Below are 288358 nucleotides of genomic sequence, written 5' to 3'. Positions count from 1 at the left end.
TGGATGAAAAATCTAAATGTGAAACAAGAATCCATGAAAATCCTCGAGGAGAACATAGACAACATTCTTTTTGAACTTGGCCACAGCAACTTCTTGCAAGATACATCTCTGAAGGCAAGGGAAACAAAAGCAAAAATGAACTATTGGGGCTTCATCAAGATAAAAAGCTTTTGCACAGCAAAAGGAGCAGTCAACAAAACTAAAAGACAACCTACAGAATGGGAGAAGACATTTGCAAATGACATGTCAGAGATAGGGCTAGTATCCAAGATCTATAAAGAACTTATTAAACTTAACAGCAAAGAAGCAAACAATCCAGTCATGAAATGGGCAAAAGACATGAACAGAAATCTCACAGAGGAAGACATCGACATGGCCAACAAGCACATGAGAAAATGCTCCGCATCACTTGCCATCAGGGAAATACAAATCAAAACCACAATGAGATACCACCTCACACCAGTGAGAATGGGGAAAATTAACAAGGCAGGAAACAACAAATGTTGGAGAGGCTGTGGAGAAAGGGGAACCCTCTTGCACTGTTGGTGGAAATGGGAACTGGTGCAGCCACTCTGGAAAACTGTGTGGAGGTTCCTCAAAAAGTTAAAAATAGATCTGCCCTACGACCGAGCAATTGCACTGCTGGAGATTTACCCAAAAGATACAGAAGCAGTGAAACGCCAGGACACCTGCACCCCGATGTTTCTAGCAGCAATGTCCACAATAGCCAAACTGTGGAAGGAGCCTCGGTGTCCATGAAAGATGAGTGGATAAATAAGATGTGGTCTATGTATACAATGGAATATTACTCAGCCATTAGAAACAACGAATACTCACCATTTGCTTCAACGTGGATGGAACTGGAGGGTATTATGCTGAGTGAAGTAAGTCAATCAGAGAAGGACAAACATTATATGGTTTCATTCATATGGGGAATATAAGAAATAGTGAAGGGGAATAAAGGGGTAAGGAGAGAAAATGAGTGAGAAATATCAGAGAGGGTGACAAAACATGAGACTCCTACATCTGGGAAATGAACAAGGGGTAGTGGAAGGGGAGGTGGGTGAGGATTTGGGGTGACTGGGTGATGGGCACTGAGGGGAGCACTTGACGGGATGAGCAATGGAAGTTATACTATATATTGACAAATCGAACTCCAATAAGAAAGTATACCAAACAAAACAAAAACAAAACAGATGCGGTTTCCTTTTACCTTGTTCTACATCCTGACAGCCTAGCTTTGTGACAAGTGAGAATATTTTCTCTGACTTCCACTAGCCAGGAGGCGCATGCACTGTTGTGCATCTGGTGGTCATTCAAATAGCCTGGGATTTTGAGACGTGGAGTCACAAGCACCATTTTTTTTGTCTAATTGTGCCAGTTCACAGTGGAATTTGCCATGAGGGGTCTTTGCCATCTCAACCTTCATAGTCTTGTCAGTGCTGAAAATGTTCCATTCTAGTAATGCCTGCCTGGCATCACAGATTAGTGGGTCTGTGACTACAAGTGTCTTATGATCTCATAGAAAACAGTAGACACTATTCTTCCTACACAATTCTTACCACCTGTGACAACAAAAGTCTTCACTTTCTTAGGCTGAGAGTGAACTTTCTGTATCTTATGAGGACTGTATCTTTTGCACCCTCTTTTGGGATGCCTCTTGTGTCCATGGTTAAGCCGTAAAAAAAAAAAGGTATTTTGGTTTGAGTCAACATTGAGATTAATATAAGATCCTATTTGTCAATGGCCAAATGATTGACCTTTTGAATTGGAAAATCTATATTTGAAAAAAAAATAGAGAGCTCTCATCCTAAACAATGGAAACCTATGGAAAGACTGGTACCTATGGAAAGACCAAATTTAAAAGTATGTACAAAGGAGTATAACGACTGGTACCTATGGAAAGAGAAAATTTAAAAGTATATACAAAAGAGTATAACCACTAGCTCTAGGAATGCTCTTAACAAGGTGAAAGAATGGAAAATAAACATATTAAATACTGAAATCCATATCCGACACAAATTCCCCTTCTTAATATCTGGCCCCAATTCCTCAGCAACTTCCCTTAGTTACTAAAATTCAGGGATACCTGGGTGGCGCAGCAGTTTAGCGCCTACCTTTGGCCCAGGGTGCGATCCTGGAGACCTGGGATCGAATCCCACGTCGGGCTCCCGGTGCATGGAGCCTGCTTCTCCCTCTGCCTGTGTCTCTGCCTCTCTCTCTCTCTCTATGTGTGTGACTATCATAAATAAATAAAAATTTAAAAAAATTCTTCCATCTCCCCCCCACCGCCAATATTTCCAAGACACCTTTTAAATTTCCCTTTCCCTAAAAGATTTACAGAGAGCACCACAGTCTGATCTCTAGGGCCAAACTATAGATGACATGCAAATGCTCAAAGCCAAGGATTGAATTTAGCAGAATCACCTGAGAAGGACAGTCAGGCTCATTTTGTCCCTTACAATTTACCTTATTTTCCAGGACTCTATAATCAGGCTCTGTAAGCTTCAGGTCTTCTTATGCAATGTCCTTTAGGATATATCCTGTACCCATCACCACAAAGAATTTATCTGTCTCCTGGATAGCAACAGATCTTTAAAATTGTAAAGCCCTTCTATTTCTACTTTCCAAAAATCTTACCAAATTTAAGAGAAATTAAATTAGAAATGAATTACAACCCCACTCAAAAATATCTTGATTGGCTGTGTTAAGAGATAAACTGGGGCATATTAAACATTTTAAGAGTTTATTTGAACAAAAATTAATTTGAATTGAGCAGCAACCAATCTAGCAGATAGAAAGGAACTCCAAAGGAGCTGTCCAAAATTAAAGACTTTTATAGGCAGAAGAGAACAGGAAGAAAGAAGTTATGCTGGCTAAAAAGTGGGTTGGTTATTGCAAGGTTACTTTCCTTCAGGGGATACCAGGGGTCCTTCAGGCAGATTACCTAAGTAATCTGACCAGGTGGTTCCTGACTGACTAGTTTCCAATTTTTTTTTCTGAGACAGCCAAACTATAATTAAGTCTTGGTATGATTTTGTGGGGTTCAGCATAAAAGATTTCAATTGGAGCCTATTGTCACTTTTAACAGCTGCTAAGTAGTATCCATCCTTCCCATGATTAGTTATCAGACAAGCCAGATGTCCACCAGGGGGCAGTAAAAAAGAAAAAAACAAAAAAAAACAAAAAACCCTCCAGAGGAAACAAATGACCAGAATTTCTTCTAGGAGCTCCTATAAATGATTAGGAAATGGGTAAGACGGAGGTTAATGTTTCATGGACTGAGAGAAGTGGTAATAAAGGTTTTCTCCCTGAGAAAAATTGGTCCAAGATTGATTGTATATTCAGAAAAGATAGTGTTTGAAGGTCTTTGTTAAACACTGTATAAAATTTTGCAAAAGCATTCTGCATTAAACTCTAGAATGTAGACATCTTTTAATTTCCATTTTCATTGCTAATATTCTTCCTGAAATAAAGAAGAAAATTAAGGAAAATGTAGTTGGATGGCGACTCATTTGATATTCAAGCTACAACCCAATTATTTGAGAAATTAGCAACAGCTGTCCCTATTTAACAAATCAAGTTATCATAGGACCTGAGGTGTGGTTCCAGAAACATTTTACAGTTTATCTATCTTTTTGCCAAGCCCAAAATTTTCATTATACATCTTAAGATGCTTACAGATATGGTGAAAAATCAGTGCATTTAAAACATAATTGTCCTGCACTTAAAAAAAAAAAAAAAAAAAACAGGTAGGAAATTTTAAAATAGTAATTACCTTCGATTTCCGATAGACAAATATACCAAAAAACTATTAGAGAGGAAGCATACATTCTTTCTCTATCTCTTCAAGATGTAAGTCTTCCCATGTCTTTAAAATGTAAACATCAGGGATCCCTGGGTGGCGCAGCGGTTTGGCGCCTGCCTTTGGCCCAGGGCGCGATCCTGGAGACCCGGGATCGAATCCCACGTCAGGCTCCCGGTGCATGGAGCCTGCTTCTCCCTCTGCCTGTGTCTCTGCCTCTCTCTCTCTCTCTCTCTGTGTGACTGTCATAAATAAATAAAAAAAATAAAAAAAAATAAAATGTAAACATCGCAGAAGATACTAAACCACTTCCCACAATTACATGAGACTTAAGGGTGGGGGAAGCTTTTAAAATTTTATTTATTTATTTATGACTTTTAAAAATTAAATTTTATTTATTATATATTTAATTATTTATTTTCATTTTTTAAATTGAAGTTCGATTTGCCAACATATGGTAGAACACATAGTGGACATCTTGTCAAGTGCCCTCTTCAGTGCCTGTCACCCAGTTACTCCATCCCCCCTCCCGACTCCCCTTCCACTACCGTTTGTTCATTCCCCAGAGTTAGGAGTCTCTCATGCTTTGTCACCCTAATTTTTTCCACTTATTTTCCTTCCTTTCCCTTATAATCCCTTTCACTATTTCTATATTCCCCATGAGTGAAACTATATGATGGTTGTCCTCTGATTGACTTACTTCACTCAGCATAATACCCTCCAGTTCCATCCACATTGAAGCAAATGGTGGATATTCATCCTTTTTGGTGACTGAAAATATTCCATTGTATATATAGACCATATCTCCTTTATCCATTCTTCTTTCAATGGACCCCAAGGCTCCTTCCACAGTTTGGCTATTGTGGATATTGCTGCTATAACATTGGGGTGCAGGTGTCTCTGCTTTTCACTACATCTGTAACTTGGGGTAAGTACCCAGTAGTGCAATACTAGGCCATAGGCTAGCTCTATTTTTAACTCTTTAAGGAACCTCCACACTGTTTTCCAGAGTGGCTGTACCAGTTCACATTCCCACCAGCAGTGCAAGAGAGTAACCCCTTCTCCACATCCTCTCCAACCATTTGTTATTTCTTGTCTGGTTAATTTTCACCATTCTTACTGATGTGAGCGGTATCTCATTGTGATTTTGATTTGTATCTCCCTGATGGCAAGTGTTGCGGAGCATTTTCTCACGTGCTTGTTGGCCATCTCTATGTCTTCTTTGGTGAAATTTCTGTTCATGTCTTTTGCTCATTTCATGATTGGATTGTTTGTTTCTTTGCTGTTGAATTTGATAAGTTCTTTATAGATCTTGGATACTAGCCCTATCTTTATGTCATTTGCAAATGTCTTCTCCCATTCTGTAGGTTGTCTTTTAGTTTTGTTGACTGCTCCTTTTGCTGTGCAAAAGCTTTTTATCTTGATGAAGCCCCAATAGTTCATTTTTGCTTTTGTTTCCTCTTGCCTTCATAGATGTATCTTGCAAGTAGTTGCTGTGGCCAAGTTCAAAAAGCACAGTTGCCTGTGCTCTCCTCTAGGATTTTGAAGGATTCTTATCTCACATTTAAATCTTTCATCTATTTTGAGTTTATCTTTGTGTCTGATGTAAGAGAATGGTGCAGTTTCATTCCTCTGCACGTGGCTGTCCAATTTTCCCAGCACCATTTATTAAATAGACTGTCCTTTTTCCAGTGGATATTCTTTCCTGCTTTGTCAAATATTAGTTGACCATAGAGTTGAGGGCCCATTTCTGAGTTCTTTATTCTGTTTCATTGATCTATGTGTCTAATTTATGCCAATACCACACTGTCTTGATGATCACAGCTTTGTAATACAACTTGAAATCCGTCATTGTGATGCCCCCGGCTCTGGTTTTCTTTTTCAATATTCCCCTGGCTATTTGGGGTCTTTTCTGATTCCACGCAAATCTTAAGATTATTTGTTCCAACTCTCTGAAGAAAGGCCAATGTATTTTGGTAGGGATTACATTAACTGTGTCAATTGCCCTGGGTAGCATAGACATTTTCACAATATTCATTCTTCTAATCCATGAGCATGGACTGTTTTTCCATGTCTTTGTGACTTCCTCAATTTCTTTCAAAAGTGTTCTGTAGTTTTTAGGGTATAGAGCCTTTACCTCTTTGGTTAGGTTTATTCCTGGGTATCTTATGCTTTTCAGTGCAATTGTAAATGGGATTGACTCCTTCACTTCTCTTCTTCAGTCTCATTGTTAGTGTATAGAAATGCCACTGATTTCTGGGCATTGACATTGTATCCTGCCACACTGCTGAATTCCTGTATGAGTTCTAGCAATTTTGGGGTGGAGTCTTTTGGGTGTTCTATATACAGTATCGTGTCATCTGCAAAGAGGGAGAGTTTGACTTCTTCTTTGCCAATTTGAATGCATTTTATTTCGTTTTGTTGCCTGATTGCTGAGGCTAGGACTTCTAGTACTATGTTGAATAGCAGTGGTGAGAGTAGACATCCCTGTCATGTTCTTGATCTTAGGGGAAAGGTTCCCAGTGTTTCCCCATTGAGAATGATATTTGCTGTGGGCTTTCCATAGATGGCTTTTAAGATGCTTAGGAATGTTCCTTCTATCCCTACACTCTGAAGAGTTTTGATCAGAAATGGATGCTGTATTTTGTTAAATGCTTTCTCTGTGTCTATTGAGAGGATCATATGGTTCATGTTTTTTCTATTCTTCATGTTATCTATCACATTGATTGTTTTACCCGTATTGACCCACCCTTGCATCCCGGGGATAAATCTCACTTGGTCATGGTGAATAATCTTCTTAATGTACCATTGGATCATATTGGCCAGTATCTTGTTGAGAATTTTTGGATCCGAGTCAGGGATATTGGTGTATAATTCTCCTTTTTGGTGGGGTCTTTGGTTTTGGAATTAAGGCGATGCTGGCCTTATAAACGAGTTTGGGGTATTCCATCCCTTTCTATCCTGTGGAACAGCTTTAGTAGGATAGGTATTATTTCTTCTTTAAACATTTGATAGATTCCCCTGGGAAGCTGTCTGGCCCTGGACTTTTGTGTCTTGGGAGGTTTTTGATGACTGCTTCAATTTCCTCCCTGGTTATTGGCCTGTTCAGGTTTTCTATTCCTGTTCCAGTTTTGGTAGTTTGTGGTTTTCCAAAAATACATCCATTTCTTCTAGATTGCCTAATTTGTTGGCATATAGCTGTTCATAATATGTTTTTTAAATTGTTTGTATTTCCTTGGTATTGGTTGTGATCTCCTTTTTCATTTGTGATTTTATTAATTTGATTCTTTTTTTCTTTTTACTAAGGCTGGCTAATGGTTTATGTATCTTATTAACTCTTTCAGAGAACCAACTCCTGGTTTTGTTGATCTGTTCTACAGTTCTTCTGGTCTCTATTTCATTGACTTCTGCTTTAGTCTTTATTGTCTCCCTTCTTCTGCCTGGTGTATGTTTTACTTGTTATCTTTCTCCATTCCTTTAGGTGCGAGTATTTGGGTTTTTCCCAATTTTTTGAGGCATGCTTGTAATGTGATGCATTTCCCTCTTAGGATTGTTTTTGCTGTATCCCAAAGATTTTGAATGATTGTATCTTCATTTTCATTAGTTTCCATGAATCCTTTAAATTCTTCTATAATTTCCTAGTTGATCCATTCATCATTTTAGTAGGATGCTCTTTAACCTTCATGTGTTTGAGTTTCTTCCAAATTTCTTCTTGTGATTGAGTTGTAATTTCAAAGCATTGCACTCTGAAAATATACAAGGGGTAATCCTAATCTTTTGGTAGGAGTTGAGACCTGAGTTGTGACCAAGGATGTGATCTATTCTGGAGAAAGTTCCATATGCACTTGAGAAGAATGTGGATTCAGTTGCATTCAAATGGAATGTTCTGTATATATCTGTGAAATATATTTAGTCTGATGTATCATTCAAGGCCCTTGTTTCTTTGGTGATGTTCTGCTTAGAAGTACTGTTATTGGCTGAGAGTGCTATGTTGAAGTCTCCTACTATTAGTGTATTATTATCTAAGTATGACTTTACTTTGGTTACTAATTGCTTGATATACTTGGTGGCTCCCCCATGAGGGGCACAAATATTCATAATTGTTAGATCTTATGGTAGGATAGGCACTTTAAGTATGATAGAGTGTCCCTTTTCATCTCTTACTACAATTTAGGTTTTAATTGATCTGACATGAGGATCGCAACCCCAGCTTTCTATTTAGGACCATTTGAATGGTAAATGGTTCTCCACCCCTTCATTTTCAGGCTGGAAGTGACTTTAGGTCTAAAAGAAGTCTCTTCCTCTAAGATTCTTTGGATTCTTGTATCACATTTAGATCTTTCAACCATTTTGAGTTTATCTTTGTATATGGTGTAAGAGAATGATGCAGTTTCATTCTTCTGCACACGGCTGTCCAATTTTCCCAGCACAATTTATTAAATAGACTGTCCTTTCTCCAGTGGATATTCTTTCCTGCTTTGTTGATGAAAGTTGACCATAGAGTTGAGGGGTCATTTCTGGGTTCTCTATTCCATTCCATTGATCTATGCGTCTGTTTTTGTGCCAGTACCATACTGTTTTGATTATCACAGCTTTGTAATACGGCTTGAAATCTGGCATTGTGATGTCCCTGAGATTTGTTTTCTTTTTTAATATTCTCCTGGCTATTTGGGGTCTTTTTTGATTCCATACAAATCTTAAGATTATTTGTTCCAACTCTATGAAGAAAGTCCATAGTATCTTGATAGGGATTGCATTGAACGTGTAAATTGCCCTGGGTAGGATAGACATTTTCACATTAGTTATTTTTCAGATCCATGAGCATGGAAAGTTTTCCATCAGGTTACGTTTTCCTCAATTTCTTTCAGAAGTGTTCTGTAGTTTTTAGGGTATAGATCCTTTGCCTTTTTGGTTAGGTTTATTCGTAGGTATCTTAAGGTTTTGGGTGCAATTGGAAAAGGATTGATTGCTTAATTTCTCTGTCTTCAATCTCATTGTCAGTGTATAGAATTGCCACTGATTTCTGTGCATTGATTTTGTATCCTGCCACACTGCCAAATTGCTGTATGAGTTCTAGCAATCTTGAGGTGTAGTCTTTTGGGTTTTCTATATACAGTATCATGTCATCTGCGAAGAGGGAGAGTTTGATTTTTTTCTTGGACAATTTGAATGCCTTTTATTTCTTTTGTTGCCTGATTGCTGAGGCTAGGACTTCTAGTACTATATTGAATAGCAGTAGTGAAAGTGGACATCCTGTCATGTTCTTGATCTTAGGGGAAAGGCTCCCAGTGTTTCCCCATTGAGAATGATATTTGCTGTGGGCTTTTTGTAGATGGCTTTTAAAATATTGAGATGTGTTCCCATCCCTACACTCTGAAGAGTTTTGATCAGGAATGGATGCTGTATTTTGTCAAATGTTTTCTCTGCATCTACTAATGCAGGCTTTACTGACTCCCACCCCATGGTCTACTAAGTGTACCTCATAGATATCAACTCTTCTTTTTGGAGATAAAATTACATAACATAAATTTTACTTTTTTAATCATTTTAAACTATGACTCAGAGTGCCTGGTTGGTTGCATCAGTTAAATGTGTTCCTTCAGTTTGGGTCATGATCGTGGGTCCTGGGATTGAGCCTGTGTAGGGCTCTTTATTCATCGAGGATTGTGCTTCTCCTTCTTCCTCTGCTCCTCCCTCTGCTTGTGCATTCTCTCTCTCTCTCTGAAACATCTTTAAAACAAAATAAAATAAAACTGTATGACTCAATCACTCCCATTATATTCACAATTTTCTACAACCATCACCACAGTCTAATTCCAGAATATTCTTATCATCAAAAGAAATCCTGTGCCCATTAAGTAATCAGTCTCCCATTCCTCCAAGCCCTGGAAATCTGCTTTTTGTCTCTGTGGTTTTGTCAATTCTGAATATTTCATAAAAATGGAATAATACAATATGCGGCTTTTTTTGTGTAACTCACCTCTTAAGACTCAACTCAAAGTTCCTCTACAAAGTCTTCCCTGACCTTTTCAGATGGCCATGGCTTCCCTTTTGTGCATGATTTCCAAATTCTCATGGACAACTCTATGTTGTCCCTGTTCTCCTTCTACACTTCTATGGGGCACCTGTGATACTCATTCCTCCTATTGGGCCACCTCAGTCTCCTTCTACTAGCTTGTGAATTCTTTGAGGGCAGCAAGTGTGCTGCTATTCATCTATATATTTGCAACATCTCCTACAATGCCTAGCACATGGCAGTTTCTTTAAAATATGTGCTGAATACATATCGCAGATGGTGATAATGTGCCCAGGGTCTGGGTCCTGACTACCTGGATTCCAGCTCTACTGCTGGACTCTACTGCTTCCCATCTGTCTGAAACTGGGCAAATGACTGGAATTTTCTGTGTGTCAGATTCCTCAGTGCACGATGGTAATAAGATCAGCATGTACATCAAAAAGCTGTTGTGAGCATAAGACACTTAGAAAAATGCCTGGAACATAGTAGTGTTCCATAAATCTGAACTTAGCTGATTGATTATAAAGAGTACTTACTATTTTAATAAATGTCATTCACAATAGGTGCTCAAAAATAACTTACTAATGGTGTATGGAGTAGGAGCACGTTAGTGTTGATGAAAGCTTTTTGGGAGGAGGTAGGTATTGACCTGGTCATTAAAAGTTGTGTGAGAACTCAAAGAGAAGATGTGAAGAGGAACAGTGAAAACTAAGAATGGACTTAGGACCCAAAGAACAAGGCCTGAGCAAGTGGGAGAGGGAATGTGGAGCCTTCCAGAAGGGTGTGGCAGAAATTGTGTGTGTGTGTGTGTGTGTGTGTGTGTGTGTGTGTGTGTTTGGAGACTTGTTCAACAGGACATAGGCCTAAAAAAGTAACTTGGGATCCAGTTTGTAGTGGGCCTGTAGGCAGTGTGGAACTATTAAATGTCTTCAAATATGACAGTGGGATAATCAGATCATGGTTTAAGAAGATAAACCTAGTGCTCAAAGGAAGAAGGGTAAAAATGGGGAGAGACTAGGGACTAAGATTGCAAACTCAGATGTTTACACAGAGCAGGTAAGGAGCTTACCTGAATGAGGAAGTCTGGAGGTAAAAAGCAACAGGAGCTTGGCCAATTGAACTACAGATGCCTTCTAATTGTCTCCAGAGAGTGCTGCTCAATTTCAGTCATTATTGCCATGAAGATTGCAGGTTCAGTGTTACCAAATTTTTCCATTTTTCAAAGAATACCATAGGACATAGATTTTATGTGATTCTAACTTTTAAATATGCATTTGTAAGTTAAAATGGCCCTCAGACCTCACATGTGTGTTCTCCAAGAAAAGGATAAGCTACTCTCATTATCCATTATCAGAGAACTGAACAAGTCCTTAGGGCAGTAGCACTAGGAATAGAAGATGGGAACAGATAGCTCAAAGCTGGTGGAGGTAGGATCAACTAGATTTTATGACTATTTGATCCAGATGATAAAGAGGAGATGCTGTTCCCTGCCTAAATGACTTAGAGGAAGCTGATATCACAGGAGCTTCATGGAAATGGAACAAGAATGGCTTTTGAATCAGAACTAGTTCAAACTCGGCCCCATCACTTACTGGCTATGTGACCTTAAGCATGTTTCTTACTCAGTTTTTTCAACTATTATATGGAGGTAATATTAATACATATCATACAGAGTTGTTTATAAAGATCAAATGAGGGACACCTGGGTGGCATAGTCAGCTAAGCATCTGCCTTCAGCTCAGGCCATGATCCCAGAGTCCTGGGATGGAGCCCCGCATGGAACCCTCTGCTCAGTGGAGAGTTTGCTTGTCCCTCTACCTCTGCTCCTTCCCTCTGCTCACACTTTCTCTCTTTCTCAAATATCTTTTAAAAAGATTAAATGAGATTTGTGCATGTGAGATGCTTAGCATAGAGTCTGGCACATCATAAGAGCTCAAGTGTTTTCAAATTTACCCGCAACATCCCTTTGTTCTACCTCCAGTGGAGCCTCCACTTTTTTACTTGCTGGTCTGTACTCTCCCAATTCTCCCATCCAGGAGTGTCACCCATCCAGGAGTGTGACCCAGGTCTGGCCAATGAGAACTCTGTCATCCTCCTAGGATAGTGATTGGCTCAAGGACCCAAAAGACAGTCTGACAATTGGGGTCAACAACAGAGTAGGCAGAGTGGGGTGGGGTGGGGTGGGTTGAAAAAGAGACCAGTCCTTCCGGAGCATTTGATTTTCTGCATCACACCACCCCTGAAATCAATGCTATATCTCAACTTTTCAATTAATTTCCCCTTAGGTTATGTCATTTCAGGTTGGATTCTCTGACATCTGTTACTAAGAGTCCTAACTGATTTTCTTACTACAACCCATTATCATTACAACTTTTGACCTTAGATGCCTGATGATGTCATATCCTTTGTAGAGTTTAAAGCTGACAGCCCTTGGAAAGGCTTTCTCCAGCCATAGCCCCTAGGGAGGAGGTTTTGTTTGGGAAGATCTCAGAGATGAGAGTGTGAACATGATGTATAGTTGAGATGTATACCCTCAGAAGGCATTTCAAAGTGGGAATGAGGCCTGGTCATACCTCAGCAGCACCCACCTAGCTTGAAGTTCAGAATCCCACCTTGAAGATGAGGCAACAAGCAGCAAAGCTATTGCTTCTGCAACTTCTGGGGTTCTTGTCTGGCTCCCAGGGGAAAAATCTCAGGTTGGACACTAGCTAGGGAAGCAGAAGGCTGGTGAGATCCTCAGACTAGCGAGAACCCTGAGTGTGTGGACAGAAGACCTTTCAACTTTATCCTCCAGGGATATGGTTTCTAAGCTCTGCTCTCACACCCAGCAAGTCATAAGAGGGGGTGTTACATGTTCAGGGCTCTGGTTGACAGCTGGGAGACATGGATTTTTAGCCTGTCTCCAAAATACACTAGCTCTCTGATCTGAGACATTCTACTCACCTTTCTGATACTTATTTTCTTCTTCAGTAAGGCTGGGAAAATCTATTTTTTTATAATAAATTTATTTTTTATTGGTGTTCAATTTACCAACATACAGAATAACACCCAGTGCTCATCCCGTCAAGTGCCCCCCTCAGTGCCCGTCACCCATTCAACCCCACCCCCCGACCTGGGAAAATTTAATAAAATGATACATCTAAGGTACTTAGCAGTGTCTGAAACACGGTATGTATGTTCTTAGCTTTTTTTTTTTCTCCCTGAATCTCACATTATTCATCTGTAGAGTGAAGGAGATGAGGTTAGAATCTAGTTACTGGATAATCCATCAGGTTCCTTGAGGCTTGAAAATATTCCAAAACATTCTGTTTCTTTATTTAAAGTGGTAAAAACCATAGTGCAAGCTTATCATGATACTACAGAAACATAATCCTTTATCCAAAACTCCTAGTACCAGATGCAATCCATAATTGTTTAGTAATCTTTACTATATCATTTGTAGGATAATACTGCTTCATATCTTATATATAACAGAACACTTCCAGGAAGATATAGGTAACACTTTGGTGGTTTTAAAATATATCCACACATTTTTTGATACTCATTTCTTCAAGAAGTGACATCTAAATCTCCTTTTCCTGTGTGTGGGCTAATCTTGGTGATTTTCTTTTAAGAAGCAGGACAAAACAGAAGTGACAGTGGGATATTTCAAAGACAGGGTTGTAAAAAGCATTGTGCTTTCTCTTGCCAATAGCCAAATTAATGAGCCGTCTTGCAAGGGAACCCTCAGCCCTGGGAAAGCCTTCAGATGACTGCAGCCCCAGAACATCTTAACCACAACTGCATGAAAGACCATGAGTCAAAACTACCCAGCAGAGCCTCTTCTGAATTCCTGACCCACAGAAACTGTGAGAAAATGAATGTTTGTTGTTTTAAGCAATTAAGTTTTGGGTTAATATGTTATGAGACAATAGATCATTGATACAACCCCATAATCAAGCATACTGATAATTTTGCAGCACAGTATCTAAATATTCACAGCAAGTGGTTTGAATAACATCCACAAATAAACTTGCAGTCATGTTAGACTGCAAAATGAGTTTCCCCACCCTAAAGATTTTTGGTTTTCAGAGCATTTTTATTTGATATTATTTTGGAACTGTACATGAGAAATTGTGAACTGAAGTTACATGATGCAAAACACTATGGGGACATTTTTAAGCCCCAATGTGCCTGTTGGACAATAACTATAGCAAGGAACCAGTGCCATGAACTTAGTTCATTCTGTTATAATAAACATCAACAGCACCAAACTGCTTCCATCATTAAACTGTGTACTTGGCATGTATGGACTTTCCCATCTTCATGGACTTTGTAGCCAGGGATCATGGAGGCCATACTTTTCCCAAGTACAGTAAAGAGGTCACCCTCATCAGAACTGGGAAATTTGGGGCAAGTACTTGTAATGTAGATTCCAAAGACTTACCCAGGCCTACTGAGTCAGATCTCAGTGGTGGACCTAGGAACCCTACTAGCTTGTGGTATTAGGTAAGTCAGTTAACTTATTTAGTTATTTATGATTTAATTTATTTATTCATGAGAGACACAGAGAGGGGGGGGAGAGAGAGAGAGAGAGAGAGGCAGAGACACAGGCAAAGGAAGAAGCAAGCTCCATGCAGGGAGCACAATGTGGGACTTGATCCCGGAACTCCAGGATTACGCCCTGGGCCGAAGGCAGGCATTAAACCACTGAGCCACCTAGGGATCCTCCAGTTAACCTCTTTAAACATGAGTTCCTGCATCTATAACATAAGGGTAGTAATACCTGCTTCTTAAGATTGTTGGAAGGCTCAAAGGAAATGATGCAGTCAACTGTCCAATACAGTGCCTGGTACAAAAATGATTTCTGAACTGAATTATATAAGAAGTCTATAAGTTGATTTTTGGGAGACCAGCCTCTGGGGAATATACAACACACATTCACTTCCATCTGAACTGTCAGCAGGGTACAACAGTTTAAGTATGGTAATAATAATAACAACATGATTGTTGAATGTTTATGTGCCAGGTACTGATCTAAGCAGTTAGCTAACATGAACGAATTATATCCTCATAACAATCCTATGAGGTACATATATTTTTCACAGTTAGTTTACAGATAAGGACACTGAGGCACAGAGCAGTTAAGTAACATGCTATTGTTACAGTTTCCAAGTGGCAGAGCCAAGATTTGAACCCAGAGGACCTAAGTAATTTGTAATACTAAACTTTACCAAGGTCTGCTTGTTCTAAAATGGAAGAGAAAGGACCCCATGTCCATAAACAGCCTCCTTTTCTTGATGAATGCTGCTCTGCCTCAGAGCCATAGCTGAAGACTGAGACCTCAGATGATCGTGTAGATTCTTGTAGATCGTGGAAAAGTGTGTTCTCAAGCTATCACCAGGAACATGTTTGGATGGAACAAAGGAAAGCACCGAAGGCCCCCACCAAGAGCAACTTGGCTATTTCAGTTTTCTTGCTCTGGCCTTGGCTTTAGAGCCTTTGCACAATCCATTCCCTCTGCCTGGAATTCTCCCCTTGCTTCTTTATGCTTCATGTTCATTATCCTTCAAGTGCAATCCTTCACATCCTCAAAGAGGCCTTCATTGATTATTCCATTCAAAATAAATAGTCCTGTCCCATCCCCTACTCTCGATTATTCACTGTAACAGCCCACTCTTTCTACCATCACTTACCATAATTTGCCATTACTATATTTTACTGTTAATGTCTTTCTGATATTCCTTACTGCTCCAGAAGGGCAGAAATCACATCTGTCTTATTTGCCATTTACAATCCAGGACCGGATTGTAAACAAGGTCTGGTACATAATTGGTTCCATTAGGACTTGTTGAAAGAGAGTGAATATGCTGCAAACCATGAGTGGACACACTGGCATTTCACTCTCCCCTCTGCTTTGACATCATTCCTCACCACTTCACTTTGTACCTTTCTCTTTCAAGGGAATTGCCGAGCAATTGAGTAAGGGCATAGCCGTTTTCAGCACCTGTCACTGCCCTCAGTGGAATTTCTCCCACTCCCCCATCTCCACTCTTTACCACAAAGCCTCCACCTCTTTGTGCAGGAAGACTGAACCAAGTACAAATGACTGGCCTGAATGGAGTGGACAAATGGCTCAGAATACCTAATTATCTATTTTTAAAGGGGATGGGCTTTGAAGCTTCAGAGTCTTCATTCCTAGAAAAGAAAATAGAATGCAATTAAATGATTCATACTACAGGGGGCGATCATCTTCTTTAAGCTAGAACCAGCACCATTAGCCACAAAATCTCTAAACCAATCCATTGAATGACACTCAAGGTTTGAACCAATTAATCCACAACTAAGACCACAGCTGGAGACATGGCAGAGAGAAGGCACCAGGGCTCTATCTCACATTCAGCTGTAGACAATTCATGGTCTTACTGACTTTAGCAAGAAAAGAACACTATTGGGGGCTGTTGAATGTGTTCTTCCCCCACAGAGCCCTAGGAAAGTAAAACTGATAACTAGGGATGACTTTAAAAAGTGGCAAATGGTGCAATTCAATGAGGAAACCAGGCTTGCACAATCATTAAAAGTGTAGAATCTCCTAGAAGGCAATTCCTGGAAATAAAATGCCAAACATAGTTGGAGTCATCTGGATCTGGAATTTCCACCTTGACAGAAACCATCCACTTAGTATTCAAGGAGAAAAGAACAGCATTATCCCAATTTCTTACACTTGTATTGTTTCTGAGATTTAGAATTGATTATTCAACTAAATAATTGCTCCAAAATTCACATGACATTTTTAGCTCTATGACCCTGGGTAAGTTACCTGATCTCTCTTGGTCTCTATGTCCTGTAGAATGGAAATAATTATAGTACTTGTGCCATTTTGTATAAAGATTAAATAAATTGTAATGTATGTAAGTGCTTAGTACAGTGTCTGACATGGTAAATGCTATGAAAGTGTTGAAAACCCATTTCTTTTTGCAGATGTTTATATGGCTACAGCAAATATGCTCACAATGAAGTTTGCACACATCTCCACTACCTCATATCTTAATGCCAGTTTGCTTTTCCACTTCTCTTCTAGAGTAACCTCAAGACAAGGACTCAGTCTTTTTTCTCCATGTATCCCAATGTAGGGAAATTATCTGACAAATAATAAGCATCTGATAAGTATTTGTGATGAATATGTAAATAAAGGTATGTTTCTCATAAAAATAGTTTTTGCCCTTGAAGAACTTATAGTCCAGTGGGGGAGAAAGACACTACACAAATCCCCATCATGCGTTGATTAGAGTTCTAAAAGAGATATGGAAACACTGCTGTTAGAATTTGTTTAGTTTCGGGGATTGAGAGAAGGAAGTGATATATAAGCCAATCTCAAAGAAGGAGAGGCATTTCACAAGGTTGGATTCAAGGAGGTGCATCTGAACCAAGTTTTGAAGGATGAGTAGAAGTTAGCCAGATGAGGAAATTAGAGAGGCTAATTTCCAGGCAGATGAAATAGCATGTATGCCCTTCTGGCTCTTGTGTGGAGAGGGTATGTGTAACTGTATGTGTGTGAGAAAGACATTTCACCATCACACTGTTCCTATAGGACAGGGGTCGGCAAGTTTTTTCTATAAAGGGCTAAATAGTAGGGGCACCTGGGTGGCTCAGTTGGTTAAATGGTTAAGTGTCTGCCTTTGGCTTGGGTCACAATCCCAATGTCCTGGGATTGAGTCCCACGTTGGGAGTCTGCCTCTCCCTGTCCCTCTGACCCTCCTCCCTGCTTGTGCTCTCGTGCAGTATCTCTCTCTCTCTCTCTCTCTCTCTCTCTCTCAAATTAGTATATAAAAAATCTTTTTAAAGAAGAGCCAAGTAGTAAATATTTTCAGCTTTGTGAACCATCCAGTGTATCACAACCATTCACTTCTGTCACTGTAGCAAGAAATCAGCCATAAATGATATGTAGACAAGTCATGTGGGCAGATTTGGCCTGTGAAGGGATGGATTTGACCCATGGGCCCTAGTTTGCCAACCCCTACCACAGGACCAGGAAACCATCCCCTAGCCTTCCAAGGACATGATGCATAAAGACGCCCAACCCACAGGGCTTATGCTACAGCCCTTCATATATAATCAGACTTGCTCTTTGCATGGGTTATCAATTACTGTGTTATAAATTAGCTCAAAACTTAGTGGCTTAAGTCATCAATACCTGTCACAGTTTCTATAGGTAAGGAGGAGTTTGAGCAGTTCTGGTTCAGGATCTCTTATGAGGTTATAGTCAAGATGTCAACAGGGTCTGCAGTTATCTGAGGGCTCTACTGGGGCTAGAGAATCTTGCAGGGTAGTTCACTCACTTGACTGACAAGTGGGTGCTGGCTTTGGCAGGAGGCCTCAGTTCCTTCCCGTATAGGCTGCTCCACATGGCTATTTCAGTGTCCTTCACAACATGAAGGACAGCTGGCTTCTCCCAGAGCAAACGATCCAGGAGACCAAGCTGGAAGCCATGACCCAGCCTAGACATTCACACACTCACTTTTGCCATATTTTATTGGTTGTACAGGCAAACATGGATTCAATGCAGGGAGAGACACCATGCAAGACATAAACACCAGGAGGCAAGGAATACTTGCCAGGAGGCCATTTTGAGGCTGGCTATCACACCCTTTCTTCATATCCACAGTAAGATGTACCTTACTCTTGTTATTAACTTCTCTTTGTCAGCCAAATATTCTCATGGAAACTTCAAAGAATCTAAATATCCCACATAATTCACATTGACCATAAAGGACAATGAGAAGACCTCTTGGATAATATGGAGACATGTTTACTCTCCTGAAGAACATGAGAGAGACTGGGTACAAGCACAGGAAGCTCATCTCTGAAATTCTCCCTCAAGGAGATACCTTATCAGACAGAACCATTAATTGCTCCCCCTCAGTAAATCGACCCCAGACCTCCATGTCCCAGCTTCCTTTCTTGCCTAAAGATGAGCTACACTAAATAGCCAATTCCTTCACTCTATACCTTCCCCACATGAAGTAGAATCCAGAAACTGGTAAAAATTTTACCTAGAAACACAACTCATTCTTCCCTAAACAAACCCAAAGGGGAGCTATTTGAGGAAACAAGCTGAAGCAATTCCATTTCTTTCAAACTATTTGGGGCTTAGGAGTGTAACATTTTAGAATTTATGGGATCTTACCATTCTTTCCAGCCTCCAACTTCATCTGGCACCCTTTTCCTCAGCACCCATGAGAAGAGTCTTCCTGCTTCTGCTTTCAGGTATCCCAGGTCCTTTCTGGCTGAGCAAGGGCTGGAGAGAAGTGAGGTGACATCTCTTCAAAGTTCTCTTTCTTCACCTGGTGCATGGAGGCTCTGTGTTTTGCGGCTGGGGGAAAAGAGAGTTTTATTTATTGTGGCTGTCCAGGTGACAGGAGAAAGTTGAGAAAGAAGCAAAGGTGACAGAGATGAATGTTAGTTGTAGGGCCCAACTCCAACTGCTGGGCTGTCTCTGAAACTCTATACCCAAGGAAATGAGTGCCAGTAGCTGAGAGGGACATTTTGTTTGCGAGACAGAGGACTCCAGTCAAAAGTATTGTTTCTTGGGAACTCAGATGACAAACTGAGGCACAGATGTAAGACCATTCTCCATAGCTCTCAGAACCCAGCAGTACATGGGCCTTGAGCCCTATGAACTGAGGCACATTGTGAGGAAGCCCCCTTGGCATAGAAATTGGTGGTCTCACAATTAGTATAGTTGGCAAGGCTGTGTGAATAGCACTGGAAGCTGAGACATCATCAAGAGGGAAACCATAGTGCATGACAGGTGATGTACCTTATCCACTAGGTTGTAGATATAGGTAGACACTCTATGAGAACTCCTGGAAATGATCTGGGTGCCTCTGGATGAGAGAGCCTAAATCCTATATTTTGACATATAGGAGCATATGGTCATATCCTGGGGGTATTAATATAAATGTAACCTCAGTATAAGAGTTAAGAGTATGAGTGTTTGACCTAAAGTACTTGGGTTTGAGTCACAGAATGGCCCTGGGCAAGTTACTGAACCACTCTCTAGGACTTATTTTTCCTCATCTATAAATTGAAGATAATAATACACTTATTTTAGAAAGATGCTATAAGTATTCTGAGAATTATATATGTAAACTATTTAGAATAGTGCTTGGCACATGATGAGTACCACATAACTGCTGGAAAAAAGTTTTACACTCTCGAGTTGATGATGCCTGAAAGAGAGTTGTTACACAGACTTCCTCAGATAAAAATCACATCCTCAATTACAGAGCCCATAGCACGTTGGAAAGTTCTCATTATTAAAAAGTTCTTTCTAATATTAAGGCAATTTGCCTCCTTGCAACTTCTCCACATTGGTTCCAATTTTTCTCTGAGATATTATTCCAAAATAAGCTTTTCTTATGCTAACAGCTCATTGAGGCAATCTCAGGATCTCCCTGAGTTTTCTCTTTTCCAAGCTAAGCAGCCCCCGGCTCTTCAACCACTCCTCAGAAACTGGCCCCCAGACCTCTCTCCAACCCAGGAGCATGTCCCTGAATGCACTGCAGATTGCAGCATTGGGGAGGTAGATACCTACTTCAAGTAGCCCCAGGACTGTCTCCAGGACACTCTCCCCCCTCATAGGAACACATGTTCCTCAGAGGAAAAGTTTCAGATTAACCCAACTGTTTCAAATTAATTTTGTTTGGGAGAGCAAGGGGAAGGGGATTTCCAAACAGGGCCAAGGACTTTGTTAAAGCTGTTCCTCCAAGATAGAGATGGACAACTGGCTAGCCTGGAGAGGGGCCAGCTGGGAAGTGTAACTCTGTCCAGGGATGTGAGCCAGCCCTGGCTCCTCCTCTTGGGAGGTAAGAAGGAAAAGCTGGTTTCCTCAGTAGAGATAAGCATATAGTGTACACTCAAGGAAAAACAGAACTTCTCCTTGTACCTGGCATGGGCCCTAACTCATGCCCCCAGCTGGAACACATGCCTCCCTCATTCCACTCTCACTGTGAGAAGCCGTGGACAGCAGTTGTCTGCTCTTCACCTCCAGGGCATGAGGCTGCCGGATATAAGTCCAGGACATTTCCGGGTTTCACTTGTTCAGGATTTTCTGAATTATTTTCTTTTATGGGCCTGTGGGGTAGAAGAACAGGAGGTAGGAGAGAGCACGGAAAACACACTTTTGGTCTCAGTCAGACTTTGTTTTCTATAGAATGACAGCTGAAGCTCTCTTCAGTTGCTTTCTATTCAGCAGAGAGTAAGAATGAGTAAGGATTACACCCAAGGACTGTCTGGGAAATAAGGCCTCCTCATTTCTTTTATTAAAAAAGCTTCCCCTATTATAAAAGGCCTGCTCATCAGAGGGGAAAAAAATCATCAACCATAGTTCACCATCCAAAGCTGCCTTCATTAACACTTTAGTGGCACTCTTTCCAGAATTTGTCAGAGCTTCTAATCTTCTTTCTAAATAATTATATTCATAATTCACAATGCACAGTTCCAAATCATTCATTAATATTATGAACATTTCTTCTCTTAGTGTATACTTTACACAAATGTATTTTTAACAGCTTTATAAAGACACAATTCACATACCATATAATTTGCCCATTTAAACTGTTGGTGGGAATGTGAAATGGTGCAGCCACCCTAGAAAACTGTGTGGAGGTTCCTCAAAGAGTTAAAAATAGACCTGTCCTACAACCCAGCAATTGCACTGCTGGGGATTTACCCCAAAGATACAGATACAATGAAACGCCGGGACACCTGCACCCCGATGTTTCTAGCAGCAATGTCCACAATAGCCAAACTGTGGAAGGAGCCTCGGTGTCCATCGAAAGATGAATGGATAAAGAAGATGTGGTCTATGTATACAATGGAATATTCCTCAGCCATTAGAAACGACAAATACCCACCATTTGCTTCAACGTGGATGGAACAGGAGGGTATTATGCTGAGTGAAATAAGTCAATTGGAGAAGGACAAAAATTATATGGTCTAATTCATTTGGGGAATATAAATAATAGTGAAAGGGAAGAGAAGGGAAGGGAGAAGAAATGGGTAGGATATATCAGAAAGGGAGACAGAACATGAAGACTCCTAACTCTGGGAAACGAACTAGGGGTGGTGGAAGGGGAGGAGGGCGGGGGGTGGGGGTGAATGAGTGACGGGTACTGAGGGGGGCAATTGACGGGATGAGCACTGGGTGTTATTCTGTATGTTGGCAAATTGAACACCAATAAAAAATAAATTTATTATTAAAAAAAAGAAGCCATCCCCCCAAAGACTACATATTCTCTAATTCAATGTATCCAATGTACAGAAACAGGAAAAAATTGATCTATAATATTAGAAGTTGTGCTTTGGGGGAGGTTATAATTGGAAGGGGGCATGGAGACTCTTGTTTCTTGTTTCTTGCTGATTACATGGCATGCTTGGTTTGTGAAGATTTATCAAACTATGCACTCATGATTTCTTAACTTTTCTATGTTATATTTCAGTAAAATTTTCTTCTTTTCCCCATTAAAAAAATAAAGTATACAATTTGGGCAGCCCAGGTGGCTCAGCGGTTTAGCACTGCCTTCAGACCAGGGCATGATCCTGGAGACCCGGGATCGAGTCCCATGTTGGGCTCCCTGCATAGAGCCTGCTTCTCCCTCTGCCTGTGTCTCTGCCTCTCTCTCTCTCTCTGTCTCTATGAATAAATAAGTAAAATATTTTTAAAAAATTAAAAAATAAAGTATACAATCCAATGGGTTTTGGTGTACAGAGCTGTACAACCATCACCATAATCAACTTGAAAACATTTTTGTTATCCCAGAAAGCAAGCTTGTGTCCATTAGTGGTCAATCCCCATTCCCAACCTTATCTCAACCCCTAGGCAACCACTAATTTACTCTTATCTCTATACATTTGCCAATTTCAGACATCTCATATAAACCAAATTATACAATACAGGTCTTTTATGACTGGCTTCTTTCATTTAGCATAATTTTTCAAGGCTCACCATGTTAGAGCATGTATCAATACTTCATTCTTTTTTATTGCCAAATAATATTCCATTATATACATGGCATTTTATTTATCTGTTTGTCAGTTGATGGACATTTGTGTCAGTTCTATTTTTTAACTACTATGAATAAGGCTGCTTTAACCATTTGTGTACAAGTATATGTTTCTATTTCTGAGTGGAATTCTATGTGAAATTCCTGGTCACATGGGAAATTTTTTGTGGAACTGCAATACTGTCTTCCAAAATGGCCGCTCCATTTTACATTCCCACCAGCAGCATTATGAAGGTTCTAATTTCTCCATATTTTTGTTAATATCTGTCTTTTTTAGTATAACCAACTACAGCAGGTGTAAAATGGTATCTCATCATGGTTTTGATTTGCATTTCCCTAGTGGCTAATGATGTTGAGCATGTTCTCATATGCTTATTGGACATTCTTACACCTGCTTTGGTGAAATATCCATTCAGAACCTTTGCCCATGTTTTAATTAGGTTATTTGTCTTTTTATTTTGGAGTTGTAATTTTTAAATATATATTCCAGAAGGATACAAGTCCCTAATCAGATAAATGGTTTGCAAACATTTACTCCCATTCCTTTAGGTTGTCTTTTGACTGTTTTGACAGTGTTCTTTGAAGCACAAACGTTTTTAATTTTGATAAAGTCCAATTTGTCTATTTTTTTCTCTTGATGTTTGTGCTTTTGATATCATATCTAAGAAGGCTTTGCCTAACCCAAGGTCATGGTTACTCCTATGTTTTCCTCTAAGAGGTTTATAGTTTTAGTTCTTGAACATCTCAGTCTGTGATCCATTTTGAGTTAATTTTTGTGTATGGTTTGAGAGAAGAGTCCAACTTCATTCTTCCTCATGTGGATATAAATATCTTTTTAATGGTTTCAAAAATATGCCATTTTTTGAAGATATTTTCATCTTTCTAATTTGGGTCTGCTATAATAAATTCTATGAAGACCCCACCTCTAAAATTAATTTTTTTCAAATAAATCAATGAAACCTAGAAAACTATAAAAATGGTTATATAACAATCTAGAAATAGAATTAAGTCAAAGAGAATAGCCATTTTAAAAGTGCTTGATCTATGCACCACATTGATTTCTCAAATGGTTTTATTGATTTACATTCCTTTCAGCAGTATATGAGGAAGCGCCTCCCTTTTTTATTGCCTCAATTGCGATGGAATTCATTTTATTTTTTTTAAACCTTGCTGATTTGATAGACATTTTCCTCACTGCTGCATTTCTTACTCTATGAGTTTTCTGATTCCTTTCCCATATTTATCTGTTTTTCTTACTGCTTTGTAAAAAACCCCTTATATGACCCAACTCATCATTTGGCTCTTTGTCATCCTTCACCCTGCAGCTTATTGATCAAAACTTGCTGGATCATTTTAATCTTCTGTCTCCACAGTGAGAACTTACAAAGATTTAAGTCAGAGTTCTTAAATGTTTTAGCATCTTTTTACTAGCTGTTCCCTCCCCTGGAAATGTTCATCCTGCAGAACTTCTTAGGGCAGCACCATAACATTTTTGGTCCTTTGCGTTCACCCTTTGAAGCTCTTCTGATTGGCTCATTAATTAATTTAACTGTGCAAATAATACAGTTATACTGGATAAAACATTTTTGCATGTAATATCTCTCTTAGCTCACATAAATGCCGAGACATAATTGTCACTATCGTCTCTGAGATGGCAAACCTGAGGCACAGATGGGTTAAGTGTCTTGCCCAAAGTTACACAGCTTGTAAGTGATTGAGCTGTATTTTGATCAGGCATTCAGACTCCAGAGCCATTGGGGTGGCTAGCAAGTTAATCTGATCCATGAAATCACATTAAGATAAAATGGGGTGAATAGGACCTAATGTTACCATTCCAGGTAACACTCCACGTAACCATTCCGAGTTAAAATGTACACTTTAATAGTCACCTTATCCCAGAGTTATGACTAGTTCTGGGCACCATAAAGACTAGAGGAACTGTTTTAAGGTCAGATGCCATTCTTTTCCCTCCCTTATAGCATGCTGCTTTGCTCTATATTGTACTTGAGCTAAATACATACAGGCCTAGCATAGAGTAAGTACTTAGGAAATGATGGCTTTCTTTCCCTGTTTCCTTGGCTCTCAGACAGATGCTCTATCATCATCAGTGCAGAACCTTGGTGATGGTCTATCAACTTGACTAATAGCATAATAATAAGAGCTACTTCTTAAGTGCAGTCCACTTCCAGACGCTAAGCAATTCATATCCGCTGCCTCATAAACTCATGCCAATCTTAACACATGCTTGAGAAGTAAATCTTTAGACACATAGTCAAACCACATATTAAAACATCTGGAAAGTTGGTCCTTTTCCACATGGACCAGATCATGCTATTTCTTTTCTGCTCTATACAAGCCACCCCCCGCCCCCACCCCCCTGCTTCCCAATGCATTTAGAGTAAAATCCAAAGGCTTTACATGTTCCAGCCACCTTGATCTTCTTACTCCTCCTCAAACATTCACTGAAAGCATACCTTCCTTAGAGTAGTCACATCTGCTGTTTCCCCTACCTGGAATCTGCTGTCTCCACTTAGTTCATATTTCAGCTCAAGTGTTACCTTCTCAGGGGAGCCTTCCTTGACTACCCCTTCTAAATAGCTTCCCTCCATCCTTCATATCCTTTACTCTGCTTTGTTTCATTGCATTTGCCACCTGGCATCCATATTTATTTATTATTTGTTTCATTCAACTAAACTCTTACATACATGAGAAAAGGGGCTTTGTCCTTGCTCACTGCTGTATTTATTCCCAGAGCCTTGAGTTGCACATTGCAGGTGCTCAAAAAAGTATTTGTTGGTTAAAAGAAAGAAAGAAGAAAGAAAGAAAGAAAGAAAGAAAGAAAGAAAGAAAGAAAGAAAGAAAGAAAGAAAGGAAGGAAGGAAGAAAGGAAGAAAGGAAGAAAGGAAGAAAAGAAAAGAAGGAGGGAGGGAGGAAAGAATTCTTCATATCCTCATTTCATAGATGAGGAGTCCACGCGGTTAAGTAACTTGCTCAAGGTTGTACAGCTAATTAAGTGGCAAAACAGAGATTGAAAACTTCTGCTCTTAACCATTACATGGTTCTGTCACTAAATATCACCTCACACACACTTGAGCATTGGAGAGTTTATTTGCAATATTGCATGACTTTAAAAATAAAAGAGGACTAAGTCATTGTTATTTATAGATTACTCATTTAAAAAAAAAAAAAGGAAAAAGAAAACACAAAAAGAACCAAACAATTACACACACATTCTGGGTAAAAACACAAAGTTAGAAGTACTTGAATTCCATAGTAGGTTTCAGTTTAATACCTTATTTTAATTCTCTCTCATATATATGCTCAAAAGGCATGGAATAATCCTATTGCCTGTAGCACAGGGAAGTTGTGCTAATGCCTATACATGGGATTTATCTAGAAGACCACAATCCAAGCACCTTCTCAGAGTGTTAATCTATTCTTTTTATTTAGTCCAAAGTAACATAATCCTTTAGCCATCTAATTTGTAGATCAGCTATAACATAATTGGGAACCTGGAAGCTGGATATTATCATTTTTTACTCTTTTCAGTTTATAATAAACAAAAAGGGATATATAATGTCTGAAATACATAAACCAGAGAGCACAAATAGTAGAAAGCCCTTTAGGGAGCATCTGGTTTAGCCCCTTATTTTCCAGATGAGGAATATAGATTCCTGGGAAGTGAATTTCTACATATATAATAATTACGCTTGACATTTGCTTTCAAATTTAGCATAGCAATATGTCAAATGAACCAAAAAAACTAAGACTATGTGACCAAAAAATTCTATGCATTTTTTCAGGAACTCATTGAATTATGATATCAGTTTTTTCCCCAAGTCTCTAAAATCTGAGTCTAACTAAAAACGACCTCACATCTCAATAGGGAATAAATCTATAGGACTGTTAACCTCAAACTAGCCACGTATTGATACTATGTGCATTGTGGGCCACATCTGATTCAACCCACCCATCTTTGTTGAGCCCCAACTCTGTTCCAGGGCACTGACCTTGCACTACAGATATGAGGTTGTGGCCTTTAGCCGGGTGAAAACCCAAGTCTAAGGATAGTCTATATGCCTATAGTGAAATCCTCTGCACAGGGAATTTAATAGCCTGGATTGTCAGAAACAACAAAAGTTGCAACAATTTTTTTCCTTTTTTTCCAATTTCATCATTATTTCCCACCGTTCCTTTTTTTTCTTCCTTCCTGATAGTAAAATAAATACATGTTTGATGCAAAAAAAAAATTCTGGAAAGAGCAATTAAGTACTGACAACATTACATCTGTAATTCCAAACATTGGTAACACTTTCATGTGTGCACTTAAAAGTGCAATGAATAAGAAAATGAGGGGGTGGGGGATGGGGTAACTGGGTGATGGCCAATGAGGAGGGCATTTGATGCGATGAGCACTGCGTGTTATACTATATGTTGGCAAATTGAATTTAAATTTTAAAAAATGTAAAAATAAAAATAAAAAACAGAAAAGGAAGAAAATGAGGCTGTTAGGGGGAAATTTGGAACCTGGGATTTGACATCAGTAATTAGAACCTCTTCCACCCTTCCCAGTGCCCAAGTTGAGAAAGAATCTCAGAATGGATAGTGGAGTCTATGATGGGAGATTTTTGTTATTGAGAACCTGAAAGTAAATTGCATCAGATGGGTATCTTCAGATTGAAATGGTGAGGAAGAATCAAAGGTGAAGGCTGTGGTAAGCATGACATGGTTAAGCCCCTTGAGGCTTCTTTGGAGCTTGACTCCTGGGTTAGACTCTCATTCAATTTCTTTTGACAGGCTGGTTCCTTAACCCCTCAGAGCCTCCTCTAAAAAAATGGAGGTAAAGATGTAGGAAGACATCTCTTCAGAAGATTAGGAGGATCTTTTGAGATGGGCCTGTATAGATCTTAGTGCAGAGCTAGGCACATAGTGTGTCCTTACCCAGCATGAGCCACTTTTGTATGGTGACCTTCAGGGCAGTGTCATGGCAACCAGAACTGCTGGAAGAGTCAGAAAAGGTGAGTTCCCTCACTGACTCATCCATAGCTTCATAGGGGCTCTGCCCACAACCTCTTGGTAGGTGAGCTATGGAATCCAGGCTGGGAACAGGCATAGCCTGCCCACTGCTCCAGGCTTTGGAAGCCAAGGCAGCATGCTTCCAGGGATGTGAAGATAATGTGGGGGCTCCCTCCTTCATCCCAGCTGGTGAAAATGAGGAGTTTGGACCACCAAAGCAGCAGGAGGAACGGAAGCCTTAGAGAGACAATTTGCAGTCCAAGGAGGGGCAACATGGAGTTGCCAAGGAGGCGACACCTAGCTCCATGGCCTTAGTGACAGGGGGGCAGGAAAGGAAAACCAAGTCAGTGAGCTGGTTCCTATGACAGGAAGGAGAACTCCCCAAGCCAGAGCCCTTGAAATCAGTTTAGGAAATTAGGCAGGGCTTACTTTGTTAAACCACTGGAAGGATAAAGATATGGGAAAGGGATTCCAGGTACCTTGCAAGAGAGGACAGGGGGTGGCACATCCTCTGCAGGGAGAGATAATAGCATTTCTTCTTCTGTTGTCTGCTTTTCAGTGGAATAGAAAAATGTACACTCTCTCTCCTCTATAATAAGAGGTTTGGGGTGTGCCTCTCTGACTTCCTCACAAACAACCACAGGGAGCAGACTTCTCAGACTACTCTTGACCTTGGCAGTTGACCCTTAGAAATGCATTCTACTTCAAGATCTGAGAAAACGAAACCAAATCCAACCCAATAACCTCCTGTGAAAGATGATTTATTTCTGCTGGGGGTCATATTTCCCCTCTCTACTTCATTGCTGCTCCATAGTTAACTTTAAAATACACACGCACACACACATTAGATCATCCTTCTAATCAAAAACCTTCACACCTTCCCACTGTTCTTAGATTAAAATCTATATGGCAAACTGTGGACATGATCCAGCACTTACCCACCTCTGGGACCTCTTTCCACAACAAACAGCTACCCTGATCTTGTTCTTCTTCCTCCAGGCTTATTCCCACTTAGAGCCATCGTGCCAGCTATTCTCCATGTTTGAAATGCTCTTTCCCCTAATTTCTGCATGGCTGACCCCTTCTTACCTTTCACATCCCTCTCAAATGTCACCTTCTCAAGGAGACCTTCCTATACTACCCAATTCCAATCCAAATCTGTACCCACGTCATGACTTGCCAGCACTTAATCACTTTCTGGTATTTTTCTTGTATACTTGCTCCTTGGTTGTTGTTTGTCACTCCTATAGAGACATGAGCTCCATGATACAAGGCCCTAGCTGTCGTGGTCACCATTGTATCCACAGAGTCTAGAGTCTTATCTGACACATAGCGGAGCTCAGCTCAAATTCTATTCATAAATGGGCAATTGAAGTTTGTTTACCTCCCTTCTCTCTTCCTCGCTGCCATCCTTGGTGACTTTATCATCTACCTGGATGACACCTGATTCCTTCTCCTCACTTCTCTGCACTACCCAGAAACCAGCAGAGCCATACTCTGCCCTTCATCATCATGTTCTAGGGCTCCTACCCAAGCATTTCCTGCTTGGAACCACTGTTGTCTTGAGAGCCTCCACATCTTCCAAGCTTCCTTTACCTCCCTCCCCTAAAGCATGCATTCTAATTACTCAAACCCTTCCCAAATCCCCAACCTCTTCACTTGACTCCCTGTGGATTTTTGTCACTGTGGCTGGGAAGATAAGGTTGTGGTCACACTAGTGACCAAAATTTGAGAATTTTTGTGAGGATTAGGCGAGCACAATGTCTGGCACATTAAAAGTGCTCAAGCATGGGATTCCTGGGTGGCTAAGCAGTTTAGCACCTGCCTTCGGCCCAGGGCATGATCCTGGAGTCCTGGGATCGAGTCCCACATCGGGCTCCCTGCATGGAGCCTGCTTCTCTCTCTGCCTGTGTCTCTGCCTCTCTCCCTGCGTCTCTCATGAATAAATAAATAAAATCTTTAAAAAAAAAAAGTGTTCAAGCAATAGTAGCCTGTCTCATTTCTTCCACTATTACAATGAAAGTTTCTTCTTGGCCTCTGCCTCCTGCCCTTTCTTCTCTTCCTCCCCTTTCACTCCTATTTGGTTAGTTTTACTCTCCTTGGTTCATGTATATGAGGTAAAGTGAGGACTTTGCCTGGTCTTCTTGGTGGTGATGCAAAGTTTTGACTGGACAGAAACAGCTCAGTGCAAACTGAAGAAGAGCTGGGTGCTTTCCAGGCTCCATGGGTACCTTGCACACCAGCAGCTGATGCGATTCAGGCTCTGGCTGTCTGGTGTCCACAGGTGGGCCTCTAGAGCCATTAGAGGAAGGCAACAAGGCCCCTGGGCCAGGGTGGGTTAGATTGATGTTCACCGGTGTTTTTATTTATTAGATGCTTAAAAAGCCAGTTTCAATCCTTTGGGGTCATCAGTTCAGGGTTTACTATAATCCTGTCAATGTTTTCATCTTTCTCATTCAAGGTCTCGGGAATCCAGAGAGGCAATCCTTGGAAACAATTGTGAGTAATTCCTGTCCTATACGGAAGAGGGATGGAGTGAGTGCAAACAGAGGAAGCTGCCTGGGTCTCCTGGCTGTGGTGCTGTGGCCCAGACAATCTGAAACTGTGAGACCCTTCCCTAGCTTCTCCACAGATAGATCTCAGGCCCCAGTTTTGGAGAATTTTTTATTTGAGGAAGTCCAATTTATTTTAGGATGACTGATGCTGATCACATACCAGATTGTCAAATATTTGCTAGAAGAATTTATAAGTGACTAAATAAAGGAACGCAGAAATGGATATGACAATTAACCATCCTGCTACAAGGGATTGGCAAGTCTAGAATAAGCAGAGTGACTTTGTAACATGAACCAATTATTTCCATAAATGCCCTGGGCACACGGTATGTGCCAGATACTGTGCCAGATCCTGGGGATACAGGGTGAGAAAAGCAGGCCTAGTCTCCGCTTTTATGGAGCTTAAAGTTGGAGTGTACAAATGAGAATGATACAGTGTGATAGGTGCTACTGCCAGAGGGAACATACTAGGTGATCTATCTGGAAGTACATGGGTAAGGACATTTCACTCAAAGCACCAGGCTTGGAGAGGTCTTCTTGGAAGATAATATGATGCCCCGGGTAAGGCTTGGAGGATGAATGAGTCATCCAGGTGGCAGGAAGGGAAGCAAGGTTAAAGGAATGTTTCCAGGCAAAGCCAAGAGCATGTGCACAAGATGAAAAATGAAGAGAGGGGGGCATCCCGGGTGGCTCAGCGGTTTAGCACCGCCTTTAGCCCAGGGCCTGATCCTGGAGACCCAGGATCGAGTCCCATGTCGGGATCCCTGCACGGAGCCTGCTTCTCCCTCTGCTGCTCTCGTGTTCTCTCTCTGTGTGTTTCTCATTAATAAATAAATCTTTAAAAAAGAAAAATGAGAGAGGGCATGATGCTCTGCAGACCTGAGGAACAGCCAAGTAGGACTCCACTGTCAGAGGTTCTGACTTAATTGATCTTGGAGAGAGCCCAGCCTTCTCTATGTTTTACAAGCTCGAGAATGTTTTAAAGAAGGTGATTTTAATGTGCAGCCTGGGTTGAGAACCACTGGACCAGAACAAGGGATGAAAGAGAGGGAGTGGTAAGAGGTGAGGCTGGGGATGTGAAGTGGGCCAGATCACGCAGTGCCTGGAAGGTTGTGTCAAGGAACTTGAGTTTTCTTCTCAGAGCACTGGGAAGCTATTTAAACATTTAACTAAAGGAACAAGTGGCATGATCAGACTTGCCGACCTTAGAACATCTGTGTTGTGGAATATGGATTAGAAGGGGGGTAGGAATGGAAGTAAGAAAAACCAGTTGGGAGGCTCTTGCAATACATGATGCAAAAGATAATCACAGCCTAAATTAGGTGAGTGGCAACAGGGATGGAGAGAAGCAGATGAACTCCAGAGATATTTAGGAAGTAGAACTTCTAAGGCTGATCAAAGATGGGCTGCGAGAGGGAGAAGTCAAGGGCCATCCGTTTGTTTAGACAGTTGAGTGGATGGAATGTCATTCTCTGGGACTGGGCTCACTGGAGGGGAAGCACCAGGGGAGGAGAAGCTGGTTTGTGGATGTGTGAGCAAGGATGTCAACCTGCAGCCTGTTGAGTTTAAGGCACAAGTGGGATATCGAAGTGAGATGACTGGCTAAAAGATGGTAGCTTAGTCTTCAGGTAAAATATCTCAGTTGAATTTAGAAGTCTTTGGAAAAGGATGAGAATGGATGAGATCACCCAGGGGAGAGACTGTGGAGTGAGAAGAGAAAAATAGGTCCACGGAACTTTGCAAGTTGCTCTCTTCCTCCAGGTAGACAGCCCTAAACCCATTATGGGCAATTAGGCTAAGTGGTGACGTGAATTTTCCCAGCTAGTTCTCCTCACATGTGTGAGTAGGCTTATCCTAGCTGATGTGAGCCCCTGCTGTTGGCCTATATTTGGCCCATCCCTGGCAGTGCAATTGGATCAAGTTGATCTGCAATGAGAAGTGGCTGTCAGTTGTGTCTTCACCTATGGAGCTCAGCTGCGGGAAGCAGTTCCAAATTCCATGGCTCTGCTTAGAAGTTTCTAAATACAGTGGTAGTTATGTGTTAGACATCAGAGACATTTTAAAGAAAGTAAGCCTGAATCATCTGAAAATTGGAACATGTGGCAACTAACTCAACACAAAGGTCCTGGGAAGAATCTGCTGTGGAGAAAGGAGAGAGGGGTAGGCAGCTAGTAATGCTTTTATTCTAGGCTCTGTACAATTGTGATTCTATTTTTGGTTTTCAGTCTGCCTGTATCTAAGAGCCCTGTTATGCCCTCTGATGCCAGAATCAACCTCTGTTGTATTGTAAACAATAACAACAAAGCACCTTGACTTTAAGTAGTTTCTTTTATTCCTAACGATAGGCCTATCAAGTAAATAAGACAAGTGTTAGCCCCATTTTAAAGATGAAGAAATTGAGACTGGAGCTAATTCACTTGCCCAAATTGCAGAAAATATAAATGGAATGGAGGAGCTGACCCAGTTTCTCATTCCAAATCCACTCCCATTCTGGCTCCTACCTCTTTAAAATGGGCCTTTTAAAAAACTCATTCCAGCGAAGAGCTGCAAGAGAGGATGGGAAGAGGATTTGAAGAGAAGCTTGGCAAGTACCTCCTGTGATAGCTGTGTTTGTGACCTTTTGTTTTGCTCTTAATTTCATGCCAGCATAAATCACACATGCCCAATACCAAAAAGTTTGAAGACAGCTGTCTGGAGTGGGTGGAGGAGTCAGGGAAGCTGATGAATTATAGACCCTCAGGACTGGAAGGGATCAATGAGTCATCTACTTTAACTCCTAAATGTACAGACAGGAGAAATTGAGGGGAAGGTAACTTGTACATGTTCACCTGGCCAACTGTGGCAGAAAGGAGAACAGAACCCTACCTAGCCTGCTGATGTACACCCAAATAACAGTGTGAAAGTAACTTCAGGGTCAGAGCACTGAAACAGAGAAAGAGAACCAAAAACCCTGGATAAATAAAGAACTGACCTAAAAGAAACAGTACACACTCTGCTATGCATTCCCTTTTTCTTTTTGATTTGTTTTTATAGGGTTCTGATTGAGAAAGTTAATTAGGGAAATTACAATGGTACTCTCTTTCTCTTCTTTGACTAAAGCCATGGGAGGAGGTAGGTGGAAGTGCCTAGCAGGTAGAGTGGGTGGAATTGGGAAATTGCTCTTTAAGATTCAGGTTGGTGACAATGGGATTGTTGGTTCCACCAGTTTATTATTCACAAGTAACTAGAATTAAATGTAATAATAGCTTGCATTTGTATAGTATATTCTAATTTACAAAGGGCTTTTATGACATTATCTCATTTGATCCCACTGACACCCTATAAGGTAGACAAGGCGGGTATAATTATCCCACTTTCTAGATGACAGAACTGAGGCCTGGAGAATTGAAAAGACTTGACCTAGCACATTCAGTTATTAAAGTCTGGACTAGAAACCATGCATTCTTACCTACAGAGCTTCAACTTTACAATGGTCCCGCAGTGAAATAAGTGGAACTTAAATCCCAGGTAGCCCAGCTCCAGACCCTGTGCTTTTGACTACCATGTTTTACTAGTCATTCAACAGACATTTGTTGACTGTCTTGTTTTCTTAATTCAGTGTTCATTGTACATATAATTCATGTGCTCTTGCTGAGGCAAGTACTCATTAGTGAAGGCATGGTAAAGGCGTCTAGAACCTTCTTGATACCTCAAAAACACGAGCTTGTGGCCTAGTTTCAGACTCCCCATAAGCACTAATTGCAGGGAAGATGTACCAAGAGGAGACTGATGCATAGCCAGCCTGCATCTCCACTCCTCCCCCCCCCCCCCCGCCCCCGGTCCCACCTCACCACAGACTTTAGGCTCTGGGTTCATGGGGCGCTGATGTGCTACAGTCCAGCCTGGGTTGGACCAGAAGTGAGGAAGCCAGAAGACCCTGGTTCCCCAGAAGTCTTTTGTGTTGTCCTCTCCATTGTAATGATGGCCTTTCTTAGTAAAAACTAGTAGCAGCTGTTGGCTAGTCTTGAAAATTGTCCACCCTCAGGAAAACGTGTCACAAACTACGCAGGCCCTCCTTGGGGCTGGACCTCTGGGATAGGCAGCTCACTCCTGGGACAGGCAGTTCCATAAATAGCACCTGTGCTATGTGAAAGGGGAGGTAGGTCAGGAAAGCAAGCTGGCTCTCCTCAGGAATCATAAACCAGTGAGTCTAAGCAATGACTCTTGGAAAAAATATAGTTCCTATTACGTAAGTCTAACACTAAAGAGTCCATCTAAGAGTTAATCTATATTATAAGATGTTTAGGACTTCATTTTCCCCAGTCCTTTGCTCCCCTCTCTTTCTCTCAGTTCTGACTAACATGCCTTTTCCATCCTGTCTGTCAGATGATATTGTATAGGAATCCAGACTGAGCGTTTCTGATTATTTATAGAAGACAGTTGTGCTGCTTTAGCTACTACAGGAACTGGAGTTTGGTTCCGGGTTATGTTACATGAAATAAACTTACAGAAATTTTGTTTTCCAGTGTTCCTATCCCACTCTTGTACCATCACACTGAAGGGGCCTCTCTGAGGACTCTGAGGACTATTTCCTTCCCCCATGTCCTTTTTTAATAATGAAAAGAAAGGTTTTTTTCTGATTACAAAAGCAGTTTGTCCCAGCCAAAAGTCTTAAAACTATCTAAACATATAGCTAAAAATGTAAAAGTGCTTCCCAATCTCTACCCCAGAGATAATGACTGTTAGCAGTTGATGTCTCCTTTAGTTTGGAGGCTCTTGCAATGATTCACGGGAAAGGTAAAGCATGCTGAGAGTAGGTATGGAGAGGAGGGGACAGATACAAAACGAGTCCAAAGCAAAAAATCACTATGAGGGTGGGAAAAAAGGAAGGTGAAGAAAATTAGCCAGTCTTTCAGCCAGGTGAATGAAAAGACGGTGTCTCATGGAATTAACAGAGGGCACCAGAGCTGAGGAAGAGAGCTGGGGAAGATGCTTAGTCTGCCAAGCCTTGGTGGTCATCTTGTGTCACTTATTACACCAGGAGCCACAGTTAACAAATGTTCAGAGGCCACACTTAGCCTCCCAGATGTGCTGTTGAGTATTCCAAACTCAGTCTATCTCAGCATTTCAACAGGAATTAAAGGCTGGGAGGGAGAGAGGGAGAAAATTGAAATGTAGAAAACTCTCATCGATTTGAGGGATCTGAAGTTTTCAGTCATCACCTCCAAGCAGCTGCTTGGAACATATTTATTAGCTCTGGAATCCATATTTTCTATAAATTTACCCATAACCTTCTCAGGATATAAACATTCTGTAATTAATGCAATATCAACTTCAGCAAAATGTAACTTGAGCCAAACATACATCTTAAAGCTAAGGTGAGGTGTAGACTCTTTCTAAGTTCAAAACATGAACTCTGCCAGCCAACTCTGGGGTACATCATCTAGTAATTACAGCACACGAAGACTCAAGCTTTTGACTTCATCACTCTTGCCACTATTAATGTTGCTCATACTCATTGTTGTGTGTATAACCAAGAAAATTCCCATTTTAGGACCTTGACAAACAAGTCCCACTGGTCTTACCCTTCTTAATCCAGTATCCTGACCGATAGCACGTGCTATTAAGCAGGCTGTGCTAACGCCAGTCTTAGACACCTTGAATGAGGCCTGTGAGGGCACAGTCAGCTCTCAGCCCTGCTGACTTCAGAGTGGGAGGCTAATTGCTGCTGACTTGCAGCTCTACATCCTGGGAGGCTCCTCCTACTCCATTCCCTGGGACTGCCCCTCTGGAGAGGTTTTCAATGGGGGTGATGATTGCTGCACTTCTTTCTTCTTAATTATCACAAGAGGAAAAATAAGATAATATTGTTGCCATCTGGTTATTTTATCTAATTTTACTTTGCCATTTTAGGTTTTTAATGTCTGTTTAACTAAACCAACTTGAATTTTCTCATCATAGCCTCAAGGGATAGAACAGGGATCAAGGAGAAGAAAAGGAAAAGAAAGCAAGTTTTAGCATTTCTAAAGGCACCTAGCAAAGGCTTAAAAAACAACCCATAGGGATCCCTGGATGGCGCAGCGGTTTAGCGCCTGCCTTTGGCCCAGGGCGCGATCCTGGAGACCCGGAATCGAATCCCATGTCAGGCTCCCGGTGCGTGGAGCCTGCTTCTGTCTCTGCCTCTCTCTCTCACTGTGTGCCTATCATAAAAAAAAAAAAAAAAAAAAAAAAAAAAATTAAAAAACAACCCATAAATACTGAATCCTGTCTCTCTAGCAGAAATCAAGTTGTGATCTTTTGTTAAGATTTTGTCATCTGTTCTGTCTCCCTTTCTGATATTTCCTACCCACTTATTCTCCCTTCCCTTCTATTCCGTTTCACTATTATTTATATTTCCCAAATGAATGAGAACATATAATGTTTGTCCTTCTCCGATTGACTTATTTCACTCAGCATAATACCCTCCAGTTCCATCCACGTTGAAGCAAATGGTGGGTATTTGTCATTTCTAATGGCTGAGTAATATTCCATTGTATACATAGACCACATCTTCTTTATCCATTCATCTAGGGGTGGTGGAAGAGGTGGAGGGCAGGAGTTGGGGGTGAATGGGTGACGGGCACTGAGGGGGGCAATTGACGGGATGAGCACTGGGTGTTATTCTGTATGTTGGCAAATTGAACACCAATAAAAATAAATTTATTATTTAAAAAAATAAATAAATAAAAAGAAAAAAATAAAATGCAGGTTAAATTTGAAAAAAAAAAAAAGATTTTGTCATCTGAATGGAAAGGCCTGGGTTGAAGACGTGACGTGGGCATGTAAGCTAGTTGACTATCTAGAGAGTTTACCAGGTGGTGGCATTAATTAGGTAGAGTCACCAGATTTCCAGGAAGGGTTCTCCCATTTAAAGGCTCATAAATTGAATTACAAGTTCACCAGGATAAGATCAAACACTGAGACTAACCAAACTCCACAAGAGACATATAAATTTAGAAGGCCCTTTACTCTTTCTCATTGAGAACTATAACCACACAACATATAGGATATGTCAACTAATTGACTTCATTGTCAATTGTAAGACAAAGAACAAAAAAGATTTAAACACATCACCTATCTACAGAATCCTGGAACTCTTTCATCAAGACTATGTATAGTTAGGGATTGTATCATATTGTTAATTCTCTGGGAAGAGAACCAGTAAGACTATTGAGTGATTTTAGTACACTCAACCTTTTGGAACATTTTCCCAACTTTTGACTTTAACTGGTTTTCCAGAATAAGTCTGTCTTTATGTGTTTAGTTGAAACACTTGTTTTGAAAGGGGAGGGTTCTCACAGACTCTCTCTTAGGTCATTTCCTCAGTTACAGAGCTTATGCCTTACATTTTGGTTCTCACTGATGTTCTTCTCAGAGATTTGAGTTGAGTCAATTGTGAAAAAAACTGGCAGCTCACCCCTGTACTGACTACAGGGTATTCAGTCATGGAAAGGGAAGCTGGACTAGATGACCTTTATGGTTCTTCTATTCACAGAGATTAAAGGAAAAGGTGAGGAAAGTTGGGTGGTTAGTGTGGGGGGATAAAGAGTGGGCCAAATCTGATTTAGTTAATAAAAAAATTACTTTTACTGAGGGCAGAAATATGGAATTGTGTATGTTGAATGTTTTCTTCTTTCATTGTTCATAGGCAAATGCCACATTTGTTAATTATAAATCCAAGGAGGCTTTCCTGGTAGACAAACTAGGCAGTTGCTCAGAACTGTGTTGATGCAGCAGCCCGCACTGTGTAAGGGCCCACAAACCATGTATACGCTTTCTGACTGATCCCATACAGAGATTGTTTGGCCTCAATTCCATTCAGCTAGAAGTTCTAGAAGTCCAGTCATTCATTTGCTCAAGCAACTTTTACTTAGCACTAAGTCAGATGTTGGCATAGAAATATAAGATATTGTCCATTCACAATCCAAGGAAGAAGAAAGATATAGAAGGAATGGTTTTAAATCAGAGAGTTTTGTGTTTTGCTAAAGAAACATGCAGAGTACTGAGGGAATCAGAGGACAGGAGTACCTCCAAGAACTGCTTTAGTGGTGTCCCACAAATTTTGATATGTTGCATTGTCATTTATTTCAGTGTAATTTTTCATTTCTCTTGAGTCTTCCTTTTTAACCTACAGATTATTTTGACGGATTTTGTTATGTTTCCTAGTGCTTGGAGATTTTTCTGTAGTCTGTTATTCTAACTTGATTTCATTGTAGTTAGAGAACACACTCTGTATGATTTCAGTTCTTTTAATTTTGTGGAGGTTTGTTTTATGGCAATCATCATAGGATATGGTCTATCTTGGTATGTGATCCATGGTCACTTAAGCATCTGTATTCCTTTGTCATGATATGGAATATTCTGTACATATTCATCAGATCCTATTGGTTGATAACCTTACTTAGTTCTCCTATATCCTTGCTAGTTTTTTTGTCTAAGTATTTGATCAATTATTGAGAGAAGTGTATTAAATTTTCCAACTATAATTGTGAATTTATTTTTCCTTTCATTTTTTTCCATTTTTGCTTCACATATTTTGCAACTGTGTTGTTTGGTGCATGAATAATTAAAATTGCTATTTCCTCTTGGTGTAGTGTCCCTTTTATCATTATATATTATCCTTGTCTTTGCTAATTTTCCTCTTATTGGAATCTACTTTTTTTCTGATGTTAATATGGCCAATCATGCTTTCTTCTGATCAATGTTTGTATGATGTATCTTCTTCTATTCTTTCACTTTCAACTTGCCTATATCATTATATATATATATATCATTATATTTGAAATGAGTTTCTTACAGACAACACATCTGAATTAACTTTTTTAAAAAGATTTTATTTATTTATTCATGAGAGACAGAGAGAGAGGCAGAGACACAGGCAGAGGGAGAAGCAGGCTCCATGTAGGGAGCCCAATGTGGGACTTGATCCTGGGACTCCAGGATCATGCCCTGGGCCGAAAGCAGGCTCTAAACCACTAAGCCACCCAGGCTTCCCTGAATTAACTTTTTAATTCACTCTGCCAGTTTCTGTCATTTAGTTGATATATTTAGACCATTTATATTTAGTTATTGGTATGTGAAGGCTTAAGTATGCCATTTTATTTATTTTTATTTTTAAAAAAGATTTTATTTATTTATTCATAAGAGACAGAGAGAAAGAGACAGAGAGAGAGAGAGAGGCAGAGACACAGGCAGAGGGAGAAGCAGGCTCCATGCAGGGACTCGATCCCAGGACTCCAGGATCACACCGTGGGCCAAAGGCAGGCGCTAAACTGCTGAGCTACCCAGGGATCCCCGCCATTTTATTTTTGTATCCTCCTTATTCCGTCTTATTTCTCTGTTTCATTTTTAATGCCTTCCTGAATATTTTTGAGAATTCCATTTGTGTTTATCTGTAGTGTTTATTTCTTTGTATATCTTTTTTGACAGTTGCTTAAGAGATTGTACATACCTAATTTATCTGCTGGTGCCATCACTCTACCTGTTTGAATGATTTGGATGATTAGATTATAAGTGAAATTCCTTCCCAAGTCTGTAGCATTTTACCACAAGATATCACCTCTGTCACCTGAAAAGGTCTCGATGTTACTGAAGTCCAGATATCAGTCCTTCCTCATACACTCCAGAGATGTATGAAATCCAGAGTATCTCTGACATAGTAAAAAGAGGTGCACTGAAATGTTTAGAAAGCTACCAATTGTTCATGCTTATGAGCAGAGGGATAGACTAGATAATTAAAATCCAGGAAGAACTTTCAGTCAGTCTTTTTTTTTTTAAGATTTTATTTATTCATTCATAGAGATACAGAGAGAGAGAGAGCGAGAGAGAGGCAGAGACACAGGCAGAGGGAGAAGCAGGCTCCATGCAGGGAACCTGACGTGGGACTCCATCCCAATCTCCAAGATCCCAATCTCCAAGATCACACCCTGCGCTGAAGGCGGCGCTAAACTGCTGAGCCACTGGGGATGCCCCAGGAAGAACTTTCAAAATTCCAAATTTTAGCTGCATATACTGACCTGTTAAACTTTTAAGAGGAAAGTTTAAAAATAGCAAAATTATATTATTCAAATTTTACCTGCTGATTTTACTCTTTTGCTAATATTTCATGTAAAGGGAGAAATGGGTCATAAATGACTCATGCTGGATCATCAGACTGTAGGCACTTTGAGTGAGATATTACGAATTGGCAGTTTGGCTTTATAGAAGATATTAAGACTCGGATGTCAAATAGATGTGAGGTTGAATCCCGGCTTTGCAATATATAAGCTATGTGACACTAGATAAATTACTTAACTTTTTGGATACTTTGTTTTCTAATTTGTCAAGTATGATCAATTATAGTTCCTGCAAAAGTTTGTCATGAGGATTAAACAGCACATAACATACGTAAAAGGCCTAGCCCAGGGTGATCAACAAAAATGAGTTCTCTTGCTGTGTTCCTGTTGACTTTCACAGAGGAAAGCCAAATATCTGTGTTTAAGTGTATAAGTATTTCTAAACTAGGCCTCTCTCATCAACCAAAATTTGTATTTTTGGATACCATCTTGACATATAAGCAAGAGTGGCTATCAGAGAGCAGAGAGGTATGCTAGACAGTTAATATTTTGGTAGCACTAAAGAAGCCGTTTCTTAAAAAGCCAGCATTTGCTGATCACTGACTATGTGATAAGCAGGGAGTGGGCACTTTGACATCTGACATTGTGGCTTCCTTTCACTGTACCCACCTTATCATGTCTGACATCCAGACAGATGAAGAGTCAGGCAGAAAGGGATCTAACTTGAAATTTAAGTCTGGGATCTAGATCAGAGTTGCCTAGGTAATTGTTTAACCTTGAAGAAGTGACTTAACTTCTTTATAGTTCAGTTTCTTCATCTATTAAATGGGCCTAGACCTGTTTTTGGGGAAGCTGTGACGATGAATTAGGTCATGTACATAAAACACTTAAGGTCTTTGAAAGAATAGCTTTTACAAACCAATAAATGGCATAATTAATGTCATCGTTGCCATTATTATTGTTGATGAGGTGGAAGACTTTTGCACACATGCAAACTTCAGAGTTGGGAATATTTGTTACAGAGAATGTGAATCTAACGACTACCCTAAAGAGTTTCTCTTACCCTACTCTCTTTTTTGCTGGATTAAAGTATCACACTCCCAGAGAAATACTTTTGTTTGCAAAATTGGCATTTTGCTACCAGCAATAAAATGTGTGTATTAAGTCCCATGAACCATCACCCCTCTCTTTCACAATGGTTAAGGGTCCCTCAGGAGTGTGTTAGGTGAAACTAGAAAGATTTTCACCTACTTGTAGCCTTTACTGTATTGAAATACCTTCTTTAATAACATAAGCAGTTAATATTGATACATTGCCCAGCGGATTTCAGATAATGTGCTAAGTTTATCAGCATTATCTCATTTAAATCTCACAATGGCCTAGAACACACTTTATTTTCTCACTTTCTTGACTCTATTGAAAGGATGCCTTCTTACAGAGGCTTTTCAGACTATTCTGTATAAAAGGGTAACCTGCTCCCTCACTCTCGTGTCATTTTACCTGGCTTTATTTTTCTTTATAGCCACATTCTGACTAGACTCCATCTGATGTATTTATAGTTCTTGGTATATTCTCCATGTCTCTCCTTAGAATACGAAGTCTATAAGAATAGGATCTTATTTTGTTAACTGTCTATGCTCAATATCTAATACAGTACCTGGCACATGATGGGTGCTCAGAAAAAAATATTTGTGAGCAAATTAAAGACTGAAGGAGTTAGGTAAGATTCTACTATTTTACTAATGATGAAATGGAGACTGAGATTTGCCCATGGCCACACACACAAAAAAGGCATACCTGAGACTGGGAAGAAGTCTATCTGATTCTAACATGGTTGCTAACCATTGACGTCATACCCTCCTGCTTTCAGGAAAGATCACACAGATGACACTATTGCTGTGGTATGTTTCTGTCAGAAGAGTTGTGAAGAGAATAGCAATGAGACAGAGGCAAGGGATATGTGTAAAGTACCAGGTAAACTGGGGGAAATAGTTAGATGCTAGTAAATTGTCCGTTTCTCCTCTTTCAACACTGTTCATATCTAAAACAAAACAAAACAAAACAAAAACAAAACAAACAAACAAACAAACAACATGTATCAATTTTCTCTTCTGTTCTGGTCAAGAAGACCTGGAATTCTAGGGGCCCACATCTCTCCCATCCTTTGTCTACCTTTGTCTAACCTGTCCATGAGTTGTCTGGGGCCACAGGTTCCTATAAAGAGAAAAAGGGAAATAGCATTTATTAAGCATTCAATTTGAATAACTACTGCATCAGGTATGCGAATTCTTAATCTCTACGACATACCAATTTACAGGGAGCAGGTATTTTTAATCCGCATTTTATAGAGGAAATATACTAAGGATCAAAGAGGCTAAAAATATCTACTGCAAGGTGTCTTAGTCTGATTTCAGAGCTCATGCTCTTTTATCTGTGTTGATTAGTAAAGACAGGAAGAGACTGGAGTCCACTGGGATTTTCCTAGTAGAATCTCTTCTGGTTCTTCTAGGAGATTGATGATGAATTCCAGTTCTTGAGTATGATGAATATTCAAAATTGTGGGGATTGCAACACCAGAGTAAAATGAGATTGGTATCTCTGTACTAGGTTGAGATATGGTCCTATCTTTCTACATTTGGTCCCCAGGTGTTCTTCCATGTGGAAAGACCAGGGTCCAGAACTAGGCATTCTCTACCCTTCAGCCTTTACTCTTTCAAGGTAAAATGCTTATGTGTAGGAGAAAAAAGCCTGATTAAAATAAAGTCCTAAGAGTGTTATAGAGTCATGCTATGAGAAAATAGATCTTATTCTGGAAGACAAAAGGGAAGGCAGAGCTAAGGAAAGGGGGGTACCTGGGTAGTTCAGTGGTTGAGCATCTGCCTTGGCTCAGGTCATGATCCTAGGGTAGGGCTCCCTGCCGGGAGCCTGCTTCTCCCTCTGCCTATGTCTCTGCTTCTCTCTGTGTATCATAAATAAATAAATAAAGAAAGAAAGAAAGAAAGAAAGAAAGAAAGAAAGAAAGAACTAAGGAAAGGCAGGTAGTTAGGCTCTAGGGCAAGGACCTGAACTGAACCTGACACCTTCCTGCACTTTCTACTTTCTCCTGCCGCACATCTCCTAATGCCTGCTTCCTCCACTCCCTGACCACTAAGCTACACACTTTTTTTTAAAGATTATTTATTTATTTATTTATTCATAGAGACACAGAGAGAGAAAGAGAGGCAGAGACACAGGCAGAGGGAGAAGCAGGCTCCATGCAGAGAGCCTGACGTGGGAGCCTGACATGGGACTCGATCCAGGGTCTCCAGGATCACACCCTAGGCTGCAGGCGGTGCTAAACCGCTGCGCCACTGGGGCTGCCCAAGCTACACACTTTCTGTACAACCCTCTCCACCCACCACCCACCTTCCCTGTCCTCACCCAACACTCTAAAAGGACCCTCTCAGAAAAAAAAAAAGAAAGAAAGAAAAAAGAAAAAAAATGGCTGTGGTTGGTGGTGTGAGGAGTACAAATGTCTAATAAACATAAGGTGTCAACCTGTCTGAAAACCTGAGAAATGGAAATTTAAAACAAAGCTAATAAACCTTGGAAGAGTTTTTAAATAGGGGAGGGATGTGATTAGAACATTTAAAAAATATGCACCTTTGTTTGCCTTAGAATTTTAATGCAGTGTATAATTCTTTAGACTTATCCCAAAAAACAAATGCTTCAATTTCGGGTTTAAAAAATATATACCAAAAAATACACTGATGTTTTGATATTTAAAAGTAATGGGGTATCCTTGCAAATGGAAATTTAGTTTTCCAACTGCCAGCTAGTTTTGCAATTGCCAACTACTTTCCCTTTTCCATATTTTTTTTCTTTTTTTTCCCTTTTCCATATTTCAAGGACTTCTTTTACCTTGGGATTTTATAAAAAAAAAAAAAGCAGTGATGAAAAAGAAAAGGGCAAGGCATATTCTACATGAACAATTTGCAGTTTGGTAAATATTGTGGAAACATATTTAAATATGCATAAATTCCATTTGATATGCAGACATACCTCTAGAGTGGTACTGTGTAACTCAGAAATCCTTTGAAACTGCAAAATTCTGAAAGCTTTTGAAAAGTTCTAAAAGCCAAAAGTTGGTGTTTTGTTTTGTTTTGTAACTCATTCCTGGCAAGACCTAATCTGACCCGAATTCATTTAGTGGCAAACCTGAACTGAGCTCACATGTTATATGGCTATTTATAGTCTTTATTTCCCACTTAGTATGAATATTCATACATTTCGCTGCAGAATTAATGTTTGATTACGATTAGAGGTCTGCTGTGTAATCCACTAGAGTGTTATATAATATACTTTATATGCACATGTTATGTTTCTTAAATCTGAAATGTTGAATTCTGAGAACTTCTGGCTCCAAATGTTTTAGATAAGGAATTGAGGATGACCATTCTGGACTCAGGTGTTAATAGCTGCATTAAGATGCTAAAGAAGGAAAATATCTTAGAGAACATGAAGTTCACCATCTTCCTCTTTTTAAAGGGTAAAAATTAGTATCCATAGAGAAAGCATCTCCAAACACACAAATGGTAGGTAACTCATAAAGCTAGGGCCAACATTGCCAAGACATCTCCCTGATTCTGTAGAAATTCAGCCAAGGAGTGCTGCCCATGCTGTTCTGCCTGAATTATTTACTTTCACTGTCATGATTCTGAACCTGGCTTTCCTCTACCTTCTCTTGGTAGAGGTATGAGAATGAAAGAAGCCACAGGTCATGCATGGTTTTTGAGAATCTTGGCATGTTTTATAAAACATGCTAAATAAGATTGTAAAAATTGTGATCATCCTTACATCATGTGGTTTTTCAGTAACAGTTTTGTTAACATTTGATAAAAACAATATATTTTTGCCATGCACAAATTAGGAGATTGTCATACTAAATGTCTTAATATTATTAAAAATGTCAGTTAACCACACACTATAGGTGGTATGGTTTAGTGATGAAACACAAGTTCAAAATTGCATAATGAACATGACCTTCTTTCAATTATGTAAGTATATCTCCAGGACAACCACATATATAACTTTATTTGGAGATAACATAGAAAGTCTACACTGGAAATATTTGAACATGAGGCCCAGGCCTTGCCTCAGGACCCTTGGACTATCCCTGGATTGTTTGCTTTTATCTTTTAATGCTGATATGCACAGAACTTTTACTCTCTCAAGCTGTTCTAAATTGGGTCTTTCAAATATGTGTTTCCCTGAATTATGTATTTGTGTGGCTAAATTTATATTATTCATATGTTTTGTTTCTGTAACTAATAGTTATAGAACAGACACAAATACCAGGAGCCATGACTCTCTCAAGTCAAAAATCCCTGCAAATGTGCTAGACTGTCAGTGCCTCTTCTCAGACCTATGGTGGAAGGACAGGCTGTTAGGGACCTCTTTATCTAAAGTCTGTTGGAATAAAAGGGCGGTCTTCTGAGCCAAGTACCTCCCAGAAGACTTTCCTCTTACTCAAAAATCTTTTCCTCTTTGGTTGTTTCCCACTTCTCACTGTAATTGTCTCTCTGGCAGAGGAACCACCTGCTCTGGTTCTCTGGGGTCGGAAAGTAGCCAACTGACTTGAGTTTTCTGTTTAACTGCTTCATGCCTGTCCCACATAGGTTGTCAGGCAAGGAGACTGAGAATGAGTGAGGTTATGTAATTCGCCCAAGGTCTTATCACTAGCAAATGGCAGAACAATGACATCAAAGTCCATGCTTTATTTCCCCTACGCTAGATTGGCCAGGTGGTCTATTCCTTCTGACTTTTACAAAGCATTTGTAATTGATTGTTGAATCAATTACAATATCCTAACTCCACTACCCTGTGACGCACATTTCTCTCTTTTATGCTTCCAGGAATTCATGAAATGTGTTGCTAAATGTCTTGAATTCTTTACAAAGTGTGTGATAACTTCATCAAAAAAGATAAAATTAGTTCCTGGGATAAATATTTTTTGGCTACCTACTATATGTCAAGCTCTGTGTCTACCATCATTTGTTCCTAAAGAATTGGTATGGGATTTTAGTGTTCAATTTTTCCTCTTTTAGTAATTCACAAAGTATTCCTTTAAAATGGCATTCTAGAATCTACCTGAGGATGAAGGAACCAACTGTAGTTTGCAGAATCCAGCTTTTTTACTTTTTTTTTTTTTTTTTTTAGAAAATAAAGCTATTATATGCATCCCCAGGAAAATTTTTCATTCTCTCTCATACCTTAAAGAGATAACCAAAGTGGTTCTGCTTCCTCACTTTTAATTTCCTTCCATTGCTCCAATAAATCTCATTGAAGAGTACAACTTTATATTTGACTTTTATTTTTAATGGTAATGCCTCTTCTTTTAGCTATTTCTGAGGCAGCTATAATGTCTGCCATCTTCTTCTAAGATCTGCTCAAATAAGAAAAATCTCTGACCCCATGGAAGCCTTACTCCTGGAGCTGGGATTATTTGTGTTTTATTGTGTAAAATCAACCTATTTGTATTTGAGCAGAGGGTCCTTTGGCAGACTTGCTGCCTTTAGCATTTTTCTGTTTAGGACTACCTGCATCTGTTCTGTGAAAATGTTCTAATTTTCCCTTGCTGCATAATAAACCACCCCAAGACATAGTCAATTAAAATACAATTTCCCATTATGTTTCATAGGTATATGGGTTGACTAAGTTCAGCTGGGAAGTTCTCACTTAGGGTCCCTCAAATGGTTGCAATCAGAGTCTACTACATGGCGAGGGCAGATTTCATAGCATGTGACCTACACAGTCATGCAGGGCCCCATGCTTAGAAGGGCCTCACACTTGGTTCATCACTCTGCTGTTGCTGTCTTGAATCTCTTAACATCTTTTGAACAGGAAGCCCAGGATTTTCATTTTGCATTGAGCCCTACAAATTACGGTGCTGGTCCTGGCTGAGGCTGCAATTATCTGTAGAGTTGACTAGGTGGGATGTTCAAGATGCTTTACTCACAGGCTGTCAGCTGATGCTGGTTCTAGACTGGTAGATCCACTGGGTCTGTCACCTGGAGTCCCCACACATGACTTATCTGTATGGTCTGAGCTTCTCAGAGAGAGTATTTTAAGAGTGAGTGGTCCAAGAGACCCAAGCCGAAGCTGAAATGCTTCTTATGACACAGCCTTGGAAGACTTTTTTTGTGTTTTGCCACTTGCAACACAAGTGACAAGATTGTGTCAAGCAAATCATCAAGACCAGCCCAGAGTCAGGGGCTTTAAATGCTTTAAACTCCACCTCTCATTAAGGAGTTGCAAGATCACATTGCAGAAAGCACATGTGATGAGACATTGTTGTGTTCACCTCTAAAAAAATACATTCTGTTGGGACACTTGGGTAGCTGGGTCAGTTAGGCATCGGATTCTTGATTTCAGCTCAGGTCTTGATCTCAGGGTCATGAGTTCGAGCTCCAAGTTGGGTTCCACACTCAGCGTGGAGCCTATTTAAAAACAAAAACAAAAACAAAAAATCCAAAAAACAACAAACAAACAAAAAACCCAACATTCTGCCACAGGGCTATTCTATTTGGAGCATATCATTTCTTTGCTTGGGTGCTCCATCTCTCTGGCTTCCCTGCAAGCTCTATCCTGCTGGTAGGCATTCATTACTGAGTGTGGATGGACAAGACAGGTATTGGCCTATCAAGGGTATTGGCCCTGTCTTTTGGTGTCTTTCTAACATTAAAGTGGGTCTTGCTCAGAATCTCTTCTAAGCATGTGCCTATAAGAAGTATGACATTAAGGAAGATTCTGATCTTGAGTTGGGTAAGGGACTGCTGGGAGACTACTTTTTTTTTTTTTAAGATTTTATTTATGAGAGAGAGAGAGAGAGAGAGAGAGAGAGAGACAGGGGGAGAAGCAGGCTGCATGCAGGGAGCCTGATGCGGGACTCAATCCCAGGACTCCAGGATCACTCCCTGAGCCGAAGGCAGGCGCTAAAAACCAAAACCACTGAGCCACCCAGGGATCCCCTGGGAGACTACTTTTTGAGCTTTTGCTACACTTCATTTGAGTAAAAATATTGAGCTTTTCCAGATTACATTGCTAAATCTCGAAGCTCTCAGCCTCAAGATTTTGTAGCAGAGATGAAAAACAAAAGACAGCCTATCACTTGTCCTTGATTCAAGTTACTCCCTTTTAGGTTTCCTTTGCCCCGGAAACTCATGGTTCAGTTACTAGAACCACTCAAATCCTCTGGGGTTACTTACTGATGTAGAGACATAATGAAAACAACCAAGAGTGGCATGGTCCCGTAGCCTCTGTCCTAGAAGTCCTGGTATGAGGTGTCAGTTTTCTCCTGTCATTGTTGAGGGCTGGCAAAACTACTAGTAGTGGTAATTAACATTTACTGAACAAGGTACTTAAACATGTTAGGATGTTTAATTTAATCCTTACCACAACTCTCTCAGATGGATCTTGTGTTATTCTTAATATTAAAAATGAAGACATAGTAGTTAGGTGAGAATAAGCAATTTGTTCAAAAATCGCCAAGGTGGGAAGTAGTGGGCCAGGATCCAAACAAAAGTCTCTCTGGCACCAGGGCCTGTGCTTCACCATTGTACTATATGGACTGTCAGATGGATTAAAGTATTCACATATCTAAATCCTTTGCATGTAGCCTGAGATCCCAGGCTCTTGTTTAGAGACTGATTTGAGAGCTTACAGCCCTGATATTTTACTATCAAGTCTGATTGTAGGACCATTTTGGGGAAAAGTTCCTCAGGCTGTCCAATTTTTAGGCTGTTGGTATAAATTCCACTGGAAGATTATCTTGTGGTGGGCCAATCCCTGGTGCTTGTGGCTGGGTCGCTTTCAGCAAGGCCTCTGACATTTTGGCATTTTTCCTGGCAGGCAGCCAAGGGGCCTGAGTATTTGTTTTCTTTTACTTTCATTCTTAACCATTTCCTCTCTCTCAAAATAAACAAAAAAGGACTCAGGGGTTTTACCAGTAGAAATGCATCTTAAAAAGCAGTTTGTGAGGGAAATGTGTAGCTGGAGAAGGAAGAAAAAGGTGATTGAGGGAAAGGAGGAAACATAGCCATTAAATGATTAACAGAATTCAGAATCCCCTTGAGCTAGAAAGGTTCTAATTTTAAAAGCCACTTAAATTCCTTAGAAGAGAGGTACTCTCCAAGTATAAATATATTGGTCAGGCACTTCTTGATGAGCAATGGAGAATCCCAGGTAACTATTTATTTGTTTTGTCCCCAACATTTCCCTTTATCAAAAGTTTACAATGGCTGTCTCCTAACATTTAAGTCTCAAAGAGATGGAAAGCAGTGAAGAGTTGCCTAAGTGTGGATCCTTTTTCTTCCACCTCTACTCTTAGAAAAGTTGCTGGCAGCTATTTACAAACCACTAACTAGACCACTCAGTGTTAGTGACCCCCCCTAAGGGGAAACGCTTTTTCCTCCTTCTTTCTCTTTCCTTGAGCACTTAATTGCGTGCTCTGCTCTAAGTGTTTTGCATATCTTAACTCACTGAGTCTTCACAATCCTAGGAGATCCTAACAATGATAGCTCTACTTAACAGGTAAGAAATTTATGCTAAACAGGTTAAGACCTGAGCTCCACACACAAGGCTATGAAGTGGGGGTGATGGTCTGATGCGAGGGCTTTTAATTCCACAGCAGTCCATCGTGAGAGTCAAATTTACACGCCCTGGAGATCAAGCCCAGACTCTGCCAACAACCAGCATGATCTTCTGCTAACTCACCGTTTTGTGTATTGCCTGCCTGTAAGGTACCTGAAGTTCTCACAAGTACTTCAACCATTCCCAGTGAAATCAATGAGAAATTAAGAGCCTCCTTATAAAGGCCCCTTAATCTCTCCTTAAATAGGCTCAGGACTCTTGGGCTTTTATTCCTGTAGAAGTTGGAAAGGATTCTATTTATTCAGTCCCTCACTGGACAGATACACACAGGCCACATGGCATAGTGTCAGAATGCAGATATTGGAACCAGACTACAGGTGACCCTCGAACAACTCGGTGGGGGTGGGGGGAGCAGAGGCGCCAGACCCCACACAGTCAAAAATCGGCATATAATTTTTGGCTTCCCCAAAACTTTACTAATAGCTTGCTGTTAACAGGAAGTTACTGATAACACAAAAAGTCGATTAGCACATATTTTGCATATGTATTACATACTGCATTCTTAACAATAAAGTAAGCTAGAGAAAAGAAAATATTAAAATCATTAAGAGAAAATACATTCATAGTACTATATTGTGTTTAACGAAAAAAATCCACATGTAAGTGGACTTGCACAGAACTGTCTTCTTCAAGGGTCAACTGTACTTTGTTTAAATTGTGGTTTTGCCATTTATTCACACTCAAGGTCACACCACTTATTGAACCTTTCTGTCCCTCTGGTTCCTTATGTACAATGGGTTAATGGTATCACTGACCCCACACAGTTACTATGAGTTTTAAATGAGTTCATCCATATGAAATATTTAGAACTGTGCCTGGCACATAGTAAACGCTCAATAAATATGAAGTATCATTGAAGAGATATTTAGGATATAGAAGCATGCTAGGCACTAGAAATAAGAGTTTATATTGTAGTGGGAGATAGGGGGCATATTCTTCAATAGAGAGATTTATATGCTAAGCACCAGCACTGGGGGCATAACAGCTAAACACCTCCCTCCCCTGCAAAGATTTACAAACCACTGGAAGAGGTAAATAGACAATGACAATGCAGTGTGGTAAGTGTGCAATGGGGTAGAAATGGGTAATATTAGAGCACATGTAGGACAGGAGACATGATGTTTAAGAATTAGAAGAGGCTTCTTACAGGAAGTGAACCCAAGATAAGACCTGGTGGCTGAGAAGGAATTTGCCACATGAATTCTTGGAACAGGATGTAAACTGTTAGGTATATAAAGGATATGGAGCATGTGTGTGTACAAGGGGCAGAGTGAGCAGGTCCCACAGGGTTTGAGGGCTAGGGTACATGGGGTGGGAGGCTGGAAAGAAGGTAGTACTAGATTACTGAAGGCCTCCAGTGCTTTGCTGAGGGTTTTGGACTTTATCCCATATGTAATAGGGGAAGAGCTGTCAAGTCTAGGAATGATATGATCTGCAATCCAGACCAGATGAAATCTGAAGTCAGGGTCACCAGATATAGTGATACTCCTAGATACTCCACATTGGAGTGCTGGTTATGAGGAAGGAGAAGTGCAGATGTTTGGGAGAAAACAGGAAAAAGTGTTAGAATGTAATGACTGATTAAAGCAGAATGGAAAAGCAGTAATATTGTATGTTGCCTTCAAAGATGATATCCTTCTACTTCTTATGGGTACTTAATTGGAAAAAATTGAGAAATACTGATGGCATAACAGAAAGAATATGAGTTTTTGGAGCTGGGTGGAATTGAATTCAAATCTAGTTTTATCATTTGTTGGTTTCATGTTTAGTATGGATAATAATCCCACCTCAAATTTCATTATATAATTTCATTATATGATAATATTATGTTAACATAATACATGCAAAACACCTAGTACAGTGCCTTGCACATAGTAAGCACTCAGTACATGACAGTTGTGAGTGTTGTAGGATTAGAAAATAAGACATGATCAGGGGTTCATGCCAGATAGCAGTAGTTCTTAGTCTTTTGAATATCTTAGATGCTTACTATTAAAAAAATTGTTTAAGATAAAATTCACATACCATCAAGCCACCCATTTAAAGTTTATGATTCAATGTTTTCCCATATATTCACAGACTTCTACAACCATCATCACAATCTAATTTTAGAACATTTTCATCACCCCTAAAAGAAACTCCATACCCTAAATAGTCACTGCCCATTCTTCTCTATGGTTCCTCCACAGCCCTAGGCAGCCACTAATCTACTTACTATTTCTATAGATTTGCTCATAAATGCTTCAGAAGAGCTGATGAAAGTAACTTCTACCCTGGGAATATGCAAAATTTTGCATGCAATTTCTTGGCAATCAGAGACTCCAGATTAAAATTTTAAAGGAATACTCATACTAAACTCAAACAGAATTTCTACAAAGTTGGCACTGGAAGAAAGAAGAAACTCCCAGAGGTGGTGGTGGTGGTGGGCAGCAAGAGCTCGTAGTTTTCACACCTGTATCTGTACCTAATCTGAAATCTCTGCACACTAAATCTGCTCCAAAGTTTCTACACATAATCTCCTCCTGGAAATGTTAACCATGGAGGCTCCATCTCCTTCACCCTTAGCATTTGTTTCCTTTGGGAGCAGCAGAAACCTAAGAGATTTGTCAGCAATCAAGAGTAGTATCATTGAAGATCAGCCAAAGCTACTGAGATAATAGCTACCATTTATTATGTGCTTATTATGGTTGAGCATTGTGCTTATAATTAATTATCTCTCCTAATTTTTCAGTTTTAGGGAGAACACCTGGACATATTCTGTCTCAGCTCTTGGTAACTCCTGATAAATAATATGATATCACTAAGAAGGCTTCTGCCAACAATCTTTGGTGTTGTTGCCTCTAATCCACTTCACAGAAGCCAACAACAATTGGAGTATGGGGAGGGGGTGACTTTTCTCTTAGAAAAAAAAAAAGCAATGCTTAAGTTCCCATTGGATCAAGTAGGAATGACTTTGCCCTCTTAATGCCAAAGGTATCAGGTTAGAACTTCCTCAAGAATGTGTTGATCTGGCCTCTTTAGATTAACAAATGCTAATTTTGATTATAGACTATTTTCCTCATTTAAATTTTAAACTGTATTACCATGTTAGTTGAGGATTCCTCTTTAAATAGGAAACTGGAAACACGCACAGTCTTAATTATGTTTGTATTCACTTCAGGAACTGTCTTCCAGATCGCCATCCCAATCTTGTGCTCATTTGTCTACAGACACTCAGATATTTGGTTTTGCTTTTTTCATCTTGGATTCTATAAGCTCCTTCCTATCTCTCGGTCTCTTGCTTGCTGTTCTTTCTGCTTTTCGTTTTTTCCCAAATCATTGCAAAGCTGGTTTCTTCTCATGATTCAGACCTCAGCTCAGAAGGCTTTCTGATCATGTAATCCAAGAAAGTTGTCCCTTCTTCACCTTACACTTGCACAGGACTTATCACTCTGAAAATAATCTTAGTGATGTATCTATTTACTTGGTTTTAAAAATATATGTTATTAATTATTCATGAGAGATACACAGAAGAGAGATACAGAGACACAGGCAGAGGGAGAAGCAGGCTCTATGCAGGGAAGCCAATAAGGGACTCAATCCCGAAACTCCAGGATCACGCCCTGAGCTGAAGGCAGATACCCAACCGCTGAGCCACCCAGGCATCCCTATTTACTTATTTTTAATTTATTTCTTTCCACCAGTGTGTAAACCCCATGAAAATGGAAGCCTTGCCTGTTTTGTTCACCAGAGAATCCTCAGGGCTCAGAATAGTGCCGACACACAGGTGGATGTTTAATAAATAATTGTTGAATTAAATGTCTATTCTTAGAATGACTAGATAGTATTAAGTGTAAACCATGTTTTCTATTTTCAAAGGGGTTTAGACAGATGTATTTGGATCTTCATTGGATGTGTTTAAACCTAAAAACTTGCTATATATTGTAATGTCCAAAATAAAAAAAATTTTTAAATAATATGAATAATAACAGTATCTTTTTTTTCTTCTCAAGTTCTTTATTTTGGTTTGACATATTCAAAACTAATTTAAATTAAAAAGAAGGGAGGAGGCGCCTGGGTGTTTCAGTCAGTTAAGAGTCCAACTTTTGATCTTGACTCAGGTCTTGATCTTAGAGTGGTGAGTTCAAAGCCCCACATTGGGCTCCATGGTGGGTGTGGAGCCTACATAAAAATTGAAAAGTAAAAGAATTAAAAAAGTAGGAAATATATGAAACAAAAATAATTTTTAAATGGATGATAAGGGAACACCTGGGTGGCTCAGCGGTTTGGCGCCTGCCTTCAGCCCAGGGTGTGATCCTGGAGACCTGGGATCGTGTGTGTCCCCTGTCACACTCCCTACGGGGATCCTGCTTCTTTCTCTGCCTGTGTCTCTCATGAATAAATAAATAAAATCTTTTAAAAAAATAAATACATGGATGATAGGCCTAAGTGTAAAAGCTAAAATTATAAAAAAATATATATAAAAGTTTTGGAAGAAGACATAGATGACATTAGGGCAGCCCGAGTGGCTCAGTGGTTTAGCCCTGCCATCAGCCCAGGGCCTGATCCTGGGGACCCAGGATCGAGTCCCATGTCGGGTTCCCTGCATGGAGCCTGCTTCTCCCTCTGCCTGTGTCTCTGCCTCTCTCTCTCTCTCTCTCTCTCTGTGTCTCATGAATAAATAAATAAAATCTTAAAAAAAAAAGAAGGCATGGATGACATTAAATAAATAGATAAAAGAAGGCATAGATGTAAATCTTTGTGATCTTGGTTTAGGCAAAGTCTTGTTAGATATGACAATAAAAATACAAGTGACAAAAGAAGAATGGAAAAATTGGACTTCATCACAAATTAAAAGCTTTTCTGCTGTAAAGGTTACTATTAAGAAAGTGAAAAGTCAGCCCACAAATAGGATAAAACATTTACAAATCAAATAACTGATAAGGCACTTGAAATCTGGAGAATTCTTACAACTTGATTATAAAAAGATAAATATACCAATTAGAACCTGAATAGATTTTCTCCAAAAAAGATACAAAAATGGTCAATGAATACATAAAAAGATGGTCAATATCACTAGCCATTAGGGAAATACAAATCAAAGCTCCAGTAGATAGCACTTCAGTCACTAGGATGGCTATAATAAAAAAGACAGACAAAGCAAGCAGTAGTGAGGATGTGGATAAATTAGAACCCTCATAATTGTTGGTGGGATTGTAACATGGTACAGCCTCTTTGGAAAACAGTTTGGCTCTTCAAAATTTCAAAATGTTAAATGTAGAGCTACCATATAACCCAGCAATTCCGTTCCTAGATATACATACAAAAGAAATGAAAACATGCCCACACAAGCCCTGTAAACAAATATTCTCAACAGCATTACTCATAATAGCCAAGAAGCAGAAACAGCTCAAATGTCTGTCAACTGGCAAATGGATAATTAAAATGTAGTCTATCTGTGTAATGGAATATTATTCATTCAAAATAAAGTACTGATACTACTATAAGTGAATCCAGAAAACATGCTAAGTAAAAGAAGCCACTCACAAAAAACCACGTTATATAATTCTATTTATGAGATGTCCAGAATAGGTTAAACCTATGAAACAGAAAGTGGATTAGTGGTTCCCTAGAGCTGTGGGTGGAGGGAATGGGGAATGACTGTTAATTGGTATTGGTTTCTTTTGGGGGTGATAAAAATGTCCTAAAATCAGCGAGTGGTGATAGTTGCATAACTCAGTGAGTATACCAAAAACCTTTGAATAGTACCCTTTAGATAGATGAGTTATATAGGGTATATGAATAATATCTCAATAAATCTCTTTTTAAGAGTACAGTGCAGGAGAATAAAAGGAAAGGAAGTTTAAAATTAAGAGGATCAAACTTCAAAGTAAGTTTGAGTTGGCAAAATAGTGTAATATTTCTATTTTTAGCTTTGATATTCTAACTTTAGCAAGAGCGTAGACTTGCAATTTTATACTTAGCATTGCATTCTCAGATACAGAGGACTTGCCCTTTTCTTCACAAGTATCACCTCTATTGCTTTTGTTTTAAAGATGCATAATGTATTTAGAGTACACTAAATATTAGAGTCTTTTATTTACACTTATGTGGTGCCTATATCTAGTGTCCCCAAAGTATTATAATAATAGTTTTACCTTGCTAAAAGGTAATAGCAATATAAAGATGAAAGACTTTGTTCCCTCTGCCATTTCCCTCACAAGTATAACAGTTGGATGCTCAGACTGTGAGATCAGACTGCTTGAATTGTTTCAGACAAGGTGAACTTGGGAGAGGCACAAACCTCAGTTTCTCTATCTGTAAATGATACTATTTACTTCAAAATGTTGTTCTGAGAATTAAAGGAAATAACGCATATGTGGAACTTAGCACAAGATGTCAAGAACATAGTAAATGCTCAAATTGCAGGAATTGTTAGCAATTATTTTTAATTTAGCAATAGCAAAAAGGGATTGAGATTATTAAGAAATGGGTAAAAAGTTGTAATGCGGTTGAGAATTGAGTATTACAATTCTAAAAATGAGGACTGGAAGGACGTATAATATTCTTACTCTCAGTTTTGTTAAAATTAGTAACTATTCAACATTAATCAAGATTTTGAATAGTTTTAAACATTTACTGCTAGAAAATTCTTTGGAGAGCTTGCTAAAGATAAAGCTGTGAAGCTGCATGAATATTTTTCAGAGAACAATATGTGATTCAAGCATTTGCTACAGAGACCTGATATTTTAGGCTACATTTCTAATCAGTGGTATCTTATCACTTGTCACTTTACAACTCAAGCCTTTGAGTAACAAATCTCCCAAGAAGTCTCCTTTCCTCCTCCCTTGAGGTTTACTCAGTCGGTATTTTTCGCTATGGAGAGTAGCAGGAACTTCTTTTTTTAAGGACTATTTTAACTTCTTAGAAGAAGGAAACATGAGTGAAAATAATTACTTATAAAATAATAACTGTGAATGTGAAAGAATTGCCATTTTGAGCTTTATTTGTATACTTTAAAAGTGGGCTTAAAAAAAGTGGGCTTTAAAACTTTCCCAGATTAACCGAAATTCCAGGAGATAAGAAAGGGAGAGAAGGAAGTTGAAAATACTTAGAAATTTCTCCCCTTTTCCCCCAAAACTCATTCTTATTTTTATATTAATAGGTAAAATTCTCTGAGGAGCACAAGTAAACCTCAGAAACTCATAGCCACACAATTCCTCTAAATGGGGCTTATCTGTAAGTATTCTTATTGTAATAACACTTGATAGTCATAAAGATCTGTTTGAGGAAACCAGGGATCTATACATAAGATAAAAATTGCTAAGGATAGTCCTACCCCACTCCCTAGCTTGTGGTAACATGGGTAAGTTAGTAAGAGTTTTACCAAATATGTTTGAATATGCACTGACATCATCTATTGCCTTACTGGACCTTAATATTCCCAACTAATATCAATACTTTTAGTAATGGCAATTAATTTGCTGACATATTTTCCCTACCCTCATCGCATCCCTCGGCACCCTTACACACTCGGATGCTTTAAAACGTTTCTTGAGCACATTTTACTAACACCTAATCCTTGGCTTCCCGGACGCTAATGGACAACTGGATTGACTTCAGAAAGTGTTCCTACAAACAGTGCTTTTCGAGGCTTGCCCTCTGTCTAGTTAGTGCCGCACTGTTAGGAGTTAGCTGCGATGAATGCACCCATCGCAACACTCAGGAAAGGCGCGCAACACCGCCCTGTGAGACAGTTCAACTCGTCTCTGATTAATTGCGCTAACCCAGTTCGTGTCCCCGCGAGAGAAACCGTATTCCTCCTCACATTGAACAGAAGAGTCTCGATTCATTATTGGCGGTGCAAGAGGGCGACTCCAGCACCTGGGCAGCTAGGGACTTGGAACGGATCGGGACCTGCCTCCGCGAGGCCCGCGGGGTACCTCAGCAACACCCTAGCACTAGAAGTTTGTAAAATCTGGAGTCACCTTGACCCACCCCCGGAGGTGAGGAAAGTTAGTCCTGGACTGGAGACGGGGTGAGTAAAACCAGAGACAGAGAACTTTCGCGAGCGAAAAACGCCGTCACGTTTTCCTGTTTTCGGTGTAGCTCAAGACCCAGAGAGTTTAAGGGTGGCTGGAGCAGGTGGCAGGACTCCGCCCACCACCGCGCTTCCACTCCCTCTGCTAGCACGCTCCACTCCCTCCGTGAGGTCCCGCCTCTTAGGCGCGCGCGAAGAATTGTCACGCCACGCATCCTGGGAATTGTAGTCTTGGCGCCGGGGGCCGCCTCAGGAGAAGCGACTCTGGCCTACATACCCCATAGTGCCGTGCGGCGCTGGCCGCTCCCGGATGTGTGCCTGGCGCCGGAAGAGAAGCCGGCCCCCCTCTCTCGGCCCGGCCATCTTGTGGGAAGAGCTGAAGCAGGCGCTCTTGGCTCGGCGCGGCCCGCTGCAATCCGTGGAGGAACGCGCCGCCGAGCCACCATCATGCCTGGGCACTTACAGGAAGGCTTCGGCTGCGTGGTCACCAACCGATTCGACCAGTTATTTGACGACGAATCGGACCCCTTTGAGGTGTTGAAGGCAGCAGAGAACAAGAAAAAAGAAGCCGGCGGGGGCGGCGTTGGGGGCCCTGGGGCCAAGAGCGCAGCTCAGGCCGCAGCCCAGACCAACTCCAACGCGGCAGGCAAACAGCTGCGTAAAGAGTCCCAGAAAGACCGCAAGAACCCGCTGCCCCCCAGCGTTGGCGTGGTTGACAAGAAAGAGGAGACGCAGCCGCCCGTGGCGCTTAAGAAAGAAGGTAAAGCTGTGGTGGAAGGTGGGGGAGACCGGGATGGAGGGAAGGAGCGAGGGGGACTTGCGGCTACCACTTGCTTTCGGAGTTCCGAGGGCCCGCGGGAGGCTTGGCCGCCGATTGCCTCCCATTTCTCCTCACGCTACAAAAGCCAGGTCCCGCGAAGGTGCCGGGAGCGTGGTAGCCCCAAGTTGAAGCCACCTGCGAGGCTCCTGGAGTCACCCCCTTCCCGCCTCAGTTTCTGAGCGGAGGAGCGTGCCCCGGAGATAAGCTGCTGCTGCTCGAGCGCGCTGCTGTCCTGGGAGGCTGTTGCCTTCCCGCCGGATTCCTTGGCGGGCAGGCGCGGCGACCGAGGTCTGAGGTCTGGGCGAGCTGGCCACTGACTGAAGCATTTGTAGTTACGGGCAGGCGTGGGGTCCACGGCCCCTTCCCACTCGGAGCTCGCCCTCGGCGTGCTGCTTTGAGGTGCGCTTGGCTCCTCTCCTGCCATCTTGTCCCACGAGGGCGCGGAGTACCCCCCAGCGAGACGCCGGGGGTCCGAGTGCACCTGACCTACTTCTGGGTTCTGTGGAGTGAGCTACGGCTTCAGGTGCCCCATGTGCCGTGTAGTCCCCTCTCCTCCCTTCAACTCGTAAGAACAACTAACTTGCTGGAGCGAATTAAGCTTTTGAGAAGACAAATGTGCTTACACTGTGGTAAGCAGAGGCGGGAATTCTGAACGAAGACTGGTTATTGCAGGAAATGCTGAGCTCGTCCTCTCTCCCCGACACCCCACCCCACCCCCTCACTCAATATTTCGTGTGGTGGCCCGGCCGGGGCCTCGTGGTGAATTGAGTGCAGAGGCTGTCACAACGTTAGCCCCAGCAGAGCGCTTTTGAATCTGTAGCTTTTTTCTCCACGTGTGCGTGAAGCATGGTCGGGATTCATTGGCGGGTAATAGTTGTTTCCAGAGGTCACTGTAAACTTCACAGGGTTGTCTTGAGGTTGATTTCTGCATTCTCTTATTGCTGGTTTGCCTTCTGTGTGGACGATAAAGCAAAAACAGTTGGAGGATAAAACGTGTACCCGATCAGCTCCGGAACTTTAAAAGTTGCCTTTTTATGTTAAAAGTTGAAATTACCTTTTACTGCCACGTGCTCCTGAAAGAAGTTGTTTCTCATTAGTTTTGAATTTTGTAGCATACAACTAATTTTCAGAATCACCAATTGTGTTAGGTTTTGGCTCAAGGTTTTTTTTTTTTTTTTTTTTTTTTTTTTTTAATACAGAACTTCTGTGATGCTTGGAATGAAGAACCTATGATGAATAAAACAAAATAATTAATTCTTGTATCAAAATTACAGGTTGGGGAGAAGCAGAATTTGGAGTGTTGGAAAGCTGGGTATACTTCGTTTAGACCAAATATCTATTCAGTCATCTTAAGTTTTAAAGCAACCTGTAGCACAGCTAAATAATTATTTAATTTCTGCGTTAAGGGACACAGGCCTGTGTTAATTATTATTTTTGCTCAAGTTTACCTCCTTGATCTCATTAATCCAAAAAAGTGCCTGAAAACGTTGAGCCTAATGTTTAAATCTTAAGTGTACCAGGTAGATGTGTTTCACCCATTTTGAATGTTTAAAGCATGAAACCTGGTTTAAACCCCTCAGTTGTTTTGATCATAAAGCCCATCTTGGAGGAGGTAAGCGCTTAACCTGGGACCTAGTATTTTAAATTACAGAGGTGGAGAATTATTATATGAGTTTATAACCAGAATGGAGTTCACCATTTAGTACTCTTTCCTTGGGAAAACTTCCATATTAGCTATCAACGTCTTCCTTAGATCAGCAATACATAGCAGTCTTGCTCTTAAATTGCATAAAACATAGTCTTAAAAGGGAAATGTTGAATGAAAAAGATTTTTTTTCAGACCCTACTACCTGTCAGTTGATGTTCAGGGGCATTGGAGAAGGATAGACTTGTAAAAAGTCCACTTCGTGCAGTGGGAAAAATTGCTACCTGATTATGTGATCTTTGCCTTTGAATATAGGTCCTGGCAAATGCTAGACATACCTTAGATACAGTATTTAACATGATAGGAGTTTTGTCACTTGTCTTTTGTCCATTTGAAGAATTTGAGAACTGACACCACAGAATGTCATCGCTAAAAATGTAGACCAAGGCGTTTTTAAATTTTGTTTTGTTTTTTTTTTTTTTCCGAAGCCTGGAATCGACTGAAAATCCAGTGAGTTTGCAAGTACATACAAGTAGGTTAAGAGAAGCTTGAATTTTTAAATGTCAGTCATAGGGTGAAATTATTTAGTAAATTTTTTAGGTTCTGTAAGCATAATAGTGAAATTGGGTGAGGAAGGAAGCCATTGTTCATTTGGGTGTGTTTGGCTTGGATATCATTGTAAGGACTGGTTCCATAGCTCCACCCCAATACACTATACCTATGACAACATTTGTTTAAGATGCCTTAAGATCTAATATTTATGGTTTATCCTGAGAGTTTATGTGGAATGGACCTTAAAATTTCATTTAACAGTTTGATATTTACCATTTGACTTTAGTTACAAGCAACTGTATGATGGGATATATACTGATGATGGGTTACTTTCTTTGAAGGAATCAGAGTGAGTCAACTTAAGATCTTGCTATAAAATCAGTTCCTCAGCTGCTTTTTGACTGTGTAAGAAATTATGGTTTGGGAGTTAGAACATACCTGAAATTTTACAGTCATGAACTTATTTACTTCAGGCCAACGATAATGCATGTTGGTTGCCTTTGTGGGCCTCAGATACCAACAGGAAAAAATGATACAGGGGGAAATCAGTAAACGCATCAGCCATCACTTAGTGCCACAAGTTTCTATTGCTTAAATACTGTTTTTAAAGGGGGTCCGTGTGTGTGTATATGTGTGTGTGGCTTTTAAAGATTCTTTTGAAACCTACCTGTTAGGGCAAAAAAAGAGAGAGCTCTCTAATAAACAACTGAACTATTTTCTAGTGGTTGCATAGCATTATGTTTTATTTAGTGCGTGTGTATGAATATGGGTAGAAACATGTGAATACATATATAAAAACTAATAGAGGAAAACAATACTTGTTTCTGGTTCATTAGTTATTTGAAACTATGGAGATCTAACCTTCAGTGCTATTTGTTTTCCTTTCAGTTTTGTAATTTCATAGAATTAGCACTTTTTACTGTAGTTTATTTCCTTCAAATCCTGTAAATAGTGTGGCCTTCACTTTTTCTGAGAGTCCTTATCTGATGAGTATGTTGATTTCCTTGGGTATTACTAATGAATGGCCAGTGGTGTTAATCTTTTTTAATATCTTTAAAGCCAAAATGTATCATATACCTAAAATTCCTTAAAAGTCAGAATTTTAAATTAAGACACTGGCATCTTGTGATGGGGAATAGTGGCTACCCTGATGACTTTCAAGTCAGTTACAGGTAGGGGAGGCATGATTTGGCAAACTAAACAAGTCTGAAACAAGTTTGTTGTCTTTAATAGGAATTTCTTAGGTACTTTGTTATATTTTATAGAGATGCCCAGTTTTTGCCTTTTTCAGCAGCAAGTGCTCGTTACTGGATTAAAAGAATGGCTTTTGTTTTTTCATCTTTTAGTAGTCTGCCTAGTTTTTTTGTTTTGCAAAAATAATTTGCTTATGCAGGTTATTTATCATTTCAGGAATAAGACGTGTTGGAAGAAGACCTGATCAACAGCTGCAGAGTGAAGGGAAAATAATTGATAGGAGACCAGAAAGGCGACCACCTCGTGAACGACGATTTGAAAAGCCACTTGAAGAAAAGGGTGAAGGAGGAGAATTTTCAGTTGATAGGCAAGATCTTTTTAATCTCTTCATGTTTTGTCAGTTTATAGAGTCATACCTTAACGCAAAGCTATAAATTGGGCATGATTAGCAAGGTAGCATTGTGGCTGGTTACATTTATCAGTTTTTCAGAGAAATAATCTGAGTGGATGCATTGTTCTACTAAGAACGTTTTAGTATCGATTTTTTGTGTTCAGTCTTGGATTTCTTGTAATGAAACACTTCAGTTGAATGAATGGACAGTTTCTTTTCCTTGTCATCCCCAGATGCTAGCAGGAGAGCCCTTCCTGTTGGGGATCTATTTACAGCAAAACATTACTCATATTATGCATGTTAGTTGTGTTTATTTTAATTTTGAAGTGTATTAGTGAGGTGTAGTGGTTTTACTGGATTATAACATGAATAATCATGGGAAAGTTATGGGCACTAGTAGTGAAGTTTCAGAGAAAGCAAAAATGTTCTTGTTTGGGGGGAGCTTCCTGGTCCTGATTTCTTTTATGTGTTTAGAAGTAGATTGTTTTGAGTTTTTTCTTTTAAGTTTTACTTTTTTGAGAGAGATGAGCAAGGGGAGAGGCACAGGGAGAAGGAGAAGCAGATTCCTGCTGAGCAGGGAGCCCACCCAACACAGGGTTCCATCCCAGGACATGGGATCATGAGCTGAAGGGATCATGAGCTGAAGGCAGATGCTCAACCGACTGAACCGCCCAGGCTCCCCTGTTTTAAATTTTCTAAAACATGTGTTTAACTATTAATTATTAGCCAGTAAATATGTTTTTACATTTGAGCCTTTGGATGCATTTGCTCTCCCCCCCCCCCTTCCTTCCAAATAAAAAAAATATATTTTTTATTTGTTATAGACCGATTATTGACCGGCCTATTCGAGGCCGTGGTGGTCTTGGAAGAGGTCGAGGAGGCCGCGGACGTGGAATGGGCCGAGGAGATGGATTTGATTCTCGTGGCAAACGTGAATTTGATAGGCATAGTGGAAGTGATAGATCGTAAGTCTTATATTGGTTTTTATTGTTTTTACATTGGAATTTACTTCTTTAATAAAACAAAATTTGAGTTTCTAGAATTAAAGAGTATTATGTTAACTCAGTTTTGTTAGTTCTTTTTCACATTACAGTGGCCTGAAGCATGAGGACAAACGTGGAGGTAGCGGATCTCACAACTGGGGAACTGTCAAAGACGAATTAACGTTGGTATTCTGATTTTTCTGAATAAATAACTTAAATAAGATTGATTCTATGCTTTATTAGAGTTTTAGAGTTTAACCATAACTCTTGTATTTTACTTGTCCCCGGGACAAGAACAAATGCTCTCATCTCAGAGCTACTTCCTTATAATATCTTGTTGGATATGTTTGAGTGCAATATATCATATGACAAGTTTTTCTACATTATGATACACATGAATTTTTCTTTTCATATGGCTATATAGCTTTTCCTGAAACCTTACAATTTAAGTTATTTGGGTATTCTGATTCTCTGTGTGCTTTTAGTAGTTCCTATTGTAGCAATTGGCCCTATGGTCATTAGAAGAATTTGATAGGCTGGGGAAGTTTTGTTTTAGAGGAAGCTACTCTGTCCTGCTACTTTCTAAATCAAATACTTGAACTATAGTTTGGATCAGAATGTATTTTTAAATTATTTTTTCTTAGAGGTCTACTGGGAAGTAAGTTTAGTAAGAAAAGGGTCTTAGGGAATGTGAGGATTTTAAATATGTAAAAAGAATCCTTAAGCTACATGTAAATGGACCTAGCTGCTTTTCTCTCTCTTTTTTCCTTAGAGAGTCCCCAAAATACATTCAGAAACAAATATCTTATAATTGCAGTGACTTGGATCAATCAAATGTGACTGAGGAAACACCTGAAGGTGAAGAACATCCAGTTGCAGACACTGAAAATAAGTAAGTGGTTTTATGGGTAGTGGTTTTATGTATGGTTTTACTCCATAGCATTGGAAGTAGTTTGGGTTTTTACCAAGAAAATAACATAGATTTAATGCTATTATTTGGTGTCTTTTAACAGGAGACTTGTACCCCTATTCCTCAAATAGTATCTATTTAGAGGAGTGCTTTACATATTCAATTTATTGGGCTATATAACGGTTTGAAAAATAGAATGGTTATTTCTATTTGAAAATACCATTGTTATCTCTGAAAAGATAAGGAATACATATTTAAGTGTGATACCTGTTTGCCATAAGAACAAAAATTAACTATTTAACCTGAGAATTGGGAGTAAGAATAAGTTGTCCTGCATTTTATTTAGCTATACTTTACTTGGTAGAGAAGTTGTAATGAATAATCCTGGTGACCATGGCTGTCCAGACTCTGAATAAGTGGGAACTAGAAGCTGAAGTTAGGGATTTCTAAAAATGGGACCAAATGGTTGACATAAGAGAAATTATAGTATTTATTTATTTTAAGGTTTTATTTATTTATGTATTTATGTATGTATGTATGTATTTATTTATTTATGTGAGAGAGAGTGGGGGGGGCAGAGACATAGGCAGAGGGAGATGCAGGCTCCCCGCAGGGGAGCCCAATGCAGTGCAGCACTGGAGCCCAATGCAGTGCTCTTTCCCAGGACCCCAGGATCACACCCTGAGCCAAAGACAGACACGAACCGCTGAGCCACCCAGGCATCCCCTTAACGAGCCAGGCGTCCAGAGAAATTACAGTATTTAGAACACATAGTTCAAAGTCCTTTGAACTTTATATAAATTCTATTCTGAGACAGTTTAATCCAGAAGATGTGACCTTTTTAAAATTTCTCTGGAATTTTTTTTCTTTCCATCAACATAGAATTTGGAACATAGCATTATTGGCTTGTTTTAAAATGTATGGGGAGAGCAAAAGGCCAGAATATGTTATCGATTCACTGGCTTTTCTTTTCTCAATCCTTTTCATTTTCTGAGTTTTTAGGTATAAGATTTGGTTTTGAAGTTTCTATTCAAGGGTGGAAGAATTGTAATGATACAAGTTATTCTGGTAGAAGTGATTTAATGCCTTCCTCTAGTTTCCATCAACCCAGGCAGAAATTCTATGCCAGTCATTTCTTACAGTATTATGGTTTAAAGTATTGAATTACCAGTTATTGAGGGCCTGTAACTCTTAACTGGAGGATATTTAAATTAGGGGATTCTTTGCTTTTTCTCCAAGAATTACTCCTACAGTGAACCATTACTGGTAATAGTATCATATTCCATTCCATATTCCATTCAGTTAGTTTGTTGAAGAAGGAATAGTAGTTGATTTACTATTAGAGTAGATAAAAATATATGGTATTAAGTATATGTTGAACTTGGGGTAATATAAATTCATTTATATAAAACAGTATGAAATCATAATTTTTAGTGGTAATGAAATTGTGATAGGTGACTGAAATGAACCTTAATATAAGTACTTAACAATGCCCAACACAACTGTTCCTTTAACAAAGCCCATGTTTAATGGCCTTAAGAGTGATTTGCAAAGATAGCTGTTTATCAGAAGAAATGATATATATTGACAGTGTATTACAAACAAATCCTTCATTCATTTCAGGAATGAAATAGGGGTTTTTAAGCTAAAGACCAAGGTGATATTAGAGCAGTCTCTAGTCTTACTCCAGGGTAGGGGAGAATGCAAATATAGAGTTGCATCTTGCATGTGAGCACATAGATTTAAGAAGCACAGAATGACTTTGATTAACTCCCTTATATATAGTTTCCAGGACTTCTGTTTTATTTCATTTGATCCTTACAACCTCTGAAGGTAGGTGTTGTGGTTTCATGATGTGGTAAAGGTATGCCAAGTTCTATTCTTGGCTGTGTCATGACTTGGGAGTAAGTAGGACCTTTTCTTGATCTTTAGTTTTCTCATTTGTAAAGTGACAGAGTTGGACTTGATGTTGATAGCCAAGATCTTTTTTTTTTAAGATTTTATTTATTTATTCATGAGAGACACACACCCCCACACACACACACACAGAGACACAGGCAGAGGGAGAAGCAGGCTCCCTGTGGGGAACCCAATGCGGGACTTGATCCTGGAACCCCGGGATCATGCCCTGGGCCAAATGCAGATGCTAAACCTCTGAGCCACCCAGGAGTCCCAAGATCTCATTAGTAAAATGTAAACTTGGTATAGGAAGTTTTAAGATAGAATTTGTCAAATGGTGAAGAGTAGAGTGGAAGGCAGATATTTGAGCTCTAAGGCTAACTGAATCACCTGCTATCTTTGGAAGGAATCAGAGCTCCCAAAATAGCAAACAACTTGTTTGGTGACAATTGCAAGTTGAGATTAGACTAAAATAATGAATTCCTAGGCCCATGCTTTGTTTTTATAAATAGGGAAAAGGATAGTGTATAATAGTTATATCCTGGGACTTGTATTTGGAAATAACTAATTTAGTATTCAGTACTGAAACTGCTGTGTTTTGTGGAAGGTTCCAAAACCAGTGAAACCACAGCCTCTCCTGTCCATATACAGGTTGGTTGAAAGTTTGGAGAACATAGGATTTTGGATTTGTGGGGACCTGGCTTTTAAAATTGTTTGCTGTTAAATGTTGATAAAAGCTAGAGGAACAGTTCTTTCATACTCTAAAATACGGATTTTGGTTGTTCACAAGTGTCCTAGATGATTGCCTTTATTTTTGTTACATGTGTTTTAGAAGTTAGGTCATCTGTTATCACATAAGGATACAGTTTTAAAGTACTGTGATTTTAAGAAATGTATATTTTGGATAAAGACAAAGATTGTTTATTACTGATAGTTGATCATTTCATAGTTTATGAAGTTGAATTGTATATTCCTTAGTTATCCATGCTTTCACAATTCAACAAGCACTGAATTTCTAGCCTCCACCAAGTTATGTGTTAACCATTGGGTGACAAGACTGGTATCCTCTTGTTCTTGGATAATCTTTTAAAGATTATCAAGCCAAGATTAACTTCTTCCTTTTGATCATAAGTTAAGATTTTATCAGCCCATTACCGCTATAAAACATGTTTTTTCGCAGGGAGAACGAAGTTGAAGAAGTAAAGGAAGAGGGTCCAAAAGAAATGACTTTGGATGAGTGGAAAGCTATTCAAAATAAGGATCGGGCAAAAGTAGAATTTAATATCCGAAAACCAAATGAAGGTGCTGATGGGCAGTGGAAGAAGGGATTTGTTCTTCATAAATCAAAGAGTGAAGAGGTAAAAAATTAAATTTTGTGATGTCTGAAAATGTGCAGATGTTTATTGAATGGTATTTATACTTTTTCAAAACATAGCTAATCTGTTTATAAAGAATAAAAACTTTACATAGGATCATTTGGGGTAGATAAGTTGCTCAAAAAGGAAATAAACTGCATTACCATATATTTCAAGAAAGGTAGTCCTTCAGTCAATAATGTATTTAATGTGGTGGTTTTGTTGTTTTTTTTCTAGAAAGCAATCAGGTGTTTATCATACAGTTACTAGTGTTTTAGAAATAAGGTAGGTCTTTTCAAAGTTGTGATAATATTTTTAAAAATCTTGCCTAACTGAATTGTTGAAAGGTTTGCATTTTCTTATGGTTTAACCTAAGACCGTAGCTTCATCAGTATTCAGTTTTCAGTTTTTCAAACTCTCTGCCTGTCATTTATAATGATCAAGACTCTTTAATAAATGATGCTGTACTTATTGAGGACTGATGTCTTAATAAGAACCAGCAAAGTAATTTACTAATGAAAATACTTGAGAAAGGTATGTTCGTGGTTTTTGATTGGGTAACAATCCCTGGAGCACGTTATTAGAGGAAAGTCCCACTGCTACATCATTTAAGGCTTATGCAAGTAGGAGATGCTAATCATAAAGTTAAATTGAAATGTTACTAAGGCAGTGTAATTAAAAGATTCAATGAGATATTGCATCTTCATTTTCTAAACAAATGGCTGTGAAACAAACTTGGAACATTGTAAAATAAAGGTTGAGACACTTATGGTTTAGAAATTATTTTTTAACAACATTGACTCCATAAAATAATATAAACAGGGATATGTTGTAAAGTGCGAAGTCGTGTCGGAAAAGACGTTTTGCTTCATTTGAATGCTTTTGCTTATTTAAAAAATTTTTTTTATAATTCTTGCAGATAGAGTTGTGTATCTGGGTTAAAGTATTCTTGATTAAAGAAACAATGAAAATTCATCTTGGGGAGATTGTTAATTTGTAGTAATGATTAAACTGCTTAGGTTAATATGGAAAAGATTTACTTAAGGTACCTTTGGCATAATTTGTAACTTTTTTGAGGTCTTCTCCAAAACAAGACACATACACAAAATACTGATACATTTTTCTTGATTCATTAATTACTCTGAAGTCTCTTCATGCATTTTGTAGACATCAGGTTAGGTATCATATTTTTACATTAAGCTTCTCAGAAATAACCGTTATATATAATTAGAAAGTTTTAAAATTAAAATGTGAAATTGATTATGAATAACTGAATTAGGGTATTAATTGACAGAGCTGAAGCCAAAGCTCTTATTTCCTGATTATCATTCACTGCTCTAGAAAAAAAACTTTGCAGATTTATCCTACTAGTTGTCTTAAAGGGATGTTCACCAACATTTAAACTTCCTCTATATTATTGTAATAAAACCTTTGAGGTGTTTCAGTAGTATATCAATTAGGCTTTTTTGCTTCTGTTTCCTAGAAACTTAAATGCTTCTAATTAATGAATTGATAATACTGTTTTGCAATAGCAAACAATTAGTATGTATAATTGACTTTGCAGGTTTTCTGGATTTACATTTAAACATTAATTTAAATTGACTTTATATATGTGTGTGTGTGTGTGTGTGTGTGTGTATATATATATATATAAAGAGCTTATTTATTCATGAGACACAGGGCGAGGCAGAGACACAGGCAGAGGGAGAAGCAGGCCCCATGCAGGAAGCCCGATGTGGGACTCAATCCCGGGTCTCCAGGATCAGGCCCTGAGCTGAATGCGGTGCTAAACTGCTGAGCCACCCAGGCTGCCCTAAAGTTGATATTTTAAGAAGAACCGTCTACTGCCTTTAGATTGGCTTAGCACTAAGGAATGACAATTAATTTGGATATTAGACAAAGGGGCGAAGACGCAGATATAAAATTCATTGGTACTTAGAGTGAGTGGTAAGTTATTAACAGTTGTGGTGTTACAGGATTTAAAAAGAACAAAATGTTCATTATTCCTTCAGAAAAGGATTGTACCTGCATTTAGAAAAACTAAAACACACTCCAAAGTACTATAAGAAAAGTTTGGAACTAGAAGGTGAAAATTTATTCATTCCAAACATACAGGAAAAAATTAGGAATTAAGCAGTGTAAAATTGTCCGGCTTTTGTTTTGTTTTTTTTACAGAGTGGGTGGTATACCTTATATATAAATACAAAGGAGGACCTGGATTTCACAAATATGTTGACATTAAGGTTACCTGGCTATATTTAAGGCTTGGATTTATTTGTGCTTATAGCTTTTCAAGGTTCCCTGATTTCACTTTTGAGTCTGTAATTCTGCAATTTTCCCAAGTCAGACTTAGAAGAGTGCAGACCCAGAATTTTCTTTAAAACTCACAAAGTGATTTAGTATTAATCCCTGATACAGACCTCCCATGCAATCTATCCAAAAGTCTTCATCAGGGGTTCACATTGGAATCTAATCTGAAGGACATATTTAAAATGTACTTACCCAAACTTCACTAAAGATTATGATTTGGTAGGTTTCAAATGGGCCCTAGAGACTTGAGTGGTTGTGATTACATACCTCTGATCAAGACTTGCCAATATCACATGTAGTTTATAAAGTTAAAAGTGAAAGGAACTCTTCCTTTAAGATCACAGCTGATCTCCAAGTTTACATATTACCTTAGTGGCATTGATATTTTTAAATTATCATTTGTTGTATTTGTTCACGAAGTACAGATTGGATTTTTGGTCTTTTTTTTTTAATGTTTTTTTTTTAAATTTTTATTTATTTATGATAGTCACACAGAGAGAGAGAGGCAGAGACACAGGCAGAAGGAGAGGCAGAGACACAGGCAGAGGGAGAAGCAGGCTCCATGCACCGGGAGCCTGACGTGGGATTCGATCCCGGGTCTCCAGGATCACGCTCTGGGCCAAAGGCAGGCGCTAAACCGCTGCGCCACCCAGGGATCCCTCTTTTTTTTTTTTTTTAAGCTTTTATTTATCCATGAGAGACCCAGAGAGAGGCAGAGACACAGGCAGAGGGAGAAGCAAGCTCTTTGCAGGGAGCCTGATGTGGGACTCGATCCCAGGATCACTCCCTGGGCCAAAGGCAGACACTAAACCGCTGAGCCACCCAGGAAATCCCGATTCTTGGTCTTTTTAAGAGAAAGCTCAATAATTAGAAATTTGCAGTGTTGCTTTCCTGTTAATCACCCCATGACCTACTCTTAAATTTTTAGGCTCATGCTGAAGATTCGGTTATGGACCATCATTTCCGGAAGCCAGCAAATGATATAACGTCTCAGCTGGAGATCAATTTTGGAGACCTTGGCCGCCCAGGACGTGGTGGCAGGGGAGGACGAGGTGGCCGTGGGCGTGGTGGACGTCCAAACCGTGGCAGCAGAACTGACAAGGTAATTTTAAGAATTCTTTTTAAAGTAATTTGAGGACCTCTTTTGGTAAATCAGTGCCCTGGGTCCTTTTGGGGCTAGGATTAGAAGGAAGAAGTAGTTAGATATACCTTCAAGAAATTACATTTTAGGCTGTATTTTTGCTTAAAAGCACTTAAATTGACTGAATAGTGCTTGCTAGTAAAGTTAAATTTTCACTTTTTTGAGTATTTGGTGCTGGTCATGGTGGTGTGCTAGGTATTTTATGTACTATGGCATTTCATTCTTGTTACTATATTGATATCCCCATTTTACAGAAGAGGAAATTTAGGTACAGGGAACCAAGTTAACTTGAGCTTTAGCTAAAGTCTACTTGAAATGCCAACTACCTCCTTTGCCTTGACTCTTGGCTACATTTTTGAGTATCAGTGTAGCATTTGTGTGCATAATTGTGTGACACTAACCGGATGATTATTGACACTTTTTCAATAATCTAGAAAAAACTAGACTGCAGTGTTGAGAGCTGGGATTCATTTTGGTCCTCCCTTTATAATTTAATGCCTCATACAGTGTATATGACAGGTTCTTAAATATTTTTATAGAAGACCTAGTGATTGATAAATTTTTACTCTGATCATTTGATGCCAAAGTATATGCTGTTAATGACTGAAATTAAAGTATTAGCAGTAACCTTTCCGTTAGGTTAATTCATGGTCTCTGTCTGGCTAGGAAACCAGTGACGTCCTCCTGAATTCTCAACCCATGATATGCAAATTGGGGACCTGATTGAATCTGTCAGTGTATTATAGTGGTAGCTTAATATCATAGAATGGTCACCGGTAATAATGGAGTGATTTCTTTTTCTTCATCTGAACATTAGGCTTTTTAAAGGGTCTGTGTTGTGTGTATGGATCTTTTAATACATTTTTGTTGTTACTTGTTCTTTGATTGTAAATAGCAGTTGGGTCCCTTCCTAACATTGATGAATGAATCATTATATATAATAGGTTTCTTATGCTGCTTTCAAATTGATGCCATTCTTATTTAGCAAGTGAGGAGAATAAAATACTAAAAAAGAATCCACATACATCCGTCATGTGAATCTACCTGTGTGATTTATTAGAAAATTAAACCCACGATGTTATTAAAGAATTTTCCTATTTTTTATTTTTTTAAGATTTTATTTATTTATTCATGAGAGAGATAGAGGCAGAGACACAGGCAGAGGGAGAAGCAGGCTCCATGCAGGGAGCCTGCCGTGGGACTTGATCCTGGGACTCCAGGACCATGCCCTAAGCCAAAGGCAGTGCTAAACTGCTGAGCCATCCAGGGGGTCCCCCCCCCCCCCTTTTTTTTTTAAAGATTTTACTTATTTATTCGAGAGAGGCAGAGACCTAGGCAGAGGAAGAAGCAGGCTCCATGTAGGGAGCCCAAGGTGGGACTCCATCCCGGGACTCCAGGATCATGCCCTGGGCCGAAAGCAGGCTCTACACCGCTGAGCCACCCAGGCATCCCGTCCTAGGTTTTGATAGACATTCAGGACAAGACTCATTGCAAATATTTATGGTCCTGATCCCTAACAATAAAGCTTTGACACATTTTTACATAGTACTTAATGTCAAGATTTTTTAGAGTTATATGCCTAAATGTAGACACTAGTAATCCAAGATTTGAGAATTGTTAATTTTGATTTGTTTCTTTTTCAGTCAAGTGCTTCTGCTCCTGATGTAGATGACCCTGAGGCATTCCCAGCTCTGGCTTAACTGGATGCCATAAGACAACCCTGGTTCCTTTGTGGACCCATCCCATCTGAGGTTTTGCATGCTTAAGGATCCCAAACGACTTAAGAATTTAAAAAAAAAAAAAAAAAAAAAAAAAGACTGTCATTCATACCATTCACACCTAAAGACTGAATTTTATCTGTTTTGAAAATGAACTTCTCTCGCTACACAGAAGTAACAATATGGTAGTCAGTTTTGTATTTAGAAATGTATTGGTAGCAGGGATGTTTTCATAATTTTCAGAGATTATGCATTCTTCATGAATACTTTTGTATTGCTGCTTGCAAATATGCATTTCCAAACTTGAAATATAGGTGTGAACAGTGTGTACCAGTTTAAAGCTTTCACTTCATTTGTGTTTTTTAATTAAGGATTTAGATGTTCTCCCAATTACAAACTGGTTTTAAATATTGGACATAATATCAGTTTTAATACCTGCTTTGCATTTTCACACATGGTCAGCTGGGTCATGTAAACTTTGATTTGTCAAATTTTATGCTGTGTGGAATACTAATACTATATGTATTTTAACTTAGTTTTAATATTTTCATTTCTGGGGAAAATCTTTTTTTCACTTCTCATGATAGCTGTTATATATGCTAAATCTTTATATACAGAAATATCAGTACTTGAACAAATTCAAAGCACATTGGTTTATTAACCCTTGCTCTTGCATGGTTCATTAGATTCAAATTTATAATTGACTCACAATTTCAACTATATTTACTTTTAAAATGTGTGACTTTCCCATTTTAAAAACCAGACTAGACACCTTATTGTTGAAAATTTAAGCTACTTATTGTTGATACACATCCTATCAAGTGAAGTAGTTTTATGGGTGTTGGGATTTTTTTTCCTCCAAAGGGTGGGTGGAACAAGTTGATTTGGCTACTGCATAATATTTAAACTTGTGTAAAATAAGTGTCTGGCCACTCAGTATGATTTGTGTGTGTGGAAGGTCCCAAATCAAAATTGTTCTTCCATAATCAATAACCCTTAAACCTTTCCTTTTTCTAAAGAAACCAAAGGGCACTGGTTTGTATGGTAAGATGGGGGAGTATGTTAATTTTTAGAATTTGGAAAGCAGACAGCTTTACTTTATACGGTTGGAACAGCAGCACCATCCATGAAATATACCAAAAATTTTACTGTTTCTGAATTTCCTATATTGCTTTTAATTTTGATTTTAAGTTGATAGAAGACTGTTCCACAGAAAGTGATAAGTATCTTTGACCTCTTCCTCCATTAGAAAATTAGATTAATGGATTCCTTAAATGGGAGCATCACCACTTACTAAAGCATACATGGAGAGAATTATCAACAGATTTTTTAGGATCTTTTTTTTTACTCTTATGCCACATTTATTAGTAAACAGGAAAGGAATTTTCATGTACAGTTTTAAAGATCTTTTGTCACTCAGTATTTTCTACCTGTGTATGGTAATGTCCAGTTTTAAAATATTGAAGATCTTAAATCATAAAATGTCTGCTATTTAGCTGATTCATTCTCCCATATACTCCTAAAAGAAATTGTACAGTACAAGAGTTAATTCATTTGGATTAGATTTATTAATCTAGTTACCTGCTGGTTGGACATCTTAGGAAGGAGGTAATTGGTTTTTAATGATGGATAAACTTTTGTGCTGGTGTTTTGGATCTTATGCTGAGCATGTTCTGCACTGGTGCTAATGTCTAATATAATTTTATATTTACAAACATACCTGCTACCCAGAGGCAAGTATTAATTTAGTCCATATGGACTATTGACCCCTCTTGAGATTGCAACATACACTCCTAAATCATTGTGGTTAGACTTGCAAGTATCTTAACTTGTTTCTGGACATGTAACGCGTTTATAAGCCTCTTGATTTTTAGCAACATATAGAAAACACCTATTAAAAACACTTCACAAGTTCTACTTAGTGTCAGCCATTGCTGGCATTCTGTCACTAGAGAATACAGCAATATCTGGTATGTTGCAAGCTTTCAAGATAGCCTCAACTTTAAAAAGTTGGTCCATTAGTTGTTTCTGATGGATGTAAATTTGCCTCCTAGTTCACTTTGTGTCAAGAGCTAAAACTGTGAACCTAACTTTCTCTTATTTGGTGGGTAATAACTGAAAATAAAGATTTTATTTTCATGCTCACTTCTTAAAAATCATGAAAACAATCAAATAGGAACCCATATATCGTCACATGTTTTCTGACCTGTGTGTGCACTCCAAGGTAATCATATTTCATCCCCCGCCCCCCCCGCCCCTTATATTTAGCGTTTGTCTGTGTGGGGTTTTTGTTAAACCAGGCCATCAGATCACATTTGGAAGGGATGATACCTACTACAATTAGAAAGTTGAATTTTTAACTTGTAAACTGAATTTCAAGGACTGACATGGCAATTGGCATTTCTTAGTAATTCACGTAAGTGTTAAGGTTAATCATACTGAATGCCACTCTTTTTTAAAATAATATAATACTAAAATCCCTTAATACACATCTCTAAATAATGGTAGCTGATATAATGTTTTAGTGAACACTTATCTTTGATGCTTTTACATAGAAATAATGCCAGAGTTCATATTCATTAAGACATTTTCAGCTTGCATTGAAATGATTGGGATCTAGTTTCTCATTTAGTTGTCTTTGGAGACCTGTGTGGAATCAGGAAAGATTTTTAAATGTGCCGTAGGTATTATATATCTAGTTATTTTACTGTATTTTAAACTGGAAGCATGACACATCATCTCCATGGTTGTAAATATATTTGGGGCTTATTTCTGGGTATGGGTTTGGAGGGGGCATATTAAGTACTCTGATTTTATTATTTTTCTAATTGTTGCTAGAGGTCATTGCACTGAAAAATTGTGCCATTAGGTAGTTGCATACAAAGTCTATAATGTATTGCTTATTTAAAACCTATCTCTAAGAGCACTAACATGTGGAAGGAACCAACAGCTGTTAAAAGGTTAAAACAGAAGTGTGAAGCTTCTGGAACCTGAATGATTGTGACTTCAAGGTAAGATTAAGTCAGGTATATTAATGTCCATCTTTCCCAACTTTGAAGTAACTGGTATGCAAATTCTAGGTTTCTCAGGTACATGTAAATTATACTTCCTAAAGAAAGTAAATTAATACTTAGCTTCCAACCCATACATCCGTAATTCTGAAATTAACCTGTGTTTAGCGAGTCTAAACAGAAGCCACATCTCCAAATTAATTGGAGAAAGCCCAGAATGATTACTAGTACACTTTACAGGGTATCTAGTAACAAGCTGTAAAATGATCTCTTACCAAATTTTCAGACCTAGTAATTATAGTGTACTAATTTATCAACCTGATTTGCAAAGTTGTCAAAGCTGTATCATTAAGATTATATTAAGTGACAGCTTTTAGGAATTTGGGTGGTTTCTTTTTGCTCAGCCTAGGTTACCTTGGAGAGGTGTTCTCTTCACCTTGAAAATCCTACTTGATTTTTAGGTTAGATAAATAGAGGTATGAGGACTGATTGAAGTGAGCCTGTTTCAGGGTGAGAGGAATTCATAAAATCAATATAAGGAAAGAAAAATTGTAACAAAGGAGGAAAAGCTTAATTTCAGAAAATGATTAGAGTATAAAAATAAAGGTATGGAGATTCTGGCCTCAGGAAGGGAACACTGGAAATGAGTGTTTAAGTTCTAGATCCCCAAACTTCAGCCTATGGCCTGCTCTTGAACAGTTGATGAGCTAAGAATACTTTTGCATTTTAAAAGGGTTAAAAACTATTACTATACAAAGATGCATGTAGCCCACAAAGCTTAAAACTAATCTGTCCCTTTACAGAAAATATTTGCTGACTCCTGATCTAAGCTATCATTCCCAGGTCAACATAAAAGTTCTTTTAAATGAAAATTTAGTTCTAGGTACAAATTAAATCCTCCTACCCTATGAGAAGTTGTGAAGTTAGAAGTATGTTAAAGCAAGTTACCTCTTCTACATTCAGAATAAGGGCATGAAATCTGGTAGCCTCAAAGATGGTCTTGTTATTTTTTAAAAGATTACATAGCTTGTAACTTAAATATATTCTGAAAACTTTAAGTATAAATTTGCTCTAAGAGTAAGCTTAATGCCACAATTAGTTTACTGTTTTATGTTTAGTACTAGTTTTTGTCAGTGCTAAAGTCTGTTCTAATTGTTTTTTTCCCATGAGGTGAGAGTTGTGAACATTTTGTATGGGTGAGAAAACAAATGTCTTTTAATTAAACTCCATAGGTTGAGCTGGGGTGTGAAATACTGGCTTCCTGACTGCATTTCTCAGCTTAGAATATTCATTTGGGCAGAATTTAGATTTTTGTGCCATTGTTTACCTCATAAATAATTAGGAGTCAATTGTTCATTTTAAATGGAGGGAAAGAAAGGATGAAAAATGACCATACAAGTTAGGAAATTACCAAATTACACTTTTGAGGTGTCAATTATGTAAGTACTTACATGTTTTAAACTAGTAACAATGTCCCTTTTCCTGCCTGCTTGGGTAGGATGTAGTAGTTCCTAGTGTGCTTATGTGTATGCTAAGCTTTGTGCTTGGAAGACACAAAAAATATCTGGTGATAACTACTATGTGATAATTCTGATTAATTAATGGATTTTTAAAACCTATTTTGGATAACCGATACCAGGTGTTGAGAGAGTTCCTCTGACCTGATCTTGATAGGGCTTTTATTTCTTAAAGTGTTACTGGTATGGAAATGTGGAGAGGAGAGTAAAGGGCTAGTCAATATTCAGGATTTTGATACTCAAATTGAATGGGGGAAAATGGGCAGTATTGATTATATTATCTCAATTGCAGTTGTAGCTGATTATTTCTCTTAAAGATTTTAGGAATTAAAGAGTTGTCTTAATTTGAAGAAATGGCACTGGTGTTTATCTACCTATCATGAAGATTTCTGTATGAGGTGGTCCACCTGAATGTGGCTTTTGACATTTGACTGCATAGAGTTTTGTAACCTTGGGCCTAAAATTTATTAGCTGATGAATAATGTCAAAATGTTTTGGGAACTTGAATTCCTTGTTTCACATGGTGGGTGTAATGTAATTTCCATAGGGAAATGTTGCTTTGTTTGGCAACCACACTGTCAAACTGCTCAGACTACCAAAGGTGGTTGTGGAAATTGATGACTAAATACATCAAAGAAGATGGTAGTTCTTGCCACCCACGCATGTACCGTACCTCCTCTTCCATTTTTTAGGCTTTGGTGATTGGTGAATTGAACTAAACACAGGTACCTTTCTGTTTAGAGAGAGATGGTTTGTCTTTTCCCTGGAAATCTTGAATTTCCAGTGAAGCTTCCACACTTTTGTTCCAGTAAAGGAAGAAGTTTTCCAAAAACTACAGATAATTTTGTTTCAGCATGATTTTATGTACATAGTTACCAAGATTTCACTTAAGTGCTAAAGTCTAAAGAGCTGAAGAGTGAATGAGAAGAATGGACCTGTTTATTGGTCACTAGGAAGGAAATAAGCATAACTAGCAGGTATATTTTATTCATAATGGTATCCCTTGAAGATTGAGTGGTATTTAGTTACTGTATTAAGAAAATCCAGTAAATTGAAGTTTTTAACAATTAGACTGACATGTCACCCTCTTCCCCCCTGCTCCCAACACATCTTGGGTAGAACTCTGGAAGTCGTGTTGACTGAAGTAGAGAAGGGCTTTGGATGCTGTGTAATGCCAAGTGAAATAATCTGAGAAGACATTCTCTTCAGGAGAAAATGGGCAAGATTTATTAAGAGAAAATTGCCAATATATTATTGATTGAAGAACTGAAGTAACAAGCACCTCCCAGTTACAGGAGGCTGTGGATGTTCCCCTTTTTTTCAGGATCATCAGTCTTGCTACTTAAGAGTTATTAGACTTTAAAAATAACTGCAGGTTTTTAGAGGAAAATTGAATTGAAGATTGCATCTGTAGCTGGAGAAATGACTTAATTATCCTTGCAAGTTATTTTGATCTATTGCAAGCAGGTCAAAGTAGGTGTTTTCTAAAAACTTTGCAGCTGCTTTGAAATCTACCCTGCCATAGACCAGGAGGGATAAACTAAAGGGAGTATATAGGAATGCAAAGGAACCTAATCATAATGAAGTTACAGTACAAGTATTAGGAGAAAAACTTTAGGAAAAGTATTTTCTGCAGGGTTGTGGAAAGATGGCAAATGATCTTTTACTCTCTGTGATGGAATAAAGTAGGATTTCTGTTTCTAAATGAGATCTTGCGACACCCTATTTTCACTTCTAGAATTTTTGTTTGGGAAGGGTTGGGAATGGGGGTTCCTAAGGTTTCTTGGTTTAGCTGGCACAAGAAATGTGCCCTAAGCATAGGCCATACTGTCTGCTATGATTGTCATTTTAGCAGGTGAATTGAGATTTTCTTTTCTAAAGAACAAGTGTCTTATGTTACTGATTTTCATCTGATTTTGAAAGGATGTTTTTGCAGGTTTTTTTTTTTTTTAAGATTTTATTTATTTATTCATGAGAGGCAGAGACATAGAGGGAGAAGCAGGCTTGCTGCAGGGATCCCAGTTTGGGACTCTGATCCCGGGACCCCAGGATCATGACCTGAGCCAAAGGCAGACTCTCAACCACTGAGCCACCCAGGTATCCCTGCAGTTTTTTGAACTAGTAAAAGTATCCTGCTATGTGATATTCAGGCCTTTTCAAAGACAGTTCAGGGCCTTTGAGAACAGTTTTTTTCTCTGAGAAACTCTTAATAGTTACTACAGTATTTCTCTTGGGTCCTATTGACCTATAGGTAGTCAAATATCGGACACTGACAAGGAAGGGTATTTTGAATCTCCCATAACATTCTTTTGCCTAGGGCAAGTCCAGGGTGTCTTAATAACTTTGGAAACTAAAAAGAGGCATGAATTGACATAAAGGGAACTCATGACAGCACATGAATAAGTTTGTAGGTCTTTGAGATGTGATTGAAATCTGGGAGAACCAACTTAATGGTTTTGCTGCTGTAAATAAATGACCACTAGCTAAATGTGGAACCAATTACCACAGAATGGAGGAAGGACATTTATGTTTCAACAGTTCACATACACAACAAAATTAAGTCAAATGCAGCCCCAAGAAAGCCTTCATGTGTGAAAAATTCAATAGGTCAGTTGGCTGGGGTAATAGCTGTTTTAATTAAAGAGAAAATCCGATGCTGTGGTTAATTTTCTATTTAAAAGGCATAATGCACTTACAGCCTTAAATACTAAATTCCTTAAAATAATGGACTTTACTGGGAGTGTTACTTCCTTTCTGTGGCCTACCTGTGCCTTCTATGAGAAGATTTAGATTAGCTGGGTAGATAAATTTGTAAATTCAGGAGTGCTCGATTTTTTTCTGATCATTTAGATTTACGAGTTTTAGGTTAGATTTCTCAAGAACCAATAATCATCTAGAACTTTAGAAGTATGGGAATGCACTTTTTGGCTACCTAGTAAAAATAGGCATCAAAGATTTTTATGGAATTAATAGGCACCTAGAGTCAGGACCTTGGTTGATATAAATTCTAAAGGTTATGCTCTGAAACAAGACTGTCCAGTATCAGGTACCAATTGAGTTAATTTGTATCTGTTTCCCCACCTCTGTAGTGGTAAAATACCTTAACCAGAGTGAGCATTGTATTACGTCCTTCAAAACTGCATGTACTAAGGACTGTGTTAGATGTATTGATTATTATCCCTCTTTTAGATCTGGGGATTTGGGAAAAATTGGCTTGTGATATAAACTATTTCCAAAATCATTAAGTTACTACCCTAAAATTTCCAAACCCCACCCTCATTGAGTGTGTCCTTTACTTTGCCTTTATTACTCTTCTGCTACACCCTCTGACAGGAGTACTAATGGTCAGTGAACGTGCCAGACATGGTGGAGGATGAAAGTGGCATGGGCTTAAAGAAAGTGCTCAGTAGGGTCTGTCTCTAGATCTACTGTTTCAAGTCTTCGGAAAGAAATTGGTAATACTTCATATTTATTGACTTTATCCAATTTTAAGAGTAATGAGTATTTATGAAAAAAATGCAAAAAAAATGTAATTTAAAAAACCTGTGGCTGGAGATAACCACTATAGCATTTGGGTGTATATTGTTCCAGGTTTTTTTTTTTTTTGGGGGGGGGGGTTGACATTGGTTTATAAAAGATGATTCTATTTAACCTTTTTTAACTATTTCCATGTCAAATTTTGTTAAACTTCTAGGAAAGATTGTATAGTATACTTGTCAGCAATTCTAAAATCCATTCCAATTTCTGCCATGTTAAAATGGTGGGGACGGGATCGTCCACCATAGAAATTGACGGCATATGACAGTTTAATTAGCAAATTTTTCTTCTCAGAACATAAAGTAATGGTGTGTCCTAAAACTGGTGGAATCTTAGATTCCATGAAATTGAGTGTTTTATTATATAGATTATGATATAATCAGGTCCTTCCTGAAGGACATTTAGGGCCTCTCTCCATTTTAATCTGTGGTGTGATCAATCGTTTATCCCACTTAATGATATTTATACTGTTCTTTGGTCTACAGTGCTAGGAGTTGGAGTTACTTATTCAAATTTTGCTGAATATTACTGCCCAACTGCCTCCAGATAGGAGCCAGCTAACATTCCTGGTGTGAGCACCAGTTTCTCTGATTAATACTGGCTTGATTTTTCTCTTGATTTTGCTAGTTTGATAAGTGAAAAACGGTATTTAACTTTCATTTCTTTGATTACAGGTAATTTTTTTTTTTCATGTTTCTTGGGCAATTGAGTTTGCTCAGTCCATTTTTCTTTAGTGTATGTGTTTTGCAAACGTTTTAATTACTGGAGATTTATTCTAATTAATCTAGGTTGTGATGTAACGATCTAACTTCTTTCCACTGACAGCCAAATTGACTGAATTGCTATCTGTTATTAGTGGAAAGAAGAGACCTTTCCTCATCTCTTATTCTAGAGAAGTGATTTATTTCAGAGTTCACTTATAAGCCTTTCATAGAGTGGATAATGTGAATGTCCAGGAGTTCTGCAGGTTAGGAAAAGAAAAATGGGTCTCTTTGGAGGGTTTAGCTGCAATATTGGAACAGATCACAACTGTATCAGATGAAGGAAGAAGCCTAGTGAGTGGAGAAAAACCAAGAATCAAACATAAAGAGATTGACTAGAATAGAATGTGCCTAGCTTGGCTTGTCTTTCACTGGCCTCAGGGCATTGGTGAATTGCAGCTGTGGGCTATTAATGGCAGCTGAGAAATTAGGACAGAATGGAAGGGAAAAGTCAGTAAAAGGGAAAGAACTAGCTAACACTAGTTCGACTTTATTGCCAAAAAGAATGGTAGAGGTCCAGGAAGTAGAATCTCTGACTTTTGGCAAGGAGGGCCCTTTCGAGGAGCAATTTAAGAGAAGGATCTCTACACAAGAATTAGTGGTGGAGATTCCCATGAATGCACTAAGAGAACTTGGACTCTATTTGTAGTAGTTAGGTCTCAGAGAATTAAGGAATTTGGTGTGTTTCAAAAGAGTAGAGATTTCTGGGTTGGCTTTGCGAATGTACAGGAGTGAGGATTAAGATCAAAGCTAATTTTCCTGAGTAATGAAAACTGGGTATATGAATATACATGAGCCCCACCTAGTCCTGGTTAAAGGAGGCAACCTGATTTGGTATTTTGACTGCATCTGCAGGATAAGGGGATTGTGAAGACTACTACCTGGCAAGGTTGGAACAGTTACCGGTCCTCTTGTTTGTGAAAAGGTTACTTTATCTGGTAGAGTGAGCAGCCAAAGGCATGGTCAAAGAGGGCTTTTTAAAAAAACCACTGCTACATGTATTATATAGCAATGTCGTTAGTGAACAGTTGTGTAGAGTGTTGGGAATGAAGAACAAACTCAGTAGCCCCGGTAAAGAGGAAGCAGGCACAACGAGACTGGCTTCTGGAATTGAAGGAACAAGGTGAAAGCAGTAGCAGATGATGGTTCTTTTTATCGATAGCCTACTATGAACCAGTGCTGGGGAAGCAAATTACCATCATTCTTGCCTTCAAGTTATTTAGTCCAGTAGAGAAAGTAAATGGTATGGACATCATAATTACGAAAGCATTGAGGGAATGAGAGCTCTGTGGTCTTAGAAGGATCCTCTAGGAGTCAAGGAATTTTCTTTTAATTTTTTTTTTTTTTTTTGTATTTTTTAGGAAAACAAATGCAATATCCTCTTGGGAAAGGAAAAGCGCCTAGGGGGTAATGAGATGGGAGCTGGGTGTTGGGTCCAAGCGGGGAGGGGATGAATGACTAAGAATGGGTACCAGGCAATCAGAAAATCAGAGATAGGTAAAGCAGGAATTGTAAAAGAAGTTGCCTCCCATTGTCAAGAGGTGATAGGTTAACCAGCTTCTGAGGGGGTGGCCTTGTTGTATGACTCATTGTAAACAACAGGGACCACATCGTGGGTATAGACAAACCAACTCTGAAACTGCTGAGATGCAAGGAACGATGTGCAAGGGTGCTCCTCAACACCTAAATAGAATAGAGATGGAAAGAAGGATCTGCTTTTCAAAGAAAGCCTGAGGAAACTATATTATATCTGGAATGGCAGGAAGCCTAGATAAACATGAATAAGCAAATATTCAGGAGTTCAATTTCTAGAGCTCTGAGGGACATCTGGTAAACCACGGCTGTCTTGGTGCCAGTGTTTGGGTTGGGGTCAAGGTCCGGGGCTTAACAGGGATTTAAGAAAAAGGTTCTTGGACTTTCATCTTGTTATTTTGGGAAGGGTACTATTAGCATTTTAAAAGACTTCCCTACCATCTTGCAGAAGGGCCTGTAGTGAAGGGATAGAGGCAGTGATGGGATAGGGGAAGGGGCCACAGCTTTAAATGAGTAAAATATGTATCATGTTCCAAGTTCATGCTGGGAAAAAGAGAAGTATCTTCTGGGCTCAACTTCAGCTGTCTGAGGACCAGCTCAGTCTTCCTGAGGAAGGAAAACAGGATGCCTTGGAGAGAAGGGGATGACACGAGTTTAAGTAACCTTGGTGGTTTGGGTCTTAGACCCCAAGACATTCTGGGGTCAATGGGGTCTTAGACCCCATTGCCTCATTCTGAAGGCAACAGCTGCTGCAGCAGAAGGAAGAGGAAACAAGGTGTCAGCCTTTGGGCCACTACTTTCCAAGACACTGGATTTCAGAGAAGGGAAGCTGTTGGCCCAGGTTCTTTACAGCGGCTTTATGTTTAACTCTCCACCATCAAGCTACTCTTGATTCACTGAAATAGGGTGAAGACAAAATAAAATAGGAAAAAGGTACATTTGTGTAGGTATTTGAAGAAGTCCTGGCTATTGTGGGAGGCCTTTTATATTGGTGTTCACCAGCGTTTTTTATGTCCTCATCTGTAAAATTGGGTTGATCTGTTTTGAAAACTCATTCTTTATATTCTGTCATTTAGATCTGTGCCCTCCAATACAGTAGCCACTAGCCAAGTGTGACTAATTACAATCAAAATCCAATTCCTCAGTCATACTACTACACACATTACAAAGTGGTCAGTAGCCAATGTGGTTCATGTCTACTGCACTGAACAGTGAAGAACTATAGAAAACATTTCTATCTTAGTTCTGTTGGGTGCTACTGACCTAGGTATATCACCTGTTATAGAGCTACTTTATGAATAGTTGTACATGAACCTGTCCCCTGGACTGTTGGTGATCGCTAGTAAGAGCCTTGGTTTCTACTTTATCCTTTCCCTTTACTGGCCAACATAGCCAAGAAAGTTGTAGGAACTCAGATTGTAGATGCACATGGTGTACAGGTGACCCTTGAACAACATAGATTTGAACTGTGTGGGTCTATTTAGGTGGATTTTCTTCAGTGAATATAATAGAGTACTAAAGGAATACTTAAGTACTATACATAAGGAATATGATTTTCTTAACATTTTCTCTAGCTTTATTGTATGAATACAGTATATAATACATATACAAAATATGTCATCAGTAAGAGTGGTCAAAAGGCCAACAGTAGTTAACTTTTTGAGGAGTCAAAAAGATATGCTGATTTAAGCCTGTGCCCCTAACCCTCACATTGTTCAATGGTTAACTATGATCCTAAGGCTCTGGAGAAGGCAAGTTGAGGTATCTGGGCTACAGCCAATTCTCAGTCCCCAAGATTCACCCCGAGCTGCCTGTCTGCCCTCTAGTTGCAAACATGCCTGATGGCAGCACCCAGAGGTGATGACTGGGGAGGTGGGACACACTGCAGGCTTCACCACTCAGAGCATGAGGGAGCTGCACCCCATCTTTAACCGATCCAGAGTCAGCTTCTTGTCACAGGAGAAGGTGAGTGGGTGAAGGGAACTTGAAGGGAAAACAGAAAGACAGATGTGCTGAGGCTCCAATTCTTCCAGAGAGTCAGTTACAGGATCCTCATGTGAAGGGAGATACTCTATGTTAGAGGGTAAGTATCCCTCATGTGTGGGAAGGTAGTCCACTGAGAGGACTGTCAAGGGGCTGGTTAGGTGTTCTGGCTTTGAGTCAGGGCCCCTGCTCCCCAGCATCTTGTACAGATCCACTAGTTGTCCTGTCTCTGCTATGAGAGCTTTTGGAGGTGGTAGGCTTGGGGCACTATATGCTGCGTCTTCCTCAGAGGTATAGTGACCTTGGACTCCTCGTCCCTTGTCTGGCCAGTTGGGGTGATGGGGATGTCTGAAGACTGGGGTCACTTGAAGGACTTCATTGATGACCAGGAGTTCAGGTTCTTCAGGATTGGACCAGTCTGTCAGGAGCCTGTCCGAGGGTAGCTGTGTCTTCTGAGAAAGGGGAAGAAGAGGCTCATACATTATGTAAGTAGCCCTTGACAACTGACTTCTCCAGGGTTCTGAAAGGCCTTGCTGCCTGCACTGCCTAGTTGGCTTGAGATGGGACACTGTGGGCCCTTGACTTTGTGACAGGTTTGAAGCAGTTAACATTGAGGAAGACAGGAGCCATGAACTCCTCAAACCCACCACCCACCCCTCAAGCCAATGAGTGACTCACTACCCAGCTCAACCTTCAACCAGACTGATGAGTCCAACTGCACTAGCTCTTTATCTAGGATAGAGGGCAGGGTGGGTGCAAAGGAAGGCTGAGCTTGCTCCTGTCTGGGGCAGGCAGCAGGGAAGACTTTCAGAGTCACACTAGAGCTGAATCTTAAAAGATACTTCCCAGGTATGGAGGTAATGGGCAAGGACTGATCTGCTCTGGAACCTGCTAGTTCTTTTGATAGGCAAACTGAGGCTAGGATAGGAAATCTGAGGTCACGTGATGAATTGTTTTTAGGGTTGTTAATGAGTATGGGCTTTGATGAAAGGTTGAGGGTAATACTCTATCAGTTCTGCTCTTAAGAACCCAGAGTAACTTTTGGAAAAATGTTCATTCTTTTTTCCTGCATGGCTAATTTTGTCTGTCTTCTGTCTTCTCTTTGTCAGCATCACATCAGTTATCAGCTCTTCAGTGTCCTCTCCTTTCCAAACTAGCTGCGGATTCCTGAGTCCAAGCCCAAGCACTTTGATAACATTTCTCTTTCTAGGCTTTATTGGGCTCTACCTACACCCTAAAAACTATCACACTGATAATTCTAAAGCAGAGTTCCAAAGCCTTTATCAATTCAGACTTACAACTGCAGTGAAGCCACTAGCCCTTAGTTTGGTAGTCAGGTTCCTGCACCTTCCTCTACCTCTCCAAGTTTCCATTCAGAAACGATTTCAGGTACACCTCAGTGTGCTTCCACTGCTAGCCTCCACCCTGCTCTGTTTGCTGCACCATTTCCTGCTTGATGCTCTTCCTCCCTCATGAAGCCACAACTGATTGTTTCCTACCCTGGACTCCTAGAGCAGCAAAGAAACCACCATCAGGTTCTTGGCACATGATGATTTATACTGTCACTTTTTTTTTTTAAACATGTTCATAAACCATCTACAAATGGGGATCATTCATGAGAGAAGTAGGATGACAAAAAATACCCTTGGGACAGGAAAAACCTGAGGACTATTCTCAACTCTGATACTCTACAGCTTGGGGAAACTCCATCAACCTCTGGCCTTTGGTTCCCTCATCTGTCAAATGCCAAGTTGTGTAAGAGTGGTTTGGTTTGGATTGGCCTCTGATGTCTGCTGCTTTCCTTGAGCACGGCAAGCATCCAACAAATGAATGGTGGTGCTGTCTCAGGACAGCCTTCTGTAAAGGACACTGACAAACTAGAGGTAAGTGTGTGCTCTTTTCTGATCATTACCCATACTGGCCCTGGCATAGTGGTCTGGTTTGGTAGATGGCCTTCAGCTCTGGAAAGCAGAGCTAATCAAGCATTGTTACCCTAGATGTGGGAAAGACTATACAGGATGCAGAAATGGTTTGTTTTTGTTTTTGTTTTCATAAGGTGAGGCATCTGCTCTGCCTTCTTGAAGGCTTTGGCAGTATCGATAGAGCCTGCTCCTCCGAGCTTGTACAAGGCAGGCCTTCTGGCTAACGAGTCCCGGGGCAAGGAGGGCCTCTGAGACCACTGTTAGTTCAGGTGCCTCAGACATGGTTTGGTTTCTATAAGTTCAAAATGGAGAATACCCCAGTGATCCCCCTTTATGATTTGGCCTTTTTCTCAAGAGCTTGAAGACCTGTTCTATTTTAGCCCATCTTAAAAGTGGTAAGGGGGAATCTAAGGCCTGAGAACTCAAAAGAATTCTGAGAATTTTGTTGGAGGTGAAAGAATATTGTGTTTCTAATGTCTACCTCAGCCTGTCACCAGGAGAGCAGTTTGGTTCTTTTAAAATAGTCTACCCACTTTGGGGTTCAAGTGACATGGGGTTCTGAGGCAGCCTCAAGGCCATCATCACAGATGCCATGTTTAAGCTAAATTTTATTTTCTAATTTACCAGTTATTTTTACAAGAGATATACATGCACACAGTTTTGCAAAAAGAATTTAAAAGTTTGAAGGGACTTTGTAATGAAAATTAAGTGGCCCTCTTACCTCCAGTCCACCACTTAAAGGCAACAAACATTATCAGTTTCATATGTAGGCTTCCAGAAATATCCTGTCCATATACTGCAGTTGTATATGTATATAAAATCGCCCTCCTCTTTATACAAATGAGAACCCATTTTAGACAACTGTTACAAACTGTTTTTTTCACCTTTAAATTATCTTAGGGATTTTTAGATGCACATAGAGATCTCTTTTTTTAGTAGTTGCACATTATTCTGTTGTATGGATGTACCCACATGTTTAACCTCCTCTGGTGGCAGGTTATATTATGCCCAATTTTTTGGCTTCTACAATGAACATACTATATAGCTTTGGACACATGTATGCCAATTTCTGTTATCTTCTCCCTGTGTTACTATCTTTAACCCGTTGTGTGTCTTTTTCAGCATTTCTTCTAGGTTTCTATGGGCCCTTCATAGGCCCTGCATGCCTCTGTATCTCCTCATGCCCAGGCAGAGGCAAACAGAGACCATGATGCCAAAGCTGCAAGTTTGGGAGCCAGGTGTCCGGGACTGACCCAGAGAGATGCTTCCCACTGTGCTATTTCAGGCTCTTAGAACATGGGACTGTGGAATCTCAGCATTGGAAGAGAGAGATCTTAAAGCTCAGCTGATTCAGCTTCTGGTACCTGAATCCCCTCTGACACCAGCAACGGCATCCTTATCGAGTGCATGCCCATAGGTCATCAGAAGATTGCAACCAAATGCATTGCACACTTAATAGACTGCAGTGTAGTATAAACATAACTTTATATGTACTGGGAAACCTAAAAATTCATTTGATTTTATTGCAATACTTGCTTTGCTGCTGTGGTTCAAAACCAAACCTGCAATAAATCTGAAGTATACCTGTATATATGTATATATAAACATGAATATATTAAATAATACAATTGTATCATGTATATGACATATGATGTAAAAAATATATAATTAAATATAAGGCTACTGTTGTTGTTATTGTTCTTGCTATTGTAACTTAACAGGGAGGCAGTCCCTCAATATTGAAAGGAGATGTCAAATGTGAGTCTTCCTGGGAAGAAAGTGAACCACCTGTGCCTTGTCCGACCCACATGCCTTACATGGCCTCTTACTTAATCCTCACAACAGTTTACACTAGAGATACTGTCAATTCCTGTTTCACAAAGGGTGAAACTGGGGCTCAGATCATCAGGGAAGTTGCCCAAGGGCCATCCACATAGTGAGTGATAGAGGTGAAGTTTATGCCCCACCTTTCGATTTCAAAGGCACTGACACCAGTGACTCAGGTGCCCACTGAGGCAGACGTGGCTGAAACCTGCTCTCTCCCTGAGCAGTGGCTGGTACCACTGGCTTGTGGCCTGAGGAAGGGTGTGGATGAGAGGATGCACAGTGTAACTGAGGAAAAGAATCTTGGAAGAGAAGCTCTAAGGTGTGAGGAAGAGTGCAGGGCTGCCAGGGAAGAACACTCATACCTCCTTCCTCCACTTTGTCCCCCTGAAATGCACAGTCGTGCTCCATGTGCAGATGCCTCCAACTCCCAGACCCCTCACCCTAGATGACCATCTTGCCCACCGTGAGCTATTCTCACCTCCTCGGGCTGTGCAGCAATGACCTTCTCATCCTTTAGTCTCTGCTCTCCCATCTGCCAGCCGAGCAGCCTCTCCTTTAAAATCCTTTCCTTACACAATGGAATAACTTACTGGCTTCCTGCCAACACCAAAATAGTCTGAGCTCTATTTATCTGTTCTATGCTCAGGACAGGAAATGTCACGTTATAAAGCTCCAATTCTCTTGAATTTGGATAAGTCAGGCTAGTGCTCAGAAAATGGCAAAAATACTTGCTTTTTAAATTTCTTTTGAAGTAGTTGAGGTAAGGAAGGGAACATAAGGCATAAAGAGGAATGAAAAGCTATGGGTCTGTCTTTTGGTCATAAGCTTCAGAAAATTCCTGTGCATGGAAGGGGGTGACTCAGTAACCTAGCAAAGGAGGCTTCAGCTCATCCATAGGAAGTAAGTACCTAGGTCTCCTTGTAACTACAATGGGGAGTTTGCTGGAATCCTATCAACTTACCACTAAGGCCTTATCACCTTACCTCCATGATGGGGTATTTCTTGGCCCAAGTGCTGTTCGCTGGGTCTGGAATTTCTTTACTACACCACTGAGGTCTGAGGGCCGAAAGAAGAACAAATACCCTGTAGATAAAACAATGACAGCTGATTAAGTGTGTATATGGTGGCATGGAAGTGTTGGTCTTAGTGCACTGATTTCATTGTAGAGGTGGTTCAGCATAGGGGAATGCAAATGAATAAAATAAAAATCCTGAAGGAGAAAGATGATGCATCATGCAAGGCTAGACTAGTTTTCTGTGAAGTTTGGATTGATGATAGAGTTATGATGCAGCCATTTGGGATTTGCTAAATAAACTATGAAACTTTTACTCAATGTAATGTTTAGATGTCACTATCCAGCAATGCATTCATTCCGCAAACATTGACTAAACCCCTAATCTATGATGAGTATGTGCCACAAACTGGGGATGGACTAGCAAACAAGAAGACATAGTTCCTATCTGTGGAGAGCTTACTATTTAGTTTAGAATGTTTATAAAGAGTTTGTATTAGCAGGTAAACTATTATGCTAAAGGTAAAGAAACAAAACAAACCGAAAATCCTTGTAAAGAGCAAAACAGGATACAAGGACACCTGGGTGGCTCAGTGGTTGAGCATCTGCCCTTGGCTCAGGGTGTGATCCCAGAGTCCTAGGGATCGAGTCCTGCATTGGGCTCCCTGCAAGGAACCTGCTTCTCCCTCTGCCTGTGTCTCTGCCTCTCTGTGTGTGTCTCTCGTGAATAAAAAAATAAAATCTTCAAAAAAAAAAAAAAAAAAAAAAAAAACAAAACAGGATACAAATGGCACAAGTAGCTTGAACATAACCATGTTTTAAAAGAATGCTGAGAGGGGATCCCTGGGTGGCTTAGCGGTTTGGCGCCTGCCTTTGGCCTGGGGCACGGTCCGGGAGACCCAGGATCAAGTCCTGTGCGGGCTCCCTGCATGGAGCCTGCTTCTCCCTCTGCCTGTGTCTCTACTTCTCTCTCTCTATCATGAATAAATAAATAAATAAATCTTTTAAAAAAATAATGCTGAGAAAAAAAAACAACAAAGGAAAATAATTCAAACTGTTAACCGTAGTTGTATTTGATGATCAGAAGAAACACTGGTCTTTTTTTTTCCTTTATCATTTCTGGGCTTTTGAAAATATTTTAAAATGTGTTTGTATTACTGGAAGGAAAAAAGTCCTAAAAATGTCTCTTATACGTGCATGTGACTTAAATGTTTTGATTATTTATAAAAAACTCAAAACTAGTAAATATTTTTGAAGAATTGGCTTTAATAAGCTTTGATGTTTAATAAGAATGGAAGGCTTCCAGGATGTTCAACCCTTTGAAGCAAGAGATGTGCCCATGTGACTAGTTTTTCTCCAAATGAATGTGAGCAGATCATGCAGATGAGGACAATGCCCAAGGAATGGAAGAAATGTCAGTAAAGTGGAAGAAAACTGGGTCCCTAATGACTGTGTGGAGCACAGCGTGCCAACCAACCTGGATGACTTACCTCAGGACTACTCTATGGGAGAGAAATAAACTATCATAAAAGCCATATATCTGGGGACTTTTTTTTTTTTAAACAAAAAAGCTTTCACTCTAACTGATAATATTTCCCGGAAGAGGATAAATGTGATCCTACTTGACTATTTGAATTAAACTTTTTCAAAGTCTACCTAAAGAGAGGTCTGCTTTGAAGTATCTTTCACATATGAGAGCTCCAATACATGTAAAGCCTTTTAGACAAGTTCAATGACTAGTAGGATGACTCTGAGCTAGTTTTATTTTGGCCTCTTCTCTTACTTTACACAACACGATGAAAACTCTGTGTTGAATAACTCATTATAAAATTCTCTTTATAATACCTGTTTAAAGAAATTGTAGAACATTAGTTAAATAGAACTAAAATCACCTCTTATTCTATCCCTTGATATAACCACCATTATTATAACCACTCTCTTCTTTAGGAAGAGGACCCTGATTTACTGGGATGACAATCAGCCAAATATAAGACCACAATTTTAAGTCTCCCTTGCCTTGCCAAGTTCTGGCCAATGAGGTGTGACCCTAAGTGTCATGTCTGACTTCTTCATGTAAAGGCTCTTGAACAGGGAGGTGTGGGCACCTTCCTTCCTTCTCTCTGTAGTTGTAGAATGCAGGTATGATGGCTATAGTTCCTGCAGTCATTGGACCAAGTGAGCTTGAGGATGGAAGCTAAAAGAGGATATTGGCACAAAAAGATAGAAGGAGCCTAGATCCCTGACCATAGAGCTACTACACCAGTCTTCAGCCTCAGTTTACTTCCTTGACTTGGATGAGAAACTGTCAGCTAGTTTAAGTTATATTATTTTGGCTTTTTATGTTATATAGAGCCAAATTTAATGCTAAGATACATCTTGCATATGAGGGTGTTTATATGTACTTTTTAAAAAGAGAAAGTTTGTACCTCTTTGTAACATTTTTAAAATGTAATATTGCAAATAGTATACCATTTAATTTTCTTCTGCCTCTTTAATGGATATAATACGCCATACAGCATGAGATATATTTTGATGCCTTCAGCTCAAGGCATGATCCCGGGGTTCCGGGATCGAGTCCCGTATCAGGGTCCCCTCAGGAACCCTGTTTCTCCCTCTGCCTATATTTCTGCCTCTCTCTCTGTGTATCTTTCATGAATAAATAAAATCTTTAAGAAAACAAAAAAAGGACTGAATAAGGAAAAAATATTTTTAAAAAATTATCATATACTGTTGTCCAAGAAAGTTGAATAAATTTAGTCTGCTACCAGCAATGTTTGAGGAAGCCCATTTCTTTGACCCATAATGGCAACAGCTATTACCGTTTAAAAAAAGTAAATTTACTGAAATTGGAAAATGTAACCAACTCACTTTTGCCGGAAGTAACGCATTGAGAAAATGCCCACTATGACGACAGCAACGCAAATGCTTGGTGCCACAAACACACTCCAACTGGCTTTACCTGAAAAGTTAGCAAACCCTGTGACTGAGTTATCTGCAATGAATATCTAAAAATACTATTGTGTGAACCCTCTGGCACCTGCCCACAGCAACTAGGTAGCTGGGCTCAGGAATGAGGCCAACTTGTTTTTGTCCCTTCAGTTCCAGGGAAAGGGCCCTAAGGGGGCCAGCCCTAGGGCTCTGTCCTCCAACAAAGGCAAAAGGAGAAGGGGGTGTGGTATACAAAGCACTGGCTGTGAACTGGGAGCCCTGAATTCTAGTCCTGGTTTTGCCACTGACTGCTATGTGATCAGTGGACTTCAGATTCTTGATCTATAAAAGAGGAACGATGACGTCTACCTTGCAGGTTGTTGTGAAGAGTAGAGATGGTGTATATAAAGCATGTGGTGATGTACCTGAACATAGAGAGCCCTTGAGAAATGGTAGTACTGATTTTCCCAAACCACTGGATAAGCCTTCTGTCTAACTAGGGTCTTTGAAATTGTTCTAATTCCTTGCTATGAATAAGTGTTTTGCTCTGCATCAGGATTCTTCACTAATTCATCCATTTATTGAGTTATTAATGTATCAGGCCCTTGTAGGAGCTGGGATGCAAAGATGAAAGGACATGGGCTCTGCTGTCTTGGACTAGTCATGAAGCTAGTCCAGGAGACAGATGTGTAAACATGTAAGCCCATGATGCCATGGGATACACATTTAAAAAAGGCATGTACAAGGCAGTGTAGGCTGGGACCAGCATGGGAAATGACATCAAAGGCAACCCAGGATGTTCTCCCAAAGGCATGTCAAAAGTCACAGATTTGAAGGATGGAGCTAGCAAAGCAGACAAATTTAGGGAAGCGGACTACACAGAACAAGGCAAAGGCACAGAGAGAGCAAACAGGGCGGACTTTCAGGGGACTACAGGTAGTCTGGTCTTGCTTTTGAGTATGAATGATGAACCTGTGGCAGAGGATGAAGCTAGATGAGTGATCAGGAGCAGATCATGCAGGGTTTGAGAACGGAGCAGTTTGAATTCCAGCTTGAAGGCCTTTGGGGAACCACTGATGAGTTGCCACAGGAGGTGGAATGCCAGCAGGGATCAAGGTGTCTTGCAGAAAGATTCTTCTGATAGTGTCAGGATAGGTGCAGGTGGAGGGAGGAGAGTGAGTAGGGAGGGACAAGAAGCCACAGACCTGCCAGCCCCCATGAGAAATGTGTCACCAGGGCTGAACAGGGGAGTTGACGCAGGCAGCTTTGCTACCACCTGGCACAAACTGACATTTCTTTAGCATCTGCCTTCCTTCCTGGGCAGATGGGACAAGTCTGGAGTACTACAAACAGGAAGATGTGGAGTTGTTAATCCAATTGCTTGCCCACAAGTTAACTTTCATGGGAGTACTAGGGGATGAGAAGAGGGCTTGCCAGCTTTCCCAGTGGAGAGGTACCTGGCATAGAACAACAAAGTCCTGGATGATCAACTTGATACTCCATGTTGCAAAGCAAGAACAGCTTGTTTCATACTTGGAGCAGATGCAGACAGGTGCTGCCAGAGAACACAGCACCATTTAAGCAATGGAGGGAAGCCCATGTTAGCTAGTCACTTCTTTATATACTCCAATTTAACTGAAGTCACTATGATCTGAGTTTGATTTGTAGTTTTGCCACTTACCACTTCTATGACTTTGGGTAATCTTTCTGTACCTTCTGGACCTTATTATAAAAGTTATCTGAATCCCTTTTTATTCCTTTATTCATCTTGAATTGAGTGCCTGGTACTGTGGCCAGGTAAATCATGTAAAGCAAGGACTTCGTGTGGCCATGGTCAAGGATTAAATGAGTAAAAGTAGTGTTATGCAGGTTGAATTGTGTCCTCCCACCCCCAAAAATCCATATTGAAATTCTAACTTCCAGTACCTCAGAAAGTAACCATTATTTGGAAATAGAATCATTGCAGATGTAATTAGTTAAGACAGGGTCAGACTGGATCCCTGGGTGGCGCAGCAGTTTAGTGCCTGCCTTTGGCCCAGGGCGCAATCCTGGAGACCAGGGATCGAATCCCACGTCGGGCTCCCAGTGCATGGAGCCTGCTTCTCCCTCTGCCTATGTCTCTGCCTCTCTCTCTCTCTCTGTGACTATCATAAATAAATAAAAATTAAAAAAAAAAAAAAGACAGGGTCAGACTGGATAGGGTGACCCTACTCCAGTATGACTGGTGTCCTTATTAAAAGACAGGAGATTTGAATGGAGACACACACAAGGAGAACTCCACGTGAAGATGAAGGCAGAGATCTATAAGCCAAGGAACACCAAAGACTGTCACTAGACTTGAGGAGGAGAAGCAGGGAACTGATGCTCTCATAGGTCTCGGAAGAAACCAACTCTGCTGATACCTTGAACTCGAGACTTCCACCTCCCACAACTGTGTGAAGATTATTTTCTGTTGTTTGTGGCACGTTGTTACAAGAGCCCCAGCAAACTAATGCAGTATGCAAAGCACTCAAAGACTGGTGCATGGTATATGTAATAGCTGCTATTATTATTGTTGAGATTATTTTCATTGGTCATTGGAACAGAGATTTAGTGAACAAGTACTATGTGCCGGGTACCATACTAGACCTTGAAGATAAACAGGTAACACTTTCTGCCTATTGGATTCAGAGTTTCGTTTTTGTTTTTGTTTCTTTTTAAAGATTTATTTATTTGAGAGAGAAAGAACAGAAGTGAGCACATGGGGAAGAGGGAGAAGCAGGCTCCCTGCTCAGATGCAGGCCTCAATCCCAGGACCCTGAGATCATGACCTGAGCTGAAGGCAGATGCTTAACCGACTGAGAAACCCACATGCCCCAGGATTCAGAGGTTTTAATAGGGGTCAAATGTAGTGCATTATGAAGGAATTATGGAGATGCATTTGGGAAGGCTTCCTGTAGGAGGAAACATTTAGGCTGAGTTTTGAAAAATAAGTAGGTACTATCTTCAAGGAGACATGAAGTGATAGGATACTCCAGTTAAAGGAAACAGCAAGTGCAAAGGTGTAGCAGCAAGAAAGTAGCTAATGAATTACAGAACATTTGATCATCTCTATGCCAGACACAGTGGGAATGTAGGCCTGTGTACGAATCCAGGATGGACGCACCATCTTTAAAGTTGTTTCTTACCTGGCAGACAAAATTCCCTCTTGTTTCCTGGGGGGCTTTCACCAGCAGCTGTCAGAGCTGTCATCCACAGGACATATGTCACTCTGGGCTGCAGGCTGTCTATTGAATGTGAATTTGGTGATACTCTATAGGGAATTTCTGAAAGGAGGATAAAGATAAAAAAGAAGAAAGGCATCTATTAAAGGAAGTATTTGAATGTATGATTTTACTTATTTTGTTCTTGTTGTTAATCCTGTAATTAATTTGAAAGAGAAAGGCACATTGCTGTTTTAAAACAGTCCTGATTCATTAGTACATACTTTACTAGGCCCTAGACAATGTCATTTATGGTGGTCCCACTTGACAGCATACCAAAATAATTAAATGTATTTCCTGTGGTAAAATCTTTTGAAAGAACTTTTATTATTCTGCTTTAAAAAAAAAGATTTTATTTATTTGGGAGAGAGAGAACATGTCCAGGAGCATATTTGGGGGAAGGGGCAGAGGGAGGTGGAGAAGCAGACTTCTCACTGAGCAGGGAGCCCAATGTGGGGCTCAATCCCAGGACTCCAAGACCGCAGCCTGAGCCAAAGGCAGACGCTTAACTGACTGAACTACCCAGGTGCCCCTATCTTTCTGCTTTTGAAATTATGTAGCTGTAGTAACTCCTTTTATTTTCTATGACTATAATGTTTCCAACATTTTTAGATATAGTTGAGAACTCTTGGGGAAGAAGTCAAATACACAAGTTGTTTTCAATGGAATTTTTAAGCAAGCTAAGTTTAGCAGTTAATGAAATAGACATTTAAGTAACATTAATTTTGATTTTCTGCTTTTTTTGGGTAGGTTCTGGATACAAGTCTTAATGGGTTTAATATGATGATCTGCTTTAATTTGACATAAAATCTAAAAATAGGAGCAATGGTACTTAGATTGGATTTACTTGGCTGTTTAAGCCTAGATTATCAGACTCTTTTGCTGTTGACACTCCTGGGGAGTCTCAGCAGGGAAGATTTGGGGTTTTTTGAGCAATGCACTGATGTTGTTTTCCTCCTCCATTAGTACAGAGGCATTCTTCTCTAGTGATCTTCTGGGTGTGAGCTTTGGAGTGTCTTCTCAAAAGCTGGGGATGCAGGGGCAGAATACTACAAGATCCACAGCAGAACTCTGGCAGGAGTAGCCTGCTGGCTCCCTCAGCAGACACGCCTGTGCTGGTGATCAAAGTAGAAACTGGGACCCAGCACTTTGAACCTCAACATCAGTTACCAGCTCACAAACCTCAGGGCAGGTCAGACAATGCTTCCGTTCGCTATATTTATTTTAACAGCCACAAATATTTATTGAGCTTGTGCTCTGGACAAGTCACCAAGTATATAAGGGCACAGAATCTGCCTCAAAAAGTTCACCATCTAGTGGGGAAAACAGACCCCTCATACTTCCACACCCAGGCTTACTATGGGTAAGCAGCGAGGAGTCCTGCAATATCATGGCCTCTCCACCCAAAGGGACTGAGGCCTGAGCAGATCACTTAACAGCTGTGACTATCAGAGCAATTTCTATATTCAACATCCTATTGAGAAAATGTACCATGTGGAAAATTGCAAGCTGCCTTTAACCTGATGAAATTGCTTGCACAGACTTAAGTGGTGTGATTAAACTCAAAATCTCTTTATTTCTAAGGCAGGAGATTAAAAAATTAATTTTGGAGAGACCGTCTACTCATCTTGCTACAGCGAAGCATCAGTGAGCATCAGAGTCAACTGTCCAACTGTGTGAAGGCATCCTTAGCTCTAAGAGTGAAATGAGACTTTAGAAATAAGACTTTAGACTTTAGAAGGGATTTGAATTGTTCGCTGGGCCAAAGAAGTTTATATGCAAACAAACACATACACATATGTATATTTGAAGATCAAAAATAGTAACTCTGTGGAGGGAGCAGTCAGGCAGGTGATGGCGCCAGCAGTTTGGCTAGCAAAATAGGTTGCGTTGAGTAATGGGAGAAGGCGTGCCAGAAATACTGGTTCTGCTGCTTGGTCTGGACAGAGATCAAGGGGGGCATCCAATCCGTGGGGGTCTGAAACTTTAGGCTCAGGGTGGTGAAACAAGGAGGTACCAGTTTAGGAAGATCGGATAGTTGCCAATCATTTGAAAGGCTGCAGGTCGGAAGGTCAAGCGCTACCAGACAAAACAGCTGAAATTACTGGGAACTAGTTATAACCTAACAATCCACTTGGTTTAACAAAGTGTAGGGCAATATTCACTCATGTGTTAGTCAACAAATACCGTTTTTATTAAGCACCTCCTGTATTCCTGGCTGTATTGTAAGTATGGGGAGATACCTTCTGCCTTCATGATGCTTAGAGTCTGTTGACAAAGACAGCCAAGTGGTAACAAAACACAATGTGTGTGACAGTAGAGAAATGCACTCCTGGTGCACATGGCAGAGGAGTGGCTGTTCACCAGAATCACCTGTGCAAGGTACTAAAAGGCAGACACCCCACTCTAGCTGTACACCGCCTTTCTGTACAGGCAGGACTAAGTGTTCCCACTGCACTCCCCATGGGCCATTAGTGCTGCTGCCTGCTGGACAGAGGACACAGAGAACAGGACCCCTCCTTCCTTGGCACTCCGTCCTCCTCTTCCATTTGCAATGCTTCTCTCCGCTGTCTCTTTCCCTTGTCTTCAACCTAATGCCCTCTACCACTCTCTAAAAACTGTACTTGTGGATTTGTCAATGATTTCTGGTTGCCAAATACAATAGGTTGTTGTCAGTCCCTGAGTAAAGTGGCTATATCACTTCCACGTACTTTCCCATCTTTCTCGGTAGACTGAGAGCTCTCTGAAGATGGGGGACAAGTCTAATTCATCAAGTGTTTACTGAGTAAAAGGAAAACTTAATTTAAATTGGTGTGAAATAGGACTTTGAATCTGCACCTTCCTTCAATGTATTTTAAAATGCTCTTACATAGGGGGTGCCTGGCTGGCTAAGTCCATGAAAGGTGCGACTCCTGATCTTGCGGTTTGAGTTGAGTGTAGAGATTACTAAAAAAATAAATAAAACTTAAAATGCCCTTACATAGACTTTAGATGATCAGATTTGTGATAAAATAAGGTCGAGGTTTTCTTCAATATATATAAGATCAGCTTTAAGAACCAAATGGCCATGTTGATTGTAAATAGGCATCATGGTTTAAATTCTGCTAAAATGACAGTAGGAGGGTGGGGGGAGAAGAAGCAAATTTCACACGGAGAATTCCAAAAGGCCCACAAAGAGGTCAATGAAGTCATCAGGTTCTGGGGCGCATTTCAGAACTGACTTACCTTGACAGGCCCATTAGGAAGCAGTTCTGTTCAATGATATGTTCTATTTATCGATGGCAGATTAGTGAAGAGACTGATTGCAAGGACTTATGATAGAATTCTATAGAGCTGTTTTAAAAAATGATGTAAATCCATATGGAATGATGTGAACTGATGTATTATTGAGAGGTAAGAGCAAGGTGTAGCTCAGAATACAGATGATTATCCCAAATATATGCTTGTATGTGCATTAAGTTTTTTCCTGGAAGACGTGTGAAGAACTGCTATTGCTTAAAATGGAGAAAGAGATAATTTCTATTGTAAATCTCTCTGAACTATTTGAATATTTGTTACCATGTGCAGGTGTTATTTATATAATAAAAATTAACTAGAATTAAAAGTCATAACTTTCAGAATAGCAATAATGAAGATCTTCTAAGGTTAAGAGAAAGGACCATCCTGTAAAGTTTCCCAGGTAAAAGTTGCTCTTGCAGGCAGCTCTCTGGCACCCACATCTCAGGGTGGCTTTGTTGCATTCTTCCTGGACCTAACAGCTCTCATGAAGGGATAAAAATATTGCTTCTTCATGATAAATGCTCCTGAAAGAAAGCCAGTTGTTTATGAAATAAAAAGAAGGTCAATCCAGGAAAAAAACAAAAAAACAAAAACCATGATTCTGAATAAATCAAAGATTAGAACATCAAATCTGGCAAATGACTAGGAGCTGCTACATAAATGAGAGATGAAATCATTTGGGATAATGTTCTAGCCAGAATTTAATTGCTTTCATTTTATAGTTATAGAATAATTATGGGTCATAAGAAGTTACTTAAACTGTATTGTATTTTACCCATTTTAAGGAGAAAATAATATGCTCTGATAGTATTTATAGATGTGGGAGTTCAAAATTTCTCTAAACTCATCCCTTGCAAACCTCAGGGGTATATATAATAGTACTGAAGTGCTATTACTGCTTTCTGAAATGCCATGTGCCCACGTGAGCGGCTCCTGAGAGCCTAGTCCATTATCTTCATTTCTTCAATTTGCTTTGCACAAATCATATTCATTAACTCTGTGTGTGTGTTTAGATATCTTGTATTTTTCTTTCTTTTTTTTTTGTATTTTTCTTCATTCAATTAATTTCACAAATATTTATTGAGCACCTACTGTGTGCCACTCACCGTGCTAGCACCTGTGTGTATGTATGTGCATGGACATACTTATGGTTCCCCAACAGCTAAGTAAGAAAGATCCCACTGCATTTGTTTCTCACACATACCACAAAGTTGAGGCTGGGAATTGGAGTCCTGTTCCTTCCAATATATCCTGTAATGGAGGATGCAGCCCATTTGTTCTTGGGCTGGAATTTCGTTCCATGAAATTAACACGCTCCCCTTTTCCTCTGAGATGGCATTAATATAGGGGCCCCTCCGTGGTGCTGCAAAGTAGAACACAGGAGGCTTTTGTCATCCTCCAAATCCAAACTGTTGAACTAAAGCAAAATTTGACAAAAGGTCACAAGACTCACCTTTGTACTTAGAGTTACCCCAGGTGGAGCTACATCCTCTCTGGTCCCCTGACAGTGCATACACATTGATTTCATAACAACTGTAGGGTTTTATGTTCTCTGCAAGGAAAAGGGAGTTCTTATAACAGGTTTGGCATCACATGTGAGTCACTAAAGGGAGACATTTAAATGTTTGATATGGATGCATTCAAGGCATTTCTTTGCTCTCCTTAGTTTGAAGACAGCTCAAGTACAGTCTGGAATGAGGGTGAAGGGATGACCTAAGTCACGAGATCTCAGCAGCCTGTTTGCCACGTTGGGCTTCTGGAAGCCACTGTTCCCACCTCCCAAGTTTGCCTCATGGTGAACAGACAGGCAAATCTGAAGTTTCTTTCCAGGGTCATCATGATTAAGGAGACAAAGCTGTTCCATTTCCAACAAAGACTTAAATATAACCATAGAGACTGCTTTTGAAACACAACTCACTTTCAAGAAAAAAACCACTGACTTCTACAAACAAATCATTTGCTCTTTACAGAGAAGTATGGCTGGTGTTTTGCAGGCATAGAACCTGGACAGATCTTCTAACTCCATTGGTGCTTATCGGGATCTGACATGGCAGCAGGGTGATACATTCAGGTGTGACTTAAACAGGGCACGCTCAGCTCAGCAATCCAACCTCTCTTTCTGCCCCTCCTTCCTCATGTTCCCCTCCATGCTCCAGTCAGATTTCACTTGCTTCACAGCGAGGAGATGAGGAGAATACCTGGGAATGGTAATGTGACTCCCTAGCTTTTAAAATGCCACATTTTGCTATCTTTTGTCAGTCATGAAGTTTTTTGGTAATTGGCTCTTTCCTATCAAAACTCCTTATCTGCATGAATTTCAGATTCTACTTCCTGTAAAGAAAAGGGCCTTCTCATAGATACTGTGACATGTCTTTAAATTCCCAAGGAAATTTAAAGGGAAAAGAGAAAGAATCCCTATGAGGCAACTATAGGATCACATGGTCAGAGTAAGGACTCCCTTCCATAGTGTTTAACACCCAGCCACAGGCAGATCTGGTCCCCTCCACTGACAATTGATTAGGGTTTAACATTTTATTTTTGAGGGAGAGGAATTTTATATCACAGAATAATTTACTAAATAATGTGTATTTTCTATGAAAATCCATTGTCTCTTAAATATTCCAGTAAATGGCATAGGAAAAGAATGTTAGAGTTCAAAGCCAATAGCCAAGAAAGAATTCTTGAAATGTCTTTGGTGCAAAAAAGTGATTTTATTAAAGAAAGCACGGGGACAGGACCCATGGGCAGAAAGAGCTGTGCCAGGGTCATGAGGAGTGGCCCATTATATGCTTTCAAGTTGGGAGGGAGTTAGGGAGAGTGTAAGGCTCTGAGGAATTTTGGAAGCAAGGTTTCCAGGACTATGAGGGGGTACCTATTGTTAGGAAAAGGTCATTTATTACCGTCTAATAAAACCTGATGTATATCGGTGGGTCACATGCTTGGGGGATGATTGCCAACACGTATCTTCAAGTTCAGAGATAAAGGAAATTTCTAAAGGAATTTTTATATGTTAAAGTAGATTTACAGGATCCTTGGGGTTGGGCTAAGATTGACTTTAGGCCTTGACAAACAAAGTGTTAACATCAAGGCAGTTGAGTCCCTAGAGGAATGTCACTCTGTCTGTTTCAAGGACTTGTCAGTGGGCTGTAGGCAGTGAGGAAATTTAATAACTTTATTTCTGCCTTTGTTTCCCACATCAGCAAGTACCCTACATAAAGCTCAGATGTGCAACCAGTACTGTCAGAAGAGACCATGAGGAGATCCAAACTCACACTGTGGTGAGTTCCTATTTGTATTCATGAACCAAGTGATATGGACAAAAGGACACAGTCAGTTTAGTCCAGTCATCCAAAGATTCTTTGTAGTGGCATGCAGACCTAGAAGCCAAAAGGGCAACACGGAATATGGAATCATATTTCATTTGGGAGAGAGTAGGGTCTGGCTGCTACCTCTAGTCCTGGAAGCAGCTGACCAACTACCATGCTGTGTATAGGTGTGGGAATTCTAGATAAGCTCATTAGGCAAATGCTATCATTGCATTTTGCCATGCAAAATATGAGTTCAGGGTGGAGGCCTTGGGACTGCTATATCAGAAGCTGTGGGATTCTTCTTGTGAACAGCCTCCTCCTTAGTGGGGGAGGGAAGAAAGTGTGGCACCATAACCTAGCTGACACTTCCCTTTGCAAGAAGGGAGAGACCTAACAAACTTGTTCCCTGGTTCTGACCATAAGGACTCCTGTTTTATTGGCTAATTCTTACACAAACACACCCTAATCATATCTAATTCCTCATCTCAAAAATTCCTTAGCTTTGTTGTCCACTGCACAACATCCACATTCCTAAGATTTTCATTTCTTTCTACAGTCTGGCCCCAACTTCCAGGCTCGTTTCCCACTACTTTTGTGCATATACATATACCTGGCACCCTTGGGCAAAGGCTCTGACCTTACATTTATAAACCAACCCTTTGGTGGATTTTTTGCAGAAAGCTGTTTTCATCTATTAAGTATGGGAGAAGACAAACAATAAATGATCAATAATGAGGAGAGATCCTATAGGAAGTACAGTGAGAGAATGCAGAAGAGGGACCCAAAGAACCAAGGCATTGGGGAAGGCATTTCTAGACACCTACAGATTTCTACATACTAAAAGGAGTGGCTCTAAATGGTCGGAATAATTTTTACCTAAATAAGACAGTACTGATGGTCTTTAGCCTAGACCCACCAAACTATAAGCAGGAGTTGAATTATATTCTGGCCTCCTGAATATACTCCAAAACACCCAACTCTGCCCCAGCCAGGTTCTAGGAAATGACTTAAAAAGATCTGATAGCAATGAGTTACCTCACTTACTGAAGAGCACCATATTGAATTTGTAAGTATGGATTACCTAATTTTTTAAGTGTTTTTTTCCCCCCAGAGTATAACATCAACACTAATAGCTAACCAAGTGTCTTCAAGCAGGGGAGCAGCTTTGTTATTTTACCCCAGTATTATACTGATTTCATTCAAATGAGTATTTCTAAAGTACTTAAAAATATTTTAGTTCCCTAAATATGCAAAACATTCTCTCTCTTTTATGGTATTTGGATAGTGTTATAGAATTTCTAAAAGGAGGAAAGTATAGGGATCACTGGGTCCAAACTATCCCAGAGAGGTAAATCCTAGTGTAGTTTATAATAAGTGTTACAACTTTGTAGCAGTTTAGAGTTCAGTAAATGCCTTTTCTACCCACTGTTTCATTTGATTTGATGGGCATAACAGCCCTAAAGGGAAATTGGTTCTACTGCAACAATTCTAGGGACAGGGAATGCACTACCTTGAGGACCAATCGATTGTCCTATTGCAGACCATCACATGTAAGGAAAATTGAGCTGAATCTGCCTTATAATTTCCATGTAGAGGACTTAGTTTTGTTGCCCACAGTAACAAAGGACACATAGTCTTTCTCACATATACATCAAAGCTAGCAACAGCCATTAAACTGCCCACCCACATCTAGAATTCTCTTCTACAGGCTAAATGGTTCCCACATTATTATGGAGCCCAGCATGGAGCCCAGTGTAGAGCTTGAACTCAAGGACCCTGAGATTAAGACCTGAGATGAGATCAAGAGTCAGATGCTTAACCATCTGAGCCATCCAGCACCCCTAAATGGTTTCAATTCCAATTAAAAGTTCCAGACCCCAAATGACTTGTTCATCTTTTCTGATGTTCACTGGGTTATCTAGACGACATTATCTTTAAGTGTAGTGATTACAACTGAATGCAATCCACTAGAAGTTTGAGCAGCTAAACTATAAAAGAGACCCACAGTTTAGGACTAGATCGCATATTGCCATGTAGTATGTATGCTTATTTAATTTGTCTTGTCTCCATCCTCTTGGACAGGTGTAATGATTGCCATGGTGTAATAAAAATATAGAATTTAGAGTCTGAAATCCTGTGAGAAGCTTAGCCATGTCACATATAATAATAATAACAGTAACAGCTAAATTATCAAGTACTTATACTGTGTTTTCTCTACATTAATTCAGTTAGTCCTCACAATAACCCAATGAGGTAGGTATTATTTTCCCCCTTTTACAGATAAGGAAACTGAGGCAGTAAGAAGTTAAATAATTTGCCCGAGGTTACACAACCTAGTAAGTGGCAGAGCCAGGACTTAAACCCAGATAGTCTGGCTGCAGAACCTGCGCTTTCTACTATGCTGAACTTATTCTAAAAGTGACATTGACTAAGTTCTGTCCAATCATTTTAATATCTTTTCAGATGCTTTCTATCGCTTGATAGAAACCTCTGACAGATTTAGATTTGAGGCCTGAGATGTCAATTATTCCATAGATAATTCTGGATTTATTATCACACAAACAATATGCAGCAGAACTAGGAATGAAAGATCTCCTGGTCTTCTCATCTGTATAATGGGTATAATCAAACACTCGCTACACATGATTGTTCTGAGAATGACCTACACTCCCAAGTGAAAGGTGCCCATCACACTGACTGGTTACTACTTAGCTTTTAGCCATGCTTGTTGGATTTAATGATGCATTTGTCTTATATGGCTCTGTGCCAGGCACTTGACTTTTCTAGAGTTTTTAGTCAATCAGTTGGTCTTCTATGGCTGCAGCGGTGTATTCTGAGGATCTGTCCTGAAGAATACTACGTCATCACTGTCCCTCTTACGCAGTTTCCTATAATTGAAGAAGGTTCTGGGTTCCCACCTGTGACTTCTTAAAAAAATAAAAGTGAACTTAGTAACTCCCCAAAACGAAGGTGAACAATTAAATACCTGAAATCAGAGCAGACACGTTGTAGGGGGTACTCCGCAGCCAGTTTAGAGGGGGCGTGTCACCCCTGGGATGGAGCTCCCTCCATTCCACCACATACTCCTGGACAGCAGGAGCAGCTTTCCCGGGATGCTCCCATGTCACCATAATGTCGTCCACACCCTTCGAGTTTGCAGAGACCTGGCGAGGAGCCAGCAACCCTTTTTGAAGAAAAAGGGGGAAGCACAAAAACAAAATCACAGGTGGAAAAGATGTAAAAAACAATTCATCCCAGCAAAGTTTTAGGAAGAACCAATTTCCTGTTAAGAATTTCAGATTTGTTCTTAATTAGTGTAAGGACCCGTGTAAGGTTAGTTGTAGAGTTATTTTCCCCTGCACCTTCCACTTCTGTGTCCCCAAAGGTACCTGCTTTATTGATACATGCATCCTTCTAATCCACCTCCCACATGTTTATTTAGGGATTTGTGTATCCTTGAAAGTTAATGTTGCTTTGTGCTTGTGTTTTGTATTTTCATGAAATGTGCTGAGAGTAAATTTAATGCTTTTTCTTACTTTTTCCTTCCTACTCAGTATTATATTTCTGGAACATGTCCATCCTTCTATATGTAAATCCAGCTCATTCCCTCCAACTGCTACCTCAAACATTTTCTGTCCAGTCCCAGCTGATGATCAGGAGGTTCTTTCCAACTCTTTGCTAACATAAACAAAGATGCAATGAACATTCTCTTGCATGTCCTCAACTGTGCTTGTGCAAGAGTGTTTCTGAATATATCTGTACAGAGCTGCTCAATTATAGAATCAGTCCACATATTATTTCATTAAACACAGCCAGAGTGATCTCTAAAGTGGCCAATCAGTTGATATTCCAACAAGAAAAGCATGAGGATTCTTATTTCCCCATCAGCACTTGGTATCCTCTTTCAAATTTTGGCCAACCTGGTACCTGCAAAGTGGCATTTAACTGTGGTTTTATTTTCATTGTCTGATTTATTTATTTATTTTTAAAGATTTTATTTATTTATTCATGAGAGACACACAGAGAGAGGCAGAGACATAGACAGAGGGAGAAGCAGGCTCCCTGCAAGGAGCTGGATGCAGGACTCGATCCCCGATCCCGGGATCACACCCTGAGCTGAAGGCAGATGCCCAACCACTGAGCCACCCAGGCATCTCTGATTTATTTATTTTTAATAAGTTGCTTTTAAATTTCTTATGAAGCTGAGCTTTTCTTTATGTATTATTAGCTATCTGACTTCCCCCTTTGTAAAATCCCTGCTGACATTCTTAACTCATTTTTTGTCTTTTCTCTGATTTACAAAAATAGGTTTTATACTCTAGATATCATTTGTAGTTTTCAACACTAGAAATATTATACTCCAGTCTTTCAACCCTCTGATAACTTCATGATGTGTTTGCTGCACATAATTATTCACTTTGACATATGTAAACTTATTTATCTGTGGTTTGTGCATTTTGAGTCTTGTTTTTGAAATTCTTCCATCCTGGGATCACAAAGATACTCAATTACATGTTCTCCTATTGGCTTTTGGTTTTACCTTCCCCAGTTAAGTTTTTTAAAAGATTTTATTTATTTATTCATGAAAGACACACACACACACACACACACACACACACACACACAGAGGCAGAGACACAGGGAGAGGGAGAAGCAGGCTCCATGCAGAGAGCCTGACGTGGAACTCAATCCCGGGTCTCCCGGATCATGCCCTGGGCCAAAAGCAGGTGCTAAAACACCGAGCCACCCAGGAATCCCCTTAATTTTTTTAAAAAAGATTTTATTTATTATTCATGAGAGAGACAGAAGCAGAGACACGGGCAGAAGGGAAGCAGGCTACCTGAAAGGAGCCTGATGTGGGACTCGATCCCAGACCCCGGGATCACGCCCTGAGCCAAAGGCAGATGCTCAAATGCTGAGCCACCCAGACATCCCCCCAGTTAAGTTTTTAATCCAAATCTAGCTAAAAGGCTTTTTAAAGGGTAATAAATTTTATTCTTTTTTCCATATTGTGAGTCAATTTTTCCAAATGTGATACTATCCCTACCATATACCAAGTTCCACTTATTCATGGGTTTGTGTCTGGAGTCACCTTCTTTGCCAGAACACACTGCTCTCATTAGGCCTTGTGATGTCTAATTATGTGGTTTGTAAATCCTCTCCTTATTCTGTCCTTCATTTTTCAAAGTGGTCCTGGATATTCATGACACGTTTTTATTCCATATAGCTTTTAGAATCAGTTTATCAGAATCTTTGCTCTCAGCCCCCCTCCACAGTTAGGTGCCGGGGCTTCTTTGAAGTTACTGTGTTCTGCTCTCTGGACTTCCCTGCTCCATTGTAGAAATGTCCAAGCAATGTTTATATCAGGGCAACAAGAGCAAGGAGGAGGACTAAAACCAGAAAGTGCTACCTCAGTGCTCCCCCTTATCACTATTCACCACTGCACTCAGCCATCTATCCTGTCCCTCCTGTGGCATCCTCAGAACTGTGCTTGGTTGGTGGTGAGAACCTATAACCTGTGTACTGTCTATTTTGCCAGGGAATGGAATTCCCTAGTAGGGGTTCCCTTACATTCATTTGTCTTGGAATTGTATGTCCTGGCTATGCCATAAGATGTTTTTTTTTGAGAATGAAATGCATTCATTAAGTAAATATTTATTGAGCACCTATAGGTTCCAGTACACTTTGCCAGGTGATGGACTAAAATAGCCAAAGAACCCTTCTGACCACTGCTTTCTCTGGAAAGAGAAATTAGCCAAGCAAATCAACTTGGCATTGCCCTGCCTGAGTCATCAGTCATCATATTTACCAGGAACCAGCCTGAATTTTCAGGGCACATACTCTCCTTTAGAACTCTGCTAACAACTCACCTTATTTCTATCACCTTTGAAAATTATTTCTTTAGCTCAGTCATTCCAATCTCCTTTTTCCCTGAGAGCCTCTGAGCAGAGTTATGAAATTCATAAGGTATTTAGAATAAGTGTCCACCTAAGAGACAGGTGGCTTGGTTTTTCAGTCCAGCTCTGCCACTAATTGGATGTGTGGTCTTGTCTAGGTTATTTCACCTCCTGAGGCCTCAGTCTCTGACATCTGTGTGGGTCTCTGTTTATGATTGTTTTGGCTTCTGACTCTCCGTGTGGTTTCAAGAATTCTTGAGCACAGGGACTGGTCTGAAATATTAAATACGTTTTTACTTGTTGACCGATGGGTTTAGCACACATTCAATTTTCATTGTAAATCAACAAAATCATTCTTATGCTTCTTTATAGGCAATGCTGTGGCAGGTGCTTTTTATGACAAAGTTGTCCCTACTTCCTCAAAATCAACATAATTCTGCCCCCCCTAGGGGGAGGTGCTATTTTTCCTTCCTAAAAGGAAAGCTATATATGTGAGTAGTGTGAACATATACTCAAAGAGACAAAGACAAAATCATGGTATGCTATTCCTACAGATCATTCAGAATATGGGTGAGACAAAAGTACTCAAGGATGGGACTGTGTAATTTGCCAATGTGTCCTCCATGTCACTCTGGGATACAAAGAGTATTGGGTAGTTGTATTGGGTGGTTCAGATGCGGTCTTAGAAGAGACAACAGACCCTTGATATTCCAAGATTTCCAGGACCAGGACCCTCTTAGTTACAGCTCAGTTCAAGTACTGTCCTATCTTACCTCCTCTACATGTTCATTCTTATTGAGTCTTATCCTTATGCAACACCTGTCCAATCTGGGAAGAACAGGTTTCCTCTTTCTTTGCCATTGGTTTCCATCATCTTCCCACTCCCCATGGACCTCATTCCATGAGGTCCTCATTCCACTAACTAGCCCTCTGTCCCCTTTATCTCTAAATTCTTCTCTACCCAATTCTTTTCCCCAACTTCCATGCTTGCTCAGATATCACTTTAAAGCAAACCCTCATGCCCACATATCTCCACTCCCTCACCTGGCTCCCACCAACTTGTCTCTTCATACCCCAGTCACATATTGCCTCCCTCCCTGGCATCCTTCAAGCCCATGCTTCATCTTTTGTCTGTTCCTAGAATTACCTGGGCATCCCTCTAATCTCACACTTATACTGCACCACAGTTTACTCATTTATGTCTGTCCCTCTCATGTGACTAAATATAACTGGAGGACCTCAACAGTATTTCTAACCTATTGCTGGATGCTAGCTGCCTTATGTAGTATATCCTCAGTAAATAACTGTTGAATGAATAAAGAAGCGGCTAGCTCTAACATAATGAATGTGCCATTTTAAGAAGTTGTTACCAAATCCAAATAAAGCACAGACTCAGAAAATTCATAAAGTTTATAGTTTCAAGACCCATCTGCAGTGACATTTGAAGAAGTAAGGTATTCTGAAATACTACATTTTAACAATAGCAGGATACTAAATAGTGGTAAGAGTTCAATTTCCTCCACAGAATTCACTTTAAAAACTATATATGCAGAACTTAGCCACAGAAGAAAAATTATAAAAATATAAAGCACAAAAGGGAAGGAAAATCACTTGTAATCCCATGATGCAGTCATGGTCTCTATTAACATTTCTACATACATTCTACTAGATTTTTTATCAGGCAAAAAATGGGTACTCATGTAAATACATATTTTAAACAGCATCATCCCATATATACTATTGAAAGCCTATCTTTTCACTTATTATGTACATCACTCCTTGTCAATAAAAGCATAGCTACAACATGGCTTTAATGCTAGTGTGCGGTTAAGGCAGGTGAGAGTCATGATATATTAAACCAGTCTCTCTATTATTTTACATTTAGGTTGTTCATAGTGTTTCACTATTTCAAAATTTTCCACGATCATCTTTGCGCCTACACTTCTAAGCACTTACCATTTACTGAGGATACATTCATAATGATAAAATTTTTGGTCAAAGATACATTAGTATTTAAAGTTTGTTACATATGGCCAAATCGTCTCCAGAAAGTTATACCAATTTACATACCCACCAGCAGGGTACAGCATATCTTTTCCCTACACACCCACATGGGTTATACTAATTCTACTTACTCTTTCTCAGTCTGATTTGGTTTCTCATGTTTTCTCAAGATTTGCATCTGACTGATTGCTAGTTAGGCTACGCATATTTTCATATCTTTATTGCTACTCTTCTATTTAGTTTTTGAGTTGCTTGTTCATGGCTCCAATCTCTTATTTATTTGAAAAAGTAGATAGATAATCCATCTCCTTTGGCCAAAAAATGTGACATATACTTTTCTTAAATTGCTATTTACACTTCTAAAGCTTTGTTTATGGTGTTTTTAACATTTTTATTTAACTATGCATAGAGTTTGAGCTTTCTCCGCTCCCCCCCCCCCAACTAATTCATCTTTTCACGTTTCTGCCCTACATACCTATCAAAAATAGGCAGAAATTACCACTTGCCTACCAAACATTTTGTCCTTTTTTAGCAAGGGAACATTGCTGCCTGAAATATATTTCTAAGCCTCCTTTGCAGCTAGGTGTGACCAGATGACCAGTTAGAGACAATGACCATAAATGTGTTGTGTGACCTGGAGCAAAGCTCCTCAAGGGTGAGGGGTGGGCCCTTCTCTCCTCCTTTTCCTAGAAGGAAGTAGATAGAGCTCTGGCAGCCATCTTCGACCATTTCCATCTTGAGGATAGAAGCCAGTTTGGCAGAGGAAACAGAAAGAAGGAGTTTGGAATCCTAATGATGTCACCAAGCTGTCACACCAGCCCTGAACTGTATACCTCTGGACTTCTTTTATGTGAGAGAATTAATAAGCCACTGTAGTCAGGCCTCTAGTAAGAGCAACCCTTACTCCTAAGAGCAATTCCTAACTCATATACCAATTAGAAGTTACATTAATATTTACTTGTACTTTCTTTTAGTTATTTTTTATCTACTCTATCATCTCTATGTTTATGGAATATATGACTGAAAAGATATATAACTAGAATTTAACAGTGTATATAAAATAATCATATTTGGGTAGAAGCTTCTTTCAAATGATGATTGCTAGGCTCATATGTAGATAAAATGTTCCACCGAATTTTAAAAAAGGATTTAATTATAGTTTTATTAGATATTTTTGGAAAAGTTAGGCCAATGATCTTGACATTGAGAAACAGCATTTATATCCATTTTATTGACTAATCATAGGCTTTTATCTTGAAAAATGAGTTTTCTAAGCATGCAACTCTAAAATGTGTATCACTAGCTGGGAGATTTCAATATAGATAATTTGATAAATGTCTACATTTGTGTAATAAAGTGCTGTAGTATAGAAAAATTTTACTGTAGTTTCATTACAGCCAGAATTTCATTTTAGTATTATTGGTTTTAAAATATGTTTTGCTGTGGAAGGAGCCTCGGTGTCCATCGAAAGATGAATGGATAAAGAAGATGTGGTCTATGTATACAATGGAATATTACTCACCCATTAGAAATGACAAATACCCACCATTTGCTTCGACATGGATGGAACTGGAGGGTATTATTCTGAGTGAAATAAGTCCATCAGAGAAGGACAAACATTATATGTTCTCATTCATTTGGGGAATATAAATAATAGTGAAAGGGAATAAAGGGGGAAGGAGAGAAAATTAGTGGGAAATATCAGAAAGGGAGACAGAACATGAGAGACTCCTAACTCTGGGAAACAAACAAGGAAGGGGTGGTAGAAAGGGAGGTGGGCGGGGGGTGGGGGTGACTGGGTGATGGGCACTGAGGGGGGCACTTGATGGGGTGAGCACTGGGTGTGATTCTATATGTTGGCAAATTAAACACCAATAAAAAATAAATTAAAAAAATAAAATAAAATGTTTTGACTATAAGAGCAGAATGTTTCCTAGATCTTGACATCACATAGTAGTTTTACACCTAGAAAAATTAGCTAGACATTAGTGTTCAATTTAATGTAACTAACATTTTCTTAATAACATTTTTAAGCACCTGCCATGTTAGTCTCTGTATTTAATCTCACAATGACCTGCAAGACAGATAATATAATTCCTACTTTAGAGAGGGAGAAATTGAAGCTCAGAGGTGTTAATTCACTTGTCTAAGGCCACTCATACTCTAAGTGCAAAAGAATTCCTGTAGGCTGTCAGCTCCAAAGTTGAAACTCCTATGCTATTTATGCCAGGCCCTAAGCTGAGCCTGTGGGACATGAGAGATAAGTAAGAAACAGTTTCCCATAGGTAATATGAAAGGAAAGTTGGTACTTACCTGCCCCACACAGGTCCGTTATGTTAATATAAGTAGGCAGGGTACTGCCTTTTGAGTTAGCTGCAGACACAGTCACAACCCAATTCCCAGTTCTGGGAATGACCCAGGTCCAGGAGGTGTGTTCTGTGATGTTCTGTAGTGTGACTTTCACCCCTGCCACCTCCTGCAAGGTCACTCGATAGTGGAGGATTTTTCCTCTTGCCTTGGACATACTCATATTCTGCAACAAAACATATCCACTTACTTGTGTACTCCCAGACAAGGTCACTGGATGCTTTGTGGCTGAACCTGATGGCCTCCGCAACAGCAGGTTACATATGAGTGACCTTTTTATTTACATCTTATCATCTTCTCCGCTGCGTATCTCTACGTCTCCACCCAAACTTACCATTTAGGGGGAAAAGTGAATTTATATTTTTAAAAGCTAATTCTTAAAAACACATTGAGCTTCTTTTCTTGCTTCAAAATGAAACTTCCTAATAGTAGAAAACTCAAATACATCCAATGGAACAAGAGTGGAATCTGAATTCCAATGATCTGGGTTTCAGTTCCACCTATACTAATCATCACTAGCTGTGTGATCCAGAGCAAGGTACTCAGCCCCTCTGAATCTCCATTTTTAAATCTGTGAAGCACACACACACACACACACACAACTTTTTATATAGAAAGTGTAATGCTGCTCATTAAATCAAAAATGAGATTTTCAAGAGCTAAACTAGTAAAATTCACACTTAGTGAACTGGATTAACCATCTGTGCTAGGAAAGTAAGACACTGTTTATAAATGTGTGGCTAATGAGTTTTGAAATTGCAAAAATTCCAATTGAGATCATTTGGGAGCAATCCCAGAAAGTAAGCAGAAAACTAATTATTTGTATTATAACCCTGTTTGGATAAGGACCATGGGAAACAGAAGCAATGAATATGAAGAGCCACCAAGTGCAGCGCGGGCAGTGCCTATCGATGCTTAGTGCATGGAGAGAGAGGTTGAGTTCACTAGACTTAAGCATGATGGTTTTCTTGGCAAGGCTATTCCTTCTATGGGTTCAGGTGCTAAAAGACACATATTAGGACTGGCAAATGCCCCTTTCTCTGGTTCCTACCCCTTAAGCATTCTTTTAATAATTTGGTTTCCTGTGTATTTATCTGTCAGGAGAGGCTGGGGTAACATGAACATCTGGTTCACTTAAAATTTGTATTTTTCACTTTAAGTGAATAAATTGGCCTACTGATGATAATTTGGCTTCTGAAATAATTAGCATGCTGAGAAAGAATGTTCCTATCTGCTGACTCAAGCCTTCTGGGTAGCCCAACAGCTGCATTCCTCATTGTAAATTAATCCATGAACATCTAGCTTTTTATATTTCAGTCTCTGGGAACTTGATTAAAGCAGGTCCTACCCTGGGTGCCCTTCTGGATCCACAAAGTCCGGGACTGGATCTTAAACCATGGTCAATGCACCGGGTGAATGTCATGTTGCTGAGAGCTCTTTTGGGTGCACTTTCAGCCTTTCCCTAGAAGACATCTTTGTTTTCTGGCAGGAACCAAGAAAGTTAGCATTTTCATTGTCCATCACAGTCAATCTTGTAGGCCTGTTGTGTGGATTAAAGTAAGTGACTGCTTTTGAAATTGTGATGTTCTGAACTGTTATTAATAAACAAGTCCTTTGTCACAGGAGTAAAGCAGGATAAATTAAAGCAAAAGCTGGCTGGAGAAGACCATTCCCTCAACTCTCTATCCTTCCCTGTCTCCTCTGTAGGTTCAGAGGTAGGACTATTATTTCACCTCCACATCATGCACCCTTCCCTAAGGCACTCCTCAAGAGTTAACTAAGCTCACAAAGTTCCTCAGTCTTGTCAGGAACCCAAGGGGCTTCAGTCTTACTCTGACAACTGAAGGACCAGAGCTCTAATTGAAAAATAACACCTTGTAAATCAGCTCTTACTACCTTCCTTTCATTGTCCATCATAGACATCTCAGCAATCTCATTTAATCCTATGGTAGAGCACTGAAAGAAGAGGGAAATGTCAAATCATCTTACAGGAAGAGTCAATGAACTTGCCTCATGACTGCTGTGGAAATCTAACTGAGGTCCATGCACTACACACTACAGTCATCTTGTAAAGAAAGATGTGGATCTGAAAGATGAGTAAAGGTTCCTAGAGGGTAGTGAAAGGCCTGGGCCTAAACCCTTACATCTCCCCTTCGATATCCCATATTTTAGAGTTGAAAATCTCATTGAGAAGGTAATGGTGGAGTTAAGGTAATTAGAGAAATAAATATGGTATCCCATGAATTATGCTTGTATAAAATATCAGGCTCAAGTTTTGGGATAAACATTAACATCTCTCAGGCAATTGGTCTCTTTCACCAATTTGAAAATGGGCCTCACTTGTCCAACATGGTCCATGGAACAAAAAACCTAATAAGACAATAGGGAAGTAGGTATTTTTCCAGCTGGCACGTAGTCTCCTGAAGCAACTGAAAAGTTTAATTTGGTTTTAAAAAAATAGCAATATAAAATTTGCAAATAATGCATATATCTGGATTATATTTGGCCCTGATGTAATGGAATATCATCACAAAACTACAGAGCCAGGAAGGATTAGTAATTAATTCAACATTTCATTCTATCAATAGGAAATAAGTCCAGGACATGAAATGACATACTTAAGGCCACTCAAGGAATAGATGGAGGAGCTGAGAGTGGAATCCAGGGCTCCTGACTTTTAGACTAGCAATCCCTCTCCTCTGATGTGCTACTCCTTATGTTGGCAAGCCTGAGACAATGAACTGGTCACCACAGGACACTATGTTTCATGCTGGAATCCCCAGTTACCCTTCTGGCCCAAAGTTGGAAAGCAGCTTGTCTAATTGTGAGGTTGTGGTACATTTTAATGTGGAGCATCAACAGAAGACATCAGGTCAGCAATTTTGGGATGGTGGAGATCCAGAATTCTTTGTTCCCAGAATCAACAGGCCTTGGGTCTCTGGCTTTGAACCCAAAACTGTCACCTGAAGAGCCAGCTGGGTCTTTTCAGATGAACTTACTTTTGCTCTAATGTTTACATATTTGGGTGGGAGATAGGGAGAAACTATCACTTATTGGAACATATCATGAGCCAGAAGCTTTACATCTATTGTCGCATTTAGTCCTCATATCTCCTTGACCTGAGGGAGCTTGGAAAGGTTAAGAAACTGACTCAATTAATCCCCACAGAAAAGTAAGGTGAGATCTTAGTGTGCCCCCTGGTGGGCATGAGAGAGGAAGGCAATGTCCGGGATGTGTGTGGTATCCTGGTACTTCTTGTACCTTTATGGGCAGTGCTGAAAGGGGTGTCAAGCCAGTGTTCCTGTCATTGTCACCCTCTCCTACTGGTAAGAGTGTGCTAAACAGGAAAAGCTGTCTTATTGCCTCCTTCAGTTTTTTTTTTTCCTCTGTGTGTGAGAAATGATCTAAACTTAATAAACTTAGCTTTTCTGACTTAGGTTTATGAGAGAAGCGGGAATGTAGCCTGCTGCCTTATAAAACTATTGTGAGAGTTCTAGTGGCTGAAAAGGCTTTCAGCACCAAAAATTACCTGGTGAATATATCCATGACAGGACAAAAGTCTGGTCCATCTTAGAATGCAAGACCTCTGTGTTTTGTTTTTAAGATTTTATTTTATTTTTTTAGGTAATCTTAGACCCAACATGGGGCTCAGACTCACAAGTCTGAGATCAAGAGTCTCATGCTCCACCAACAAAGTCAGCCTGACACCCCTGTTTTGTTTTTAAGTATATGGGAAGAAGGGTGTTTCTGTGAATTGACAAATCATTTCTTCTTAGGACTTAAAGAAAAAGCTACTGTACTTGTCATAAACTGATATTTTATTCTGAACTCCCCCGATGCAAACAAGCAAACACACACCAGTATGTCAGAGCTAAGCCTACATCAAATAAGAGAAGTTATAATCAAGACCTCTTTGAAAGCTGGGGAATTCGAATATGTCACAGACTTTTGGGGGGATGAGGTTAGTTTTATTAGAGCAGATCCTTTGCTTTCCTGCTCCACCACATAGTAGCTCTGTGACTTTGGGCAAATTATTTTACTTCTCTGAGGCTCAATTTACTTATCTGTAAAATGAGATAATTCTATGTACGGCACAGACTTACAGGAAGATACAATGGGTTGAGGGAGGCAACGGTTTCAACGAGTACTTGGGATATGGTAGATGTCAGACACTTGATGAGTTTCCTGCTCTCTGTTACTCAAATATAAAAATCTGCATAGTTGGCACTTTTCCCATTGTATTCATATGACTCTTCTACCAGTGTATGGAAAGACAGGCCATCTTGACTCGGCTCCCACCATGGGTCTGTATGGAAGTCTCATCGATGTCATACAGTTGATTACAAAGGACATATAATTTGTGAGGTAAGCCTAGGTACCTTGATTTCAGAACTCATGATTGCTTTCAGCAACCCCAGTCCAAAGTGAGGGAGCAGCTCAAAAGACAAGCTCATCTGGAAGTTTTTAAAATCGCTGTATTGAAATGATCCATCTGTGGATCTGTCCTCCCACTTGTCTATCAGCCCATCTTTGTGTCTCAGAGTCCTGTACAATGTTTGCCTCCTAGTGACTCAGCCAACACTTTTCATGATTCTCTCATTAATCTTTGCAACAACCTCAGGTGGTGTACGCTATTACTATCTGCACTTTATTTGTAAGGAAAGGAAGGCACAGAGAGGATAAGCACCTTGCTTAAGAACACACAGCCAGTAAGTGGTGAAGCTGCAACTTGAACCCAAGTAGCACAGCTCTACCTAGAGGATGAACTCTGAATTTCAGCTGCGTTAGTGCTCAGTAGATACCTGCAGGTGTTTTGCTACCCTGAACTTATTTAATTGATACTAATACCTCATGTTAATTATCCTGACATAATGATTTCTACCTTGCTTTGCAGCAGAAAAACAGCAAAATAATAGAAAATTTGTTAGAGCAAAACTTGAACCTCCCTTCCTTCTGTTTTCTATCTTGTTAATGCTCTGCTACCCACTTTATCTTCATCATTGACCACATTCTGTTACTCAACTGAAATTCCCTACATTACAGTTAGTATAATATGTACGACTAGTAAGCAAGGCAAAACAACCCCATTCTTTCCAAAAATGCCTTCAGAAATGCTGTGCCAGCCTGTTGGGAAAGGGAAGGAGACAGAGCTGAATATTACAACAAAACTATCAAAAGCTTCCCATTTGCTGCTTTTGTATTTAAATATCATTTTTTGAGATTGGATGCTTCCTCTAATCATATAAAGGCCTCAGGCTCCTGATAACCAATCTTCCCTGTGGATTTATGAAAGATCTTTGTTCTACATCAATATAAATCAGATTACAAACAATACTTTCCCTCGTTTACAGGATTTCTTTCATATGAGGAGGCCAAAGGACACAACCCCTCAGTGCAATGTGATATGGATTGGAAAATCCTTCATACAACATAGAGAGATACAGGGAGAAAAAGACAAAGGAAATGTACTAAAGAAGCTTCTTTTGAGGCTCTGCTGTAAACTGGTGTATGGGTCTTGTTACTTTCTCTTTCTTTTAGCCTTCTGTGGTTTGAGGGTAGCTGTTTATCCGAATGAGTTACTTCATTTAGCAAATGATTAAAACCCACCGAATCTTTCCCCCACTTTTGGAATCAAGTTTGCCTAACACTCTTCCCTGCTGCTTGTGAAGGCCCCACAGGGGCGCTGTTCATTACAGTAGGGAGCCACCAGCCGCACATAGCCGTGGTGCTCTTGAACTGTGACTAAGATGTATTGCTCTCTGAGGGTGAGCTCTTAGCCACCATACTCACTGGCACTTAGTAGACACATTAGTTTTCAAAGATTTAGTAGGATAAGGAGAATGTAAAATAGCTAATCAATAATTTGTAAATATTGATTACATGTTGAAATGATAACATTCCATACATACTTGGGCTAAATAAAATATATTATTAAAATTAATTCCGCCTGTTTCTTTTTTATTTTTAAAAGTAGCTGCAAGAAAATTTCAACTTATAGATGAGGCTCTCATTTGAGGTGTGTTTTATATTTCTATAGTGATCCTTCATATGCTGAATCCACAGTCCCCAGTTTCCTGCCAAATGTTCTCCCATCTTTGTCCCAACTAACTTGTTCTTCTGGGGTCAGTTCTAGCATTACCTTTCAAGACGTCTTCTGTGATTCCTCACCCATTCCCCTGCTCTACTGGTTGACCCTGATCATTTTTCCCCCAGCTGAATCTTAAACTCCTTAACACCTGAACGCCCTAATCAGACCCATTTTGTCCTTCTGCTGGTCTATGAGCTCAAGCACCTGAGGACTGCATTTGTCTTATTCGCTTCCATATCCCTGGCATGCAGCACAGTGTCCAGTATTAAAGAGAGGCTTGAATATGTTTGTTGAAATAAATCAATGAATGAATAAATAAAGTGGAGTTGCCTTCATTTACAAACACATATATCTCTTCTCGATCCATGGCCTCAACCACAATTTCGAAAGTTTATGATCTGCCATGATTAAAAAATTAACAGAGGAAACTGGAAAGGTTAATGTGGTTTTAACCCTTTGTCATATCTTTTCATATACTGTCTATCAGGTGATTTTCTTCTTAAAGAATACATGTGTTAACTGGAAGAAAGGTGTATTGGAATCACGGGTTGAAATGCTTAATCGAAGCAAAGGAAACATATGAGACTTTGCACAAAAGGAAGATACAGGGGATGTGAGAGAGAGGATGCTAAAAGCCCCCGTGAAAGGCTCTAACACGACGCTGAGGCTGTTCATTACAGGGCAACACTTTCTACTTATTATTGCATTTATTGTTTTAACAATACCTAGGTGTTTTTGTTTTATTTCATAGATTAAATTGTACTTTTTGGCTTAAATATAGAAAGAATTTTTGTTTTAAAAATAGCTATGGCAAGAAATTATACAAAATATTTTTTAGGAAACAGAACTTTCAGAAGAAACCTTTTTGAGAGAAACCTGAAGTAGGTAAGAACCAGAACAAGAAAGCACAGGTTTCCTTCATCTTCAACACATTCCCACACTCACATTCATACACACACACACATTCACAAACACACCCACACTCATACCCCCCCACACACACCTTCCACACACTCATATTCACTGCGATAGTCTGAATGTGTGTTTGTGTCCAAGATTCACATATATGCTGGAGTCCTAATGCCCAGTGTGATGGTATTAGGAGGTAAGGCCTCTGGGAGGTGATTAGATCATGAAGGATGGAGGCTTAATGAATGGGATTAGTGCCCTTATAAGGAGCTCACTAGCCTCTTCTGCCACGTGAGGATACAATAAGAAGTCTGCAGCCCAGAAAAGGCCCCTCACCTAACGTTGATGACACCTGGTCTTGGACTTCTAGCCTCCAGAACTGTGAGAAACAGATTCCTATTGTTTATAAGCCACCCAGTCTGTGGTATTTTGTTATAGCAGCCAAATGGACTAAGGCACTTACCTACATGCACCCACACTGACATGTATATTTACATACCCACACTCATACTCTAACCCCACACACATATTAAAAACTCACACTCATTCACACACACATTCACACTTATCCATTGTACTCACACACATCTACAATGCACATGCACACACATCACTAACATGCATACTCACACTCACCTACATCCACACCTTGTTCCTTCAAGGTGTCCTGATTCCATTTAGCACCAATTACTCACTTCTGATGTAAACATCCTACAAAAATGAAAGGTCATCTCACATTTCCCCAGCTGCAGGAGAAACATGTTCTCACTTTATTCATAGACTAATGGGGTTTTACTTGGTGCTAAGACCTGAAATCCCCCTCTCTGCAGTGGCAGGGTGTCCCTCTCATTGGGTTTCCCAGTATTGATCAAAGTGAAAACAAACAAAAAAAACCAACAAACCACCACACATACGTCTTTGCTTTCTTTCCTGAGGTCTGATTTTGGTCCCACCACAAAGCACCTGATCTGGCTGCAGTATTTCTTTCTAGTCTGACATTCAGATGAATCCCTATGTCATGGCACCATCCCAACAAATTCCCACGCCTGCCTTAGAGTAGCATAAGAAATCCTCAGTTGGATGAGTGGGACAGGAAGGGTTCCAGACAGAAGGGCAGTGATTTCTGCCAGCAGCAAGCATCATAGTACCTGAAATCCTTTCTCTGAAATCACTCAGCTCCCTAGACCTGTGTCTGTGTTTGTAACATGAGGTAGGACTGCATGCTGCTTACATTCCCTCTAGCTCTTGGGCTCTGTAGTTCTGTGGTCCAAAGCAGGCCTGCTTGTCTCAGTAGTTCTGGTCAGTCTTTCAGTCTCACTGCCAGGTGAGTGGCCTACTTGAAGCCACTAAAGAAACCCAGGGTTTTGCAGGAAAAGACTTACTCCTGTATCAGACCTGCAAAACTGAAGACTAGATCCAACACTCCTTAAGGAGATTCTCAGGCTGGACTCAGGAGATTCTAAGGTTTTGAAGATGCCCTGTCTTGATCACCATCAGGTGCCAATTTGTAGAAGTTTCTAGTATTTACATTTTTAGGATCTTAAGCCAGTTCTGGTCCAAAGCACTCATAATTCTGACTCTGCAAAAGGGAAAACTTTCTTTGTTTCTTTTTTTTTTTTTTTAGAGTTTTATTTATTGATTTGAGAGAGAACGAGCGCTTGTGAGCAATCACGCAAGTTGGAGGAGAGACAGAGGGATGAGGGGAGAATCCTCAAGCCGACTCCCCACTGAGCATGGAGTGCAATGCAGGGCTTGATCCCAGAATGCTGAGATTGTGACTTGAGTCAAAATCAAGAGTCAGCAGCTTAACTGAGCACCTTTCTCAGGTGCCCCAAAAGGGAAAATTTTCTAACAGTAAGAGATGCTCACCATAGCATGGATTGCTTACAAAGTGAGAATTCTCTCTGTCCCAGATGGTCCCACCAGAGGTATCCGTCTGTCCTGGCTGGAGTGGGAGCAATGTTTATGACAGGAAGGATAGACTAGAAGAGAGTTAAAGTCTTTTTGAATTCCAAGACCTCACTTTAGAATTTAGGCTTTTCGAGGATTAGGGACAAGATTAAAATGAGAACCAGAGAAGAATTTGCATATGCACCTTGGCTGAGCCTTACCTGTGGCTAACAAATGTTTATTGGAATGAAAACAATATATTTTTTCAGATCACTGCTGAGGACATTTTGGGAGACGGAATCTTTATGGAAGGAGGAATTTTGGTTTTGACCAGTTGCTTACTTGTGAAAATGAAAACCAACAGCCAGGAACTAAGCTGGGTTCTTCTATAATATTCACAAATTATGGCTGCTCTAAATGTCTTGCTTTGAGAATTATCTTGCTCTTAAACAAGGCTTTATTTTAAAATAAATCTTAAGCTGCAGTTTTAGTTTCAAAGTGAAGAGCTTGATTATGACTCACTAAGCTATTTATAGTAGTCTCATACCAGACATTTTGTGTGCATGTGAGAGAGAAAGGAAAAGAGGGAGAAAGAGCTCATTTCTTGCCTGGCTCATTTCTTAAAACTGAAGAAGATTGCAATTATCAAAATCTATCATGCTAACCCCATCAGAGGACTTTATATTCATTTCTCTGACTGTTGGGGTTTCATGCTCATCAGCTTCATAATTGCAAAACTGTTGATTTACCCTTAACTGGAAGAGGAATGCAGGCTTGGAGAAGTAAAAAGGAGTACAGCTCACCTGAAAACCTTTTATCATGAGCATGTCAATCAGGAGTTCAAATAGTATTTTCTTTTCATAAAGATGAGTCACGATGTAGCAGAAAGAATTCTGGATGGGGTTTTAGTCTCAATTCTGCACTATGTAGCTGGGTGACTGTGGGAAGAACATCCTCCTCTCTCTGACCGTTAGTTTTTCCATTTGTTAAATGGGGATACCTAGTACTTACCTCACAGGGTTTTTAAAGGATTAAGTGAAACAACCACACCAGATTTCAGCATTTTGTGAAACTCTCACATCCTGTAATAACATTAGGCCTCATCGTTTTCTGGAAGGTTGTTCAAGTGACTACTGTTTTACTGCTATTCCTGAGGAAGAGCTGTTTCCCTTCTGTTCATAATATTTTCTACTATTACTTGAGTTCTTGAGGCAGAGCAGCCTTCCTTCTACCCTCTCCCTTTTTGGTGACTATAGAAAATATATTTCTGAATATCCATATACACAGACTTTCCATCTTTAATTTCCCAAAAAAGTGAATAAGTAAAAGGTGGTATGGTCACTGCTGGGCAGTTTGTAGGTAGGGGACATAAGGGTGGCTGGGAGGGGCAAGAGCCCGAAGAAATGATGCAGTGGGGTCAGAGGATGGACATGCCTGGAGGTGGGAAGGGATGGAAGTGGATGAGGAAAAGACATAGCTGTGTGTGGGACAGAATTCAGAGCTCTCACCCTTCTTTGGCAGAGGTCAATGGCATCGAATCAAGTGTCAGGAGGATATTGGTAAGAAAATGAGCTCCAACCAAGTCTCTGAAGCCTCATATAAAGCCATTATGGAAATAAAACTTAATTTTTGGCCTTGAAACATTGTTCAAATATATAATTCTTTTTATATATCAATTATATCTCAATAAAAACAAAGACAAAAAAACACAAACAAGTATATAATTCTCTTAAATTTTACATTGACACTGAAGACTTACCTTCCAGAAAAGAGAAATCTGTTGTCTACTGTAATCAATGTGCTTTTTCATGTACCAGACATCTAATGTACCTGTAGGTTCTGTTTTGAAGGGGAAAAAAAATATATATATATACACACACACACACACACACACAGAGATATATATATATATGCACAATATAAGACCTTTCAAAGTCAATTACTTATTTAATAAATAATTCTAGGAGAGTAGGATTTAGGACAATTTTAATTTTCTTTGTACCCCAGTATTGTTTTCTTTCTGTCAAACAGTGAACATGTATATTGTTGGTCATAGAGAAATCAAGGTTACTTAAAAACAAATTTTAAAAAATGATGAGGAGGAAATTAGATTCCTAACTTGCCCTTAAAATATGTATTAATAAAATAACTCAAAGAAGGTATGTGTGGTTATTTCTTTTTTGTTGGAATGCAGAAAAAATTCTCAGCAGAAAGATAACATAAATCACAAGGAGCACATTTTTTGATCCTGTAAAAAAGGCAAAAAACAAATGATAATCTCTGTGTTCACATCTATTCCTGAACTTATCATGTTGTGGCATAATTGTTTGGTTTTATGATCATTAGGCAATGATCTACTTGAAAGGAAAACCTATCTCATATATCTTAATATATCCTTCATACCTACACAGTGCCTAGAATGTAACAGGCTCCCGATAACTCTTTGTTAGGTGATGAATGAACAAATGGAAAATTCAGACAATATTAGCTACTTGATGCAAAAACACAGGCTGAACTGACAGAAGGAATGACCACCAATCTATAAGACAATGGTCAAATACGACCTACTTTAATTTGAAAAAGTCAATCAAATAGACTTGAAAAGAAACTGAATAATCAGCTCCTGTGTGTAAGAGAGAGTTTGTGTGCACGTGTAAGTGGGTGAAATAGTTTTATTTCTCCCATTATCAGATTTGTTTTGATTTACAGTCGGGGGTGGAATCTATAGAAGCAGCCACTGAAAAACAGTGATAAATGTAACTTGTTTATCACTGACACTTAGAGTGTATTGAGATGAGGCTACACAGAGGTTCCTTCTGGAGTGGCAAGTTCCATTTAACCAGATGGAAGTTTCCAGAACATTAAGTCTCACTGGGAAAGCAGAGGACAAGAAGTTAGAGAGAGGAGAAGAGAAAGAGGGAAAGGAAGGGAGCACATGCACCCACACATAATATGTGCAGGTCCTATGGGGGCCCACTCACAGTTACATCCATGTCTTCCTCAACCTTGTGACATACACAGGTCAAGAGCAGTAGTTAAAGAGTGAGCGCCAGAGCAGGACTATGGGCAAATCCCAGCTCTGCAATCTTGAACAAATGTTAACCATGTCCTTAAGCCAGTTTCCTCATCTGTTGAATGAGTGTCATAGTTCTCTGTTACATGGAGCTGTTGTGAGAATTAAATGACTAGAAGAATCCTGATCCATGGTAAGCACTCAGTAAATTTAGCTGTTGCTATTTTCTTCATTTGGAAAATGAAGTGCTGAGAACTAAAGGAGCTTGTTCAAGGCTCCAGAATAAAAGTGGAGAAGCCAGGTTTTGAACACTAGTCTGTTTCATCCCAGAGCCCGAGCTCTTTGCTCTGCACTTTGCAATTACCTGGCTCTGAGAAAGCTTAAAATTTCTCTACAACACTTCTACCCCCAACAGGTTCCCTTTCATGTTCTACTCTCTTCCTTTGTCACTTCCTTTTCCTGCCTCTCTCACTCTCTTCCCTTTCTGTTTTTTTTTTCTAAATATTCACTTATTTTCTTCCCTTCTCTTCCCACTAGTGATAGCTTCTACCCTTGCAGTGAGGACCTAAGACATTCTGAAAATGCTTTCCATGCTGCTTCAGGATTATGAATAGTGACCCAGAAATCAAGACTATGACTTTTTTCCCTCTAGTCCAGATGCAAAAGGGAAAAAAAGCATAGGCAAGAGAAGGAAAAGGGACCTGACCATTATCAACCACGTACTATGTGCCAGAAAATATTTGGACACTTTAAAATACTGTACATTATCTTACTTAATCCTCACACAATGCAGGAAGTGCATGTGACTACACCTGCTTTAGAGCTGAGGACAAGGAGCCTGATGAAGGTTAAATGATCTACAGAACACGTGGAGCTGGTAAATGGTAAAGCCAGGGGCTGAGCCCAGGTTTCACTGTTTCCAAAGATCCTGCTCTTCTATTACAGTTCACTACATTGAGCAAAGATCTGAGCAAACTAGATTATCCAGACATTGATTACGTAATCAGGATTTGGAAACTTGGGTGTGCTCAATGGCAAAGCCAGCTGACCTGTTAGTGCTAATGTCTCCAGTTAATTACATGTTGGCAAGAAATTTAAAGGAACATTCATTGCCTCATTAAAGATCTATAACCTACCAGATTACTACAGAGCTAAGAATTGAATTCTAGAATCACAATCTCTTCAAAGGAAAAATTGCAAGTGAAACTGAAATTTTAATGGTGCCCACCTGCAGTGTTAGCCTCTATGGGAGAGAAATCATTAGTTGAATCTGTGTGAGTTTCAAAGCGTAAAATTTCATGACCAGGGGTGTCAAACACTGCTGCTTAAAAGCAACATAAGAGCTGATATTAAAGAGTATGTTTGATATTCAACTGACACAAAATCACTTGAAGTTCTAACCTCAGTGTTATCTAACAAAGGCAGGTAAAACTATTATAGGTAGGCCAGAAAAGGAAAGTCAAAGGCCGATATCCAAGTGAATCCAAAGCAAGTGGGTACAAATTATTAAAAATACAAATATTGAGAAATGGAAGTCAGGTCTCCTGAGATGAAATTACCTCCTATATAATAAATGGGGAAACTATAGGGTTGGATAGAGTCACCAGTGTGGGAAAAAAAAAGCAAAGATACTAAATTAAGCAGGAGATTCACCCAAATGACCTTGAGTGTGCTTTCGATTCTAAAAGCCCAAGATTCTGTGATTCTGTGCAACAGTATGTGTGGCAAACAAATCAGAGCCAACCAATGTGCTTCTGAAATGAGCATCCATATCTGAAGCCAAGGCAAGTGCAGGAACGTGGACAACAGCAACTGAATCGCAGGTGAAAAGCAATCCCTCAAAAAGAGAGAAGTTTTTGCAGGCAGTAAGGAGGAGTATAAAGATTTCCAAGAACAGTGAAAATGGAGAATTTAACACAAAGAGAATATGGAAAGGTATTATCTTGGGAGGTTTCAGGCAGTGGACTAAATGAAACACACGAGAATTTTTTTGGTCCAAGTCATGCTCCCAGCATGGCAAGGCAGAGATAAGTTATTCACTGCCTTGGTTCCTTGATGTGCACTTTTTGGGGATGACACATTTATCTAAAATCTAGTTTTAAACAATTTGATTCAAACAGATCTTACAGGTATCTACTTGGTTAAACAAGTTTTACATTGAGACATTATGACCTGCTATGCCTGCATGGGAAGCCCTATACAGACTCCTACATTCCTCTTCCTTCTTGATTAATAATATTTAAAACTTGGTTCACTCTCTCTTTTCACCTTTTTCTGTCCACTCTTTTTAGTCATGATGTGAAGGGCCACCATCCATAGGTTGTTTCTGCCCTGGAGCTGGTACCGTCAATCCTTCCACGTATCTACTTCTAATGATATGTTTCTCTTCAGTTGCTGTTCTTGTTTCATACTTCACTGAGCAAAAGGAAGTAATCAGACAGGGATTCTCTCATCTTTCCCCCATGAAAACCTCCAAATTTTTAATTAATTCCCAAACATAGCACCCCTACTTCCATCATATTTCAACCCCTTAACCTGAATGCTGGATCCCATTTTCTTGCTTTATCAAGGACTTCTCCCCCACTTCTCCTGTGTCATTAATTTCTCCCTCTCTGCTGGGACTTTATCATTACCTTGAAAATATACTATATTTCCTCTGATCCTAAAAACAAAACCAGGCAAAGCATTTCCTGATACCTCATCCTGCTTCAGCTACTGCCCTGCATCTCTGCTCTCCTTCACAGAACTTCTTGAAGAGGTGAACCGTCACTGACCCTCACCTCACACTCACTCTCAACCTTTAGCACCTAAGAGTGTCTTCCCATCATTCTACTGACACTGCCTCTGGTTGGCAGTGAAGTTTGTGTTGCCAAGTCTAATAGTTACTTCTTTATTCTTATGTTATTGGACTTCTCAGCAGCCTTTTATATAGATGAAGACTCTCTCCTTTTTTTTTTTTTAAGAAACATAACCTTTTAGCATTTTTTTAAAAAGATTTATTTATTTATTTGAGAGACAGCCAGGGAGGGGCAGAGGGAAAGGGAAAGAATACCAAGCAGACTCTCTGATTAATGTGGAGCCTAATGTGAGGCTCAATCTCATGACCCTGAGATAATGACCTGATTGGAAATCAAATGTCAGACACTGAAGCAACTGAACCACCCAGGCAACCCAACTTTTTAACATTTTTAATATCCAGGTCACAAGTGAAGACCTTGTTTCTCAACAGAAGCAGGAATGTTTCGCCTATAATAAAATTAATGGAGGCATTGTGCCAGAGTGGTGATGGGAAAAATGCAAGTTACATATACAGTATATAATTTTAATTAAGCTCAAAAACAACCAAAACCAATAATTGTTTAAAGATAGATACATTTCTGAAAGCTATGAGAAAAGTACTGATAAATGTACAGGATAATAGTTACCTCTGGGGAGGCATGACAAGGGTAAGAATATATTGGTAATGTTATAGTATTTAAGTTGAATGGTGTGTTCATAACTGTTCATTTTGTTGTTATCCTTTGTAAGTAGAAAGTAGCTTAAACTAGGATAATCATAGTGGCAACAGAAGGAATGAACAGATTTTGAATATGTTTAGGAGAGTCAAGTGCTGATATAGGGGAATGGGGGGAAAGGAGAATGTTTTTAAAAGAGAATTTAAGGAAAATTTCTCAATTTTTGACTTCAGTAAGTAGGAAGATGGTGACAGTGTTTACTGAAATAGAAAATATTGAAACTGAAGTATTTTAGAGACACTTTGTTTTGGAGAAAAAAGTTCTTGTCTAGGCTATGTGGGGTTCAGAATGCCTGTTGATATCTTGGTGAAGATATGGAACAGGATACCAGAGCACAAATTCTGGATAAGGTCATCTCAGAAAAGAAGGAAGCCCTGGGTAAAGCCATAAGGACTGATACTGAGAAGAGAAAAATTACCAGCAATTCTGGCCAATAGAGCAGAATAAAATCCAGGAATATGAGATTTCACAGAATTCAAAAGAATCTAGTACTTCAAGGAGGAAATAGCTCCCTTCTACTGCAATGATCATGGAAGCCATATGTTCCAGGTAAGGGAAGGCCACAAGATTCTCTTGAAACTGCGAATTTCTTCTTGGTATTGTATCCTCCAGGAATCTTCCCCTAATGTTTCAATATAGATGATAAGCCCCTGAGTCTGAGGATCTGATTGTTTTTCACTGTATCCCAGCACCTGGCATAGTTCCTGATACACACTTTCCTCTAAGATCATCCAGAGGAGCATATTTTTTCATCTGTTTTTGTTTGGAAGGCTTCATGAAAAGCATTTCTTCCTATTGGGATAATCACCATCTTATCAAATAATTGAGCCCAGACATTGACTTCTTCCAGGATAAGGATTGGGCTTAGAGGGCACCAAAAGAAGAAAGGAGAGCAGGGCCTGTCATTGGGTTTCAAACCTAACATTTTCCTTCTAATGAAAATGTTTGCATGTAATTCTCTTTTGAAGGCTAAGAATCTTTCATTCTCATTTTCTTAAGCCTTAGGCAGAAAGACAAAAATATGATATTTTCAAGTTTTGCTAGCTTAGGAGTCAGCAAATTCTGGCCTGAGGGCCAAATCTGCTCCCTGTTTTGGTACAGCCTATAGACTAACAGTGGTTTTTACATTTTTAAATGGCTGAAAACAGATAAAAGAATATTTTTTCATGATATATGAAAATTACAAAAAATTCAAATTTCAGTGTCCATAAATAAGGTTTTATTGGAACATAGTTTGTCTATGTATTTATATACTATCAATGGCTGCTTGTACACTAGAATAGGAAATTTTAGTACTTGTGATAGAGATATGGTCTGCAAAGCAGACAATATTTACTGTCTGGACCTTTACAGAAAATGTTTGCTGACCCGCGAGCTAGATTGTTATGAAGTACTTGCTAACTAAAATGGTAAAATAACCTCTAGTATTTAATTGGCCTTCTCAGAGCCAGGTAACTGGGGTGCAGAGCAAAGAGCTTGGGCTATGTGATTAACAGACAGACCAGTGTTCAAAACCTGGCTTCTCTGCTTACTAGTTCTAGAACTTTGAACAAGCTCCTTCAGCTCTCAGAACTTCATTTTCCAAATGAAGAAACAACAACTAAATTTACTGAGTGCTTACCATGGGTCAGTGTTTTCTATTCATTTAAATTAACCCATTTTAGCAATATTTCAGAATTATGAATGAATGAATGAATGAATTGCCTAGTTTCTCAATGTGAGAAGAGGTGGCTACAACTGGTCTGCATCCTCTTTGGGGGTCTCTAACCAATCACCCATGCCATCACCTATGATGGGGGAGGACTACTCTTTTACTGCTCCGGCATAAGTTTGAGGATGTAGCATTTCTTTTATTAAATTTTCCATAAACATGTAAATAAGACTTTAAAAAATGGGGAATGAACAGACAGAAACACCTAATTCATACTATAGCTCTAAGAAATGGCTTGTTCATCTTTATTTTGGAGTCTCCTCCTGGGTGTTCTGAGTGGTGAGGGAATCAACTTCCCCCAACACCTTGGCATATTCTCAGGCATGTCTGGGTGCCATGCAGCCCAAACTCAAGAATGTTTTTCCACTACAGTCAAAATATGGTTACTCAGTTCCCAGTATCAGGCTTGCTTCTGACAGATATCAAAGAAGGGGCTGTCCTCCTAAACAGAGGAAAGCAGTTTGTTCCTTCCTACTCCATACTTAGTGGCCATTTAAAAAGTGTTTTTCATGGAGGACCATGACAGGAGTTGAATCTAATGACATAGGAAAGGGCCATATGGAGTAAATAAAGCCTTCATTCTCTGCTGATATGATCTAAATAACTGTGCCCAATCCACCAGGAGATAACATTGCTCTCAGTTTTGAGCAGCAAAGGCTGCAATGAGCTCTATCGTAAAGTCATTCACAGTTTTAAAAACTAAAAAAAAAAAAAAAAAAAAAAGCTTACTAGTGATTTTTTTTAAATGCCAAGTTACATATGAGTACGCATTCAAGGGTTGTAAAGGAAGAAGTGCTAAAAAAAATTCACACCTTTTTGGCTGACATCAGTTGGTGTTTCATAAAGAAACTGATGACAGAAACAGCGGTAAGGGTCAAAAACCATGCCACTCAAAGTAAGAGGGAAGAGGTCTTGCATCAACCCACAGAAAGATCAAACACAGACAAGGGAGATGCAGACATTGAAAGGAAGCCCACAGAGCTTGGTAAAGGTGGTGTCTCAGAGGATGGGTTTCCTCACAAACGCCTGTGAGTACTCTGAATGAGCCAGTTCCTTGGTTCAATTCATAACTGTCCATGAGTTCACAACCCTAATTAGTACTGCATTCATTGTTACGATAGTGGTTTATCTTAGGGGCTATGAGAAAGTTATTGTCCTACCTTGAAGTCTTTTTAAGTCAAGAGATAGACACTTAAAAAAAAAAAAAAACTTTTTCACACATCTCCAAACCGGTCATTATTAAATGTTAGTGAGAATTACAAGAATTCACAAGCTCAGAGCTTCCCTGGTTTATAGATTTAAGCCTCATGTGACAGAACCTGAAAACTTCTCAGCCTATTTACTACCTTGGCCTTGGACATAAAATATGGCCCACTTTCAAAAATTTTATCTGTAGACATATGCACAAAATCTAATCCATGAAGTATTTAAAGAAATACATTACTTTGACTATGTATAATAAAAGAATAAAAAGAGTAAGCTCTGGATTATAAAAATGACAAATATTGAAACAGAGAGCAAGTGGCTCAACATTAGTTTAAGAGATTTGTATGATAAAATGAGAAGGAATAAATTATAATGTATTGGATGGATTTATTTTAAAATAGTTTTTAAAAATAAAGAAATGCAGTTAATATAAGAAAGGAAGAATATACAATTATTCTATAACATATATTAGATGTTATATCTTATTAATAGGCCCTTGGGTCCTTGAAAGTCAGTCATTGGAGCATCACTGATAAGTGTCATCAGCAGTCAAAGTCCATTAGCAGCTCACAGAAAATGAATGTAACTTATTATGAGACTAATAGGCACATATATCTGTAAGTTTTATAAATAAATATTTAGATTTTCTCACATTAATACCTCAAAATAGTCACATAATAAAACAATGGATTATACTACAATAATTTTTCTTCTGAGCTAAATTTATAGATTAAGAAACATTATAGTATGTCACTAAATGAGTGCTTTTAAAAATTAATATTCAGATGGCTACTTCTTGTGTATCCAAAGATTTGCCAATATTGACACAGAGTTCATATGGGTAATTTTGCTCCAATAAAATGTTTGGTTATACCTTAGTAAGTTGTCTTCCCTATAATTGTCAGAAAGGAAAGCCCATCAGACTGAGAACTATATTTGACATCCTTTCCATAGCTATCGGCAGTCTGGTGGCCATCATTTGAGCAGTAAGTATCAAAGGCATGATGCAGTGCAGTGCCATAATATTTGGAGGAGAGATGATTGCTGGATGTTAAATTTTATTTAAAATGTTATATCTCCAGAGTCTACCTTCTTTCAAGCTTTTAATTTTCATAGACTCCAAAAGGTAAAATGTATCAAGTTTTAACTATAAAGGAATAAAATTACTGGTTATGGTTTTGTGGAATGAGAGAGTTCCTGAGATAGGAAGTGAAATAGAAATAAAGTTATAATCAAACATTACTGAAGCATCAACTTGCGACCAACATGACAACATGTGGCAAGCAGGAGTAGGACTTACCTAATGTTAAAAATTTCCTAGCAATATAAACACTTCACCCTGGACAATTACAGTACTTAAACTGATGTAAAAATTAGTTTGTTAATTAATGTACTCATTTACCTGTTAGTTAACGCTAATGTTAGTAAGAGTACATTTACTTGTTAGCAATGCACTCGTTTACTAGTTAGTTATTGGTACTGAACTTGTTGATTCAGTACCAGTATTTTAGAGATCCTGATCCAAAGAAATCCCTATATCTTCCTCTCCCCCTCCTACCTCTCCTTCCACTCCTCTCACTCTCCTCTTTAATACACATACCTTCTTCTGGTGTTTGTGTTCTCAACGATTCACTCCAATCACTCCAAATACCTTTATGTAGGTGTAGCTTAGAGGATATCTGAAATTCATACTCTGTAAATGGTTTCAGATCCAGTACATCATATCTTCCTTTTGCATTTGTAGCATGGACCTTGAATCAGATAAAATTTTTAAGGTGGTCTATTAATATTAAATTAAAGGATTTTGACACACATAGGTAAGAAACTTGAGTGGATAACTTATTCCTTTCTATTTTTTGAGATCTGTCATTCATTGAGAAGAAAGATCAATGACAGGGTTACTGAACACATGACATTATCTGAATCAGCTTCTCAATAAAAACAAACTCTGGGGACTAAGAACTCATCTCTAAAGGCCCCAAGAGAGATCCTAAAACCAGCTGAAAAATGAGTAAAGGCTAAAAAATACCAATTTTCAAAAAAAAATTACCAATTTTCAGAAAAGCCTTGGAGAATTTTCTAGAGATTATTTTTATTTGGTCACAATTATAATGTGTAAATGTTTTAACATAGACATAGAACTGGCCTCAAAAAGAAAACTTTAATTGTATTAAAAAATTAATTACTATAATTCTCCTGAGTTTCAGCTATATGTGAAACTTATTTTTTGCTATTATAAGCCACTATGTTTTACAAAAATACTAGCAGAAATTATAATCTTAAAATTTAATTGTAAAAAAATTGATGTCTAATATTAGATCAAAGTGTGGGTCTTTATCTTTGGAATATTCAATTCCATATAAGCCTCTATGCACATTCCCTAATACTCCTCTTTCTAATATGTTAAAAAACTACTAAAAAGTAATGCAGAGGGAGGGGTAGCATAGCAAGGTGAAACGAATCCTTTACTAGAAATAAATTGCAGAAAATTAATATTTTAATATTAATATTAAATATTACAATATATTAATTAATATTAATATTTCAGGTTTACAGAAGCCTGTGGCTTAAAAAATTTCAGAATCAATGATCAAAATTCAAGATATTTCTTAATAAATAAAAATGTATATGTCTATCTGATCTATCTCAAGTGTGTACTTTTGGACTAACTATTCTTAAATCACATACATTGGTGGCATGAAAAGACAGAGATTTGTGCAGTGATATTAAGAGCCCCTCCCTAGTTTTCCCCTTAACTCTAAAAACCATTACCATTTTCCAGGACTTGCTGCTGTTGGGGCGATATCTGAGTCGATTAAGCAGCACCAGCCCCTCATCTCTCCACTGAAGGATACATTTGTTCACAGAAGCATTTACACATTTGAATCTGATGTCCCATGGAGGGAGAGGCCTCACTGGTAATCAGGACAAACAAAAAAAGTGTGATTCAGGCTCCCCAATCAGAAATAACATTTATTTTTACATGAGCTAGAAAGAATTGAACAAAATGCATTTCTAAGATATGTGACCACCAAAGTTGGTGAAATATATAAAAGAGAAACCCCTGGCTTTTACAGAGAAGAAAAAGTTTGATTTACTACTAAGTAATTTAAATAATTCTCCTTAACCTACCCTCATTTTTACCAAATAAATTACTTCCAACATTAGTAATAGTGTGAACTGCACTTAATCCAACGTATAAAGAAAACCAATGTGCCAAACCTGAGAGTTCTGATGGCTGAGAAGGCAGAGGTGGCTAGTAGTGAATCACCTCTCAGAGAAGAAATGCTAGCAGGAAAAATACAGAAGGGAGAGAGGAGCAGAGGAAAAGAATAAGAGGAATATTCTTTCTAGGAGCAATAGTCAATGTAAAGAAATGGAACAGAAGTTGGGGAGAAGTATGACAGGAGACGGTATAGTAAATGCCTATGTCCAGACTCATAGCAGTATGCGCGCAAAGAGGTGTTGTGGGAAGAAAGAAGAGACACACACAGTGAAAGGCCAGAACTTGAGGCAGGCCAGAAGCCCAATCCTACCTGGGATGCTCAGAACTTGAGGATGCTTGAGATTGGTGTCTGATTCAACTGGGCTAATTATATTTGCTCAGAAATGTGCCGGAACTGGTTCACTCCAGCTCCCAAGGTGATGAGAGGAATGGAAGTAGGTATTCTCAAAGCAAGATGCATTTGTACCTTGACACACCCTATTGATAGTTGGCACCTCTGCTCTGGCCCAGCAGGCCCACATGTAGCCTATCTCAGAGCAGTGGCATTAACTGTAGAGGTAAGAAGATGCCTCTGCTGAGAAGTGCTTACACTGAACTTCATGAATAACCTTGCAGGACACTTTCCTCAGTCGAATGGTATCACTGGCAGCTAGTGCCTCCATGGGACTGAGTTCTTTTTTCTCCAACAGGGAGAATAATGCTGACTATTCCATTTTGTATGATCATCTCTATAAAGCTCTAGGATTTGCACCCTTTTCCTTGCATCAAAGTAATATCTATTCTTTGTGCCACTGTCCCTCTTGAAACAATCACACATAGAATATTCGAGTGATTTTAAAGATAATGTTCATGTACCAATGAACGACACCTACAAAAAGTGAAATAACATGTACCTATATCCAAGAAGGTAAATGTGGATGGGAGTGAAGAAGCACTTCCAAGGCTATTGATAGCAGTAACCTGGGCTGTGTAGCTGGATTCAGGCAATTCAGGTGTTAGGTTGACTCCAAGGTCCAAATGGTCACAATAATGATCACATTGCTTCCACCAAGTTAAATTTTTTGGTCCATTTAACCTGTAAATAAAAGATAATTGTGTTTAGCATGATACTTTATGAGCTACTTGCTCCTTCTATTACAGAAGAATAGAATAATCAAATATTTAAAATTCTAGACATTTTGTTAAGGTCAGTCTTATTACTAGAGGATACACTATGGAAATATTTGTATTATATGCTCATAAATAGGACCATATTTTCTCCCTTCTCTCCTTTTTCCCCCCCCATCTACCCTTTTTTGGTAGGATTGAGCCTTTTTGATGTTCATATAGCTAAGTAGCCATACATATACTGCCTAAATTCCCAAAACCCTGGCTAGCATCCTGTCTCCTCAGGGCAGATCTAATTGTTATCCAAAGGACCCATGGCCATCGAGGCATTTTCTGTACAGAGTGCCAGCTTCTAGTACAGACTGGAACCCTGGGGTCCACTTCCTTTCCCTCATTTCCTGCTCACTTAGGCATAGTGCAAACAAGCTGGATCTCTGGATGAGATTATGGGATCAACTCCAGGGAACAGGCTCTCCCAGACTCTCCTTTGTGTGGAGTTTCAGGTTAGGCAAAGGTGCTTTAAAAAGAAACTCCTCCAAAGCTAATGGAAAGCTACCACAAGGATGAGTCTATTTATATATTATGACCCCAAGAGTCTGCAACTGCAAAACAGAGAAGGGATATAATGCAGCCAGTTTAACTCTATTAGAGCAAGGAAGAACATCCATATCATGGGCCTTGGATGCCCTGAAGAGAATTCCAAGTTAGATCTCAGACCCAAGACCTCAGTTCACACTTTAGATGAAATGATAAAACAAAACTTTTTCTTTTTAAGTACCTAATTATCTAGAGGTGTCTATTCCTTCTTCTCTCTGGTAAAAATAAAACTATTAGATATTTCTAAGTGTAGTCTAAGATAACACCTACAAAACAGCTGCAAAAATACAATCTCTCACTCACTGTAAAGTATATGCAGTATATAGATGGGTGTCTCGTCCTCTGTCCCAGATGCAGGTCACAGTCCCATGTGCTCCCTTCTGTATACAAGATAAGTTTTGAGGTTGTTCTGGAACAACTTTAAAAAGAAAGTGCAAAGCACAGTTGATATCACAATTGCATTGTTATTATTTGGCAATAAAATAACAATACTTCCCCTACGTCTAGATTCCGTCAAGTTCAAATTTGCTTCCAAGGCATGAACATCTTCTAATAACAACAGTGAATATGGATCAAACACTACGCGCCAAGTCCTATGCATTATATGAGGTTTTTCTCAATTAGACATTGGAGCAGCTCCATCACTATTATCCTCAATTTACCAAAGAGAAACCTAAGACTTAGAGGTTCAGTATCTTGTCCCCAATTACAAAACTGTGAAGTGACAGAGTCAGAGCTCCTGCCCAGGCATGGCTGACTTGAGTCCAAGCCTTTTACTACCACATTCCACCATTGTCCCTGACAACTGAACATCCAGTGCTAGATCTATTACCACTGGTGATGATGAGCTTACTGATTTAGAGTCCATTCAAATATTAGATATCTCTAAAGATTAGGGTCTCTTTCTTTCCATAGGCTTGATATTTACAGCCAATTCCATCCACTGGCCCTAAGCATGCCCTTCTAGGCTGTACCAGAAAAATCTAATTTCTGCAGCATCACTTGGAACACTTCATAAACATTTATGAACTAATTCTTTATGTACATGGACACTGAGTACCTCCCATGGGCTGGGCATAGTGCTAACCATGGATATACAAAGGTGGACAAGGCAGGCAAGGTCCCTTTACCAAAAGTGTATATTTGTAAATTAAGCCATTTTATAGTCAAAGGTAAACCCAAAGCTATGAGTTTCTCAGATTACATGGAGGTAAGAGAAAATATTCTGTTATTCATTCATCTCATTCTACTCTAATACTGAGACTCACATGTAAGAGATGCTTCCTTTGGGTGAGATTAAACAAGTATACTACTAAAGCCCCAGATGTTGTCTACACCAAAAAAAAAAAAAAAAAAAAAAAAAAAAAAGCTGTAATTGATGGAACAAATGACTTTTTTTTTTTGGTCCTTAGCCAACATCACAAACCTGGACACAATTGCCCACTCTGTGGTAGTGGGCAGGTTAACTTTTCACAGGTTCAGTTTCCTCATCTATAAAGTGCATATGATAATATGTAGCTCATATGGTTTTGTTTAGTGGAATAATAAATTTTCATTTTCTGAAAGAACAGAATTTTTCACATACATATGAAATATGTTTATCTTATATTGAAATACATATGAAATATATATATATACACACACACATATATATACACACACATACATACTCGTATACACTGTATACAGTTCCCCAGGAAAGGGTACAGAGAAGCAAATATTTTGAGCCTAGTTAAGTTTATATATACACTGTATAATATCTGTATACGTAACTCCTTATGATTGATCCACTTAGACTACTACATTAACTTCTTACTTTCTGTACTTTCTGTTTATCTCAGAGCCAACACAAAACTGTCTGGTTTTTCTATGAGTTTTCTTGTTACTAATATAATTCCAAACTCTCAAGCCAGTTATCTGAATCACTGTTCAACATATTAAAATGCTATTTCATTTTCCTGAGACCTCTTTCTTGGGGCCTTGGGAACTGCCCAATAAGATAGGTTTGCTCCTGTGCCTGATACACAGCTGTTACTGCCAGTCCTTAATATTATGGAAATTCCTTCACTTTCCAGTGTTAGACTTCTTGTTTCTTAAATCCAATTCTTTCTTCTCCCCTGATTTAATTATTTGTGTTGGTGGGGTATATCCTTCAGTAGTTCCCTGGAAACGGGTACGGGGAAGAAATATTTTGAACATGATTAAAAATGTCTTTATTCTACCCTCACACGTGACTGATACTTTGGCTGAGTATTGAATTCTGAATTGAAAAGAATTTTCATCCAGGATTTTGGAGGCTCTGTTGTCTTCTACATTCTAGGGTGTTATTGAAAAACCTGATGCTGTCTGATTCTTTTTTTTTTAAAGATTTTTATTTATTTATTCATAGAGACAGAGAGACAGAGAGAGAGAGAGAGAGAGAGGGGCAGAGACACAGGCAGAGGGAGAAGCAGGCATCATACAGAGAGCCTAACGTGGGACTCGATCCAGGGTCTCCAGGATCACGCCCTGGGCTGCAGGCAGTGCTAAACCGCTGCACCACCGGGGCTGCCCATTGTTCTGATTCTTGAACCATTGTTTTTAATTTTTAGAAGATTGTAGAATCTTTTCTTTGTTCCCACTATTCTTTCTCAGTTCATCTGAGATTTCCCAGAAAAGGATGTTCTAACTTGAGTAGAGGAGGGTACAGGACTGAAGGGAGCTGAACGTCAATGTTCCTTTAATCCCTGTTTTCCAGCATGGTACTACCAATCTCAGCTGAACTGGTTGGAAATAGTTTAGTGATCCTTTCATGCTAAGCCTCCAGTCTTATGCTAAAGTAGTGGAGAATGAATGTTTAGCTACATGGAATTGGGAAAGAGATCTGAGAATATGTTTTTCAAATAGATTTTCAATTAAAATAGCTCATTTTTAGTCCCATTCTTACCCTCACTCCCAGAAGGACATGTTATCACCAATTTCCGAGTCGTTCTGGGTTGGGAGGTTCTACATTCAATCATGTTGCATCATGATGTTTCCTACTGCCAGCTGCTGCCTGAGTCAATTATCACTGGTCTACCTATTTTCTAGCTTCCAAAAGTTTGTTGATATGTCTCCCCTCCAATTCCTTTTGTCCTTTAGGATTTATACCTCTAGAAAACTTTCTATATTGCATCTTGACAGATTTCAATCTTGACAGATTAATTTCATGGGGGATCAATGTAAATACATGCTTTCAAACCACCATCATTACCTTAACCCTTCATAGGGTCTTTTGATGACCAAATGAGATATAGAGCATGTGGCCCCTTTAAGTAATGAAAACAGTTCTCACTCATACCTTTACTCCTAAAAGTTTGCAGAGACTCATTTTAAAGAGTACAGAGGCACCTGGATGGCTCCGTGGATGAGTCTGCCTTTGACTCAGGTTGTGATCCTGGGGTCCTGGGATTGAGTCTGTAACAGGCTCTCCACAGGGAGCCTGCTTCTCCCTCTGCCTATGTTTCTGCCTCTCTCTGTGTCTCATGAATAAATACATAAAATCTTAAAAGAGCACAGCTTTTATTCAAAAATCAAGTCAACTTTCCCAACATGAGGTCCCCATACCATGAAATCAAGGTGTCTACTTCAATCCAGGACTTGTTTTTGGCAGAGACAACCTGTCCCAGGGGAAACCAATCTTCATTCTCTTCAATATAAGTATATAATAACTGACACCAAGAAAAAAAGGACGGAAATCAAAGACTCTGAAAGTTAAAATAGCTTGCGATATAATAAACTGTTATAAGTATTATGGTTGTTAATATTTTGGGATGTTTTAGAGAGCACAATGAGGAGAGGGACAAAGGAAGAGGGAGAGAGACTCCCAAGCAGGCTCCACATGGAGCCTGATGTGGGGCTCAATCCCATGACCCCAAGATCATGACCTGAGCCAAAATCAAGATCTGGATGCCCAAATGACTGAGCCACCCAGGTGCCCCATGGCTGCTGTTGTTTTTAAAAGCCCTACTTACTATGGGAAATTAAATTGTCTTAGAAAAACAACTTTCAGAAATATCAGCAATCAAGCATATATTGAAAACAACCAAGCAAGGATCCACTGTCTTTCATTTATTGCCTTGATTTTCTTAGTAGTTTGTGGACAAATCCTGTGAGCTTAAGCTAGAGCACTGATTGCTTAGTTACTACACAACTTAAATGAGGTCTTGGTGGCAGAACAGCCCAAGCCTAGGAAGGTGCTGGGGAGAAAAGGCTAAATTACCCATTTCCAGTTCTGAAAAACCAGCCAGCTTTATGATAGCATTCTCAGGATATACAATGGCACTTATGGAACCACTTATCATAAAAAGGAAGAGGGGCTGTTTACTCCCTCACTAGATAGGAATAAGCTTACTATACTAGGTGAAACCAAAATTCATTGTGTCTTTTCTTGGAATGACTAGCCATTATCAGAAATAAGTGTTGCTTCCAGTCAGTCCTTCACCTCAAAGTGCTAAACTTGCTCAAAAAGCAGCCATTTGATGGTGTGGTTACCATTTGAGAACACTGTATAAGCAACATTCCAGCAGTACCACCCAACTGAGCTGCACCATAACAAATCCTCTTAACCATCTCCCTAGGTCTTCTGATGCTGCAAACTGTCACGAATGCATCTGCATACTCTATATGAAAAAAAATTTTTTAAGTAGGCTGCACATCCAATGCAGAGCCCAACGTGGGGCTTGAACTCATGACCCTGAGATTAAAACCTGAGCCTATATCAAGAGTTAACGCTTAACCAAATGAGCCACTCAGGTGCCCCACTGGGTGGAAAACCTTAAAAGTGAAAAGGGGTTGCAGCACTCTAACACACCTGAGAAAAGGTAGGAAATAGAATGGGATGGCTAAGGGCATGTGCAAGGATACTGACTTCCAAGGCCTAATATGTAGAAAACAGCAGAACTGTGAACACCTGCAACTGGACATCACAGGACTGGGAATATCTAATAAAAATACATAATATTTATCTACTAAGATGGTAAATTACGTGGGTATAACATTCAGGTGTTCTGAAGACAAAAGAGGTGAGGACCAATGGTGCTTTTTAGATAAATTTTCATTTGTCTATCACTTTCTTGTACTTTCTTTTAAGGGAAATGGATTCACCTACACAACATGATGCACACAGGAAGAAGAGTCAAGCTGGATGAAACTTCCACCCTAGAGCTTATCACCTCAGCTCCTTCTTCGTTTTTGGTATGAGATTAAGTACTATGCATACCAGGTGTCATCTAATCACTACAACCATCTTATGAAGTAGATGTTAGTATCTTCATAACACAGAGAAAGAAACTGGGGCTCAGAGAATTGAAACTGCCTAACAGTACACTGTTAGGTCACAGGGCTGGGCTTCAAAGCCCACATTCCTTTTAGGACATCCCTGGCAGGCAGAGCTGAGAGTACATGATCCATAAGCGGTATAAATAAGAGGCTACAACTGGGAGAGGAGGCCTGGACCTGGTTTCTGTCTCGTTAGCCTCCACTGATTCTTTGGCTGTTTGTTTGGTGTTCTGCTCAGTGCTTCTGGTGGCTCTCCAGCAAGATTGCTCAGCACCAACCATATTCTTATAGGTTACAGAAAAGTGGTTTCCAACTTTCCTGAAAAGAGTCTCATTGAGCTCTGTATCAGTGTCTTCATATCAGGGGCTCTGACAATCCTGACATCTTGGTCAGTCAGCCTGCTGTAGCAATTCCTCCTACTCTCCCCACTCCAGAGGTTCTCTGGAACCATGGGGGCACAGAACCTGGGATGACTCAGAGCCCCTGCATGCTCACTGGCTTGCCTGGCTGGGCCTTCAAGTCTACAGGTTTAGGCTGCTGGCTACAAGCTTTAGGCAGGTGGACTGCTGGCTCACTCTGGGCACTGTGGTTCATGCCATAGATATCGACTCTGATGTCTTTTTTTTTTTTTAATTTTTATTTATTTGTGATAGTCACACAGAGAGAGAGAGAATGAGGCAGAGACACAGGCAGAGGGAGAAGCAGGCTCCATGCACCGGGAGCCTGACGTGGGATTCGATCCCGGGTCTCCGGGATCGCGCCCTGGGCCAAAGGCAGGCGCCAAACCGCTGCGCCACCGAGGGATCCCTGATGTCTTAATTCTTACTTCCAGCAGCTGCCTGGAAAGACCAGCAGTGTAAGCCGGCATGGAGGAGAGTTGATCCCTGATGGGTGCACTTTGACCAATGATAGTTGAATTCTTCTTTCTTTGTCATTGTATTCCCATATGTTTTTATTCTGGGAATGTCCCTAGCAACCAAGCAACCAGCTATATTTTCTGTTGATGGCATGAGCATATCAGTTCTGCCTCATAGAGCTTTCTAGAAAACTCAAGAAAAGACAGTGTGCCAAGAGTTCTTTTTTAACTTCTGCTAAGTATGATAACCAGTGGTCAGGAGTGAATGTGGATGTAAGGATTAAATTAGGGAAAGAAGTGCTCAGCCTTGTATAAAGTCCAACCTGGGCTTCATAAGTCAAAAAATGTATCTCTTTCTTCTTTTTAGGAGATTGTAGCTTTGAACAAATTCTCACAAATCTAGAAGGCATGAGATTCAGCTCCAGAGATTCTCCTTCCTGCCACTAGAGTCTAAGCACAATAGGTTCTTGCTCTTAATGGGCACACACACACACACACACATACACACACACACAAACAAAAACAACTGGTGGGGGGCAGGGCAGAGAGAGAGAACACTTCTAAATGAGATCCCAATTCTACTGATTTCTGGATTTCTCACATTGAGGTGCTCATATTGCTATTAAGATAAAATATATTCATATGGCAGGAGAAGAAAGAACACTACCCTATATTTGGACTTCTGTCTAACACATGACAAATACCAAAAGATGACTAGTTTTTAAAAAGTTCAGAATGGAATGCTCACCACCAACTGAGATCTCTGCCCCACATATTCGTAATTCCTTGTTTTTGCTACAGGCCAATTTGCAGAGAAACACTGTTGTACCCAGAGGAAGACCTGTGACTTGAGAACTGAGGAAGTGACCATGCAGAAAATTGATTCTTCTGTTAAATTTGTAGAGGATTAACATGTTAAAACTGGGATATTGTGAGCAGCCTTGTTCGGGCTTCAAAGAGCATGAAATATTGACAGCTGATCCAAGTGAAATTACATGAGAAGGCTCCACAGTCACATCTCCTCTCTTGCATGCATCTGCAATAAGACACAAGTCAGCACACAAGAAATCCATTTCAAAATGGTGGGTTTGCGTTATTATCAAGAGCAAGATAAAATTAATCCCAACAAATTGTGGAAAAATAAATAACCCACCTTGCTCTGGCTGTATTGGTGATGCACAATGAGAACAGAAGGCTCACATATTAAAGTCTAACTGTATTTTAAATAAAAGATGCATCGTTCTCAAATCAGTAAGACTAAAAGTGCTGAGAAAATAGGGTTGGAAGACATTCAGGAACAGAGGACCAGGAGAAAACCAATCTCTCCTATATAGAAATTATTCACCAAATTATTGAAAAGTACTTCCCACATTAATCACATTTGCTTCCATCCCCATTTCTGATTTATAAGGCTTATTTCAATACACAGACCAAAAAGGAAACATACAAAACAAACGACAGTTTAAAAGGTTATTACATACTCCTAGGGGTCAATTTAGGACTAATACTTTCTCTTGCTATATTAGTGATATAAAGTATGTATGATCTATAACATTATTTTATAACAAAAGAAAATATTCAGTAGCTCTGGTATATTTGTGGTTGGCATCAAGGATGAAAATGAGGTCCTCCATGCCACATTTTGGTATTCCTTCAAGATGCAAGACCCTGGGCTAGATGAACCATAACCCGATATAGCTAATATGACATTACATGAATGTATCCTTCTTTTTAAAAGTTTGTTTGTTTATTTATTTATTTATTTACTTATTTATTGCCAGATACCATACCATATTAAACTCATTAAAAGAGAGGTCATTCTTACTCACTAGGAGTTTTTATATAAATAAATATGACAACTATTCAGAAATGAACAGGTTTTGGTGGTACTGCCAATGAATCTCAGAACTATAGATTTACCCTGAGTTTTCAGATGTGATAGAAAGCCTCCACTGAACGTCTTTTTTTTTTTTTTTTTGTAATTACAAGATTGCTTTAATTAACTACCCTAAACAGGAATTAGTTAAAAAGTTATTTAAATCAAATAAAGGAAATGCTAAAAATTCATTTTTAATAAAAAATTCTTTTTTATTTTCAGAACTAAAACTAAGCCCCTCTCCCTCTCTCTTTTTCTCCTCTCCCATTCTATTCTATGTTTTTTCCCTGCTTTGATTTTCACTGATTGTAATGAGTTAGAAAGTAAAAAAGTAAGCTCCCATAAAGAAAAGGCAAGGAAAATGTCAGCCATTATTATTTTTAGCATAGTTGGATTCACCCACCAATATCCTCTGTTAAAAAGCACTATCATTTTTCATTTTAGTAAAACATTCATTCATAATTCCAGTTTTGTGGTTACCTAGCCACTTTTTAAAGAGAAATTGCATGATTGGACTTGTACATTAATCAGCATAAATTAAAGAAAATGCATTGTAGTTATAGATAATGGAACCAGACTTACCCATTTAAAATGAGAGAAGATTGACTACAAAAGACTACCAGAACGATTCTCATAAACACATTATTTCATCCGTAACTGAGAATTTAAACCACAAATCCTTCTACAGATTCAATTATAGAAATCTTACCTATATTTGCTTTAACCAACAATAACACAATGATAAAAATAAGTGCCAATGAGCATCCTCCAACTGTATGTGCCATGAACAGTCAACTCTGGAATATACCTCTGTATTTTCCTTGTAAAAGAAGACAAATTCATCCATGTTAAATACATTCAGAAAATACCAGAACCAACATCATCCAGAAGGGCTTAAAATGCCCCTTTAATTTCTCTATATTGTTAAGATTTTTTTTTTAATGAAGTATACCTTTAAAACTAGTAAATTAAAAATCTTAGCCAGTTCTAACCCCCATTCACTTAAGCTTCTTGGAGTCAGCAAAGGGTGAGAGAAGAGACCCAGCCTTTGGTGTCCTTTAGAACTGGGTTTAAGAACTTTGAGACTGTGGGGTGCCTGAGTGGCTCAGGCCTTTAAGGTTGAGCATCTGCCTCTGGATTTTAGCTCAGGTCATGATCTCAGGGTTATGAGACTGAGCCCCGTGTTGGGTGTGGAGCCTGCTTAAGATTCTCAAAAAAAAAAAAAAAAAAAAAAAGATTCTCTCTCTTCCTCTCCCTCTGCCCCATCCCTAAAAAAATAAAATAAAATAATAAAAATAAAAAAGAACTTTGAGACTGTGGGCAAGTTACTTAACCTTCTGAGTCTCAGTTGCAAACAAAATTTTTTTCTTCCAGACAGGGCTACATTATCATACTCAAGCGTAAGTGTTGAATCCCAAGAGTAATGAGAATTTCTAATCTATTTGCATGGTTCTAGAAGTAACAGGAGATTAAACAGCAGTCCATGGGGCGCCTGGGTGGCTCAGTTGGTTAAGCATCTGCCTTTGGCTCAGGTCATGTTTCCAGGATCCTGAGATGGAGCCCCTGAGTCAGGCCTCCTGTTCAGTGGGGAGCCAACTTCTCCTTCTCCCTCTGCTGCTCTCCCTGCTTGCGCCCTCTGACTCTCTCTGCCAAATCAATAAAGCCTTTTTTTTCCTTCCAAAAAGTGGCTCATAACTCTCTCCTAGAACTTAGCAAAAGATTGATCTCTTTGGTCATAAGAAACGGAGTTGCTGGAATCTTCTAGAAGTTCAATTTTACTTGTTTATTTGCTTCTTTATTCATTACTTATTCATTTTACTAAGTATTTCTATCTTGAATACTTCAGAAAATGCAATTTGGTGATTTCTGATTGTTTTCAAATTTAAACCTAAAGAATGGCTCTACTATATATTAGGAAATTGTCTAGATTCTATTAAAGGTGGGCCAAAAATCCATAAAGTAGGCTGGAAAGTTCTGTGATGTTAGGCTACTGGGAACCAGACAATGCAAATGTTCACCTCCTACTCTCATACCTAGAGATATGCCAGAGCACACTGACCATTCTCAAAAAAACTCACTTATTCATTCAATAGGCCACCTTTCCTGCGCCAGGTACAATGGTAAGTGCTAGAGGTACAATAGTACTACTCTAGTGGATATACAGAAATGTGCCCACTTGCTTCTTTGACTCTTCTCCCTCTAGCCTAGTCATTATTCAGGAAAGCTCCAAAAAATTTAGCACCTTTTCAATAGTCTTTGCTGGTTGCTCCTCCTTCTCCTCCTAACTTTCTACTCTGGAAGGATGTCCGCTCACTCAAGACATTTTTTTTTTTTTTTTAATTTCTACTCCCTCCCCAGAGGATCTCATCTGGTCACCTGGCTTTAGAAATTATTTGTATGCTAATGACTCCCAGGTGCATATCTTCAACTCAGACATCGCTTTGTGCTCCAACCTGTCCCCTTGCATTACATGTTGGGCTTCTGATAGAGTGCTCAATATTCACATGTTCTGTTGGAACTCTTGGTCTCCCTTCCCCTTATTGATTCTTCCCCTAGTTTTTTTAAATTTCAGCAATTAATTGAAGTTGCTCAAAAACCTACAAGTCAAAAAAAAAAAAAAAACAAACCTACAAGTCATCTTTGATTCCACTCTCTTTCTTATCCCCTACAACAAAACCATCACTAAGTCCCATCAATTTTGCCTCCAAAATATATCACAGATCGATCTGCTTCTCCCCATTCCTACTATGCTCACTCTAGTTCAAAAGACTGTCATCTCTTCCCGAGACGGCTACAGGAGCCCCTCAGTCTGTCTCTCCAAACCATCCTTACCCCTTTCTAAGTCATTTTCACATAGTGACTATCTTTTAGAAGTATAAATCAGATTACATTACCTGTTTCATACCATCACTATTTAAAGTTCTTCAATATGTCCATTGTTGTTAGATTAAAATCCAAAATCCTTACCGCACATGATCTCTCAGGCACTGCATGGCCTCACTTCTCCTGTCTTGCCACCATCATTTGCTCTACTTTTTCTGCCTTGCTTACTCTGCTCCATTTGCACTGGCTTTCAGACTGTTCCTTGAATAAGACATATCTTTTGCTGCTCTGAGACTCTGCACTTTCCATTTCCTCTGCTAGAATCCTCTTCCTCTGTTTCTTAGCAGCTGGCTGACTTAAACACTTCAGACCTCAGATCATGTGTCACTTCCTCAGAGAGCCCCTCCCTGACCACCTAGCCAAAGTGGTCTTGCCCAGCTACTTTCTACTCATCACCTTATCTATTGCCTTCATGGAACAGATGTAATTACTGTGTTTATTTACTTGACTACTTGTTTGTCCTCTATCTTTGGGCTAGAATTTAAGCCACCATGAAAGTAGGAACACTGGCTATCTTGCCCACTGCTGTATGCCAGCACTAGGAAAGAGTACTTAATAAGTGTTCATTAAAATAAAGGGGGAAAAAGGGAGGAAGGAATATGAGCTATAAAAAACTCCCTATAAACAACCACATGGCTGGGACGCCTGGGTTGCCCAGTGGTTGAGCATCTGCCTTTGGCTCAGGGTGTGATCCCAGAGTCCTGGGATCAAGTCCCACACCGGGCTTCCTGCATGAAGCCTACTTCTCCCTCTGCCTGTCTCTGCCTCTCTGTGTATATATATCTCATTAATAAATTAATAAAATCTTAAAAAAAACACAACATCTCCATGGTAGGCAGAATAGTGGCCCACCAAAGATGTCCATGCCCTAATCCCTAGAACCTGTGAATATATTACATTACATGACAAAGGGATCTTGGAGATGCCATTATAGCTAAGGATCTGACATGGGGAAGTTATCGCATATTCTCTAAATGGGCCCAGTCTAATCAAGTGAGTCCTTAAAAGTGGATAAGGGAGGCAAAAATGTCCCTCAGAGAGCTGTGATATGAGGAAGACTAGATCTGCCACTGCTGGCTTTGAAAATGGAGGAAGGGGGCCATGAGCTAATGAATGTAGCAGCCTCTAGAATCTAAGGGTGGTTCTTAGTTTACAGAAAATATAAAATGTATTTCTTGTGTCTCTTGATTAAAAATATTTGAGAAACACTGATCTAAATCAAAATCTGACAGTTTTCCTTTCTCTAAACCATACAGTTCAAGGTCATGGCATATAACGACCTCTGTGAGCTAATTCCTGCTTTTATTACCAACTGCATCTACCTGTTTATTTTTTTTTAAAGATTTTATTTATTTATCATGAGAGACACACAGAGAGAGAGAGAGGCAGAGACATAGGCAGAGGGAGAAGCAGGCTCTCTGTGGGGAGCCTGATGTGAGACTCCATTCCAGAATCCCAGGATCATGACCTGAGCCAAAGGCAGATGTTCAACCACTGAGCCACCCAGGTACCCCAACCACATCTACCTCACATAGTGAGTCACATACTCTCTGCTGACACTCTACTGTCTAGTAACAGTTTCCCTGCACATCTCATGCAAACGCATGCTTCTGTAACTTTGCCGATTCTATTCTCTACTTTTCCACTGTTCTTAGAATGGCTAAGTCCTACTCATCCATCCCAACTCAGCTCAGAAAATTTTATTCAGCCATTCATTCAACCAATATATATTAAGCAGTTGCTATGTGCCAGGGGCTAGGGATAGAGTAGACAGGGTTTCAGCTCTCATGGAACCAACATTCTGGAATAGGGAGACAGAAAACAAAGAAATAACAAATTCAGACAACAATAAAAGAAAAGCATAAGAGAAGCTAAGGGGACATAAAGCCTGGGGAGGAGAGAAGCTGGTCAATGAAGGTATTTCTAGGAGATAAAACTTGAGCTGAGACTGGCACAGGTCAAATGAAGACTTAGAATGAAACCTAGAGGCAGAGGAACAAGCTGGCTATGGGTGAGGCATAGAAAAAAGGTCAGGGTGACTGACCCTGGGAAGTGACTGTGAGGAAAATGGTAGGACATGAAATGGAGAAGAATCTAGGAGCCAGATCTACCATGGGCTTGTTTGCCATAGAAGGGAGGTAGGATTTTACTCTCAAATCTATAGGAAACCACTGATGTTTAACTGAAGGTTTTATTTATTCATTTAACTGAGTTTTAATTGGGGGTGTCACAAGATATGAATTATCTTAAATATATACATGTAAAGGCAAAAAACAAACAAAAAAGTTAGTCTTGGCTTTGTGTAGGGGGACCAGAGTGGAAGCAAGCAGACCAGTTAGGAAGCAATCACAGACACCCAGTAAGAGATGATGATGTGGACTACAGCTATAGTAGTAGAGAAGGAAAAAAGTCATCATAAAGACTGCTAACTCTGGGAAACAAACTAGGGGTGGTAGAAGGGGAGGAGGGCGGGGGGTGGGAGTGAATGGGTGACGGGCACTGGGGGTTATTCTGTATGTTAGTAAATTGAACACCAATAAAAAATAAATTAAAAAAAAAAAGAAAAAAGTCATCAAACCTTAGGAAGCCTTACTTATCTTTAGGTCAGACTGAAGCCTCCTTCATGGCATCCTGGCATCCTCATATCTTAGTACTTGACTATTAAGTAAGACTAATTTATTTAGGTATCTGCCTGTCTCCTCCATTTGCTGCCAAATTTCTTAGGAGCAGAGGTCACAATTTATGGTACATTGTAGGTATGTGCTGAACTGCACAAAATTTATTTTCTGTGCTCACCTATTTTATTTCTCATTTAAGGTAACTACATTATAACTACATTAAATCTGATTCTGCCATGTGTGGGAAATATCAGAAAGGGAGACAGAACATAAAGACTCCTAACTCTGGGAAACGAACTAGGGGTGGTGGAAGGGGAGAAGGGCGGGGGTAGGGGTGAATGGATGACGGGCACTGAGGGGGGCACTTGACGGGATGAGCACTGGGTGTTATTCTGTATGTTGGTAAATTGAACACCAATAAAAATAAATTTATTATAAAAAAATCTGATTCTGCCACATTGTGGTTGACATCATTAATAGTAAGCTTTTCTTTATTACCACTACTTTATTTTTTTAAAGATTTTATTTATTTATTCATGAGAGACACACAGAGAAGAGAGAGAGGCAGAGACACAGGCAGAGGGACAAGCAGGCTCCATGCAGGGAGCCCGACGTGGGACTCGATCCCGGGTCTCCAGGATCACATCCTGGGCTGAAGGCGGTGCTAAACCGTTGAGCCACCCGGGCTGCCCTATTACCACTACTTTAATTGCTTCATTAAAATTTGGAATATTTTGGCATAAAGGAAATGATGAATTCAACTAGAAGATAACTGAATTATTAAGGAACAGTTACACAGGGATTTTTAAAAAAGACTTTATTTATTTATTCATGATAGACAGAGAGAGAGAGAGAGAGAGAGAGAGGCAGAGTGTGGCAGAGGGAGAAGCAAGCTCCATGCAGGGATCATGAGGCGGGACTCGATCCCAGAACTCCAGGATCAGCGCTCTCCAAAGGCAGGCGCTCAAACTGCTGAGCCACCAGGCTGCCCCATACACAGGGATTAAATAAGTTTCTGCTTCCTGACTACAAGGGCTATCTACAGGGTATCTTTCAATATCCACTGCAATCTATGGAGCTATGATATTTTCCAAATAAGTAACATATTTAATACCAAAATACTTAATTAATTATTATAAGAATTTGTAAGTATATGAATATGAAATATGTACATATGAAATATGTACATATAAAATACATAGGAAATATGCATATAAGAGATATATATGAAATATACATAGGTATGAAATACACACACACACCTATATATTAAATAGGCAAAATAGAGGATAAAGTTGAGCTTATATATAGTACATTCATCCAAACATGAACTTGCTCATTTTCTCTGAATACCCTATAGAATACTTTCTCCTTTTATAAGAAACTCAGAACCCCAATGACTTTCAAGTAAATGAGGTATCTTCCAATAAAATGAAACCTCCTATCAACTGTAAACATCTTTCAGATAGTCTGCCTGGAGAGTTGATATTGAAAATTAAAACTACAACTCTATCCTGAATCAGAAAATCAAAGAGTATGCTATGCTATGTCACTGACTCATCACTTAAATGATGAAAGTTTCAGATAGTAAAAACAATGTCTCAGTGAGGGGGGCAAGGACCAGCCAGAAAAATAACAACTAGCAGGAAGGCAGAATTACCCTTCAGTGAGTCTCTTTCCCCACTACTTCAGGAAGAAACACAAAATATGCACTACTGCAAAATCATATTTTACTAGGCAAGGAAAAATCTTTACCACAGTGATAATTTCATTCAGGCAGGAACACTATCTACTTCCAAATTACTTCTCTCCTGTAGCACCGTGTTAAGTTCAAGGGACAATGTGGTATTATGGAAAAGAAAAAGACTAGTGAATCTCAGTCCTAATGTGTGCCATTTCTTCCAATGGGCACAGTAACACAGACCAAGACAAAGTTATTGATAAGATTAATATGATAGTGTCATGGACCCATGAGAGTACCTAGAACGAAGTAGTCACTCCACTGAGGCTAGCTTCCCTTCTGGGTCCTGCTTTTGCATTTCTTTTTTAAATCACTTATGACTTTTACTGTACTGGAATTATATGTTTTGTTAAGGGAGGTAAAAAAAAATCATATGTTAGGCTATCTTTATTCTTAACTCTAGCTATCAAATAATTTAATAAATCAAAGGAGGAAGGAACTGCGAACTGCAAAAGTTAGCTATTAATTGCCCTGGTCCTACTGCTGTCTTCTCCTTTCAACAGCTGACATTTGAATCTGGGCCACTGCAGAACAATCAAGTGATTGTTCTAGATGTGCATCAAGGCTGGCTGTCTTACAAATGAATGCTCTTACTTACCCACTTGACTCCATGAGGCAGAGTATAAAAACCTTCCCTTCTGTTGGCAAAGCTGCTTACAGACATGTCTTACTGGTAGCAGTTCAGTATAAACACAACACTTTGGAGGTCATCTCTTCTACCTTCCCCATTTTACAGATGGATAAATAGAGGCTCAGAGAAAAGACGGGCCTTGCCAAATGTCATTAAGAGCAGAATCCAGATCAGAACATAGGCTTTGTGATTTCTAATCCAACATTACTTCTAGTACGTGAGACTGCTTCTGATCGGTAGCAACAGGAGCAGCATAATACTAAAAATAGTGCTAATGCTAATTTTACCATTAATACTAACGCTACAGTTTGTTGATCTCATACTATATTCCAAACACAATGCACATTACATACAACCTTTGTGATATACACTAGTAAAGCAATTATGATGCCTGATGCTTTAATCTTCAGAAGTTTGAATCATTATTTCTGATACCCTCTTCCCTCTCTCAAAAGAGAATGAAACAAACACAAAAACTGTATATATACAACATATAACCACCTCTAATGATCTATTCTACTATGAGGATAGAAAAGGATAATCAAATCCACCAAGTAATTAATTTGCAACTTAGCCATTGGAGCCAACCTTCTTCTCCATAACTTTTTATGAGCTAAGTCATAAAAAAAGAACAGTATCCTGACTGAAGCATTATTTCCTTTTTCCTTCTGAGTCTATCATTTGGTGAAAAATCTCACAAGCCATAACATGGACAAATCCTGGCCTGGTAGGCCCTGATTATCAAATCAGCCTCTCCGTGATGTCATGTTAGGTGGTGTGACAGGCAAGGAAAGTAACATCATCTCAACCCTTTCTGCTCTTTCTTCTTTCTATGCAATAGTACCAACTCCCTTTATGTGAGCCAAAATGGACAGGACAGACACCTGTTTTCCTTTCTTACACACCTGCTGAAGCTTTCTTGATTTTTTTTCTCATCTCACTGGTAAGTATTTGTAGTCTTAAGTTATATGTGATAACATACATAGGAATATTCTTTTCTTGCTTGAAATCATGTTTTGGTACTTAAAAAAAATTCTATTGGAGGGTCTTCTTTCCCTCTTTATGACCTCTTTATCATTTTATTTTTCTTTCTTTTTTCTTAAGCAGGCTCCATGCCCAGTGTGGAGCCCAATGTGGGACTTGAACTCTCAACCCCAAGACCAAGACCTGAACCAAGATCAAGAGTTGGACGCTCAACCAACTGAGCAACCCAGGCACCCATTTTCATCACTTTTCTTAAAAGTTCGCTTACACTTTTCTCCTTTCTTTTATATTTTTCTGAAATGTCCTTTTGTCAATTCTATTTGCTTTTATTTCCATTTCAGGTATATCACACTGGATGTAATAGACAGGTTTTGAAAAGTTGCATGTAAACAAATTACATTCAAAATGCATTAGGGAATCTTATCCCTAATCAGTTGACCCTTGAATCAGTTGTAGTATGAATTATCTTATAAACTGAACAAACATTCCCACAAGAGAACTACAAAAAAAGAAGTAAAAGAGAAACAGGACATGGATGGAGTCTCGAAAAAACAAGGTACTTTCAAATCAAGTGGTGTTGTTATGTTTCCTTTTTTCTTTCTTGGATTAGCTCTACAAGTCGACAATTTTCATAGCACTTGTTCAATTAAGTTTTAACAATCAAACACCTTCTCTATTTTCATTTTCTGAATTCTTATAGAGCTATAAATAACATAAGCCATTTACTTCTGGGAAGGATAATGTACTGGAAAGAACATGGTGTCTAGGGCCTGAGGACCTGTGTGCCATCCTGTTTCCTCCACTTCTATCTGTGTCACTGTCGCAAGTAACTTCACATTTCAAAGCCTCTTTTCCTTGTTTGAAGAATGGTAATTGATATTTACTGAGAAAATTATATCTCTTTCACTAAAATTTTCTTCCTTAGTTTATTGGAAGGATCTCTCTTTGAACATCCTCAATCTTAAAGTCTATCTGTGGACAGTGGCATGAGTGGGGAGTTTATCTCTGAATCTTGGGTATTGTGAAATCCTGGCAAGTTTTGCTTCACCTTGCAATATCAATCACCTAGTTGTTTCATAAAGTGCTATGAGGCATGACAAATATTAAAGCATATTATAATTACTTTGGGGATTTTTTTAGGAATTTCACAACTAAAGATAATGAGGGGTCATGAACTAAGACTAGGGATCATTATCCCACAATTTTCCTCAAGATTTCTTATATAAATGAAGAATTCAGTTGAAGTCTCTACACAAACAACCCCATGGCTCAATGTATGTGCCTGATGTTTTACTCAATGTTTATCTCTTCCTCTTCATAGCACTATAAAAGAGATGTAAATTAAGATTTTAATCTTAATCATCTTTATAGGCATTTACTTAGCAATTTATCACAACACAGAGCATATAGTTGAGTTGTTAATATTTGGTCATCTGCTACATAAAGTAACTATTGGTATCTCAATTCCATACATATGAAAATCTGCAAGCTGACCAAGATAATACAGAAAAGCCAGAAGTAAATTCAGAATTAGGTAAATTAGAACCACTTTTCATACTTGAGTTTCCTCATCTGTAAAATGAGAATAAAAATAACACCTCCCTCACGGAATTCTTATGGGGGTAATAAGAAGCTCTTATCAGAGGCCTGATATATAGCAAGAACTCAATAAATACTATCAGCTATTATTATTATAAGGAAAAGGATAATATCACTTACTTTTCAAGGATAGTCCTGCTTTTTTACTTCTCTTTGCCTATTTTTCTGGCTCATCACTAAAAGATTAATTTAATTAAAACTAGATTTTAAAAAAACTAGATCCCATACCTCCTTTATAACAGGTGACTTTATGCCAACTATTATCCTTGACATACTAAGTGTTCTCATAATTATTGTCTTCCCAAACAGTTTTAACTTCTTGAGGACAAGAACTGTGTCTTACTTTTTTTTTTATATTCACTACAGTGACCAGCACAATGTCTTGGACACATAGCTATTCAATACGTATTTGTATTTTAAAAAAATCATTGTTACCATTAACAAAGACCACCACAAGATTCCAAGAGCAAAGGGCACTGGACAAGCTTTCTTTGGGATTTGGCTTTCTTTTCTTTTCTTTCTTTTTTTTGGGGGGGGGGGGGGATTTGGCTTTCTTTTTACGTTGGTCTGCACAAATTTACACGTAGAAGTTAAGAGGAATGCTGTTAGTGTATTTACAAAGATGATAGATAACTTGGCAGAGAACAAAGCAGGTTTAGTAATACATAAATAATTCCACATTTGAGAAATGATGCACAACATCTACTAAGAGGATCCTTCTTCCATAAAAATCCTACATATGCTTTAGAGTTTTTTTCAGCCTAGAACTCATTCTAACACAGGATTCAGAGCTTACCAAAATTTGGGAATTGACCATCCCACATAATCATCATGACATTCAAGAAACAAGGCATATCAAAAAAGAATGTTGCAGAGCCTTTCCTGACTAACAAAGTGCTGGTAATGGCTGAGGATTTTACATTACCATGGCGGAGGAGAGTGTCAGCTCTTTGCCACTAAGGCCCCCTTGGTTATACGTTGGACAGAGAAATAGCGCACTGTACCGTTTCTAATTAATGGGAAATGAGAATATAATGTTTGTCCAAGTGGAATGTTATGAGCAAAGATAAGAAACACAGAAGTTGGAGCCAGAAATCTGTAACTTACCAGCTCTGTAAAAGTGTGAAAATTTCCGTATCTGTAAAACGAGAATACTAATAACAACTTGTTCAGCTTTTCAAAGATTTATATCTCATAACAATATATACCCAAAGTCCAGGTATAGAGTGGAGGCTCAACAAAGGCTTTTATACACACAGGATATACACTGTGAGGGACTATAACAATTATCCAGAGTGAAGGGATAAAGATTAATTTTGTCCTGTTCTCCAGACATACCTGGGAAAAGTCTTTTTGCATTCTTCTAGGTCACTATGTTTAAGATGCCCATCTACTCATGCAGATACTTAATCTCTTACAGTGCTTATATGTACTGCCCTTTAACCAAGTGGGAAGCGCCTTCCTAAAGACATCTCATCCGCGAGAAAATGGAATCCGGCCAGCGGCTAGCCAGTCGGCCTGCCCCAGAACATTCCACTAGCATAACTAACTGGCCAGGTAGGGACTCTGGGTTTGTCTACAGAGGACACAGGAAAGTGCTGCTGATAATGGAACAGTACACTCCCCAGGCGAGACTAAGACTTCTGGAAATCCAAGTCAGAGAAGGCCTGTTTTCTCTCCCGAGTCACGCCTGAGGGCCCGGACCGGCACTGGACCCCAGTGATGTCCTCAGCCCTTCCCCAGAGCCAGCCCTGCCTGCCCCACGCACCCTCCATCCTGCGTCCTGCCCCAGGGAGCGCCCGGGAGGCTCAGTCTGAGTCTCTCTCCCCCTTCAATCGGCCAAACTCCAACCTGGCACCCGCAAGGGCACATGAGCACCCAGAGAGCGAGGACCTCGGTAAGAAGAGCAACCGCACCCCCCTCCTGCCCCAGCCTCCGGGGGAAGAGGAGCACAGAAGCCCGGGCGCGTAGACCCCCGGCCAGGGCCAGGTCCCGGGGTCACCGGTGCCCCCGCCCCCCTGAGCCCCCGGTCACTCACTGCGCGTCGCGGGTCCCCGGGCGGCGGCTTGGGCAGGCGCGCATCCCCGGGCCCCGCGCTCCCGGGCACGTGTCGCGCTCGCCCCCGGCGCCGCCGACTTCCCGCTGCCAGCGCGCGCCCTCCGGTGCGGGCGACCCCGAGGCGGGGCAGGGCGAGGGGGCGCGGCGGCGACCCCCGGCTGCGCGCTCCAGCGGCCGGCGCCCAGCCTCGCCCGCGCCCGCCCCGCGGGTCCCTCCCTGGCCGCGCTCCAAGCTGCGGGCGCCCGTGCGCCCCGGGGGCTTCCAGCGGCTCCTCCCGCAAGGTGAGTCACGGCTCCGCACCTGCCTTCGCCCTGCACCAGGGCGGCCGGGGGGGTGGGGGGGGCGGGGGGCAGCCCTGGGCGAGGAGCGACTGGACTGGCGCGGGTACGACCAGCGCGACCCGTCCCGGGCCTCTGCGTGCGCGGCCACCCCGGAGACGCGTGTGTTCGGGCGAGAACTTCGCTCGCACGTTCTCCCCCTGCGCGCTCCGCGGTGCCGGCTCTCACCACGCGCTCCCGCCGCGGGGCCGAGACACTAGCGCCGTGGTCAGGGTTAGGGGCGGCTCCAAGAAATGGACGTTTAATAGATGACGTGACACCGACCCCGAGCGGTCCCAGGTTCAAGAGGCTTTGTAAGTGGAGTTCTGAGGGAAGAGGGAAAACTGCACCAAATGCAGAGGGGCTGACAGCAGTGCCTTAGCTTACGACACTATTTCATTGAATCTAGGAGTTCATTGACTGTACGACGTACCATTTTCTATGTACCAGTAAGAAATAAGAGCAGTCACATAAACTTTGACATGAGCATTCTTTTTTTTCTTAAGATTTTATTTATTTATTCATGAGGGACACTGAGAGAGAGGCAGAGACACAGGCAGAGGGAGAAGCAGGCTCCATGCAGGGAGCCCGACGTGGGACTCGATTCCGGAACCCCAGGATCACGCCCTGAGCCGAAGGGAGATGCTCAACGGCTGAGCCACCCAGGCATCCCGACAGGTGCATTCTTATCACTTCATATACTTAAGATGAAAATGTCATTTATTGAAAGTACCTTTTAGTTTATTTAGAAACACAATTATTATCTAACACTTATTCATTCACAAAAGGAAATAGAATAAATTGGTTAAAATATTCTTCAGATACATTCACGAGTCCAACACTCCCGATCACTTTTTTGTTTCACCCAGTATCATCCTCAGTGACATTAAGAGTTTTAATAGCCAGCATTTCTTTTCTTTTTTTAAGATTTAATTTATTTATTCATGAGAGACACAGAGAGAGAGGCAGAGACACAGGAAGAGGGAGAAGCAGGTTCCTTGCGGGGAGCCCCAGGCGGAACTCGATTCCAGGACCCCAGGATCATGCCCTGGGCCGAATGCAGGCGCTCAACCACTGAGCCATCCGGGGACCCCTAATAGGCAGCTTTTCTTAAGAGTGTCCCAATATTGCCTCTGGGATATTTTTCCAGCCGGCTAAAACCAACCCAAGTTTGTTGAGCATGCACAGAACCAACCACATCTACATACTGTTTGGGCATTAGGCAGTAAGACTTTCAATTTTTGGATATGTTAAATATTTTAAAATGTGCGTCTTAGAATCAGCAACATACGCCAGATTGCTTTTATGAGAATGTGACGTATTGTAGTTTACATACTCTGGCAATTTGTCTCCATAAATAATTTGATAAAAATAAGATTTTTAAATTACAGAAGCTTAACGTAACTGTGCAGTGAGATGGTGATGATTGTGAAAATCATTTGCAACAAAGTCAAAGAGTTATCTTTGTTAAAAGTGAGTTATTTTTTGTTATCTTTTTCACCAAAAAAGGCAAATATTGTAAATTTGCTGAACTTTTCTGTAATGTTGTGCATCTCTCAGTATGTTACTGAAAAGATTTTTTCTGAAAAAAAAATCACTGTCACTTCAAGGTAAAGAAAACATTTTAACACTGAGTGAGAAAGTGCTAGGAAGAGAACATTTGAAAACAAATATTTCAAAATGTTACCATTATTGGGTGTGGGTGGGGTGGGTTGGTAAAATTATATGTTTGTCACCTACAAAAATAAATGCTTAAAAACCTTGGAAACTATTTGCTATCTTATTTCAATGTTTCAGTAGAATAGTTCAGCAAATGTTAAACCCGTTTGTTAAAAAATAGGAAAATGTGGCAGTTTCTGGAAGGACCACTAATCAATATCAGAAATAATAAAATTATGGCAGCCAAATGTTAATAGTAAGCTTGTACAATTCATGAATTGGCTTACTTTTTCAATATTTTTTAGTAAAAAATAAAGGCTTTTATTTAGTTAATAAATTATTCCAAAATGTATTGTACTCTTTATCTCATTTTAGAGTTTATATTTTTGTGTACATCTTACTATATATAGTAAGTATATATTTGCAACACATATTTATTTATATACATATAAATTTTATAAAGAAGCGTAAAAACAGCTAAACATATATTGGCAATGTATTCTCAAATCCCTTTTTCCCTTAAGGAGTGCACAATCTATAACATTTCAATACCAGCATGTTACAGGAATAGTGTTCCTAAGTCAGATACAGGATAGTGTTCCAAATGCACCCTGAACTATTTTCTTTAAGAGAATAGATGAAAGTACTGGAGAAAGGACTTGAATCTGATTATTAAGCAAACAAAAAACAATTATAAGAATATAATAAATGCAGGTAACAATGATGGCCCTAGTTATTCTCTTCCTTAGATGAAAATAAACAAGACGACCGTTCTTATATAAATATTATTAGAGAAGTTATCATCTGAGTCCATCAGTATATCATTCAGTTAGGGTTAAATTTTGAGGGAAGGTTTGTGCTAATAGTTTTGATAACAGCAGTTCTCTCATCCTTCATGCTCCCTCCCTGTATTGTAAGTTCCATGAGTGCGGACCACATCTGTTTTGCTTTCTTTTATCTCCAGCACCTGGCACAATGAGTGGCACATGGCAGGTACTCAACAAATATTTATTGAACCAAACTGACTTGTTCTAGAGAGATCTAACTCTCTTTGGTCAACCAAATTTATAGGTGATGTTGAATCTTCAAAACTTTCAAGTTAAAAGAAAAGTAGTTGGAAAATTATATGTAGTTTTCCTTAGCAAGCCAGTGACCCTTCCATAGGGAATCTAACCATCCCATATTTTAAAAACAGTTCTTTATTTGATAGACTATAGAGGCCTTTATATTTTCTTTCTCCTTTCTCTTCCTTTCCTCCTCCTCTTTCTTTTAATATCTGGGAGTTTCCCTAGTAGAAGCATGTCTATTGTCAGCAGCTGCCTGTGTAGTTAGAAAAAAAAAATTGCTTCTGTGTTTCTGAGAATAAGCTCTAAATAGTGGAGAATACCTAATGAAGCAAGAGCCTAACATACAAATCAAAATATCAACCTAGTATGATTATTCAGTCTATGGGTGTGAAATGGCCTCTGTAAAGCTGTAGCTAGATGAATGTACTTGCAATCAAAACCTCAATTAAGTGAATAACCACAGTGTCAGTGACAAAGACTTTTCTAGGAAATACTAGTTCAGTTTCCATTTCTGGTACTTTTCCATTCCTTTACATGTCTGTTTTATTTCATTGTTGTTACCAAAAGCCCCCAAAATACTTAACTCACAAGGTGCTATGACAATGGTGTGTCATTTGTCAGAATAAGTAATAAGAGATGGTTGCCAACAGAGGGATTTAGTGCACTGGACAAATGCTGGCACCAGTTAAACTTGGTAAGAAAGTCTTGACATATTTTTTAATCTTTTGCTTTAATAAGGAGTCAGAATCCAAGATTAATTATTCATCCTTGCTGCTTCACTTTGCAAAAGTTTCATTTCTAAAAGTTTTCACTTAATTATTCATCTATCCAAAGTGTTACACTTATAAGATACCAGTATAGCTCCTAAACATACTTGTAGTGTCATATGTTGAAAGACTTATATAAAATACTATATTGTCAGATTCTTAGATTATTACTAATCCCCAAAGATTCTTAAAATACAGAGTTGTTATTTTTCTATAACTGGCATTTATCAAGGACAGATGTTGTTTACAGATGAACAAACCACATGGAAAATGCCATGTCTTGGATAAGAGCGATGTATATTCAAGAGGTTTCGAGGTTGCCATAGGCCTTATTAAATTAAAATAAAGGTTAAAGAGTAAAGTGAGACATGAGGCAAATTTAAAACACTGACGACCACGGGGTCCCACACAATATAAACTTGTTTCACAATCTGGCTCTGCTATTCTCAATAGCTAAATCTAAGAAACACATGAGGTAGAGGATTAACCGTTTCCATAATATAATGGCTTGTAATCCTTCATCAGAGGCAGGACTTCAGTGACCCAAGAGAAAGTGTTTTATAGAAAAGAGAGTGTTTCACATAAAGAACAAATTTCTTACAAATATTTCTACATAAAACCAAACATATTTTCCATTAGTTAGTTGGCTAGTTATAGAGCTCCTTGATGAAAGCCTAACAAAGAATACTCTAGAACATGGATGCTTAGTGAGCATTAACATTCTCTTCTGCATTTCATTATTTGAGGCTCCAAATATGCCTTTGCTCTGTGCTTCCCATATATAGAAGATAGTCTCTAATTTCCCAAGTGAGATAGCAAAAATCCTGTCCTCTCACTGCATTCAACTCAGAGCCAAGCTCTCTGGGTAGTGAACACCAGTGGCTACCTACTGGGATATGAATCCTCTGCTTGTAATCCCAAAACACATGTTATCTATCCCCCACACTCCTCCCATAATGTAAAATGGTAGAACAGGACCAGAGAAGGCTCCCCTTTGGAAAGGAGAAACATGCGAGATGCCAGAAGTCACTGATCTGATCTGCTGGGCCATGTGCTAGGATTTTTTATTTTGATAGGATCTCTGCTAAAACTGAGACAGGAAGAATCTCGATTAAGTGTCCTTTTCTGCAAGTCAAACACAACAGAGTAATACCAAATTTTAATAATTTGCTCTCCCCCCCCAATCTCTTCTCCGAAAGTAATAGTCTTGTGAGAATCTTTCCACATTTTTCTTCATGCCTTTATTGGTGTATAAAAACACAACACGCTTTTTCTCCCTACATTGAAACAAAAACTGAGCCATACTATTATTCATCTATCCTTGTTTTATTTTTCTTTTCCACATGGCATAAACTTCATTCCATAACATACATAATCGATCTAATTATGTTTTCAATAGCTACAATTTTCCATATTATGTATGTACTAAGATTTAGTTACTATTCTCTTATTTATAGGTCTTCAGGGTTTGTTTTTTACTTTTCCCCCCAAACAAAATATAATATATTCACCAAAATAAAAATATTTTTATACATATACATATACAGATATATGGAAATTTTATTTGTAATAGAATAGATAGATTCTGTTTGTATTAGAAGTCTATTTGTAATAGAATCTCACATATGGTTTGTTGAGTCAAAGAGCATGAGCTTTTTCACTTTAATGGATAATGCTAGATTTTTATTCAAACTGTAGCAATTCACCTCCTACTAGCACACATTATCACTAATAGTGAATGCTATCTATCTTCTGTAATTTTTATCAATCTAATAGATGAGAAATGGTCTCATTATTATAAACTGTATATCCTTCACTACAAACATCTTTTCATGTCTGTTAGTTTTTATGAAATATGTATTATCAGTTTGTCTCAGTGTATCTTCAAATGGTATATAATTGAAGAACTTTACAATACATTTCTATTTTCATATCCTCTGTGCTATTTCACTGTACATTTGACTTTCATAGATAATATAAACCCACAACATATTGTTACTACTCTTGTTTTAACTATTAATCTTTTAAAAGAAATTTAAAAATAGAAAACAAAAGTTTTCTACATTTCCCACATATCTATGATTACTAGCACCTTTCATTCCTTTGTATAGATCAAAGTTTCCATGAGGTATCATTTCACTTGTGCCTAAAAAAATTCCTTTAACATTTTCTATAATGCAGATATGTTGGTGACAAATTTTCTCAGTTTTTGTCTAAAAATGGTTTTATTTCATCTTCATTTCTGAAGAAATTTTTTACTGTATATGAAGTGACAGGTTTCTTCTCCCTAGCACAGTAAAGATATTATTCCACAGTCTTCTGGCTTGCATTGTTTCTGATGAGAAGTCAATGGAACTCTCATCTTGTTCTCTTGTATGTAATGTCTTTCTTTCTGTCAACCTCTTCAAGATCTTCTTATCACTGATTTTCAGCATTATATTTTGATGTGCTTTTGTGTGGTTTCCTTTGTGTTTATTCTGCTTGGTGTTTGTTGAGCTGTTAGAAATGTGGGTTTTTTTGTTTATTTGGTTGTTTTTTGCTTTTTTTTTCTTAGTTTCTGCTGACTTTGGAAAGTTTTTTAGACATTATTTCTTCAAGTATTTCTTTTGTCCCCACTTCTAGATTCTAATTATACAATTTTAGAGTGCTTCATATTGTTCACTGAGGCTTTGTTCTTTTTTTTCCCTCAGCTTTTTTTCTCTCTCTCTTTTTTTAGTTTGGATAGTTTCTATTGCTACGTCTTTCAAGTTTATTGCTCTTTTATCTTCAATGTCAAATCTTTTAAATGCATCCAATTAGTTTCATATAAGGTGTTAAAATATTTATCAGCTCCAGCTCCAGGTCCCATTTGATTGTTTTTTATAGTTTCCAAATCTCTTATTTAAATCTTAGATTACATTTATAATAGCTGTGTAAAGTCTTTGTCTTCTATTTCTGTCATCTCTGCTATTTCTAGGTTTATTTCTATTGTCTGATTTTTCTCCTACTTATGAATCACATTAATTGTGCTTCTTTGCCCATTTAATATTTTAGTTTACCAAACTAAAATATTAGAGATTGTAAAAGTTATGTGATCTACCAAGGCTAAAAACATTTGCTATCATGTCCTTTATAGAAAACATTTGGTGACCTTGTCCTAGATGTACAGAATTGTATTGAGTATAATTGTTAGTGTATGAAGTACACAGCATGCAGCTGTCTTTTAAAGTCCTACTCCTGGGCAGTCCGGGTGGCTCAGTGGTTTAGTGCCGCCTTCAGCCCAGGGCGTGATCCTAGAGACCCGGGATCGAGTTCCATGTCGGGCTCTCTGCATGGAGCCTGCTTCTCCCTCTGCCTGTGTCTCTGCCTCTCTGTGTGTGTGTGTGTGTGTGTGTGTGTGTGTCTCATGAATAAATAAAATCTTAAAAAAAAATAAAGTCCTACTCCCCCCTTTTACTGCATCAGCCCCCCCGTTTTGGTTAAGATTTAAGAATACAAAAGAGTGAAAAACAATATGAACAATCCCTTTGTTCCCCACCTCCATCACAAATTCAACAATTGTCAACCTTTGGTTTAGGGAGGTTTGAGTTCTTTCATCATCTCCATCAGTCCCCTACACCCATACTTTGAGAGTGATGCTTGCCGTTTTTTCAATTTATGCAAAGTTTTAAGCAAACACAACTTTGGGGTCTACGTTAACAATTTCTAATCTCTACACCACCTTCTGTTCACTGTATTATCAAAGATACACCTTTATTTGCGTGAGTGTATTTGGGACTATAGAATGTGTATTGTTCCTTTATTACCATTATTCATCCTAGAGTTCTTTCCACGTCAAGGTGTATAAGTTTACCTCATACTTTTCTTAAACAATTTAATTTCATCTATAGTACATATAAGCCACAATTCATGAACTATTTCCATTCTAATGGACATTTTATTTGTAGTTTTCTATTACACATGATATTGCAAGAAACACTCTTTATGTAGCTTACATATATGTTTATGAACATGTGTGGCTGTTTCATAGGATTTTGGAAATAGAATTTCAGCAGCAGGGAAAGTGCATGTTTATAATTTTTTATTCAGATTTATAATTGCTCCCTGGTGGTCTAATGGTTAGGATTCGGCACTTTCAGATATATAATTGACATATAACATTATATTCACTTTAGATGTATAAGATAATGCTTAAATATATGTATATATTGCAAAATGATCACCACAATAAGTCTAGTTAATATCTATCATCACATATAGTTGCAAATTTGTTTTTCTTGTGAGGAGAACTTCTAAGATTTACTCTCTTAGCAATCTTCAAATATATAGTACAGTATGATTAACTATAGTGTCTGTGCTATTATTATATTCTTAGGACATATTTATTTTATAACTGGAAGTTCATACCCTTGACCCCTTCACTCATTTCACCCACCACCCACTCCCTGCTTCTGGCAACTAGCAATCTGTTCTCTGTAGCTATGAGTTCAGTATTTGTTTTTAGATTTCACATTTAAGTGAGATCGTACAGAATTTGTCTTTCTATCTGACTTATTTCTTAGCATAATGCCCTCAAGATCCATCCATGTTGTAAGTGACTTAATAATACTCTGGGATGTGTGTACATACCACAACTTTAACCATTTATCCATCAATGGACATTTAGTTTGCTTCTATATCTTGGCGATTCTGTATCTTGGCTATTATAAATAATGCTTCAGTGAATATGGGGGTGCAGACATCTTTTTGAGTTATTGGCTTTGTTTCCTTTGTTTACTCAGGAGTAAAGTTGGTTTTGCTTTTCATTATTGAGTATGATATTAGTTGTGGGCTTGTCATATATTGGCCTTTATTATGTTGAGATATGTTCCCTCTATACCCACTTTGTTGAGAGGTTTAATTTTTTTATCACGAATAGATCTTGAATTTTGTCAAATGTTTTTCCCAAATCTATTGAGAAATTATCATCTGATTTTTATCCTTCATTTTGTTAATGTAGTGTATCACATAGATTGATTCATAGATGTTGAACCATTCACATATCCCTGGAATAAATCTAACTTGATTGGTGTCCTTTTAATGTATTGTTGAATTTAGTTTGCTAGTGTTTTGAGGATTTTTACATCCATGTTCATCAGGGATATTGGCCTGTAATTTTATTTTCTTGTAGTGACCTTGTCTGATTTTGGTATCAGGGTAATTCTAGCCTCATAAAATGAGTTTTGACAGTGCTGCTTCCTCTCCTATTTTCTGGAAGAGTTTGAAGACTGGCATTAGTTCTTTATAAATACTTGTTACAATTCACCAGTGAAACCAGCTGATCCCAGACTTCTCTTTGTTGGCAGGTTTTTGATTACTGGCATACTCTCCTTACTAGTAATCAGTCTGTTCAGATTTTCTATTGGTTCATGATTCAGTATTGTTAGGTTGTATGTCTCTAGGAATGTATCTATTTCTTTTGTCTGATTTTGGCATATAATTGTTCATAATAGTCTGACAATCCTTTGTATTTCTTTGGTATCAGCTGCAACATCTACTCTTTCATTCTGATTTTATTTAAATCCTCTTTCTTTCTTTCTTTCTTTCTTTCTTTCTTTCTTTCTTTCTTTCTTTCTTTCTTTCTTTCTTTTTGGGAGACTGGTTTACATCCCCTTTTAACTTCTTGTTTTGTCTTCTTTTTTCATCCCTTAACCTCCATTTCCAGATCTATCCTCCCTCCCACCCCATTGATGTTCTCATTTATATAGTCTTTCCACTCCATATTCCTAGTGTTTATGTACATATGAATCTGTGATAAATATCTAACATTTTTATATTTTAAAATTTAAATGAATAGTATTATTTTATAAATTTAAAGTTTTAATTTTCTCCTTAAATGTTTTAAAGAGAATTTTATTCTTCTTTAAACATGTTGGGTTTTTTAAAAGATTTTATTTATTTATTCATGAGAGACACAGAGAAAGAGAGAGAGAGAGAGGCAGAGATACAGGCAGAGGGAGAAGCAGGCTCCATGTAGGGAGCCCGATGTGGGACTCGATCCCAGGACTCCAGGATCATGCCCTGGGCCGAAGGCAGGTGCTAAACCACTGAGCCGCCCGGGGATCCCCCCTCTTTAAGCATGTTTTAAAGAGAAATAAAATTATGATCAATCCATGTTGTTAGTAGTTTTGGTTCATTGTTTCAGCTTGCTGCATGGTATTCCATCAAAAGCATAACCCAAATTTCTACATCCATTCTCATACTAATGGGCTTTTAGATTCCCTCCAACTCCTTGCTACCACAAATAATACCCCACTGAATAAACATCCTTGTATATGTCTCTTGTGCATGTATTTGGATGTTTCTCTGAGGTGTATACCCAGAAATAGAAGTGCTGGGTTATACTTGCACCAAGTCCTAAAATATTATTTTCCAAAACTGTCTGTACCAGTTGCCATTCACATTGAGTGATACATGAAGCTGTTTCTCCTCATTCTTTTCAGGATTTATATTATTCAATTGTATTACTTTCCTATTGCTTTGCAATGAATTACTACATGCTTGGTGGCTTAAAACAACACATATTTTTATAGCTCTGGAGGTCAAAAGTCCGAAATGGGTCTTACTGAGCTAAAACATTGTTGACAGGGCCACATTCTTTTCTGGAGACTCTAAGGCAGAATCCATTTCCTTGCCTTTCCAGCTTCTATAGTCTACTTGCTTTCCTCAGCTCATGACTCCCTCCCACATAAAGATAGCAATGGCCAGTCAAGTGTTTTTCACATTGTATCACTCTAACCTCCATCTTCTGCTTCCCTCTTTCACCTTTAAGGATGCTATAATTACATTGGACTTGCCTGGATAATCTCCCTCTCTCAAGGTCAGCTCATTAACAACCTTAATTCCACCTGGAGCCTTAATTTTTTTTTGCCATTAACCTAATCTAGTCACAGGTTCTGAGGACTAGAATGTAGGTGGTTTTTTGTTGTTGTTGTTTTGTTTTCTGTTTTTGTTTTTGTTTTTGGTTGGGGGGCTATTTTTCTGCCTATCACACCAATTTTCTATTTTTTTGCATCTGTAAAGCATCTCAATGTAGCTAAAATGTACAAAGAACTATAAATTGGTAAACAAAAAAATGAATAGAAAGCCAGTAATGGATATAAATAGACACTTCACAGAAGAAAATATCTGAAAGGCAAATAAATAAATAGATGCTCAACTTCACACTTAATAATAACAATACATATTAAAACTGCGATGAGACCATTTTTTGTAACAACTTGAGATACATTCAGATATTTCATGTACCATATAATTTAATCATTTAAAGTGTATAATTCAGTGGTTTTAGTGTATTTACAGAGTTGTGCAACTATCACCACAATGAACTTTAGACTGTTTTCATCACCTTCCAAAAGAAATGCTGTAACCTTTAGTTATCCCCTCCAACCCCTGCATCCCTCCTGACCCCGGGCAACCACTTATCTACTGTGTCTCTGGATTTGCCTATTTTGGAGATTTCATATAAATAGAATCAAATGTGGTCTTTTGTGACTGGCCTCTTTTACTTAGCATAATGTTTTTAAAGTTCATCTGTGTTGTAGTTTTTCTTTATTCCTAGTATTTCTACAATCTAGTAGAAATGTAGTATTTCTTTATTCCTTTTTATGGTTGAATAATACTATTGTAATGATACACTACATTTTGTTTATCCATTCATCAGCTGACGGACATCTTGGTTGTTTATATCTTTTGGTGGAATGATGCTGCTATGAGCCTTCCTATACAATTTTTTTTTTTTTGTGGGGATATATGTTTTCATTTTTCTTGGGTGTATTCGTTAAGGGAGCTTGTCCTAAAAGCTATGGCTTTAATGCAGCAAGGCTTGCTAATCTTCCAGAGAAGGTTATTCAAAAGGGACATAGAAAAGCAAGAGAATTTGAGAAGATGACTCAATCACTACGATTATTTCGGGAAGTTTGCCTGGCTAGTGAAAGGTCGACTGTAGATGCTGAAGCTGTCCCTAAGTTGCTGACTTTGATTAAGGAATTATAGACTACATTGGAAGCTTTGAGTTGACTTTTGACAAAGGTGGTAAATTCAGACAACGTTATGATCTAATAAACTTTATTTTTTAAAAATGAAAAAAATTATTATTTTTAGAGATAAAATTATTTTAAAAATATTAAATTATATTAAAATATTAAATTATTTAAAAAATTATTTATTTTTAGAGACAAAATTTCTGGATCAAATAGTAACTCTATTGTTTAAATTTTTGAGAAACTGCCAAAGTGTTTTCTAAGGTGGCTGGATCATTTAAAATGTCTACCATCAGCAGTGTATGAAGATTCTTTGCCGAAATTTATAATCTGTCTGATTATAGTCTAGATCCTAGTGTATGTGAACTGGTATCTCTTTGTGGTTGCCACTTGCATGAGACCATTTCACCTGTCATATTGACAAAGATAAAAACTTTTTAAAAACAATGAGGTAGAGAATATATTGAGAGAAAACAGCACTACATTGCTGGTGGGAAAGTGCATTAGTGCAACTTCTATGGAGGCCTATTTGGTTATTTATCAAAATTATAAATGCACATACCCTCCAACTTAACAACTCTTCTAGTAATTTGAACTTGAGATATCCTTACACATGAAATTGTGGAAAACAATTTAGGTACAGAGATTTTTCACAACTGTATTGTTTGTACCAACTTCCATTTGTATAGAATCAATTGTTTTTTTTTTAATTTTTTTTAAATTTTTATTTATTTATGATAGTCACAGAGAGAAAGAGAGAGAGAGAGGCAGAGACATAGGCAGAGGGAGAAGCAGGCTCCATGTACCGGGAGCCCGATGTGGGATTCGATCCCGGGTCTCCAGGATCGCGCCCTGGGCCAAAGGCAGGCGCCAAACCGCTGCGCCACCCAGGGATCCCTAGAATCAATTGTATAAATGAAATACAATGCTACACTTAAAAAGAATTAGGCAATTTCCTATGTCTGGGTATGAAGTTATCCCCAGATATATTGATAAGTGAAGAAAAGTGGAGTGCCAAGCATTCTACTATGCTGACATTTTGCAAAAAAATAGCAAAAATATATATTTGCCTATGTATGCCTAGGATATCTCCAAAAGAATGCATAAGAAAATAAGAATGGTTGCCCCTGGAGAAGGAAGTTGAGTGGTTAGGGAAGAGTGGGAGGGAATTTTAAAATAATATTTCATTCTTTCTGTATTTTAAAATTTCAAACTATACATATGCTATAGTTTTTTTATAGATAATTTCTACTTAAAATTTTCTATATACACGCCTGGTGTTACTACATTGATTCTAACTTACTTAGTTGTTTTTTGCTATTATAAATGAAATCTTTTGGCTGTGTTTTCCAATTGGATATTGCTGAAACCAAGGGACACTAATGATTTCTTTGTACTGATCTTACTTTGATAAAGTATTCTAATAACCTTTTGCCATAGTTTATCTTATTAGCTATCATAGTTTATCTTTTTTTAATAGTTTAATAGTAAATATAATGAAGTCTTTTGTATCTTCACTTCTAATTCTTCTACGAATTTGTATTAATTGTCGTAATGGTTAGTTTGGTAGAGTTTTCCTTGTCTCATTTTCACTAACAGGACAGCCTTGTGTCTTCCACAGGATTATTCAAGCTTTCCGTCAAGCATGGGTCTGAAGCTGTCCACTTACCCTCCTCAGAGTAGTAAAACTCTCATCCCAAAGTTCTTATAAGTATCTCCTTTACCCTGTGAACTGAGTAAGAATTTTAACTCTTAATTAATGCTTTTACTTTTGGCCTCACTTCATTTCTTGCCAGTTGGGGCTGTGCTTTCCTGCTTTTGGTTTGGCTCTATATTTATGTTATGTTATGTTGTTATGCTATTTTCCTTTATCTTTTAAAATATTTTATTTAAATTCAATTTGCCAGCATATAACACCCAGTGCTCATCTCATCAAGTGCCCTCCTTAGTACCCATCTCCCAGTTATCCCATTCCTCCATCCACCTCCCCTTCTGCAACCTTTTGTTTATTTCCCAGAATTAGGAGTCTCTCACAATTTATCTTCCTCTCTAATTTTTCCCCACTCAGTTTCCCTCCTTTCCCTTATAGTCCCTTTCACTATTTCTTATATTCCACATATGAGTGAAATCATATGATGATTGTCTTTCTCTGATTGACTTATTTCACTCAGCATAATACCCTCCAGGTCCATCCATGTCGAAGTAAATGGTAGGTATTCATCCTTTCTGATGGCTGAGTAATATTCCATTGTGATATATATCATATACATCATTTATCATAGCATTGTATTTCATTTATACAATTGATTCCATACAAATGGAAGTTGGTACAAACAATATGGTTGTGAAAAATCTCTGTACCTAAATTGTTTTCCACAATTTCATGTGTAAGGATATCTCAAGTTCAAATTACTAGAAGAGTTGTTAAGTTGAAGGGTATGTGCATTTATAATTTTTTTAGATAAGCCAAATAGGCCTCCATAGAAGTTGCACTAATGCACTTTCCCACCAGCAATGTAGTGCTGTTTTCTCTCAATATATTCTCTACCTCAGTGTTTTTAAAAGTTTTTATCTTTTTATATCTCTATATCTATCTATCTATCTATCTATCTATCTATCTATCTATCTCACATCTTGTTTTCATTTGTCGAAGGACATCTTGGCTCCTTCCACAGTTTGGCTATTGTGGACATGGCTGCTATAAACATTGGGGTGCAAGTGTCCCGTTGTTTCATTACATCTGTATCTTTGAGGTAAATACCCAGTAGTGCAATTGCTAGGTCATAGGGTAGCTGTATTTTTAACTTCTTGAGGAACCTCCACACTGTTTTCCGGAGTGGCTACACCAGCTTGCATTTCCACCAACAGTGCAAGAAGGTTCCCCTTTTCCACATCCTCGCCAACATTTGTTGTTTCCTGTCTTGTTAATTTTAGCCATTCTCACTGGTGTGAGATGGTATCTCCTTGTGCTTTTGATTTGTATTTCCCTGATGGCAAGTGGTGTGGAACATTTTTTCATGTCCTTGTTGGCTACGTGTGGGTCTTCTTTGGAGAAATGTCTGTTTATATCTTCTTCCCATTTCATGAGTGGATAGTTTGTTTCTTGGGTGTTGAGTTTGGTAAGTTCTTTATGGATCTTGGATCCTAGCCCCTTTTCTATATGTCATTTGCAAATATCTTCTCCCATTCTGTACATTGTCTTTTAGTTTTGTTGACTGTTTCATTTGCTTTGCAGAAGTTTTTTTTTTTTTTTTAGAAGTTTTTAATCTTGATTAAGTCCCTATTTTATTTTCTTTTAGAGAGAAAGAGAGAGAGTATATATGCATGAGTGGGGTATTGGGAGGTGGGGAGGGTGGCACGGAAGGAGAGGGAGAGGAAATCCCAAGCAGGCTCCATGCTGAATATGGAGCCTGTTGTGGGGTTTGATCTCATGACCCTGAGATCATGACTTGAGCTGAAATCAAGAGTTGGGCACTTAACTGACTGAGCCACTCAGGCGCCCCTTGGCCCTGTATTTTAAACAATTAAAAAAATATTTCAAATTTCTGTGTGTTTGGGGTTAAAGACAGCGTCTTGTGTCAGCTGCTATATTATTATCTAGAAGTCTCCGCCTGCTATGGATGGTATGTTTGGGTTTCCCCACCCCAGATTCATATGTTGAACCTTTAATCCCCAATGTGATCATATTTGGAGGTGGGGTTTTGAGAAGTAATTAGGTTGGGATGAGGCCTCCAGGGTGGGGATTAGTACCCTTATAAAGGGTTGAAGAGACCAAGCTCTCTCATACTGTGATGAAACCAAGAAGACTCTTACTAGCATCTGATAACGCTGGTACCCTGATATCAAACTTCCAGCCTCTGGAATTGTGAGAAATAAATGATTAAGCCACCCAGTCTTCAATATTCTTATTATAGCAGCCCAACCTAAAGCAACCACCCCCTTTTAATACCCACTACTGTCCCTGTTTCTTTTCCTAGACATTCAAATGTAGGTATATGTGTCAGAATTTTTTTTAGCCCTCTTTGGTTCTCTCCATATTCTTCTTCCCTTGGGGTGTTAGTATTCTACTGTTGCATCACAAATTGCCACCGATGTAACAGTTTAAAACAATAGATATTTATCGCCTTACAGTTGTGGTGAGTGAGAGTCTAGGTACACCTCAGCCGAGTTCTCTGCTCAAGGGTTCAGAGGCTACAAAGTGTTGACCAGGGCTGTGGTATAATTTGAGTCTTGGGGTCTTCTTCCAAGCTTAGAGTTGTTGGCAGAATTCATTTCCATATAGTGATAGAACTCATGATGGCTTGCTTCTTCAAGGCCAGCAGGAGAGGATTTCTTTGAACTCAGGAAGGGCTGCAGTCTCTCTTTGAAAAGGCTTATCTAAGGTCAGGTTCATCCAAAATAATTTCCCTTTTGATTAACTCAAAGTTAACTTATTTGGGACCTTAATTATATCTGCAAAATATTTTCACATTTGCCATATAAAGTAACATAATTATAGGAACGATAGCCTATCATCTCTACCATGTTTTATTGGTTAGAAATAGGTTGCTAGCTCCACCCAAGGAGAGAGGATTACACAAAAGTGTGAATACGAGGGAGCAGGAATCATGGGGCCACTGCAGAATTCTACTTATCATACTTAGTAATATCATACATAGGTATGTGAAATTCACTTCTCAGCAGGAATGACTCTCAAATCCATATCTTAATTTCAGTTTCTTTTCCAATAATTATTTCAACTATCTAATGAGCATCCCTGCCTCCGCAGCCCAATAGCATTTCAAACTCAACACAGTAAATCTTGATATTCAAGATGAAGGAATGTATCTACTAATTTTCTCATAAAGAAATGCTTGTTTGGATTCATAATTTAAATTAGCCTTTAAAGTCATGACTTTCTTTTGCATCTACCCATTCCAGAGCTGATCTTTTTCACTTTGTTAGGGGAAGTGTATAAAGAATTTAAGTTTTATTTACGAGGTGCTCGGTTGGACTAACTTCTAAGTGACTTGCTTATATAGCAGTGCCTCAGGATTCAAATATGCTTCAGCATTCTTAGAAACTATACATGCTCCCCAAAGGTCTCCTCGAAGGTGTCAAAACCTTGCACACTCTAAGGTCTTGTGTATTCTCAAAACCCAACTTCCCTCCACTCCTCTAAACCAGCTATCTCTCAAAGTGTTTGGAGAGGGTTAATTTTGTCACCATCCTCCAAACCATCTATCTAATCTCACAACTTTAGAGTAGCTGTGTGTGGACTTCGGGGGCAGGGGGGTGTTTAGGAAGGGTATCTCCTGATTTCACGTGCAAAAAAGTTTGTGAATGAGCATATATGCATTTTTAAGAGATTACTTATTTATTTATTCATGAGAGACACAGGCAGAGGGAGAAGCAAGCTTCCTGCAGACAGCCCAACGTAGGACTTGATCCCAGGACCCCAGGACTTGATCCCAGGACCCCAGGATCATGACCTGGGTGGAAGGCAGGTGCTAAACTGCTGAGCCACCCAGGATCCCTGCATATGTGCATTTTAAAAGGGGTGAATGCCCTTAACTTTCTTCAGATTTTCAGAGGTGCATAACTGAATAAAATTGACCTAGAATAATTTTGTTTGTTCTTTTTTTTTTAAGATTATTTATTTATTTATTCCCTAGAGACACACACAGAAAGAGAGGCAGAGACACAGGTAGAGAGAGAAGCAGGGCTCTATGCAGGGAGCCAGACGTGGGACTTGATCCCCGGTCTCCAGGATCACACCCTGGGCTGAAGGCGGCACTAAACTGCACTAAACTAAAACTGTGGAGCCGCCTGGGCTGCCCGTGTTTGTTCTTTCTCCTTAATTTTGCTTGAATGTTAAATCCTTTTAACCTTGCCACCTTGATATTCTTAGTATTTCTATCAATACTAGAGCATAGTTCAGCTCTCGATTGTCTTTGTATTTTTTAAAATATTTATTTATTTGAGAGGGAAAAAGAGAGTATGAGTTGGAAGGGCAGAAGGAGAAGGAGAGAGAATCTCAAGCAGGCTCTGAGCTCAGTGCAGAGTCTAACACTGGGCTTGATCTCATAATCCTGAGATCACAACCTGAGATGAAACCAATAGTCTGACACTTAACTGACAGTGCCGCCCCAGCATCCCCATTGTCTTTGTATTTTACTCCTAATTACTCTTTTGCCAATTTAGCCTCCCTAAAGTCTATATTTAAACATTTGTTTAGCCATTCAACCACTCATTTGGTTTACAGTGCCAATTACTAATATGTAGACATTTCATGTCCTCAGTTTTTTCTCATTTTTTCCCTTTCTGATATATTTTTTTACATTTGTTTTTATTTAAGTTCAATTTGCCAACATATAATATAACATCCAGTGCTCATCCCATCAAGTGCCCTCCTCAGTAGTCTTTTCTCATTTTGGTGAAGAAAACAGATATAAAGATATATTTTTTAAAACCCACAACATATGTGTAAGAGTAAGTTTTAGAATGTATGGATTGCTATGGGAATAATCAGAAGAGTATCTAACTTATTCTGAAGGGATCAAAAATAGAGTTGCACACGATGTAACACTTGAAATGGGTCTAGAAGAATGAATAGGAACTTTGCAGGTCCAAGGAGTGTGGAATAGTATGGTTAGAGTAAGGAGTTGGGATGCCTGAGTGGATCAGCGGTTGAGCACCTGCCTTCGGCCCGGGGTGTGGTCCTGGAGTCCTGGGATGGCGTCCCACATTAGGCTCCCTGAATGGAGCCTGCTTCTCTCTCTACCTATGTCTCTGCCTCTCTCTCTCTCTTTTTGTGTCTCTCATGAATAAATAAATAAAATCTTAAAAAAAATTAGTCAAAGTGCAGGTTGAGCTTGGGAAGGTTAGAGTAATTTCTGTGAAACAAGATTCATGGGATAGAGTACTGGGAAATGAGCTGAAATATAGGGTGAGTCAGATTGGGAAGATACTCATTTGTCTTTTGTGAGGACCCATGAAAGATTCAGCTATTCATTTCATTAGTAACAATTTGTGAAATGCCTGATATAGGTTGAGGATTATGATAAACTCACAGGAAACAAATAAGAGACACACTGAAATTTGATTAGAGAGCAAACTTAAAGGTTCTTACACAAAAAGATAAATGTATGAGAAGATATATGTATTAATTAACTTGATGGTGGGGGGATCCTTTCACAATGCATATTTATATCAAATCATCATGTTGTATACTTTAAATATCTTCTCATTTTATTTCTCAATTATACCTCAGTAAAGCAGAGGAAAAAAGAGACCTATAAATAAGTAATCACAATAGAGCCTGATAAATTCTATGAAAGTGGCCATCTTGTGCAATCGGGAGACAGGTCCCAGTGTTTTGCACATGAAAAGCACTCATTAAAGTTGATTGGAGGATTATATGGACAGGAGACTTGCAGATTGATAAGATGGGAAGGGTCTTCCAGGGAGAGGATAAACGAAGGGCATTTTATGATTAGGTAAGGATAATTATCTCGAAGGATATAGAGAGCTTTTGAGGGGCTGAAAACGTTGACCCAATCCTCTTTTTAAGTCACTAAGTTTTAAGATAGAGAGGAGAATGACTTGGAGGAAGGAGAGTGAGTACTCTGCAAATGGGGCAGAAAGATGCGGAGAGGATGGAATTAAGAGACATTTAGGGACATACTCTAAGGTTTGACCTGGAGATTATGGTATGTTACAGAAAAGAATGAGTCTAGGATGGCTTGGGAGATAAAGAAACCTGAGGAGCATCATTTCTGGTAAAGAGGATGATGAGTTCCGCTTTGGACATGATGAGTTTGAGGCAGTTTGGGGGTATGAAGCATGTCTAGTAGGCAGCTGGCTATGTAAGCCTGAAACGTTGAAGAGACATCTATTTAAGGCTTAAGATATTAAAGGCATCAGCATGAAGGTAGTAATTGAAAACATGAAAGTATATGAGATCATCCAGGGAAGTTTTATAAAGTTCTTGGGACCCTTAGGAACACCAGCTTTTAAAAGGTGTGAAAATATGGGCTGCGTGGGTGGCTCAGTTGGTTAATTGTCCAACTCTTTTTTTTTTTTCATAAATAAAATTTATTCATGAGAGACACAGAAAGAGAGGCAGAGACATAGGCAGAGAGAGAAGCAGGCTCCATGCAGGGAGCCCCATGTGGGACTTGATCCTGGGACTCCAGGATCACAACCTGGGCTAATGGCAGGCGCTCAACCACTGAGCTACTTAGGCATCCCAATTGTCCAACTCTTGATTTCACCTCAGGTCATGATCTCGAGATTCTGGGATTGAACCCAGCATCTGGCTCCATGCTCACTGGGGAGTCTGAGGATCCTTTCCTTCTCCCTCTGCCCCTCCTCCCCTCAAATAAATAATTTTTTGAAGTAAAGGATATGAAATATGAGATAGACAAGAAGCAGTGAGAGGTAGGGGCAGAGAATAAGGCCATGGAAACTGAGGAAGGAGCTAGCTTAAGAAGGGAAGGAACAGTCCAAAATGTTAAGTTCTGCTTCAAAGGAATACCTTTAGTCATTAAATTTGTTTGCAAAAGTTTAATTGGGAACTTAGTCTGTGTTAGCTTCTAAACATTAAAAAAAGAGAAGCAGTTGTAAACATAAAGGATAGAAACTCATAGTTAGGCAACTTACATTTTAATAGAGTGAGTATATACATAAGCAAATGCGTGTGATGAAATTTTAGGGTGCTTGATCAAAATTTCCATAAGGTACAAAAAGAGTACCAAGGCAAGCAAAACCTGCCTACCTGTGGAAGGCAAGGGGAAAGAAGAAGGTGATCATTTATATCACCTGCTGTGATATAATCAAGTATCAATTGATTTGGCATCAAGGAAGTCAGTTATCTGCATGAAAGGAATTTTTTTAGATTTTAGGTAAGGGAAAAAATCAAATTGTAGTTGGTGAGGAATAAATGAGAAATAGTCAAGAAATATAAGTTATTCTTTCAATAAACTTGGGTCTGAAAAAAAAGAAATTTCAGATTCTATTTCCTTCTCTCTCAACTTCTCTCTACTGCTTCAGCTTCTGGGGACTTCTGTCTGTCTGTATTAATCTGCTTTTCATTTTCTGTATCTTATGATGCTTTGACATTTGGGGACCTGAGGGCCCCAAGAGAGACTGCCCCTCCCATAATGAACTGATTCCTGAAATAGTAAACACCTTGCCTAAAAACTCCTTTCATGTAAAAGCCAACTGCCTTCATCAGCTCAGGCTGCTATAACAAAAATACCACAGGCTAGCTGGCTAAAAAACCAGACATTTATTTCTCAGAGTTCAAGAGGATTGGAAGTTTAAGATCAAAGTGTCAGCAGATTCCAGTCCTGGTGAGAACTCTCTTCCTGGCTTCTCACTGTGTGCTCACATGGCCTTTCCTCAGTACATGTGTGTGGAGAGAAATCTCTCTTTCTCTTCCTCTTCTTACGAGGGCACTCATTCCATCATGAGGATCCCACCTTTCTGACTTAATCTAAATCTAATTATTTTCCAAACACCATCACACTGGGGTTAGGGCTTCAATATATGGATTTGAGGAAGATGATAAACATTCAGTGCATAACACCAAATAATCCAAAGCTTGTATCTACAAACATGTAATTTTACCTAATTCCCACACATCAAGCCAGTATTTCCCCTGCCTTAAACTATCCCATGTTCCAGCACAGACAACCAAAGACTATCCTTATAGTCCACAGCCCACTGAAATTATTCCAACTATTCCAATTCTAAACTTGGTCAAATTTGTCCATTTCTTCAAACACACACACTCCCCACAAAAAAAGTCTCCAAACTGCCATTAGGCAGAGTTGTCACATCAGGCTGCTCACAGAGAGTGCTCATGCTGCTGGCTATACTTACATCTGAAGCCCAACTTCATGATGAAGTTTATTATATAATTTAAAATATATACAGATTTGGCTGAGGTGTTGTGGAAAATGAGTGTTTTTAAAGCAGTAATTCTCTACAGATGTAGTGAAACAATGGGACTCCTGCACCCCAATGTTCACAGCAGCAATGTCCACAATAGCCAAACTGTAAAAGGAGCCATGATGTCCTTCGATGAATGGATGTCCAGATGAATGAATAAAGAAGATGTGGTATATATACATACAATGGAGTATTAGCCATCAGAAAGGATGAATGTCTACCATTTGCCTCAATGTAGATGGAACTGGAGGGTATTATGCTGAGTGATAGTAAGTAAGTAAATAAGTAAGTCAATTGGAGAAAGACAATCAGGATATGGTTCCACTCATGTGGAATAGTGAAAGGGACTATAAGGGAAAAGAGGGAAACTGAGTGGGGAAAAATTAGAGAGGAAGACAAACCATGAGAGACTCTAACTCTGGGAGACAAATAAAGGTTGCAGAAGGGGAGGTGGGTGGGGGAATGGGGTAACTGGTTGATGGGCATTAAGGAAGGCACTTGATGGGATGAGCACTGGGTGTTATGCTATATGTTGGCAAATTGAACTTAAATAAAATATAAAAAAATAAAGCAGTAATGCTCTAAAGAATTTTTTAAGAGTTTATTTATTTACTCATGAGAGACACAGAGAGGCAGAGATATAGGCAAGGGGAGAAGCAGGCTCCTTGCAGTGAGCCTGATGCAGGACTTGATCCCAGGACCCCAGGATCACGATTTGAGCCGAAGGTAGATGCTCACGCACTGAGCCACCCAGGTGCCCCTATTTTTTGTTTTAAAGATTTTATTTATTTATTTGAGAGAGAACATGCCAGCACATGCCAGCGGGATGCGTGGGGACAGGGATGGGGAGAGGAAGAAGCAGGTTCCCTGCTGAGCAGGGAGTCCAAAGCTGGCCTATCCCAGGATCCTGAGGTCACGAACTGAAGTCAGATGCTTAACCAACTGAGCCACCCAGGTGCCCCCAAAAAATATTTTTAAGATTTACTTGTCCCTAGGTGTGTGTATTCCAGCCTTTTAGAGAGCCATGTGATCCTTCATGTACAATGTTTAGAACTCAATAAAGAATAACAAAGCTTACAGATATAATGATTGACCCAAATAAGAAAGAAAATGGAAACGGAGCCAAGGGAGATACAAATATTGGAGTTTTTGTTTTTATTTTATTTAATATTGGAGCTTATAGACATGATTTTAAAATAACTAGTAGGGGCAGCCCGGGTGGCTCAGTGGTTTAGTGCTGCCTTCAGCCCAGGGCCTGATCCTGGAGACCTGGGATCGAGTCCCATGTTAGGTTCCCTGCATGGAGTCTGCTTCTCCCTCTGCCTGTGTCTCTACCTCTCTCTCTCTCTCTCTCTCTCTCATAAATAAATAAAATCTTAAAAAAATAAAAATAACTAGGAGAATATGTTTAAGAGATTAAATGACAAGATGGAGAATTTTGGCTGAGAGCTAAAAACTAAAAATCAAGTGGACGTTCTAGAACTGAAAAATACAAAGTAAGTACTAAATGGATTGATTTAATAGTAGATTAGATGTGGCTAAAGAGAAAATAAGCAAATTGGAATGTAGGTCAGAATAAAATATTCTGACTGAAGCAGGGAAAGATCAAAGATGTAGGTAAAGGACATATGGGATACAATAAAGAGGTTTAACATACATCCACCTGGAGTCCAGAGAGAAAAGAGGGTTAATAGGACAAAATCCAGAATGTGTAAAAAGCTCCTAGCAGCAAACAACTCAAAAGAAAAATGGGCAAGAGACTTGAAAGACATTTCTACAAAAGGGTGTTATGGGCTGAATTGTGCCCTCCCATTGATATGTTGAATTCTTAATCACTATTACCACAGAATATGACTGTATTTGGATATAGAATCTTTGAAGAAGTAATTAAGTTCAAATGAGGTCATTAGGATGGGCCCTGATCCATTATGACTGGTGTCCTTATAAAAAGAGGAGATTGGAACACAGACACACACAGAGGGAAGACGATGTAAAAACAGGGAGAACCAGACATCAGCTACAAATCAAAGAGAGAGACCTCAGAAGAAACTAACCCTATTGACACCTTGATTTTGCACTTCTAGCCTCTAGAATTGTGAGACAATAAGTTTCTGTTGTTTAAGCCACCTAGTCTGTAGTACTTTGTTATAACAGTCCCGGCTAACTAATATAGAAGATATTTGCAAGGCCAAAAATACACAAGGAGTTCTACCTCATTAGTCATCAGAGAAAAGCAAATTAAAACCACGGTGTGATGCTACCATTTAAATGTCTAATAGTGCCAAGTGTTAACTATTACTAAAATTATTGGCTCAGTTTATAGATATTTATAAAACATTATCCCAGGCACTGTTGTAGAGAAAGGAAATTAAGGATGTGGTAAGCATTCAGGGCTCTTCTAATGAGATATATGGGTTCCACAAATAGGCTAACAACTGGTGTTCCTTCAGGGAGATGGTTTTAAAATAGAGGCTCAACATTTATACAGAGATGAGGCTACATCTGTTTGGAAGAACAGCGGAGAAGATCACAAGATCTGCCTCAACCCCTCCCCTACTATTCACAGCAATCCCACTCTAGCCTCAAACTCATCAAAACAGAAGTGTGCAAATAAGGCTGGCTTTATGGGTGTGTGACCTGTACAGTTGTACAGGCCACATACTGAATAAAGACCTGTGCTTAGTTTAATTTTTGCTATTGACTTCTAGGAATTCTTAATAATTTTTAAATAAGAGGCCCCACATTTTCTTTCTTTCTTTCTTTCTTTCTTTCTTTCTTTCTTTCTTTCTTTCTTTCTTTCTTTCTTTCCTTTCTTTCTTCTTTTTTTTAAGATTTTACTCATTTATTCATGAGAGGCAGAGACATAGGCAGAGGAAGACGCAGGCTCTTTGCAGGGAGCCCCAAGTGGGACTTGATCCTGAGATCAAGGGATCAAGGGACTCAAGATCCCAGGGACTTGACCTGGGATCATGCCCTGAGCTGAAGGCAGACGCTCAACCACTGACCCACCCAGGCATCCCAAGGGCCCCACATTTTCATTTTGCACAGGGCCCTTAGTTTAGGTAGCTGGTCCAGCCTGCAGCTAACTACACTTGCAATTCTTATAGCCGTTTAGCACACTCCTTAGGAGTTTTATATGGCCAGGTTGTTGTAGATGCAGACTCTGTGGGCCTACTCCAGAACTACTGAATTAGAATCTGTATTTTAATAGTTCCCCTGGCAATTTAATGCTCATTAAAGTATGAGAAGTGTTCCTTGAGTGCCCCTCGTCCCCTATATGTGCTGATAGTAAAGCTAACCCCTCAGCTCCTCTGGTGGGCATGTGACTTGGCATGGCCAATAAGAGCATTGCATTCCTGGGCAATAGTGATTGGTTTAGAGATACACACGTGATGCATGTAATGCCAAACACACTATTGGAATTTATGTAGGAACTACTCAGCTGAGACCATCTCTTTTTCCCTGGGGCTGCTAGCAGTAAGAGTGACCTGAGTCTGGAGTTGTTGTGGCTACTGCATGAAGCCTAAAAATAAAACCAACATTATGGAAAGACAAGCTAAGAGATTGGGAGAAACTGAGACTTGATGCTATTGCCTTAGCACCTGGGTCAGAGTGTACTTGACGTTAAATCTACCCCTGAACTTTTGAGTTACTTGATCCAATAAATTTCCATTTTCATTTAAGTTCGATTGAGTCAGGTTTTCTACTCTTTAGTACCCAAAGAGACCTGATGGATAAACTCTTGTTCATTTCTACATAAGGTGACTCTCAGAAATAGGTAAATATGTTTCACTGTAATCATATGTGCACATCAGTGTAGGTGCACTTTTTGCTTGAACTATCCAGTTTGGTTATCAAGTTACAGAAATTCAGGGGATAATTACCAAATTTCCCCTTCATTTTACGTTAAGTGATACCAGTCCTGGATCAAAAATATTTTTTCTTTGCTTGTGTTTTTCTGCTATTTCAAAACATGCCTTTCAGTTGTAGTTATTAATGAATGACCAGTCAATTTTAATGTGTAAATAACGTGTTTTCTTTTGGGCTGTAACTTCCTTGGGCAGGAAGGACAAGCAGAAATTGGACATTTCTCCAATGCCTGCCCTTCCCCTCACACCCTTATTCTTTTTGACCTTTAATTGTTGCTTAAGTTCTATTATCTTAAGGAAATGATTAACCAACATTTTTTCTTTAATACAATATCAGAGGTTTTTTTTTCCTTCAAAACATGCCAAACTAAGTTTTATTTATTTCTGACTACCTGGTAGGTAGCTCAATGCCTTGCATAAAGTATTTTCTCAATATGTGTTTACTGAATTCTGTTAAATTATGTCTATACACACTCATAAGTAGGCTAAAGTTGATAATGTTTGTTAAGGTAACAAATCTAACTTTGAATATAGATCATTAGACCTGGAAGAGACTGAGAGATTCTTTAGCTAAACCCTTTTATTACACTCTCTGTTTCTCCCTCTGTATCTCCCTTCCTTCCTCCTTTCCTCTCTCTTTCCCTTTTCCTCCCTGCCTGCCTTCTGTCTGTCTTTTAGAAATAAAACATTATAGATACAACTAAAGCCTGCCCTACTCTTCTCTCTCTTTCTGCCCTCCCCTCTAGGTAAGCTGTATGGTGAAGTTGGTGTGTATCAACCCAGTGTATGATTTATACTTTTATGATGTATTTTGATGTCTGAAAAATTTTATAAATGGAATCATATTAATGTATCCTTCTGCAGTGTGCTTTTCCCCCCACTCATTCTTATATTCTTGAATTTATTCCCATTGATAGATGTGGATTAGCTCTAGAACAAGCTTGTACATGAGCACAAGGAAGCATGTATATAGCTGCTCATTGTGACATTGTTAGTAATAGTGAAAAAGTCAAAACTACTCAATGTAGGGGAATGCATGAGCTATTTCCTATAATGGAATGCCAACCCACATTTAACACAGAACTTCTGTGTTTTACATGGTCCAGAGAGGTTATGTGAAAAACAGATGCCACTCAGGTGCCTAATGGGAAACCTGAACCTGTACTCAGGACTCTAGGTTGAAACCTAGTACTCTTTTTTTTTTTTTTTATTAACCTTATATTTAGAAATAACTTCAAACAGAAAAATCATGAAAACAATACATACAAAGAATTCCTATATCTTTTACCAGTTTATTTTTAATATTTTATCACTGTTTTCTCCCTCTCTCCTTCCCTCTTCTTTCTTTTGATAAAATTTCTCTCTCTTTAAAAAAAATTATCTGAATATAGTTGACACAGAATGTTACATTAGTTTCAGGTATACAATATAGTAATTCACCTTCTCTGTGCTTTATGCTATGGTCACCGCAAGTGAAGCTACTATGTGTTTCCATACAACTCTATTACATCGCTGATTATATTCCCTGTGCTGTGCCTTTTATTCCCATGATTTATTCATTCCATATCTGGAAGCATGTTTGTCAAAATTTCTTTACTAAGCCATCTAAGAGAAGTTGTTTGCATATATTATTGTCTTTTAGCTATACTACAATATGTGTTCATATAGATAAAGATACATTTTTAAGCATTCACATTATAGATATCAAATGCAGGAAATTTAACATCAATACAGCATTTTAAAAATAATCCAGTTTGTATTACTATTTTGTTGACTGTTCTAATAATAATCTCGACAGAAAATCTCCCCTCTTACTTACTCTTGGTATGGGATTCGATTCAGGATCATGTGATGCATTTGGTGGTCAAGCCTAGATTTTAAATGATTGTTATTACCAAAGCTGTAACTATTTTACAGGTGTGCCCTATGTAATTCCTCTTTTCACAAATACCTGCTGACTTTTATTCTTAGTGTAATTGCTATATTCTTGGTGCTGTACATATTATTATTACCAAGAATAAGATTCCAGCCTTGCATGCAAATGTTAATTTAAAGAACAATTTAAGCAGCAACTCCCATACCATGAGGAATTCACAGTAGGACACAGTGAGGGACATGTGGGACTGAGGTGACCTATTTCAGAAGCTAGGTAAGAGATGCAACATCTCTCTGACTCAGTCTCCTCAGCTATAAGATGGAGATTATAATGCCTGACAAGAGGCTGGGAAGGTAAATAAGGCATGAGAAGAGCCCAGTATAAATTTGTAGAACTCATTTATAGTAGATACTTTTTTTCAATTTGTGCACTGAGATTTAGTTTGTCAAGTGTATGTGCTAAAGGTTATGGCAACTAGTAGCCTTTAAGCTTGTTCACACCAGGAGACGTGGGAGGTGACACTCAAGTCATTTTTTCCCCAGTTTATGACAAAGTTACCTGATTCCTGTGCAAACACAGATAAACTGCTTTCTCTTTTACACGTTTTACCACATAAAATTTCGTTCTGTGCAAAAGATTTTTGTTTATGTTGGCATAGGAAAAGAAATTTGCATCACTTCACTTGAACATTTTGGCTAGCCATACTTACATTCTAAAGCTCATTCATGTAATTTAAAGGGATTTTTCTCTTCTTAGATAACGTGCAATATCTTTATCCAGGCAGAATTATTGAGATGGAAAGATAATAATTATATGCATTTATAAAAAGAAAAACATTAGAATTTGGTTTCTATTTTAGTCTTCCAAATAGGACCCACAATGAGTTGATAATGAAAGCTAGTGGTCCTTCACAGGCTTTTAAAATTTATGTTGTTTTCTTTCAGCTGAAAAGCATTTATTGCCAAGCTCTCTGTAATTGCAAAGAAATTGAAGTAGGGAGAAATTGTCAGGATGGCTTGATATTTAACTCCAGTAATTTACTGAAAATAACATCAAATATATCTTTGTGTTATAGTCCCTATTCATATGAGGTAAATTAGTGTACACGATAAAACAAACACCATCATTGCTAATCATTATTAAAAGAAAGTGATACAGATTCTGGGAGCAAAATAGAAAGCTTTTTTCTTTCTTATTCTAAGGGATTATAATAGGACTCTCTTTTTTTAAAAACATTTATTTATTTATTTATTTATTTATTTATTTATTTATGAGATACAGATAGAGAGAGAGGCAGAGATACAGGCAGAGAGAACTCCATCCCAGGACTCCGGATCACGCCCTGGCCAAAGTCAGACACTCAACTGCTAAGCCACCCTGGTGTCCCTATAATAGGACTCTCAATCATAAATAAATGCAATTTAAGAAGCTTAAGCAAAAAACTGTATGATAAAGGTTTTTCATATACTGTAAATCATGAAAGTGATTGAACTTTATTAATAATTAAGACCAAGGATACAGGTGCATTTAGCATTCTCATTCCATTTCTCCTCTTTGGCCTTTTCTGCTCATGTTTATTCTTTTCACTCTATGTTTGCAGACCATCCTCCTTTTATTCTGGTCACATGGAGAAGAATATGATTGACAACAGCTTCTAAACTTTGCATCTAAAATTCTGTCACTGAAGAGAGTCTCTTTTTTCTAAAACTCCTGGGGAGAGACTTTGGCCCAGCTTAGGTCAAGGTTGCACCTCTAGCCCAATTGTTATGACCAGAGGCAAGTCCTGGGGCAGGACTCATCCACATTGGATGAGGATACCTCACATTGATATGGGAGAGCTAAGTTTTTGTCTCATGGAGTCGAAGAATGAATCTTGCGGACAACGGAGAATAAGTAAAGTGATAGAAGTTTATTAAGCAAAGATACAGAGAAAGTTCTAAGAAGTGAGAGGGGACAACCCAGCAATTGCACTGCTGGGGATTTACCCCAAAGATACAGATGCAGTGAAACGCCAGGACACCTGCACCCCGATGTTTCTAGCAGCAATGTCCACAATAGCCAAACTGTGGAAGGAGCCTTGGTGTCCATCGAAAGATGAATGGATAAAGAAGATGTAGTCTATGATACAATGGAATATTACTCAGGCATTAGAAACGACAAATACCCACCATTTGCTTCGACGTGGATGGAACTGGAGGGTATTATGCTGAGTGAAGTAAGTCAATTGGAGAAGGACAAACATTATATGGTCTCATTTATTTGGGGAATATAAAAAACAGTGAAAGGGAATAAAGGGGAAAGGAGAGAAAATGAGTGGGAAATATCAGAAAGGGAGACAGAACATGAGAGACTCTGGGAAACGAACAAGGGGTGGTAGAAAGGGAGGTGGGTGGGGGGTGGGGGTGACTGGGTGACGGGCACTGAGGGGGGCACTTGATGGGATGAGTACTGGGTGTTATTCTATATGTTGGCAAATTGAACACCAATAAAAAATAAATTTATAAAAAAAAAGTGAGAGGGGTCTGGACAGGGTTGCCACTGAGGGCTTTTTGGCTGGCCTTTTATTGAGAACCTAGCCAGGGAGCCCACAGCCTTGAGATTTCTTTGTTCTGCCTCGATTTCTTTGTTCTGTCTCGAGTAATTGACATATGGCTTTTTTGGGGTCTGGTGAATCTCTGTGATTGCTTGCTAACCATCAAAGGGAGGTACTCTCTAGTATTTTGGAGCTAGGGAGCCTAATTTATTTATTTATTTTTGTTTTTATTGTCTTATCTCTGTTTCCTTGGGATGGGTAGAAGCCTGACTCTGGGACCTCTCCAGTGTCCTTGGGATTTATAGGAGCCCACAGATTTATGGGAGCTCTTTCCCTGCCTAGCTCCATCTGCCCCTAGCTCATTCCTACAGTCAACTGCAGCTGACCAGGGTGACACCAAAGAAACATGTGGAGAAGGAAAGGGGTAGTTTTTAGAAAAGGGAAGGTGGGGAGACAATATATGACCACCATAAGGGTGTCCTCTATCCATTCTTTGAAAAAATAATTTCTGATGGCCTATTGCATTCATTTTGATTAATTCAGATACAGATAGCAGGACGAGCAGTGATTTAAACAGTGATTTAAAAGTATTATTCTTGGAGCACTTGGCTCGTTGAGTCAGAGGAGCATGAACTTTTGACCTTGAGGTCATGAGTTTGAGCCCCATGTTCAGTGTAGAGATTAAATAAATCTTTAAACAAATAAATAAAAATAGTAGTCTCATCTTAAAAGTAAGAGATAGGTGCTCCAGGGAAGCTCCTCAAAATCATCTGGGACATGGCCTTCTTCCATCTTTATGCTCCACTATCCCCAGTGCATAGCTTCTATCTCCAGGACACCTTATGGTCCCACATGGCTGCTGGAGCTCTAGCTATCATGCCCAATTTCCAGTCAGGAAGGAGGAAGAGGGGAGAGAGGAGGGGAAAAGATTTATCCATTTGTCTGACTCCCTCTTTAAAAAAACTTCCTGGAAATCCTTCTAACAGCTTCTATGTATATTTCATTGAGTGGAACTCAGTCAGTCACATGGCCACACCTCATGGCAAAGGAGGCTAGAAAATATCTTTTAATGGGATGCCTTGTTGCTTCATTGCTAGAGGAGCTCTGTTAAGTAAGAATGTGAGAATAGATGTTGAATAGACAGTTAGAAGTCTCTATCATATTTACTATGAGACAGATACTGGTAAATGGGAACACAATAAATATGATATGTAAAGGTGGCACAAGATGTCCACCTTGTGTCCCTAAGGTGGCACAAGATGAGGGGAAGAGTCCAGTACCAGGTGGAGACGTTAGCCTGACAGGGAAAATGTGTACCTCTTTTGTTTTATGGAGCTAAGGGGAGAAGATAGGTGAACACAAGTTTGTAGATGGGGTAGAGTGAGGGGGAAGGGCTTCCACTGATCCACATCAGTTGTCTCTGAGAAGAGAAGGTGATGGAAGAATTGCTGCTAAAAAATAGTGAACAAAGGCAAAAAGTTTCTTTTCACAAGGAGGAACAATTAAATGGATGGTTCTCAACCCTAGCAATGCATAAAATACCCACATGAAAAAATATCAATGAGGCTGACATGGTGAGCAGGCTTTGGTAATTTTTTTCCAGGTGATTCTAATGTTTAGGTGAGCGAGAACCACTGGTCCATTTCTAAACAGCCAATTTGGTGTAGGTTGTAAGAGATCTGGACTAGGAGTCAGGAAAGTAGGAATTGCCCCCTGCACATATCACCAAACCAACCCGCAGCTTCATTTAGAAAATGAAGATTTTCTAAATTGAAACACAATTAGATGGCAACATTTGAAACATTTGAAACAACAAGTAAATAAGCACATTCTATGCAATATCTCTACTTGGCTATTTTAGGTAGAATTTAGTGACATTTCCTTAAGCCAAAGTTCCTATCAACTATGGGAATGCCCAGTCTTTTAGAATTCAGCTGTTGTTTTTCTGAGTAAGCTATTTAATTAATGTTCTGTAAGGTGAAGCCCCTGTTTGCTCATTTTCTTTAATACATTATGTAATTCAACTGGCCCTGGTTATCAGCCAGAGAGCTATCTAATTAGCACGGTGGCTCAAAACATTTCCTCTTGAAGAATTGAAAGATATTGTTTGAGTACTGAAGTATTGTTAACTCCACCATATCATCCCTTTGAAGTAACGGTTTTGGTCAAAAGTAAAAAAGGTAGTTGGAAAACCTGTCATGTTGAAATGATCTAAGGAAAAGAAAACTGCACAGTTGAAAAGAAAAATGCTTCTGTTTATATCATATGATTGCTTTCTCATCAATTAACTCAGTGGCAGAGAAGCAACAATGATAGTGATAAAATAATAGAGTGTTATGATAGGGCCTCAGAAAACACATTGAGTTCTGAAAGCTATTGGATACCTTCATGCAATATTGATCTCCTTCTCATATGAAGCAGATGGAATTAATAGATTGGACCATTGTTTATTCATTCATTCTTTCAAGAAACATTTGTGGAGCACCCCACTATGTGGCAGGCACTCTTCTAAGCATTAAAGATTTATGGTAAGAAAAAGCAGACAAAATTCCTGCCCTCCTGGATCTTTAATTGTAGTAGGTGAGAGTGAACAGATTAATGTCTAAAATATGCAGCATACTTGATTTTAGATAGTGATGAGTGTTTTGACAAAGGAAAAGCAAAGGAGTAGGAAGTATGGGCTGTGGTTGGAGGGTTGCAATTTTAGATAGAGTGACTAGGGAAGGCTTAAAGGTAGTGTGTTCATGAGCATTGCAACAGTCTTAGAGAAGAGCATTCCAGGAAGAAGGAATAGCAAGAGCAGAGGCCGTGAGGTACTTACTGGGTGGCCAGTGAGACAGACAGTGGTAAACTAGGTAGGGCCTCATAGGTCACCATAGTGACTTACACTGCTATTGCTTGTGGGATAGGAAGCTGTTCCAGGTTTTAAACAGACAAGTATTGTTTTAGCAGGATCTTTTAGGTACATACAATTGTGCTGTTGAAGATAGACTTTAGGAGACTTTTGCAATAACCCAAGCAAGGGGTAATAGTGATTGAACTAGGGTGATCAAATTGAGGTAGTAAGAAGTGATTTAATTTCTGGATATATTTTGAAGGTAGGGTGGATAGGATTTCCGGATAGAGTAGACATGAAGAATGAGAACAGCAACAAAAAGAGTCAAGGATAATACCTAGATTTGTGAGCACTTGAAAAATGTCAATACTATTTACTGAGATAGGGATATCTGTGAGAGCAGAAGGCTTAACATATCATCTCATTTGGGTGTTATAGGTCATGAGGACATACAAATGGATGTCAGACTGTTGAGTGAGTCTGGAGTTCAGGGTAGAGGCCAGACTAATCTGTTTTCATGATGTGTAGATAGATAGTACTTAAAGCCACAAGAATTGATGACATCACCAAAGGAGAAATGAAGGCCTGAGCTTTGGGGTCTCCAATGTTTATGTGACAGAGACACTAGGGGAAAGCAGACAAAGAGGCTGAGAATGAGTGGTCAAAGAAAAAGGTCATGGCTTGTAGTGTCTGTGGAGTGAAGTGAAGAAAGTATTGAAGGAAGCAGAAAGGGTCAGGTAATCAAGTCTTTTAGCAAGGTACACCAAGGTCAGAATCCCTGTTACAGAAAATAGGACAAGGAGAGAACACCTGAAACTCCAGTGATTGCCCAAAGTCACACAGTTAGCATGGGGTAGATCTGAAATGATAACTCCTGGTTGTTTGACCTTAATCCAAGATCTTAAAGGGAAAATAAAATAAGAAAGTTTAGTTCACCTACTTGCAACAGCAGGTATATTCTATGAGCTTTTTTGCAATTTCTTTGCTAAATGAGGATTTCCAGTGCTTAACAAAACAAAAGAAACAAAATGGAAATTTAAAAAACCCCACAGGAGTTTTAAAGAGCATTTTTGAAAATGAACATTTCATTGAAGTGATGAAGATAAGTTGAATCTACCATATATTGTGTTTCCAAAGCAATTCTGGGTTTGTCTTTTTTTTTTTTTGTGCATTACAATTGCTTTTCCACGTTGCTCAGGGCTTTAGTAAGCTCCCTCCCATCTCTCACAGGGTTCTGCATAGGCTTCCTCTATTCAATCAAATGCAATCTCCAAAGTGGCACATTGAAGGGAATGTGCAATGAATACTAAAAAAGGAAAAATGAACCTGCAAATACGTGGCAGCTGGCAGCTTCTTAAAATCCTAATCTCATTTAATGAAATACAAATGATTTTCAGTTTCAGCAACAGAGACCAAAAAAAAAAAAAAAAAAAAAAAAAAACAACTTCTATATTGAATACCAAAGGGCCAAAATGAGGGCCAAACTTCATTTAAATCCAGATAAGAAGAGGTTTGGGGTGAGTATCACATCCTTTAGTATCTAGTGAATATCAAATTTTGCATGTTTACTAGGAAGTCCTAAACACCGAAACAAAAGCAGATGTACAGTGGGAATTGAGGGTCAGTGCTGCTTAGTAGGTGGACAGCACTGGTCCTGCACTCCCTCCCTAACAGTGAGTTTTGACCTTTGCAGGTCCTCTAGTGCTCTTTCCTCACCTCCTCTTTACTCCACACGTCTACCAGCTACCAACATTCCTTGCCTCTCTCTACTGTCCCATACCTCATATTCCCATTCTTGCTGAATCCATTTAGGCATCTATCTCTCCCTCCCCCACCCTAACCGCCAACTGGTTTTCATGTGTCTATAAGGATTTATATACAAAAGGAATTATTACAGGAATTTTTTAAAAAGATTTTATTTATTTATTCATGAGAGACAGAGAGAGAGGCAGAGACATAGGCAGAGGGGGAAGCAGGCTTTCTGCAGGGAGCCTGTTGTGGGACTTGGTCTGCAGAACCAGGATCATGACCTGAGCCAAAGGCAGACCCTCAACCACTGAGCCACTCAGGTGCCCCCAGGAATGGGTTTAATAGTGAAAAATTGGAAACAATCTAAATGTCCATTAACAGAATAGGAAAATATATTAAAACACATTTATTCTATGGAATACTATTCAACTGCTGAAAAGAATAAGACAAAGCTATATATAACAACATGTGAGGATTTCTAACATATATTGCTAGGTGAAAATAGCAAGTCACAGAGCAATACCATATGTTAACCATTTGGGTTAAAAAAAAAGGAAAGAAAAACATTAACTTGTTGAGAGTCACTACTTGAGATGAAGGGGGTGGGGCACAGGAAGCAGGGGTGTGAAGAGGTACTGTCACTTTTCATCCCATTTACAGTTTTTTAAAGTGTTTTTTCATGAATTACCATGTAGCTTAAAAATTAAGTTTAGAAATGTCACTGTTGTATTCTTTCTCACTTCTAATAATATTCTCAAACAGGATATGAACAGAAAGAAAACGGTCAGGTTTATTGACTTCCGTATCTCACACTTGGGTTCCAGGGCTTGACTACGATTTCCTTCCTGTGCTCTGATAGAATCACTAGCTTTAGGTATGCCTTTATGGTAGAAACAGCATTTTGTTTTGCTTGAATTTTTGACCCAATAATCTCGGGAGAGAGCTATGTTTCTGTAATACTTGTGTAGTATCGTGGGCTTTGTTTTTTTCTTTTCGTAAAGTTAGGCCAGAATCCTCTTACCAACCCAAACAAAAAATAGACCATTTAAGAAAAAGTTCTTAATGTGCTGCTAAATGCTAATTATAAATATTAGAGAATAGGTTGTTTTCCTGAATATAAGCATAAAGGAAATGCAGCTTCAGAAAATTGATGGAAATACGAGATATAAAAGATGCAGAGTATTTATCCTAAATTAAGTTGAAAAGTGAAATTAGCACAATGGCTAAAGGAGTTTTAACATGAAACATTAATTGGGATTTAATGATGTAATTTTAGCAGTGAGGAAGAGACATAATAACATTCCGTCAATCCTTTGTTGGAGCTCCTTGTAATATTGCCTTAACTGTAGCTTCCAGGAACGAGGTACACAATCCATTCTATGAATCAGAATCCAATTATTTTATATTGGTTTCATGCTTTTACCCAAGAGAAATCCATAAATTGTTTTTAATCACTTCTTTTATTTTAAATCAATAGTGTCTGCCAAGTGGATAACATTTCCCATTAAAACATCACCTTCTGTAATTGGTATAATTACTTTGTAAAGAGATAAACTGCAACACAGTTTGACAATCTTTGGGTTTATAAAATCTAATTATGTTCACTACACAATATTTTATTCTCAGTGATCACAAAAAGAGCATAAACTTGAACAAAACCCAAACATTTATGGTAAAATAATTGGAAAGAAACAAGTTAATTATTACATGTAGAACTGGCTCCATTACTCTCTGAGAGGAGCTCCTTTTTATGCAACTGTTCAGGAAGGTTGTTTGAGGGTGTTCTGATCCCTTTCACCTAGGCTGGCAGTCTTGTGGTTGGAGATGGAGGGTACAATTCCAAGATACGGGCCTTTCAAGAAGGGCCAGAGCCCAGGTCACCCAGGTTTGGAAGAGAGAATCCCCAGACTGGGATTTTCATCCTACAAGCATAGGCTGATGCAAAAAAAGGTTGTTGGGGACAGGCATGACCTTCAACGTCTGTTTCAGCAGATTTGCTTTCACCTATTTTACATTTTGTGCTTCTGCAACAGATTTCATTTGGAGAAAGGGTATGAGTTGCTAAAATTAATTTTTGAAAACCTCTGCTCTATGCCAAAGTCACGTGCTGCCTCTATGTCAAAGGGAGGATGACTGAAAAAATAAAAAAAAGGGGGGGAAAAGCTGGAAAAACCCTTTGATTGAACCAGCAGGGCAAACAGCAGCCCACATTACATGAGAACCACATGCTAAAACTCAAAAGCCTTTTTATATCATCAATTGTTCTCTAACTTTGGCAAAAACACATCCCTAATTTTAAAAAATGATAAAACACACATGTAAACCAAGAAAACACCCCCAAACTATACCTCACTTGTGCCTACCCCTATTGCTTCAAGATAAGAAAAGGGAGGTCAGATGTGAAGAAGATACTAGAATAGGAGGGAATTGGATGTCCCTTAATCAGCTTTAGCATTGTCTGAAACTGGGGTTCCATTTTGCTTCAGCATCATTGAGGATTAATCTGCTTTTCTTTCTTTGCATTTCTCTCCCCTTCTTCCTTCTTCCTTTTCAACGGTTTCTTAAGGGACTTTTCCTGCCTCTTTCTCTCTTCCTCCTGCTCCTTAACCCATATACCAATAAGCATGACATCTCCATTTGGGAAGCAACAATTTACAAACTCAGAGACTCAGAGAAAGAAAGTTAATAATAAGCAGGATGGAAAGATAAAAAGATTTACACACTTGTCCTCAAGTCTACAGAAGATTCTGGGTGAGAAAGGCAGGTCGCGGAGGGGTGGGATGAGAGCCAACTTGTACAGGAGACAAAGAAGTAGAGATATTAGGTACTGGAGAATTTTTCCATAGAAGGAATTTAAAGTGGCAAGCTGATTCTCGCACACTGGCTCCTACCTGTGATTCAGATGGCAATGTCAGTGTCCCTTCCTGGGAGAAAGCTTCCCTGACTGCCCAGCAAAAAGTGGCCACCAAATCACTCTCCACTATATTACCTCATTTTACCTCTCTACACAAGATTTATTTATCTGGAATTTTTCTTCTTTATTTTTTTATGCCTCTTTCCAGCCCATTCTTATCCCCTTCCCCTAAAATATAAGCTCCTTGAGGAGCATATATTGTCTGTTTCTTGCTCCTAGAATATAAGCCCCAAGGCTTCAGGGACTTGGCTGATTTTATTAACATCTGTATTGCTCAAAGTGCCTTGCACATTCAATACTTCAATGGATAGTTGTTGAGAAAAAAAAAATCATAGATAGAGGGACACCTGAGTGGCTCAGTGGTTGAACATCTACCTTTGGTTTGGGGCATGGTCCTAGGGTTCTGGGATCGAGTTCCTCATCGGGCTCCCTGCAGGCAGGGAGCCTGCTTCTCCCTCTGCCTATGCCTCTGCCTCTCTCTTTCTGTCTTTCGTGAATAAATAAGTAAAATCTTAAAAAAAAATCATATAAAGAAAACCCTTTCTCACTGATGATGTTGCATTGTGATGAAGCAATGGAAATTTTCCCTGAGTTGGAGCAATGGCAGGCACATTGCTTCCACGATAGGTATAGCCCCAGTTTTTAGTCCATTGGGACCAACAAGAGCTAATGGCAAAGATGGAACTAGAAGTATCTTCTCTGTACTGAACAGTAATGTGGGTATGGAAAAGACACCATAGGAAGAGAAAGGAGCCTCCTATCTCCAGGAGACAAGAAGAGTTCTAAAGGAGGTGCTCACTGCAACGGAAGCATACATAGATCAACTAATGCTGCAATCCCTTAAGCTTAACAGAAACTTTTTTTGTCTTCATCAGGTTGATAAACATCAAAGATTTGTCTCCATCTTTTGCTGTTTCTTTTCATTTTTTTGGAAGATTTTATTTATTTTATTCATGAGAGATACACAGAGAGAGGCAGAGGGAGAAACAGACTCCCCATAGGGAGCCCGATGTGGGACTCAATCCCAGGATTCCAGGATCACGACTTGAGCCCTGAGCTGGAGGCAGATGCTTAACCACTGAGCTACCCAGGCGTCCCTCTTTTGCTATATCTATACCAAGTACTACCTGCCTTTTTGCTTCACTCTATTCCCCATTCAAAGAAACTAAAGGAAAGGCATATGATCATTTACAAGTCAAGATATTTGATATTAGCATTTCATTAGTGATTTAAAATATACTTTTAGAATATGTAAAGTACAATAAACACACATATTTTAAGGTAAACAATAGAAATTCATAGCAAGGAGTACGTGTTTTAGACTGTGAATAGTAATGTTTCATTTTGGAAATGATGACTTTAGTAAATGATATAAAGTAAAGTAAAGATTGTCAACACACAAAAAAAAGTGAATTATAACAAATTGTTATACCCTGGACATTAAAGTCTTCATAAATAGAGTGACTATATGATTTATCATCCAAATGGGATGGTTCTAAGAGTGAAAGCATGCACTGGTTATAATTAACACTCTAACAACGGACCATAAACCAGCATAAACCAGAGTGTATGGTCATCTTCTTCATGGGGACACTTAATGATAACAAAACTGCTTTTAGGTTTTTTTTTTAATTTTTGAAAAAACAAAGCAAAATAGTTATGAAAATTAAACTTGCTTCTCTCCTTGCAAACAAACACTAATATCTCAATTTTTAAGAAGTATTCTCAATGTTTATTTTACCACCACATGCCATGTATTATTTATCTTTCGTACAATAGAGAGATCTGTTCTGTGCCCTGTAATGAGGGGAAATAAAAAGGATATAATTATTGATACTTTTTTAAAATATAGAAGGTGTACCTAATATTAGTGCTTCCTTTGTGACTGTGAAGTATGTTCTATCTTTGGATCTTAGCTCTCTAACTTTAAAAAATAGGATAGAATTAAATTTATGTTGAGCAGGAGATCCAGCTACAGATTGCAAGGCAGCTTTCCCATGTTAGCTTTGACTATGCAGCTTTACTTTTCCAAGAGTGAAATTGTATTGAAGTGGTTTTCCAAAATGTTTTGTGGAAAATAAGAATTAATAGATGGCAACTCCTCATTCATGATCCCCAAACAGGAAACAAATTCATCAGGCAAAAGGGTCTGTTCTGGAATAGTTTCGTTGGGTGAAGCATTTTCCAAGAGCATGGTTGTTTCTCCCTCAACTGAATTTTGCATGTCCAGAGGACTTCTTTCTCCTTGATTTAAAATGAGGCTTAATTCTTCAAGAAATAGTGTGTTGCTTAGCGAATTCATACTTGAGACAGAAAAAGCAAAATTAGGGTATTTTTTAAACCTGGCATTTCCCCCCAGGTCTGAGGAATCAGCCAGTGGTTTGAGAGTTGAGGAAGATGTTTCATCTTTTTTGCTGAGATGGTTTCCTCCAGTGAGAAAATTCGAAATCTGGGGTTTATACCCAGTGCTGAGACCAGGAATATACACAACTGTAGTGTTGGTGAGTAGTGAGTTTTGCAGGCAGTCTCTTGTCTCCAGGGATCCTGTATTCTTTTCCGCCTTGTAGTCTGTGGGTTTGTGTTCTTCTGGGAGAAAGATTTCTATCTCTGTAATCACTGGATCAGCATATAGGACCTGTTCACTGGAATTATTATTCATAAATTCACTTTGTTTCTAGGAAGAAAGATTTTGTTTTTATTGTACAAAAGGCATTTAAAGGAGCTAACTGGATAATTAAATAAAGACTGGAATTCTGTTTTTTTTTTCCCCTCCCTCTTCTGATATTGTTTCTCTTCCCATACAATTTCCTCCTTTTGTTATCCTGCTCAATTCCAAATCTTTATTAAATGTTCCCACAATAAGACTAAAGAGAGAAATAATAAAAATAGTCTCTGTTTTAAGAACATGTCTTGGTTTAAAAATTTTAAAGAGAAAGACATATCTTGCACATTAACTTGCATATTTTTTCAGTACCTTTTAATATTTGGAAGTTTAATAAGTTGGAATATTTCTTAATATCATGGAGCCTTACTATGAGAAAATATCTCTGCTTAAATAAAAAAAAGGAACATGGGATAATCTTGTTTTGTTTCTATTTTCAAATAATGTAGTAATAAATGCTTGGTGGTGAGGTTCTCACAGTGTGCAGCTACTCACACTTCAGATATGAACAGGAGGGTTGGTAAAGAAAGTTTTTATCTGTTTAAAACCCTGATGACTCTTCTGGGTGAGAAAATGACTCAAGGCCTTGCAGCTGGTGGCTGGCAAATAACTCCCACCCAATGCTGTTATAAAATTATAGCCACTCGCCATGGACTGAGTGTTTGTGTTCCTCCAGAATTTCTGTTGAAGCCCTAATCCCTAGTGTGATGATAGTAAGAGGTGGAGCCTTTGATGAGTAATTAGGTCATGACTGTGGAACTTTCATGAATAGAATTAGTGCCCTTCCAAGAAGACACATGAGATTGTGATGTCTCCTGCCCTGTGAGGATACTGCAAGATGGTGGCCATCTGCAGGAGAGCTCTCACCAGGAACTCAGCCTGCCAGTGTCTTAATCTTGGACTTAACAGCCTTCAGGACTGTGAGAAATAATGTTTGTTGCTTAAGCCATCCAGTCTCTGGTATTCTGTTATAGCAGTCCAAGCTGACTAGAACACTACCCCCTTAGTCTTTGGGCAGAAAACAAAACTTCATCTGAAGGTTCATTTCTAATTCCTAGGAGCCCAGAATGGGAAGGAAGTTTGGCAAAAAGGAAGAGCTTGACTAAAGCAGAATGAAGTGTTGTTCAAATTTTCTTCAGGCTCAGCCTCCTTTGGGAACATGTCAGGTTTGGGTTGGAAAGGGCAGACAGGTAGTCAAAGGTCAGATAAAAGCCAAAGAAACTAGATATGTTATAAGAAATGAAGAATGCAAGGTGGCTGTGTTCCATAGAAGGAGGCGTTTTCCATACTTGGGACTGGCCACTGAGTGATGTCGGTGGAAGTCAGAACACAGTGAGGGACACAGAAGAGCAACAGGGACCATTCCAGAGTGAAGACAATAAAGGAAGAAGAGGATCTGACTATCACAAGGTCAGGGACCATTCTCTGAGCCACAGATAATCCCCAGTTCCCTTGGATAATAGTGGGGGAACAAGATAGAACTACCAAGTGGAAAGAATATCAAGATTACAGTATTTATTATCTGTAGTTTGATGAATATATGCTTGTCCTTCAGTTACTTGATAACTATGTACTTTGTTACATATGTCGGTCCGGTTGTTCTAGATCATGCCTCCACTACTGGTAGGCAACATTACCTCCTTCAAAATCAGCCACGTGCACACCCTTTCTCATCTTCAAGTATCCAGAAACAGGAATCCTCCCTTTGCCTAAGACAACCCTTTCTACTTCATCCCTTTTGACCATCCCCTCCCCTCTTCTTCACAGTCTTGTTTGATCAATATTCCCTCTTTCTCTGTAGTCGTAGCTGTTCTTAAGCCTGTCCAATTTAGTATAAACATACTTCTGACTCACATCCCTCTGAAGCTACTGTTGTTCCTTCATTGCATAAGGATACAAGAGCTGACCATGTGTCAGCGTAGCTTTTCTACTTCCCTTTTAGAAGAATGTTTTCATTCTCAGCTTCTGCTTCCTCACTTCCTAAGCATTTCTGAATTCACCAGTAACCTCCCCCTTGTCACATTCCGTGGAATATAGACCCTCTACAAAGTGGCCAGCACCATGGATCCTTGCTTCTTGATGCATTGCTCATTCTCTGACCCTCTTCTTCTGCCTCTCTTGTAGATCCTGGTCTATTCCAATGGAAAAGCCCTTAGTTAACTCCTCATTGTCATTAGCAGTAGTTTTCAACCCCTTAACAGTGTTCTCAACCTCAGCTGCATAGTGGAATCACTTGGAAAACTTTGGATAATACCGATGCCTGCATCTCCCCATGCCCTCCCTCCCCTAGAGATCCTGGGATGTGACTGGGGCATCAGGATTCCAATAGGCAACCAAGGCTGAGAACTACTACCTTAGGGACTTCTCTGGAGTTTGGTAAGGAATTGGATAACAGGCTCATTAGAGTCTCAAACAAAACCACCTTTATTTGTTTTATAAATACTTGTCTTTCTCACATCTTTAGAACAAAGAGTTAAGTGTCCAACTCTTGGTTTTGGCTCATGATCTCAGGGTTGTAAGATTGAGCCCCATGTTGGTCTCTGTGCTGAGCGTGGACCCTGCTTAAGATCCTCTCCCTCTCTCTCTGCCCCTTCCCCTCCACTCATGAAAAAAGAAAAGAACAAAGGGTTTCTAGGCTGAAAAAAACTTTTTAAAAGTTTGAACACTGTTGTTAACAGAATGAAGCCTGGGTTCTATAATGAGACCTTCTGTGATCTGATCACCACTCCAGCAACATACCAGTCACTCCTCATATCAAGCGTTTCAGTAAAGCAACACCTAACATGCTCTTCTCGCTCTGTGCTTTTGCTCATGCTGTCCTCTCTTTTGAATGTTTTTTGTTTCTCCTAAGCAACTCCTCATTTTTCTATATGCTTCCTCTATACCCCTATCATGTTTGGTCACCGCAGTTACATCACTGCACTGCAATGCTTGGGTGATGAGTCTGTCCCATCAACTGGGTTTTGAGCCCCTTAATGGTGAAAGCAGAGTACCAAAAAGTAGAAAGAGCACACAGAGCAGAATCTTTCCCCTCCTCCATAATCAGCAGCAGTTCCTCCATATTTGGAAAAGTCCCCTGTAGTCTCCAGTATTTCCAGAACATCTTTCTCTTCATTTTGTGTTGGAAACCTGGCCCAGCCCTGGTAACATTATCTCCCACAGTCCTCTCACACTTATTTTCTCCAATCCTTTGAACCTCAGGACTGAAGCAGATCTCACCTGATTCTCCAATCTTATGTAAAACAGAAGCCCCTTTGTGTCTTTGAGCCTCATTTTATTGAACTTTTCTGCCCTTCTCCTTCTGTCTCCCCCTGAAGTCATCTATCAACTATTGGCCAGCAGGTGACTGACACCTGGCCCACAAACTTCCCTTCCTCTTTTTCCTTTTCGATAACATTGTTTCTTTCTTCCTTCTCTTTCTTTCCCTAAACTTTATTCCCTCATCTCTCTTAAGTATAATTTGAAATGTGTATAATTCTGTTTTGACATATGTTTATACAATTATACTAAAATGTACACACATTTATTTAAACAGAAATTCTATTCTAATTATTGGATTGCACTCTTAGTCTTAGCAGCCACTTAGGTTTTATGTGATGTTGTTTGGTTACCTGTAACATTTCTACAACTTTACTATTTTCCATATTAGGAATATCTTCATGAAGCCACTTTGGTATTAGCAATAAGATTCTTCTTTTAATTCTAGGAAATAAAAATGACACATTAGAAGAAACATTTTACTTAAAGATTGGTACAGGCAATCACATAAGAGACCAGGAAATCAACTGGAATGGAATGCATAATAAAGATTAAACTTCCTGAGGCAGATTTCCACCTCTTACTTTAGAAAGTTAAGTGGGAAGTTGACTAAATATCTTTTCAGATTTTCCTCCTCTCTCTATTGCTCTGCTTTTCTCTAACGAGCCAGAACATTTCAAAACACTCACACTAGATTCAAGGTAAGTGGGAGAACCACCCGGGAAGTAAAACTGTATGCCTGTTACATATGGCTAACCATTATGAGCAGATATCACTGTGGAAAGGTTTGGAAAATGTAGGGGATATTTTATAGAGCTTTCCAAGTCGACCATAGCCACAGAAGAATATTGAAGAAGAGAATACCATATAATAAAACTGTATAATTCTAGCTCCTCTAATTCTGAATTTGTACTGATTCCATATAGGGTTGAAGGGATTAGGGGTAGCTCCAAACATTATGTGGTTACAGTAGGAAGCTGGAGAAGTTGTCCTGCAGTTGTATGGCACAGTGAGAATACTGGTTTTTACTTAGGCTTGTGTGCTTAGTAAGGACCACTGGTTTGTGGTGATGTAAAGAAAAGAGAGAAGCCGTGAGCACCCCACTTCTTCCCCAAGCTACCCTTGGCACTGCCACTGTGTTAGGAGCACGTCCTGCATTTATAGTACAAATTGATTTGGGCAGAGGTTGTAATAGGGACTTAGACTACACTGATCTCTGGCACATTTTTACCCGTAAACAACGTGAACAGCCTTGTTTATCTGTATAAGCAGGTTTTCTAAGGACTTTTACTGAGTAAAAACCAAAATGCTAACTGAACTTTGCTCACTCAATTTGACCTTGAACTGTAGGGTAAAAATAATTTCTTAACACATATTTATACAATGTTTTATGATTCAGCTTTTTTACTAATTCACACTCTCCTTCTATACCTAAAATTAGACCAAATTAGTAAGTTCATGCTGTTACAGAAAAGCTTTTATACAGCATGCTGATATAGTGAGAACATTTATGTACACACACACACACACACACACACACACACACATATATGTCTACCCATTCTTGGTTTCATTTTAAAACGTTTTGCCCTTGGTTTTCCAGTTTTGTTTCTGAAGTAAGGCATTTATAAGTAATGTATAATTATAGTAAATAACAGTGTCTGCTTATATATAAAATAGTTGCATTCAAATTATCTCGTTTCATTTATCTTTTTAAAAGGAATGCTTATTTAAATAATTAGCAAAAAATGGTCCTATTTTCATTGTCCTATTTGTCATTGCCAACTGAAAATTAATTTTTAGGTTATTAATAACAAACTTAATGCTATTTAAAATTTCAAAGTATCTTTGAATAATAACAAATTTAATATTTTTATGTCATACAAGTTCAAACATTAAGATGTTGGTAGGGGCCTTATAATCAAGTATATTTTTAAAACAGAGTTTTGTATTAGTTTGCCCATCTCATAATGATATCAGGGATATATTTATTAATGGGTAAGTTAATTTTGAAATATTACTAACTTCTGAGAAAAAGCCTAATTTTAAAGCCTAATTTTAAAAAAATCACAAGTGTACCTTACTTAGACTTGCTCATTCTATATCTTATTGCATTTTGATTATACATTTAAAAGAAAGAAAGAGTATCCTCATGAAGCAAGTAATGGCAAAAAAAGAGAAACTCAGTGCCGGTTAGGCAAAGAAATTTGTATGATTAAAATTTGTGAGTCATTAGCTTACAGTTGTTTGCCATATCAAACAACTCCAGTCTATTAACAGATTAGAAATACTCAACACATCTAATAAACTTAGGAAATTGAAGGCAAGGTCTCATTTATCTATAGTAGGCATAGATCTTTACTAATTCCATATTGGAAAACAGCGATTGAAAGAGGCCAACGAGAATGGACCTGGGAGCTGAATGCTAAAACACCCACACAACTGGTATCAAAGTGACAAATTCAGAGGTTGCCACACTTCTCTTCATTCATGCTGATTCAGAGGATTTGTTTGGGTAGAATTTGAGGCCGGTTATGACCTAACCATTTAAAAGAATCCAGGCACAGTGAGCAGGCTGTGTAGTGAAGGAGAGAACATGGGTTGTGATGTCAGCTGGGTCTAGGTTCCTGGCTTAATGCTTAGTGACCATGGGCTGACCAGTTAACCTCTTGAAGCCTAAAGTAAGTGATCTGTAAAATAGGCCTTTGGGTTTTCCTGGAGGTCATCAGGAGGATTAAACGAACAACATGGGTCAGGTGGTTGGCATAAATTGGTAATCATTGAACACTGTTCCTTTAATTTTTTTCTTTCTCTGATTAAAAATGTTGATGGGTTTTCCTAATAAATAACTGAATTGACTAGATTGGCTACATGTGGTCTAAGTCAGAAAACAGAAATTCTACAGAAACCTACCCAGTTCGGATTGATCTGTTAAATATCCCAATCAAAGAAAGAATTGACAACATAGCAGCAAAGAAGATCATTCCCAATAAAAGTCCAATGTCTTGTTGCCTGTTGTCTGAAGAAAAAAAAATAACTTTAGCTAAGGATTAGTGTCCATGGGATGTCAGAATCATTGTTTCCTCTACTCCGCACAAAGCAAAAGTCATTAATCTCAAAGGAAAAAGGGAAGGGGAGAACATATTTAGCTTTTATGTTGGGTTGTGTTTACAGTGACTGTCCTTCCAAACTGCACAACAATACCTTTTTCCTGAGAAAATTGGGCCGTATGTATTTGGTATCAGTGGGTTTCTAGAAATGCAGCTCTGGCAAATGTGGTTAACATCTCCCACTTTTTCTGAGCTTGTGCATGCATATTTTATATAAAAGGGTTTAGTGATGTACCTCATTTGTTTTGTCTGACACAAGTGAGAATTCCCAGTTGCTGGTAACAGAGTCTAAAACTGGCCACAATCACAACTGAGGGTTTTTTGGGGGGTTTTCTTTTTAACCTTTTGAGTAAGATAGAAGTTATATAGAACTTGTCACCATTCTTCAAAATTTATTGTTCATGAATTTTCTTCTGCTGAGAAAGGATATTTGCTCTACTTAAAACAATATATAAGAAGGAAATTTAAATTGCTATATAACTTGCACTTACATTTTATCTTAAAAACAATTCTTGCATTTTGAAGCATCAATTAATCACCTCTAATCTTTAAATAATTAACATGATCTATTCAACACATGTTACCTATGAGTCTCCCTAGTACATGAAAAAAAATCTTGTTTTCTATTTTCAAATATAGACTATCATTGAGACATAACTATCATGCTGGAGTTTGTTCTGAGTGATGATGGGTATTGGCCTCCTTTCCATCCTTATTCCTTTCTTTCTCACTCCCTTTACCAAATGTTTATCAGATACTTACCATGTGGCAGACACTTCACTGGCTCTACCCTCATTATTTCCCACCTGTACCCGACAGACACTTGGGGGTCTCCAAGCTGCCTGGTCCCTCTACTAAAGCCAACTGATGTGCACGGACCAGGCTACTGTAGCTTAGCTTACACCAAAGTCCAGGGGCCAGGGATGGGGAGTGGGGACTGGGTGCCTCAGTCGGTTAAGCATCTGACTTTGGTTCAGGTCCTGGGATCTCAGGGTCCTGGGATCAAGCCCCACAACCAGCCCACATCCAGCCTGCACATTGGACTCTGGACTCCGTGCTCAGCAGGGAGTCTGTTTGAGGATTTTCTCTTTCTCTCTCCCTCTGCTCCTCCTTCAGCTCACACTCCTCAGCATGTTCTCTCTCTCTCTCTCTCTCAAATAATTAAGACTTAAAAAAAAAAATCACCAAAGTCCCAAGGGAGATATGGAATTAGTGTTTTTCTAGAACTAAAACTCTATTGCTAAAGATTTCACACAACTAATGGGAGGTAGGGGGTGTCACATATCTTTGGGTATTAATGCCTGGGAGAGAATAGAGAATTCCCACAATAAAATGGGGCCAGGAGGCCAGGCATAGGGGTATAAAGATAGATACAGCAGAGTGATCAAGAGACAACTGGAGATACGTGGGTTCATATTGGGTTCTGCTCTTTAACAGCCCTGTAGCCCCAAGGCATAATTATAAGCTTGCTGAAACTCAAGTTTCCTCTTCTGTAAAATAGAGATCATAGCACCTATCTAATAGAGCTGCTGTAAGCTCCTGGCCTCCCTAGTTCCCACAGAAATATCAAGGTGCAGGCCTGGGTAGGCATCTGTAATTAAGGATCTGAACTGGGCCTAAGTATTTGGTTCATTGATTTTCATGTACACATTCAGAGCGGCCTCACCTTGCTTCATGTTTCTTTATAATACTTAACTTCCACCTGATTCTTGTCTTCTTGTTCTGTTTATTGTTTTTCTCCCCATCTGTCTAAAATGGAAGCTCCATGAAGATAGGGGCCATATTCTTTTTTTTTTTTTTCACTGCTGATTCCCCACCCAAAACAGTGCCTGGCACACAGTAGTTGTTTAATGAATATTTGTTGAATAAGTGAATGAAAGTCTGAAGAATGTCAATGTAGTCTTCAAAGATTCTGATACTATTCCTCCCAGATTTCTATGCAGGGAGATAAATGGTCTACCAGTGGTCAGAGGTGAAATAGTTATACCTAAAGTTTTTCAATTTGAAATTTCTATTTATTTTTTTTTGAAATTTCTATTTAGAGTTATATTTGTCCATTGCACAACCTGATCTCATAATTTTTTATGCCTAAAACATTTAGGTAAGATCATCAAAGGAAAATACTGAATCCTACTAACAAAACAGGAACTGATTTGTACAAGAGAAAGAACACAGATTTCAGGATTTGAAAAACAGGATTTGAATTTTAGTCTGTCACTTAGTGTGACCTTGGACTAGTTTCTCAGCCTCTCTGAGCTCCAGTTTTCCTATCTATAAAATAGATATATAATACTTTTCTCCCTTGGTTGTTTTGAAAATTGAACAAATGATGTATACAACTTCCTAGTACATGGTACATACTCAAATAATGTTTTTTAAGAAGGAGTTTTGGGGTCTTGAACCTCAGCACCCATTGAAATGAAAATGTATCTACCCCATATCAAAAGCTGGCAAAGTCCACCTAAACCATTCCTGACATTCAGTTTTAAGTGGATCTTTATTATTTCTCTATAGTAAGCATACGGCATATCTTATTATCAAGAAGTTTATGCCTGACATGATTTTTCAGTTGGAAGATTCAAATGGATAATTAGTAAAGACTACTCAGAAAACCTAAGTAGCATTTTCTTACCAGAAGTAAGATGTCCTTTAAAGATGGAAGCAATCAGAAGCTCAGAATTCTGAGTATCATGTTGGAATGATTTCACTGTAACCTGGGGAACTTAAACAAAAAGAAAATAGGGTGAGCTTCTTCATTTTGCATTCAGGTTACCCAAATTCCTAAAAGAGTTTCTTCACTTGTTTGGAGATGATTAAAGTATACTTTAATAGGCTTGAAAGTGGAATAAAAGGAAAGGCCTTCGAGTATGTGTGTCTTTTCATCTTTTTATTTAATTGGGAAAATCCTAAAGAAGGAAACACTGAAAGGACAATAAAAACTACCTAGAGTTTGTTAAACTTCATGGTGTATCCTCTAATTTCATGAGGCTTCTAGGCAAAGAATACCAAGGAGCTTTATTTAATTCACTGACCAAAAAAATGCACAACAGGTCTCTACTTGATTCCTTCCAATAAATGATGCAATAAAGTTTAGGTTTCCTTAAGAGCCTCCAAGATACGTCACTTTTGCCTTTGCATAATCTTTGAGATACTGCTGGCGAACAGTATCTTGGCTCTATATAAGAAGCCCAATTTTGATTAGCAGACACTTTGAGGTTATAGCACAGGGGTGGAATGCTATTAATGACTTCCCTCTGCTCCTTTCCCACTGGCGAAGATCCTGGCCAGCCCTGTCTAGTCATAAAGACTGTCAGGACATGGCTAATGAAAGCTTCTGACCAGGGTGTGGTGAGCAGTCTTGGCAGCTAACTCACTTTCAGTCTGAACCCAAGAGACCTGGAGCTTTCATACCCATTTCCTCCCTCCTGATAATTAAAAGCTCCCAGAGGTGACTTCAAGGATACTGTTCTTCCAGCTGACAAAAGATATTCCTGAAAACAGTTCTAAGCTCTGAATTCCCAAGAATGCCTCAAACCCTATTTGTTCAGTTATTCTGATTTCAGTGTTCACATTTTTTCTTTTTGAAGAATTACTTGGGGGGGGGGCAGGGAGAAATCATATCTTGAGGGAGCCTTGATCGCCACCGTGATATCACGGCTTGTATAATAGGCTGTGTGGCCCAGATAACTCTCTTTGAGAAAAAGATCATGGGGTTTCAATACAAAGGTTCCTATGGTCTTTGGAAACTTTTGGAAAAGGTCCATCTGGGTGCAGGCACAGGCTCAGTAGTTTTCTAAGACAACGGGTAGAGAATTTTAGAAGGTGAAAACGCAAGAAGAACCAAAAGTTCTTTCCTGTGTTTTATTGTCTTCTTTACAGCAAGAGGAAGATGTTGCACTGTGAATTGTGACAGATTGGAAATTCTTTCTGGCTTCTTAATGCTTCAGTAAGTCTCTTTTGTTCCCAAGTATTTGGTTCCATCAAACTCTGGGAGCAAGCTTATGCCCCAATGGTCACTGCCAGATTCATTCATCTAAATTAGTATTTTGTAGGCTGAGGTTCATTCTTGGGGAGCCCCAGCAGGAGTCTGCATCTGAAATTTTAAGACTAGAAATATTATATTAAAATGTACATGATTTTCAACTTGGCAAGATCTTGGTTTTATATCAATGTTGCTAGATTATTTTTGTTTTCACTTTCATTATTTTAAAATTAGCATTTTTATTTAAAAGTAATATGTGGTGCTGTGGCTTTTAATGCAGGTTAACTCTGTTGTATAAACTACAGGTGATTATTTAGCAATGAAACTTCAGTTATTAATTTGCTTCATATAAAAATAATGTTCATATCTAACTAGGGCTTTATTAGCCCTAATAGGAGAATAAACACAATCACCCTTCAGGGTCTTTTTGTTATAGTTTCAAATCAACCAGGTGCATTAATTTAAATTAGATTAAAGTCATTTAAAAGGAGATGGTTAATTGTTAGAGAGTAATTTCCCAAAGAATCAGATATCTGAAGTGAGACAATTTATAAACAAGATTGTCAGAGAAGAAATCAAGCCAATGACAAAATTTTTAAACATAGGACTGGAATGAAACCATGTAGACTATATTCTTCATGGTATACTGCCTCCAAGTGGCTAGGTCATTTGTTTTAAATCATATGTAATATTTATCATTATAAAAGCAGTAACCTTAAGAGAGAAAAGTATTTTAAGAGGAAAAATGGTGAGAAAAAGAACCATCCCTAATTCTATCCCCTTAAGCCACTTGCTGTTACTATTTTATAGTATTTCCAAGTATTTTGACACAGAAAAGCGTTCACAAACACAGAATGATGTACACACACTCAGAACCTTTATAACTAAAAAAAAAATGGTTTCTATTAGCTCTAATCATCAGTGTGTTGCCTAATGTGCTAGAAAAATCTCATAATATTTTCATTATTAAATTAATATCTGTGGCCTATCTCCATAATGAGACAATTCTATCCCTGTTTCTCTCACAGCATATACCTCCTGAAGATACTCAGAAACTCAAATATCTCTAATTTGAGATATCTCTAATAAGAATTTTTATATACCATATATAAACTGGTATTGGACTTTAGAATTAGTCTTTCCAAAGATAATGTGTTTAAACAAAATTTAGAGGGAATTTAAAATAGTTTTAAACAAAAAAAGTAGTTTCCATTCTTGAACAAGACTAGAAACATATAACATAACTACATTCTGTGCCCTATCAGATGCCAGCCTATTTTAATCAAATCTGTTCAAAAGTGCTTGGTTTTAGTCATAATGTATTTCATCTGTTTCTGAGGGATGATACCAAATCTGTCTCCTGAGTCTTTCCTTCTATGCCTATACCATGGGGCAAAGTGTGTTTTATCATTCTTTTTTTTTTAAAGATTTTTATTTATTTATTCATGAGACACACAGACACACACACACACACACACACACACAGAGAGAGAGAGAGAGAGAGAGAGAGACCCAGGCAGAGGGAGAAGCAGGAACTTAGGCTTAATAGTAATAATAGCAATAACTAATGCTTCATGCAGGGAGCCCGACGTGGGACTCAATCCCAGGTCTTCAGGATCACACCCTGGGCTGAAGGCAGCGCTAAACTGCTGAGCCACCCGGGTTGCCCTTATTATTCTTTTTAAGTGACCATTCATTGAGTACTGATTATGCTCCAGGTAATGTACTAGACTTTACATGCTTTCTGTCATTTAACGCTAAACAGGTAAAAAATACTATTGTCCACATTTCATGGATGAAGAAACAAAGGCGTAAAAAGGATAGATGACTCAAAGAGTGAAAATTCCCATCCAGTCCTGACACTTAGCTTGTACTAGTCACTGGCTCTATTAATTAATGAGCTCACTTCTGCAGCAGCATGGCCTCAGATGGGACAACTCAGTCAGCCCTGCAACCAGCTGCTCCCATGGTAAGACTTAGCCATTGCTCCTCCAGGGGCTGGCCACGGTTTATTAGAGCTGCCTGGCCTTGCAGGACTCCAGCCCACACCACAGTGGGCTATAGTTGGCCTGACCCATTTAGCGCTGATTCGTAGAATCTTCCAGCCCACAGTTATTTCCTTCTACAAGTCAACTATTTTCTTTGATTTTACAAGCAAGGCACACTAATTATAGGATGCTTGAAAAGTATGGAAGAGTATGGAGAAGAAAGTACAATTTTATATTTGTTCACAAACTAGAAGCAATCATTTTTTTGTTAACAGTCTTGTGTGTATATATTTGTACCTAGTGGAAATCGTGCTCTTTATTAAATGTTGTGTCTTAGTTTTTCTTTCTTTCAATATTATGTCATGAATATTTCCTCATTTTATTAAAAATTGTTCAAAACTGTCATACTGATAGCAATTTAATATTTCATCATGTTTGTACTATATTTGTATTTCATTTGTTTGTACTATATTTGTCCTATTGAGAAACTGTATAGCTTAGTGGTTTCAAATGCCATCTTTAGATTCAGATAAGACTCAGTTCAAATCCTGGCTCTACCACTTGGAGTTGCATGGCTCTAGGTCAGTTGCTTAACCCCTCTTCATTTGTAAAATGGGATAGTAACAGCACTTCCCCCCTGAGATCTAATGGGATAGTTCATATTAAGCACTTAGTACTGTGCCTTACACAAATTAAAAGCTTAACAAGCATTAGTTATTGCTATTATTACTATTATTAGATTGTTTCCAAATTCTTACTACTATAATTAGTTTTTGGATAAATATCATTGTACATAAATCTTTTTTTCCATATCTCTCTTTATTTCCTAAGGCTAGATTTCTGTTAGTGGAATTACTGGTCTAAAGGGTATGAACATTTATAAGTCTTCTTTATTTACTTTTGCTTTTACCAGTCTTGGTGTCATGCTACCTGAAGCCTACATCTTAAAGGCTTTGACCAAAGTTGGTACAGGGATCTTTCTAGATCTTTCTTTCACTAGGTTCTAGATACAGGAGGAGTCATATTAAAAGAGACAAAGGGTATGTTTTTCAAGATATTTTTCTTAAAACATAAACATCTCCTTAGGTTCTCTCTTTCTAATCTCCTTCTTCTAATAATCTCAGCTGTTTCACAGTGTTTATGTGCTATCTCCCCAGATTAATTTGGTTCTAGGATTGGAATTCAACATTATTGGGCTAAGGGTAAGGATTTGACACTAGTCTGAGTCAGTTGGCAAAAACAGAAGAGAGTGGCCAGACCTATCAAATAGGCACCCAAAGCCCAGGGCAGGGAAAATGATATGTCAGAATAAACTCATTACCACACTAGAAAAACAAGTTAGACGATGAATCATTTCATGAGTTACAGTGTCATCCTTGTATATTAAGGATAGGAGGGTGCGCCTAGGTGTATTCAAGGGATTATCTTCTTGCTTATGTTCCTCAGCTCTAAGTACTTGGTATGCACAGGGAGAAGGTAAGGAAGATAAATATATGTATTGTGACCACATGTTTTAAAAAAAAGATTAAGAAGAGGTAAGAGTAAAAAAGCAGCAGCCAACCCAGGAAATTTTCCTAAGGCACATGGAATACATAGAGGAAGGGGGTCTGAAGGGGGTCTAACAAACTATGTGCACGGGCAGCTTCCAAGTCCTACTCAGTAGTTTAAGATTCTTCAAAAGTGCAACTTTGCTCTCAAGCATAGCACATGCCTATTCCTCAGTCTGAATAGTCTAGTAGACATTTGCCATTTTTAAGTTGTCCAACACCAGGACGTACTTCTTTGTGGGCATTCTAAAACAGGGAAGAAGCAGGTAAGGCTTCCCACTGTAGAAGCCTCAATGGAACAAAGACTTCTCTTCATTGCCAGAAAGTAGCTACAAGTGGATGACCTAAACCTACCTGCTCAGATGCTTTCCTTCCTCCACTGGCACAGAACACTCAGCTCCAGGAAATTACTTATAGTAGCAGTTATATCCAGAGTCTGGTAACAGTTGCACCACGGGGCATCCAGGCAGGGCAGGGCAGGCAGTGGCGTGACCACAGTGCCAGCTGCAGTGTCCTCACCGGATTCTTTCCAGGCTCCAATTTTGGCTGTGGTTCTGGCTTCTGCTGTCCCTTGTATCCTACTCATGAACATTTTGCTGGCCCTCCTACTGATTTTTATCTATTTTTCCAATAATTCATTTTTTGCTTAAGAGAAACAGTTTGATTTCTTTGCTGGCATCAAATCACAATGATTAGTAAAAATTGCAATAATAGGTAGTGGGGTAGATAGGTGAGGAGATGTGGTAGGACAAATAGTGACCTCTCTACCCCCAAAAAATGTCCATGTCCCAATCCTTGGAACCTTTGAGTTTATATGTATTTATATAATTTATATAGCAAATATTTATTTGCTACATTTATATTTAGCTATATTTATATGTAATTGTTATAATTATATTAAATTCACAAAGGAATATTTATGTATGAATTATATTTATATAGCAAATATACATTTATATATATTTATATAATTTATATAGCAAAAGGGACTTGATTGAGATAGGGAAATTGTCCTAGATTATAGGGGTAGGTCCAAATGAAATCCTAAGAGTCCTTACAAGAAGGCAGGAGGGTCAAAGTCAGAGAAAGAGATTGGAAGATACTATGCTTCTGGCTTTGAAAATGGAAGATGGAGCCACAAGCCAAGAAATGAGGGCAACCTCTAGAATCTGGGAAAGGCAGTGAAGCTGATTCTTTCCTAGAGCCTCCAGAAAGAACATAGCCTTGCTGATATCTTAACTTTAGCCCAGTGATACTAATTTTGGATTTCCCACCTCCAGAATTATAAAATAATAAATTGTATTGTTTTAAGCCACATGCTATGTGGCTCAAGTTTGTAATAACTTGTTAAAGTAACAATAAGAAAAAAAGTAACAATAGGAAACTAACACAGAAGATTATTACTTCCTCACAGAAAAGCATAATCTTTATTCTTTATTAGTGAATATTGTGAATCTCAGAGAGATTATAAAACTCTTACACATTATTGTTTTATTCTACAGAGCTATGATACTTTATTAGGAATAGGACATGAGGAAGATTAAAAGGATCCAGAGGACAACTTGAAACTAATTAGTATTTCAGGGAACATTGTGTGTCTGTTTAACCTGGTTTAGTAACCATGAATCTACACATTTATAATTCATCTAAATGTGAAGGAATCAGAAACCCCTAATTACAAGTAATGGAATTTTTGAAAAGTACAGTTCTGTGTACCAGCCTTTAATCTGCATTCTTTTTAATATCACTGATATTTAGTTCCACTGACATAACATTTGTTTTTTCTCTTGTACTCCCTAAAAGTTCTGAAAAATTAATGTGAATCTTTAAAGTCATTGGTAATACAACAGCCAATGGTGATTTGTGAGAACAAAACACACTGTGGTTTAAAATCTTGCTCATACTTGCCTTCCTCTGGAGAATTGTCAAAAAAAGAATAATATGATTTCTCTGGGAATCTTTCCTACTTCAAGTAGCAATTCAAGCAAGTTAATTAATCATTATGAAATGTGACTGCCCTTCCCTCAGGCCTCTGACTTGTCATTAAAGGGATTATGGAGACTGGGCCTTTCTTTCATTGCAAAGAGACTTGTATTACAGCAAAGTTGGACAACACCCTGATCAGAAGTCATCTTTTCACTTTTTTTGGTATCAGTAGTAGTGAATTTAGGAAACTGACTTTCACATGTTCAGTGTTGGTTTTCTATACTCACAAATTATCTTTTCGTCTTTGGGGCTTTTTCTGTACTGCTTAAAGACCCCAGGAATTTTTTTTATAGTGACTTTCCAGGTTGGTGGTTTAGAAGCTCCAACTTTAGCAGCCCTTAGTGGTTCTCATAGCCTCATCCAAAGCTTTACATCCAGAAGCAGGGCAGGGTCTAGGCAGAGGGGGTCATGTGGGACATGATGGCACAGTGGTCCTACATCCTGTGATTCTGGGAATCCGGGGGTGCTCAGCAGACTCAGGGTGGGCGGGGTGCTCAGCAACTTCAGGAAGCGGTGGGCAGGAGGAAGAGGAAGCCAAGAGGTGACCAGATAGCACTAGAGATAACAGCCTGAAATTCTCATGTACCCACCCTGTTCTGATCCCCAAAACCACTATTACTAAGGCTATGGCTTCGGCAATCAGGTCTCCCCGATTCTGTTCACATTTCCTGCCCACACCCTATGTCATTTTTCATGACACTTCTCTCTCTTAAAGGGTGTGTCTAACCCCTAGAGCAGTGGTTCTTACACTTTGTTTCAGAAATATCACTTGACTGGAGGCTCAGCAATCTGCATTTTAAACTAATATCCAAGTTTTTCTAGTGCAGTTGGGCCACAGACCCCACTCTGAGAAGTACTGCTTTCTAGACATTTTATTGAACCAGCTGGAAAAACACATTATGAATTTCCCAGTGGAGGTCCTGTCCTTAAGAGAATCACCTTTTCCACTTATACTTTGTCTTCATCTCAAATTGTCCCATCCTATTCCCTATTCTCCTCTCTCCTGTGGTTTTATTTTCATTGCCATAACCCAAACCTGCTTCCATACCTTATATTCAGGCCCATATAAAATTAGTCAATAGCATCCTGTGATTCCCTCTTTTCTCATGTTTTTGCATTTTCCTAACAGACATTACATTAAAAGTGAAGTTCTCCTGGTGTTGTTTTATTATTAGCTAATGTATAAAGGAGGATTTGGTTCCATGGCTGAGGGGAGGTTGACACAGGGCCCAATTAGGTCTCTGAGGAAGACCAGCAAAGTTATAGCGAGGTTGCTGGTATCTCACAGGATGTGTTTTGCCCTGGCTTTACTGTTACCAGCTTTGTAACATTTGGCAAAATTGCTTAATGCCCCTGGGCCTCATCTTCTTAATCTGTACAATTGGAATAAAACTTTTATAGGGCTTTAGTGATGAGTAAAGAACAATATGTACATATGTACAACATGTACATTTTATATATAAAATGCTTACCACAGTACCAAACACATAGTAAACATCCAATAAATGTTAGCTATTGTTTATTTATATTATTTATATTTATATATTTTATATATAACATAATACAATTTATGTAATATATTAAATTATGTGTACTATGTAAATTATATTTAATATAAGTTATTTTATGTGCTATTATTTGCATACACTATTTATACCAGGATAAAAAATATGGATCTCCAAACTAGAGAAACTTCTTCAGTGTGTTTCCTAAGCCTGATATTATATTCTGAGGTTTATTATTTTCCTTTTTTAGTATAAGACTTTGCTTTCCATTAAAGTCCAAATACTCTAAGGAAGGAAAACAGAATAAGTTTAATAAATCACCTAATTCTTATTATAAATGGGTTTGTTCAGGTTATTTGTTTTTTTGGAGATCAGGTTTTTATTTTTTATTTTATTTTTTTTTTATTTTTTATTTTTTTTAAAGACTTTATCTATCTATTTATTTGAGACAGAGAGAGACAGACAGACAGACAGACAGAGACACACAGGCAGAGGGAGAAGCAGGCTCCATGCAGGGAGCCCGATGTGGGACTCGATCCCAGGTCTCCAGGATCAGGCCCTGGGCTGAAGGTGGCGCTAAAACCACTGAGCCACCCAGGCTGCCCGAGATCAGGTTTTTAAAGACCAAGGAAAGTGATACAGAAGAATGCTGGGGTCTGCAGGGGAAGCCATATCTACTGCATGATTTGTCCAGCAGTACTATCTAGGCATAATTTTGAAAACACATTGCTTTGAGATAAATCACTTCAGTGAAACATCCATAAGGATTTTAGAGAGTAAAATAGCAAATTCCTGCATGAAGGGATCATTGTTGCCTGAATTGTCTTCATAAATAAATGAAACTTTAATTAGTGGAAAAAATTGGCTGGCCAAAAGCCCCATTATCAAACAAGTTGGTTAACTGAAGTATTATAGAAATTGTATCTTTTAATTCTTTTGATTATGACACAATTCAAACAGTTGTGAGGTTTGATTCTTACTGCCTTTATATTTATAGTGCTGGCATTTATTTTTTTATGATTGCTTTTATCGACTGTCTTCTCTAAAAGTCAGAGATCTTTGTCTCCTTTGTTAACAGAGATTCTGTGAGTACGTAGCAAGTGGCTGGTGCATGGTAGAGGCTATTTGAATATTTCATGTATGACTAAATGAATGGCTGTCTTTTCCTAGATATCTTTTTAAAAAGCAATTAATATTAAAGATTTATTAAAAAGCAATTTGGCAACTTGCATCAAGCATTTTAAAATGTGCTTAAGTCTTGATTCAATAAGATCTAAACCCTTAAGGAGAGTTTATATAAAGAGCTATTTCAAGAAGTTTATTGAAAATGGAAAAAAATGGATAAACCTAGATATTGTTGAAATAGGGAAATGACTCAATGTTTTACAGTACATCCATACACTGTGTAGCCATTAAATAGGTTTTTTAACTCAACAAGATAGACTAAGTAAGAAAATCAGGATATAAAACAATATACACATCACAACATCAATCATTTAAAAAATGACAAAGACAAGATACCTATGATTTTACTTATATGTGGAATAAAAAAAAAACAAAACAAATGAACAAACAAACGACTTCTCTTAAATACAAAGAACTGGTGGTTGCCAGAGGGGAGTTGGGGGGGATGGGTGAAATAGATAAAGGAATTAAGAGGTACAAACTTCCAGCTATAAAATGAATAAGTCATTGAGATGAAAAGTATAAGATAGGGAATATAGTAAATAATATTGTAATAACATATCATGACATACTAACTACTTATCATGGTGAGCACTGAGTAATGTATAGAATTTTGAATCAGTGCTGTACACCTGAAACTAATATATCACTGTATGTTAATTATACTTTAATAATAAAAAATATGTGAATAGGAAAAAAACTAGTGTTAAATTCATTAAAATGTAAACAGCAGTTATTTCTAGGTTGTATACTGCAATAAATTTGCATTGCTTTTACAAACAAAAAAAGATAAATCTTTCTTTCTTTCTTTTTTAAGATTTTATTTATTTACTCATGAGAGACACAGAGAGAGAGAGAGAGAGAGGCAGAGACACAGGCAGAGGGAGAAACAGGCAGAGGGAGGAGCAGGCTCGGCGCAGGGAGCCCGACGTGGGACTCGATCCCGGGCCTCCAGAATCACGCCCTGGACTGAAGGTGGCGCTAAACCGCTAAGCCACCCGGGCTGCCCCCCCAAAAAGATAAATTTTCAAAAAAATTTAATAATAGCACTTTTCCTACACATAGTCACCGTTTCTCATTTAATGTGTCTCGGAAGAAATTTGTACCAGAAGAAAAATTTCAGGTTCCTCTTAGCTAACATATTGAATTTGGAAAGATGCAAGTTTTCAGGGATATTAAATTTTAACTAGCATTTTTTGCCCTTAAGTGATTTATTTTTCCCTTAGGCAACAAAGACTTTCATTTATACACATTGTAGGGTGGCTATGGTTTCTATTTTCTTCTGAGGTTTAAGACATTTGGCTTTAAAGGAGAACATTTGTGGTCCTATACTTGTAGAATACTTTAGGAAGCTGCTCCTCCACTTTGAGGTAACTGGTTAAAGAAAGAAATTGATAAAATTGCTAAGAGCTGGTGATGACTAGGAAAACCTATGTTCTTGTTTAGGTGCTATTAGCCACTAGCAATGGGCTATTTAGCAAGTCATGCCTCAGTTTTCTCATTTATAAAATAATACCAAGTAGACTACCAAATATGGGTTGTGTAATGATAAACAAGCCTTTACATAGTAGTACTTTGCAAGTGGTAAGTAAATATTAGTTATCTACTTGAATCCTCTTGCTAGACGATTCTAAATTTCATTTAAAAATAACTGAGTTATCAACTAAATTCTGTCTGTTTATAAAATGGTATCTAAAGTCCCAAGTATTTTTAGCAGCATGAGCTTAAGAAAGAATATCTTAATTTAAAAACTAACTTTTAAAAAGGAACTGATAGGGGCAACTGGGTGGCTCAGCTGTTTGGTTAAGTGTATGCCTTCGGCTTGGGTCATGATCCCAGGGTCCTGGGATGGAGCCCCGTGGAGCCCCACATCGAGCTTCCGGCTCAGCCGGGAGCCTGCTTCTCTCTCTCCTCCTTGCTCGTGCTATTACTCTTTCTCTTTCTCTCTCGAATAAATAAAATCTTTTAAAAATTTAATTAAAAGGAACTGATAGCATTGCAATTAATTCCCTTGGTAACGCATTTCTAAAATTTGGACATTAGGGGGCGCCAAAAGAACTGTTTCGTTAGTCTGCCATTTTCACTCCCTCTGCTTGTGTTGCAGCCATCAACATTTATAATGTATGCTAAAGTGCTCTAAAAAAAAAAAAAAACCTCAGTTCCAAGATCCTATATTATAATAAAGATGGTATTAACACTCGTGTAATTATAATTAAGTGCTTCAGCTCTGAAAAGAAAAATTTCAATCTAGGATATAAGCTACCTACAATAGGGAGACATCAGGAGGTTAATGGGAGCTTATTATGAAGTATGCTATTTACAATAGATTCACTTTATTTGCTTACTGTTGAAGTCTATTTAGCCAAGATTTTATTGAATGGCATGTGTAAATGGATGGAAAATTAAACTAATAATCTTAAGAGCAGGGAAATATCTAAAGATAAACAATAGGTCAACTAGATTTTGCTGAGAAGAGAATTAAATAATCCCATGTTTAAGTGTTTTAGCTTTCTGATTGCATACAGTAGGTAATCAATATTTATTGATATGATTTGATTTGTAGCTGTCTTAGAAGAATATATTTTATCAAAATGGCCTAAAGAGCTTAACATAACTCTTAATAATGTGTTTCAAAACCAGGTCTTAGATAATTATATGCCTCACCATCAGTCCAGATGGTTGTAAGAAAGGCTTACTCTTGAGCACCTCCCACTCCCACTACCTTAGACCCATGGACACAGACCTTCTGGGAGCAGAGACAATGAACATGCATACCAGGTGGTTTTAATTGGCTTTTATGCCCAAAAATGTTTGAGAACCATTACATAAATTGTAGTCAGCCTTAACAAAATCTAAGCAAAATGACAATTTAAATGTAACCACCTGCTCTATGATAGTTTTGTCAATTTTGATACAAGAAACAAATATATATATATATAGAAGAGACACAGGTCAAAAGAAAAGCCTCAGAGATTAAATATATAAATATACTCACCTGTTTCAGCTGTTTTATGAAAAAATGGTGAACTCCAGGGCTGCCAGTACCTTTTACCTGTTTCTTGGCATCTCACTTGAAATATATACTTAGTGTTTGGCTCCAAGTAGAATTCTGACTGTTGCTCATATGGAAAATTGGTGTCAAATTCTTTAACCTAAAATGAATGAATAACAATGATGAAACAATACAGTGTGCTTTGAAAACAATTATTCTATTTAGGCACATTAGGCATATGCCTATTATGTTCCAGGTGCTCCTCTAGACCCTGGGAAAACAAAAAAGAATAGGGTACTTTATATAAAACATGACCATAAATAATCAAATACATGTTATTTAACATTAAAAGTGAAATACACATCGCTTTGTGTTTGACAGTACTCTCAGTGTTTTATATCTCAAGGTCCAAAATGTAATATATTCTTAATGTTAGAGTAGCTGATTTTAATGGGATGGAAGAAAAGGGGGACCTGAGAGCAATTGTTTTAATCCAGACTTTCTTCCACTGCACCTCCTCAATCTCTCTCTTGCTCTCTCTGCAGTTGGATATTTAGATCAATAATTCTTCATGAATGATGAAATAATTTCACTTGCTAATGATGACTTCTGGAAAAATTATTCATAAATTAAGCTGTTAAATTGATCCTTATTGCAGACTTTCACCAATTCTACATAGCCTATTATTATATATAGGTTTGTATGAGAGAGAAAATAGAACATTTAAGAATGTAGAGCCATGAAAACCCAATGGAAGATAAGCATGCACACAGCTGATGTCTAAACATACAAATCATTTTCTGGGGCACTATGACTTGCTATAAAACAATGAAAAATGACCCTCTAATAAGCTGGTTAAATGGGAGAGAGAAACCAAGGCAATTACATACCTTCAGTATGTTGTGATAAGTGGATTGACTGAAAAAAAAGTGAAGTATGATTGAAAATAACTATAAAACATGCCTTGAAATGCACTTGGGCAACAACCAGGAGGAAACAGTTACCAGACACTTAGGAAAAAAGAAAGTTAAAACTGTCAAGGTTAAAAAAAGAGAGAAAGCAAAGTATAAAGGCCACTGAGGGATTCTTTTGTGAAAACCCAATCTTAACATAAATCTTTAAAATGTTCAATGTATTGAAAATGTAAGATCCATGAAAATATGTGCTTGGGGGATGTCATGAGCCATCTAAAGTATCATTCAGAGTTTCCATAATCTGTGTCTCCACCCTTGGCCCTTGGTATTTTCTGCCATGTAAATATGACCGACAGGCATCTGGGGTCTCCTGGGATCCAGGAAAGATTTTACTTGTAGTCAAAATTTGACTTTCAAATGCACTCAGCTTCTATTTGCTTCTCTTGGAAGGCATTTGTTATTCTCTAGTATTTCTCTTGCCATTACATTTAAAGATAAGTCGCTTTGTTTTTTTTTTGTTGTTTTTTTTTTTTTTTAGATAAGTCCCTTTGAAGAAGAGGAATACACTCAAGCACAGCTAGAATTCTAAAATGGAAGAATTTTACAGAATTGTTATCAGACTTGTCTCTACCATGAGGCAAGCCAGGTGACTGCTTAGGGTCTTGTTAGCATATAAGATGATACCTCAAGGTATTTTCAGAGGCTAAAACAAACATTGAGAGGTAATTGAGTACCTATGTGAAGGGAATGATCTCAGGTACAAGAAATATGACTTTTTTTTTATAGTAGTTAATTTCTTTTTTTTAATGTTTTATAATTTTATTTTTTTAATGTATTTATTTATGATAGTCACAGAGAGAGAGAGAGGCAGAGACACAGGCAGAGGGAGAAGCAGGCTCCATGCACCGGGAGCCGGACGTGGGACTCGATCCTGGGTCTCCAGGATCGCGCCCTGGGCCAAAGGCAGGCGCCAAACTGCTGCACCACCCAGGGATCCCAATATAGTAGTTAATTTCTATTTAAAGCCTCAATTAAGGAGCACCTGGGTGGCTTAGTGGTTGAGCAACTGCCTTTGGCTCGGGTCGTGATCCCAGGGTCCTGGGATGGAGTCCTGTATCCGGCTCCCCGTGGGGAGCCTGCTTCTCCCTCTGCCTATGTCTCTGCCTCTCTCTGTGTCTCTCATGAATAAATAAATAAAATCTTAAAAAAAAATAAAGCCTCAATTCTGAAAGGAGGTGAGGCATGGGAACTTAATCTCCATCAATCTGAGTTTCCTCTTCTTTTAGAGTAACATTAAGTTTCCAGGAGCATCCTTGGGTGGAGGGAAGGAACCTCCCTCCTTGGGTGGAACCAGCCTAGTCAGGCAGTTCTCTAATCCCCACTTCCTCCAACTCCCTACCTGGGGCAAGACCCGGGGTGCAGGGGCCCTTCTCAGGGACCTACCACTGTCTAAACTCTTTTGGTTCCTCTTCCTTTTTTTTTTTTTTTTTTTTTTTGCTTTTTGCTTTTATTTATTTATTTATTTATTTATTTATTTATTTATTTATTTATTTATTTATGTTTTAAATAATAAATTTATTTTTTATTGGTGTTCAATTTGCCAGCATACAGAATAACACCCAGTGCTCATTCCGTCAAGTGCCCCCCTCAGTGCCCGTCACCCATTCACCCCCACCCTCCGCCCTCCTCCCTTCCACCACCCCTAGTTCATTTCCCAGAGTTAGGAGTCTATGTTCTGTCTCCCTTTCTGATATTTCCACCCATTTCTTCTCCCTTCCCTTCTATTCCCTTTCACTATTATCTATATTCCCCAAATGAATGAGAACATATAATGTTTGTCCTTCTCCGATTGACTTATTTCACTCAGCATAAAACTGTGGAAGGAGCCTTGGCGTCCATCGAAAGATGAATGGATAAAGAAGATGTGGTTTATGTATACAATCGGTTCCTCTTCCTAACTCTCTTCACCCTCCTACTTACCCCTCTCTCTTCCCAGTTAATCTTTACCTAGTGTTTGGTGGAGGACAAGTGGGGTGATGATTGAGAAACTCAGTCCTGACTAATCACAATTCTTCCAAGTCTTCTATCTTATACCAGCATTTACACTTTTGAAATGCAAAGGTCAAGGGTTTGACCCTTTGCTATCTGTGTACTGTGTACTGTGTACTGTACTATTCACTCTATACTGTGTACCTTTACCTGGAAAAGAATAAATGCTTGGTTTTATGTACTCCATGAACTAAGAATCATTTTTACATTTTTAAATTATTGTATGAGAGTCAAAAGAATACTTTGTGATGCATGGAAATTATGTGAAATTCAAATTTAAGTTTCCAAAATTCAAATTTTACCATGCCCGTTCATTTATACATTGTCTATGGCTCCTTTCACACTACAAATGTAAAGTTGAGGAGTTGGGTCAGAGGCCTGTGGCCTGCAAAGTCTAAAATGTTTACTCTCTGGCCCTTGAATAAAAAGTTTGCCACTTTCCATGCTGATAATATCTTGCAAACATGGTGAATGTTTCTAAAACCCACGGAATTTTCTGTAAGAAGTATCGCAAGCACCAACCCCACAAAGTGACACAGTACAAGAAGGGCAAGGATTCTCTTTACGCCCAGGGAAAGTGGCATTATGACAGGAAGTAGAGTGGCTATAGTGGGTAGATGAAGCCAATTTTTTTGGAAAAGACTTAAAACTTCAAAGAAGATTGTGCTGAGACTTGAATATTTTGAGCCCAACTGCAGATCTAAGAAAAAGCTGGCTATCAAGAGATGCAAGCATTTTGAACTGGGAGGAAGGGCCAAGTGATCCAGTTCTGTTTCACACTGTTTTATTATGAAGACAATAAAATCTTGAGGTTATGTCACAAAAAAAAAAAAAAAAAAGGTTGCCAGTGCTCTAGCTTAATTACAGAAATAAATCACCATTAATCACGTTCTTAAATTTACAGCAAAGACTTCTCTGCTTTATCATCACTACTGTTGGGCACTTATTAAAGGCTAAGGTTTCAGATGTTATCCACATGAGCCACATATTGTAAAAATCAACAGAGATACAAAAAAAAAAATGATTATAGAACACCCTGTTTTCCAGGGGCTTATGGTTAAAGGATAGAGACACAGAGGTGTAAACAGGTAAATAGATAAGCAACGTGGTAATACTCCTGAGAGGGGGTAGGCAGAAATGTGCAAGGATTGCTGGTGAAGATTGTTGGTGGTGAAGAAGCTCAATTTTTAACACTAGTTTGAGGTGCCAAGGAGCTAGCCCATGAAGATAACCAACAAGTAGATAACTATTTTCCCCATGGTGTCAGCCTTCAGGATTACCTGCAGGACTGGCTGGTTCCCTTCACTGCCTCAAAGTCTAGATAGCTTAGTTAAAGCGGTATGAAAAGCAACACTAATTCAATAATTTTGATTTTTCAGGGGGGTTTTCTCTGCTCTACCAGACTCATTGCATGGCTCTCCTGGAGGTTAAAATGAAGAATAAGGGCAGCCCGGGTGGCTCAGCAGTTTAGTGCCGTCTTCAGCCCAGGGCCTGATCCTGGAGACCTGGGATCGAGTTCCATGTCAGGCTCCTTGCATGGAACTGCCCCTCTCCCTGTCTCTGTGTGTCTCTCATGAATAAATAAATAAAATCTTAAAAAAAAATAAAACGAAGAATAACAACAGCCAGTAATTGCTGAACTTGAGCTCTATTTCAGGCTCTGCACTAACTTCTTACATTGTTTGATCATCCCCACAACCACATGAGGTAGGTGGTTGTCTTATTCCTACTTTAGGCATGGGAATACTGAGATACAGAGAAGATAAGGAAGTTGCCCATTACTAGAAAGTGGCAGAACCAGGCTTTAAATTCTAGAGCCTGTGCTCTCAGCTCATGGCTTTGCTGCATAGCTGCCTGTCTCTTTGAAGTAAAGAACCTCCCTCAAGAAATATTGATGGAGGCCGAGGGGAGGTAAAAGATCAAATCTGTAGTTCTTTATAGCTTCTCCTCTTCTTGCCTCTATATTCCTGTCTCCCTACAAGGAGGCAAAGACAACACTTTATGGATGGTCCAGATGAAACTGATAAGGTAACAAATGTTAAAAAAAAATCGAAGTTTCATTCTGAATCTTACTAACTGGACTCGGGTCATCTGGATAGAAATGGGAATTCATGCTTTTCTGTGTGAATGGCTGTATTTAGAGGAAGCATGGTGGAAAGGATAGGATACAGATTTCAGATTGAAACCTGTTCTTTAATTTCTCAGATATTCTTTGGGTGCCCAAAGTGATATAGGGTCTGTGAAAGGCATTTAGTTACTAACAGTGTAAGTTTGAAAAACCCAGCTTGAGGTCTTTTGAGCTCTATGTCCTCATTTCTGTAACAGAGCTGATACTTACCTATCCCAAAGGATTGTTATGAAAGTTAGATAACATACTCTTTCAGCAACTTCATTTGCCTGCTTCTGAATTACCAAATCTCACAATGGCATAATAGCACCAGCAGGGGGAGCAGAAAACAAGAGTTTCAACCGGAAAACGGTTTCTGAAAACCTATTCAGAGATACTGATAGTATAATTACCTTCTATTTTCTAAACATTCTCATAGCCTATAATCTCCTCCTAATGATGCCAATAAGGGAGTTCTGTATTATCAATATCATTCTATGATCATGACCCTAACCAAAAGGCCCCAGGTGTCCTATTAGAATAAAAGCCTATTGACTCAATATCTAAGACTTGAAAGATTTCACTTGGGTTATTATCCAATTTACCTAATTTCCACATTTGCGAGAGGGTTGACTGTGGAGTTGTGTTTTGTTTGTATCCTGCTTGTCCCAGGCTTTAAGCATAGAGCTGCTGGCCACACAGATGCCATAACTATTTAGTCAGTGAGTCCAGCAGGTAATTGGCCAAATGATGTGGAACATGGGCTCACATCTAAATGTAATCTAAACCATAAAGTTCATATCACATTTCTGATTTAAATGAGCAGGGGTAAATAAGCAAGTTAATGTCAGGAATTTATTTTTAGAATACATTTTTAAAGTATGTCATAAAATCAGTATAGTTTTATCCTCATCTTCTTGACACTAACACATTGCTCTGCAGCAAAATTGATATTCAGGATGATGAAGGAGTAGAAAGCTTTGGAGTCACACTAACCATCAAAGATTAATGTTAAATACATATCATTGTATTTAACTCTCTGAAAACAGATAATGTTATTCACGATACATAACTCTTAATTAAGCAAAGCCAGAAAATCCACTCCTTGATTAGTTTGACTAAATGGCAGTTTATTGTACTTGAAAATAATAAAATGACATTTCTTTTCAAATACACCAAAAACTGGAACTTTTTCTCCAGTGAGACTAGTATCCTTCCATAATTCAAATTAGTTTTTATTATAATGTTCACAGGTGCTATGACATGATGTGATTTCATTAATGAACCTTCTACCTATGCCTCTCCATATCAGATAGTAACTTATCATTGATATTTAAAAATGGTTAGTTTGTCTAGACATTCACTTTTTACCTTAGCCTCATAAGACTGAGGTCTATATTAGTAACAAATCTTATATTTTGAGTTGCATTTTTAATTTAAAAAGAGACTCATAATACTTAAGTTCTTCTTTTTGAAGTTATTACCCTAGATGCCTTTAAATTTCAGCATAGAATCCTCACATTTTATATATCATCACTGATGTAAATTTCACCCTAGGAGGTACTGAATTACAAGGACCCAAATAGTTGGGTCCCTCTTAGTTGGACATTTGTCTTCTTAGCAACTTACAAAAGGTAAGAAGACATTTCAGGAAACATCTCTCTTTTGGGACGCATATGATAATGATGATTAAAACTAGTCATTTAGGGCATCTGGGTGACTCAGTCAGTTAAGCCTTGACTCTTTGCTTTGGCTTAGGTTATGATCTCAGGGTTGTGGGATTGAGCCCTGTGTCTGGCTTGCACTCAAGGCAAGAGGCTACTTGAGATTCTCTCTCCTTCTGCCCCTCCCCCAGTTGCATGCGTGTATGCACTCACTCTCACTCTCTCAAATAAACAAACAAATAAAATCTTTAAAAAAAACAAAACACAGAGTGGTATAAGGAGTGCCTGGCTGGTTGTTGGTAGAGCATACAACTCTTGATCTCGGGGCCTTGAGTTGGAGCCCCAACGTTGGGCATAGAGATTACATAAACCCAACAAGCTAGAGTGGTTTGAGTATCAGACACATAGATAAAAACACGTAAAATAGATCATCATGAATCCACTGTGGGTTGGCTTTTATTCCATTCACTTACATGCTAAAGAATAGTGAAAGTTAGCTTACCTTCCACGTTTGGTTTGTTGTAGTCTTATGTCTCATTTCACAGGAAACGTTTTCAATTGTTGTTTGACTATTCCAGTGGATTATGGTCTTGGGAATTGTAGTATTTATATCCTCAGCCCTGGAGATGATAGCTGCAGAAGGTATCACTAGAAAAATAAATAAGTTAAAAATCAGCAGTTTAAAACTTGCCTTGAGAGAAATCAATATATTTTCATCAATATATAGACATGTTAAAACTCAAAATACTAAAAAACAATTTCATGATCCAATTAACAATTAAAATGAATTTTTTCTTACCTTTTAAGCTATTATATAGGAGAAAACTGCTGCTAAGTGAAATTCTATTCAACCTATTTTCCATTTCTTTTAAATGAGATTCTTAGAGTCTACCTTTCCCCTACCCCCTCTTCCCTTATAATCCTAGCTAATGAAATTCCAAAGCCTGGCCTAATTAACAAAAGAGAGTGAAAAAGAGACAAAGGAAATGTCTCTTCCTGCATTTGTTTAGGGGAAAATGATGTGTTGCATTCTAAATTTAGTTCAGGGAGTCTGATTTGATAAAATATTAAATTGAGACATTTCACAATAATATTTTTATTCTCTTATATCATAGGGAAATATATGAATAATTAAATCTATTGCTAACTTATTTTGTTATCTATTAAAATAAATCTGTACTTGCAAGTATGATTGAACAAAGCAAGTAAGCAAGTCTCACAAGACTCTAAGACTTTACAAATTATTGCCATGCTCTGTGATAATAATTTTCAAAAGGAAACTGAAATTCTGATAGGTTATCTTACTATTGGTTTTGTTATACTAGGAATAATGATGTAACTGGGATCCCTGTATTTCTAAATTGTATTAATTCTTGTATGTTTGTTCTGTCTGAACAGAATAAAATCATTGGCACTTCCCATTTCTCCTATGTGCATGACAGAACAATGAAAGCCTATGACTTTGGGGATGCCTGGGTGGCTCAGCGGTTAAGCACCTGCCTTGGGCCCAGGGTGTGGTCCTGGAGTCCCAGGATCGAGTCCTATATTAGGCTTCCTACATGGAGCCTGCTTCTCTCTCTGCCTGTGTCTCTGCCTCTCTTTCTCTGTGTCTCTCATGAATAAATAAGTAGAATCTTAAAAGAAGAAAGTCTATGACTTTGTGAGACATATTATTTAACAAAGAACTAAGGAGCCTATGTATGTGTTTTTAAGGACTATTATTATAGCTTAATATTCTCTATGAATTAGTTTCCTTTTCATTTATTCTAGGTGGCTAAGTATTCTTTAGGAATATGATTATTTTATTATTAATGATTTATTATCTAAATTATATGCCCAGGTATATGATTTATAGAGAAATACAAAAATTAAAGACTTGCTATTTAGTAGTACAGTCCTATAATAGTATCATTGGGCTAAAGCTAACATCAGAAGAAGTAGTAGCAAAATCAGTTTAATCAAAGAGCTTACTGAACTTTTATCATCTGGATGTCACAGTTGATTTCCTTTGCTAGTGTAAGCTTCTTGTAATAAGGATCAATATTGCAGATTTCTATAGTCAGAGAAGTGTTTCCCAGGGCTCTGAGACCACTTGGGACCATTTAAGCACCCTCAGGCTAAATTACCCACCCACTCTTCACTCTCATCTCAGAGTCCAGCCTGCCATTGGTAGAGTAGCACAAGCGTTCCTGAGAAAGAAATATTCTGGAACAGAAACAAAAGTCTGTTTAGGCCTATGAGAAATGTAGATGGAACAGTAAGTCAGATTTAAGATAGAGTCTTAGCACAGGGCAGGTCAATGCAGCAGAGAGCTAAGCCTTTACGTTTGTATGACCTCATATGATTTCAAATAAACATGTTATATAATAAATACCTGACTATGTACTTTGTTAAATGACTCAAATGTTAAATGTTTGCTCTCATTGCTTAGGTTTCAAATGTTCCCATCATATCTTAGGTTTTTAAAAAGCTGTCATATCGTCATGGAGGCCATGTGTTTAGTTTTCACTTGTATTGAAATGAAGAACCAGATCTGTTGTCATTTGGTATCTTTCCAACAACATATTTTTCCCTATGTGAGAATTAACATTCAAAATGCAGCTGGAAGGCACTGCACTTTCTGCACTGGCATTTATTTCTTCACAGGAGAAGCCGAAGCATCCATCTCACAGCCACTTGGGCACAGTATTACTGCACTATTAACTCAGGCTTGCCTTTCAGCATAACCTCCCTAACTTAATTAAAGCCCAATCCTGTAGTTGTTCTCAGGAGGGTCCTCTGTCCTCAGTTTCATAGAACAGTTCATTTATCTAACTTGCAATATCTCATTCTTAAAGTGTCATAAATGAGTGTAACTCATCCGTTAATTATCTGGTGCTTTATTGGGTGGAGCCTCCTACATAGTCAACCTGTGTTTTTCTACCTGAGTTTCTAAGAATCTGTTTTGAGATTTAAAAAAGAAAGGAAAAGAAAAGAAGAAAAGAAAGAAAAGAAAAGAAAATGGGTGCCTGGATGGCTCATTCCGTTAAGTGTCTGCCTTTGGCTTAGGTCATGATCCCAGAGTCCTGGGATCAAGCCCTCCATCCCCCCCCCCCCTCCCTGCTCAGCGGGGAGTCTGCTTCTCCGTCTGCCCTTCCCTGCCGCCCTGCTCATGCTTTCTCTCTCTCTCTCTCTCTCATAAATAAATAAATAAATAAATAAATAAATAAATAAATAAATAAATAAAATATTTTTAAAAAAGAGAGAGAGAGAAAGAAAGAAATGAAGGAAAAGAAAAGAAGAGAAAAAGGAAAAGAAAAAAAAAGGACATGAAATAACAACTCCAAACAAGAGGTTCTGTGGTTCACAGTGTGAGAAGTCAGATCTGCTGGTGATGGCCAGAGGAGATTTTTCCCTTTGTGGGAGGTGGGATGGTGATTAACCTTTGCAAGTTAGCAGGCCTGGAATAAAATCTAGCTCTCCTCCTTACTAGCTGTGTGACCTTGAGCAAATTATTTTCTCTTTCTTCTTTATCTGTAAAATGGGCATAGTAGTACCATGTATGATTGTTTCCAGAATTAAGTGTGATTTGCATGTTAATTGTCTGGAACACTGTAGGCATTTGATAAATGGTGATGATAGTAAGATCATAAGATCACAAAGATAACAATAGCAGTAATACTACTAATAATTTAGTTCTAAAAATGAAAAAAATAAAAATAAAAAAAATAAAAATGATATTGCCAAATGATACAGGTAGACTTTAAACATCATTAATCCACTGAGAGAAAACTGTTTTAAGAAAAGACATTTTATGACATCCTACCTCAAACTGTAAATTTACAAAAACACATGTAACATGGTCAAGAGAACTATAACTCCAAAAATATATAACACAGTGAAATGCATCACCAGAGTCAGCAGTGTTTGTTTTCAAATCACGTATTCAGAGCATAAGGACAGACTTTTTGGACCAATCCAGTTAGTTGGAATAGTTGAGTTTAGCTGAAACAAAAGTTGAGAACTGAGATATTAGTTTCAATAAAAGACCCCAGTTGTCCCCAAAGGAAATCCATATTCAACTTCAAGAGAAGGTGTCACATCACCTTCTGTTGAAGTCCCTACATCATTAATCAGCAGGGAAGTTATCAGACACATAGCAATATACTTTTAAATAAAGACGGAAGATAAAAGTTGATATTGGAATTAGAGCTCCCTAGCTCCCCAATCTCAAAATTTTTAATGCCACCTAGTTTTGGCTCCTTTAAGTAGAAATTATAATCTCTTCTACAAAGTAGGTTTGTCGTGGTCATGTAAAAGCAGTTAGCACTGAAGAAAGTGCTCCATAACTGTGAGCTTACTGAAATCATCCTTAATAATAAAAACAGAAATAATTGTCACTAGGATATCCAAATAGAGGATAATTCACTTGGTGCTCTTTGGATAAACTTTGGCTTTAGGACTGAGATGTAGCTGCTGTCAAAGGCTCAGGGGCAATTACCTTTTGGAATTTATCTTAAGGAAAATTTTATCTTATCTTAAGGGGCACCTGGGTGGCTCAGTTGGTTGAGCATTTGCCTTTGGCTCAGGTCATGATTTCAGAGTCCTGGGATTGAGCTGCATTGGGCTCCCTGCTCAGTGGGGAGTCTGCTTCTTCAGCTCCCTCTGCTCCTCCCTACCCCATACTCCTGCACATACTCTCTCTCAAATAAATAAATAAAATCTTAAAAAAAAAAAAAGGAAAAAGAAGACAACTACTATGAAAAAATTTATCCAAAAGGTTGTTTATGGCAGTGTAGTTTATGTTGGTAAAAATTTGAAAACAGCCTAAATCCACAACAATAAGGGACTAATTAAAGATATTCATTAAAAATAATATTGTAGATTAAATCAATAGTAATATTTATTCTATATTATATGTTTTAGAAGGCAAGTTCTAAAATTTCTGAAGCAAAAAATGTTAACATTTGTGAAACCTGGCTGGTAAAAATAGAGATGTCTACATAATTCAGCATTTTTTATGTTTTTTTGTTAAATTAAAAAAAAAAACCCATAACTTCCAAAATAGTATATATGTAGAATTCTTTAGTATGCTCTACTTCTCGCAATGTAAGACTCATCACAGCTTATTATAATCTTTCTTTAATTCCATTTTCCCTGGTAATTTGAAAGATATTTAGGGCACCAGATACCTTGCTTATCTTATTCTCCTTATGCTTGAACATAAGAAGGTCTCAAAAAATATGTATAAAACCAGATGCACCCATGTAGAAATAAGACTGGAAGGATATGCAAAAAAGTGGTAGCAGTACTTATCTTTGAGTTGTCTCAGGCTGGTCAATTATAGGTAACTCTTGTTTTCTGTATCATGACCTACAGGAACTTCAGGGGAACTCAGATCTTCATTTGACTAGGTCAGCATAAATTAGCTGTTTAGTTGTAAAGATACTATTTCTCATCCTTTACCTATATCATCCAGATTAATTTGCAGTTGTTTTGACTTCTCCATGCCCAATGCATTTGCAGCTTGAACCCAAACCAAATATTTCTTGCCACCTTGCAATGAATCAGTGGAGATGTTAATATAACTTGAAGAAAGATATTGTTGCTCTTCTTCTTTCTCTAAACTTAAAAAAAAAAAAGATTATGATGACTAGTTATGTTTGGTTTGAATTGGTTCTTCCTCAATTTTTTGATGCTACTTTTTTAGCCTGCTTTTGAATACAAAATTGGTCATTTGAAAATTTTTTTAAAATAAATTCAAGACTCTTCAGGGCCAGATTATGACTTTCATGGGCCTTAAGCCCCTTTCCCTTCATGGACTTATTCTTCTGTCAAGAGAAAAATAGTATCTATGTGTGTGGGTGTGTATATGTTTATATAGATACATACATATTCATATAGATTATGTTTTACAACTGTTGATATAAGAGTAAATATATTATTACATATTAAAACATTTTTTGGCCTAATGGTTTATTTTTTATGTATAATACAATTTTTTAATAAATATGATCATTTATATTAGTATATATCAGAAATCTCAAATACAAAAACAATTGCATTCCTGTAGTTAAAATTCTATCTGTAGCTCCCTCCTTTGTACACTTTCTTTAAATGCAGTTTCCTTTCTGCCTTTTAACTTTTAGAATACTTCATTTTCTTTTTCTATTTTTATTTACTTATTTATTTACTTAATTTTTTAAGAACAGAAATGCAGACATTTTTTAAAATTTTTTCTCCCAGCTCCCCTACCCACCTCCCCTCCAGCAACCCTTAGTTTGTTTCCTACGATTAAGTACCTCTTAGGGTTTGTCTCCCTCTCTCTCTGATTTAGTCCTGTTTTATTTTTTCCTTTCTTTCCCTATGATCCTCTGTTTTATTTCTTAAATTCCACATATGAGTGAGATCATATAATTGTCTTTCTCTGACTGACTTATTTCACTTAGCATAATATCCTCTGGTTCCATCCATGTCATTACGAATGGCAAGATTTCTTTCTTTCTTTCTTTCTTTCTTTCTTTCTTTCTTTCTTTCTTTCTTCTTTCTTTCTTTCTTTCTTTCTGGCTGAATAGTAGTCTATCTAATAGTTTATTTTTTCTTTTGATTTAAAATGAAATTAAACATTTTCATGGACTCCTGAAAGTATCATGGGCCCTGGGCACTGTGCCCACTATGCCTACTGGATAAGTCAGCTCTAGACAGAGCTTGAAATAAATGAATACCTTCTGGGAAAGAGCATTGCATAGCAGCTTGGTACAAGAGCTTTGAGTCAGATATTTCTACCAGATATAGTGAGGGGTAAGGATGGCATGAACCATCAGGATAGAATGAGAGATCTGGATGCGAAGAGAAAGACCAACCTTCCAGAAAAAAAAAAAAAAAAAACAAAAACAAAACTAACAACAACAACAAAAAACCCACCCAGCATGTTCTAAAACAAATGGTGAGCCACTTTCACGAAACTTCAGCAAGTTCATACTCTGGAGCATGAACGTGCAAGAAGTAAAGTAAAGCAGACAAAATCATTAAGACTTCCTGTGGACTTTGAAAACAGAACTCACTGGATCTGGTGGCCGATTAGGTAAGGGGAATGGAAATAATTTACTGCCAAAGAAGCTGGAGAAGATAGAGGGGAGAGGCACACTTTGGAGTGCAGATAGAGCTATTAAATCATCACTTCAAATTATGTTTATCTAAGTTTTTATAGTTGAATGAGTGAGGATTGCTAATCAGCCAATTTAACTTTGTGGAATTTCAAATGTTATTTTTTAAGGCTAAAATTTTAAATCTTATGAATTTCCAATTTCCACTGGCTTTGGTCAGCAAGTTTGAGCCTCTCTATTATGTTTGGCAAAAATTTCTGGGGTGCCTAGCTGGCTCAGTCGGTAGAGCATGTGACTCTTGATCTGGGGTTCCTGAGTTGGAGTCCCATGTTGGGTGGAGAGATTACTTAATCAATTAATTAATCAATCTTAAACAATTCTACTCCACAATATTTTGGGGGGAGATTGGAGGTAGTGGTGAGGAGGAATACTGGGAAATGTCCCCCCCCCTTTTCTGATTTCTGTGAGGAGAAACTGTCCTCAAAACTCCCCCATTCTGGGCAGCCTGGGTGGCTTAGCGGTTTAGCGCTGCCTTCAGCCCACTGCGGGATCCTGGAGTCCCGAGATCGAGTCCCACGTCTGGCTCTCTTGCATGGAGCCTGCTTCTCCCTCTGCCTGTGTCTCTGCCTCTCTCTCTCTCTCTCTCTCTCTCTCTCTGTCTCTCATGAATAAATAAATAAAATCTTAAAAAAAAAACCCCAAAAAACAAAAACCTCTCCCATTCTGTCTTCCCCGCCCTTCTTCAAGTCTCTTGAAGGTGGGAGTGATTCTACTTACTAAGAACTGGACTGTGCACCTCTGTCCCTTTCTCTCTCCCACTTTCCCTTGGGGAGTCAGAAGACCAGAGAAATGATATTGTTTGGTCTTCTCCAATAAGATATAAGATTTAAGGAGTTGTCCCCTAGGTGGGGATGTGCAGCTGTCTATACTGGATGTGATTGAGGGCAAGGGCAGTAAATCTGTTTATTCTGGGAAGAGCAGTATTAAAATGTTTACTCTTGCCACATAACAAAGCCATGCTCTCCATTAACAAGCTTCATCAGTAATATTATAAAATATTTTAAATGTTTAATTATTTAAATAAGGATTTTAAAATATTTAAACATAGCTATTTTATATATTTTTAAAAATATTTATTTATTCTTGAGAGACACAGAGAGAGGCAGAGAGGCAGAGTCACAGGCAGGGGGAAGAGAAGCAGGCTTCATGCAGGGAGCCTAATGGCGGGATTCAATCCCGGGACTCCAGGATCACATCCTGAGCCGAAGGGAGATGCTCAACCACTAAGCCACCCAGGCATCCTGCTATTTTATATTTCTATTTTCACCTGTTGGCTTTTTGATTTCTCTTAGTTGGTTTAGAACTCTTCAGAGATAAATACTGAGCCACCTCAGACTCTTACACCCCATTATCTCTACTCTGATCTATTCATAACATGAAAGTGGTTTTCACTAGACTTCACTAAGCTTACATTTCTTGATCCCTTTGAACTACCAACTCTTTTTATTTCCTTTTCTTAAGGTTCTCAGTCAGATTTTCTACATCCTTGGTAACTACATCCAAATTACCATTTCCACTTGTTCTTTAAGCTTTTTGTTGTGATTTCTGTCTTTACTTTTCCCATGAATCTACTCTTCTAAAATGACATCCTTTCCAAGGTGAAGTCCTCTGAATCCTCTTTGTAGCATCTGTTCCTCCTAATAACTTACAAGTCTTACTTCCTTTGCTACCCAGACCCTGTCTTCTGAGTGGGAAGACATCTTTTTCTCACACCTGCTTAGTGACACCTTTTCTCCTCCTGCCCTCCACTTGGATTGCCCTCCCTAACTCCTCTAACCCCACCACAGTGATGGTCAGCTCTTGGTGCTTGCCTTTTCCCTCAGCTTACTCACATTCCTGGCTTCAATCACTATTCCACACGTACAGCTACTGACTATCTGAATTCTCACTGGGAGCTGCATTTGGATATCTGCCGGAGACCAAAACTATAGCATATTTACAACTGAATTGTCTTCCCATGCGCATCGGGGGCATCGGGCGCTTCTTGCCAGTTTCTCCATTGTTGTCAACAGCATGCTGCCTTTCTGATGTCCTCTCTTTGCCATTTTTAACAATTTTTTCTCTATCATTTAAGAACCAACCAAAGAAGGTGGCAACATTTAACTATTATTTTTTTATTTTATCTTTTGTTCCTATAGCTGTGGACATGGTCTAGGCCTTATCTCTATGTTATCTGTTTGGTATATTACTTGTAAATTTCTACATTAATTGTAGTACATTGTGGAAACTAATAATATAGATCTGCTAATTTGGAGAGAAATAAGCTCAGAATTTGAACAAAGGTGAAAAAACAAATACCTTACAATCTTATATTTAACAAACAGAAATGCTTCACAAATTTGGGTGTCATCTTTGACTAGGGGTCATTTTCTGCACTGTTCCATTTATAGTATTTGTGCTACTGAGACAAGCACCGCTTGGTTTCTTTATCTAATACCATCAATTTTTTCCTGTCCTGGGGGGAATGACTTGATAGAATTGGTGGGAAAGGAAGAGTTTAAAGATCATGATCATTTCATCTCTACAGCTGTACTTCAGGTCCTGTTACTACTATGCATCTCTTCAGCAACTCCCCAAATTTCTCCAGCCTCACAATACCCCAGCTAGGATTATAACTTGCCAGCCATTACAATCTATTAGAATCCAGAGTGGCATGCTTCCTGAGACAAAGAACTCCAGGGAGGAAAAAAGGAACCAGCCTCATTCTACCAAGCAATAAATGCATTTTTAAAATCAAAATACTACAGAAATTAAATATCTGTATTTTAAACTTATTGCCACGACCAGAGCAGGTAATCTCACCAGGCAACCAAGGAATCTCTCAAAGGCTGACAGAGATACATGGGTAAGGGTGAGAGGTCTACATGGCATGCAGGTGGTAGCAATTACTTTAGTTCAGCTCAGGTTTTTAACCTTCAGTGCATATTTTCCAGTGCTGCCTCTTTCCTCTCAGCACCAGGCAGATCACTATGAACACCATGAGAGGATAAGGACATGTCATACTGATGAAAAGCTGAAATTTTAGAAAAAACCTGGATTCAAATTCCAGCTCTGCCCCTTGATGAAATGTGGGAGTTGGAGCCAGTTACTTAACCTCTATGTACTTCAGTTTACTCATCTGTACAACAGAAAGAATAGCATCATTGTGATCATGAGTAATTAAGATAAGTGAATAAATGAGATTAGGAAGCATGGAACAGGTGGCTTCATAGGCAAAAAAGGGCTTATTAAAACACACAATTATTATTATGAATTAAAAGGTATTTATGATGACTTTTACACATTCTAAAGATTACAACTTAAACCTTAAAAGGAACATCTGGGTGGTTCAGTGGTTGAGCATCTACCTTCAGCTCAGTGCGTGATCCCAGAGTCCTGACATCGAGTCCCACATCAGACTCCTCATGGGGAGCCTGCTTCTCCCTCTACCTATGTCTCTGCCTCTCACTCTGTGTCTCATGAGTAAATAAATAAAATCCTTAAAAAAAAGAGAGAGAAACCTTAAAAATTGTTATATTTCAACAAGCAAAATTTCTTTTATATCACATATATCTGGAATCAAATCATTCCATTAAATTCAGGTGTTTACATAGTTCCCTTATATTTCTTTTGAAATAAGACAGAATGTAAACAAATTACAAAGAATGTGTTTTAAGTTATGCTAACCTCATGCTCAATAAGAATTCAAATGTGAAAATAAGAGAATGGCAAATATGGGTAAGTAGCAAGTAGGGCATCTCTGAGAATTTTCCAGTTAGAGAAAACCACATGCATGTCCTTAATTGATTTGTGGCTTATTCTTTTACCACATTCATTGAGACCACAGTCAAAATGGAAATATATTCTTAAATCAACATTAACCATAGTTATTAGGTAATTTAATTGTGCTTTTAAAGTCTACCTTCATAGTAGCACCTAGATCACAAACCCTTTTAGATGAAGAACCAGTAATAATGAATGAATGACTATAACTTTTGGACTATTTTTATATAAAACTGTATATTACAAAGTTTTCAAATTTCTTATTTCTATTTCTGGTTTTGGTGTGCTTATAATACATAACGGATGTTTGCTGAAGGGAGTCAGCATGATTTATATGCCTCTGAAGTTACCCATGCACCTCACACTAGTTATATTTATTTTTTTTTAAGATTTTATTTATTCATGAGAGACACAGAGAGAGAGGCAGAAACATAGGCAGAGGCAGAAGCAGGCTCCCTGCAGGGAGCTCAATGTGGGACTCAATTCCAGAACCCCGCTGAGCCATCCAGGCATCCCACACTAGTTATATTTAATAGATTTTCAGTAAACACTGCCAATTTATAGTGATAATGGTGAATAGTGTTTTCCATTTACTTAGCCACTCATTCAACAAATATTTATTTAACATCCACTATGTTCCAAGCACTGCTACTATAGACATTGCGGCTACAACAATGGACAAAGCAGATAAAGTCCCAACCTTCATGGAGCACACATTCTGGTAGAAGCAAATAAATATATAATATGCCCTATGGTGATAAATGTTTAGAAGAAAAATAAAGCAAAATGGGTTGTTAGGAAGTGCTAGAGGTAGGAGTGGGATTTTTTTTTTTTTTTTTTTTTTTTTTAAGGAAGATGAAGATGAGGAAAGCCTAAGAAGGTGACTTTTCTCCTCTCTGGAGAAAAAGCATTCTAGAGGTATGCAAAGACTCTGAAGCAGAATCTTGCTTGTCCTGTTCAAAGAACAACAAGGAGATCAGTGATGATTGGTATAGGTGAGGCAGAAAGAGATTGAAGATGAGATCAGAGAGTCTGGAGGAGGGAGAGATTTAGAAGACACTATAAGGTCACATAGAGCCATTGAAGGATTCTGACTTTGATCTGTGAGTGAAATGACAGGTTTTGAGCAGAAGAGTGACATGATCAAGGTGCATGTGAAAAGGATTACTCTGGCTACTTGTGAGCAACTGTAGGAGGGCAAAAATGGAAGCTAGATCACCAGTTAGGAAGTTCTTATACTAACCAGAGGAAAGATGATATGGCTTGACCCAGCATTCCAAAGTGGGTAGTGATAAGAGGTCAAATCCGATAGGTTTTGCTGATTAATGTTGTTTAAGACATGGTAGGGAGGAATCTGGGAGGACTCCAGTGACTATCACCTAAATAATACGAAGATGTATTTGCCATTTACTGATAAGGGGAATACAAATGTAGGGAAAGGAAACACAGGGTGTTTGGTTTTGAACACGTTAGCTTTGAGATAACTTTTGGATGTCTAAGAGGAAGTGCTGAATAAGATGTTAGATACATGGTAGCTATGAACAGAAATGTCTAGACTCAAGGTAGATAAACTAGGGAGTTTTACAGTATAAATTTGGATCATATCTTTTAGGTAATGACTATAGATTGAGATAAAAGGAGACCCTAGTATAAAGCTAATAGGAAGTAAACGCTTCTTATTTACTGGAAATGAAGAGGCATCAGTTAATGAGCCTGAGAAAAAGCATCCAGGAAGGTAGGAGGAGAATCGAAAGGGAGTGGTGTCCTCAAAGCCAAAAAAAGGAAGTGAAAAGCTTAATTAAGTGCTCCCAATAAAGAAGATAAAGACTGAGAAGAAACCATTGGATTTGGTCATGGGGAATTGATCAGTGACACTGATAAGACCTGTCTCAGTGGACAGCAAAAATTTGACTAAACTAGATTTTAAAAAGATGAGAGGGGAAGTAGAGACAGAAAGTATAGACGACTCTTGAGTTTTGCCATAAAGAGGAGCAAAGAAATAGGGTAGTGGAGAGGGGAAGTGTATTTTTCAAGAGGGCAAATGCTGTAACATGTTTGAAAGCTGGTAGGAATGATCCAATAAAGATAGAAAAAGTGATCATGCAGAAAAGAGAGAGAAAAATTGTTGGAGCAATGTTATCCAGGAGGCAGGAGGAGTAAGATCTAGCACACGAAGTGGAGGGTTGGCCTCAGGGCAACTGAGGGTTGGCCTCAGGGCCTCAGGGAACTACAACTATTGTAGTTCATCCACAATAGTAGAATGGAAGACCAAGTATATGGGTACAGATGTCAGTGCATCAGTAGTTGGGGGAAGCTTATGGTTTTTCTCATTGCTCCTATTTTCTCAGTGAAATTAGAAAGTCATCAATAGAGAATGAGGAGGGAGAAAGTAACGCTGGAAACTAGAAATGAGAGAAGAAGTAATAAAATAATTATCGGCTTAGTGGAGGAGTAACTTGGGCAGTGATATGTAGCAGGATACTGGGTGGCTATCTGGACCCAAATGGGATTAATGGTCATGAATATAAAGTAACATCAAGTTAGTAAGTTTGTGTTTGTCCCCAGCCACCATCAGCTTTCCTAGTTCAGGCATAGAATTGGTGGGGAAATGGATTTAAAAATATGAACTGCTTATTAAGTCCTAAAGGAATTACTGAAATATAACATCTGGCCTTAAAAATATTTGGAGTCATGCCTAAGAACGCTTTCTGGTTATTAGGAATATGCATATGGAGGAGAAGAAGAAATGGTAAAAACAAGCCAGCCTTCTGAATTGACAGAAGGCAACTGATCCTAGGAGATCTAAAATGATATCTCATCGAAAAATAATTGCTCTACTAGTCTTTCACAGTGCCTGAAAATTCTATCATTGGTGTTATTCTAATAAGTTTATGATGTCACAGAGATGATACCTAGCCACCAAAAAAAAAAAAAAAAATCTCTAGAGTTAAACATAGTAATAAGAAAACACAAAATGCTAAATAAATATTTGGTAAATTGTCTTGAATGGAATAGAATGAGAGGCCATCATGCATTCATTTTTATTCAACAAGTATTTATTGAGTAGAAGACATTTCAACAGACATTGCAAGAGTTTCCAGGATAAAGAAAGAACATATTTACATGAAGCTGTTTGTGGGTAATAGACAATAGTAGGCAGATATTTATTAGCAGAGTTTCTTCTTCTTTGGTTTTTCCTATCACCACTTATTGACACATAGCAAAATACAGAGAGGAGGGGAGGTTGTGTCACCACAAAGATACTAAGGGAAAGAAAGCTCTTGAAGCAACACAGGTACAATATTCCTCTATTTTACAACTTCAACCCAACACCAGAAGGAAGTCCTGATGACCCCTAGGCTGCAATAGAGGGAATGCTACCTTTCTGCCACTAGTGGAACAAGTGGGTGGACTGGGGTAAAATACCTCTCCGTATATATGATTTTACTGGAAAACAGAAACACATGAATTGGAAGTGAAACCTTGCAAATGCTGATCTCTATACCTATCTGCCAAAGTGGAAAATACCCTAAGAACCAAGGATCTAGAATGACCTTTTTAAATTACCTCAACCATAAAATTCATAAGTCAGCTGTTTCCTGGGGGGTAAGATCTTATTGATAGTTAGAAAATTAACTTTCTTTTCTCTAATTTTTTTCAACTCATTGGTGTGTTTTTAATTAATTGTAAGATGAATAGATGTTTAGTCTCTTTTCCAATTTGTGCTTATTTATAAGAGCTCATTTTTTGAATTTGCTACAGGAGAATATTCATTTTTATGCTAATCCTTCATATCTTTTAGGTCTTTCTAAAATATAACATTCCATTAATCTGGACTTAGTAAAGAATTTGGGTTAGGCTTGTCTGAGTTTGACTGTAATTTACTGTTGGATTTCAGAAAATATGGTAAAAAAAAAGTTTTTCTAAGAGGTAAGACTTTGTATTATTATTATTTAGACTGTGAGGGGACAATGCAGGAAATGTTTATTTCTACTTATCAGAATAACCACTCAATAAATATTAATTGAGCAGTTACAATGTATCCCATTCTAAGAGCAAGTGATGTATCAGTGAACAAAACAAAAATTCTTGCCCATATTGAGTTAACATTTCTAGTCTGAATGAATGAGTTTACTATTGACATATGCACAACAGCTAAAAAATTAGTCTTACTTGTATTTTTTTAGTTTTTTTCCCCCAGGAAGGTCTTACTTTTAGAGCACATCTGACATCTCTTTCTAGATTTTCATCTGTCTAAAATTACTGTCACTTGAAAATAATGTAAGTAAAATTGTTTACAATATCCTGTAAATGATCATTTTTAACGGCCTTATATTAATCTACTCACCCAAATCAGGTTTGATGTAAGAACAAATCACAGCCTAGGATATCAGCTTTGAGTGTCACCATTATACTCTGCCTTTTTGTTGTTTTTAAGCATTTCCTATTTGCAAGTCATTTTTTATAGTTTGTGTTCTCATAAACTTTGGAACATCCAGTATAGTATTACTTATCTTCATTTCCCAAGTTATGTAAGGAAACATAAGGCTTAGTCACAGGAACTTTTCCAAGATCATAAAGCTAGAAATTATGGCAGATACTGTTAAATGACAGTACTGGATTCTATCAACATTGCTCTTCTCTTAGGTTCCCATCCAGAGTAGACAAACATGTAACCCAAGTTCCAGTCAATGAGATGCAAATGGAAGGCCATGGGAGGACGTTTCTTTTCCTTCACTACTTTTCCTGCCTGAGACTTGGATGAGAAGCCTAGAGGTGCAGCTTCTGAGGATTAAGGCCGACACACTAAAGCTTATAGAAGAGAAAGGCAGAAAAACCTTTGAGATGTCAGTGAGTAATCATGCCAACTCTGTAATTCTTACCACTATGGATTGACATAAATAAAGCCCCATCTGTTTAAGTCACTGCACTTTGGTTTTCTGATATTTGCATCATAAAAGACATCCAACTGATAAATCTCAGAACTGGAAATCAAAAGTAAAACTCAAAAACCCCCATTTTTTCCAATGGATAGTTCTGAAAGCATGCTTTTTTAATAAGTGTATTCTTAACACTTTCAAGGTGACTTTTTGAGTACTGAGAACAATCTCAATGCTCATAACTACTACAGATATTTCTCACTTTATAAGCTAGATATATTTCTTAAAAGAAGCCATTTGTAAATAATTTAAACATTTGTAACTGAACACATTGATGGATTTTAAAAGAAATCTATAATAAATAGTTAAGATATTTGGAGAACATTTTTTATGATACTAAATAGGAAATCAGGTGGTGGTTGGCAAGTTTTTGTTCAACAAATACATCTTTTCAAATTGTGGTATGTCTGTTCTAAATTTACAATGCAATTTTATTGTCAGGAACCTGAGAAGGCAAATAAGTAGGACCTGAAAGAATTAACTCATACCCACTAGGTTAACTAATAAGATAATAATAAGTGTTGGAAAGAATTTGGAGAATTTATAATCTTCATATACTCCTAGTGGGAATATAAAATGGTGCAGTTGTTTTAGAAACCAGTATGGCAGTTCCTCAAAAATTTGAATAGAATTAATGTATGACCAAGCAATTCTCTTCCAAAGTATATACCCAAGAGAAATGAAAACCTGTGTCTACCCAAAATCTTGCACATGAATATCCCAGAAGCATTACTCATAATAGCCAAAAAGAGGAAACAACCCAAGTGTCCATCAACTAATTAATGGATAAAGTAAATGTGATATATTCATATAATGGAGCATTATTTGGCCATAAAAAAGGAATGAAGTACTTATATATGCTAGACTACAGATAAAGAACCTTGAAATCCTTGTACTAAGTGAAAGAGCCAGTTACAAAAGACCACGTGTTGTATGACTACTTTTATATGAAGTGTCCAGAGTAGGCAAATCCCCAGAGGATGCCTCCAGATGAGAAAGTTGAGGGAAATGGAATGACTACCAATGGATACACTGTTTCCTTTTGGCATGAGAAAATATTCTAAAATTGTGATGATGGTTGCGTAACTCTGTAAATATACTAAAGCCATTGAATGCTATACTTTAAATGAGGTGAATTGTACAGTTTGTGAATTATACTCTATAAAGCTGTTATATTAAAAAAAAAATAAGCAACCAGAAAAGATCAGTGGGCCCATGAGGTAGTAAAAGTTCCAGGAAATAGCAAAAATCCTTAAGGCTCTATACTTTCTCTGTCAATCTGGCACTATCTAGCTTTTCTGTGAACTTGCACTATGAAGGCTACTCCCGTACTGCCTTCATTTTCAAATTCCTAAAGCTGACTTTACAAAGGAGATTCTTAAGTTTTCTTGTCCTCTTTTCATCTTTAAAGGACTACTTTGCCTTTAGAGGCAAAGGGTAGAGGTTAAACCTCATGCCTGTGTTAGAATCCTGGCTCTCTTACCATCTTAGCTAAGTGACTTGGGAGAGATAATATGAGCACTGTAAAATGGGGACAGTAATAATAGTTCACAAAGTGAAGCTGAGGATTGAAGATGTAGTATGGAGTGCACCTGACAATACAACCTATGCCTAATCTCAGTGTTTCCATCATCTTTTTGATCCTGACCTTGCCTCTGTTTAACCCCTGCTAGAATGAAAGGTGTGAGCTTCTTGCCCACGGCATGTAGCTGGTAACTGTTGGCTTAGCAGTGTATTAATAAAATCTGTCCAGGTTTTACACAGAATTTCTTGAATGAAGAGGTGTTACTTTTCATGTTTCACTTAATTAAAATTATTCTGAGTATGCCACAAGTGGAGAAAGAGAGCAAAATTGGAAGATTATTCTCCTCTACTGTGATGAGACCTGGTTATTGTCTTTCAAACATGCCCTGTGATCTGGTTTCCACAGAAAGCGTCACAGAAAATACTAAATTGTGAAGAAGGCAGTCAGGCCATCCCAAGTTCAAATACTGCTTTTCCCTCTCTTAGCTATGTGACCCTGGAAGCATCCCCTAACCCCACTGAGCCTCAAACAGTTTGTTTACAAAAATCAGAAAAATAATCATATGTACCTCACAAGGCTGTGTGAAGAATTAAATGAGTAGCACATATAAAGCTTTTGGCTAAATGTTTGGCAAATAGTAAGGGTCCCATAAATGCTTTTTAAAAAATGAATAGTTTGGGAAACTTTTTTGAGAGTTACAAACAGAAAAAAGTATACTTCAAATACTCATTGAAGGCATTCCTTAAAAAAAAAAAAAAGCACTGGGTGTCATATATATGTTATATGTTAGCAAATCAAACTTCCATAAAAGTATATAAAATAAAAATTAAAAAATTAAAAATAAATAAATAAACTAACCTAAATGGGAAACATGGGTGGGTGACCAACTTAGTCCAGTTTGCTCATACCTTTTTTTTAATTGTTTTATTTCCATCTTTAATACTAACAGAGGATTTCAAAACAGACCAACAGATGTGGATATAGTTTAAATGTAACAAAGAAAGAATTCAGCTATGGACACTAGAGGGAAAGGGATTTTTTCATATCAACTTTTTCCTATTTTGCAGTTTCTAAGTTAGTACACACGTTTTCCCAATTTAATTTAGTACAATGTAGTACAACTTTTATGATCAACCATTTGTCCATAAGCATAAAACTTTAGAGATTTTGGTTGCACGGTCATCTTGGCTCCTGATGTCTTATTATTTATTGTAAGAATGTAATGAAAGAGTATTTCCTCAAAGTCCTCCTAGACACCAGGTAGAAAATTATCACTTTCACTCAGTTATTACTTTCAGTTTTAAAATTGAAAGTCCTGTGTCCTGGTAACTTAGTCTCAAACAAACTACGAAAGATGGTCAGCCTGTACAGACATCAAATTTAAGATTTGGAGAACATTATTAGCAACTAACAGCTTCCATGAATTTAGTGCTAATGGTGGACCTGGCACTGTGCTACATGCTTTAAAAGCCAAATTTGACTTAAATAATTAGAATGAAACTGTGCATTAGGTTCTATTCTTATACCCGTTTTAAAGACAAAATAAAGGTAATTTGGAGAGGTTGACCAAGTTGCCTAAACCCTAGAAAGAGGATAGAGCTGGGATTAAAACAAAGGTCCTTTAAAAACTGTTGTGTGTTATATTGCCATTAGGTCCCTGCCCCCAGGTACATACTAATGAATTAAAGGGCAGAAAGTTTATAGAACACATTGTCACAGAAGGTGAAAATATTAATGGCCCAAAAAAGGTTTCGGTGGCTTCACTGACGATAATTAGGGAATTGGTACATTTAATGTTTACGTGTACATTTAATGTTTACATGTACATTTAATGTTTACGACTTATTTTTTGGATCTCTGCTGGAGCAGAACACTAGCTGGACTGGAGTAGAATTGCTCATGTTAAACTGTTGAAGGAACCTACCTCTTCACATACACCACATACTTTGTGTCTATGTAGGTAGGCTTCCCAGAATTCCAGGTACAAGTCATGTTGCCTGAATATTCATAAATGACACAGGTTACCTTGTCAGGAACATCTGGTGGATCTGCAACAAAATGTTATCACTTAGGAGCCACCATATAAACATAAAGCTCTTTATAAAGTAGTTAGTTGAAAAACTTTCCATTTTATTTAGGAAACCAGCCCTAACAGCACTCAGTACCTCCCTCATTCCATCCCTACCACCTCACCTTACAACCTACTTTGCCATTAAGCATCTCTACTCTCCTTTGTAATACTTTACTGTATTCTCCATTTCTCTTGGGATATTAATATGATCAAGTTCTCCCTTCAGAAGAAAAAAACCTTACTCCTCAAATTCTCACTCCTCAGCTACCACCGTATCTCCTCTTCTTAACAGCTGAACTAAGAATCCTATGTTATTCTAGTTTTTTATTTTATCTCCTATTTGCTCTTGAACTCCAGACAATTAAGATTCGGACCACAGAGACCCTTGAGTGGAGCAGCGGTTTGGCACCTGCCTTTGGCCCGGGGTGCGATCCTGGAGACCCGGGATCGAATCCCACATCGGGCTCCCGGTGCATGGAGCCTGCTTCTCCCTCTGCCTGTGTCTCTGCCTCTCTCTCTCTCTCTCTCTCTCTCTCTCTCTCTGTGACTATCATAAATAAATAAAAGTTAAAATAAATAAAGATTTGTTGTTAGACTTAAAAAAAAAAAGATTCGGACCACAATTCTACCAAAACTATTATTGATAAGGTCATTAATGACTTTCTAATGAACCAATTCTAAGATATCTGTGCAATCCCCACTGAACTTGACTTGTGCAGCATTTGCTATTTTGGTCACTTTCCCCTTGAAACCTTTGCATTTTGGCTCTTGTGAAAGGATTCCCCAAAGTGTTCTTTCACTCTGGCATACTATTTCCTCTTCTGGCACCTATTTCACTACTCACTTTAAAGTTTGGTGCTCATACATACAATGGAATATTACACATCCTTAAAGAGAAAGGGAATTCTGATACATGCTATAACATTGATGAAAATAGAATGATGGTTGCCAAGACAGTGGGGGAGGGGGAAGGGGGGAAATGAGCATTGTTTAATGGGTTCAGAGTTCCAATTTTGAAGATGAAAATAAATCTGGAAATGGGTGATGGTGATAGTTGCACAATAGTATGAATGTACTTAAATGCCTCAGAACTGTACACTTAAGAATAAAATATAGCTTTGCGCAGTGGCAGTATAATAGCCAATGAGGTTTATCCGAGGTGCGACTATTGCTAATAGTTGAAATACATGTTTTATGTTATATATATTTTACCACAATAAAAAAATGATTAAAAAATTTTGGCATTGGGGCACCTGGGTGGCCTAGTTGGTTAAGTGTCTGGCTCTTGATTTCGGCTCAGGTCATGATCTCAGGGTTGTGAGATCAAGCCCCACATTGGGCTCCGTACTGCTGAGCGTGGAGCCTGCTTAAGATTCTCTTTCCCTTTCCCTCTGCTTCTCCCCCACTCACAATCTCTCTTAAAAAAATTAATATTCACAGAATTCTATTTCAAGTTTCTCTTTCTCCCTTCCTGCATCCCCTTTAGCTCTTTTTCTCAGTGACCATAAATAATGAGAACATTATTTAGTTTTTGTTTGTTAGCATCTTTCCCTTTTGAGAACTGATATCTCCCTCCTTCCCAACCTCATCCCCACTCTATCCCTACCCCAAGGGCTGTCACTCAGGAGGCTTCACTCAGAAGTATATCCTTGACAGAGGCTAACTAATCAGAATATTTCTCTTGGGAATGAACACATGACTCAAAAATGAACCAACCAGAATTTTCCAAGGGACTTTTCGGGAGCCATTGTAAACAAGGTACTTTCTTCTCCCCTGAAACAGCGGTCTCTGACTAACATGTGAGCCATTAGCTGTTAGTGGCCATATTGCATTTAAGAATGAAGACAACACGGGGTGGGGGGCATATATCCCAAAAGATGGGAAAAGATGGGAGTTCTGATGATATTTTTGGAGCCCTTGTGATCTCTGAAGTCTATGAAACACCGAAACTATAGAATGACATCTAAAATTTTCAGTTACATCACCCAATAATAAATGACCAAGATCAAGATAAAAGTATAGAAATATAGAGTGTTTATCATGTCACTTTTCAGGTATGGCTCTCTCAACTTGTCCCTACATGCACAGCAAATAACAAGAAAAATGGAAGAATGGGGGTTCAAAAAGAATAAAGTGTATACATCTGTGTATGTGAAGTTATACCTAAGATTTATCTTTTTTTTTTTTTAAAGTAGGCTCCATGCCCAGCATGAAGCCCACCTGGAGCTTGAACTCACCACCCTGAGATCAATACCTGAGCTGAGATCAAGAGTCAGTTGACTAACCAACTGAGCACCCAGGCACTCTTAAAGATTTATCTTAAATACAAATATATTCCTGCACTTCACTTGCAAATCATCCACCAAGAATCTTACTTGTAAAATAAAAATATATATGTGAAAAAGTTTTCTCATTGCAAATTGAAACAGTAATAGATATCGTTTAGACCTATAAAATTGGCAAGGATTTTGAAATATAGTAAACCACAGTGTTAGAATGGATTCAGGGAAATCCTCTAATACCCCTGTTGGTGAGAGTACAAACTGGTAAAACCTTTATGGAGAACACTTTACATATCACAGTTTTGGGGGGTTTTGTTTTTTGTTTTCATTTTTTAAAGGTTTTATTTATTCATGAGCTACACAGAAAAAGAGGGAGTCAGGGCAGAGGGAGAGACAGACTTCCTTCATAGTGGGGAGCTGGATGCAGGACTCGATCCCAGGATTCTGGTTCATGACCTGAGCTGAAGGCAGACACTTAACCGACTGAGCCATCCCAATGCCCTACATATCACAGTTTTTAAAAGCTAGAGCAATATCTTGCAACCCCACAGTTTTACACCTAGGAATCCATCTTTAATGAAATGTTCAAAGATATACGAAAATATTTGGCTAAAAGTGTGTGCCTCTTTCTTTTTTTAAGATTTTTTTTTAAATTTATTTTAGAGAAACAGAGAGTGTGTGTGGTGGGGAGGGGCAGAGAGAGGGAGAAAGAGAATCTCAAGTAGATTCCCCACTGAACGAGGAGCCCCATGCCCAGGGCTCGATCTCACAACCCCAAGATCATGACTTGAGCCAAAGCCAAGAGTCGATCACTATCTGACTAAGCTATCTAGGCACTCCAAGTGTGTGCCTCTTAAAATATTGTTTATAGTAATGAATAAATTGGAAACAACCTAATGCTCCAAAATCAGTTAAGTAAATTATCAAACACTCCTAAAATGTATCCAAAAACAAAGTTGCAGGTGATAATCTAGTGTCTGGTCTCTGGAAAGCACTAGAAATATGTTAATTAAGGAAATTCTAGTTACAGGATAAAGTGAAAAATGCAGTTTGCAAAATAGCATACTATAGTGATATCATTTCAAAGAGAGACAGACAGAGAGAGGGAGAGGGGTTGGGGAGGAGGAAAGAGAAGGAGAAAGGGGAAGGAGAGAGAAACTAAAACCTGAAAGATATAGTTAAAATTATTATTTTTTTTTTAAAGATTTTACTTATTCATGAGAGGCACAGAGAGAGAGAGAGAGAGAGAGAGAGGCAGAGACACAGGCAGATGGAGAAACAGGCTCCATACAAGGAGGCCAATGTGGGACTTGGTCCAGAGTCCTGGGATCACGCCCTGAGCCAAAGGCAGATGCTCAACTGCTGAGCCACCCAGGTGTCCCATAGCTCAAATTATTAAAGAGGGATTGTTAGTAGTGAGATTATAGGATTATAGAGATGATGGGTGTTTCCTTTTTGCTGGTCTTAATTTTTAAAAACTTCCTATGTTGTATGCAATTTGATTTTACAATTAAAAATGATTTCAAGCAGTAAGAACATACTAAAGTATTTTAAAACATTTTGGTAAGTTGTAGCATTGAATTATAATGGGAAGAAACTGGACTTCAAATATGTGAAAAGAAAGTTTTATGTGAGTCTTAAAGGAGGTAGGTTTAGAAACATAAATTTAAGACATTTTGAATATTGATTGAGTTGTGGTCCCTCACTGATTACAATGATTTGTGCTGGAGTTATTTTTCCCCTCTGGTTTTAGACAGAATACCGTTGATTTGGCCATAAAAGACACTGGTCAATCTTTTGGGCTATGTTATTCCACAGCATTCTATATAAAGTGAATGCTCAGGGTTATAAATACCTGGTGGTTAGTTAACTTTGCAAAAGATCAAATAGGTTATATACACAGGTGCAAATAAGCTCAATATTTGTTAATGTGAAGTTTGTACAGATGGGAGTGTGATTACGGTTATGAGAGTAAGACCGGGCTGTTAATCACATTGCCAATCTATCCACTGTCAAGGATAGAAACTGACCATACAGCCAGGTACCAGGGAATACCCTGAAGTATACACAGATGAGGCTTATGTTTTTGCTTGTTCCTCCTAATCCCATCCCTTGCCCCATTATTGGAGCACTTACTAATCACAGGCCAGATTTCTTATTAATTTAGAGTCTAACCAAGGATCATTTTCTACTGAGAGTTTCTTTAAGATAGAGTCTGTCTTCTTTGAGTTTCTAGCATTTAACATGTTTTTGGTGCATGGCAAACACTCAGTAAAGTTTATCTCATAATTAGATTGGCTTGATTAATAAAATAATAATGAGGAGAATTTAAAATAACAGAAGCACACAATGCTTCTGGCAATGATCACAGCAATTCCTTCCTCACGGAGAGCATAGGCCAGCCTATTGTGTCAGTAATGATACTAGATAGTAATGTTAAAGACAAATATCCAGGGACTTTTACTGGATAAAAAAATAATCTGCTTTGTTCACAATAAGTAGAGATCAAAGATGGTTAAAATTTAAGTCAAAGATATTTAAACTTTTAAATAAACGGTTAAGTGGAAACGGACTGTTCCATGTATGGTATATTTTAATTTGGTATTTTTGAATGAATAAAGAAATCTTATTTTACCCCATGATTGGTATGAAACAAACTTCTCATAATATGTGTGCATTCATTCACATGTGAGATTCTAAGAAGTGTTTAAAATGATGGCTAAAAATGGAAATTTAGATAATAATAGTTTATATTTCATAAATTACATATTAAAGTACAGAAGATTTTATATATATTTGGATTTCTTTTCAGGGAAAGCGCTGACTCATTTATTTTCTCTCTCTTTTATGATTTGTTTCCAGTCTAAAAAAAATACACATCATCATTTTATTCAAAACGTTGATATAAGTTAACATAGTAAAGTTCACAGGACAAATATCCTGTGATCAAAGTAACCCAGTGAAAGCAATGTGATTTCTAGAGTACCACAAAAACCCTCAAAAATCTTTTTTTGACCTACTTAAATAGGAAGTTTTGTTTGCTAAGAATGCAGAGCCCAAGAACACATGGGTTCTTGAGTCTAAGAGAGTAAATTCTTTCCTGGCAGTTACAATTTCACACTCATAACCAGAAACCTAGGTAAGGAGTTACAACTCACAAAGTAAATAAATGGAAAGAGTGATGTTCTTTCTAAGCAGCCAGCAGCAGAAAATCTAAAGTCTTCTATGATATTGTCCCAGAAGGGAGCAAAAGCCATTCTCTGACTCTAAACATGGCCTGGTGGTTGTGTTCATGGGCAGAGGCCCTCAGCCAACACTGGAAGGGCTTTTGGAGATAATTTGTCACTCAAATTGCAACACAAGGAAAGAGGCCATACATCTTTTGCCTCCTCTGGCTTAAATTAAAAACCAATTTTCCATAACTGTGAAAGTTGCTTATTTCCCCTCCAAAGAAATTGTACCTTCTCGTAACCCCTTACCCCTACCCACAAAGTATAAATAGTAAAATATTTAAGCATGAACTATTGTTTATGTTTCCTGAGGATGTGGACAAGCTAAGCAGTCCTTAAACATCAGATAAGATATCTGCCTGTGGCCTCATTTCTTATAATTTGGGGCAAGTTTAGTATGTTATTATCAATTTAAGGCATGAGTTTGCCAACTTTATTCCTTCACCCCAAAACTTACTATTTTCCTTCCTCAATTTACCTCTACCACCTGCCATAGCTCTTTTTTCTTTTGAAAATCATGCAAGATCAAGTTCCCTGAATTAAGTAGGACAATGGCCTTATTTAGAAGAAGGAAGCCTCTTGCTTTTCCGGTGTCCATTCTAGGGACAAGTGGTTACCACCAGGTGGTCTTGCTCTTGCTACATAAGGTCTGGAGATGAGGAAGACTAAGAAATCAAATTTGATTGTTAAGAGGTATAGAGGAAAGGAACATGACAAAGATTCCAACCCCTCTATCTTTCTTCACTGAAATTGGGTCCAGGTGCTCTAGGGAATGAAACTCTGGGTTAAAACAGTGCTGAATTTATTGATCTACTTCTCATAACAGTAGAATCAAGAATTAAGTATATAATTATACAAGTCACCTCATATTACTGTAATAACTTATACATCTTTAGAATATCATAAATACAAATTGAATTTAGCAAGTATTTTTAAGATGAATGTGATTAATTTTTTTCTTAATAATTACAGTAACAATGATTCACATTTGGTGCAGTAGGAGTAGGAGCAGGGAACTATATCAGAATCTCCTCATGTTTTATCAAAAGCATGTAATTTTAAGGGTTTGGGAACACTGGCATAGCACTTTAAAGTGTGTCATATGCTTTCAAATAGTTTATTAAAATTTGGTGCTTACTAAAGCTGGTATAACTGGCCTCATTTTATAGACATGGCATCAAGGTTCACACACGTGGTTAACTGGCCCAAGGTCACACAGCTTATAAGAGGTATAGCAGGAACATAATGCTAGTTTTGCAACTATTTTTTCTTCCTAAATCTTAGCCTCAAAACTTCTTGATGGGATCTTTTTCAAGGTTGATGATATCAGTTTTAAAGCGAATAAACAAAAAACAGAAGTGTAAAGCAGATGAAAAGAACAACACTTAAAATCTGAGGATGCTGCCCTTTGTGTATGCTGTGTTTGGACAGGCTAGTGTTAAAATTTTGTTTTAAGAATGCATCAGCAACACTTAAAAACTTTTAGAGATCACAATGAGAATTTGTGTTTCTGTCTTCTTTCAAAGAGTCAAAAGATTTAGGAATACAGGATCCTCATAAATGATGCAGCTGGGCAGTGGCTGTCCCCAGTAGATCCAATAGACCAACTATGTGCTTTCTTCTCTGCACACCTCCTACCAGCTTCCTTGATTCCTATCTTCTCAACCTGGCCCCTGGAAGTATTTGAGTTTGCAGTTTCTATATTCAACTAAAATAAGAAGTAAACTATATTAATTTATCTCTATTTTTAGACAGGATTTTAGGCTAGTTAATTGCTAGGTTAGCTTTCATTTGAATTTTGAATGTACCTCAACACTTACATCCAGAAGAAATGTCTTTTCCACATATCAGTGTCTCTTGAAAATATCCAGGACATTCAGCAGTACAGTACATAGAGGCATGTGGCTCCAGAAAGTTGCTATACCAAAGCCGAGCTGTTGTTTTGTTAATTCTTGTGATTTGAAATCTTTCTTTGATGCCATTTTTATAAAAATAAAGTTTCCTTGGTTGGCAATTCTTAATTGCTGCTTGGCAATATATAGAGATATTCATACCCATCTTAAAAATTGTGGCTGGTTCTACCCAGATGTGGCCAGAGCAGTTTATATTTGTAATTCCTGGAAACGAATAGATAAACATTTTTAAATTCCATGTAAACCATTAAAATAAGAGATTCAAAAGATAAGCTGTTGCATTTAAATTTTATTCTTTCCTATTCACTAAATGATTTCCACTAGAAGTTTTAGGACTGTCTTTTAACGGATTTGTTTATTATAATGTACTTTTACCATACTTCCTTTGATGCTTGGCAACATAGTACAAAACTAGAGTTAGCCTTTAAGCTACTCTGTCTAAAGTTCAGATATAATTACTCTCCTGTTTTAGAGAACTGAGACATTATAAGGCTATGCCTTTTTTCAAAAGTAAGATTACAAATAGCACTTGGCACTACAGAATCCAAACCGCATTTTCTAGCTACTCAATCAATCTTTCATTGTTCTATTGTGGATAATGGCTACTTTTATCAGAAAATTATACATTTAGGGGCACCTGGGTGGCTCAATTGGTTAAGAGTCTGCCTTTAGCTCCCGTTATGATCTCAGGGTCCCAGGACTGAGCCTCACGTCAGACTCTCTGCTTAGTGTGGAATTTACTCCTCCCTCTCCCTCTGCCTTTCCCCCCTGCTTGTGCTCTCCTTCCCTCTCTCTCAAATAAATAAAAAAAATCTTAAAAGAAATTTATGAGTTTAATGAATGACAAAAATTACTAATTTTTACTAATTACTAATTACTAATTTTTTACTAATAACAAACATCTATTGCATGATAATCACTAAAAATTCATCATTAATTTAATAACACAGGAAAATGTTCAGAATATATTTTGTTAAAAAGCAATTGCAGAACAAGATATTTAATATGGGCTCGATATCAGAAATAAATAGATGAATGGATAAAAGAAATGCACTAAGATATTAACAATGATAATCTCTGTGGGTTAGACTAATTTTATTTATTTATTTATTTATTTATTTATTTATTTATTTATTTAAATATTTTATTTATTTATTCATAGAGACAGAGAGAGAGAGAGGCAGAGACACAGGGAGAGGGAGAAGCAGGCATCATACAGAGAGCCTGACGTAGGACTCGATCCAGGGTCTCCAGGATCACGCCCTGGGCTGCAGGCGGCGCTAAACTGCTGCGCCACCAGGGCTGCCCTAGACTAATTTTTAAATTTTTAATTGCATACTTCTGTTTTTAAAAATTATATGGTTAACAATGTATTAATTTTATAACCCAAAATAATAAAGTCATTTTCAATAACTCAAATGAGAGTGCAATGGAGTATCAGTTAAATTAAATTCACATCAAGGAAAATTTATTATTGTCTTTTTCTGGAAATACTTGCATTAAAATACCTTAAAACCTTATCAAAATAGTGAAAAAGATAAGTATTTGATTTTAAGAGGTCCTTATGTTTGGACCATAATCTTAAAGAATTAATTCTTTTTGTAATACAAATGTAATTGAATATTTCCATGTACACAATGAACATTTATGTATAAATCATGAATATTTAAATGTTCAAGTAGTGATAAAAATAATTCCATCATTATTAGCAGGAAATTGAAGCCAAAGGCATGAAAAGGAAGTTTTAAGAAAGCACCTGACTGCTTTAAATAAGGTAAAAAATTCAGGTTCAGACAAACTGCATCTCCAGGACCTTTTAAAAAATATGTCAATATTATCATGGAATTATCATGGGTAGTGTTTGAAAATACATAGAAAATATTTTAAAATGTCAGAAGACTTCAGATTTAGACAAATGTTGTCTTGGTTTTCAAAAATAAAATAAAGAAGAACCCTAGAAATTTTGAACCACTGAGCTTTACAACATTCAGGAATGAATTAGTAAGTCAGTGATTTCTCAATACCTAAAAAAAAATCAGTAATTGGTGAGGACACAGATTGTGTAAGAATAAGTTATACAAAAATATGTTAACATCTTTTTAAAATAGGGATAGTAGATTGGTCCAAGGAATGTTAATTTTTGTTTTTAATTTCAGCAGAGCTATTGCAAAGGGGGAACATAACATGCTAATAGGAAACTTGGAAAAAATGTAGTGTGCATGATATTGAAACTATTCATAGATTGAACAATATATAAAATAATTTCTAATGGACAGTTTGAGGGTCTCTAATAACATATCGGGGGGCTTGACTTATTTCTTTCTCTTTTTTAATGATTTTTTTTTTATTTATTCATGAGAGACAGAGAGAGAGAGAGAGAGAAAGAGACTGGCAGAGACACAGGCAGAGGGAGAAGCAGCAGGCCCCCTGCAGGGAGCCCGATATGGGACTCGATCCCAGGACTCCAGGATCACGCCCTGGGCTGAAGGCAGCGCTAAACTGCTGAGCCACCCAGGGATCCCCTTGACTTATTTCTCAACCCTATATTAATTACTTGAATACATAAACAGAAATCCTACTTATCATTTGCATATTTTAAGAAGTCAGAAAAAGTTAGCTAGTGTCTTATTTCTTCTAATTCTCCCTGGATAGGGATGCCTGGGTGGGTCAGCAGTTGAGTGTCTGCCTTTGGCTCAAGTCGTGACCCCGGGGTCATGGGATCTGTCCCGCATCAGGCTCCCCTGCATGGAGCCTGCTTCTCCTTCTGCCTAAGTCTCTGCCTCTCTCTTTCTCTGTCTCTCATGAATAAATAAGTAAAATCTATTAAAAAAAATCTCTTTGGATAGCTGTCAATTTGACTCTGGGAGCGTCTGATATCCTGCTGGAGGTTATTCTAGTTCTGATGATAGGGCCACCTCTATCTCCATTACACATTATCTCTGTTCCAATCTACAGAATCCAGTTTTCCTTTTGTCATCACTCCAAGTAACTTGCATGATTTGCAAAGCATTCCTCAAGGTCTAAAACCCTACCTTGTTGTCACTTCTCTCCGAGTAAATGAATTTCTACCACCTGCCCAGGACACAAAGCCCCAGTAGAAATTCTCAAATGCCAACAGCTATCCTGCCTGAATTTCTGACGATTCCTCAAAGCTGCTTATGCTTGTATCTGTAATGTAAGTGCCAGATGTTTGTGTGAATTATAAGATGGGAATAATAATAGCACAATATTGTTGCACAAGTTGTGAGGAATAAAAGGCTTAGCACAGTGCCTGATACATAGTAACTGTCAACAAAGGGCTTGTGGAGTTGAATTAAATTTAAATGTTTGTTGGATTGTCATGTAACAGTTATATAACAGTTCAAAGATAGAACGTGCCAACTCAGAATAATAAGCTTCTTCATAGAAATGTTCATATATGAGTTAGAGATTTGTTCATTAGGGATACTTGAAAAAAGAATCCTGCTGTTAGGAGGGAGGTTGGACTCTTTTATTTCATTCATGCACATAATTTTTATGTGCATATAGTTTTTCCCAATCTAATAATATTTGATTCTTCAAAGATCCTAACACAATGCCCTAAAAATAACACTCAAGATTTTTTTAAAAAATAAAGGATAACAATAGGTACTAAAAATACAATACCTCCATGACACCAGTTGAAGAATATGTAAAGAGCTATTACCACATCCCATTGAATTGTGATCTGATTCATGCCTGAAAGCAGGAAAAAGTTCTATGTTGCCCTCTAGGAAAAAAATATGAAAAATGTTTAAGTTGTAGTATTTTAATGAAATAACAATAATAAAAAAGGCATTACATTTTTTTCTAACAGTTATTATTGCCTTTGATGAGAACATTTCAATAGGAAGAAAAGAAGGAAGGTGGGAAGGAAGGAAAAAAGAGGAAGAAAAGAGAGAACAGAAGGGAGGAGGAAACAGGGCAAAGAAAAGTCAGTGGTGTGTGAGGAAGTATGATAAAATGGTCTTTTATACCCTTCAAAAGTCACTCTGATTTACCTTAGTAGGACATTTTGACCCTTGATAAAATGTACTTTCTTCTGATCTGATCTCTCTCATCAGAAATTTCTGCTCTAACTCCTGATGATAAATTCCCCCGGCCAGATTTCTGTACCTATGAAGCTCCAAAAATATCAGTCTTTGATGAGTTAAACTTGGGAAAAGCCAAAAATTGCAGAACTTCCAGAAAGAAAGCACCCAAAATGAAGAAAGATGAGGTGAGACAAAGGCATATGTGCTCTCACCAGTTAAACTTAGAAAAAAAAAAACAAAACCTTTTCATCTGTAGACAGCTAAAAAAAACCACATTATATAAATTCCAAACAATATTGCTATTAGTTTACAACTAGAGTTGCATTATTTAGTTGGTTATTTACATTATTGAATAATTCAGTTACTCAATAATCAACATTATTAAGTTATTTTTAGCTGTTTAATAAGGCCCGAGCCTTTCAAATAAAACAACAAAACAAAATCATGACTCGTCATATAGCATAACATATCTGATAACATTTCTAAAAACTGGGGTCCCCATTGCCCCCGTGAATATAGGAATCCCTTTCATAATTTGTTAGCAATATTAGGTCTTCTCTTTATAAATAAGAGGCAAAACAAGGCCTAAAATGCTCCTGGTTAGAAGTTAAATACTCCCCCAGTAGAATATATGCAATAATTATTGTTTAAAGTGACACGATGTTAGACAATATTTTAGATCCAACTTTCATCAGTAACCACTATATGAAATATCACAAGAACTTACAAGAAAAAATAACCTGGCCCAAGTATTTCCAAAAGAAAATATAGCTGTTTTTGAGTATTTGGGTGATCATTGTCTCTTTACCTTTCAACTTGTTGGAAGCACAAAATTCCTCTTCAGAGTCAGGCTGCTATCTTGTTGCCTGTGTCATGTCCTCTTTCCCCGCTGCCCGCTTGTCAATAATCACTTTAGATTTTCAGCAACGAGGCAAATGGAAATGTCAGCAAAGCCCTGACCTACATTTCAGATTCTTGAAGAGGAACTCAAAAACTGTCCAATTCAAAATGACTGGCTCTCATGTCACTATTTGGGAAAACCCAGATTACTGAAAGTGAACTGCTTTGTCAGTACTTTTTTTTCTCAGTTTAATTTAAAATGGTCTGTCTCATTCAAGAAGTAGAACATATATATCGACTCTGCCTATCAAAATATAACACCATAATATACAAAACGATAATGCTTAGTTTTAATTTGCAATTAACATTGATGTCTATTATAAACCAATTTCTTAAGACAGTTTAAATGCTACTGCTGACCATTCATTTATTTACCAAGAAATTTTGAGTATCTAATATGCGTCAGGTATTGTTCTGGGCATAAAAGATACAATGGTGATTAATTACTGAATAGCTCTTTTGCTGTATTGTTTAAAGTGATTTAATTGCGGATCAGTTGAACTATCACTCAGGCTTTAACAGGATTCTACAAGCAAATAAAAAATTACCAGATATTTGGTACATTTATAGTAGGCATCACCAGGGGCTTTCCCCGGCATACTTTCTCCTCCCACGTCCTCTATTACTTCTACATGAATATCTTTTCACTCCGTGTATTCCTTTTTATCGTAAATGACAGTTACTTGTTGCAATAAACTTCTTAAAGCCAGAAACTCCATCTCACCTTTTAAATTTTTATATTTTTGGTACCTAGTACATTAGAATAGTCTGGGGAAATACTGGAAATATTTCTATGCTCAGATTTATCCTAGACAATGAAAATTAGAATTTCTGTGAAGTCTGGGCACCGTTATTTTTTAATTCCAAGTGGTTATAATGAAGAGTCAGGGTTGAGAACTTTTAGACTATAAGAATAAGAGTGTCTTTGAAGACCACACAGAAGAAAGGACTGTCAACTGGGTTTGAATGATTAATAACAATTTTCAAGGCTGTGAAAGAGACAGTGTGGGAAAAATTTCCCATACAAGAACAGAATGTGCAAGTAATAGAGATGTTTTAGGACTGACTAGTTGTTTCTCCAGGTTGAAGGGAATAGGGTGTGAGCTGGAAAATTAAGGTCAGTGGCAGAATGTAATCACTGGGCTTTGTATTCCTGCCAAGTAGCTTAAACCTTTGTCTTGAAGTCAGTTAGAGATAGCCAAGATTGGTAAACAAAGAAATAACATAATCAGATTGGACTTTTAAAAGATAATTCTAATTATTGGGTGGAGAATTGAATGAAGATGAAGAGCCCAGTTAAAAGGCTATTAAAACCCAAAAGCTGGGGGCACCTGAATCGCTCAGTTGGTTAAGCATCTGCCTTTAGCTCAGGTCATGATCCCAGGGTCCTGGGGTGAAGTCACACAGCAGGGCTCCCTGCTTCTGCCTGCTTCTCCCTCTGCCTCTGCCTCCCGCTCCCCCTGCTTGTGCTTTCTCTCTTTCTCTGTCAAATAAATAAATAACATCTTTAAGAAAAAAAAAAGAAAGAAAATCAAAAGCTCATGAAGGTCCAAAGCAAACCAGGGGCAGCAAGAACTGAGAGGAAGAAACAAAAGGGAGAGCTATACTGAGGAAGATTAGATAGGCCATTGTGACTAGCCAGGGAATGGCGACCCCTGGAGTTGTGCAGTGAACAATACATGCGTGTGAGAGGGGATAAGAATTCAGGAACATGAAGAGTGACTCTGGTATGGTTTTTGCTGACCCAGTAGATAACAACGTTAATCGAATACACAAAAGGAGGAGTGATGGGGAAGTGATAAGTTTTGTTCTGGTCATGTTAATTTGGAGGACCTTACAACATGCGCAGAAAGAACTGTCTGGAGGGCTGTTATAGGCATGGGTAAACCTGGGAGAGAAGTTTGGGCTGGAGATCTAAATTTGGAAGATTTCAGCATATCAGTAGCATTAAAACTAAGATTAGAATAAGAAAACTGAGAGAGCACATCCAGAATGATAAGGGAAGGAAGCGGATGGTCAGAATCAGGAAATCTTGACCAAAGAACAAGGAAAGATACAAGGAATGTATGGCCAGCATCAAATGATCAGAGATTAAATTTGATAAGAACTAAAAGAAAGTATTGGATTTGACAGTATTTTTCCTAGAACAGTTTCAGAAAAGAAATAGAGATAGAAAGGGATCGAAAAAAAAAAAAAAGAATGAAAGAAAGGGGATTGAAGTGAGTTAGAATAAAAAATAAGAGAACATTGACTAATCTTTCAGGGATCTGGATAATCAAGATGAGATCTTTTATCCATTTCATCGGTTGGTTGTTTTTCTTATTATTGATTTTGAGAGTTCTTTATATAGTTTGGAAACTAGTCCTTTATCATATACATTTTAAAAATATTTTGTCCTACTCTGTGGTTTATCTTTTCATTTTCTTACCAATGTCTTTTGAGAGCAGAAATTTTTAACTTTGATCAAGTCTAATTCATTAATGATTCTATTGTTTCACTTGTTTTGTCCTGCTTACATTTTCATCAATGGATTAATACATAAACCTGTTTTATATATGTTTCTGTTTTAAAGACACTTTACTTAATCTATATTGTTGATTCATTAACATTCACCTCAGCGCCAACAACATTATAACTCATGCCTGAACAAAGATCATCTAACACGTGGAGTTTCTTTGTAATGTACATTGTGGCCTTTCTTTACTTAAGAACACTAGATTGTACTTCAGAACTATGCTCGGGAGCCATTTTAAATGGTGAAATGGGAAAAATGTGGCACTAAGAAATGTCTTCCAAAAGGACACTTGTTTGTAGTACTAGAGCCAAAATAATTTTTTTTTTTTAAGCTGGGAACTTGCACATTGGGTGACTTGAATTTTTCACCGCTCTGCACATGTCTGCAAATTACTGACAAATGCTATAAGTATCGATTTGGGGGTTACAAGTACATTTTAGTTGGTAAAAGAATTCACAAATTGGAATCAGGGAATGATGAGGATCAACTATATCAAATCTCAAATATAAGTGGTTTGACTTCATTTTTAATCAGAAATCATGAAGACCCACTGTCTTGGCTTTTTCCCCATAGGCAGAGTTGCCATAGGGGTATATCTAGGACAGTTTAATTTAAACTTGTCCCAGGGAATTATAAATAACACTCCATTTTATTTTCAAAATTATTCCCGTTTGTAAGATATATTGTCATACTCTTACAGGCCTACAAGAATAAACTGTGTTTCTTTCCTAAAAATCATAATATTTCAAGTTTTCTCTGGTATTTGGTAAGAGTTTGGAATGATTGTTGGTTGAGGGGAATGAAAAGGATGATTGAGTATAAAATGTGTGATCCTGAAAAACATCATATTAAATTAGTAAGCATATTTTGAGTTAGCACATCATCAAGGCAAATATATCACAATGCAGCATTTCAGATTTTTTTCCAAATTAAAAAAAATCCTCTTTAAAGAACTTAAAGCTAAAGCTTAAGGAAACAGGTAGAACTGGAGTATTTATGTATTTGTGCTTTTCTAGAAATTGTCCTGCCTATTGTGGATTGAAAGTATCTTCCTTTTCCCTGTCCAGAGGCAACAAACATTGTCATAAACTAATTGGCTACTAGAAGGAACTCCTTGAAGTAGATTAGTTAGAATCTGCCAGTTTAAGAAGTATAGCTGAACCAAGACATGGAATGTTAAATTGGCTGCCTAGCAACGCTGGTCTACCTGTAGGGAAGCAGGCCTAGAAGGCTCTATGTTGCCTCAGGACACAGATGCCTTATGTTGGTGGGAATGAGCAGAACGGGATAGACTGTTGATCCCTGAAATGGGAACCTACTGACTTTTGACTTTTTTTGTTGTTGTTGTTGTTGCAGTTCTGCCGTTTTATTTTTCCTGGGATACTCAAGGGGATGTGGGAACAGCCACAGGTGTGGTGAGGGGAAGCCCCATCTCCCCCCCTTGACTTTAAAGAGAATAGAAAAATTTACCACCTCTATATGGGGAAGTGATACAGCACCCTGTGTTTTCAATATGCTGACTTAGGGCTGGTAATCTGATTAGAAAAGGGGAGTAGGAAACTAGTCCTGAGTTTGTGCTTACATAAAGGGTACACTGTTTTTACTTAGATTATTACATTTCTTTGTGGTAACTTTAGTAGGGATGAGTGACTGTATATTAACAGTGTGTAAAGCTCCTCAGAGGGGATTCCTGGGTGGCTCAGCGGTTTAGCGCCTGCCTTCGGCCCAGGGCATGATCCTGGAGTCCTGGGATCGAGTCCCACATCAGGCTCCCTGCATGGAGCCCGCCTGTGTCTCTGCGTCTCTTTCTCTCTGTGTCTCTCATGAATAAATAAAATCTTAAAAAAAAAAAAAAAAAAGCTCCTCAGACATTCCATTAGAGGTACCACTAAAAATGCAAATCCCATTAGGTAGACTTGATTTCAGAGGCTTAAGATTTTGTATAGTGATCTAGTAATTCTGTATGAAATGAAGAAATTAATATTATGAGAGGGTGGAGAAACTGATGAGTGGTTGGATGAGTTGTTTTTTGAAGTAATGGAGATGGCAGTGGCTACCCATAGGGGCAAGAGGAAGCACCTTGGGTATGCACAGGGAAGATGCTTTGTACATATCTCTGCAATTCTTGGTAGGTAGAGTACAGTGGTACAGCCTAGTCTGTTTCTGTACTTGGGAAGAAAATAGGTGTCCCCATCTGAGATCGCTTACAGTACTATAATGCGTAAAGTGTGACAGGATCCCTCTTCACATCTTGACCAGGACAAGACACGTAGCCACCCCCCTTCCTGGCAGGCACAAATGGAACCAAGATGACAGAAGAGGGCCTTTCGAAATGCAACACCAATAAAGGCAAGACAGGATGGATTTTTTTTTTTGTTTTTCCTAAAGCATACCGCAGCTCTGAAACAACTCCCTAGTTTTTGATAGAATAAAAGTCTTAATTGTTTAACAGACGTTCAACTAGGAAAGTGGCTCCTATCACCCAATTTCTTCTTTAAAGAACAAAAAGAGAGACAACTGCATCCTCATGTTTGGGTCCCCAGGAATTGAGGATAAAAGCAGAAAAGCCCAGTGTGATTGTGGACAGACCCGTACAGTGAGCCACCCTTCATAGCATAGTTAAGGTCATTTCTGTATATACTGCACTAAGGGGCTTGATCCTGGGGTAAAGAACTCTTCTGCACTTTCCAATATACGGTAGACTGTATATGTAATTGAAGAAAAGATTTATTTTCTAATTTATTGTGACATTCTGCCTTTCTGTATTATAAGCTCAATGAAAGTGCTGCATATGCTTGAGAGTCTTTCATGTACCATCATACATTGTACTTGGGGCCGTGACTACAGAGGGGATGTTAACGGCTTTCAAGGACCCTTCAGTGGGAAAGAAGATTGTATTTAAAAATTAAAGTGCCAAAGAATAAAGTGCTAATGGGAAGGTATGAAAACAGTTAAGGGAGCAGAGAGGAATATACAGCAGCCTCAGGTCCACAATTTTGCAAAGTTCAGGCTGGAATGCCAACTCCTGTAAGATAAAATTGACCTGACCTGGGTCAAGGACTCAGGCTCAGTTTGTGTGTTCTCTCCAGTTTGATCACACTTGTGCCTCTGAACTGGATTTTTATGGTACCTCTTTCAACTGCCTCTCCTGCTGCCTCATCACCCTCCAGTGGGTTGGTACTGTACCGTGTCCACTTTGCTTCACTGGTGGTGTCCAACTCAGTGTCTGTGCCTGCCCTACTTTTCAACACTCACAACTCTGAGTTATTATGAAAAGTGCAATTTTAGTTTTGTAGTCTTTATTTAAGAAGGTAACAGAAAATGTTATTCATTTCAGAAAACATTTCATGAAAAATATTGGACTTGTTTTTCTAACTTCATGGCCTTGAAGTTATGTTTTAGTTATCTTGAGGGTAGTCTTACTGGAGGAACTCATTCTTTAAATGTGCCAGATAAATTAGGTATCATTTTATTAATTTTCTCAACCACTGAATTAATAACTCCATTATTCATAAGAGATATGTAGACTTTTAAAAGAGAAATAAATACCATAAATCTTATGACTCATCCAGAGGATGGTACCTACATGCAGCTGCTCCACTCCTCTCAGCATCAAACACCTGATGGCAAGTTCAGCTGTGTCAGAGGAAGGTGCTACAGGCTGAATCATAGCTATTTCCTGTGAGGTATGCATTAAAGGTCAACTTTACCTTATTTCCTGTGAGAGTGTTAGAGACTTAAAAATGGTTAGAAGTAGAGATGATTTTAAAATCTGGTGCACATCCCTAGCTTTTGGACAGTATATACACTTTTAAGGAGGTCAACTTCCTGAGTCTCAATTTCTATCACATTCAATTTCCTAAATTTGATTCCTCTGAGAATGAGCCTGGGTATAAATAGCTGCAGGTGCTTCAAAGACTTAAGGCTTCTCTAGTTTTTGCCTGCATTGTATATACATTTTTAGAAACATGAAGCTTACCAAAATATTTATATTTCAGCCCATGTTGAGATACTTTGAACTTTAGCCAGTTTGGGGATATTTGGATCCATTTTGGAATAGTCTGAATGCCAGGCATCAGAAGTAATGTGGGAGAACTTATGATTCCCTTTTTTTTTTTTTTTTAAGATTTCATTTATTTACTTTAGAGAAAGACAGTGTGAGTAAGGGGAAAGAAGAGGGAAAGGGAGAAGGAAATTCAAGCAGACTCCGCACTGAATACAGAGCCTGATGGGGGCTTGATCTCATGACCCCAAGATCATGACCTGAGCCAAAATCAAGAGTCTGACACTTAAACTACTGAGCCACTCAGGCATTCCAGTTATTTTCTTAAATGTAAATGAAAATTTTGATAGACTATCACATTTTTTCTAGACACACTGGATAAAATTCATGTGTTAAAATCGTACTTGATTTTTTTCAGATTTAGTATATTTCATTCCATAAGGTAGCTTGTGGCATATTTATTCCTATTGTAGCTTAGTTGAACTGATATCATCTAAAATGTTTAATAATTTCTATTGTCTATTTAAAAAGAAATAAACATATTTAGACTTATGTTTAATATTTTAGATGTTAATTAAAAATATGCAAGTGGGTACATATTTTTAAAAGCTTCTTCTAAGAGTATTTAAGGAAAATATTTGGAAGACCACTGTACTAGAGCTCTGCTATACAAGCCAATCAAATATCATGGTGGAAAAAATACATCAAAATATCAATAGTGGTTTCTTTGGATTATTGAGTTATGGTTATTTTTTCTTCAATTTGCTTTTCTATAACTTTCCATTTTTTAGGATGAGTATATTATATATGATAATTTTAAAACATTGAAAAATTACTAAACACATTAAGGACAAGGAAAATTTTATTTATTTATTTATTTTTAAATTTTATTTATTTATTCATGAGAGACACAGAGAGAGAGGCAGAGACACAGGCAGAGGGAGAAGCAGGCTCCATGCAGAAAGCCCGATGTGGGACTCGATCCTGGGACCCGGGGATCATGCCCTGAGCTAAAGGTGGATGCTCAAGTGCTGAGCCACTCAGGTGTCCCAGGACAAGGAAAACTTTAAATGAAGGGATCTAAAGGGGATGATATATGTCTACTGATGTACACATTTCATTTTGCAAATGAATTCATTTGCACAATTTTTGCACAAATTTCATTTATGCAAACTTAACTATAAGGGGCAGGAATGTGGAGAGTTTTTGTTCTCATAGAAGAAAAATGAATTCTTTTACATTTTTAAATATAGACCTTATGCCTTTGTGACTCAAGGAAAGTAAGGCCAATGAAAAATGCAACAATATAATTACTTTTTAAATTGAAGTAAAATCAACAAATAAAATTATATATATTTATATATATTTCAAGTGTACAACATAATGGTTTTATATATATATATGTGTGTGTATACATATTTATATAGTGGATGATGAAATGATTACCAAAATCAAATTATAAACACATCCATAACTTCATATGGTAACTTTTTTTTGGTGAGAACACTTCAGATCTATCCTCTTAGCAAATTTCAAGTGTGTTATACATTATTATTAACTATAGTCACCATTCTGTACATTCAATCCTTAGAACTTACAACTAAAAGTTTGCACTCTTTAACCAAGATCTCCCCATTTCCTTTACCCCATAGTCCCTGGCAATTGCCATTTTACTCTGTTTCTATGAGTTTGACTTTTTCTTGGATTCCTTATATAAGTGATACCATACAGTACTAGACTTTCTCTTTCTGGCTTATCTCATTTAGCATAATGTCCTCCAGATTCATCTATGTTGCAAAGGACAGAATTTCCTTCTTTCTCATGGCTGAATAATATTCTGGTGTGTGTTTCTGTGTGTGTGTATGCTCAGGTGCATCATATCTTCTTTATCTCATCAGACATTTAGATTGTTTCCATATCTTGCTTATTGTATATAATGCTGCAACAAATATGGGTGTATAGGTATCTTTTCAAGATAGTGATTTCAATTCTTTTGGATATATACCCAGGAGTAGGATTGCTGGATTATATGGTAGTTCAATTTTTAATTTTTTGAGTATACTTCATAATGTTTTCCATAACAACTACATTCCCACTATAAGGGATCCCTTTCTCCATATCCATAACAACATTTTTTTTCTGTTGTCTTTTTATATAAGCCATCCTAACAGGTGTGAAGTGATAGCTTATTGTGGTTTAGAGTTGCATTTCCTTGACAATTAGTGATGTTGAACACCTTTTCATGTACCTGTTGCCATTTGTATATATTTTCTAGAAAAATAACTTTTCAGTTCCTTTGTCATTTTTTAATCAGATTAGTCCTGGTAGGTTGTCTAGGAATTTATTTTTTCTAGGTTATCTATTTTGTTGGCATCTAATTGTTCATGGTAGTCTTTCACAATTCTTTGTATTTCTGCAGTATCACTTAAAATGTTTCCTCCTTCATTTCTGATTTCATTTGAGTTTCTTTTTTCATTGTCTAGCTAAAGTTTTGTCAATTTTGTTGATCTTTTCCAAAATCATTTCTTAGTTTCACTTTTGATCTTTTCTATTTTTCTAGTCTGTATTTCATTTATTTCTTTTTTTTTTTTTTTTTTTTTTAATTTTTATTTATTTATGATAGTCATCACAGAGAGAGAGAGAGAGAGACGCAGAGACACAGGCAGAGAGAGAAGCAGGCTCCATGCACCGGGAGCCCGACGTGGGATTCGATCCCGGGTCTCCAGGATCGCGCCCTGGGCCAAAGGCAGGCGCCAAACCGCTGTGCCACCCAGGGATCCCCTATTTCATTTATTTCTATTTTGATCTTTGTTATTTCCTTCCCTTTGCTAACTTCAGGCTTAGTTTGTTTTCTTTTCTAGTTCCCTGAAATGTATAGTTAGGTTGTTTACTTGTGATCTGTCCTTTTTCTTAATGTAGGCGCTTATTGCTATAATAATTATTATTAACAATGAAGCTTGTTATCATTAATTCTTATTAATAATATTGGCTTTGATGGAAAATTTATGTCATTTGCTAAAAAATAGAAGTTATTAGAAGAAAAAAGTTTTTCTCATCCATTCATTACTGTCAGTTGATGGGAAAAATATTTATGAATTCTTTCATGATGTTCAAGATAATTTCAGAGAATTTTTCAGATAGAGAACAATAGAACTCAGCATGATCACAGCACACATTCATCACTCTGTTGCAGAAGCAGATCCTCTCCTTCTCCTGGCCTTCACATAATATTCTAATGGAGGTTCACATTGTAAGGGTGATTTTAGGCTGTTTCAATTAGCAAAGATACCAAAAAGATATTTTACTGTTCAAATTCATTCATGAAAACAGTTTTGAAAGTTGAAAGAGTGAGGATCCCATTACATGAACGCTAATGATTTTCAGTGGTTTTCATTGCCACTGCTCATCTCTATGAAAGAAAAAATCTGAGACTTAAGAGGACTTTAGAATAATTCAATTAACATTAAAAAAGCATCATTTAAATACTCATCTTCAATTTGCAAGTGTGTGCTCAGAGTTTTTTGTTTGTTTGTTCTGCTGGTGCACCCAAACAGTGATTATATTATGCTTTCAGGGAAACCGTTTTAATTCTTCACACTTACTAGCTTCTCAAAGTGACATTTCAATTTAGTGCTAAAAAGAATTCAGGAAAGGGCTTGAAAATTCAGTGTGTAAGAAAACATACTAATGAACAACATCATCTGAGACACATTCCATGAACAGTTCCAGGAGAAAATTAAGTCATGGAGGTTCATGGGCAGGCCTAAATCCTGCTCCTGTGATTCATGTAGTATTCAGATTACCATTACTTTAGCTTTATCTGAAAAAGTCACATCCAAAAAAATCACATTTCTTATATGCTAGTTTTACTTTTCCTAATACACACTAAAATAAGCAGATAACTATTGAATGAAAGTATTTGTGTACAATTATATACATATTATTATACATCATTATTTATATATATAAATATATAAACATCTATATATATATATATATATAATTGGAGTTCGATTTCCCAACATATAGTATAACACTCAGTGCTCATCCCATCAAGTGCCCCCCTCAGTGCCCATCACCCAGTCACCCCATCGCCCTGACCACCTCCCCTTCCACTACTCCTTGTTTCTTTCCCAGAGTTAGGAGTCTCTCATATGTTGTCAACCTCTATAATTTTTCCCACTCATTTTCTCTCCTTTCCCCTATAATCCCTTTCACTACTTTTTATATTCCCCATATGAATGAAACCACATAATGTTTGTCCTCTTCTGATTGACTTACTTCACTCAGCATAATATCCTCCAGTTCCATCCACGTCAAAGGAAACGGTAGGTATTCATAATTTCTAATGGCTGAGTAATATTCCATTGTATATATATATATAGAGAGAGAGACCAAACTTTCTTTATCCATTCATCTTTCGATGGACGCCGAGGCTTCTTCCACAGTTGTCCACAATGTGGACATTGCCGCTATAAACATCGGGGTGCAGGAGTGCTGGTGTTTCACTGCATCTGTATCTTTGGGGTAAATCCCCCGTAGGGTAGTTCTATTTTTAACTCTGAGGAACCTCCACAGTTTTCCAGAGTGGCTGCACCAGTTCCCATTCCCACCAACAGTGCAAGAGGGTTCCCCTTTCTTCACATCCTCTCCAACATTTGTAATTTCCTGCCTTGTTAATTTTCACCATTTTCACTGGTGTGAGTTGGTATCTCATTGTGGTTTTGATTTGTATCTCCCTGATGGCAAGTGATGTGGAGCATTTTCTCATGTGCTTGTTGGCCATGTCTGTGTCTTCCTCTGGGAAATTTCTGTTCATGTCTTTTGCCCATTTCATGATTGGATTGTTTGTTTCTTTGCTGTTGAGTTTAATAAGTTCTTTATAGATCTTGGAAACTAGCCCTTTATCGGATAGGTCATTTGCAAATATCTTCTCCCATTCTGGAGGTTGTCTTTCAGTTTTGTTGACTGTTTCTTTTGCTGTGCAGAAGCTCTTTATCTTGACGAAGTCCCAGTAATTCATTTTTGCTTTTGTTTCTCTTGCCTTCATGGATGTATCTTGCAAAAAGTTGCTGTGGCCAAGTTCAAAAAGGGTGTTGCCTGTGTTCTCCTCTAGGATTTTGATGGATTCTTGTCTCACATCTAGATCTTTCGTCCATTTTGAGGTTATCTTTGTGTGTGGTGTAAGAGAATGGTCTAGTTTCATTCTTCTGCACGTGGCTGTCCAATGTTCCCAGCACCATTTATTGAAGAGATTTTCTTTTTTCCAGTGGATTGTCTTTCCTGCTTTGTCAAATATTAGTTGACCACAGAGCTAAGGGCCCATTTCTGGGTTCTCTATTCTGTTCCATTGATCTATGTGTCTGTTTTGTGCCAGTACCACACTGTCTTGATGACCACAGCTTTGTAGTACAACTTGAAATCCAGGATTGTGATGCCCCCGACTCTGGTTTTCTTTTTCAATATTCCCTTGGCTATTTGGGGTGTTTTTGGATTCCACACAAATCTTGAGATGATTTGTTCCAACTCTCTGAAGAAACTCCATGGTATTTTGATAGGGATTGCATTAAATGTGTAAACTGCCCTGGGTAACATTGACATTTTCACAATATTAATTCTTCCAATCCATGAGCATGGAATATTTTTCCATCTCTTTGTGTCTTCCTCAATTTCTTTCAGAAGTGTTCTGTAGTTTTTAGGGTATAGATCCTTTACCTCTTTGGTTAAGGTATCTTTACCTCCTAGGTATCTTATGTTTTGGGGTGCAATTGTAAATGGGATTGACTCCTTAATCTCTCTTTCTTCAGTCTCATTGTTAGTGTATAGAAATGCCACTGATTTCTGGGCATTGATTTTGTATCCTGCCACACTGCCGAATTGCTGTATGAGTTCTAGCAATCTTGGGGTGGAGTCTTTTGGGTTCTCTATGTACACTATCATGTCATCTGCGAAGAGGGAGAGTTTGACTTCTTCTTTGCCAATTTGAATGCCTTTTATTTCTTTTTGTTGCCTGATTGCTGAGGTTAGGACTTCTAGTACTATGTTGAATAGCAGTGGTGAGAGTGGACATCCCTGTCATGTTCCTGATCTTAGGAGAAAGGCTCCCAGTGTTTCCCCATTGAGAATGATATTTGCTGTGGGCTTTTCATAGATGGCTTTTAAGATGCTGAGGAATGTCCCCTCTCTCCCTACAGTCTGAAGAGTTTTGATCAGGAATGGATGCCATATTTTGTCAAATGCTTTCTCTGCATCTATTGAGAGGATCATATGATTCTTGTTTTTTTTCTTGTTGATATGATCAATCACATTGGTTGCTTTATGAGTGTTGAACCAGCCTTGCATCCCACGGATAAATCCCACTTGGTCATGATGAATAATCTACTTAATGTATTGTTGGATCCTATTGGCTAGTATCTTGTTGAGAATTTTTGCATCTGTGTTCATCAGGGATATTGGTCTGTAATTCTCCTTTTTTTGTGGGGTCTTTTTCTGGTTTTGGAATTAAGGTGATGCTGCCCTCATAGAACGAGTTTGGAAGTACTCCATCTCTTTCTTATTTCCAAACAGCTTTAGTAGAATAGGTATGGTTTCTTCTTTAAACGTTTGATAGAATTCCCTGGGAAGCCATCTGTCCCTGGACTTTTGTGTCTTGGGAGGTTTTTGATGATTGCTTCAATTTCCTCCCTGGTTATTCGCCTGTTCAGGTTTTCTATTTATTCCTGTTCCAGTTTTGGTAGTTTGTGATTTTCCAGAAATGCATCCATTTCTTCTAGATTGCCTAATTTATTGGCGTATAGCTGCTCATAATAAGTTTTTAAAATCGTTTGTATCTCCTTGGTGTTGGTGGTGATCTCTCCTTTCTCATTCATGATTTTATTAATTTGAGTCTTTTCTCTCTTCTTTTTAATAAGGCTGGCTAATGTTTTATCTATCTTATTAATTCTCTCAAAGAACCAACTCCTGGTTTTGTTGATCTGTTCCACAGTTCTTCTGGTCTCGATTTCATTGAGTTCTGCTCGAATCTTTATTAATTCTCTTCTTCTGCTGGGTGAAGGATCTAATTGCTGTTTTTTCTCCAGCTCCCTTAGGTTCAAGGTTAGCTTTTGTATTTGAGTTCTTTCCAGTTTTTGTATGGATGCTTGTATCGTGATGTATTTCCCCCTCAGGACTGCTTTTGCTGTATCCCAAAGATTTTGAATGGTTCTATCTTCATTCTCATTAGTTTCCATGAATCTTTTTAATTATTCCCTAATTTCCTGGTTGACCCTTTCATCTTTTAGCAGGATGGTCCTTAACCTCCACTTCTTTGAAATCCTTCCAAACTTCTTCTTGTGATTTGGTTCTAGTTTCAAAGCATTATGGTCTGAAAATATGCAGGAGACGATCCCAATCTTTTGGTATCACTTAAGACCTGATTTGTGACCTGGTATGTGGTCTATTCTGGAGAAAGTTCAATGTGCACTTGAGAAGAATGTGTATTCAGTTGCATTTGGACGTAAAGTCTGTAAATATCTGTGAAATCCATGTGGTCCAGTGTATCATTTAAAGCTCTTGTTTCTTTGGAGATGTTGTGCTTAGAAGATCTGTCGATTGTAGAAAGCGCTACATTCAAGTCACCAAGTATAAGTGTATTATTATCTTAGTATGTCTTAACTTTGGTTATTAATTGATTGATATATTGGCAGGTCCCACATTTGGGAAATAAATATTCATGATTGTTAGATCCTCTTGTAGCATAGATCTTTTAAGTATGATATAGTGTCCCTCTTCATCTCTTACTACAGTCTTTGCGATAAACTTTAATTTATCTGATATAAAGATGGCTACTCTTGCTTTCTTTTGAGGACCATTTGAATGTTAAATGGTTCTCCAACCTTTTATTTTCAGACTGTAGGTGTCCTTATGTCTAAAATGAGTCTCTTGTAGACAGCAAATAGATGGGTCTTGCTTTTTTATCCAGTTTGAAACCCTGCACCTTTTGATGGGGTCATTAAGCCCATTCACATTCAGTTACTATTGAAAGATATGAATTTAGTGTCATCATGATACCTATTCAGTCCCTATTTTTGTGGATTGTTTCCTTGGACTCCCTCTTTCTATTACAGAGTCCCCCTTAATATTTCTTGCGGAGCTGGTTTGGTGGTCACATATTCTTCTAGTTTCTGCCCATCTTGGAAGCTCTTTATCTCTCCTTCTATTCTTTTTTTTTTTTAATGTTTTATAATTTTATTTATTTATTTATTTATTTATTTATTTATTTATTTATGATAGTCACAGAGAGAGAGAGAGAGAGAGGCAGACACACAGGCAGAGGGAGAAGCAGGCTCCATGCACCGGGAGCCCAACGTGAGATTCGATCCCGGGCCTCCAGGATCGCGCCCTGGGCCAAAGGCAGGCGCCAAACCGCTGCGCCACCCAGGGATCCCTCTCTCCTTCTATTCTGAATGAGAGCCTTGCTGGATAAAGTATTCTTGGCTGTATGTTATTCTCATTTAGGACCCTAAATATATCCTGCCAGTCCTTTCTGGCCTGCCGGGTCTCTGTGGAGAGGTCGGCTATTAACCTAATACTTCTCCCCATAAAGGTTAGGGATCTCTTGTCTCTTCCTGCTTTAAGAATCTTCTCTTTATCTTTGGAATTTGCAAGTTTCACTATTAAATGTCAAGGTGTTGAGCCATTTTTATTGATTTTAGGAGATAGAGATCTCTCTATCTCCTGGATCTGAATGCCTGTTTCCCTTCCAAAGTTAGGGAAGTTTTCAGCTATGTTTTGTTCAAATACACTTTCTGGTCTTCTGTCTCTTTCCACACCCTATGGAACCCCAATTAAACGTAGATTTGTTTTTCCTTCTAAGGCTGTCATTTATTTCCCTTAACCTATCCTCATGATCTTTTAATTGTTTTTCTCTTTTTTCTTCCGCTTCCTTCCTTGCCATCAACTTGTTTTCTAGGTCACTCACTCGTTCTTCTACCTCGTTAACCCTCATTGTTAGGACCTCCAGTTTGTATTGCATCTCATTTAATTGATTTTTAATTTCTGCCTGATTAGATCTAAATTCATGAAGTCTCTTGAATCCTTAATGCTTTTTTCTAGAGCCACCAGTTGCTTTATAATTGTGCTTCTGAATTGGCTTTCTGACATTAAATTGTAATCCAAATTTTGTAACTCTGGGAGAGAAGACTGTTTCTGATTCTTTCTTTTGTGGTGAGTTTTTCCGTCTAGTCATTTTGCTCAGTGCAGAGTGACCAAAAACAAGTTGTACTGGAAAAAGGAGAAAAACAGAGAAAAAAAGCGGGGGAGAAGCATACAGAAAACAAAAACACAAGGGGGAGTATCCTCTGATTCTATGCTATAAATCCCTCGACTTCCCCTGGAGCTTTCTAGCACTGCTTTGTCAATAACTTGCTCTTCCCCTGCCCTTCCAGCTGGTCTTTTGGGGGAGGGGCCTGCTGTGCTGATTCTCAGGTGTGTGCACCTGGGGGAGCTGCCCAGCCCCCTGCCAGGTGCACGGCTCAGTGGGAGCTGTTTATCCTGTGAGGCCCCTGCTCAGTCCCAGGCACAAGGTGACACCAGGAGGAACAACAACAGTGGTGGCGGCCAGCTCTCCAGCTCTGGAGTCTGCCCCTGCAGTAACTACCGCAGCTCTCAGTCCACAGGGGCCTGGAAGCTCCGGGGGCGGTAGCCGCCCATCTGCACAGCTCTGGGGCACCCAGCGGCAGGAATGTGTGCTCCCGGCCTCCACCTGTCCCGGGGGAGCGCCGATCCTGGGCTGTGTCCCCGGCGCCCTGTGCTCCCGGGCCTGAGCTGCTGGAATCGGGCTCCGGGGCGCTCAGCCCCCTCTGCAGAGCCGCCGCCCAAGCTGCTCCCGGGGCCCCGCCAGGCGCGGGCTGCAGCCCATTAGGGAGCTCGGCCAGGTGTGTGGCACACTCTTCCCCCGGGCACAGGTGCTCTATTAGTGCCCCTGGGAGCCTGAGGGCATCCCCGCCCCTCCTGGGATCCTGCTCCAACTCCCTGCAAGCGCCTTTCAGTCCGGGAAGATTGGTGAAACTCCTACTTCTCCAGTCCGGGGCTTTCGTGTCCTGGGGGCACTCGCCGCAGGGCCTTAGCCCGGGTCCTCGCGGGGCCCCTCCCCCTTGGATGCTTTTTTTATTTCTTTATTTTTTTCCATCTTCCCACCTTGATAGAGAGCGAACTCTTCTCACTGTAGCATTCCAGCTGTTCTCTCTTTAAATCTCAGGCCGAATTCGTAGGTTTTCAGGATGATTTGAAAGTTATCTAGGTAAGTTGGTGGGGACAGGTGACTTGGGAACCCTATTCTTCCGCCGTCTTGCCACGCCTCCCAAGATTTCATTTCTTTTTTTTTTTTTCCAAGATTTCATTTCTTGATGGTTGACTAGTATTCCATTGTATATCTATATCTATATCTATATCTATATCTATATCTATATCTATATCTATACCTATATCTATATCTATATCTATATCTATATATACTACATCTTCTTTATCCATTCATCTATCTGTGAACATCTTGCCTCTTTCCATAGTTTGGCTATTGTGGACATTGCTGCTATAAACATTGGGGTGCAGGTGCCCCTTCAGATCACTACATTTGTATCTTTGGGGTAAATGTTCAGTAGTGCAATTGCAAGGTCATAGGGTAGCTTTATTTTCAACTTTTTGAGGAACATCCATACTGTTTTCCAGAGTGGTTGCACCAGCTTGCATTCCCATCAACATTGTAGGTGGTTCCTCTTTCTCTGCATCCTCACCAACATCTGTCATTCCCTGACTTGTTAATTTTAGCTATTCTGACTGGTGTGAGGTGGTAACTCATTGTGGTTTTGATTTGTATTTCCCTGATGGCGAGTGATGTAGAGCATTTTTTCATGCTTCTTGGCCATTTATACGTCTTTGCAGAAATGTCTGTTCATGTCTTCTGCCCATTTCTTGATTGGATTATTTGTTCTGTGGGTGTTGAGTTTGTAATAAGTTCTCTATAGATTTTGGATACTAGCCTTTTATCTGATAAGGCATTTGTAAATATCTTCTCCCATTCTGTCAGTTGTCTTTTGGTTTTGTCCACTGTTTCCTTTGCTATGCAAAAGCTTTTTATCTTGATGAAGTCCCAATAGTTTATTTTTGCCTTTGTTTTGTCTTGTCTTTGGAGACATGCCTAGTAAGAATTTTCTGTGGCCAAGGTCACAAAGTTTGCTGCCTGTGTTCGCCTCTAGGATTGATTGATTCATGTCTCACATTTAGGTCTTTCATCCATTTTGAGTCTAGTTTTGTGTATCGTGTGAGGAAATGGTTCAGTTTCATTCTTCTGCATGTGGCTGTCCAATTTTACCAATACCATTTATTGAAGAGATTGTCCTTTTTCCAGTGGATAGTCTTTCCTGCTTTGTCAAAGAGCAGTTGACCATAGAGTTGAGGGCCCATTTCTGGGTTCTCTATTCTGTTCCATTGATCTTTGTCTGTTTTTGTGCCAGTACCATACTGTTTTGATGATGACAGCTTTGCAATAGAGCTTGAAGTCTGGAATTGTGATGCCACAACCTTTGGTTTTCTTTTTCAACATTCCTTTGGCTATTTGGGGTCTTGTTTCAAACAAATCTTAGGATTATTTGTTTCAGTTCTGTGAAAAAAAGTTGATGGTATTTTGATAGGGATAGTATTGAATGTATAGATTGCTCTAGATAGCATAGACATTTTAACAATATTTGTTCTTCTAATCCATAAGCATGGAACATTTTGCCATTTCTCTGTATCTTCCACAATTTCTTTCATGAGTGTCTATAGTTTTCTGAGCACAAATCCTTTGCCTCTTTGGTTGTTTATTCCTAGATATCTCATGGTTTGGGGTGCAACTGTAAATGGGATTGACCCCTTAATTTCTCTTTCTTCTGTCTCATTGTTAGTGTACAGAAATTCAACTTATTTCTGTGCACTGATTTTATATCCTGCCATGTTGCTGAATTTTTGTATGAGTTCTAGCAATTTTGGGGTGAAGTCTTTCAGGTTTTACACATAGAGTATCATTTCATCTGTGAAGAGTGAGAGTTTGACTTCTTTACCAATTTGGATGCCTTTTATTTCTTTTTGTTGTCTGATTGCTGAGGCTAGGACTTCTAGTACTATGTTGAACAACAGTGCTGAAAGTGGGCACCCTTGCCCTGTTCCTGACATTAGGGGAAAAGCTCTAAGTTTTTCCCCATTGAGAGTGATATTCACTGGGGGCTTTTTATATATGGCATTTATGATATTGAGCTATGTTTCCACTATCCCTACACTGAGGTGTTTTTTAAAGATTTTATTTATTGGGGCAGCCCAGGTGGCTCAGCGGTTTAGTGCCACCTTTAGCCCAAGGCGTGATCAGGCTCCCTGCAGGAAGCCTGCTACTCCCTGCAGGGAGCTCAGTGTGGGACTAGAACTCCAGGATCATGCTCTGAGATGAAGGCAGACTCTCAACTGCCGAGCCACCTAGGAGTCCCTGTGAAAAGTTTTAACCCGGAAAGGATGTTATACTTTCTCAAATGCTTTTTTTTTGCATCTATTAAGAGGATCATATGGTTCTTGTCCTTTATTTATGTAATGTATCACATTGATTAAATTGTGGATGTTGAATCACCCCTGCATCCCAGGAATAAATCCCACTTGGTTGTGGTGACTAATCCTTTTAATGTACTGTTGGATACTATTGGCTGATATTTTGGTGAGAATTTCTGTGTCCATGTTCATCAGGGATATTGGTCTGTAATTCTCCTTTTTTGGTGGAGTCTTTGTCTAGTTTTGGGATCAAAGTAATGCTAGCCTCATAGAAAGAGTTTAGAAGTTGTCCTTCCATTTCTATTTTTTGGACCAGCTTCAGAAAAACAGGTATTAATTCCTCTTTAAATGTTTAATCCACCTACATTAGACTGGAAGTTCATATTTCAGTCATTGTCCATCATTTGACTGAAATTAAACCTCTAAGTTAGAATGTGACAAATGACTCAGTGAGCTAGCATTTTAAAGGTCAAGGTACTTGTTGCCAAAATGTCCTCAGATTGAATGTCAACATCTGTTAAGGTCTATTTTAGCTTCAAGATTCTTTAACTTTGTGATATTAGCATTATTTTTCCAGTCACAAATAAATGCATTCCCTGGTAATCTTTTTTTGATAGTTGATAGAAAACTTGCCTTGGTTTATTTTTTTCTGATATCTGCATAAAAATGTTCTGTGCACAGTCCTAGGGCTTCTCCCCATTTCGATAAAGAGTTTATATCTACTTTCTTGGTACTCTCACTCATATTTGTGGCTTTGAATTCCATCTGTTTTCAGGTGACACTCAAAATGTTATATTCCACCTGCTTCTCTCTCCTCTGAATTTCAGCTTGATGTGACCACCTGCCTATTGAACATCTGTCTGGAGGCATATAAGGCACTCTATACATAACATGTCCCAAAACAAATTCCTAATTCCCATCCCCATTGCTCTGCAAAATATCTTCCTTTTCAAGTTTTACTCCATTTCAATTAATAGCCACTTTACTCAACCTTTCTAGTTGCTTAGGCCAGACCCCCGGAGTCAAATCATTGTCATTCCTCTACTTAAAACCTTCCAATGACTTCTCATCTCCATCATCAAAAGAGCTGAAGGCCTTCCAGAGCCTTACACTATTGCCCATCACCCCTCACTGCAGTTACTTTTCAGATTTCATTTCCTTCTATTTTCATCTCTCACTGTTCTCCCCCTTACTTCCTTGCTCTTCCCAATCTGGCCTCCCCTGGTCCTCAAATGAACCCAGAGCCTTACACTATTGCCCATCACCCCTCACTGCAGTTACTTTTCAGATTTCATTTCCTTCTATTTTCATCTCTCACTGTTCTCCCCCTTACTTCCTTGCTCTTCCCAATCTGGCCTCCCCCTGGTCCTCAAATGAACCCAGAGCTTTTTCACCCCTCTCCTGTCTTCTACTGTTCTTTGTACCTTAAGCACATTCCTCAAATTAACTCTGTAGCCTCTCACTCATTTCTAGTAGATCTTTGCTGAAATGATATATCCCAGCAAGATCTTTGAGCACATTGAACTAACTCTGTCTGCCTTCCCTACTTGATTTCTCACTAAATGCTATCATCATCTAAAGCTATCCTTTACTTATTTATTTTACTTACTGTCTATCTCCTTACACTAGAAGGTAAGTTAGATCCATGAGGACTAGAGTTTTTTCCTGTTCTGTTTACCCCTTTATTCTCAGGAGTAGAATAATTACTGGAACATAGGAAACACTCAATAAATATCTATTCAATAAAAGAATGTTCTAAAAATAGATAAGTATATAAGGTCAGAACAAACATGGGTAGAACAAAATGAAGAAGAATAATTTTCCTTTCCCTTGAATTAACCTTACAATGAGTAAGGGATAGGCAGGGCTATGTAGAGAGAGATAGACAGGGGTCTATGGGATCAGGCTCACAGAAATACCCAAAATGCTGAGATATAAAGAAATGAGAGGTAAAGGGACAAACCAGACCACCCTTCCCTAGGTGTGAATGGGGATGGTGTCTTTTTTATGACAACCATCTGTGACCAACAAAGAGTAACCAGACCTAAAAAAGAAGCCATTAAAGATGTTATTCCCAGTCCTTCTTCAAACCAAGACATCACAAGAAAGATAAGGCCACAAGCTCTCTGGTCAGTTCTAAATAAAAGACTGTTAGTGGAAGCTCACATTGGCAACCCTGTAGGGACCCCTCTCACTCTCAAGAGCTTTTTATGTATCCTTGTTTAGTAAACTTCTATTGCTTTACTCACTCTCTTTTGTCCACAACATTCATTCTTCAACTCTGTGAGACAAGAACCTCGCTCTCCTACTTCATCAATAAATTTACAAGGCAAGAATGATTCCATAGTATATTTTACATTGTTAATAAAAAACCCACTATCATTCAGTTATTATATATTATATATATTTAATATTTAATATATAAATAATATATTATTTAATATATAATATATTATATGTTTATGTATGTGTGTGTGTGTGTATATATATATATATATATATATGATGAAGTTTTGGAATATAGATGAGATCCAGAGCTGACAACCAAGAAAGAATTCTTGAGATGTCTTTGGTGCAAAATGGTGGTTTTATTAAAGCATGAGGCAGGACCCATGGGCAGGAAGAGCTGCTGCCCTCTGCCTGTGAGATGTGGCTGATTATATACCTGGGAGTTGGGAGGGATTTGAGGAGAGCATACTCTCTAAGGAATTTTGGAAGCAAGGTTTCCAGGACCTTGAGGGGACTAGGTATTGTTGGGGAAAGGTCACATACTACTGTCTAATAAAACCTGAGACATGAGACCCTTCAGATGTGTATCAGTGGACCATGTGCTTGGAGGATGGTTGCTAACAAGTATCTTGGGGGTTTAGAGATAAAGGAAATTTCTAAAGGAATTTTTATATGTTATAGTAGGCTTACAGGCTCTTGGGGGTAGGACTAAGATTGCCTTCTGCTCTTAGCAAAGTATGAACATCGAAGCAGTTGAGTCCGTAGAGGAATGTCCCTCTCCCTGTTTCAAGGACTTGTCAATGTGCTGCCCCAGGCTCATGTCTTGTCCTCAGCTAGTCCTCTGTTCTCACATCATATATATTGGAAGACAAAATATGCCAGGGTAAAGCAATTTTTTTAAAAAGGTCTTTCTGGTTGTCTAAAATAATTCGGTTTGTGATAGGGAATACTCAACAAGTTTCTTTAGTGAAGTGTGTGTATTTCTGGTGATAATGAGTAATTTTAAATTGTACACAGATAAATTGAAACAGTCATCAAAAACATCCCAAGACACAAAAGTCCAGGGACAGATGGCTTCCCAGGGGAATTCTATCAGACGTTTAAAAAAGAAATAATACCTATTTTACTAAAGCTGTTCTGAAGGATAGAAAGGGACGGAATACTTAAAACTTGTTTTATGAGGCAAGCATCACCTTAATTCCAAAACCAGACAAAGACCCCACAAAAAAGGAGAATTACAGACCAATATCCCTGATGAACACAGATGCAAAAATTTTCAACAAGATACTAGCCAATAGGATCCAACAATACATTAAGTTGATTATTCATCATGACCAAGTGGGATTTATCCGTGGGATGCAAGGCTGGTTCAACACTCATAAAGCAACCAATGTGATTGATCATATCAACAAGAAAAAAACAAGAACCATATGATCCTCTCAATAGATGCAGAGAAAGCATTTGACAAAATATGGCATCCATTCCTGATCAAAACTCTTCAGACTGTAGGGAGAGAGGGGACATTCCTCAGCATCTTAAAAGCCATCTATGAAAAGCCCACAGCAAATATCATTCTCAATGGGGAAACACTGGGAGCCTTTCTCCTAAGATCAGGAACATGACAGGGATGTCCACTCTCACCACTGCTATTCAACATAGTACTAGAAGTCCTAACCTCAGCAATCAGGCAACAAAAAGAAATAAAAGGCATTCAAATTGGCAAAGAAGAAGTCAAACTCTCCCTCTTCGCAGATGACATGATAGTGTACATAGAGAACCCAAAAGACTCCACCCCAAGATTGCTAGAACTCATACAGCAATTCGGCAGTGTGGCAGGATACAAAATCAATGCCCAGAAATCAGTGGCATTTCTATACACTAACAATGAGACTGAAGAAAGAGAGATTAAGGAGTCAATCCCATTTACAATTGCACCCCAAAACATAAGATACCTAGGAGGTAAAGATACCTTAACCAAAGAGGTAAAGGATCTATACCCTAAAAACTACAGAACACTTCTGAAAGAAATTGAGGAAGACACAAAGAGATGGAAAAATATTCCATGCTCATGGATTGGAAGAATTAATATTGTGAAAATGTCAATGTTACCCAGGGCAGTTTACACATTTAATGCAATCCCTATCAAAATACCATGGAGTTTCTTCAGAGAGTTGGAACAAATCATCTCAAGATTTGTGTGGAATCCAAAAACACCCCAAATAGCCAAGGGAATATTGAAAAAGAAAACCAGAGTCGGGGGCATCACAATCCTGGATTTCAAGTTGTACTACAAAGCTGTGGTCATCAAGACAGTGTGGTACTGGCACAAAACAGACACATAGATCAATGGAACAGAATAGAGAACCCAGAAATGGGCCCTTAGCTCTGTGGTCAACTAATATTTGACAAAGCAGGAAAGACAATCCACTGGAAAAAAGAAAATCTCTTCAATAAATGGTGCTGGGAACATTGGACAGCCACGTGCAGAAGAATGAAACTAGACCATTCTCTTACACCACACACAAAGATAACCTCAAAATGGACGAAAGATCTAGATGTGAGACAAGAATCCATCAAAATCCTAGAGGAGAACACAGGCAACACCCTTTTTGAACTTGGCCACAGCAACTTTTTGCAAGATACATCCATGAAGGCAAGAGAAACAAAAGCAAAAATGAATTACTGGGACTTCGTCAAGATAAAGAGCTTCTGCACAGCAAAAGAAACAGTCAACAAAACTGAAAGACAACCTCCAGAATGGGAGAAGATATTTGCAAATGACCTATCCGATAAAGGGCTAGTTTCCAAGATCTATAAAGAACTTATTAAACTCAACAGCAAAGAAACAAACAATCCAATCATGAAATGGGCAAAAGACATGAACAGAAATTTCCCAGAGGAAGACACAGACATGGCCAACAAGCACATGAGAAAATGCTCCACATCACTTGCCATCAGGGAGATACAAATCAAAACCACAATGAGATACCAACTCACACCAGTGAAAATGGTGAAAATTAACAAGGCAGGAAATAACAAATGTTGGAGAGGATGTGAAGAAAGGGGAACCCTCTTGCACTGTTGGTGGGAATGGGAACTGGTGCAGCCACTCTGGAAAACTGTGTGGAGGTTCCTCAGAGTTAAAAATAGAACTACCGTATGACCCAGCAATTCCACTGCTGGGGATTTACCCAAAGATACAGATGCAGTGAAACACCAGGACTCCTGCACCCCGACGTTTATAGCAGCAATGTCCACAAGAGCCAAACTGTGGAAGGAGCCTCGGTGTCCACCAAAAGATGAGTGGATAAAGAAGATGTGGTCTATGTATACAATGCAATATTACTCAGCCATTACAAATGATAAATATCCACCATTTGCTTCGACGTGGATGGACTTGGAGGGTATTATGCTCAGTGCAATAAGTCCATTGGAAAAGGACAAACATTATGTGGTTTCATTCATATGGGGAATATAAAAATTAGTAAAAGGGATTAAAGAGAAAAGAGAGAAAATGAGTGAAAATATCAGTGAGGGTGACAAAACATGAGAGACACCTAACTCTGGGAAATGAACAAGGGGTGGTGGAAGGGGAGGTGGGTGGGCGGTTGGGGTGACTGGGTGATGGGCACTGAGGGGGGCACTTGGTGGGATGAGCACTGGTTATGCTATATGTTGGCAAATTGAACTCCAATAAAAAAAATTTTTTTTTAAAAAGGGAAGAAGTATAGCAGAATTAAAATAAAATTTAAAAAATTTAAAAAAGAAATGAAATCTTGACATTTGCCATGATGTAGATGGAACTAGAGGATATTATGCTAAGTGAAATATGTTATAGAATGACAATTATCATATGATCTCATTCATATGTGGAATTTTTTTTAAAGCTTTTATTTATTTATTCATGAGAGACAGAGAAGAAAGAGAGAGAGAGAGAGAGACAGAGACACAGGCAGAGAAAGAAGCAGGCTCCATGCAGGGATCCTGATGTGGGACTTGATCCCGGGTCTCCAGGATCACGCCCAGGCCAAAGGCAGGCGCTAAACCGCCCAGCCATCCAGGGATCCCTCATATGTGAAATTTAAGAAACAAATCAGAGGATCATAGGGGAGGAGAGGGAAAAATAAAACAAGATGAAATCAGAGAAGGAGACAAACCATAACAGACTCTTAATCACAGTAAACAGACTGAGGATTGCTGGAGGTGAGAGAGATAAGGGGATGGGGTAACTGGGTGATGGACATTAAGGAGGGTGTGTGATGTAATGAGCACTGGGTATTATATAAGTGATGAATCACTGACCTCTACCTCTGAATTATATGTTAATTAATTGAATTTAAATTAAAAAGAAAAATAGATGGATTAGAATAAACATGGACTTACTTCAACAACAACAACAAAAGAGATCTAGTTTTAATTCAGAGGTTTGGAGGGGGAACCACACAATTTCACAAATATTTATTCAGTGACTATTATCACTTGAAAGGATAATTTGGGAAATACAGATATATATAAATAAGACACTCTTTCGTCAGGAAGATTGCATTAGAAAAATGGACAATGAGCTAAGTAAAACATGATAAGAGACAGAAGTCCAGAAGCAGAGATTGTATAAATAATTATTAGCTTGAATCCACTGAGAAAATAAGTGTATATTTGCACAGCTATGTTCATTGCAGCATTATTCACAATAGCCAAGAGGTAGAAGCAATCTAAGTGTCCATCAATGGATGAATGAATAAAGAAATTGTGGTATATACATGTAATGGGACATTTTGCATCTAAAGAGAAGAAAATTCCATCAGACGTTACAACATGGATTAACTTTGAGGACATTATGCTAAGTGAAATAAACTGGTCACAAAAAGATACGGAATGATTCCACTTATGTGAGATATCTAAAGTAGTTAAACTCACAGAAACTTAGAGTAGAATGGTAGTGCCAGGGGCAGAGAGGAGATGGGAAAGAAGAATTGTTGTTTCGTGGATATAGCATTTCAGTTTTGCAAGAAAAAAATGTTCTAGAGTTCTGTTTGTACAACAATATGCTTATAGTTAACACTACTGCACTCCATTATTAAAAATTGTTAAGATGGTAAATTTTATGCTATGTTTTTACCACAATAAAGAAAAAAATAAAGAATAAATGTGTATATGCTGATATTCATTTGATTTAATTAAACCCAATGCAAATAACTTAGTCAAAAAAGGAGAATTTATTGGTTCAGAGAACCTAAGGAAGGGAAAGAATGCAGCAGAGCCTTAATAAAAACTACAACCAGGGACTCTAAAAACCCCTTTGCTCTTTGCCTCCTGACTCATTTTCTTTCTCACTGCAAATGTACTTTCTCCACAGGCTGATGATAACTCCCAACTTTCACACCTTAGATTTTCTGCCATAGAAAGATCACATGATGTTCTCCCTCCAAGTTCAAAGCATTGAGAAGAGTTCTAAGTAGCCCAGTCAACCTCTGGACCAACTGATGACAGGATCTTGTAAGAAGATATTATAGATCTTATAAGAACTTGGTAAGTCCTATGGGAACTATATGATTGGGAGTGGTGAGGTGACAGGTGTGTCAGCTAGCTATTTTCTCTTTAATGCTGTATAACAAATATCCCAAACTAGTGGTTTAAAATAACTGTCATTTATTTCCATCATGTGCTGATTGACTGCTGCAGCTCTACTTCAGACTGTGTTGACCAGGATGTCTGTATTCCATACCTTGGTCATCCTCCCAGGAGCCGGTAAGCTAGCCAGGGATCATAGGAGGCTTCTGAAGTTTAGACTCAGAACCATCCTAACACTGCCACTCCTACTCATATGCCACTGGTCAATGTAAATCACATGGCTAAAAAGTGAGTAAAAGGACAGAGAAATACTTTCTGCCCACAGTGAAGCTATAGTCAGAGTGGGATACAGAGGATTGGGAAGGATGGGGCTCAATCATTTCATCCATCATAAGGGGTAAATGTGAGAAACAGCTGACAGAGAAAGATTGGATGTTGGGCAAATGAGACAATAGGTATCCAGCATAGTAATATCACATAGATACAAACATAAGAAAACCAGGTAGTATATTTTATCAATTCCAAAATGCTAAAGTAGAAAGTAATCGGAAGAGAACTGTCTTACAATGTAACAAGTACTGTACTAAGAATTTTACAGATAGAATCTCAAAGGAGGAACAGAAAAGCTATATTTAATCTGAAACAATGTCATTTTGCCTATAAACTCTCACAGGTTCCAAAGAAAGTGTCCTAGAAGATTCCAAGTTAATGTCTGTTTTCCAGTTGCTGCTTCTTTAGGAGTACGTCCTGCCTTGGTGTAATCTTTATGTTTATAAGAGAAAGGCACCAGCACGGTGCTTCCTTTTCTTCCCAGTATTGGGAAATCAAAGTGTTCACAGTTGTAAACACATTTAAAAAGACAATATCTAGTATAAATTAGGTTGTCAAATTTTTACTCTCTCATTTGAGAGAATAAATCTTGATTGATGAATTTAAGTAATATGTCTTCTATATGCACATTTATACTGTACACATTTCACACAGCCTTGCTTATAGGAAATTTTATATTTTGCTGAGATATCCTTCTTTAGTTAATACTGATAAGTTGTTTAAAAAAAAGAATGATTTAATGTGGTAGAGTTAAATCTTTATTCATGCTTCACTATAAAATTAATAGGAAGCTATTAAATCCAGAGCGTAGTAAAGAACTCTAAGAGTTTCATTACTTCATGTTGTATATAATACCTCTTATTTTCTGGATGGCAAAATTATAAATACTTTTTTTAAACCAAAATTTCACATTGGAGTTGCAAGAGATAATAGTAAAGCTGAGTAACTTTTAAAGTTGCTTATATTTTATATTGCAACAAAGCATATATTTTCCATAAATTTTTCCCATTATAAAAAAACTCTAAAAATCTAATTTCCTTTTCTTGAACAATCTGTGAACCATAGTAGATCATAGTAACCACAAGTTATATATAGCACATTGATTTCTTACTGGATAATCCTAAATATGTGCAACTTCATCTCTTTTTACTTTAAGTTATTTTCCCATTATGAATAAAAGGCAGATCACTTAGAGAAACAAAAAAGATATTTTTATCGGTTTGGCAAGCTTGTATTTGCAATAGTCAGAATTTTATTTACTATACCTGATAGAAATCTAACTTAAACTACCACCTAAGTTAAAAATGAAAATTAATGGGAGAAGAATGGGAGCATGTTATACAACTAATGGGAGCAGACCGTTTCAGGTATCTCAGGGAGAGAACCTCCAGCTTGACACGACCAGGACTCATTCTCTTTCATATTTCTCATCTCTCATCTGCTTAATTCTTCTAGACTCTGTTCTCTCCAAGTCCCTTTCACACAGAACCTTATTCTATGCCTCAAGAATGAAGGCGTGGTCTTCCTGAAGAAAATCTCACGGAAGGATTCATGGGGACTTTACTCATTCCTTAGAACAATCTCTTTTCTAGAGAGATGAAAACTCTGGATGACCAAAACAGTCATGTCCCTATTCCTGTGGGCTAGTAATCCCTGTACTATAGTTGACAGTTCAGCCACAGCTAATTGGGAAGAGGGAAGGGCAATTTCCCCAAGCAGAAAGGTGGCTGTTGTTAAATGAAGATGAGTAGAAGAGATTCCTCTGCACTGATTAAACAAATAAACAACAACAACAATAAAATGTCTCTAGTCTTGGGCAGCCCCGGTGGCTCAGTGGTTTAGCACTGCCTACAGCCCAGGGCGTGATCCTGGAGACCCAGGGTCGAGTCCCCACATCAGGCTCCCTGCATGAAGCCTGCTTCTCCTTCTGCCTTTTTCTCTGCCTCTCTCTCTCTCTCTCTCCTCTCTGTGTATTCTCATGAATAAATAAAATCTTTAAAAAAAAAATGTCTCTAGTCTTAATTCACTAGAATCTGAACATGTTGAGCCTCTTGGTTTTGGCCTTCTCTAAATATGCCTGAAGATCTGGTGAGCTTCTATCTTAGTACTGTTTATATGAAGGACCTTGGTGCCTCTTTGGAAAGATTTCAATCCAAGGGAAGGGAATGTCATGGCACAGAAGTATGGTTAAGGACAACAGTCAGGATAAAGGAAGAGAAATGGTTATGAATGTAGCACTATTTCTATCTATCACCCAGATTGGTTTTGGGCCACACCCCCACAGATGCATGCCTGAGCACTACAGTGAAAGAGGTACAGTAAAAAGTTGAGTCAATCAGAAGAGCTGTTTTACAGTGATCTCTGTGGGACACCAAAGTACAAGAAGTCAGCAGTATCCATGGCAAAACTGTAGTGACCTGAGACCACACCCGAGTACAGACATCTGCAATCTCAACATTAAGTATCAGCAGCATTAGTGAAGACATTGGCAGGCACTGAAAAGGAAAAGGTTACAAATTGGGAAAGGTTACAAATTGCCTTGTATATGTGTTGAATTTGTAGTGTATGGAACCTCCAGTGGAGATGTTTAACAGGCAATCACAAAATAAAACTGGAGCTTCAGGGAGAGATGGGGCTAGGGATATAAGTCTAGGAATTGTTAGTAAGTGGGAGGAGATGACGAATTTTAGACATGGGTAAGATTGCTTATGGGAAGTGACTGGATTGAGGGAAAATACAGTTTGAACACAGAAGCCTGGATAATACCAAAATTTTAAAAATTAGGAGGGTAAGAAGAGCCCACTACAGAAACAATCTAATCAGTAGGAGGAAACCTAAAAGGAAGTAGAAGGGGAGTGTGAGAACATATCAATCCTTTTAGAACTAATAACAATTTACCACCTGGGTGGCTCAGCAGTTGAGCGTCTTCCTTTGCCTAAGGACATGATTCCAGAGTCCCGGGATTGAGTCCCGTATCAGGTTCCTTGTGGAGAGCCTGCTTCTCCCTCTGCCTGTGTCTCTGCCTCTCTCTCTCTCTCTCTCTCTCTCTGTGTGTGTCTCATGAATAAATAAAATCTTTAAAAAAATTGGTTTCAGTATTAATTCAACAGTTTCACTGCACTGTAATGGTTATTTCATGACTATAAATTCTATGTGCAAATCAGCATTAGAGATTCTATTTTAATTCAATTGAATGTATCCTCACTAGTTTTGAGCAATAAAAATATTTACATATGATTTCCAGTCATAGGAACAACTAATCTATTGTTTCCACTCTAGGATACAATCTGAATTTAGGAGTCTTGAAGTCAAAGTTAAAAAGTCTTGCTCATTTCAGAGTTTTCCTGCCTTAGGATCAAAACAAATTGCTGCATTGTATTTATAAACTATCTTGGAGAGCAGGTCAATTGTAGAGGCTCCAGCTCTTATTCACACAAAAGTGTTTTGGCACCTCCTTCAGGAAAAAGTGTCTCAGACTGAAACAGAGAACAGGATTTAAAAGGGGTTTGCTTGCAAATTATCAACAATCTTTCTTTTATCTACTTTCAGCTTTTCTATTTTTCATTGGTTTATCCTTATTTTATATGAAATCATTAAGTTATTGTATTTAGCTTTGTGTACTTTTGTAAAAACTTTGGGTGTTAAATGGAAAGACATTTTAAACTTCTTATTTTTAAAAAACTTTTGACTTTTCAAATCTCATAAGAAGAAAACTTTTGCACATATTGAACTTTTTGGCTGCGAAAATAATATATATTCTTATGTATTCTCTATGTGTTAGTCTTTGTGCATTTAG

The 288358-nt window shown here is 38.5% G+C and overlaps 3 protein-coding genes, 4 long non-coding RNA genes and 1 other non-coding gene across 19 annotated transcripts; 5 read left to right on the top strand and 3 right to left on the bottom strand.

Annotated features, from left to right (window-relative positions):
* Nucleotides 1-9319: 9319 nt before the first annotated feature.
* On the bottom strand, nucleotides 9320-19183 carry LOC144310770 (uncharacterized). The gene is made up of 2 exons (XR_013376449.1): nucleotides 18988-19183; nucleotides 9320-9535 (listed from the first exon to the last, which is right to left on the bottom strand). It is a non-coding gene; the product is annotated as an uncharacterized LOC144310770 (long non-coding RNA).
* A 39365-nt stretch (nucleotides 19184-58548) lies between these two features.
* SERBP1 (SERPINE1 mRNA binding protein 1) lies at nucleotides 58549-75284 on the top strand. 4 transcript variants are annotated; one of them, XM_077892252.1, is made up of 8 exons: nucleotides 58549-58981; nucleotides 62649-62799; nucleotides 63648-63788; nucleotides 63917-63988; nucleotides 64624-64698; nucleotides 67796-67973; nucleotides 71209-71382; nucleotides 73065-75284. In XM_077892252.1, the coding sequence occupies exons 1-8, from the start codon at nucleotides 58669-58671 to the stop codon at nucleotides 73119-73121; spliced, it is 1161 nt and encodes a 386-aa protein (XP_077748378.1). In that variant the 5' UTR covers nucleotides 58549-58668; the 3' UTR covers nucleotides 73122-75284. The 4 variants fall into 4 exon arrangements, with proteins under 4 accessions (XP_077748378.1, XP_077748376.1, XP_077748377.1 ...); XM_077892250.1 differs by having other exon boundaries at nucleotides 64579-64698; XM_077892251.1 differs by having other exon boundaries at nucleotides 63899-63988.
* An 8928-nt stretch (nucleotides 75285-84212) lies between these two features.
* On the top strand, nucleotides 84213-89081 carry LOC144310767 (uncharacterized). Of its 2 annotated transcripts, XR_013376443.1 has the most exons (3): nucleotides 84213-84431; nucleotides 85812-87364; nucleotides 88526-89081. It is a non-coding gene; the product is annotated as an uncharacterized LOC144310767 (long non-coding RNA). The 2 variants fall into 2 exon arrangements; XR_013376442.1 differs by having other exon boundaries at nucleotides 84213-87364.
* On the bottom strand, nucleotides 85047-157138 carry IL12RB2 (interleukin 12 receptor subunit beta 2). Of its 5 annotated transcripts, none has more exons than XM_077892244.1 (16): nucleotides 157054-157138; nucleotides 145269-145379; nucleotides 143432-143719; nucleotides 136833-136947; nucleotides 135719-135900; nucleotides 134372-134514; nucleotides 133200-133350; nucleotides 123914-123993; nucleotides 113214-113433; nucleotides 105986-106183; nucleotides 101145-101243; nucleotides 100896-101054; nucleotides 96338-96475; nucleotides 93111-93201; nucleotides 90214-90313; nucleotides 85047-85933 (listed from the first exon to the last, which is right to left on the bottom strand). In XM_077892244.1, the coding sequence occupies exons 2-16, from the start codon at nucleotides 145342-145344 to the stop codon at nucleotides 85397-85399; spliced, it is 2577 nt and encodes an 858-aa protein (XP_077748370.1). In that variant the 5' UTR covers nucleotides 145345-145379; nucleotides 157054-157138; the 3' UTR covers nucleotides 85047-85396. The 5 variants fall into 5 exon arrangements, with proteins under 5 accessions (XP_077748370.1, XP_077748371.1, XP_077748369.1 ...); XM_077892245.1 differs by lacking the exon at nucleotides 157054-157138 and adding an exon at nucleotides 156123-156863; XM_077892243.1 differs by lacking the exon at nucleotides 157054-157138 and adding an exon at nucleotides 147454-147928.
* On the top strand, nucleotides 156505-286552 carry LOC144310768 (uncharacterized). 4 transcript variants are annotated; one of them, XR_013376444.1, is made up of 6 exons: nucleotides 156505-156912; nucleotides 157897-158068; nucleotides 186165-186779; nucleotides 284018-284190; nucleotides 284344-284409; nucleotides 286018-286552. It is a non-coding gene; the product is annotated as an uncharacterized LOC144310768 (long non-coding RNA). The 4 variants fall into 4 exon arrangements; XR_013376446.1 differs by lacking the exon at nucleotides 286018-286552 and adding an exon at nucleotides 284906-286008; XR_013376447.1 differs by lacking the exon at nucleotides 156505-156912 and adding an exon at nucleotides 157233-157354.
* IL23R (interleukin 23 receptor) lies at nucleotides 191877-257503 on the bottom strand. Its single transcript, XM_077892248.1, has 11 exons — nucleotides 257274-257503; nucleotides 256059-256161; nucleotides 252321-252617; nucleotides 244842-244965; nucleotides 230991-231151; nucleotides 226048-226193; nucleotides 218815-218971; nucleotides 206259-206348; nucleotides 203430-203535; nucleotides 200870-200960; nucleotides 191877-197270 (listed from the first exon to the last, which is right to left on the bottom strand). The coding sequence occupies exons 2-11, from the start codon at nucleotides 256126-256128 to the stop codon at nucleotides 196617-196619; spliced, it is 1896 nt and encodes a 631-aa protein (XP_077748374.1). The 5' UTR covers nucleotides 256129-256161; nucleotides 257274-257503; the 3' UTR covers nucleotides 191877-196616.
* On the top strand, nucleotides 203091-241375 carry LOC144310769 (uncharacterized). Its single transcript, XR_013376448.1, has 3 exons — nucleotides 203091-203197; nucleotides 207506-207572; nucleotides 241100-241375. It is a non-coding gene; the product is annotated as an uncharacterized LOC144310769 (long non-coding RNA).
* On the top strand, nucleotides 246103-246244 carry LOC144311653 (U4 spliceosomal RNA). Its single transcript, XR_013377240.1, has one exon. It is a non-coding gene; the product is annotated as a U4 spliceosomal RNA (small nuclear RNA).
* Nucleotides 286553-288358: the final 1806 nt, after the last annotated feature.

The sequence above is a fragment of the Canis aureus genome, chromosome 3 (genome assembly GCF_053574225.1).
Source record: "Canis aureus isolate CA01 chromosome 3, VMU_Caureus_v.1.0, whole genome shotgun sequence".
Classification (NCBI taxonomy): Eukaryota; Metazoa; Chordata; class Mammalia; order Carnivora; family Canidae; genus Canis; species Canis aureus.
The sequence above is the reverse complement of the archived record's forward strand: the minus strand, read 5'-3'. Positions and strand labels throughout refer to the sequence as shown.

Excerpts from the sequence above, each read along its gene's own strand:
- IL23R (XM_077892248.1), bottom strand. The coding sequence starts at position 256,128 with ATGAATCAGATCACAATTCAATGGGATGTGGTAATAGCTCTTTACATA. Across the intron at positions 206,349-218,814 it reads TCATAAAACAGCTGAAACAG|TTCCCCAGGTTACAGTGAAA; the intron begins GTGAGTATATTT and ends TTTTTGTTTAAG. Across the intron at positions 197,271-200,869 it reads AAGTTGTAGAAATGTTACAG|AAACAAAGTGAATTTATGAA; the intron begins GTAACCAAACAA and ends CTTTCTTCCTAG.
- IL12RB2 (XM_077892244.1), bottom strand. The coding sequence starts at position 145,344 with ATGGCACATACAGTTGGAGGATGCTCATTGGCACTTATTTTTATCATT. Across the intron at positions 133,351-134,371 it reads GCAGCAAGTCCTGGAAAATG|GTCCATGCTACAAATGCAAA; the intron begins GTAATGGTTTTT and ends ATCTGATTCAAG. Across the intron at positions 113,434-123,913 it reads AGATTTCTCTTTTCTGGAAG|AATATGAGTATGTCCAAGGC; the intron begins GTAAGTCTTCAG and ends GTTTTGTTGCAG.
- SERBP1 (XM_077892249.1), top strand. The coding sequence starts at position 58,669 with ATGCCTGGGCACTTACAGGAAGGCTTCGGCTGCGTGGTCACCAACCGA. Across the intron at positions 58,982-62,648 it reads CGTGGCGCTTAAGAAAGAAG|GAATAAGACGTGTTGGAAGA; the intron begins GTAAAGCTGTGG and ends TTATCATTTCAG. Across the intron at positions 67,974-71,208 it reads ATAAATCAAAGAGTGAAGAG|GCTCATGCTGAAGATTCGGT; the intron begins GTAAAAAATTAA and ends TTAAATTTTTAG.